The sequence below is a fragment of the Oncorhynchus masou genome, chromosome 17 (assembly GCF_036934945.1).
Source record: "Oncorhynchus masou masou isolate Uvic2021 chromosome 17, UVic_Omas_1.1, whole genome shotgun sequence".
NCBI classification, from domain to species: Eukaryota; Metazoa; Chordata; class Actinopteri; order Salmoniformes; family Salmonidae; genus Oncorhynchus; species Oncorhynchus masou.
This window is the reverse complement of record NC_088228.1, coordinates 31,745,415-32,033,772: the sequence shown is the minus strand read 5'-3', so window position 1 is coordinate 32,033,772 and position 288,358 is coordinate 31,745,415. Positions and strand designations below refer to the sequence as shown.

The window sequence follows — 288,358 nt, the reverse complement described above, 5'->3', positions numbered from 1 at the left end:
ATACTGCCCCATTGGAGCTAGTAACACAAGACATTTCACTGACCTGTTGGAGTTAGTAACACAAGACATGCTACTGTATTGCTGGAGCTAGTAACACAAGACATTCTACTGGCCTGTTGAAGCTGGTAACACAAGACATTCTACTGTACTGTTGGAGCTATTAACACAAGACATTCTACTGGCCTGTTGGAGCTGGTAACACAAGACATTATACTGTACTGTTGGAGCTAGTATCACAAGACATTCTACTGTACTGTTGGAACAAGTAACACAATACATTCTACAGCCCTGTTGGAAATAGTAACACAAGACATTCTACTGTACTGTTAGAGCTAGTAACACAAGAAATTCTACTGGCCTGTTGGAGCTAGTAACACAAGACATTCTACTGGCGTGTTGAAGATAGTAACACAAGACATTCTAGTGTACTGTTGGAGCTAGTAACACAAGACATTCTACTGTATTGCTGGAGCTAGTAACACAAGACATTCTACTGCAATGTTGGAGCTTGTAACACAAGACATTCTAGTGTACTGTTGGAGCTAGTAACACAAGACATTCTACTGTATTGCTGGAGCTAGTAACAAGACATTCTACAGCCCTGTTGGAAATAGTAACACAAGACATTATACTGTACTGCTGGAGCTAGTAAAACAATACATTCTACTGTATTGCTGGAGCTAGTAACAAGACATTCTACTGCACTGTTGGAGCTAGTAACACAAGACATTCTACTGTATTGCTGGAGCTCGTAACACAAGACATTCTACAGCCCTGTTGGAAATAGTAACACAAGACATTATACTGTACTGCTGGAGCTAGTAAAACAATACATTCTACTGTATTGCTGGAGCTAGTAACAAGACATTCTACTGCACTGTTGGAGCTCGTAACACAAGACATTCTACTGTACTGTTGGAGCTAGTAACACAAGACATTCTACTGGCCTGTTGAAGCTGGTAACACAAGACATTATACTGTACTGTTGGAGCTAGTATCACAAGACATTCTACTGTACTGTTGGAGCAAGTAACACAATACATTCTACTGGCCTGTTGAAGCTGGTAACACAAGACATTCTACTGTAGTGTTGGAGCTAGTAACACAAGAAATTCAACTGGCGTGTTGAAGCTAGTAACACAAGACATTCTAACATACTGTTGGAGCTAGTAACACAAGCCATTCGACAATATTGCTGGAGCTAGTAACACAAGACATTCTACTGCAATTTTGGAGCTTGTAACACAAGACATTCTACTGTACTGTTGGAGCTAGTAACACAAGAAATTCTACTGCACTGTTGGAGCTTGTAACACAATACATTATACTGTACTGTTGGAGCAAGTAACACAAGACATTCTAGTGTACTGTTGAAGCTAGTAACACAAGACATTCCACTGACCTGTTGGAGCTAGTAACACAAGACATTCTACTGTATTGCTGGAGCTAGTAAAACAATACATTCTACTGTATTGCTGGAGCTAGTAACAAGACATTCTACTGTACTGTTGGAGCTAGTAACACAAGACATTCTACTGGCCTGTTGAAGCTGGTAACACAAGACATTCTACTGTATTGTTGGAGCTAGTAACACAAGACATTATACTGGCCTGTTGAAGCTGGTAACACAAGACATTATACTGTACTGTTGGAGCTAGTATCACAAGACATTCTACTGTACTGTTGGAGCAAGTAACACAATACATTCTACTGGCCTGTTGAATCTGGTAACACAAGACATTCTACTGTAGTGTTGGAGCTAGTAACACAAGAAATTAAACTGGCCTGTTGAAGCTAGTAACACAAGACATTCTAATATAATGTTGGAGCTAGTAACACAAGCCATTCGACAATATTGCTGGAGCTAGTAACACAAGACATTCTACTGCAATTTTGGAGCTTGTAACACAATACATTATACTGTACTGTTGGAGCTTGTAACACAAGACATTCTACTGTACTGTTGGAGCAAGTAACACAAGACATTCTACTGCCCAGTTGAAGCTAGTAACACAAGACATTCTACTGTACTGTTGCAGCTAGTAACAAGAGACATTCTACTGACCTGTTGGAGCTAGCAACACAAGACATTCTACAGCCCTGTTGGAAATAGTAACACAATACATTATACTGTACTGTTGGAGCTAGTAACACAATATATTCTACTGTACTGTTGGAGCTAGTAACACAAGACATTCTACAGCCCTGTTGGAGCTAGTAACACAAGACATTCTAATATACTGTTGGAGCTAGTAACACAAGCAATTCTACTGTATTGCTGGAGGTCGTAACACAAGACATTCTACTGTACTGTTGGAGCTAGTAACACAAGACATTCTACTGGCCTGTTGAAGCTGGTAACACAAGACATTCTACTGTACTGTTGGAGCTAGTAACACAATACATTCTACTGTACTGTTGGAGCAAGTAGCACATGACATTCAACTGGCCTGTTGAAGCTAGTAACACAAGACATTCTACTGTAATGTTGGAGCTAGTAACACAAGAACTTCTACTGCACTGTTGGAGGTTGTAACACAAAACATTATACTGTACTGTTGGAGCGAGTAACAAGACATTATACTGCCCCATTGGAGCTAGTAACACAAGACATTCCACTGGCCTGTTGAAGCTGGAAACACAAAACATTCTACTGGCTTGTTGAAGCTAGTAACACAAGACATTCTACTGTACTGTTGGAGCTAGTAACACAATAACTTCCACTGCACTGTTGGAGGTTGTAACACAATACATTATACTGTACTGTTTGAGCGAGTAACAAGACATTATACTGCCCCATTGGAGCTAGTAACACAAGACATTCCACTGACCTGTTGGAGCTAGTAACACAAGACATGCTACTGTATTGCTGGAGCTAGTAACACAAGACATTCTACTGGCCTGTTGAAGCTGGTAACACAAGACATTCTACTGTACTGTTGGAGCTATTAACACAAGACATTCTACTGGTCTGTTGGAGCTGGTAAAACAAGACATTATACTGTACTGTTGGAGCTAGTAACACAAGAAATTCTACTGGCCTGTTGGAGCTAGTAACACAAGACATTCTACTGGCATGTTGATGATAGTAACACAAGACATTCTAATATACTGTTGGAGCTAGTAACACAAGCCATTCGACTGTATTGCTGGAGCTAGTAACACAAGACATTCTACTGCAATGTTGGAGCTTGTAACACAAGACATTCTAGTGTACTGTTGGAGCTAGTAACACAAGACATTCTACTGTATTGCTGGAGCTAGTAACAAGACATTCTACTGCACTGTTGGAGCTCGTAACACAAGACATTCTACAGCCCTGTTGGAAATAGTAACACAAGACATTATACTGTACTGCTGGAGCTAGTAAAACAATACATTCTACTGTATTGCTGGAGCTAGTAACAAGACATTCTACTGCACTGTTGGAGCTCGTAACACAAGACATTCTACTGTACTGTTGGAGCTAGTAACACAAGACATTCTACTGGCCTGTTGAAGCTGGTAACACAAGACATTATACTGTACTGTTGGAGCTAGTATCACAAGACATTCTACTGCACTGTTGGAGCAAGTAACACAATACATTCTACTGGCCTGTTGAAGCTGGTAACACAAGACATTCTACTGTAGTGTTGGAGCTAGTAACACAAGAAATTCAACTGGCGTGTTGAAGCTAGTAACACAAGACATTCCACTGGCCTGTTGAAGCTGGAAACACAAAACATTCTACTGGCCTGTTGAAGCTAGTAACACAAGACATTCTACTGTACTGTTGGAGCTAGTAACACAATAACTTCCACTGCACTGTTGGAGGTTGTAACACAATACATTATACTGTAATGTTGGAGCGAGTAACAAGACATTATACTGCCCCATTGGAGCTAGTAACACAAGACATTTCACTGACCTGTTGGAGCTAGTAACACAAGACATGCTACTGTATTGCTGGAGCTAGTAACACAAGACATTCTACTGGCCTGTTGAAGCTGGTAACACAAGACATTCTACTGTACTGTTGGAGCTATTAACACAAGACATTCTACTGGCCTGTTGGAGCTGGTAACACAAGACATTATACTGTACTGTTGGAGCTAGTATCACAAGACATTCTACTGTACTGTTGGAACAAGTAACACAATACATTCTACAGCCCTGTTGGAAATAGTAACACAAGACATTCTACTGTACTGTTAGAGCTAGTAACACAAGAAATTCTACTGGCCTGTTGGAGCTAGTAACACAAGACATTCTACTGGCGTGTTGAAGATAGTAACACAAGACATTCTAATATACTGTTGGAGCTAGTAACACAAGCCATTCGACTGTATTGCTGGAGCTAGTAACACAAGACATTCTACTGCAATGTTGGAGCTTGTAACACAAGACATTCTAGTGTACTGTTGGAGCTAGTAACACAAGACATTCTACTGTATTGCTGGAGCTAGTAACAAGACATTCTACTGCACTGTTGGAGCTCGTAACACAAGACATTCTACAGCCCTGTTGGAAATAGTAACACAAGACATTATACTGTACTGCTGGAGCTAGTAAAACAATACATTCTACTGTATTGCTGGAGCTAGTAACAAGACATTCTACTGCACTGTTGGAGCTCGTAACACAAGACATTCTACTGTACTGTTGGAGCTAGTAACACAAGACATTCTACTGGCCTGTTGAAGCTGGTAACACAAGACATTATACTGTACTGTTGGAGCTAGTATCACAAGACATTCTACTGTACTGTTGGAGCAAGTAACACAATACATTCTACTGGCCTGTTGAAGCTGGTAACACAAGACATTCTACTGTAGTGTTGGAGCTAGTAACACAAGAAATTCAACTGGCGTGTTGAAGCTAGTAACACAAGACATTCTAATATACTGTTGGAGCTAGTAACACAAGCCATTCGACAATATTGCTGGAGCTAGTAACACAAGACATTCTACTGCAATTTTGGAGCTTGTAACACAAGACATTCTACTGTACTGTTGGAGCTAGTAACACAAGAAATTCTACTGCACTGTTGGAGCTTGTAACACAATACATTATACTGTACTGTTGGAGCAAGTAACACAAGACATTCTAGTGTACTGTTGAAGCTAGTAACACAAGACATTCCACTGACCTGTTGGAGCTAGTAACACAAGACATTCTACTGTATTGCTGGAGCTAGTAAAACAATACATTCTACTGTATTGCTGGAGCTAGTAACAAGACATTCTACTGTACTGTTGGAGCTAGTAACACAAGACATTCTACTGGCCTGTTGAAGCTGGTAACACAAGACATTCTACTGTATTGTTGGAGCTAGTAACACAAGACATTATACTGGCCGGTTGAAGCTGGTAACACAAGACATTATACTGTACTGTTGGAGCTAGTATCACAAGACATTCTACTGGCCTGTTGAAGCTGGTAACACAAGACATTCTTCTGTAGTGTTGGAGCTAGTAACACAAGAAATTAAACTGGCCTGTTGAAGCTAGTAACACAAGACATTCTAATATAATGTTGGAGCTAGTAACACAAGCCATTCGACAATATTGCTGGAGCTAGTAACACAAGACATTCTACTGCAATTTTGGAGCTTGTAACACAATACATTATACTGTACTGTTGGAGCTTGTAACACAAGACATTCTACTGTACTGTTGGAGCAAGTAACACAAGACATTCTACTGCCCCGTTGAAGCTAGTAACACAAGACATTCTACTGTACTGTTGCAGCTAGTAACAAGAGACATTCTACTGACCTGTTGGAGCTAGCAACACAAGACATTCTACAGCCCTGTTGGAAATAGTAACACAATACATTATACTGTACTGTTGGAGCTAGTAACACAATATATTCTACTGTACTGTTGGAGCTAGTAACACAAGACATTCTACAGCCCTGTTGGAGCTAGTAACACAAGACATTCTAATATACTGTTGGAGCTAGTAACACAAGCAATTCTACTGTATTGCTGGAGGTCGTAACACAAGACATTCTACTGTACTGTTGGAGCTAGTAACACAAGACATTCTACTGGCCTGTTGAAGCTGGTAACACAAGACATTCTACTGTACTGTTGGAGCTAGTAACACAATACATTCTACTGTACTGTTGGAGCAAGTAGCACATGACATTCAACTGGCCTGTTGAAGCTAGTAACACAAGACATTCTACTGTAATGTTGGAGCTAGTAACACAAGAACTTCTACTGCACTGTTGGAGGTTGTAACACAAAACATTATACTGTACTGTTGGAGCGAGTAACAAGACATTATACTGCCCCATTGGAGCTAGTAACACAAGACATTCCACTGGCCTGTTGAAGCTGGAAACACAAAACATTCTACTGGCCTGTTGAAGCTAGTAACACAAGACATTCTACTGTACTGTTGGAGCTAGTAACACAATAACTTCCACTGCACTGTTGGAGGTTGTAACACAATACATTATACTGTACTGTTGGAGCGAGTAACAAGACATTATACTGCCCCATTGGAGCTAGTAACACAAGACATTCCACTGACCTGTTGGAGCTAGTAACACAAGACATGCTACTGTATTGCTGGAGCTAGTAACACAAGACATTCTACTGGCCTGTTGAAGCTGGTAACACAAGACATTCTACTGTACTGTTGGAGCTATTAACACAAGACATTCTACTGGTCTGTTGGAGCTGGTAACACAAGACATTATACTGTACTGTTGGAGCTAGTATCACAAGACATTCTACTGTACTGTTGGAACAAGTAACACAATACATTCTACAGCCCTGTTGGAGCTAGTAACACAAGACATTCTACTGGCGTGTTGAAGATAGTAACACAAGACATTCGAGTGTATTGCTGGAGCTAGTAACACAAGACATTCTACTGTACTGTTGGAGCTTGTAACACAAGAAATTCTACTGCACTGTTGGAGCTTGTAACACAATACATTATACTGTACTGTTGGAGCAAGTAACACAAGACATTCTAGTGTACTGTTGAAGCTAGTAACACAAGACATTCCACTGACCTGTTGGAGCTAGTAACACAAGACATTCTACTGTATTGCTGGAGCTAGTAAAACAATACATTCTACTGTATTGCTGGAGCTAGTAAAAAAAGACATTCTACTGCACTGTTGGAGCTCGTAACACAAGACATTCTACTGTACTGTTGGAGCTAGTAACAACACATTCTACTGCACTGTTGGAGCTCGTAACACAAGACATTCTACAGCCCTGTTGGAAATAGTAACACAAGACATTATACTGTACTGCTGGAGCTAGTAAAACAATACATTCTACTGTATTGCTGGAGCTAGTAACAAGACATTCTACTGCACTGTTGGAGCTCGTAACACAAGACATTCTACTGTACTGTTGGAGCTAGTAACACAAGACATTCTACTGGCCTGTTGAAGCTGGTAACACAAGACATTATACTGTACTGTTGGAGCTAGTATCACAAGACATTCTACTGTACTGTTGGAGCAAGTAACACAATACATTCTACTGGCCTGTTGAAGCTGGTAACACAAGACATTCTACTGTAGTGTTGGAGCTAGTAACACAAGAAATTCAACTGGCGTGTTGAAGCTAGTAACACAAGACATTCTAATATAATGTTGGAGCTAGTAACACAAGCCATTCGACAATATTGCTGGAGCTAGTAACACAAGACATTCTACTGCAATTTTGGAGCTTGTAACACAATACATTATACTGTACTGTTGGAGCTTGTAACACAAGACATTCTACTGTACTGTTGGAGCAAGTAACACAAGACATTCTACTGTACTGTTGCAGCTAGTAACAAGAGACATTCTACTGACCTGTTGGAGCTAGCAACACAAGACATTCTACAGCCCTGTTGGAAATAGTAACACAATACATTATACTGTACTGTTGGAGCTAGTAACACAATATATTCTACTGTACTGTTGGAGCTAGTAACACAAGACATTCTACAGCCCTGTTGGAGCTAGTAACACAAGACATTCTACTGGCCTGTTGGAGCTAGTAACACAAGACATTCTAATATACTGTTGGAGCTAGTAACACAAGCAATTCTACTGTATTGCTGGAGCTCGTAACACAAGACATTCTACTGTACTGTTGGAGCTAGTAACACAAGACATTCTACTGGCCTGTTGAAGCTGGTAACACAAGACATTCTACTGTACTGTTGGAGCTAGTAACACAATACATTCTAATGTACTGTTGGAGCAAGTAGCACATGACATTCAACTGGCCTGTTGAAGCTAGTAACACAAGACATTCTACTGTAATGTTGGAGCTAGTAACACAAGAACTTCTACTGCACTGTTGGAGGTTGTAACACAAAACATTATACTGTACTGTTGGAGCGAGTAACAAGACATTATACTGCCCCATTGGAGCTAGTAACACAAGACATTCCACTGGCCTGTTGAAGCTGGAAACACAAAACATTCTACTGGCCTGTTGAAGCTAGTAACACAAGACATTCTACTGTACTGTTGGAGCTAGTAACACAATAACTTCCACTGCACTGTTGGAGGTTGTAACACAATACATTATACTGTACTGTTGGAGCGAGTAACAAGACATTATACTGCCCCATTGGAGCTAGTAACAACAGACATTCCACTGACCTGTTGGAGCTAGTAACACAAGACATGCTACTGTATTGCTGGAGCTAGTAACACAAGACATTCTACTGGCCTGTTGAAGCTGGTAACACAAGACATTCTACTGTACTGTTGGAGCTATTAACACAAGACATTCTACTGGTCTGTTGGAGCTGGTAACACAAGACATTATACTGTACTGTTGGAGCTAGTATCACAAGACATTCTACTGTACTGTTGGAACAAGTAACACAATACATTCTACAGCCCTGTTGGAAATAGTAACACAAGACATTCTACTGTACTGTTAGAGCTAGTAAGACAAGAAATTCTACTGGCCTGTTGGAGCTAGTAACACAAGACATTCTACTGGCGTGTTGAAGATAGTAACACAAGACATTCTAATATACTGTTGGAGCTAGTAACACAAGCCATTCGACTGTATTGCTGGAGCTAGTAACACAAGAAATTCTACTGCACTGTTGGAGCAAGTAACACAAGACATTCCACTGACCTGTTGGAGCTAGTAACACAAGACATTCTACTGTATTGCTGGAGCTAGTAAAACAATACATTCAACTGTATTGCTGGAGCTAGTAAAAAAAGACATTCTACTGCACTGTTGGAGCTCGTAACACAAGACATTCTACTGTACTGTTGGAGCTAGTAACACAAGACATTCTACTGTATTGCTGGAGCTAGTAACAACACATTCTACTGCACTGTTGGAGCTCGTAACACAAGACATTCTACAGCCCTGTTGGAAATAGTAACACAAGACATTATACTGTACTGCTGGAGCTAGTAAAACAATACATTCTACTGTATTGCTGGAGCTAGTAACAAGACATTCTACTGCACTGTTGGAGCTCGTAACACAAGACATTCTACTGTACTGTTGGAGCTAGTAACACAAGACATTCTACTGGCCTGTTGAAGCTGGTAACACAAGACATTATACTGTACTGTTGGAGCTAGTATCACAAGACATTCTACTGTACTGTTGGAGCAAGTAACACAATACATTCTACTGGCCTGTTGAAGCTGGTAACACAAGACATTCTACTGTAGTGTTGGAGCTAGTAACACAAGAAATTCAACTGGCGTGTTGAAGCTAGTAACACAAGACATTCTAATATACTGTTGGAGCTAGTAACACAAGCCATTCGACAATATTGCTGGAGCTAGTAACACAAGACATTCTACTGCAATTTTGGAGCTTGTAACACAAGACATTCTACTGTACTGTTGGAGCTAGTAACACAAGAAATTCTACTGCACTGTTGGAGCTTGTAACACAATACATTATACTGTACTGTTGGAGCAAGTAACACAAGACATTCTAGTGTACTGTTGAAGCTAGTAACACAAGACATTCCACTGACCTGTTGGAGCTAGTAACACAAGACATTCTACTGTATTGCTGGAGCTAGTAAAACAATACATTCTACTGTATTGTTTGAGCTAGTAAAAAAAGACATTCTACTGCACTGTTGGAGCTCGTAACACAAGACATTCTACTGTACTGTTGGAGCTAGTAACACAAGACATTCTACTGTATTGCTGGAGCTAGTAACAAGACATTCTACTGCACTGTTGGAGCTCGTAACACAAGACATTCTACAGCCCTGTTGGAAATAGTAACACAAGACATTATACTGTACTGCTGGAGCTAGTAAAACAATACATTCTACTGTATTGCTGGAGCTAGTAACAAGACATTCTACTGCACTGTTGGAGCTCGTAACACAAGACATTCTACTGTACTGTTGGAGCTAGTAACACAAGACATTCTACTGGCCTGTTGAAGCTGGTAACACAAGACATTATACTGTACTGTTGGAGCTAGTATCACAAGACATTCTACTGTACTGTTGGAGCAAGTAACACAATACATTCTACTGGCCTGTTGAAGCTGGTAACACAAGACATTCTACTGTAGTGTTGGAGCTAGTAACACAAGAAATTCAACTGGCGTGTTGAAGCTAGTAACACAAGACATTCTAATATACTGTTGGAGCTAGTAACACAAGCCATTCGACAATATTGCTGGAGCTAGTAACACAAGACAATATACTGCAATTTTGGAGCTTGTAACACAAGACATTCTACTGTACTGTTGGAGCTAGTAACACAAGAAATTCTACTGCACTGTTGGAGCTTGTAACACAATACATTATACTGTACTGTTGGAGCAAGTAACACAATACATTCTAGTGTACTGTTTAAGCTAGTAACACAAGACATTCCACTGACCTGTTGGAGCTAGTAACACAAGACATTCTACTGTATTGCTGGAGCTAGTAAAACAATACATCCTACTGTATTGCTGGAGCTAGTAACAAGACATTCTACTGCACTGTTGGAGCTCGTAACACAAGACATTCTACTGTACTGTTGGAGCTAGTAACACAAGACATTCTACTGGCCTGTTGAAGCTGGTAACACAAGACATTCTACTGTATTGTTGGAGCTAGTAACACAAGACATTCTACTGGCCTGTTGAAGCTGGTAACACAATACATTATACTGTACTGTTGGAGCTAGTATCACAAGACTTTCTACTGTACTGTTGGAGCAAGTAACAGAATACATTCTACTGGCCTGTTGAAGCTGGTAACACAAGACATTCTACTGTAGTGTTGGAGCTAGTAACACAAGAAATTCAACTGGCGTGTTGAAGCTAGTAACACAAGACATTCTAATATACTGTTGGAGCTTGTAACACAAGCCATTCGACAATATTGCTGGAGCTAGTAACACAAGAAATTCTACTGCACTGTTGGAGCTTGTAACACAATACATTCTACTGTACTGTTGAAGCTAGTAACACAAGACATTCCACTGACCTGTTGGAGCTAGTAACACAAGACATTCTACTGTATTGCTGGAGCTAGTAAAACAATACATTCTACTGTATTGCTGGAGCTAGTAACAAGACATTCTACTGCACTGTTGGAGCTCGTAACACAAGACATTCTACTGTACTGTTGGATCTAGTAACACAAGACATTCTACTGGCCTGTTGAAGCTGGTAACACAAGACATTCTACTGTATTGTTGGAGCTAGTAACACAAGACATTCTACTGGCCTGTTGAAGCTGGTAACACAATACATTCTACTGGCCTGTTGAAGCTGGTAACACAAGACATTCTACTGTACTGTTGGAGCTAGTAACACAAGCCATTCGACAATATTGCTGGAGCTAGTAACACAAGACATTCTACTGCAATTTTGGAGCTTGTAACACAATACATTATACTGTACTGTTGCAGCTAGTAACAAGAGACATTCTACTGACCTGTTGGAGCTAGCAACACAATACATTCTACTGTACTGTTGGAGCTACTAACACAAGACATTCTACAGCCCTGTTGGAGCTAGTAACACAAGACATTCTACTGGCCTGTTGGAGCTAGTAACACAAGACATTCTACTGTACTGTTGGAGCAAGTAACACAATACATTCTAGTGTACTGTTTAAGCTAGTAACACAAGACATTCCACTGACCTGTTGGAGCTAGTAACACAAGACATTCTACTGTATTGCTGGAGCTAGTAAAACAATACATCCTACTGTATTGCTGGAGCTAGTAACAAGACATTCTACTGCACTGTTGGAGCTCGTAACACAAGACATTCTACTGTACTGTTGGAGCTAGTAACACAAGACATTCTACTGGCCTGTTGAAGCTGGTAACACAAGACATTCTACTGTATTGTTGGAGCTAGTAACACAAGACATTCTACTGGCCTGTTGAAGCTGGTAACACAATACATTATACTGTACTGTTGGAGCTAGTATCACAAGACTTTCTACTGTACTGTTGGAGCAAGTAACAGAATACATTCTACTGGCCTGTTGAAGCTGGTAACACAAGACATTCTACTGTAGTGTTGGAGCTAGTAACACAAGAAATTCAACTGGCGTGTTGAAGCTAGTAACACAAGACATTCTAATATACTGTTGGAGCTTGTAACACAAGCCATTCGACAATATTGCTGGAGCTAGTAACACAAGAAATTCTACTGCACTGTTGGAGCTTGTAACACAATACATTCTACTGTACTGTTGAAGCTAGTAACACAAGACATTCCACTGACCTGTTGGAGCTAGTAACACAAGACATTCTACTGTATTGCTGGAGCTAGTAAAACAATACATTCTACTGTATTGCTGGAGCTAGTAACAAGACATTCTACTGCACTGTTGGAGCTCGTAACACAAGACATTCTACTGTACTGTTGGATCTAGTAACACAAGACATTCTACTGGCCTGTTGAAGCTGGTAACACAAGACATTCTACTGTATTGTTGGAGCTAGTAACACAAGACATTCTACTGGCCTGTTGAAGCTGGTAACACAATACATTCTACTGGCCTGTTGAAGCTGGTAACACAAGACATTCTACTGTACTGTTGGAGCTAGTAACACAAGCCATTCGACAATATTGCTGGAGCTAGTAACACAAGACATTCTACTGCAATTTTGGAGCTTGTAACACAATACATTATACTGTACTGTTGCAGCTAGTAACAAGAGACATTCTACTGACCTGTTGGAGCTAGCAACACAATACATTATACTGTACTGTTGGAGCTAGTAACACAATACATTCTACTGTACTGTTGGAGCTACTAACACAAGACATTCTACAGCCCTGTTGGAGCTAGTAACACAAGACATTCTACTGGCCTGTTGGAGCTAGTAACACAAGACATTCTACTGTACTGTTGGAGCTAGTAACACAAGACATTCTACTGTACTGTTGGAGCTAGTAACACAAGACATTCTACTGGCCTGTTGAAGCTGGTTACACAAGACATTCTACTGTACTGTTGGAGCTAGTAACACAAGACATTCTACTGTACTGTTGGAGCAAGTAGCACATGACATTCTACTGGCCTGTTGAAGCTAGTAACACAAGACATTCTACTGTACTGTTGGAGCTAGTAACACAAGACATTCTACTGGCCTGTTGAAGCTGGTAACACAAGACATTATACTGTACTGTTGGAGCTAGTATCACAAGACATTCTACTGTACTGTTGGAACAAGTAACACAATACATTCTACTGGCCTGTTGAAGCTGGTAACACAAGACATTATATTGTACTGTTGGAGCTAGTAACACAAGACATTCTACTGGCCTGTTGAAGCTCGCAACACAAGACATTCTACTGTACTGTTGGAGCTATTAACACAAGACATTCTACTGTACTGTTGGAGCTATTAACACAAGACATTCTACAGCCCTGTTGGAAATAGTAACACAAGACATTCTACTGTACTGTTGGAGCTAGTAACACAAGAAATTCTACTGGCCTGTTGGAGCTAGTAACACAAGACATTCTACTGGCGTGTTGAAGCTAGTAACACAAGACATTCTAATATACTGTTGGAGCTAGTAACACAAGCCATTCGACTGTATTGCTGGAGCTAGTAACACAAGACATTCTACTGCAATGTTGGAGCTTGTAACACAATACATTATACTGTACTGTTGGAGCTTGTAACACAAGACATTCTAGTGTACTGTTGGAGCTAGTAACACAAGACATTCTACTGCCCCGTTGGCGCTAGTAACACAAGACATTCCACTGACCTGTTGGAGCTAGTAACACAAGACATTCTACTGTACTGTTGGAGCTAATAACACAAGACATTCTACAGCCCTGTTGGAAATAGTAACACAAGACATTCTACTGTACTGTTGGGAGCTATTAACACAAGACATTCTACTGGCCTGTTGGAGCTGGTAACACAAGACATTCTACTGTACTGTTGGAGCTAGTAACACAAGACATTCTACTGTACTGTTGGATCTAGTAACACAATACATTCTACTGCACTGTTGGAGCTAGTAGCACAAGACATTCTACTGTACTGTTGGAGCTTGTAACACAAGACATTCTACTGTACTGTTGGAGCTAGTAACACAAGCATTTCGCTGCACCTGGCATAACACCTTCAAATCTGTCTACACAACCACACACTTTTATTACATTTCGGTTCTGAACTTCGGCTTGCCTCTAAAAAAAAAATGTTGCGTGACCGAACAGCTGAAAAAACCCTCACCGATGACCAAAACGAACAAAAACATCACAAAATGTCGTCATAATATATTCAAACTCTACCGAACTGTTTTGGCTGGGAAGCATGTGGACGCCTGGAGGATTTGAGGGGGAAGATGGGAGGGATAGCCTTCAGAAAAGCTGCTGAGGAGGAGGATGATGAGAGGGGAGGAATGGGGTGTGAGAGGGTGGACGTGGGGAGGGTGGTGGGGGATGGACAGGGATTACAGTGATGAGAGATAAGGTGCTGTCCTTCATGTCAGGACCTGAGATAACCAGCAGGACAACAGGAAGTGACATCCATCACTGCCGTTCATCACTACAGTCCATGGACACAGACTCACTCAGTCAAAGGGGTGTCTGTAACGGAGCCTGGTCCTATAGTGCATGAGGTTCTGGCTAGTAGTTGTACACTGTAGAGAATATGGTGCCCCACAAACTGATGCTCTGACAAAGCTCTGACAAAGCAAACTAAAACTGAAATTACATCTGACTGAAGTGTGCAGAGACTCCACTCTCACTGGGCACACATTGGGTGAACCAACGTTGTTTCCACGTCATTCCAATGAAATTGCATTGAATCAACGCTGAATTGACGTCTTTTCCCAGTCTGCTTTTCCACTTCCCTCATAAACAGACTAGGATCTTCGGGTTTGTATTACGTACTGCGTGTTCTAGCTGTCTTAATGTTCCTCCTGTCCCATACATCATAAAAGCCTTGTCAACAGCTCAGCGCTGAGTGAGAGGAGGGTTGTTGCTGGGAGGTGTTTCAGCTCGTCCATAGAGGTTTCCCCTTCACTGTTTGGCCCATCGTAAATACCAGGGAGTGAAGTGGGCTCGCACCCAGACCCAGCACAACAACTTCATGGTCAGACAGAAATTTGGAACAGCAGTGACCTAGCTCATTGCTAAGAACAGTTGATAAGAATAAAGGGGTCTACTCCAAAGCAAGATCAATGAGTTAGCTATCTAACTAAATATTCCGAAATAACTTCTTATTTTTTTGGAAAGACAAGCTTGATATGGGCATAGTCTAATTGACTCAACAACCAACAACACATATCTAAGTTTAGCTGGCTAACTCATTAATCCTGCTTTGTCGTATACCCCTCAGTTGCATTGTATGAATTATATGGCATTATTGATTACTGGAATGGTCAGCCTCTTTATGACAAAGATAGTTTCAGCCATCAAGCAATCAAGGATTTTCAGTAGACAGGACTGACAGTGTTTTTGGTGAGAAACACCATATGGGATGGAGTTCTGTCCGAGTACGGAAAGACGAGAGTCGAGTTCAATACAAAGTTGTTTCCACCCATAAATACCCACTTACAACTAACTACAAATGGATTTGGGAAAAATGTCAAACAGGAGAAACAGGCTTTGAACCCTTATTTTTCGCGCTATACAGTTAGTCTTTGCACTTTGAGGCTTACCTGTCTATTACACAGTCCCATTGTCCAGTCTCTAAATATAAAATATACTGTATAATATATGCTGTCAACAACATACCATGTTGTGAAGAATATTCTGGTGTAAGAAACTAAAATACTGTATAACAGCTGATCTGTGAGTGCTTTGCTTGAAGGAGGAAAGAAACCCCACCTCCAGCGGAGGGATCAATGCCTAGAAATGGAAGAGGTCAGCGACCTTTGACATCTTCATTCAGAGGGGGTAGGGGCCAGGGCCTTTGTCCGATTGGCTAAAATGATCCAATTTTGCAACTGTGTCATACTCTCTAATACAGTACAAACAGTCAGTTTGGCCCCCTCCCTCCCTCCCTCCCTCCCTCTGAAAACATATTACCCTACCGTTCCAGCTGTCTTGTTTCTTTACCACTCACTCCCACATCTTTTTAGCCTCCTCTCCTCTCTCACATCACCCCCTCCACCACCACTTCCCCCCTCCAACCAATCTTTCTTTCACTCCCTATCTTTCTCTCTCCCTACCTTATCTCCCTTTGCTTTCATGCTGCATTTTGTAGGTGGGGCTTGGCCACTAACAAGGCCAAAAGTCTAAAATGTACCTACTGTGTGTAATTTTACTTAATTCCTAATGAATTCCAAATAATACTATATTAAGTCAATTGTTATTTGTTTGATTTACAAAATATGTCAATTCCAGGACCTCATAAAGAACAATTGGTAATAATTAGGCTACGAAAAAACCTAACACAAAAACACAAAATGTATAAATGTATCATGCCTCTTGGTAAACTGTCAGCATAAAGGTTACAGCTGTAACTTACAACAATAAACCAAATGAAGGAAATACTTCCTAAATGACAACATACAAAAACAGAGAAACAGATAAATGTACTTATTCTAATCTTGGGGCACATCTGGCTATTACAAAGACAATCCTTGTCAATGTTTTTCTTTCTCTCTTTTTTTACACAGGGTTGACAATGCAGATGGGTTCCTGGCATTCTTGACCCCCAATAAAAAGGACAGGTTAAAAGTTTACAAGCACCCATGTGGAAGATGGCTGGGCCAGCAGAGCAGCAGCTGGAAAATAATATATCTTAACTCCACAGCTGATTATACCTCTGAGCTCTGGTAACTAAGGACACGTCTCTGACCTAACTCCAGGTCCACTGACCTGTGCAATTAACTCAAAATATACTTGTGACCTCTCAAATTTAACATTTCATTGAGTATTGTTGGCTTTTGGTTGAGGCCCTGAAGACTGAAGGCTATATATTATCAGAATGACAAGTGGCATCTATGATTCCTAGTGCTTGTTTTAATGAATCCCAAGGAAACAGATACAATTAAGTGGAAACTACAAATCTATACTAAAACCACTCACTAATTTGGTGTGAATGATTTATTTGTTGATTTGTAAGTCCACTGCACTGTGGAATTAAACGGTACCATTTGCCAAACATTTAAACACAATGTCATGTCGTGGAAATTTAATCAATGACAGCTTTTGGAGACCACCTGTTTTCCGAGTCATCAGATCTCAGAAAACAGATGGTCTCCAAAAAGGCAAGGATTTCTCCCTGGCACATAGCAGGGTTTTATCTCTCCTACTACCATCTGTACTCAGCACCAGTAAAGCCCATTATGGCCTTCAGGTACATCTCAATGGGTAAGAAGATTTAATCTGTCGGCTTAAAAAAAAAAAAACATCTACCTCAATTCGTTTTGGTATTTTTACAACCTTCATAATTTCTACACTGCAATTGGACCTAAAACAATAAAACAATAAGATTTCTCTATATGTAATCTGCATGGGCAGCTCATGTGGAACATTCTCCTTAATCTTAACCTGATTGTTAATAGCCAAATTGTTGCTCTCCCTCTCTCTCTCTCTCTTTTCCTTTGTGAGTTCATTCCAATTCACCCTTTGCAAACTAATATGTTCCTGCTGCTGCCAATATGAACAGTGAGTGGATACGGAAATGTCTGCATTCTAGATGTTATTGGTTGTCAATTGTTATGTATGGCCTTCTGTTATGACACAGAGTGCAGAGATGAACCATCCCATCACACACTGGTTTGTCATAACAGACGATGATGGATGGGGTATGGATGTAATTCAATACAAGGCTTTAGAACAATACTGCCTATGTGTTTACCCCAGCTGTAATGACTAGTACACAAGGGGAGACAAGGCAAGCAGAGGTGGTTTGAAAAAAAATACAATTACATTTACAGTAGGCTAGAGATTAAACCAGCCAAGCAGGAAGAACCAAAAGGTGCTCATTAAGATTTTTAAAAAAGGGTTTAAATAAGCATGGATCTACAACAGCTAGCGGTCTCTTTAAAATGCAATCTTAATGTAAGAAAGGTCACGTATTGGGAGCTGAGAAACAATAGATCCTGGATCGTTCCACATCAAAAAGCACAACAAATTGGATTTCGACACCCACCATTTCAGATTGTTCTGAAATTGTTTCTGTCATTAGAAACAGATAAGACTAGAATTCCCGGGAAATTATTTTGTGGAAATATATTTTGATCTCTGAGAAATTAAGACAAATGTCACGTTTTACTAGGAGTGGTGGGTGGAATCAGGCGCAGAGAGCAGGGTTCAGTAGATTGTCAATTTATTCTCCGGCGCACAAAAAACGGTCACGCCAACACACAGGGCGCATACAACTGACCAGCCCAAAACACAGGACCAAAATAGTCCGGAGAATAAACACACGAAAACCACCATACAACAGAGTAACAAAAAACAATCCCGCACAAAACAAGGGCGGAACAACCTACTATATATAAGGACGCTAATTAAACTAAAATACACACAGGTGAAACTAATAAGACAAAACCAACAGACAAATGAAAAAGGGATCGGTAGTGACTAGTAGGACGGTGACGACGACCGCCGAGCACCGCCCGAACAGGCAGGGGAGCCAACTTCGGCGGAAGTCGTGACAACAAATGATTGCACCCAAATTAGCAAATTTATTTTATAAGATTCATATAATATTCAATAAATATAGAACCTAACATCTGAGTTGGACCAAACTTTGTTGTATTCCCAGTGAATTTGTTTCTATTCCTAGTGAATCCCCTGATCAGATAAATTAGTAATTGAGGTTGTTAAGTTTATGTCCCATCCTACATCCTAATATTACCAGGTTCCAATAATGGTTTATAAATGCACTTAAAATGGTCATAAGACAACCTCTTATTTCATAATGTAACCTTTTGCAAGGGTTACATGGTAGAAGAACATTCTCACTGGTGGACGTGATGGATTGGTGCATTTATTTATTTATTATTAAGGCTTCATGTCAAGATCTTCCCATCTGCACAACGTGCTCGAAATATTGATGTCCTCGAATGCAATCACACTTTATGTTGACATGGGTATCATAGTGACAGTGTGCAAATAACTAGGATCTAAAAAAAGGTTGAGTGCAAAATCCAGACATAAGAGATTGCCGCAAAAGAAACAGTGTTGTAGATGAGACAAAAACATCCACATAGGACAGGGAAGGTAAGTTTTCCCATGTAATTTGTTTTGCTTTTCGATACAGAAATTGTGCTGGACAATTTAGCATAGGTAGGTAGCCAACTACCTAAATTGTCCAGCAGAATACCAAAAACTAACTAGCTAGCTAGCTAGTAAATGTTAGCTGTGGTTTTTGGTAGGCCTACCAACTAGGCTAGCTAGCTAGCTAGCTTAGTTAACATCTGCAGAATATACTTTCCATACAATTTGTTAAGGTTTTTTAGGATTAGCAGTTTTCTAAAATTGGCATACAAAATTGATTAAATTGAGATGCTGTGCCACTGCCCTACACACAGTATCCCAAAATATCAAAGTGGAATTATGTTTTTAGAAATGTTTACAAAATGTCTTGAGTCAATAAGTATGAAAACCCGTTATGTCAAGCCTAAATACGTTTGGAAACATTTGGAAACAAGTCACATAATAAGATGCATGGACTCACTGTGTGCAATAATAGTGTTTAACATGTTTTTGAATTACTAACTCATCTCTGTACCCCACACAATTAATTAAGGTCGAGCAGTGAATTTCAAACATACAGTGGTGGGCCGTCAGGGCCAGCAAGGCCTTCTTTGCTGGCCTAAAAACATCAGCAGGAGATATATATTTTTTTAAATATATTTTCCCACAAATATGTATTAAATTATTCCCCAGAGTAAGAGTTATAATCTTCATTTCATAGCTTTCCTCTTGGTTGCACTGCTTCCAGCCCCAGGTTGAGATTTGGAGGGCTGGTCTTTATGTTAGATCTTTTATCCAATCATATTCAGCCATCATGTGTTGCCAGGGGTCTAAAATCTGCCCTCAGGCCGTCAGAATCAACAGTGCGGGCGCTTGTAGCTTAAAGTGAATGGAAATGAAACTTTAGTGTCAACCAATCAGCTTTAGAGTTGGCTATTGTACGTCTGCTGGCTGGCTCCAGTGCTACACAGGAGCCAGCTAGCAGGCGTAGTGCGTGCTCGTCTTTTGATTGGATTACCAATATTGAGAGGCAGGTCCTATGGGCAGGTATATGCAGAATACTAGAACTAGGAAACTGAATTTGATAAACAAATTAATTTGCGTACTACTAAGCTGTTTTTCCAACCCACAATGGCGGAAGGAGGAGAAGATATTGATTTGGTCGAGGATATAATTATAACGCCATTCTCAAGACGAACTTTTCAAGAAAAGTTAGACATTGTAAGGAGAGGTCGCCCGACGCCGACGCTACAAAGCCTGTCACAGGTGGGAAAGGGGTTCGTTCGCCACTTTCAAAGTTCCAACTACGAGCGCTATCAATGGCTCACAGGCTCCGAGAAGCACTGCAAACTGTACTGCTGGGAATGCCTATTATTTGCAAGTGATCAATTTGGTGTTTGGAGCCACACTGGCTTTGCAAACTTGAGTTGTCTAAGCAAGGCAGCAACGAGACACCAAAGTACGGCTGGGCACTTTCAAGCAATGGTGCTTTTGAAAACTTTTGGGGACACCTGAGTGGATCTACAGTTCAACGAACAAGCGCGCAGGGCAACGGAGCTGCACAATGAAAAGGTGAAGAAAAATAGGGAAATATTGAAAAGACTCATTGATTGTGTCATGTTTTTGGGTAAACAGGAACTTTCATTTAGGGGACACGATGAAAGTGCTGACTCCACAAACAAAGGGAACTACGTGGAGCTTCTTTCTTTTCTTTCTGAAAGCAACAGAGATTTAAAATACCACCTGTCCACTAACAAAGTGTTCATTGGGACGTCAGGCAAAATACAAAATGACCTAATTTATGCTATTGCTAAAGTGATGGGAGAAGAGATCAAAATGGAGATTAAAAAAGCTCCCTTTGTTGCTGTTATGGTGGACGAGACAACAGATGTGGGAAATGCAGCACAGCTCTCACTCATCCTGCGAGGAGCGATTTATCCGATTTGAAGATGTGACAAGCGGCAAGCGAGCTGATGACATTGCCGCTCTTATTTTCCGTTTCTTGGAGGAAAATGAATGTAGTCTGGATAAAGTTGTGGCACAGTGTTTTGATGGCGCGGCATTCATGGCATCTGGACTCAATGGGGTGCAGGCTAAAGTTAAGGAGAGGGCACCGATGGCCTTATTCATTCACTGTTATGCACATCGACTACATTTAGTACTGACTCAAGGAGCCTCAAAGCTTAAAGAATGCAAGGTCTTCTTTGCCAACCTCAATGGCCTTGCAGCATTTTTCAACTGCTGGATGACATCTGCAAGCGTTGTCTTCCTAAGGTTGCACCAACGAGGTGGCAATATACATCTAGATTGGTCAATGCAGTCTTTGAAAAGAGAGTTGCCCTAAAGGAGCTGTTTAACCACTTACTGGAACATCATGATGACCATGACGGGGATACTGTGCTTATGGCTGATGGATTTAATGCACGTTTGGATGATTTTGAGTTTTGTTTTTTGCTTGAAACATTCAACAGGATTTTTACTTATTCGGATGTGCTTTTTGGAATTCTACAGAAACAAACTTTGGATGTACAATTCTGCCTGACAAGGGTGAACGAGTTTTGTGACACAATTGAGCGAGAGAGGCGCAGGTTCAGTCAAATCTACGATGACAGCGCGCATCTCAAGTTCACCCAGCGCACGCAGAGGCCCAGCACAAGGAGACCCTCGCACATACTACCAACAACTCCACAGCAATATTCTGGACAACATTCTTTGCCAGATACAAAACAGGTTTCAAGACCACGAAAAATGTATGTTTCTCTCCCTCCTGGACCCCCAGCACTTTCAGACCTACCGGAAAAAAATCCAGCAAACAGCCTTCTCCAGCTTAACAGAGAGTCACGGAACACTGTTCGACCTATCCAAGCTAAAAACAGAACTGACTGTAATGTATGCTATGACTGATTTTGAAGGGAAAAGTCCCTATATCTTTATCATCACGGTGAAACTGCTTTGGGTGCGACAATGCGCTGTTTAGTGAACACATTGTATTTTTTTTGGGGGGGGGGGGGACTTAAAGCTCCAAGTTTGTGGACCAGAAATGGATAGAAGAAGAATATTAATATAACTCTGTTGCACTCGACTATGTTCTTGCCTATTAGTTGAACTGTACTGTATTGTACTCTTCCCCTGCAATTCTCGGAATAGAAATTTCAATTTCAAGGTGAAGCAAAGCCTGGTTATACTGCGTTTCTGTCTAAATGTATAGTGTCTAGAGCCATGGTATCATAATGATGGTAATAAGAGGTAGATTAGTTTGGGTGGGACTGTGTAGGACTTCACTGAAGGCCCAGGCCCCAGAACCACGGCACGCCCCTGCAAACCAGGAACCCTAACCCTAACCCCTGCAAACCACAAAAACCAGGAAGGTTTTCCAATGCCTCACAAAGAAGGGCACCTATTGGTAGATGGGTAAAAAAAGCAGACATTGAATATCCATTTGAGTATGGTGAAGTTATTAAATTACACTGGATGGTGTATCAATACACCCAGTCACTACAAAGACACACGCGTCCTTCCTAACTCAGTTGCCGGAAAGGAAGGAAACCGCTCAGGGATTTCACCATGAGGCCAAGGGTGACTTTAGAACCATTACAGAGTTGAATGGCTGTGATAGGAGAAAACAGAGTATGGATCAACAACAATGTAGTTAATCCATAATACTAACCTAAATGACAGAATGAAAAGAAGGAAACCTGTACAGAATAAAAAATATTACAAACATGCATCCTGTTTGCAATAAGGCACTATAGTAAGACATAAAACAAATTGGCTAAGAAATTAATATTTATGTCCTGAATACAAAGTGTTATGTTTGGTGAAAATCTAACACAAATCACCACTGAGTACCACTCTTCATGTTTTCAAGCATGGTGGTAGCTGCATCGTGTTATATGTATGCTTGTTATCGGCAAGGACTAGGGAGTTTTTTGGATAAAAAGAAACGGAATAGAACTAAGCACAGGCAAAATCCTAGTGGAAAACCTGGTTCTGTCTGCTTTCCAACAGCCACTGGGAGACAAATGCACCTTTCAGCATGACAATAGTCTAAAACACAAGGCCAAATATACACTGGAGTTGCTTACCAAGACGTCATTGAATGTTCCTGAGTGACATAGTTACAATTTCGACTCAAATCGGCTTGAAAATCTATGGAAAGACTTGAAAATAGCTGTTTAGCAATGAGCAACAACCAACTTAACAGAGCTTGATGAATTTTAAAAAGAATAATGTGCAACTATTGTACAATCCAGGTGTGCAAAACTCTAGAGACTTACCCAGAAAGACTCACAGCTGTAATCGCTGCCAAAGGTATTTCTAACATCTATTGACTCAGGGGTGTGAATACTTATGTAAATTAGATATTTCTGTATTTCATGTTCAATAAATTAGCCTTTTTTGTAACATGCCACTGTCATTATGTGGTATTGTGTGGAGGTGGGTGAGAGAAAAACATATATTTAATCCTTTTTGAATTCTAGGCTATAACACAACAAAATGTGGAATAAGTCAACGTCTATGACCACTTTCTGAAGGCATTGTACCTAAAGCTGACAGATAGCAAGCTAGCAGGGCTCAATGATCTTATCTTCCCTGAACCTTGTTTTCAAGGTATCTGTACCCAAGGGTTGTCACGAATATTACCGAAGGTGACTCCCCTTCTTGTTCGGGTGGCACTCGGCGGTCGTCGTTGCCGGTCTACTAGCTATCACCGATCCGTTGTTCTGTGTTCCTTTGGTTTTGTCTGATTGGTATCAACTGTTTCCTGTTTGGTTGTTAGGGTAGGGTTATATATAGTTTGTTCAGCCCGCTTCTGTTTTGTGCGGGCTTGTTCGTCTGTTCTATGTTTGAGTGTATTTTGTTTGTATTTTGGGTTTCGCGCTGTCCGTTAATATTTCTGATCATTTGTTTTCCTACTTTTGTTCATGTTATTTTTCCGGGACATTAAAGCGTGTTTTTTCCCACATCTTTTGCTCTCTGCGCCTGACTCCACACCTCCTCACTCATTTGCCATAAACAGAAGCCCGCACCACGATATGGAGTCAGCAGGAGCAGCGACCACTCCTCTTCCCACTATGGAGGAGAGAGTCCTTCATCACACGTCCATCCTCCATCGCCTAGGATCAGCGATGGATCAAATGATGGAGAGGATGGATCGTTGGGAGATGAATGGTCTCCCTACTACCCCACCGACCCTCCCACCAGCAACTCTACCATCTCCCCCATCTGGATCCGGTTCCAGCCCTCTGCGCATTACGCCTCCGAGGGAGTACGATGGAGCAGCGACAGGGTGCCAGGGATTCCTGCTTCAACTAGACCTCTACCTGGCCACCGTTCGGCCGGCTCCCTCGGACGAGGAGAGAGTGTGGGTCCTCATCACATGTCTTACGGGTAGAGCCCTGGAATGGGCTAATGCGGTCTATAACGTGCCCGACTCACCGAAGGACAATTACCCATTACCCGTTTCAGGGCCGTGTTCGATCACCCTCCAGAAGGTCGAGCGGCGGGTGAGAGATTGTTCCATCTCAGTCAGGGGACGAGGAGCGCGCAGGACTTCGCGCTGGAGTTCCGGACCTTGGCCGCTGGAGCAGGGTGGAACGACAGGGCCCTGATAGACCATTACAGATGTAGCCTGAGAGAGGACGTCCGCAGGGAGCTGGCCTGTTGGGACACTACACTTAGCCTGGATGGACTGATAGACCTGTCGATCCGGTTGGACCATCTGCTAGCTGCTCGCGGACGTTCTGAAAGGGTCCTGTCAGTTCTACCTCCTGACCCTCCTGCTCCTATCCCGATGGAGCTAGGAGGGACCGCGTCTAGGGAGATCGGAGGAGGAAGCTCCTCCTGTACCAGTTGTGGCCGGAGAGGGCACACGTCTGGTCGGTGCTGGAGGAATTCATCTGGGAATCGAGAAGGCAGGCAGAACACTCCTCGGTCACCCCAGGTGAGTAAGCACCACACTCTCCCAGAGTTTCCTGTTGGTCACATGTTCTTATTAATTTGTTTCCTTAATTATTCTCCTTCTCTCCAGCATAAGGCACTGGTAGATTCAGGCGCAGCTGGAAACTTTATAGATCGCGGACTCGCTCAGAGGTTGAGGATTCCGTGCACTCTTTAGATAGTCGACCATTAGGGTCAGGGCTGGTGAGGAAAGCCACAATTTCGTTGGAGATGATTACGCAGGGGAATCACAAGGAGCGAATGAGTTTGTTCCTTATTGATTCACCTGCATTTCCAGTGGTGCTGGGGATTCCCTGGCTAGCTATTCATAATCCTACGATTTCGTGGAAACAGGGAACTCTCCAGGGGTGGTCTGATGAGTGTTCAGGCAGGTGTGTAGGGGTTTCCATCGGTGCGACAACGGTGGAGATTCCAGACCAGGTTTCCACCGTGCGCATTCCAGCTGAGTATGACGATTTGGCTATCGTTTTCAGTAAAAAGAAGGCGATCCAATTACCACCCCATAGGCAGGGGGATTGCGTGATAAACCTCCAGGGTAACGCTGCACTCCCCAGGAGTCATGTGTATCCTTTGTCTCAGGAGGAGACGGTGGCTATGGAAACTTATATCACCGAGGCTCTGGGACAGGGGTACATTCGGCCCTCCATGTCACCTGTCTCTTCGAGTTTCTTTTTTGTGATGAAAAAAGATGGTGGTTTGCGTCCATGTATTGATTATAGAGGTCTAAATTCCATCACGGTGGGTTTTAGTTACCCACTACCTCTCATTGCTACGGCAGTGGAATCATTTCACTGAGCGCAGTTCTTCACTAAACTGGATCTCAGGAGTGCTTATAATCTGGTGCATATTCGGGATGGAGATGAGTGGAAAACTGCATTTAGCACTACTTCTGGCCATTATGAGTACCTCGTCATGCCATACGGTTTAAAGAATGCTCCAGCTATATTTCAATCCTTCGTGGATGAGATTCTCAGAGACCTGCACGGACAGGGTGTAGTGGTGTATATTTACGATATTTTGATCTACTCCGCTACACGCACTGCGCATGTATCTCTGGTGCGCAAGGTTCTTAGACGACTGCTGGAGCATGACCTGTATGTGAAAGCGGAGAAATGTGAGTTTTCCAAACGACCAGTTTCCTTCCTGGGTTATCGCATTTCCAGCTCTGGGTTGGTAATGGAGGGTGACCGCGTAAAGGCCGTGCGTAATTGGCCGACTGCGACCACGGTAAAGGAGGTGCAGCGGTTCTTGGGGTTTGCCAATTACTACCGGAGGTTTATCCGGGGTTTTGTTCAGGTAGCTGCCCCTATTACCTCACTGCTGAAAGGGGGGCCGGAGCGTTTACAGTGGTCAGCAGAGGCGGACGGAGCTTTTTGTAAGTTGAAGGCGATGTTCACTGAGGCGTCGGTGTTGGCGCATCCGGACCCTTCTTTGGCGTTTATAGTAGAGGTGGACGCATCCGAGGCTGGGGTTGGAGCGGTGCTCTCACAGCGTTCGGGTGCGCCACCGAAGCGCCGCCCCTGTGCCTTTTTTTCGAAGAAACTCGGGCCAGCGGAGCGGAATTATGATGTGGGGGATAGGGAGTTGTTGGCTATGGTTAAGGCCCTGAAGGTGTGGAGACACTGGCTTGAGGGGGCTAAGCACACTTTCCTTATCTGGACTGACCATCGTAACCTGGAGTATATCCGATCAGCTAGGAGACTGAATCCTCGTCAGGCAAGGTGGGCCATATTTTTCACCAGATTTCATTTCACTATCTCGTCTAAACCAGGTTCCCTCAACACTAAGGCTGACGCGCTGTCAAGACTCTATGACACTGAAGACAGGTCCATCGATCCTACTCCCATCATTCCGGCAGTTAAGCTGGTGGCACCAGTAGTATGGGATGTGGACGCGGACATTGAGCGGGCGCTAAGGGAGGAACTTGCGCCTCCACAGTGTCCAGAGGGTCGTAGGTACGTGCCGCTGGCTGTTCGTGATCATTTGATTTGATGGGCTCATTGTCTACCCTCGTCGGGTCACCCAGGTATTTTTAGGACAGTGCGAGGTCTTCAGAGGAAGTACTGGTGGCCCACTTTGAGGAGGGATGTGCGATTCTATGTCTCCTCCTGTTCGGTGTGCGCCCAGAGTAAGGCTCCTAGACACCTGTCACGAGGTAAATTACAACCTCTTCCCGTTCCGCAACGGCCGTGGACCCATCTATCGGTGGATTTTCTTACTGAACCAGGAGGTGGGTAGGTTTCTGCAGTTGTATTGCCAGGACCGGCCAGGGGAGTGGGCGAGATATATTCCCTGGGCAGAAATAGCCCAGAACTCACTAAGCCACTCCTCTACCAACATGTCACCATTTGAGTGCGTGTTGGGGTACCTGCCAGTCCTGGCACCGTGGCATCAGAGCCAGACTGAGGCTCCTGCGGTGGAGGAGTGGGTGCAGCGCTCTAAGGAGACCTGGAGGGCTGTCCAAGAGTCATTACGCCAAGCAAGTGAAAGGCAGAAGAAGAGCGCTGACCGTTACCGCAGTGAGGCCCCCGTGTTTGCACCTGGGGACAGGGTCTGGCTCTCGACCCGAAACCTGCCCCTCCGCTTGCCCTGCCGGAAGCTGGGTCCGCAGTGTATAGGGCCATTTAAAGTCCTGAGGAGAATAAACGAGGTTTGTTATCGATTATTACTTCCTTCGTATTATCGTATTAACCCCTCGTTTCATGTGTCTCTTCTCAGGCCGGTGGTAGCTGGTCCCATGCAGGAAGGTGAGGTTCCGGAGGTTCCTCCGCCCCCTCTGGACATCGAGGGGTCCCCGGCATACAAGATACGAGCTATTCTGGACTCGAGACGCCGGGTGAGGGGCTTGCAGTACCTCGTTGACTGGGAGGGGTAAGGTCCGGAGGAGAGGTGCTGGGTTCTGGTGAGGGATATTCTTGATCCATCTATGTTGAGAGAGTTCCATCGCCTCCGTCCGGATCGCCCAGTGCCTCGGCCCCCGGGTCGTCCCCGAGGCCAGCGTTGGCGCACTGTGGGAGCTGCGCGTCAGGGGGGGGGGGTACTGTCACGAATATTACCGAAGGTGACTCCCCTTCTTGTTCGGGTGGCGCTCGGCGGCCGTCGTCGCCGGTCTACTAGCTATCACCGATCCGTTGTTCTGTGTTCCTTTGGTTTTGTCTGATTGGTATCACCTGTTTCTTGTTTGGTTGTTAGGGTAGGGTTATACAGTGCCTTGCGAAAGTATTCGGCCCCCTTGAACTTTGCGACCTTTTGCCACATTTCAGGCTTCAAACATAAAGATATAAAACTGTATTTTTTGTGAAGAATCAACAACAAGTGGGACACAATCATGAAGTGGAACGACATTTATTGGATATTTCAAACTTTTTTAACAAATCAAAAACTGAAAAATTGGGCGTGCAAAATTATTCAGCCCCCTTAAGTTAATATTTTGTAGCTCCACCTTTTGCTGCGATTACAGCTGTAAGTCGCTTGGGGTATGTCTCTATCAGTTTTGCACATCGAGAGACTGAAATTTTTTCCCATTCCTCCTTGCAAAACAGCTCGAGCTCAGTGAGGTTGGATGGAGAGCATTTGTGAACAGCAGTTTTCAGTTCTTTCCACAGATTCTCGATTGGATTCAGGTCTGGACTTTGACTTGGCCATTCTAACACCTGGATATGTTTATTTTTGAACCATTCCATTGTAGATTTTGCTTTATGTTTTGGATCATTGTCTTGTTGGAAGACAAATCTCCGTCCCAGTCTCAGGTCTTTTGCAGACTCCATCAGGTTTTCTTCCAGAATGGTCCTGTATTTGGCTCCATCCATCTTCCATCAATTTTAACCATCTTCCCTGTCCCTGCTGAAGAAAAGCAGGCCCAAACCATGATGCTGCCACCACCATGTTTGACAGTGGGGATGGTGTGTTCAGCGTGATGAGCTGTGTTGCTTTTACGCCAAACCTAACGTTTTGCATTGTTGCCAAAAAGTTCAATTTTGGTTTCATCTGACCAGAGCACCTTCTTCCACATGTTTGGTGTGTCTCCAGGTGGCATGTGGCAAATTTTAAACAACACTTTTTATGGATATCTTTAAGAAATGTCTTTCTTCTTGCCACTCTTCCGTAAAGGCCAGATTTGTGCAATATACGACTGATTGTTGTCCTATGGACAGAGTCTCCCACCTCAGCTGTAGATCTCTGCAGTTCATCCAGAGTGATCATGGGCCTCTTGGCTGCATCTCTGATCAGTCTTCTTGTATGAGCTGAAAGTTTAGAGGGACGGCCAGGTCTTGGTAGATTTGCAGTGGTCTGATACTCCTTCCATTTCAATATTATCGCTTGCACAGTGCTCCTTGGGATGTTTAAAGCTTGGGAAATCTTTTGTATCCAAATCCGGCTTTAAACTTCTTCACAACAGTATCTCGGACCTGCCTGGTGTGTTCCTTGTTCTTCATGATGCTCTCTGCGCTTTTAACGGACCTCTGAGACTATCACAGTGCAGGTGCATTTATACGGAGACTTGATTACACACATGTGGATTGTATTTATCATCATTAGTCATTTAGGTCAACATTGGATCATTCAGAGATCCTCACTGAACTTCTGGAGAGAGTTTGCTGCACTGAAAGTAAAGGGGCTGAATAATTTTGCACGCCCAATTTTTCAGTTTTTGATTTGTTAAAAAAGTTTGAAATATCCAATAAATGTCGTTCCACTTCATGATTGTGTCCCACTTGTTGTTGATTCTTCACAAAAAAATACAGTTTAATATCTTTATGTTTGAAGCCTGAAATGTGGCAAAAGGTCGCAAAGTTCAAGGGGGCCGAATACTTTCGCAAGGCACTGTATATAGTTTGTTCAGCCCACTTCTGTTTCATGCGGGCTTGTTCGTCTGTTCTATGTTTGAGTGTAATTTGTTTGTATTTTGGGTTTCGCGCTGTCCATTAATATTTCTGATCATTTGTTTTCCTACTTTTGTTCATGTTATTTTTCCGGGACATTAAAGCGTATTTTTTCCCCACATCTTTTGCTCTCTGCGCCTGACTCCACACCTCCTCACTCATTTGCCGTAACAAGGGTATTATCATAGGCCACAGCTTTTCATTTCAAATGAGAAGAAATTAGTCATAGTGGGCAGAACAAGCAAGGTGGTGGGCAGAGCCAAGCACGTGCTAGCGATATCCTATTGGCGCGCTCTAGTATACATCTGCATATTTCCATTAGGGAATAGCTGCTCTGTGACATGCGGATGTGCAATAACTTAATTTTCCTTTGCACTCTTTCTAAACAGCACAATTTTGCACAACTTTTGAAAAGGGTGAAGTCTACAAAACTTCTTCCGTTCTGTTCATAACAGATTCTAGTTTTGGGAACAGAAAACTGTATTGAGATCAAATGTTTAATTGATGAGAAGATTTGCAGAATGTTGGCCAAAATCCATCTCGTTCCATCTTCTGCCACTGCCCGCCAGTGGGCTTCCTCTCACTACCATATTTGGTAGTGAATGGAAACGCCAACCGGATGCTTCACATTTATACATCCAGTGAAATATCTCTCATTGTTCTGTCTATGTTACTATGTGAGACACACCCAGCATGTTAAAGTTAGCTAGCTAGCTACTTGTGTCAAAACACCTTTTCAATTGAAACTCTAGCTCGCGTCTTAGTGTTAGCAAGCACCGTTATTAGTATAATGCTAGCTGGATAACACAACAACTAGGTAGATAGGACTAGCAATAAGACTAAACCCTAAATTATAGAAATCATGACAGCTAATGATGATAGCAGAGATATTGGAGGAAGGTTTATATACTGTCTCTGATGATAGCTTGCTAGGTCTCAGACTCCAGAATGGGAAAATGCTTTCAAGAAAGAAAAAGATGTTGTCCATTTCTAATGTTACATGTAATGTTAAAAAGGGCAGAAAAGGATAATCCCATGTTCTCTTAATTAGATAGCTAGCTAGCTAGGCTACTCACCATACTATAGGTTGCAGATTTTAGTCACAACTAAAATATTTATGTATAAGTAACATACTATGTAGGTACACAATAATGACAAGTAAGTACCCCCTTAAATACACTTCATTATAACTAGCTAAATCCTGTATAACACCTAGTAATTACATTGTACTTATGCAGATATTACATGTACTCTGGTGTATTAGTGGGTTTATCCTCCCACTTGGATGGCAAGTTTGTTAATTATAATCTCTTGTACATTTGTTCATTATAATCTCTGGTGACACCCGTATGCCAGATCCCAGTCAGTGAGGTTGACCTATATCTGATCTGTTTCTGTGAACTCAACCAAGTTAACCCAGATGGTACATTTTTTGAGGGCAAGTGCTAGTAACAACACGGCATGGGAGATGTTGCATTCACGGGTAGGTAATTAGAGCCTATAGAGCCTCCAACCTTTGTAATCTCGGACACCCAACACATCTGTCCACGCGAGATGACAACCTTGTGACAGTTGTTACTGAATCGGAGAGCAAAAGCAAAACACTAAATTGGTGAATTTAGTGGAAACTTGACCATTTGTAACAAGCATGGTAACAAGGATTTGTTATTATACCGCTGTAATTACAGACTACAATTACCAACAGTTAAATGTTGTTATTATAGTGCAACTTTAAGATATTACAATAAACTACAATACTTGTTACAGCGTAATTACACTGTAATAAGGACCGCTTAAAATGAAGTGTTACCGAGCACATTTAGCATATAGTGTTTCTCTGTTCTTATAAACTAAAGGACTAGGACATTAATCAATTTTTGAGATATAGCACTCACGGCATGTAACTCTTTCGCAAGTTTCTTGAATATCTCCTCAATGCAAAACTTCCATGTTTCTCAAATTAGGATTGCCTTCAAAGCAGCTAATGGCTGGTTATTTCAGAATGAAGCTGCACCATTTCGGCGAGCATAGAGAGTGACTGAGGAGGCTATTCTTATCTCTCCCAGATTAACTTCACATTGTTCCCAATGAACAAAGACAGCCTGTGAGGAAGCCAGCCCCCCCCCCCCTCCACTCGAGGGCCAGATGGCCAGCTCAGTGCTCTGCTCAGCACTCTGCTCAGGGCCCCTGACCCTGCCGGCCAGCCGCTTGCCCTCACTGACATAGTGGCACGTGCTCAGTCCAGACATAGAGACATAGGCCACCAGAGTTCATCATCATACACACTGGCCAATGACGCCAAGTGTCATAAAAACTATGTGAAGTGTATGCTGCAAGGAACTGCAAGCCCCAATGATTTTTTTAAAAATTTTACCTTTATTTTACTAGGCAAGTCAGTTAAGAACAAATTCTTATTTTCAATGACAGCCTAGGAATAGTAGGATAACTGCCTGTTCAGGAGCAGAACGACAGATTTGTACCTTGTCAGCTCGGGGATTTGAACTTGCAAATCCAACGCTCTGACCACTAGGCTACCCTGCCGCCCCAGGGTAGCAAAGGCTTATCATGTGACTTTGCTTTATCACATTCACAACAATATAGTGAGGATATTATTTTGACTTGTTGGGTAGATAACTGATTGAGATGGTATTCATAAACCATTCAAAGCATTGGAATATGGAAAACTGATGTTGGTTGCTGAGAACATATGGCTGGGAAAACATCATAACCATACCTGACTCTGTAACGTCTGGGTACATCCATCGATTTGAACGAAACCTTAAATACATACAGTATTTGCCCATAGCAGAAGTGCTCAGAAAATGACTTTTTTGACCTGAATGCCAAATCATTCACGAGAGAAAGGTGCTCAAAGTCTACACATGTCGAATACTCCACACCATATCATTAGACATCCATGTCTTAATCACTGGAAAAAACAAACATGTAATTGTCACATGCTTCATAAACAACAGTTGTAGACTAAGAGTGAAATGCTTTACTTATAGGCCTTTCTCAACAACATAGAATATATATATTTTTAAATATAATAATTTTAAAAAAGTAACACAAGGAATAAATACACTATGAACAATGATACCTTGGCTATAAACATTTGTGTCACGCCCTGGTCGAAATATATTATGTTTATTCTTCATTTATTCGGTCAGGCCAGGGTGTGACATGGGTTATTGTGGTGTGTTTTTGTCTTGGGGTTTCGTGGGATGTCTAGCGTTAGTCTATGGCTGCCTGAGGCGGTTCTTAATCAGAGTCAGGTGATTATCGTTGTCTCTGATTGGGAACCATATTTAGGCAGCCATATTCTTTGTGTGTTTGGTGGGTGAATGTCCTTAGTGTCCTTGTTCCTGTTGCTGTGTTAGTTTACATAAGTATAGGCTGTTTCGGTTTTCGTTACGTTCATTATGTTCTTGTTTTTGTAGTAAACATGGATCGCAATCTACACGCTGCATTTTGGTCCGACTCTCCTTCACCGCATGAAAACCGTTACAGAATCACCCACCACAAACGGACCAAGCAACATGTCAACAGGCAGGAGCCACAGGAGAAACAGCGTAAAAAGGACTTTAAGACTTGGGAGGAAATCCTCGACGGGAGAGGACCCTGGGCTAAACCAGGGGAGTGTAGCCACCCCAAGGAGCAACAAAAGGAGGTATCGACATGGGAGGACGAATTGTTTGGAGAAGGACCCTGGGATCAGCCTGGAGAATATCGCCGCTGAGAGGCTTTGGTATGAGGAGAAGCAACAGCAGGAGTAACAATATCGGGACTACACTACTTGGGAGGAAATAGACAGGTGGGCGGTCGACCCAGGGAGAGTGCCGGAGCCTGCCTGGGATTCACTGGAGCAGTGCCAAGAAGGTTATAGGAGAATGGAGATGGCGAAGCAAGCACGGCGGCGCGGAAGGAAGCCCAAGAGTCAGCCCCAAAAATTTCTTGGGGGGTGGCTCACAGGGAGTATGGCTATGCCAGGTAGGAGACCTGCGCAAACTTCCTGTGCTTACCGGGGGGCTAAAGAGACCGGGCAGGCACCGTGTTATGCTGTGGAGCGCACGGTGTCTCCAGTGCGGGTGCATAGGCCGGTGCGGTATATACCAGCTCCTCGTCTTGGCCGGGCTAGAGTGGGCATCGAGCCAGGTAAAGTTGGGCAGGCTCGGTTGCTCAAGAGCTCCAGTGCGCCTGCACGGTCCGGTCTACCCAGTACCACCTCCACACCCCAGCCCTCCGGTGGCAGCTCCCCGCACCAGGCTTCCTGTGCGTGTCCTCGGCCCAGTACCACCAGTGCCAGCACCACGCATCAGACCTACCGTGCGCTTCGCCTCTCCACCGCTGCCGGAGTCTCCCGCCTGTTTAGCGCAGCCAGAGCCTTCCTCCTCTCCTGCGGTGCCGGAGCCTCCCGCCTGTTCAGCGCTGTCGGAGCCTTTCTCCTATCCTGCGCTGCTGGAGTCTCCCGCTTGTTTAGCGCAGCCCGAGCTGTCAGTCTGCATGGAGCAGCCAGAGCTGTCAGTCTGCATGGAGCAGCCAGAGCTGTCAGTCTGCATGGAGCAGCCAGAGCTGTCAGTCTGCATGGAGCAGCCGGAGCTGTCAGTTTGCATGGAGCAGCCGGAGCTGTCAGTCTGCATGGAGCTGCCAGTCTGCATGGAGCAGCCAGAGCTGTCATTCTACATGGAGCAGCCAGAGCCGCCAGTCAGCATGGAGCAGCCAGATCTGCCAGTCAGCCAGACTCTTCCAGATCCGCCAGTCAGCCAGACTCTTCCAGATCCGCCAGTCAGCCAGACTCTTCCAGATCCGCCAGTCAGCCAGACTCTTCCAGATCCGCCAGTCAGCCAGACTCTTCCAGATCCGCCAGTCAGCCAGACTCTTCCAGATCCGCCAGTCAGCCAGACTCTTCCAGATCCGCCAGTCAGCCAGACTCTTCCAGATCCGCCAGTCAGCCAGACACTTCCAGATCCGCCAGTCAGCCAGACACTTCCAGATCCGCCAGTCAACCAGATTCTTCCAGATCTGCCAGTCAACCAGACTCTTCCAGATCTGCCAGTCAGCCAGGATCTGCCAGAACAGTCAACCAACCAGGACCTGCCGGATCCAACTACCTGGCTGAGCTTCCTCTCAGTGCTGGGCTTCATCTCAGTGCTGGGCTTCCTCTCAGTCCCGAGCTTCCCCTCAGTGCTGAGCTGCCACTGTCCCGAGCTGACCCTCTGCCCTGAGCTGACCCTCTGCCCCGAGCTGACCCTCTGCCCCGAGCTGACCCTCTGTCCAGTGGGGTTCTGGGTGAGGACTACTAGGCCATGGTCGGCGGAGAAGGTGGACTATCCTAGGACGCGAGGAGGGGGGACTAAGACATTTATAGAGTGGGTTCCACGTCCCGCGCCGGAGCCCCCACCATGGACAGACGCCCACCTGGACCCTCCCTATTGTTTAGATGTGCGTCCGGGAGTCCGCACCTTAGGGGGGAGGGGGGGGTTCTGTCACGCCCTGGTCGAAATATATTATGTTTATTCTTCATTTATTCAGTCAGGCCAGGGTGTGACATGGGTTATTGTGGTGTGTTTTTGTCTTGGGGTTTTGTGGGATGTCTAGCGTTTAGTCTATGACTGCATGAGGCGGTTCTTAATCAGAGTCAGGTGATTATCGTTGTCTCTGATTGGGAACCATATTTAGGCAGCCATATTCTTTGTGTGTTTGGTGGGTGATTGTCCTTAGTGTCCGGACAGACAAGTTTGTAAAGGTGTAATTTCAGTAATGGCTTCCACACCACATCTTCTGGTCACTCTCATCTGATATGACTCATCTCATTATCTACCTTAACGTGCAAGTAAAAGATGAGTCAGCAAAATGCAATATATAGTCCCAAGTAGGGATAGTACTATATAAAAGTTGACTGGTCTTCATCCAATATCACCCTTAACTGTTGTGGGCATATATCACCTGTGATACTCAACCGTTGAATCCTGTTTTGTTCAAAGATGTTTTTCAAAATTATTGTTGGAAAACATTTCAATAAGGCCACTGAAATAACCCAAATTCAACATTATACAGTACAATGAGCTGGTCATGGGTGCACCTCAGCCACACTCAAGGTCCTAAACGATATCTTAACCGCCATCGATAAGAAACATTACTGTGCAGCCGTGTTCATTGATCTGGCCAAGGCTTTCGACTCTGTCAATCACCACATCCTCCATCGGCAAACTCGACAGCCTTGGTTTCTCAAATGATTGCCTCGCCTGGTTCACCAACTACTTCTCTGATAGAGTTCAGTGTGTCAAATCGGAGGGTCTGCTGTCCGGACCTCTGGCAGTCTCTATGGGGGCGCCACAGGGTTCAATTCTTGGACCGACTCTCTTCTCTGTATACATCAATGAGGTCGCTCTTGCTGCTGGTGAGTCTCTGATCCACCTCTACGCAGACGACACCATTCTGTATACTTCTGGCCCTTCTTTGGACACTGTGTTAACAACCCTCCATGCAAGCTTCAATGCCATACAACTCTCCTTCCGTGGCCTCCAATTGCTCTTAAATACAAGTAAAACTAAATGCATGCTCTTCAACCAATCGCTACCCGCTCCTACCCGCCTGTCCAACATCACTACTCTGGACGGCTCTGATTTAGAATACGTGGACAACTACAAATACTTAGGTGTCTGGTTACTGTAAACTCTCCTTCCAGACCCATATCAAATATCTCCAATCCAAAGTTAAATCTAGAATTGGCTTCCTATTTCGCAACAAAGCATCCTTCACTCATGCTGCCAAACATACCCTTGTAAAACTGACCATCCTACCAATCCTCGACTTTGGCGATGTCATTTACAAAATAGCCTCCAATACCCTACTCAACAAATTGGATGCAGTCTATCACAGTGCAATCCGTTTTGTCACCAAAGCCCCATATACTACCCACCATTGCGACCTGTACGCTCTCATTGGCTGGCCCTCGCTTCATACTCGTCGCCAAACCCACTGGCTCCATGTCATCTACAAGACCCTGCTAGGTAAAGTCCCCCCTTATCTCAGCTCGCTGGTCACCATAGCATCTCCCACCTGTAGCACACACTCCAGCAGGTATATCTCTCTAGTCACCCCCAAAACCAATTCTTTCTTTGGCCGCCTCTCCTTCCAGTTCTCTGCTGCCAATGACTGGAACGAACTACAAAAAGCACTGAAACTGGAAACACTTCTCTCCCTCACTAAGTTTAAGCACCAACTGTCAGAGCAGCTCACAGATTACTGCCCCTGTACATAGCCCACCTATATTTTAGCCCAAACAACTACCTCTTTCCCTACTGTATTTAATTTATTTATTTTGCTCCTTTGCACCCCATTTTTTTATTTCTACTTTGCACATTCTTCCATTGCAAATCTACCATTCCAGTGTTTTACTTGCTATATTGTATTTACTTTCCCACCATGGCCTTTTTTTGCCTTTACCTCCCTTATCTCACCTCATTTGCTCACATCGTATATAGACTTGTTTATACTGTATTATTGACTGTATGTTTGTTTTGCTCCGTGTGTAACTCTGTGTCGTTGTATGTGTCGAACTGCTTTGCTTTATCTTGGCCAGGTCGCAATTGTAAATGAGAACTTGTTCTCAACTTGCCTACCTGGTTAAATAATGGTGAAATAAATAAAATTCCAAACGTTTTTAAACAAGATTTTTGACAATAACATTTACTCTTCTGGGCATTACAAGGTAAAACAATATTACAAATCCACAGAGAGTAGCCTATCATGCCTTTCAAGTGCATCATGAGTTCGAGAGCAACATGACAATAAAAACAAAACAACAAAATACATAAATCATTTCACAAAAGAAATTAGAACTAGAACATCTGAAATTGTAGGAACAAAATGTAGGTTACTTAGGCTATGTCTCTACCTTCTTGTCCTTTGTGCTGTTGTCTGTACCCAATAATGTTTGTACCATGTTTTGTGTCGCTGCCATGTTATGTTGCTACCATACTGTGTTGTCATGTGTAGCTTCAATGCTATGTTTTTGTCTTAGGTATCTCTTTATGTAGTGTTGTCTCTCTTGTCATAAAATGTGTTTTGACCTATATTTTTATTTTTGTATCCCAGCCACCGTCCCCGCAGGAGGCCTTTTGCCATTTGGTAGGCCGACATTGTAAATAACAATTTGTTCTTAATTAACTGACTTGCCTAGTCAAATAAAGGTTAAATAAAATACAAATACAAAATGTCCCTACATTTCTATTAAAGTTCTTAGTGTAAGAGAGACTGAGAAAAGAGACAATGTGACAGTTTTCTTTCTGAGAAAATATATATTAGACAGAACATCTATGTTATATAAATCGAATGCAATATAGTGCTGGATTAAATATAGACCGTCTCTCAGTCTCATCTCGTCCCATCACCTGCAACATAGCCTTCGCTCATGTGTTCGAAGGGATGGAGAACTTCGTAACGCACTGACGGCGAGATAAAATGCTAAGCATAACCAGCTGCAAAACACATACATGCTATAGGCCTACATCAATAATTAGAAGGAAAAAAGCCTACCAATTTGAGATTTCAGTTGAATTGAGTTGAGATTTAAATGTCCACCACGCACATATTTCGCTTTCGCAGTTCCAGGCTATCATCTGTTCACTCAGAGCCACAGTACAGGGAGCCTCCAATTGATGTCAATGAATTACTAGTGGGGAAATTGCTTGGACGTATAGTTTTTCTAATAAACAGTACATAATAAAAACAAAGACTGCAGAACGTCTGTAACTGATGCGTAGTTATTGTAGCCCATATGCCTATGGCTAAAATAGAGAAGCAATCCAGTTCAGTAAAAAGGGGGATTTACCCATTTACCCTAGTGATAAATTCCTAATCATTACTCGTTTTTAAAGATATACATTTTGAATACATATATAACTCATTACATGTGTAACTCATTGGGCATAATCAAGCTAGGCCTATGCTATATTTTTAACCCCTAAAGTGTATTGTAGCCTACGGTCAATCAACAAATAAAAAGTAGGCTATAGTTTTTCATCTCTAAGTTATCATATTTATTGTTTTTCATCTATAAGACTTCAATTCAATTGACATATTACTACATTTCATTTTGGTTTAGTTTGATTTATTCCATATTTTGGATTCACACAATAGGCTATGAATTGCATTAGGCATAGACCTACATAGGTAGGCTAAAACAAACTATACGCTAGAAAATAAAAGCTCGTTAGAATACAAATGATAGAAATGACACCATGGACACTTGAATCACATAAAAGACCTATCTTTATATGTTGCACGCACGCACACATGTTCCTCATTTAGTCGTTGCGTGTAGTGATGTACTTCACATTCTCAACGAGGTTTAGAACAATGTTTTTGCCGTCATCATGACACAAGTCCTTCATCAGCTCCTCCCATTGGGTTTGACTGTCAAAAAGCTTGGGAACCTCTCCCTCTGTCGGAAAAAAATGTTCAGTAGCCTAGGCTGAAATGTCGAAACCCCGTTTAATGTCAGTCACTGCATGATTTGCCGTTGAAGGGTAATTGACAATTAATCATAACTAAATAGTCACTCGTTTGATATTTCCACAAATAATCACTCCAATATATTACACCATAAAGTGCATGGTAAGCCTAGGCTATATCTTGTAGGCAAAAAAATAATAAATAGGTTAAATAACACTTTTTTGTCTTTATACTTTCAGTGAAGAGTTTAAATAAAGTAGGCCTGAGAGCTGAAGGGCTATATTTTTTAATAAGGGACCGCTCCGGGGTTAAGTTTTCCCCCTCCATAGGCCTACAGATCTAAGATCAGCTTCTTCTCCACCAATCCACCTATCATTAGCGGTGCGTGGAAAAAATTCACTGGGAAGCCAAGCATACGCCCTGCGACCGAGACAACAAGAATACACAGTGGCAACCACAAAGCATATTGCATATACAGTAACAGACAATTACATGACCTACAGCATGGTCAAGCAAGTTTATGTTTCCGATATTTTCAGACCACTTAACTATTAATTTAAAGTTACCGCAAGTCGCAAAGAAAACAAGAGCTGCCTCTACTATTCCTGCACCATTTCAACTTCAACATTTCAACATTGTCCCGAGATCCAGAGTGGCGAAGTGGTCTAAGGCACAGGCACTGCATCTGGGTGCTTGAAGCATCACTACGGACAGCATGGTTTGAATCCAGGCTGTATCACAACCGGCCGCGATTGGGAGTCCCATAGGGCAGCACACATTTTTCCCAGTTTATCCGGTGAATAAGAATTTGTCCTTAGCGGACTTGACTAAATAAATAATCAAATCACCTCTGCTTAGTCAAATAGTATTATCTGAAAGATGCCAAAAACAATTTAGTGCAATCAATGGCGTGTATTCATGGATGCTGAGAGATTATTTTTTTTAAAGTTAAAATAATGTATATTTCGTGTCTCTGTTTCATAACGTTCGTTCAATTCGCAAGAGGCTGAATGCATCTCACAGGAGAAAGCATCTTGAGCGAGCGAAACAGCGCCCCTCTGTCTCAATGTGTAGGCCATATATCTGGTGCTGTCTGATACCATTGTTGCCGCCCCTAGTATTGAATGCAAGGGAAGCCAGCCAGCATCTGGCCTCCCATGACAAAAAAAAGTATAAAATGTTTGCCAATCAGTGTTGAACTAAGCTGAGCTAGTTCAACTGTGAATGGTCCTGGCGCACCAAAAAAAAGTGTCAAAGCCATTTAGGATTTGTCCACTCCTATCAAATCCCATTGAGAGCGTACATCATTGACATAAACATGTGAATTGTTGCATCTCATCATGTTGTTGTCTTCCAGTGGCAATCTAGCCAGCTAGCTAAAATTGGCCCTTTCCTAAATTAGTAATGGATGAAGATTGGGATTTGGACTTGTGGTTTTACTTAATTCTCCGTACTGGCCAATGGTTATAATGGTGATTCTGATCCAACCATTAATTCATACATTGCTGTGCCCCCTGGCCTGAGATGATAGAAGTTCAATATGTTATTCTAATGTTAACTAGCTAACGTTGCCCATTAATGGGAGTTAGGCTAACGTGCAAGCATTTTAGCCAGGTTGCCAAGGACAACAAAAAATAAAAGCATGTACTGTATGACAGAGTGATAGACCGTTTCGTCTACATGAAAAAGAGGAGGATGGCATTGACGTTTCTCTACAAGTAGGTTGAGTCAACATGCTTCTCTTCTTGCACGAACGCACACACACGCACAGAGAAATCAGAACCATGGACAGTCACATCATGTTTAGCTTACATTGATTGGACTAAATAGTTTTTGGTATCTTTTAGTTGTCACTGTATTAGACTAAGCATAGGTGATTTGATGATGTTTAAATGTTGACGTTGAAATGGTGCTGGAATAGTGGAGGCAGCTCCTGTTTGCTTTGTGACTTGTGGTAACTCTCTGTGGTTCTAAATCAATAGTTGTTTAGTGGTGCGAAAATGTCGGAAACATTAACTTGCTTGACCATGATGTAGGTCATGTAACGGTTTGTTACATGCAAAATGATATGTTGACTTCACTGGACAGAGGTTGCTATCGGTTTTGTAATAAAACAAATATGTGGTTGAATTTATTCTGCCACTGTCTTCTTATTGTCTTTAGGCCTATATATCACGGTCGCAAGGCATATGCTTTAACAGGTTATAGAGTAAACAATGCAATTATCACAACACATAGGTCGGGAGGTTGCTTGGCTTCCCCAGTGATTTTACCCATATGACGTGGCTGTCCATGGTTCTGATTTGTGTGTGTGTGCGTGTGCGTGTGTGTGTATGTGTGTGTGTGTAATCCAATAACATTTTATTGGTCAGATACACGTGTTTAGCAGATGTTATTGCGGGTGTAGCGAAATTCTTGTGCTTCTAATACCCAATACACAGAGACAACACAAATCTAAGTAAAGGAATAGAATTAAGAATATATAAATATATGGACTAGTAATGTCAGATCGGCAAATAGTAACATACAGTAGAATAGTACCGTATACAGTATATACATATGAGATGAGTAATGCAAGATATGTAAACACTATTGAAGTGACATTATTAAAGTGACTCGTGTTACATTTATTAAAGTGGCAATGATTTCAAGTGTCTGTATATAGGCAGCAGCCTCTCTGCTAGTGATGGCTGTTTAACAGTCTGATGGCCTTGAGATAGAAGCTGTTTTTCAATCTCTCAGTCCCAGCTTAGATCTTTTTGGCCTTCCTGTGACATTGGGTGCTGTAGGTGTCCTGGAGGGCAGGTAGTTTGCCCCCGGTGATGCGTTGTGCAGACTGCACCACCTTCTGGAGAGCCCTGCGTTTGTGGGCGGTGCGGTTGTCGTATCAGGTGGCGATACAGCCCGACAAGATGCTCTTGATTGTGCATCTGTAAATGTTTGATGAGGGTTTTTGGTGACAAGCCAAATTTCTTCAGCCTCCTGAAGTTGAAGAGGTGCTGTTGTGCCTTCTTCACCACACTGTCTGTGTGCGTGAACCATTTTAGTTGGTCAGTGATGTGTACGCCGAGGAAGTTGAAGCTTTCCACCTTCTCCGCTGCTGTCCCATCGATGTGGATAGGGGGTGCTCCCTCTGCTGTTTCCTGAAGTCCACGGTTATCTCCTTTGTTATTTTGACGTCGACTGAGAGGTTATTTTCCTGGTACCACACTCCCAGAGCCCTCACCTCCTCCCTGTAGGCTATCTCGTCGTTGTTGGTAATCAAGTCTACTACTGTTGTGTCGTCAGCAGACTTGATGATTGAGTTGGAGGCGTGCTTGGCCACGCAGTCATAGGTGAACAGGGAGTACAGGAGGGGGCTGAGCTTAATGATGATCTTGGAGGTTTCTATGGTGTTGAATGTGAAGCTATAGTCAATGAACATCATTCTTACGTAGGTATTCCTCTCATCCAGATGGGATAGGGCAGTGAGCAGTGTGATGGCGATTGTATAGTCTGTGGACCTATTGGGGCAGTAACCAAATTGATGTTGGTCGAGGGTGACAGGTAAAGTGGAGGTGATATGATCCTTGACTAGTCTCTCAAAGCACTTCATTATGACAGAATTGAGTGCTACAGGGCGTTAGTCATTTAGTTCAGTTATCTTTGCATTCTTGGGTACAGGAACAATGGTAGCCATCTTGAAGCATGTGGTGCCAGTAGAGAGAGAGAGAGCGCGAGAGAGTGAGAGTAGAGATTGAATATGTCCCAAAACACACCAGCCAGCTGGTCTTCGCATGCTCTGAGGACGCGGCTAGGGGTGCCGTCTTGGCCAGCAGCCTTGGTAGGGTTAACATGTTTAAAATGTCTTACTCACATCGGCCAAGGAGAAGGAGAGCCCTGTGGCAATGTGTTATCGTCAAAGCCTGCAGAGAACGCGTTTAGTTTGTCTGGAAGCAAACGTCGGTGTCCGCGACATGGCTGGTTTTCCTTTTATTGTCCATGATTGACTGTAGACCCTGCCACATACGTCTCGTGTCTGAGCCGTTGAATTGCGACTCCACTTTGTCTCTATACTGACGTTTTGCCTGTTTGATTGCCTTGCGGAGGGAATGACTACTCTGTTTGTATTCTGCCATATTCCCAGTCACCTTGCCATGGATAAATGCAGTGGCTCTCGCTTTCAGTTTTGCGCGAATGCTGCCATCTATCCCCGGTTTCTGGTTAGGGTAGGTTTTAATAGGAACAGAGGGTACAACATCTCCTATACACTTCCTGATAAACTCAGTCACCATCTCAGTGTATTCGTCAATATTGTTCTCGGAAGCTACCCGGAACATATCTCAGTCCACGTGATCAAAACAAGTGTGGATTCTGATTGGTCAGACCAGCATTGAATAGTCCTGAGCATGGGTACTTCCTGTTTGAGTTTCTGCCTATAGGAAGGGAGGAGCAAAATGGAGTCGTGGTCAGATTTGTCCAAAGGAGGGTGGGGGAGGGCCTTGTATGCATCCCGGAAGTTGCAGTAACAGTTGTTAAGTGTTTTAGCACCGCGAAAATTTGCTTTGTTAAAACACCAAGCTACAATAAATGCAGCCTCAGGATATATGGCTTCCAGTTAGCATAAAGTACGGTGAAATTCCTTGAGGGACGTCGTGGTATCTGTAAGGGTTGTCGTCGGTGGAAGAAGGATCGGACCAAAGCGCAGCGTGGTAAGTGTTCATGATGTAATATTTAATGAAACGAACTGAACACTGAAATACAAAACAATAAAGTGAACGAACCAAAACCGAAATAGTACCGTGTGGACCAAACACTCACACGGAAAACAAACACCCACAAACCAAAAGTGAAATCCAGGCTACCTAAGTATGATTCTCAATCAGAGACAACTAACGACAACTGCCTCTGATTGAGAACCATACTAGGCCGAACACAAAAACCAACATAGAAAAACAAACAGACTGCCACCGCAGTGAGGCCCCCGTGTTTGTACCGGGGGACAGGGTCTGGCTCTCGACCCGAAACCTGCCCCTCCGCTTGCCCTGCCGGAAGCTGGGTCCGCAGTGTATAGGGCCATTTAAAGTCCTGAGGAGAATAAACGAGGTGTGATATTGATTACAACTCCCTTCCTATTATCGTATTAACCCCTCGTTTCATGTGTCTCTCCTCAGGCCGGTGGTAGCTGGTCCCCTGCAGGACAGTGAGGTGCCGGAGGTCCTGCCCCCCCCTCTGGACATCGAGGGGTCCCCGGCATATACGATACGGGCCATTCTGGACTTAAGACGCCGGGTGAGGGGCCTGCAGTACCTCGTGGACTGGGAGGGGTACGGTCCGGAGGAGAGGTGCTGGGTACCGGTGGGGGACATCTTGGATCCATCAATGTTGAGGGATTTCCATCGCCTCCATCCTGATCGCCCTGCACCTCGTCCTCCGGGTCGACCTCGAGACGCCGGTGTCGGCACGCTGCGGGAGCCGCGCGTCGGGGGGGGGGGTACTGCCACGAGCCCGACCGAGGGTGGCTCCACTTCCCGGTCGGGTGGCGCTCGGCGGTCGTCGGCCTATTAGCTGCCACTGATTGTCTTTCCTCCCCCTCCATGTATGTTTATTGTTAGCACCTGTTAGTGAGTCATTAGTTGGGCTTCATTAGACAGCCGGCCCGCCTGTTTCCTTGTGTGGGATTAATTATTGTGACCTTCGGTTATGTCGTAGAGGAACGTGTTTGTTCCTGGTCGTGTATTCTGCTGTACTGTTTTTGTCCCCCGTGTTTGGGGCATTTGGTTTTGAGGACCCAGTGTAGCGTGAATGCATTAAAGAGCACAGTATTGCACTCTCTGTTTCCTGCGTCTGACTCCACACCCACGACACCCGGAGCGTTACAGCTGACCTGTAGCCTCTTGCCCGGTGATAATCAACTAAACTCAGCTGTGGGGCGATTTTTTCTTGAGAGTATGGTCAAGGGTCGGAACATCATTACATATAATTTATAGACTGTAAATTGACTGCAAGAAGCCCAAACACATATAATATTTGACTAAGACATAATAATATCAAACCTATTGTGTGGTAATACTTGGGAACAGATTTCCAAAATGTAAATAACTTGGAGCTGATTTTCTGGTGTTTTAACAGTCCTCCCCTATACGTTCTCTGGGAGAGAAAGTATAGGCCTAGGCAATGAGGTGGCAGGCAGCCTTAGTGGTAAGAGCACTGGGGAAGTAACCGAAAGGTTGCTGGATTGAATCCCCGAGCTGACAATGTAAAAATATGTTGTTCTTCCCCAGAGCAAGGCAGTTAACCCACTGTTCCTAGGCCGTCATTGTAAATAAGTATTTGTTCTTAACTGCTTAGTTAAATAACGGTTCAATTAAAATAAAATTTAGGCTTACAGGTTAACAATGTATTTAAGCAATAAGGACCAAGGAAGTGTAACCGATGTGAAATGGATAGCTAGTTAGCGGTGGTGCACACTAATAGCATTTTAATTGGTGACGTCACTCGCTCCGAGACCTTGCTCTGCAAGGGCCGTGGCTTTTGTGGTGCGATGGGTAAAGATACTTCGAGGGTGGCTGTTATTGATGTGTGCAGAGGGTCCCTGGTTCAAGCCCAGGTAGGGGCAAGGAGAGGGACGGAAGCAATACTGTAACATACGGCGACGCAACGTGGAGTCCCTCGATACAACCCTCAGCCGTGGAATATTGGTCATAGACCAAACACTTGAGGTGCCTTATTTCTATTATAAACTGGATACCAACTTAATTAGAGCAGTAAAGATAAATGTTTTCTCATACCCATGATATATATATACGATTCGATAGAACACAGCTGTCAGCCAATCAGCATTCAGGGCTCGAACCACCCACTTTATATATACAGTGGGGCAAAAAAGTATTTAGTCAGCCACCAATTGTGCAAGTTCTCCCACTTAAAAAGATGAGGCCTGTAATTTTCATCATAGGTACACTTCAACTATGACAAATAAAATGAGAAAAAAAATCCAGAAAATCACATTGTAGGATTTTTAATGAATTTATTTGCAAATAGTATTTGGTCAGTATTTGGTCACCTACAAACAAGCAAGATTTCTGGCTCACAGACCTGTAACTTCTTCAAGAGGCTCCTCTGTCCTCCACTCGTTACCTGTATTAATGGCACCTGTTTGAACTTGTTATCAGTATAAAAAGACACCTGTCCACAACCTCAAACAGTCACACTCCAAACTCCACTATGGCCAAGACCAAAGAGCTGTCAAAGGACACCAGAAACAACATTGTAGACCTGCACCAGGCTGGGAAGACTGAATCTGCTGGTAAGCAGCTTGGTTTGAAGAAATCAACTGTGGGAGCAATTATTAGAAAATGGAAGACATACAAGACCACTGATAATCTCCCTCGATCTGGGGCTCCACGCAAGATCTCACCCGGTGGGGTCAAAATGATCACAAGAACGATGATCAAAAATCCCAGAACCACACGGGGGGACCTAGTGAATGACCTGCAGAGAGCTGGGACCAAAGTAACAAAGCCTACCATCAGTAACACACCACGCCGCCAGGGACTCAAATCCTGCAGTGCCAGACGTGTCGCACTGCTTAAGCCAGTACATGACCAGGCCCGTCTGAAGTTTGCTAGAGAGCATTTGGATGATCCAGAAGAAGTTTGGGAGAATGTCATATGGTCAGATGAAACCAAAATAGAACTTTATGGTAAAAACTCAACTCATCGTGTTTGTCGGACAAAGAATGCTGAGTTGCATCGAAAGGGACCAGGAGGACTGATCCGTGTAAAGGAAAGAATAAATGGGGCCATGTATCGTGAGATTTTGAGTGAAAACCTCCTTCCATCCGCAAGGACATTGAAGATGCAACGTGGCTGGGTCTTTCAGCATGACAATGATCTCAAACACACCGCCCGGGCAAAGGAGTGGCTTCGTAAGAAGCATTTCAAGGTCCTGGAGTGGCCTAGCCAGTCTCCAGATCTCAACCCCATAGAAAATCTTTGGAGGGAGTTGAAAGCCTGTGTTGCCCAGCAACAGCCCCAAAACATCACTGCTCTAGAGGAGATCTGCATGGAGGAAATGGGCCAAAATACCAGCAACAGTGTGTGAAAACCTTGTGAAGACTTACAGAAAACATTTCATTGCCAACAAAGGGTATATAACAAAGTATTGAGATAAACTTTTGTTATTGACCAAATACTTATTTTCCACCATAATTTGCAAATTACATTCATTAAAAATCCTACAATGTGATTTTCTAGATTTTTTTTCTCATTTTGTCTGTCATAGTTGAAGTGCACCTATGATGAAAATTACAGGCCTCTCTCATCTTTTTTAAGTGGGAGAACTTGCAGAATTGGTTGCTGACTAAATACTTTTTTGCCCCATTGTATATACAGTGCATTCAGAAAGTATTCCGACCCCTTCCCTTTTTCCACATTTTGTTACATTACAGCCTTACTCTAAAATCGATAAAACTAATTTATTCCTCATAAATCTAGACACAATACCTCATAATGACAAAGGGAAAACAGTTTATTTTTTATTTTAGCAAATATATCAAAAATACAAAACAGAAATACCGTATCTACACAAGTATTCAGTCCCTTTGCTATCAGACACAAAATTGAGCTCAGGTGCATCCGGTTTCCATTGATCATCCTTGAGATGTTTCTACAACATGATTGGAGTCCACCTACGGCAAATTCAGTTGATTGGACATGATTTGAAAAGGAATATGCCTGTCTATATAAGGTCCCACAGTTGACAGTGCATTTCAGAGCCAAAACCAAGCTATTAGTTTGAATAAATTGTCCGTAGAGCTCCGAGACAGGATTGGGTTGAGGCACAGATCTGAAGAAGGGTAGCAAAAAATGTCTGCAGAATTGAAGGTCCCCAAGAACACAGTGGCCTCCATCATTCTTAAATGGAAGAAGTTTGGAATCACCAAGACTTCCAAGACTGGGCCTCCAGGGTGGCGCAGTGGTTAAGGGCGCTGTACTGTCAGAGACTCTGGGTTCGCGCCCAGGCTCTGTCGTAACCGGCCACGACTGGGAGGTCCGTGGGGCGACGCACAATTGGCCTAGCGTCATCCGGGTTAGGGAGGGCTTGGTCGGTAGGGATGCCCCTGTCTCCTCGCGCACCAGCGACTCCCGTGGCGGGACGGGCGCAGTGCACGCTAACCAAGGTTGCCAGGTACACAGTGTCTCCTCTGGCACATTGGTGCGGCTGGCTTCAGGGTAGGATGTGCGCTGTGTTAAGAAGCAGTGCGGCTGGTTGGGTTGTGTATCGGAGGACGCATGACCTTCAACCCTTGTCTCTCCCGAGCCCGTGCGGGAGTTGTAGCGATGAGACAAGATTGTAGCTACTACAACAATTGGATACCACGAAATTGGAGGCGAGAGAAAAAAAGAAAAAAAAGACTTCCAAGACTTGGTACCACTTGCCTTGTGGTATCAGAGAGAAGTATATAGGTCCTGGATGTCAGGAAGTTTGGCCCCAGTGATGTACTGGGCCGTATGCACTACCCTCTGTAGCGCCTTACGGTCAGATGCTGAGCAGTTGCAATGCCATGCAGTGATGCAACCGGTCAGGATGCTCTCGATGGTGCAGACTGGAGAGACCTGAAAATAGCTGTGAGGCTCCCCATCCAACCTGACAGAGCTGGAGAGGATCTGCAGAGAAGAATAGGAGAAAATCCAAAGAAAAGCTGTGCCAAGCTTGTACAGTCATACCCAAGAAGTTTAGAGGCTGTAATCGCTGACAAACGTGCTTCACCAAAGTACTGAGTAAAGGGTCAGAATACTTGTGTGAATGTGATAATTCAGTTTTTTCTATTTAATAAATTAGTAAACATTTCTAAAAACCTGTTTTTAGTATAAGGCTGTAACGTAACAAAATGTGGGAAAAAAATCAATGGGTCTGAATACTTTCCGAATGCACTGTACATACACTGAAACAAAATATGAACACAACATCCAACAATTTCAAAGATTTTACTGAGTTACAGATCACGACTGGGAATACAGATATATATGTGAAGTTCACAAATACCTTTTAAAAAAGGTAGGGGAGTGGATCAGAAAACTAGTCAGTATTTTTTGTGACCACCATTTGCCTCATGCAGTGCGACACATCTCCTTTGCATAGAGTTGATCAGTCTGTTGATTGTGGCATGTGAAATGTTGTCCCACTCCTCTTCAATGGCTGTGCGAAGCTGTTGGATATTGGCCGGAACTGGAACACGCTGTCGTACACGTCGATCCAGAGTATAACAAACATGCTCAATGGGTGGTGACATGGCTGGTGTGTATGCAGCCCATGGAAGAACTGGGACATTTTCAGTTTCCAGGAATTGTGTACAGATCCTTACGACATAGGGCCATGCATTAACCCACAGGTGAAGAAGCCTTATATGGATGTCCTGGGCTGGCGTGGTTACACATGGTCTGCGGTTGTGAGATTGGTTGGACATACTGCAAAATTGTCTAAAACGATGTTGGAGGTGACTTATGGTCAAGAAATTGCATGCTCACTCAAAACTTGAGACATCGGTGGCATTGTGCTGTGTCACAAAACTGCACATTTTAGAGTGGTCGTTTATTGTCCCCAGCACAAGGTGCACCTGTATAATGATCATGCTGTTTCATAAGTTTATTGATATGCCACACTTGTTAGGTGGATGGATTATCTTGACAAAGGAGAAGTGTCACTAACAGGGATGTAAACACATTTTTGGGGAAAATGTGAGAGATATATGGTTTTTGTGCATATGGAACATTTCTAGGATCTTTTAGTAACCGCAAAACACCCATCTCAACGTCAACGGTGAAGAGGCCAATCCAGGATGCTGGCCATCGAGGCATAGTTTCAAAGAAAAAGCCATATCTCAGACTGGCCAATAAAAATAAAAGATTAAGATGGGCAAAAGAACACAGACACTGGACAGAGGACCTCTGTTCCCGGGGTCTCCTCTTCACTGTTGACATTGAGACTGGTGTTTTGCGGGTACTATTTAATGAAGCTGCCAATTGAGGACTTGTGAGGGGTCTGTTTCTCAAACTAGACACTAATGTACTTGTCTTCATGCTCAGTTGTGCACCGGGGCCTCCCACCCCTCTTTCAATTCTGGTTAGAGACAGTTTGCCCTGTTCTTTGACGGGATTAGTACACAGCGAGATCTTCAGTTTCTTGGCAATTTCTCGCATGGAATGGCCTTCCTTTCTCAGAACAAGAATAGACTGACGAGTTTCAGAAGAAAGTTATTTGTTTCTGCCCATTTTGAGCCTGTAATCGAACCCACAAATGCTGATGCTCCAGATACTGAACTCGTCTAAAGGCCAGTTTTATTGCTTCTTTAACCAGAACAACAGTTTTCAGCTGTGCTAACATAATTGCAAAAGTGTTTTCTAATGATCAATTATCCTTTTAAAATGATTTGGATTTTAATCTTGGATTAGCTAACACAACGTGCCATTGGAACACAGGTGTGATGGTTGCTGATAGGCTGACAGAGGCCCATTATGTAGATATTCCATAAAGAATCTGCCGTTTCCAGCTCCAATAGTAATTTACAACATTAACAATGTCTACACTGTATTTCTGATCAATTTGATGTTATTTTAATTGACAAAAAAAATGTGCTTTTCTTTCAAAAACAAGGACATTTCTAAGTGACCGCAAACTTTTGAATGGTAAATAATTCAAGATGTTTAACTCACCAAACCTCAGAGGGAAGGAGGAGAGGGACACTCACCGTGTTTTTAACAGCCAGTCTGCTGCGATATTTAGATTGTGTTGCAGAAAGAGAGGAGAAACTGGTCTCACATAAATAGGTAGAATTAAAGGAGCTTAACGTCATCACTGCCATCTCGCTGAGTTGTGGGTATTATCCACCGCTTTACAGCCAGACTGTGGAAAGGCGCATCTCATTCAAACGTTCGCCCCAGACCTTGGTCACAGGTTAGCTCCATTAGTTTATCCTCAAGAACTGGTGACAGTATGCGAGTCTCTTCCGTGCTGGTGAACGGATTACGCATCCACTGCTTTCCCGGGCGTGGATTGGATATTGAGGGGAAGTAATCCTAGAATTTGAGCAGTTTGTCTCAAATGTAACCCCATCAATTTACGGATGTGATCCATGTCTACATCACCCTCGTCTGTTAAAATTGAGAAGAGGGGGAGTATATCTAAAATGCCTTTGTCCACTGGGTCTCTCCAGGCGCACAGTTTTTTATTGAAGCGGCAATTTTTTTGTTTGCTTGGAAAATGTCACTTGCACGTCCCTGGGTGGATAGGTTGAGCAATAGTCTCGTCCGTACAGAGTGGTCCCTTCGTAACCGTCCCATCGTAATCCATGTCCCGTTATGTAGGCCTATTCGTCCAGAACCCGGAATATTTCACCTGCAGTTTTATTCGGAGGCAACTCTTTGCAACAAATACATTATTAATATAGCCTATGTAGCGTTAATGTTCAAGAAGTGGCCGTCTGAACTGTCAGTCGTCTCATCTAATTGGATTGCAGACCAATGTTGTTGTGCGAGCTCTGTCTAAAACCTGGGATTCAACATGATTTGCCAAATTCTGGATTCTATGCGTGACAGTGTTATTGTAAAGTAGGATTGCACTTTCCTTTGTAGCCGCAGTTGGGCCTAAAACGTCTTGCCATTTTCTTGCCTGCCGAATTCCTCCCCCTCCTTATGTGTTTATTGAGTGCACCTGTTTTGAGTTGGGTATAATTAGTGAGGCTTTATTAGTCAGCCTGGTTCCTTGAGCGGGATTAATTATTGTGACCTTCTGTTTTGTGTAACTTGTGTGCACGTCTGTGGGTTACGTGTTTTCCCATTTCGTGGGTTTTGCTGGACAGTTTATGTCCCCGTTTGGGGAGTTTGCTTTGTTCTACGCCCTGTGTTTTCGTGGGGTTGGCTTATGTTCGCCGTTTTTGTGCATTAAAGTAGCACTCCCCTGAACTCTCTGCTTCCTGCTCCTGACTTCTCACCCACTACACACTGAACGTTACACTAGTACTCAATAATTTTGCTCTTTATTTAACCATCTTACATATAAAACCTTATTTGTTCATCGAAAATTGTGAATACTCACCACAGGTTAAAATTGTGAAACTCACCACAGGTTTATCAGAAGGTTGTGCTTGAAAGGATGCACATAACTCTGCAGTGTTGGGTTGTATTGGAGAGTCTCGGTCTTGAATTATTTTCCACACACAGTCTGTGCCTGTATTTAGTTTTCATACTAGTGGGGGACAAGAATCCACTCTCAGATAGGTATGTGGTTGCAAAGGGCATCGGTGTCTTAACATCTCGATTTTCTAAGGATACTCTGAGTGCAGCCCAATCCAGAAATCTGGCAGTGGCTTCTGATTAAATTCAATTTTCACAGAACCGCTTGTTGCAATTTCGATGAGGCTCTCGTTCAGATATCGATAAGTGGACTGGAGGCAGGGCATGAAAGGGATAAGGAATCCAGTTGTTTGTGTCGTCCGTTTCGGGAAAGTACCTACGTAATTACGCACTCACCTCACTCAGATACTTTTCTATATCACATTTGACATTGTCCTTAAGCTTGAGTTCATTTGCACAAAAAAATCATACAATGGTGGAACGACTTGTGTTGTCCTGCAGACAGAGAAGGGCTCAAACTTCTTAATCATAGCCTCAATTTTGTCCCGCACATTGAATATACACTGCTCAAAAAAATAAAGGGAACACTTAAACAACACAATGTAACTAAGTCAATCACACTTCTGTGAAATCAAACTGTCCACGTAGGAAGCAACACCGATTGACAAATTTCACATGCTGTTGTGCAAATGGAATAGACAACATGTGGAAATTATAGGCAATTAGCAAGACACCCCCAATAAAGGAGTGGTTCTGCAGGTGGTGACCACAGACCACTTCTCAGTTCCTATGCTTCCTGGCTGATGTTTTGGTCACTTTTGAATGCTGGCGGTGCTTTCACTCTAGTGGTAGCATGAGACGGCGTCTACAACCCACACAAGTGGCTCAGGTAATGCAGCTCATCCAGGATGGCACATCAATGCGAGCTGTGGCAAGAAGGTTTGCTGTGTCTGTCAGCGTAGTGTCCAGAGCATGGAGGCACTACCAGGAGACAGGCCAGTACATCAGGAGACATGGAGGAAGCACCGTTGGCCGTAGGAGGGCAACAACCCAGCAGTAGGACCGCTACCTCCACCTTTGTGCAAGGAGGAGCAGGAGGAGCACTGCCAGAGCCCTGCAAAATGACCTCCAGCAGGCCACAAATGTGTATGTGTCTGCTCAAATGGTCAGAAACAGACTCCATGAAGGTGGTATGAGGGCCCGACGTCCACAGGTGGGGGTTGTGCTTACAGCCCAACACCGTGCAGGACGTTTGGCATTTGCCAGAGAACACCAAGATTGGCAAGTTCGCCACTGGCGCTCTTCACAGATGAAAGCAGGTTCACACTGAGCACGTGTGACAGACGTGACAGAGTCTGGAGACGCAGTGGAGAACGTTCTGCTGCGTGCAACATCCTCCAGCATGACCGGTTTGGCGGTGGGTCAGTCATGGTGTGGGATGGCATTTCTTTGGGGGGCCGCACAGCCCTCCATGTGCTCGCCAGAGGTAGCCTGACTGCCATTAGGTACCGAGATGAGATCCTCAGACCTCTTGTGAGACCATATGCTGGTGCGGTTGGCCCTGGGTTCCTCCTAATGCAAGACAATGCTAGACCTCATGTGGCTGGAGTGTGTCAGCAGTTCCTGCAAGAGGAAGGCATTGACGCTATGGACTGGCCCGCCCGTTCCCCAGACCTGAATCCAATTGAACACATCTGGGACATCATGTCTCGCTCCATCCACCAACGCCACGTAACACCACAGACTGTCCAGGAGTTGGCGGATGCTTTAGTCCAGGTCTGGGAGGAGATCCCTCAGGAGACCATCCGCCACCTCATCAGGAGCATGCCCAGGCGTTGTAGGGAGGTCATACAGGCACGTGGAGGCCACACACACTACTGAGCCTCATTTTGACTTGTTTTAAGGACATTACATCAAAGTTGGATCAGCCTGTAGTGTGGTTTTCCACTTTAATTTTGAGTGTGACTCCAAATCCAGACCTCCATAGGTTGATAAATTTGATTTCGATTGATAATTTGTGTGATTTTGTTGTCAGCACATTCAACTATGTAAAGAAAAAAGTATTTCATAAGAATATTTCATTCATTCAGATCTAGGATGTGTTATTTTAGTGTTCCCTTTATTTTTTTGAGCAGTGTAGTTGCGGAGAGCCCCTGTAATCCTAGATTCAGATCATTCAGGTGAGAAAAAACACCACCCAGATAGGCCAGTCATGTGAGAAATTCGTCATCATGTGAGCGGTCAGACGTGAAAACCATGATCAGTAAAAGAAAACTTTAACTTTGTCTCTCAATAAAAAAAAAGTGTCAATACTTTGCCCCATCATAACCAGCGCACTTCTTCTCTATGTTGTAAAAGCATTACATGGTCGTTGGCCATATCACTGTGTGACAAAGTGAAAATGTAGAGTTCCCATTAAAGAACACCGCAGTTCGTGGGTAGAGTAGTGGGTGAAACCCTTCACTTCAGGAAAAGGTTTGATATAAATAAAGTTTCCTTTCATTATGTGTTGTCGAATTCATAAAAATATTTGCTGCCATTGTAGAAAGGTTGGCAATATGAGAGGTCTTCTGGATGTTTTTGTATTTTTTGTATTATTTTATCCTTGAAAGAATAACTAAATGCTTGTCTCCTATTTGGAAAGTTTGTCTGCCTGCTCTTCAGTCTGAGAGAGATATTCTGAGTGCAGGTTTGTGTCTCCCTCTGTGCATAAAAAAACGGTTAAAAACTGTATAACACAATAGCGTCTTTTGTTAACGGGTTCATATTCAATAGTGAATGTGACTATGTATATATATGTATATTTATTTATCTTACCGTTGATATATTTAAGGCCTATTTCGGCAAGTTAATCAAGTTTTTGCTGGTTAAACTAGCCATGTTAATGACGAGCTGACTCGCACCGTCGTCAGTCAGTGCACTGTAATGTCAAGCTAGCTATTTCTACCAGGTGATTTGCTACCAGATGATTTATTGAAATATTAAGTGAGTGTTTATTTTTTTACTACCTTAAAGGTGTTATATGAAAAGGGTTGTACTTGTGCTTTGCATTTATGGATTAATATCACTTCACATTAAGGGCATGTATCATTACTGTTGCTCCTATCTGAAAGATATCTTGTGTTCTACCTAACCAGTGAACGTGTGGCTGTGAAGATCCTGTCAATGCCTGTCATCACTGTTTGACATATTTTACAGCGGGTATGCTTTTCTGTATTTTTGTTATTTTCTAAACACAACGCATTTATACTACACAATCACTTTGTGGATTGAGTCAGAGAGATATTCTGAGAGCAGTGAATGTGTGGCTGTGACTGTCCTGTCATCACTCTTAGATATAATTTACTGCAGATAATAACCAAAGTTAACCTGAAGTGCAGGTGTCCATGTGCCTTTTATCTGGGGGGGGGGGGTTGGTTACAAAATTGTTGGTTAAAAAATTGGTGCCGTGACCCGGATCAACAAGATCAGCCATCGCCGATCACCGGGGAATACAGCAGCGCTCCAGAGAAGAGGACTACACCTGCCGTCAACTTCAAGAGACAGTCAATGTGAATGTCCACACCACAAAATCCAGGTAGTCTTGTCAAGTCCAATGGTGATCCACCACTTTTACTGGTCAGTGACAACCTAGGGGAGTTAATTGTTATATTGTAAACCCCAGTATTGGTAGGGGGGGGCGCAGATAGCAGGAATGATAGAGCATAGCTTTACTGAGCGTGCTGGTGTAACGTCAGTAAATGAACAAGCGGATGTTATTGATCAAACAACAGGTCAGAGTGATGGAGATGATAATCACTCCAATGATGAGGAATACCATATGCAGCAGATATGCTTGATTTAGTCTAACAGATGGGTCAAGAGATTGGTAACAGTATTGTTTCAAGTCTGTCAGCAAGTAATATCACTCCATCCAAGGTAGCCACCGACACTGTCCCAGTGTGCATGCCAGACTGGTCCAAGGTAAACTTTGTCATGAAATCTGACATACGTGATTCACCCACTTTCAAAGGTGATAGAACAGATGAATGTACTGTGTACGAGTGGCAGGAAATGATGAAGACTTTGTAAATAAAGGTCACAAAATGCCAGAGCAAGGTAATTAAATAATGGAAAGGTTAATGTGGAGGGCCAAGGATTTAATCAAGATAGGAATCCGTAGCAACCCTCTTGTAAACATCAGCGTAGACCCTAAGGTTATTTTCAGTATTTTGATGAGGTCATCTCTTATACTACACCGCTGCAAGATTTTTATGAAACCAAACCTTATCAGGGGGAGAGTAGCTTAGACTGCTGGGTACGCCTTAACCAAGTAGCAGATCTAGCTAGTGAATGTCTACAAAGACAGGTCAGACAGATGGATGACGTGGGTCATGCGGTCGCCATGATGTTTGGGAAGCACTGCCCCAATCATGAACTTGTACACAGTATTTGGATGCAAGCCTAGGGAGAAATGGACAGTGGGTGAAGTTCAGGAGTTGATAGACAGCCACCAAAATGACAGATGTGCTGTAAGGAGGAAACAAATCATAGACACTACAGGAAGACGTCCAAAAAAAACAGGAGAACTCAGAGCACCAGGTCCTTACCTCAGTTGTTCAAGGAATTCAGAGTGGCAATGATCAGGTGACAATGACTAAATTTGTAACACTGCTGGAACAGTTTATTATAAACCAAAACGCTGCTCGCCCCGCCACAAGAGGGCCCCGCAGAACTGCACAGCTGTCTCCCTCCTTCCCATGTGCAAAATGTAAAGATGTGGCTCACTCCACTCGGTCTCAATGTCTTAATGACGGCCTATTCTTCAAATGACACAATCCTGGCCATCAAACCATAGACTGCCCACAAAAGCAGGAGGCTAGAAGAGAGGCATCAGTCGGGCAGCGGCCACAAAAATCAAGGTCCAGCTTCAAACCAGTACAGTAGGTCTGCACCTCTGTCTTCATACAAAGAGACAAATCAAGGCAACACAAATGTGATATATCAACGTACTCAAGAGAATAACCACCAATGAAAGTCTGTTCTATGCACCAGTGACCGTGTAGGGTTCAGTAGAACTAAGAGGACTCATTGATAGTGGTTCAATGACGCGGCAGGGTTGCCTAGTGGTTAGAGCGTTGGACTAGTGACTTAAAGTTTGCAAGTACAAATCCCCCAGCTGACAAGGTACAAATCTGTCGTTCTGCCCCTGAACAGGCAGTTAACCCACTGTTCCTAGGCCGTCATTGAAAATAAGAATTTGTTCTTAACTGACTTGCCTCGTTAAATAAAGGTTTAAAAAAAAATACATCGGAGAGAGTGTATTTTGTTACAAGGTACAACATTGAAGCAGAGAGCATTAAAAGAATCATAAAAAATAATTGGGGAATCATCCAAAGTGATACGCTACTACGCCAAGTCTTTCCTGAGCCACCAGTCATAAGCTTTTAGAGATGTCCTACCCTAAATGACAAATTAGTCCACAGTTATCTTCCGGGTGACTCTCAAAAAAACTTGGCTTGACCACAAACCCAAGGGCTCTTTTAAATGTAACCATTGCAACCATTGCAGAAATATTGCTCAGAAGAAGTATTTTGTTGACACAGCTTCCAAAATGGAGTATTACGTCAAGCATTTCATTAACTGCAAAACCACTCATGTCATCTATAGATTGGAATGTCCACAGTGCAAGGTGTTCTACATTGGACGGACAAAGAGACGCCTTCAAGACCGCTTAGCGGAACATAAGTATGCCATACGGGTAGGCAATGAAGACTACCCCATGGCAAGGCACAACAAGTCCCTACACCATGGCAACCCTGCCTCCCTACAAGATATGGGTATTGATCATATTCCGGCCTCTAATAGAAAAGAGGACCGTCTTAAACAGTTAAACCAAAGGGAAAGTTTTGGATTTACAAACTAAATACCCTGGATTAAATGAAGATATGGATTTCTCACCCTTCCTGAGGGTCGTGATGGGTCCATTTGCTGTCATCTAGTGGCCATTTTGCTCAATTGTCCTCAGCTATGTTTAGACTGTTGTTGTTCATGTTTTGCTGTGTTCTAGTGTACTATGGAATATATAGCTTTCTAATTCTTGACACTTCTCCCAGTCACATTTAAGGTTAGAACTACCTTTTAGTGTTCTGATACTTCTAGTTTGGAGTTGTATTTTTATGATAACATAGCGACAGTATTTCACCTTTTAATGTGTGTAGTATTGCTTACTAGGTGTGTCCAATCAATTGTGTAACCACTCCCTCTTCCAATTAGGGCTAATTGAAAAGCTGTTAAAAAGAGGACATTGTATTCCTTTTTTTGTAATCCCTGACGAAAGCCATGCAGCCGAAACGCGTCTGTTTAAAAAAATAAAATAAAAACTTTTTCTATTGAACATGCCATACTAATAAAGGCATTTTAATCAATTATATATGAAGTGTGCCTTGGTCCTCTTTTCTTTTTGATGACTGATTTACTCCTTTTACCAAAGAGCACCTTCTATCTACCAAAATTTACTATTGTGTACCTTAGTAGCGCTTCCCTTCCTCCTCTTTTCTACTAGATCTCTTTGTTTCTTGGGACCTAGAACAAGCATCTCTGTTTTGTCCGAGTTTAAAAGTAGAACATTTGCAGCCATCCATTTCCTTGTCTGAAACACAGGCTTCCATCGAGGTGGAAAGCGTGGCCAGCCGTAGAGAAATGCTTATTGAAATTCTCAATTATAGTGGATTTGTCGGTTGTTACAGTGTTTCCTAGCCTCAGAGCAGTGGGTAGCTGGGAGGAGATCGCTCTTATTCTCCATGGACAGTGTCACAGTGTCCCAGAACTTTTTTGAGTTTGTACTGCAGGATGCACATTTCTGTTTAAAAAAGCTAGCCTTAGCTTTCCTAACTGCCTGTATATATTGGTTCCTAACTTCCCTGAAAAGTTGCATATCACGGGGGCTATTCGATGCTAATGCAGAACGCCACAGGATGCTTTTGTGCTGGTCAAGGGCAGACAGGTCTGGAGTGAACCAAGGGCTATATCTATTCCTTGTTCTACATTTTTTGAATGGGGCATACCTATTTAAGATGGTGAGGAAGGCACTTTTAAAGAATAACCAGGCATCCTCTACTGTCGGGATGAGGTCAATGTCATTCCAGGATACCCCGGCCAGGTCGATTAGAAAGGCCTGCTGGCAGAAGTGTTTTAGGGAGCGTTTGACAGTGATGAGGGGTAGTCGTTTGCTCGCAGATCCATTACGGATGCAGGCAATGAGGCAGTGATCACTGAGATCTTGATTGAAAACAGCAGAGGTGTATTTGGTGGGTGAGTTCGTTAGGATGATATCTATGAGGGTGCCCGTGTTTACGGATTTGGGGTTATATCTGGTAGGTTCATTGATAAATTGTGTGAGATTGAAGGCATCAAGCTTAGATTGTAGGATGGCCGGGGTGTTAAGCATGTCCCAGTTTAGGTCACCTAGCAGCACGAGCTCAGAAGATAGATGGGAGAGGCAATCAAATCACATATGGTGTCGAGGGCATAGCTGGGGGCAGAGGGTGGTCTATAGCAAGCGGCAACGGTGAGAGACATGTTTCTGGAAAGGTAAATTTTTAGAAGTAGAAGCTCAAATTGTTTGGGTACAGACCTGGATAGTAAGACAGAACTCTGCAGGTTATCTTTGCAGTAAATTGCAACACTGCCCCCTTTGGCAGTTCTATCTTGTCGGAAGATGTTATAGTTAGGAATGGAAATGTCAAGGTTTTTGGTGATCTTCCTAAGCCAGGATTCAGACATGGCTAGGACATCCGGATTGGTGGAGTGTGCTAGTGCAGTGAATAAAACAAATTTAGGGAGGAGGCTTCTAATGTTAACATGCATGAAACCAAGACTTTTACGGTTGCAGAAGTCAACAAATGAGAGAGCCTGGGGGATGAGAGTGGAGGTAGACACTGCAGGGTCTGGATTAACCGAGGAGGAGTAGGATAAGGAACAGAGGAGGAGTAGGATAAGGGTACGGCTAAAGGCTAACAGAACTGGACGCCTAGTACGTTCAGAACAGAGAGTAAAAGGAGCAGATTTCTGGGCACGGTAGAATATATTTAAGGCATAATGTACAGACAAAGGTGTAGTAGGATGTGAATACAGTGGGGGTAAACCTGTGCATATAGTAATAATGAAAGAGATTGTCTCTAGAAATAACATCTAAACCAGGTGATGTCACTGCGTGTGTGGGAGGTGGAACTAAATTGTTAGCCAAGGCGTGTTGAGCAGTGCTAGAGGCTCTACAGTGAAATAAAACAATAGTTACAAACCAGAACAGCAATCGACACGGCATGGTGACGTTAGGGAAAGGCATGCATAGCCGGGTGATCATACAAGTCCAGTGCGTGGCTTCAGGTAGCTAGCTAGCAGAAAGGCCTTCGAGGGATGATGCGACGGAGGAAAGTCTGTTGTGGTCCCCTCGTGCAGTTACATCAGCGGACGGATCAGCAGGGCTCCGTGTGGTAAAACAGGCCAATTGGCAAAATATGTATAGTGGCCGAAAGAAATATGTCCTAAGGGCCTCTTAAGCCAGCAGTCCAATGTGCTTTAGATAGCTAGCAGGCCGCAGATTAGCAGCTGTGCGTTCAGGGGTCATTAGCTGCTATAATTCCAGGTGGAAAATTATTTATCATAATAAAAATGTTAAAATTATTTTATTTTTTAAACAGGTTCAGAGCTTGCGGTAGGAATCCGGAGATATGGAGAAGAATAAGTCCGACTAGCTCTGGTGTGAGTTGTGCTGTACAGACTGGCGAGACTTGTCCGGGATAAAGGTAGCTGATGACCGCTAGCAGAGGATAGCTGACTGCTAGCTAGTGGCTTCGGAATGTATTCGATGGGCCTCGTAAGCCAACAGTCCATTGTGCTCTAGACAGCTAGCATTTAACAACTGCATAGGGCTATGTTTTGGACAATACAACAACACATTTTCCAAAAAGTAGTAGCATTAGTCACGTAAACACAGAAATAAACAAATGGCACATTGGATTCCTAATTTTAAAAATAAGTGGCGCTTTTCTCACCGAGGAGAAGTTAGCTGCGAAGGTCGGATGGTGAGAAGGTTCAGAGCTTGCGATAGGAATCCGGGGATATGGAGAGAAAAATAGGTCCGGTTATGCTCTGGTTGAATCGCGTTGTACAAACTGGCGAGAGCTTTCCGAGCTAGAGGTTAGCTGATGACTGTTAGCTGGCTAGTTAGCTGGCTGGTTTATGTTGGAGAGATTCCAGTAATAGAGGCAAAGAAAAATACTTTAGAGAAAAAAGCAGGTCCACACCACATTGGGTGAGGCAGATTGCAGGAGAGTATTTTAAAGTAAGGGTTTAGAAAAATATAAAAAGTTATGCAAAGAAAAACATATATACATGGGACACGACAAGACGAAGGACAAATACATCTGACTGCTACGCCATCTTGGAAGAGGTATGCAGCTTGAAGGTTTAGAGGCCATGACTATTTTCATCATTTTGTCAAGAGATATAGTACTAAAACACTAGAGTGTCTCTCTTGATCTGAGGCCAACTTTACAAATAGGGGAAAACCACTCGAAACCCACTAGTTGTTCTTTCAAGGAAAATAATACAAAAACATAAAAATAATACAAAAATGGTATTAAGTCCGAGACCTCTCGTATTGCCAACCTTCCTACAATGGCAGCAAATATTTATGAATTTGACAACACATAATAAAAGCTTTTTTTATAATCACACCTTTTCCTGAAGTTAATGGTTTCACCCACTACTCTACCCACGAACTGCGGTGTTCTTTGATATCTACATTGCGCAAGTTTGATGGAAACTCTACATTTTCACTTTGTCACACTCACCCCTGCAGAATTCCATCAACCCATACCGACCTTAAATATATATTACTAGGGCGGACACTTTAAACCTGTCAAAGAAATACCTAAAGGGTAAACCTTAGCAATGGGCTATCCATAGGATAGTATAAGTAATAATGTGTCTTTTACACACCTTTCACCCTTTCTGTCCCGTAACCTAAACTGTCACTTGCACTCAACACTGAATACCCATAGCCTACTTAATACTCTGTATCACTGATATCCATGACTTTCAACAGGACATTTAGGAGTGTGGCTATGGTCTCTGACATGTCAGGCTCTCTGACAAGCAATTTCATGGCTTCAACGAGTCTCTTTACTGGTTTAACAACCCCTCCGTATCTTGTACCTATCACACTACCCTCCCCTTAAGGATTCTTAGAGCTTTGTGAATTGACTGTATTGTGGGACTTGTCCTTAACACAGTCTTTTAGGGGAGATAGTCTGCTGCTTTGGGCCTGCTCACTTGGGCTAACTTCACTGACCCTGATATTATTCTGGGTGGGCGATTTGCTTGTTTTAATTTGACCACTTGGGGCAAAGTCACTGACATTTATACTGCTTTTGGAGGACGTTTCTATCTCATCAGCCAAGGGTTGCAAGCTATCATGCTCAAAGTGGGAAAGGTCTCCTTCTGGGTCTCTGTCACTATTCCCCGGAAATTCAGAATATTCCATATGACCAGAGTCACTAGTTCTAGATTCCTGCTCGCTTTCAGAATCTCCCATGGACTCAGTTTCTCCATTACACTCTTGTCCTATCAACGAGGACCCGGAGGCATTCATAGCCTCATCGACTACTTTTGGACTTAAACTGCAGGGGATCCAGACTGCCGTTCTCTGATCATTACTGCCCCCATCCACATCCGGTAGTGGGTTTGGTTTCATAGTTCTGTCATCTGCAAAACTCTCCTCTGAAAGGATGGAAGGAACCTTTGTATCATCTTCTGCCTCTTAAATCAGAAGAAAGTTCACAGGAAGTAAGAAGTTGCGGTGTACAACCTTGCTCTTGTCTGTGGAAGGGTTGACTACTCTGTAAATGTGCAGATTTGGCATGCTCCAGCTGATGACATAGACGGTAGATTCTCACACATCTGCTAATTTATGTTTGCCCTGTTCTTTCTTGTTGGCTAGGAGAACTTTGTCACCGACCTCCAGGGTGCATCCTCTCACCTTCTTGTCATATTCTCTTGCCTGCTTTTTCTGTGTCTTTGATGTGTTCTTCTGTGCGCCACGCATGGCCTCCTGAAGATCTCTTTGAAAGGAGTTTACAAATTTGCTGTAACACAAAATGGTCTCGTCTCTCAGAACACTTCCAAACATGGCGTCGACCAGTAGCTGTGGGGTCCGTCCAAACATTATTTAAAAAGGGGCAAACCCCGTCATCTCATGTACGGTACATTTATATGCAAAGGTGAGAGTTTGTATCATCTGAGGCATTTCTCTTTTGTCCGTGGAGGCAAGGCTCGAATCATATCATATTCCCCAAAGTACGATTAAATCTTTCTGTTTGCCCATTGCACATTGGGTGATACGGATTTGTGTGAGATTTTTTTCACTTTTGCCAGGTCCATTAGCTCTGATAAGCTTGCTCTCAAAGTTGGCCCCTTGGCCGCTTAGAAGATGCTGAGGAAAACTGTAAATACAGAAAAAGTTGTTCCACAGTTTCTGGGCAATTTGTTTTGCTGTCTGATTTGTTCAAGGGAAGGCGTGACCTACTTTGGTAAAGTGGTCTGTTACTACTAGTACGTCAATACTCTCTCCATCCTTTCCTTCAGCCGACCAGAAATCGATACAGACCGACTTTAGTGGCACACTTGTCTTAATCGATTGAAAAGGGTCTCTTGCCTCAAGTCTTCTTGACTTGCTCACAACACAGCGTCTACATCTCATGACTTAGTTTTTCATATGTTCATCCATACCAACCCAAAATGTCCTTTGTCTGTTGAGGTGCAAGGTTCTTGCTTGACCTTGGTGTGCAGCATCATTATGTGTTCCATTCAACACATCCGTCTTCAGGGACAAAGGTACAATTAACTGATATCTCAGCTTTCCAGTTTTGTCCTTTGATTTCCTGTACAGCATTCCATCCTAGTATTCAAACTTCTCCCAATGTTTCAAAAGTGTCTGCACGTCCACTGTTTCATGTTCTCTTTCACGATGTGATGGTCTCTGTTTCCTCTCCACATAATAGGTAGCACGAGCCAATGTCTCATCTGCTTGCTGTTTCTCTGAGATCTCCTAGTGAAAATGCAGGGAGCGCTGGGTAACCAGCAGATGTTGGAATAGCTGCATCAGAGAGACAGTGTACATGGATATGATCCCCTTTTGGTACAAGCTGTTGTCTAGGAGTGCCTTCACTTCAACACCAGAGACCTCAGCAGATTTTGACCTTGATTGGACCCTGTCAACACACTGTTTAGCAGGGCTTGGCAATTCACAGACAACCGGAGCGTCTCTTGTACGTTCTCTGCTGTGACGTGTTGCGTGGTACCATCCCTGACAAACGGTACACGGCTGAGTAAGTCGGCGGGTAAGTTCTGTGGCCCAGGTATGTATTTTAGATCAAAGACATACGGGGCTAGCTTCGCCACCCACCTCTGCACACAGGTATCAACTTTAGGCCTTGTCAATATGTGAGTGAGTGAGTCATTACCTGTCAGGACAGTAAACTGGGCACCTTTTAGCCAGTGACAACATTTTTCACATACAGCCCATTTCAATGCAAGAAACTCTCGACGATAGGCTGGATATCTTGCTTGGGATTTGTTGAGGGATTTACTAGCAAACGCAATGGATCTACTTTTACTCTCGCCCTCTGGGATCTGGCTCAAAACATAGACTAGGCCGTCAATTGAAGCATCAGTCGAAAGTATGAAGGGTTTACTAAAGTCTGGGTGTGCTAAAACTACAGCATTTATCACAGCTCATCAAAGTTATGTCGACACTCACTCGTCCAGTCTTCAGGTGTCAGCCTCCAGGACAGCTTACTCTGAGTCTTGCCATTTTTATATTTTCGTTTGCTTTTCTGTCCCGCTGTTAAGCAGTACAGTGGCTGGGCGATCCTTTGATAAAGTCAGAGTAATAGTTCATCATTCTGAGAAATGACTGTACGCTCTTCAGTCCAAGGGTTTTCCCATCCATCTCCATGAGATCAGTGGATACAATCTCACTGATGGCTGTCACTTTTCGCTCGTCAGTCTAGATCCCTTTCCGAGATATCACATGGCCCAAGACTTTCACAGAACGCCTAAGGAAGTGACACTTCTTTGGGGCAAGCTTCAAGTTGTTGTTTGAGAGTCTTCTGAAAACCAACTCCAACTGTTCAAGTGCTTCTTGTTCACTTTTATCAAAGACTAGTAAGTCATCTAGATAGTTCTGATCCCCAAAGACTGATATCATCATCCTGGCAAACATAGCTGGGCCGCTGCAGAGGCCCTGAGCCATTCTGTTATATTCAAAAAGGCCAACTGGTGTGGTTACCGCTGTGTATTTACGATCTTTGTGTATGGGAATATTGTAAAATCCCGATGTCAGATCCATTGTGCTGAAAAGGCAGTGACGCCAGTGCATCGGCTTGATTTGTTAGGGGATAAGCATCCTTCTCAGTTCTCGTGTTGAGCCATAGGAAATCTGTACAGATTCTGAGTTCACCATTTGGTTTCCAGACAAAAATGAGAGGGGATGCCCACTCACTATTCGATTTCCTGAGGATGTCACGTTCTTCCATTTCCTCTAAATATGCCTTCATATTTCACAAACGGGTCTGCCATCATTTTTTCCCCATTAATTTGACTCTTCACAGGAGGCAATGTCAACATCAGTCAGACCCATGTCTTTCAACACATCAGCATATGTGCGTTTTTCTGCCAGTTCAGTAGTGGTTCCAATGACATTCTGTGCAACATCTTGTCTGTCATCACATTGACCACAGCAGCTGCTGTTTAACTCCAGGTCTTTCAATGCTATACAGGGGTATACATCTGCCAGTTTTGCATTACGTTTCAGTGTAACCGGGCGATCTTGGAGATTATCCACCTTCAGGGGATCCATTTGTCACCCCCACAGCGGGCATACAGTACGACCCACTAACACTCCTCTATGCTGCTCGGGAAGTTGTGGGCTCTACAATAACAGCACTGCCAATGGAAAAGGGCCATTTTCCTTTCAGCCTATCCCAGACTAAGTGTTCATGTTTTGGGGATAGTGTCACACACTGGCAAAAAAGAATTCTGCCATTTTACTTCCTTGCCAACAGTCAACATTTGCCAGTATGCTTAGAAGTGCATCTGATTCATCAGAAAGGCAATTGGCTGGTTTTGATATTGCTTTCCAATATTCCTCTGTACTTTTTAGTTGGAGGAGGACATGTTTCAGTACATTTGTTCCAATGATCATGTCATCAGTTTGCCCTGGCTCAACTAAGACTGGCACCAGCATCTTGCAGTTCATTAATTCGATATGGAGCTCATATTCACATTTAGGATTGACCTGTTGCCCTCCACATCCAAAGAGTACTACAGGAGTGGACATTTTCAAGCTTTCAGTTAAGACATAATTTTCAAAGCAATGTATGCTCAGGAGATTCACTTAACATACAGGCCATTTAAAAAATAGTTTTTAACCTTTATTTAACTAGGCAAGTCAGTTAAGAACAAATTCTTATTTTCAATTACATCCTAGGAACAGTGGGTTAACTGCCTGTTCAGGGGCAGAACAACAGATTTGTACCTTTTCAGCTCAGGGGTTTGCACTTGCAACCTTCCAGTTACTTGTCTAACACTCTAACCACTAGGCTACCCTGCCGCCCTGAGGCATGCCCCTTTGCAACAAGTTCTCTCTGTCAAGTAATCCAGCCCTTATACCTGCATCTTTCAGGACCTGAACGCTGTAGCCCCGATTCAAGAAGCGATTCTCCAATTCAGCAGATTTGACACTGTAGTCTGTTTCCTGATCGCAAATTCTGCAGACTCTTTGGAATTGGCCATATGGAATGTTTTCTTTTAGCCTTTTGGGGTTAAAGCTGTCTGCCCTCAGAATGGTATTCCCATCTGTAGGCTTCCTAAAGATTGATGTGTGCAAACAACCTTTGTCATTTTTTACTAATGTCGACATTCAAAAAATGAATGTTATACTTGCTGTACTCCATAGTTAGTATGATGTTAGGGTTGATGCTGTTAAGGTATTGGTGGAAGGAAATAAGTTAATCTTCTGAGCCGGACCAAAACAGGCAAACATCATCAATATTGCGTCTCCACCATATAATCTGGTCAAAGAAATGATTATTATAAGGATCCAAAATGACTCATTTTCCCATATACCCAAGTACAACCAGCGTAGGAAGGGCTGTAAAGCAACCTCCCATGGCACATACTTTGACCGCGGCAGTGTAGCCTAGTGGTTAGAGCATTGGTCTAGTAACCGAAAGGTTGCAAGTTCAAATCCCTGAGCTGACAAGGTACAAAATCTGTCGTTAACCCACTGTTCCTAGGCTGTCATTGAAAATAAGAATTTGTTCTTAACTGACTTGCCTAGTAAAATAAAAAAAGTGAAATAAAGGTAAAAAAATTACAGTCCTGAAAGATAAAGATGTTACGATTAAGAGTCCAGTCAGTGAGACAATGAATACTGTAGGAAGCATCTCAGTTTCAGGTCAGTTACTCAAGAAATGGTGCATAGTTGCCCAACCTTGTTCATGCTCAATGGTGGAGTATAGAGACTCCACATCCATGGTGACTAAAAAGGAAGCTGTACCTATATTGTTAAATTCCTTCATTTTGTTCAACACATCTGTGGTATCTTGAAGATTGGGAGTGACGTCAGAAAAGGCTCAATAAAGTCATCAATGTACTTAGAGATGGGTTCTGTCAGACTTCCATTACCACTAATGACTGGTCTGTCTGGGGATTTTCAATATTTTTGTGGAGAAGGTAAAAAGAAGCCAGACTGCCATTGAAAAGAAATTTGAACTAATTGTCTGAAATGTAGCCATTCTACTTAGCTTCTGTGAGGATCCCTTTCAATTCAGTTTTTAGGTCCTCTGTAGGGTTGAAGGTAAGAGATTGATAGAATTCATCATTGTCTAATTGACGGTAGGCTTCTGTCACATATTTGTCTTTACTCCACACTACTGTAGCACCACCTTTGTCTGCTTTTTTAACCACAATCTGTTCATTTTTGGACAATGATTCAACTGCATCCCGCTCGGTCTTTGAAAGATTACGTCGTGTTTGGTTGGAGTCAATTTAACCCTTAAACAGATTCTCCACATCAAAATTCACTTTCTTAGCAAATGTATTTATTCTGGCATTCTGGACAATGGGACAAAAAGGGGACTTGGGCTTAAAAGGTGTTTTAAAGAAAACAGAAACTGCCTGACCTGAGACACTGGCGTCTGTAGTTGGAGAGATGTTTTGCTAGTACCAGGCCTTCAGATGTAGATTCCTGTAGAAAGAAATAGGTCAATCTTTGTATTAAATTCATTAGTTGAATATGTAGGGGTAAAGGACAGTCCTTTAGACAATACCCTTATGCAATCATCAGAAAGGAGTTCTCCAGAAATGTTGATCACAGCCTTGTTCTGGTCCTGCTCTGTGTGGTTGGATCGTCTTGATTACTTATAGTTTGGGGTTGTATTTTTATGATAACATAGCTACAGTATTTCACCTTTTAATGTGTGTAGTATTGCTTACTAGGTGTGTCCAATCAATTGTGTAACCACCCCCTCTTCCAATTAGCGCTAATTGAAAAGCTATTAAAAAGAGGACATTGTATTCCTTTTTTTTGTACTCCCTGACGAAGGCCATTGCAGCCGAAACGCGTCTGTTTAAAAAAAAACTATGTTTCTATTGAACATGCCATACTAATAAAGGCATTTTAGTCAATTATATGAAGAGTGCCTTGGTCCTCCTTTCTTTTTGAAAACAAAGAGATCTGTTAAATCTGACAATTAACCTTGATGGTTGCACAGTCGTCTCAAATAAAACTGCGAAGGACCTCTGTGTTACTCTGGACCCTGATCTCTCTTTTGACGAACATATCAAGACTGTTTCAAGGACATCTTTTTTTCCATCTACGTAACATTGCAAAAATCAGAAACTTTCTGTCCAAAAATGATGCAGAAAAATGAATTAATGCTTTTGGCACTTCTAGGTTAGACTACTGCAATGCTCTACTTCCCAGCTACTCGGATAAAGCACTAAATAAACTTCCGTTCGTGCTAAATACGGCTGCTAGAATCTTGACGAGAACCAAAAAATTTGATCATATTACTCCAGTGCTTGCCTCTTTACACTGGCTTCCTGTCAAGGCAAGGGCTGATGTCAAGGCTTTACTGCTAACCTACAAAGCATTACATGGGCTTGCTCCTACCTATCTTTCTGATTTGGTCCTGCCGTACATACCTACACGTACGCTATGGTCACAGGATGCAGGCCTCCTAACTGTCCCTAGAATTTCTAAGCAAACAGCTGGAGGCAGGGCTTTCTCCTATAGAGCTCCATTAATATGGAATGGTCTGCCTACCCATGTGAGAGACGCAGACTCGCTTTCAACTTTTAAGTCTTTATTGAAGACTCATCTCTTCAGTAGGTCCTATGATTAAGTGTAGTCTGGCCCAGTAGTGTGAAGTTGAACGGAAAGGCTCTTGCTGTCTCTGCCTAGACGGTTCTCCTCTCTCCACTGGAATTCTCTGCCTCTAACCCTATTACAGGGGCTGAATCACTGGCTTACTGGTGCTCTTCCATGCCGTCCCTAGGAGGGGTACGTCACTTGAGTGGGTTGAGTCACTGACGTGATCTCCTTGTCTGGGTTGCCCCCCCACCCCTTTTGGGTTGTGCCGTGGCGGAGATCTTTGTGGGCAATACACGGCCTTGTCTCAGGATGTTAAGTTGGTGGTTGAAGATATCCCTCTAGTGGTGTGGGGACTGTGCTTTGGCAAAGTGGTTGGGGTTATATCCTGCCTGTTTGGCCCTGTCCGGGAGTATCTGGGCCACAGTGTCTCCCGACCCCTCCTGTCTCAGCCTCCAGTATTTATGCTGCAGTAGTTTATGTCGTGGGGCTAAGGTCAGTCTGTTATATCTGGAGTATTTCTCCTGTCTTATCCGGTGTCCTGTGTGAATTCAAGTATGCTCTCTCTAATTCTTTCTTTCTCTCTTTCTCTCTCTCTGAGGTCCTGAGCCCTAGGACCATGCCTCAGGACTACCTGGCCTGATGACTCCTTGCTGTCCCCAGTCCACCTGGCCGTGCTGCTGCTCCAGTTTCAACTGTTCTGCCTACGGCTATGGAGCCCTGACCTGTTCACCGGACATGTTTCCTGTCCCAGACCTGCTGTTTTCAACACAAGAGACAGCAGGAGTGGTAGAGATACTCTGAATGATCGGCTATGAAAAGCCAACTGCCATTTACTCCTGAGGTGCTGACCTGTTGCATCTTTGACAACCACTGTGATTATTATTATTTGACCCTGCTGGTCATCTATGAACATTTGAACATCTTGGCCATGTTCTGTTACAATCTCCACCCGGCACAGCCAGAAGAGGACTGGCCACCCCTCATAGCCTGGTTCCTATCTAGGTTTCTTCCTAGGTGCTGGCCTTTCTTGGGAGTTTTTCCTAGCCACCGTGCTTCTACACCTCCATTGCTTGCTGTTTGGGGTTTTAGTCTGGGTTTCAGTACAACAATTTGAGATATCAGCTGATGTAAGAAGGGCTTTATAAATACATTTGATTTGATTTGGTCTGCCTGCTCTTCAGTCTGAGAGAGATATTATGAGAGCAGGGTCGTGTCTCCTTCCTCTGTACATAAAAAAACTGTTTAAAACTGTATAACACAATAGTGTCTTTGGAAAATGGGTTCATATTCAATAGTGAATGTGACTATGTATATATTTATCTCACCGATAATGTATTTAAGGCCTATTTCGGCAAGTTAACCAAGTTTTTGCTGGTTAAGCTAGCCATGTTAATGATGAGCTGACGAGCACCATTGTCAGTCCAGTGCACTGTAATGTTAAGCTAGCTATTGCTAGCAGGTGATTTGCTAGCAGGTAATTTATTGAAATATTAAGTGAATGTTTATTTTCTTACAACCGTAAAAGGTTTATATGATAAGGGTTGTACTTGTGCTCTGTATTTATGGATTAATATCACTTCACATTGAGGGCATGTATCATTGCTGTTGCTCCTATTTAAAATATATCTTGTGTTCTACCTAACCAGTGAACGTGTAGCTGTGACCGTCCTGTCAATGCCTGTCATCATTGTTTGATATCTTTTATTGCAGAAAAAAACAAGTCAACCTGAAGTGTGGGTGTCTGTGTGCATTTCTTCTGGGGGGGCTATGTGAAGTTGGTTACAGTTGCATAGTGCAGAAAATACACTAGAGTTCAGGGGTCTTGCTTTAACCAAGTTAACTATTTTCACTTTAGTGTCCAAAACATCTTTCAAGCTGTCAGGTATTCCCTTGGTAGCAAGAGCCTCTTGGTGGATGCTGCAGTGTACCCAAGTGGCGTTGGGAGCAACTGCTTGCGCGCGTGTTCCCACTCCACTATGTCTCCCTGTCTTGGCTTTTGCGCCATCAGTACAGATTCCAACATGAGCAGCAGCTACATATGGACCGTTAGTAGAATTCCCGTGCGAGAGTAACGGTTAATGTGATTGGATGTTAATTATTTGACCAGGCTACATGTATTTGACTTTGTGTTGTTATTTCACTGAACACCCAGATGGTTTAATTTTATTTTAGATTATTTAATTATTTTTTTTGGCAGTGAAACGAGGCTACTCAGGCGAGAGAAAAAAACTCGCCCAAATGCATAACCCTGTTGGAATATATATATATATTTAAATGTGAATCACATTTTTATTTGGTGTACCCCTAGGCGGAATACCTGGGCTACATGAGCACGTTCTTGCTATTTTTCCGCCCTAGGCAGACCAAGTAAATTAGTATTTTCTAGATGTTGAAAATATGTATTTTCTGGATGCTGAAATCAGACTCATTTTTGTTTCTGAATGAAAGTTGTGAAGACATTTATAGACGTCTTTGATTGGTTCAAATTTGTTTTGGACGAGATCAAAAATCAATGTCCATGTATGTGGAAATCGACGTTGGTCCAGACTGCACCAAAAAAAGATGGCGTGAGTTGGTCTGTGCTAATTTATTATATTTTTATTTAACATTTTTTATTTTGGCAAGTCAGTTAAAGAACAAATTCTTATTTGCAATGACGGCCTAACCTGCATGACGCTGGGCCAATTATGTGCCACCCTATGCGACTCCAAATCACGGGTGGTTGTGATACAGCCTGGAATCAAACCAGGGTCTGTAGTGACGCCTCTAGCACTGAGATGCACTTCCCTCGGCCGCTGTAGGAGTAGCCTACATTGTTGCCTGAAATTGAATTTTGCCCATCTGTGTGGTAAGCCTACCGTTTGCAAAACACCAAAAAAAGATATCCAAAAGAAGTCAGCTCGGCTTACTGAGGTCTAGTTTTACCAAGTCAGCCCACAATGGAATTTTATGAATCTATGTGGTAGCCCCACCATTTGCTAAACAGGCCGTTGCATTGGCTTTACTCGTCCTGATTCATGTGACTAATCAATTTGGCTATTTAAGCTCTGAAGATCCGCTACCCAACTTTATCAGGAGTTATCGTGAGGCTATTTGCAATGTGTTTACACAGCCGGAAACGCATAATGATTTTATTTTTCGCCATGATTAGCTTGTCAGAAATGGACAGATACAACTTGAAACCACTGATCATGACAATTGGGTGAAATTTACTGACCTATCCTGTTTTTAGGTTAGGCGCATTTTGTAGGTTAGGCTATTTGATCGGATAAACCTGCATGATGTAAAAAGTGTCCGTCTCATTACATTGTCATACCTTTATCTCCAGCCTGTAGGCTACATACTCTGTCTCCCATATCCTATATCTGCGACATGATTTACGTTGGATTTTAATTTTGTGACGGAACGTTGGTGGAGACCGCAGTGAACAAATTATTATTATTTACAATGCCCGGCCAAAACCAGACAACGCTGGGCCAATGGCGCGTCGCCTTATTGGACTCCCAATTGCGGCCAGTTGTTATGAAGCCTGGATTCGAACCAGGGTGTCGGTAGTGACGCCACTAGCCTTGAGATGCATTGCCTTAGACCGCTGCGCCACTTGGGAGCACAATGGACTATAAAAAAATATTTGGACACTGCTTATCACAGGGCAGCATCAACGCTTACCACCAAAGCCCAAATTTCTGGTTGAGAGAAATTGACATTTTTTTGGGGCAGAATTATGTTGACAACTAAGCCTAGCCCATGCACAAACTCCTTTGCAAACTGGGGTTTTACACTGTTGAGTGCTGACACCGGTGTAGATGGATTGGAAATCTCTATTTGATTTTGAAGTACTGGCTGGGTGGGAGTCTGAAAGGCTCGATAAAGCAGGATGTATTTGCCTCCTTTTGAATTGGGTTTGGCTGGGCCTCCATATGTGGAATTTACATTGACATGTATATTGTAAAGAGGGGCGTGTTTGAGCTGGGCCCTACAACATGTTGTCATCATCATGATCGTGCGCTCAACAACCCAGCCTGGGTAAACTCCATACCGTCTATGGTGGTAAACTCCTTCAATGAGCCTCCACCGGGGCTCATGCGCAGTACTTGACGTTTCAAAGTTGCTTCTCCGGGTGTTTGAACAGGAAGGCGGACATGTTGGTCAGGCGGTGGGAGAAAATCGGGCATCGTTTAGTTTTTCGAAAAATAACATAGTGAACGTTAGATCAAAACCAGATTTATCTATGTAGAACCAGAAAGTTTTCCTTCTGTATCGGTCAATATCGATAGCCGATGACAATGTGAGGCTTACAGCGAACGGACGGCAATGAAATGTTGTAACAAGACGGTGTTTTAAACTGATCGAAATTTGGAAGGATCATTGTTTTTCCGCCACTTCTACTTTGCAGCTGTCAGACTCGTTTATTGTTTTTTTTGAAAGGGCCTTACACTGATATATGGACACAAGCCTGGGAGTAATGTGGCTACTTTGCAGCCTATCGGATTTTTAAAACTGTATTTAAGTTTTACTCTTTGGATGTATTGAAATATTTTTAAATTCTGCACAACTCATCTGCGGCATCCTGTGGACGCCGACTAATCTGTTGATGCATTTAGCCAAGTTAACTTGCCAACGCTAGCTAAATTAACTTCTTTTGAATTGCTGAAGTTGTCTGCAAAACCTGGCTGAACTTGGGACATATTTATTCTGAAAATGTGGCTTTTGAACATCAAACGCCACATTAAACGTTTCATGGTCAGTGAAAAAGAGAGAAGAGACACGTTTCTTTGATTGAATCTGCGGGTTCTTTCTAAACACTTGAGTTCACGCAAAGGAAATAACATTAGGCTAAATAGCTACGTTAGCACTTGAGCTAGATTGCTAACTCGTTTTATTTAGCTATAGCACCGGCGTGGAACTCTACTTGTCTGCAAAAATGTCGGCTGGAGAAAGTTTGGAAGCACGTTTTGAGAAAATCGATGCCATGTTGAAGGACCCGAAGTCGGAAATAAACACGGATTGCCTTTTGGTAAGTAAACTAGCCAGCGTTAACCTGACGATAAGCTTGGCTCGCTAACGTTAGCTAGGTATGTTATTGAATTGGCTAACTATCGTTAGCATAATTTAGCTAACTATGTAATGAATGTTAGTAAGCTAGCTACCGTTAGCCAAGCTGAACTTGGTTTGATTAAATTAGATAGCTAACGTTAGATTAAATAACTGAAGTTAGTTTGCTACCCAACTTTCTAGCTACCTGGTGCTACCTGCTATAGGCTATATTTGTTAGCCAGCTGACGTCTTGAAGATTAGCTTGCTACCTTGTAAACGTTAGCTAACTAACGTTGACTACCTGTTAGCTGATTAGCTAACGTTATTTGGCTAACAAGCTGAACAAGTGGCATCCAAAACAACCATGAGATGTAACGTCAGTAGGGCTGTGAATTGCCAGGGATCCCACGATACGATGTTATCACAATATGTAACTACGTGCCTAAACAATATGTATTGCGATTCTACATTATATGTAACGTTATTGCAATGACACGTAGAGTTTATTTTATTTTATTGCGGTTTGATGTTCCAAACATATTGCTCACTAGTTATGTCTGCTGCCGAGTGACTGTTTTGATCAGCCAGGGAAATAAAAGGTATCTGTCGTCATTCCAGTACATTTTGTTTTTACTGTTTCCGGCAACCGTTAGTTAAAATAAATAAATATATATATATATATATATATATATATGTCCATGTTAACTTATTATCAGGCATCGATGCTAGAATGGCTGAATATTTTAATTAAGTTGAATACCGGTATGTCTGATTATTGATATAATTACAATTGACACATTTCACTACTACTAGTAGCTATTTTAAAATCGTCAACGCTGTTGATAGTGAAGGTGCTATGCTATCTGAACCTGAGGGTATTTTGCAGTCTAAATATTAATGAATAACTGTATAGTGTAGTTTTGTTTCCATGAAGATGGACAGACAGTCCAACCTTGACCATGGTGACTTTCCAGCCTGGTCTCATAGAGAAGACGTAACACAGTACAGGTTCACAGAATTACTATTGTATGGTGACATAAGACCGTTACTCTATACAAAAATGAAAGTCGGGTGGATGCTACTTTGAATCTTATCATGGACAAAGTTAGCATTTTAGCTATTAACCAACTTTTCAACTACTTTTTAGCTACTTTGCAAATACTTAACATGTTAGCTAACTTGTCCCTTAACCTTAATACTTTTAGCTAACCCTTCCCCTAACCTTAACCCCTAGCATAGCTAATGCTAGCCACTTAGCTAGAGTTAGTAATATAGACATTTTGGAAACACATCATATGAAATGGGTGTTGGACATCCACAATAATTAATACATACCATAAGAAATGGAACATATGCTGAATGGAGTGTCTTGGATTTATGTACAGAATGATACGAAATGCTCCGAGGCCAGGTTGGGCTTTTGGTTGTCAATAATAGTGCATTGAACCAAAACAGGAAAGGCATGTAAAAAGGCAGAATGGACCAAATGTGACAGGGGTTGTGGCTGTCTGCCTGAAGGCCTCCTTTGTGATGTACAGGCAATATTAGAACAAACTCTTTGGAGGGAAGGGCTATACATGGACATTTATTTTTTTAATATCCTCTGAAGTGGTAGCATCACGCCTGTTCGAACCTGCCAACCCAGCTGCATCAGTTAACTTGCTCTGGTCTGCCTGCCCTGACGTTTTACTGTGTCACTCATTCCCCGCTCATGATGTAACTTGTATCAGACTGCCACGTGCTAAACCTCAGAGGAACACCTCCAGACTCGAGTATCAATCATGCAAACCGAAAACAAAACTGTTGTTGAGGTTTCTCCCCCAGAGAAGACGGTGATGTAGCCTCCTTGAGTGCATGTCAGTCGGGGACTGTTGTGTGTCTATGTTCCTATGAATGTCCATACCACTTAGAATAAAACATTGTATTGGGCATGCATTTTTAGTGACAATCACGTGTGGATATTGGAACACAGCCTTTGTCTCTGTTAATATCATTCAGAGCATTCTAGTGAAGGCTGGATGTCTTCGATCCACATGGTAGTCGAAAGGGCCTTTCTATAAACTAGGGTACTGTTGAGGTTTTGGTGTGCTGGACAACGTGCTACAGCTGTTGATAAATCATTGATAATAATCTGCAGGTTTTTTCTTGTCATTACATTCAGCTATAAGGGTTGAACATATCTATATTCAATCAAATTCAGGAGTTGATTTAAAACCTATTTTTAACCCTGTCATGGTAGGTGTCTTGAAGTATTGGTCCAAAGTGTGTGACATGAAACGCATTACTTTTCTGTCCTTGCATTCATGGCAGTGCAAGTTATATCATATATTAAGCATTAATCAGTTAAATTACCCATTGTACTTGAATCCTGGATCTAGCTGTCGGACAGTTTTAGTTTTTTTTATATATATACATGACCGTTGAAATGTTTGGTGTCACTTAAGAATGTCCTTGTTTTTGAAAGAAAATCACTTTTTTTGTTTAATTAAAATAACATCATATTGATCAGAAATACAGTGTAGACATTGTTAATGTTGTAAATGACTATTGTTGGTGGAAACAGCAGATTTTTTTTAATGGAATATTTACGTAGGCGTACAGAGGCCCATTATCAGCAACCATCACTCATGTGTTCCAATGGCACATCGTGTTAGCTAATCCAAGTTTATCATTTTAAGGCTAATTGAACAAACCCTTTTGCAATTATGTTAGCACAGCTGAAAACTGTTGTTCTGGTTAAAGAAGCAATAAAACCGTCCACCTTTAGACTAGTTGAGTATCTGGAGCATCATTTGTGGGTTCGATTACAGGCTCAAAAATGGGCAAAAACAAAGACCTTTGTTCTGAAACTCGTCAGTCTATTCTTGTTCTGAGAAATGACAGCTATTCCATGCGAGAAACTGATGATCTCGTACAACGCTGTGTACTACTCCCTTCACAGGACAGCGCAAAATGTCTCTAACCAGAATAGAAGGAGTGGGAGGCCCCGGTGCACAACTGAGCAAGAGGACAAGTACTGTTTGAGAAACAGACACCTCACAAGTTCTCAACTGGCAGCGTCATTAAAAAGTACCCGCAAAACACCAGTGAAGAGGCGACTCCGGGATGCTGGTGTTCTAGGCAGAGTTGCAAAGAAAAATCCATATCTCAGACTGGCCAATAAAAAGAAAAAATTTAGATGGGCAAAAGAACACAGACACTGGACAGAGGAACTCTGCCTAGAAAGCCAGCATCCCGGAGTCGCCTCTTCACTGTTTACATTGAGACTGGTGTTTTGCGGGTACTATTCAATGATGCTGCCAGTTTTACTGCTTCTTTAATTAGAACAACAGTTTTCAGCTGTGCTAATATAATTGCAAAAGGGTTTTCTTTAAAAAAAAATGTTTATTTCAAAAACAAGGACATTTATAGGTGACCCCAAGCTTTTGAACGGTAGTGTATATATCTCAGAAATGCAGTGTAACATTTTGTCTCCTGATATTACAGGGTGAAGATTTATTTTTATTTTTTTGACGCACAACTCTCCAAAAATCTATGTGATGGCAAAATCAAGAGCTTCTAAAAATATTACCTTAACTTGATAATTAAAACATCAATTGATACTGTCATTAACATGTTTCTTCACTGACCATGTTTACATGCACACCCATATCCCCCTATTTTCCGGGGTACTCAAGTATTCTGTTTTTGAGTTGACGAACTTAAGCGGCATATTGAGTTTTGCAATAACCCGAAAAAATATTATATCGCGGTTATGAGAAACCAGGGTTAAGATGCCTGGGAAATATTTATCTTAGACATGATACTGTGGCATGTAATCATCTTTTCCCGTTTTAAAGTTTTTCGCGGTCTGTGCAGGCTGTTTCTCTTATCAATGGGTGTTGTGTGAGGATGCTTTTATCTGATTGTCAAAGAAATCACTTCAAAAAGTGATTCTGCCAAATTCTCTAAAACAACATTGGAGGTGGCTTATGGTAGAGAAATGAACATTCAATTATCTTGCAACAGCTCTGGTTGACATTCCTGCAGTCAGCATTCCAATTGCACGCTCCCTCAACTTAAGACTGGCGTTGTGTTGCAAATCTCCACATTGTAGTGTCCTTTTCTCCTCAGCACAAGGTGAACCTGTGTAATGATCATGCTGTTTAATCAGCTTCTTGATATGCGACACCTGTCAGGTGGATGGATTATTTTGGCAAAGTAGAAATGCTCACTAACAGGGATGTAAACAAATTTGTGCACTTTTGAGAGAAATAAGCTATTTGTGCTTATGGAACATTTCTGGGATTTGAATTTCAGCTCATGAAACATTTTTGTTGCATTTATATATTTGTTCAGTGTAGTTAATACTGGTAAAGTTGTCTGTATTTAGAGACCCAGGAGCAAGCACAATAACAGTGAAAAGATTGGTCCTGTCCAAAATGTTAAAATGTCATCAGTTGGATCGGTTTTAAGGAAATTAAAGGTTCAGTTTGCCTTGGGTGCATATTATATGTGGTTGAAGTACTCTCTGCTTGCGTTCAGTTACTATTCCATTTCACCCATATGAATTTAAATGAGGAATATTCATGGAAACAGGGATACTCGTAAGCGGGATATCAAAGGTGCATGTAAACAGCTTATCGTGAATAAGACCTTAAGTGGGATATGAGATACTAACCGTAATACTGTGTGTGTGTGTAAACATGGTCACTAACTATACATAATACTTGTATGATGCGCATTTGGTGTGAAGCTGTTTAATTACACTGATATTTTCAAGCAGCATCATTATCTGATCCAGGAAGGAATTTTCTGAATGACAGTCAATAGACGAACAGCTGTTGTGATCGCACATGCGATGCAACAATAGCCCAAGTTCTTGAAAAAGGGTAATTTGTTTCGCCAGTGAAGACAATTGTGCCTATATGCATGTTGGATCTAATATGTCTAGCGAATTAACGTTTTTCTATGCTTGATAGTGCTCCGTTAACTGGCATTTTTGTTTTACATCAGTTCAATTACTTGAATTCTGTTTGCTCCAGATTTTTTGTGACCCCAATGCGCCGTTTCTGTAGAGAAATCAAATAATTCACGAGAGAAAGCAAGGAAATTACAATGTGGGACGCTGGGCTGAAGGGAGTTGTAGTTTTGATTTAAGCAAATTTTCAACCTAGGTCAGCGTCAAAACGTAATTAACTTCAATGACCATATTCAACCTTACTTTAGAGTTAAGTTTGTCGCCTGTCTTCCCGCTTTTGGGATGACCTCCCCATTGTTAGGGTGTGGACATGAGCATCTCGTTATTATATACTGATCTGCGGACCGATACACTTTTACGCCTGATACGTTAGATACACACACAAACCGCGTGAAAGAGGAATGTACACCCAGACAGTTTGTTAAAGTATGCCTTACCTACTTTGAAGAATTCGTAAAATGATCTCGTCAGACAGCTCTGCAGCATGATAGGCATGCTAGCCAAATAGGGTGACTAAAGATAGTACTGTATGGGGAGCACAACGTTATATGGCCTGGCTGCTACTGTCTGAGCAGAGATGAGATGATTAATAATAGTCATCAAATAACTAAATCATATTTTATTATTTCCTAGTAATTTCCTAGTTATCTATTGGGTCGACATCAATGTGGACCTGACAGACTGTTTAAAAAAAAAAAAAAAAAAAAAAAAAAAAAAAAAAAAAAAAGATCAATGTTTTGGCAATTGAATATTAACTATTTTTAGCTTTGGTTTCTTTTTAAATTTATCCGGACCGGCTGCAAAAAGCACTAATCGCTCAGCACTACTGCTTGATTTTACAGCAGGGTCTCGTTAGATTTAACAGAGGTAGCATCCAGGTGATGAGGTAATTTTCATTTTTTTTGTGGCTCGGATTGGACACTGAGTCTACTGTGCGCAATTGTGTAGGATAGACTATTGTGCAACACCCAACGCTATTCTTCTTAATCATTCTGAATAGAATGCCAACAAATTACATAGACTCGTGTTCGTCTTCACAATATGTTCTGCTGATTTACATGTCAAATACATTTTTCCATGTTACACCTTTTTTGTTTAAACAATACAAAGGGCTTGAAGTCTACTCAATCTGGAATTTGGAGCTCAGAAGTTCAAGTACTGGAATATACCTACCTTGAAAATCTGACGTTTCCTTACTTTAGTGCTTGTAATTATCGTAGGCAATTTATACGTTTTCATTCTCCATTATCTGTGACCATATCTGCCACTTTCGTTTGTTTCCTGCCGCTTCAGTTGAAGGGTGTTGCGAAACTCTGTTGCGGTAAAACCACGTGCTGTTATGAGGATGACAACATCTAATGCTGGCTCCAACTTGCCTCATATTTTACAATGTAGTAATTATAATTAGAATATCAATGTGTTGGCAAGGCCTAAACAAAATCTTTGTGATAATGGCCTATATAATTTTTTAAATTATTTTTTTACACTTTGCATGCTTTTTGGGGAGGGGTTTGTATTGTGCCCTATGTACAATTATATAAATTATACAATTGTCTAACATTGAGGCCCTTAAATTACAATTAAGTGCTTGAAAAAGTTCTTGATTTTGACTTGCCAATGTCTGTATGAACCCTGCTTAAATTGTGTATAGGCCTAGATCTATGTTGTATAGGTAGAGTTATGGGAGAATTTGCATATATTCCTTTAACTACACACTTATAACTGCATCAAAATATATATATTTTTGTTTCCAACCATTTTAAATTTTGATCCTAGTGTGTCAAATTTGCCCAATTATTTATAGAAAGACCCACCAGCAAGTTGCCTAAAATGTGTGATAAGTATGAATAGGGCTGGGAACTGCCAGGGGCCTCACGATACAATATCATCACGATACTTAGGTGCCGATATGATATGTATTGTGATTCTCGCGGTTTTAGATTTGTTGAGATTCGAGGGATGAGAGAGCGTGAGTTTTATTTTGATCGGTCATGGAAATAAGTGCTGAAAACAAATTGGCTCATTATTTAAAAAGATGAAGAACAAGCTAGAATGGAAAAATATAACAGTTTTGGTACAGTTACAGCCGACTAGCGCAAAAGTATTTCCATATTGTACAAAATGATATTGCCATATGTCGTCCTTAATAATATCCTGATCTCCCCCCCATAAACAACTTATAAACGGGAGGCATAGAAATGGCGCACATAAAACAAATCTACCGCTTCTTAGACTTGAGTGAGTGAGTGACAGATCTATAACAAACATTTCTATGTGAATATGACCGGGTCGCCCGAAAAGTTACATATTGCAGCTTTAAATTAAGCTAGCAGGTATTAGGCTAAGCTGAATACAGACGGGGGAAGCATTTTTCTACATGGAGTTGAAATAAATAGAACCGCACACTGTCAAAAAAAATAATTATTTAAAACCGAGGCTTGAATGCAAAATAAAGATGTTTATTGAAATGTGGCCAAAAAAGCTCCCTAATAATTGATGATATTTCTCGCTATTGTATATTTTGTATATAATCTAGATCATGTATTCTATTGTACTGATTCATAGATTTTCCAGTGTTTTTCTTGCTTGATCATGTGACACATGAAATTAACCTTGAAATACAAGCCAGGTGTGTGTGCTGACAATTTCCACTGATGACCTGAGGTAAAAAAGCTTGTTTTCACCTATTTTTTATTTATTTTAATTTTATGCATTTTCTTGCGCTATGGTTTTTTGGGGCACCGTGATGGTTCAATAAACATCTTTATTTTGCTTTCAAGCCTCGGAGTTGGATTTGACTTTTTTCTATGGTTTGTGTAATATTTATTTGGCTCCTACACACCTGGAACAGACACTATTCAGTAGGTAGGACCTTTTTTAAAGAGCATCATCTACATGGCGGGTGCCAGGGCTGCTAGCCATATTAAAAACGACTCTCTTTTAAAGAACAGTTGTTTAGTCTCCCTGGCCTGCCTGCCTGCCTGTCCTAGAGAAAGGCACTCACCTAATGCACACACTCCGGCTCTGCTCTGACTTAATGGCAAAAAGCTGTGGGGACTTTTCCGAAGCTCAAGCCCAGGGCAGCCACACACACACACACAAGGGTGTTGTTCCTCTTTTTTCCCCCTTAGCTGCAATCTCCCTCAATGAATGGAAGCCTTTGCTTCAACCCCCTCTCCACCACCACTCTGCTTCTTCACCCACAGCTTAATAAAATTCCATGCTAATCAAATAACCTCTTGTCTTTGACTGGCCTGGAGTCCCCTGTGTGTCCCAAAGCCATTCTGTACGTGCTGCCTGCGCCTGGAGAGAGTCAGAGCTGCTTGCCCGGCCTCTGCTCTGAGGTAGCGAGCTGGGTGTGTTCTCTCCACCCATAAAACCAAAATTATGTGGGCCGTGGTAGTTTCATGTTTCTGAGAGCTTTGCCTGTAACATTTAACTCGTAAAGCAGTTTCCAACATGTTTGGCTGCTAGGTTATGAGTAGCCTAATCAGTTCCATCAAAAAACACAATGCTAGCTGTTTTCTAAGGATGCTTTGGTTATCTGACTCTAACCTGATTTGACTTTTTGTGGTGTTTTTCCGCTAGCTCTGGCGGGGTCTGGGGTTCCAATCTGTTTTTGCTCTCTTGCCAACTCCCTATGGAATTGCAATGCCAAATGTTGTCAAGCGAGCAGGAACAGACTGGCACCCAGGCTAGTTTGACCGCTGACCTTAGCCGAAAGCAGTGATGTTGCACTTTTACCCATTTTTGTTGTTTTGATTGTGATATTTTGCCCCCGCCCTGTACTCAGGGGTAGCCTACCACTCAGACACTATGTTCCAGCCCTGTCAAGCTTATCTTCTCCCAAAATAATTTCTGTTGGAGAGAGAGATGGAACCTTATCTGTATCACACCGCCCACCCTCATCACAGCTCCAGGCAGGCTCCTGCTCCTGAGAGCCTCTCCGCACAACCAGAATTCCTGGCATTGTGATGGGAAAGCTCGCTGACATTTTAAGGGTGCTTTTTATCGTCTATATAGTGAGCTATGTGTGTTTTTCCATAGGTCTTTTGATAGTACACAGGCCTAGTTTAAAAAAAGTGTCATGCCCTGGAAATCCTGGAATAGGAGCCTGAAGCTGTCTGAAATAGCATTTTTAACAAAAGCTGCATTCTAGTAACAGAATGTTATATTTAAATCCTAATTGCTAGTTGGTAGTTTCCTTGAGTTTGATCACATGTTTGGTAGAACTAATTCACCGGCTGGCAGAATGGGATGGCTGGATTGATCTGTTGGAACTTGCCTGGTATGGGCCTTTGTTCCTGCCATAGTTCAGTCTTTATTTAAGCAGTAAGGCTCGAGGAGGTGTGGTATATTGGCCATATACCACAAACCCCCAAGGTGCCGTATTGCTTAAATAAAGAGTTGGCTATTATAAACTGGTTACCAATGTAATTTGAGCAGTAAAAATTCATGTTTTGTCATACCTGTGGTATAAGGTCTGATATGCCACGGCTGTCAGCTGATTTAGCATTCAGGGCTCAAACCACACTTTAAAAAATTTTTTAGACACTTCGCACATTGGGCTCCCTAGCCTAGCATAAGTCTGTTTTGCCTCTTCCTTGAGCTAATGCCTAGCTGATTTTTAATGTGCTCACATTTCTAGATTTCATTCCATCCATCCGTCCCCAGGACGTGGGTGCTGACATTACACTCTGATTCCCTAGTTCAGAGATCAACTAGATTCAGCCAATGGCTGATTTTTATTATAATAATTTTTCCTGGAGCGGATGGTCAGCAGGCCGGAACATGCACATTGGCCACAAAAAGCCCAAACATATATTTGACTAAAACATTCCTTTAAAACTTTGCTTTCATTTGTATACTTTCACATACACTGAGTATACCACACATTAGGAACACCTTCCTAATATTGAGTTGCAGCCCCCTTTGCCCTTGGAACAGCCTCAATTCATTGTGGCATGGAATCTCCAAGGTGTCAGAAGCGTTCCACAGGGATGCTGGCCCATGTTCACTCTCCCGTTGTCAAGTTGGCTGGAGGACCATTCTTGATACACACAGGAAACTGTTGAAAGTAAAAGCGTTGCAATTATTGACACAAACCGGTGCGCCTGGCACCTACTACCATACCCCTTTCAAATGCACTTAAATCTTTTTTCTTTGCCCATTCACCCTCAGAATGGCACACACACAATATTGTATTTATTTAACCTTTTATTTTACCAGGTAAGTTGAGTGACAACGCGTTCTCTTTTACAGCAACGACCTGGGGAATAGTGACAGGGGAGAGGAGGGGGGGATGAATGAGCCAATTGTAATCTGGGGATGATTAGGTGACCATGATGGTATGAGGGCCGGATTGAGAATTTAGCCAGGACACCGGGGTAAACACCCCTACTCTTACGATAAGTGCCATGGGATCTTTAGTGACCAGAGAGTCAGGACACCCGTTTAACATCCCATCCGAAAGACCACCTTACACAGGGCAATGTCCCCAATCACTGCCCTGGGGCATTGGGATATATATATTTAGACCAGTGGACAGGGTGCCTCCTACTGGCCCTTCAACACCACTTGCAGCAGCATCTGGTCTACCATCCATGGACTGACCAGGATCGACCCTGCTTAGCTTCAGAAGCAAGCCAGCGGTGGGATGCAGGGTGGTAATGTTGCACAATCCATGTTTCAAGGCTTAAAAATCTGTCTTTAACTGGTCTCCTCCCCTTCATCTACACTGATTTTGAAGTGGATATAAGGTGACATCAATAAGGGATCATAGCTTTCACCTGGTCAGTCTGTCATGGAAAGAGCATGTTTTCAGTGTATGTTGTAGTGTTAAGATTTCCCTTCACTGGAACAAATGGGCCCAGTCCAAACCATGACAAACAGCCCCTGACCGTTATTCCTCCTCCACCAAACTTTACAGTTGGCACTATGCATTTGGGCAGGTAGCAATCCCCTGGCATCTGCCGAACTCTAATTTTTCTGTCAGACTGCCACATGGTGAAGCGTGATTCATCACTCCAGAGAACGCGTTTCCACTGCTCGAGAGTCCAATAGCAGCGAGCTTTACTCCATTCCAGCCAATGCTTGGCATTGCGCATGGGGATCTCAGGCTTGTGTGTGCGGCTGTTCAGCCATGGAAACCCATTTCGTGAAGCTCCCGACGAAATTTGCGCTCTCGTTTTGCGCTCATGTGGCCGACCACTTCATGGCTGAGCCGTCTTTGCTCCAAGACATTTCCACGTTACAATAACAGTTGGCCTGGGCAGCTCTAGCAGGGCAGGAATTTGACGAACTGACTTGTTGGAAAGGTGGCATCCTATGATGGTGTCACATTAAGTCACTGAGCTCTTCAGTAAGGCCATTCTACTGCAAATGTTTCCTATGGAGATTGCATGGCTGAGTGCTCGATTGTATACACCTGTCAGCAATGGGTGTGGCAGAAATCGCCAAATGCACTAATTTGAAAGGGTGTCCACATACGTATATAGTGTGTTTGAGAAGTCCGTACTAGGCCCATGGGTGTTCCAAATAAGCCTAAATAAATCAGCTTAAATAGTAAATTCTAATTAATTTCCAAATGTTAAAAACATACAAACTGACATTTATGTAAAATTGGATCATATTAATATTCCTTAAAGTTGTTAAAATAAACTGATCATTACTATTGTTGATCATGAAGGTAGCACATAACAGGGGGGTGTTCAATCGGATCACACGGAGATCAATGTGGATTTAGGCTTTTGTTTTTGCCAACCAGTGTGTTTAAACCGGATTCAACTAATCATAGACTTGATTCAATATGTGATTAGTTGAATCAGGTGTGTTGTTGCTTGGTGAGAACACAAACCTGCACCCACACTGGCCCTCTGAGGATAAGAAGAAAGATAACACACACAATTTTCAATGAATTTTCTGAAAGCTGATTTCACATTTGCTGTACGGCTGTTCTTGTTAATTGTCTTTCTAAAGCAAATCTGAAGAATAAGATCTACTCTTATTTTTACTAAGGTACAGGTGGTGGTCCAAAAAATGTAATCACCTGGATGAATGAAGGACAACAATATGACTGTGTCCCCACCCAATAGTGCATGAGTCATCACCCAGTAGTCCATATTCTTGTCCCTCATTTGTTTGCATTTTAATCTACCACTTGTAGGTCTTTTATTCCTTATGTCCCTCAAGCCTGATCTTATTCTCTCTCTGCCTCAATCTGTCCTTTCCAAAAAATCTTGGAGCGAGTACAGAGGTTTCTAATCTTGGTAAAGGCACCGTGGCTCGATTAGGGCTGTGATGGTCATGACGTTTTTCCAGGCGGTTATTGTCATGCAAAAGACTGCCAGTCTCACGGTAATTGACGGAAAGATGGGAAGGCATGGTGGTGAGATTCTGTAGCTTAAGGTAATGGCAGCTTAATTTTTAAAATATAAAAATGCCCTATTACTCGGCTACTCAAAATCATATAGAAATTCACTTTAATTGTAGGCAAACTCTGTTAGCCGCCTTGCCACAATCAAGGAACCAATATCATTTTTTTTAACTTAAAAAAAATATTTTTTTAACTCGGCAAGTCATTTAAGAACATTCTTATTTACAATGACGGCCTAGGAACAGTGGGTTAACTGCCTCGTTCAGGGGCACAACGACAGATTTTTACCTTGTCAGCTCGGGGATTTGATCTAGCAACCATTTACTGGCCCAACGCTCTTACCACTGGGCTACGTACCGCCCCATTGCCTAGGTCTATACATTCTCTCCCAGACTCACGGATAGAAAGTTTGGAGCGTAGCATAAGTCAACCAGTCCATCCAGTATGCGTAATAATACAGTACACACTCAAAAGCCATTACTAAAAATGTTTATTTTGGAGGATAGGCTACACCAAATGTACCAAAGACTTCTTAAATATATATATACTTTTTTAATTGTCGTGTGTAATATGCGGTAGGCTATGTATTGTATAACGGCACAATCATAATTTTAAGTCCGTTTTTTTTGGAGGGGGCTTGGGCTCATTATGCCTGTGTAAACACTAATATGCGTATGTTTTTTTTCTTATCTTCAGCGTAAGAAAGCTTTGTCCATTCAGGCTTTAAAACAACATCCACAACGACTATGTTTTTCACTCAATTTCAACCTGATGAACTACTTAATTCAAAAGAAAAATACTGTTTTCATGAAGTGTGTGTGGTTTTAGATTGTATTTGCATTGATGTTAGATGGACAATGGAGCCCTGAGTACCAGGCCATCAGCGACCTGATGATCGTTAGTGAGTTGGGTACCACCAATGCATGTTCAGAGTGCATAAATGGAGATTACTGTGACTTTCCTGCGGTCAACACTAATGAGTGGCGGTAATACGTTCAAAGCAACAGCCCTAGGTTACATTCATAATATGCATAACTAGTTTTTTGTGTATTCTAAATGACTTCAATCTGGGAAAAAATGTATGCTCATGTTCAATGAATATTAGGGAGAGCAACACTATCCCCATGTTTCAAGTCAAACCGGGCTTAAAAGGAGCGTACTGGGCTTAATGGTAAAAAGACAGAATAGCAAAGTCTCTACTCATAAAATATGATGTAATGTTAGTATTGAACAGTATTTTATTTATTTATTGCCATTTTACATTGTGTAGTGTTTTTTTTTGTGCTACTAAACCCTTTAAACCCACTTGAGAGATGACATCTGTGTATAACAATGCCAGGTTAATTTGAACAAAAATGCATTTGAAGAATGAGCTGTGAAAGATAATTTCCAGCAATCTTTCTGTAGTTCAAGTTATGTTGCTACAGTGTGACATGCAGGCACAATTGCTAGCATGGAAAAACCCATGTTTCTTAATGGTCAAGAAAGCAATTAATTCTCAAGGAATATGCTATCATGTGCATTCGGAAAGTATTCAGGCCCTATCCCTTTTTCCACATTTTGTTACATTACAGCCTGATTCTAATATCGATTAAATATATGTTTTTCCTCATCAATCTACACACACTACCCCATAATGGCAAAATGTATATATTTTATTTTTGCTCAACTTGAATTGGCCAAATATAATGACCCGTGGGCCGTCAGTTGGGGAACACTGCCCTAGTTGATCCTGCCATGCGTTTCTCGGTGCGAACAAAAAACAATGCATACATTCAAACTGTGAGCTGCTTTATTAGTGTGCCCATTATTATGTGCAGAAACATGGGGGGAAAATACTGCGGTAGGTCTGTTTAGTTGACCATATTACCACCACGCTGGCGCTCACAAGTCATGACCGCAGTTAAATTCCACGTGACCTTTTAGTCACGGTAACTAGGCTTCTCCAAAACTGCTCTGATGTTGCTGATGGTCATTAGAAGCCTACCAAACATGCTAACGGCCAGTCGCTAATAGCCTGGTACTCGGCGCTCTGTTGTCCCTCTAATCACTCTGACATCAATGCAAATGCCTAGGACCCCTGGAACAGCTTTAGAGAGCAGATAGCGTACAGAGCCTAGTGACGGGGTGTTCTTATAAGCCCAGTCATTGTGCAATCGCACATGGAATGAGTTTTGACTATCCACTATTTAAAAGAGGATCCCAGCTTTCTCCTGCTGCTATATTTATTGCTCAATTCTTAAAATGAAGCACACAAATCCGCTTTACAACCTGGCATACAAGGGCGTGAGTTTCAAATTTGGGGAAGTAAATTTTCAAAATTAAAAAAATAAATAATCACATTATATTACTTAAAAAAAACATTCTATGCATCATAAGTCTGCATTTGCCTTGTAGCGTTGTATTCGTAATGTGATGAGTAGATCAGATAGTCATAATTTAGGCTAATAATATAACTCACTGTTCAATGCGTGTGTGTGTAGTGTGTGTATAGTGTAGGTCTAGACTATAGAAGAAACGTATCTGATATCTTTGCATGGGGGAAAAAACAGGGCCTTTTTATAAACACATTTCATGCAATTCTACTACACTTTATGACTGGAGACATTAGCAGAATATGTTTTTATATGACTAATTACAGGGTTGCCTAATCTGCTGACACTGACAAACAGATCAGTGAAAACAACATTGTCCATATAGGCCTTTTGAGAAGGGGGTCGATCTAAAAATCTTTGAAATTGTTGCTTTTTAAAAATATTTTTGTTCAGTGTAGATGAGTTTGTTGCAGACAGACCGGTAGGGAGATGAATGCGATTTGCAAGAACATTAACAAACTGCCATGCATAGCCGATGTGATTAATAGGATATTTGTTTTTAGCAGGATATTTTCTACCGGTAATATATTTGTTGATTTTATGTAGGATATTCGTACCTAGTTGCATTGGTGTGTGTGTGTGTGTGTACACAGTGTGGCAAAAAAGTATTTAGTCAGCCACCAATTGTACAAGTTCTCCCACTTAAAAAGATGAGGCCTGTAATTTTCATCATAGGTACACTTCAACTATGACAGACAAAATGAGAAAAAAAATCCAGAAAATCACATTGGAGAAATGTCCTCTGGTCTGGTGAAACAAAAATAGAGCTGTTTGGATAATAATGACCATAATGACCATCGTTATGTTTGGAGTAAAAAGGGGGAGGCTTGCAAGCCAGCACGGGGGTGGCAGCATCATGCAGCAAAAATCCCAGAACCACACGGGGGGGGGGGGGGGGCTAGTGAATGACCTGCAGAGAGCTGGGACCAAAGTAACAAAGCCTACCATCAGTAACACACTACGCCGCCAGGGACTCAAATCCTGCAGTGCCAGACGTGTCGCCCTGCTTAAGCCAGTACATGTCCAGGCCCGTCTGAAGTTTGCTGGAGAGCGTTTGGATGATCAAGAAAAAGATTGGGAGAATGTCATATGGTCAGATGAAACCAAAATATAACTTTTTGGTAAAAACTCAACTCGTCGTGTTTGGAGGACAAAGAATGCTGAGTTGCATCCAAAGAACACCATACCTACTGTGAAGCATGGGGGTGGAAACATTATGCTTTGGGGCTGGTTTTCTGCAAAGGGACCAGGACGATTGATCTGTGTAAAGGAAAGAATGAATGGGGCCATGTATCGTGAGATTTTGAGTGAAAACCTCCTTCCATCAGCAAGGGCATTGAAGATGAAACGTGGCTGGGTCTTTCAGCATGACAATGATCTCAAACACACCGCCCGGGCAACGAAGGAGTGGCTTCGTAAGAAGCATTTCAAGGTCCTGGAGTGGCCTAGCCAGTCTCCAGATCTCAACCCCATGGAAAATCTTTGGACGGAGTTGAAAGTCCGTTTTGCCCAGCAACAGCCCCAAAACATCACTGCTCTAGAGGAGATCTGCATGGAGGAAATGGGCCAAAATACCAGCAACAGTGTGTGAAAACCTCTGTCAACCTCTGTCATTGCCAACAAAGGGTATATTGAGAAACAACGTATTGAGAAACTTTAATTGACCAAATACTTATTTTCCACCATAATTTGCAAATAAATTAATTAAAAATCCTACAATGTGATTTTCTGGATTTTTTTGCCTTATTTTGTCTGTCATAGTTGAAGTGTACCTATGATGAAAATTACAGGCCTAATCTTTTTTTAACTGGGAGAACTTGCACAATTGGTGGCTGACAATACTTTTTTGCCCCACTGTATGTATATTCTCTGCTTTCTGCGCAGAGAAAGTCCTTTTTTAGCTGCCAATTTCTCACGGTGTATCTTACAATGTGTATTTTGCAGAGGTAGGCGCTCTTGCATTATATTAGTTTAAACTTTTACATTTGTATAATTTTCATTTGGATTTAGATAGGAAGACATGATTATTTAATTTAAAACTGTTCCAAGAAAAGCTGCGAATGAAAAGCATAACTGACACACAGATCAGTAGAAATGTTAAGGTAAATTGTGAAGTTTCAGTCCACATGGAAAAAGGTTGCCGACCCTTTACTAATTCTTGTGAAGAAGTGTCAGTAAACTGTATTCTGTAATTTAGTTACGAAACAATAGAAATGCAATTGTGTATTGCTGCTGTTTGTCTGATATTCAACAGTCCATGATCAGCTCTGTTGACCATTAGAGCATTTTGTAGAGAGAAGGGAGTGAGGCATGCTATTTAGGCTTGGAATGACATGTGGCTCATTGTTTACCTTATTACCTGGCAATGACCACAAGGGTGTTTTTAAAAGAGCTGTCAGTCAAGGAGAGCTCATGAATATAAGCCTGTTCTTTAAGACTTCCTGATCGAGATGCGAGAAGTTTAAAATGTCTTCAATTTTGAATGTTTTAGTAGTTAAACAATATTATGGGTGAAAAAAACAAATAACTTCACAGATCTTCATTGTAAAGGGTTTATACACTGTTTCCCATGCTTGTTCAATGAACCATTAACAATGAACGAACATGCACCTGTGGAACGGTCGTTAAGACACTAACAGCTTACAGACGGTAGGCAATTAAGGTCATAGTTATGAAAACTTAGGACACAAAAGAGGCATGAGGACTGCAGATGTGCCCAGGGCAATAAAATGTCTACTGTGAGACGTCTAAGACAGCGCTACAGGGAGACAGGATGGACAACTGATCGTCCTCGCAGTGTCAGACCACGTGTAACAACACCTGCACAGGATCGGTACATCCGAACATCACACCTGCGGGACAGGTACAGGATGGCAACAACTGCCCAAGTTACACCAGGAAGGCACAATCCCTCCATCAGTGCTCAGACTGTCCGCAATAGGCTGAGAGAGGCTGGACTGAGGGCTTGCAGGCCTGTTGTAAGGCAGGTCCTCACCAGACATCACCGGCAACAACGTCACCTATGGGCACAAACCCACTGTCGCTGGACCAGACAGGACTGGCAAGTGCTCTTCATTGACGAGTCGCGGTTGTGTCTCACCAGGGGTGATGGTTGGATATGCGTTCATCGTCGGAAGAATGAGCTTTACACCGAGGCCTGTACTCTGGAGCGGGATCGATTTGGAGGTGGAGGGTCCGTCATGGTCTGGGGTGGTGTATGACAGCGTCATCGGACTAAGCTTGTTGTCATTGCAGGCAATCTCAACGCTGTGCGTTACAGAGAAGACATCCTCCTCCTTCATGTGGTACCCTTTCTGCAGACTCATCCTGATATGACCCTCCAGCATGACAAGCCATACTGCCATACTGCTCGTTCTGTGCGTGATTTCCTGCAAGACAGGAATGTCAGTGTTTTGCCATGGCCAGCGAAGAGCCCGGATCTCAATGCCATTGAGCACGTCTGGGACCTGTTGGATTGGAGGGTGAGGGCAAAGGCCATTCCCCGCCCCCAGAAATGCCCAGGAACTTGTAGGTGCCTTGGGGGAAGAGTGGGGTAACATCTCACAGCAAGAACTGGCAAATTTGGTTCAGTCCATGAGGTGGAGATGCACTGAAGTACTTAATGCAGCTGTTGGCCACGTCAGATACTGACTGTTTCTTTTGATTTTGACCCCCCCCCCCCTTTGTTCAGGGACACATTATTCCATTTCTGTTAGTCATACGTCTGTGGAACTTGTTCAGTTAATGTCTGTTGTTGAATCTTATGTTCATACAAATATTTACACATGTTTAGTTTGCTGAAAATAAACGCAGTTGACAGTGAGAGGACGTTTCTTTTTTTTGATGATTTTATTATAACACAGGGTGTGTATAAATGGAAAAATACATGTTTAAAAATTGACATTGATTGGTCGAAAGAACAGGTGCTTCCTGGTTGACCAAGATTTTGTTTTGTCAGGGACAGCGCTAGCTAGAATGCAGACTAAAAGGATGCAGATCCAGGCCCTTTACTAGATAGGCAACCCAACCCATAGTCTTCTCCTCCTCCCTTGATTTATTTCATTTAACATAATTTCCCCCTGTTTTTTTTTGTTCCTTTTAATTTTTCCTCTTTACTGTTCCCTCTGCATGCCCTGGCTGTGCTGTCTGTGTGCTTCAGTCGAGCCAGCTAGCTGAAGTGAGCTGCAGCTCTACCAGCCTCAGGACAATGTTTAATAAATTGTTTAGTTGTGCCAGGTAATCTCTGGGGTGAGGTCAGGATCCTGCCAAGGCAAGGCAGGCAGCCATGGTTGAGTTTGCTTTGCCTTGAGAATCTTAGAATCTGTACTAAGGAACTTCTGAGCAGTGCTCCTCTCTCTGTTGGAATAACTCAATTATATTTTGATGTGAAAGCCTTTGACAGCCAGTACAACTCACTGGGGCCTCATAAGGAAATAGAATGCCCTGGTTCGCCATGCCTGGGTTCACTGTCATTGCCATTTATACACAATGCTTGTTAGATATGCGGTCTTTCTAGGTAAATGTGATTTCCTGTCAGCACTGTACAGTGGGGCAAAAAAAGTATATAGTCAGCCACCAATTGTGCAAGTTCTCCCACTTAAAAAGATGAGAGAGGCCTGTAATTTTCATCATAGGTACACTTCAACTATGACAGACAAAATGAGAAAGAAAAATCCAGAAAATCACATTGTAGGATTTTCAATGAATTTATTTGCAAATTATGGTGGAAAATAAGTATTTGGTCAATAACAAAAGTTTCTCAATACTTTGTTATATACCCTTTGTTGGCAATGACAGAGGTCAAATGTTTTCTGTAAGTCTTCACAAGGTTTTCATACACTGTTGCTGGTATTTTGGCCAATTCCTCCATGCAGATCTCCTCTAGAGCAGTGATGTTTTGGGGCTGTTTCTGGGCAACATGGACTTTCAACTCCCTCCAAAGATGTTCTATGGGGTTGAGATCTGGAGACTGGCTAGGCCACTCCAGGACCTTGAAATGCTTCTTACGAAGCCACTCCTTCGTTGCCCGGGTGGTGTGTTTGGGATCATTGTCATGCTGAAAGACCCAGCCACGTTGCATCTTCAATGTCCTTGCTGATGGAAGGAGGTTTTCACTCAAAATCTCACGATACATGGCTCCATTCTTTCTTTCCTTTATACGGATCAGTTGTCCTGGTTCCTTTGTAGAAAATCGTCTCCAAAGCATGATGTTTCCACCCCCATGCTTCACAGTAGGTATGGTGTTCTTTGGATGCAACTCAGCATTCTTTGTCCTCCAAACACGACGAGTTGAGTTTTTACCAAAAAGTTATATTTTGGTTTCATCTGACCATATGACATTCTCCCAATCTTCTTCTGGATCATCCAAATGCTCTCCAGTAAACTTCAGACGGGTCTGGACATGTGTCCCCCTGCTTAAGCCAGTACATCTGGCACTGCAGGATTTGAGTCCAACAATGTGATTTTCTGGATTTTTTTTCTCATTTTGTCTGTCATAGTTGAAGTGTACCTATGATGAAAATTACAGGCCTCTCATCTTTAAGTGGGAGAACTTGCACAATTGGTGGCTGACTAAATACTTTTTTGCCCCACTGTATGTAAAGACTCTTTCTGTTAAGGCATTGAGGACAAACTTGCTTTTAGTATGGCCCTTGTTGGTTGGCAAGCAGTTGCCCAATGTTCTGGCCTACAGTTGAAGTCGGAAGTTTACATACTTAGGTTTGAGTCATTAAAACTCGTTTTTCAACCACTCCACAAATTTCTTGTTAACAAACTATAGTTTTGGCAAGTCGGTTAGGACATCTACTTTGCATGACACAAGTAATTTTTCCAACAATTGTTTACAGACAGATTATTTCAGTTATAATTCATTGTAGTATCACAATTCCAGTGGGTCAGAATTTTACATACACTAAGTTGACTGTGCCTTTAAACAGCTTGGAAAATTCCACAAATTGTCAGGGCTTTAGAAGCTTCTGATAGGCTAATTGACATCATTTGAGTCAATTAGTGATGTACCTGTGGATGTATTTCAAGGCCTACCTTCAAACTCAGTGCCTCTTTGCTTGACATCATGGGAAAATCAAATCAGCCAAGACCTCAGAAAAAAAATGTAGACCTCCACAAATCTGGTTCATCCCTGGGAACAATTTCCAAACGCTTGAAGGTACCACGTTTGTCTGTACAAACAATAGTACGCACATATAAACACCATGGGACCACGCAGCTGTCATTCCTGATCAGGAAGGATACGCGTTCTGTCTCCTAGAGATGAACATACGTTAGTGCGAAAAGTGCAAATCAATTCCAGAACAACAGCAAAGGACCTTGTGAAGATGCTGGAGGAATCCAGTACAAAATGACCTATATCCACAGTAAAACGAGTCCTATATCGACAACCTGAAAGGCCGCTCAGCAAGGAAGAAGCCACTGCTCCAAAACTGCAAGACTACGGTTTGCAACTGCACATTTGGAGAAATGTCCTCTGATCTGGTGAAACACAAATAGAGCTGTTTAGCCATAATGACCATTGTTATTTTTGGAGTAAAAAGGGGGAGGCTTGCAAGCCAGCACGGGGGTGGCAGCATCATGTTGTGGGGGTGCTTTGTTGCTGGAGGGACTGGTGCACTTCACAAAACAGATGGCTCATGAGGTAGGAAATTATGTGGATATATTGAAGCAACATCTCAAGACACCAGTCAGGAAGTTAAAGCTTGGTCGCAAATGGGTCTTCCAAATGAACAATGACCCCAAGCACATTTCTAAAGTTGTGGCAACATGGCTTAAGGACAACAAAGTCAAGGTATTGGAGTGGCCATCGAAAAAGCCCTGACCTCAGTCCTATGGAAAATTTGTGGGTAGAGCTGAAAAAGCGTGTGTGAGCAAGGAGGTCTACAAACCTGACTCAGTTACACCAGCACTGTCAGGAGGAATGGGCCAAAATTCACCCAACTTATTGTGGGAAGCTTGTGGAAGGCTACCCAAAACATTTGACGTAAGTTAAACAATTTAAAGGCAATGCTTCCAAATACTAATTGTGTATGTGTGTGTAAACTTCTGACACACTGGGAATCTGATTAAAGAAATAAAACATTCTCTACTATTATTCCGAGATTTCATAATCTTAAAATAAAGTGGTGATCCTAAGACAGATACATTTTACTCTGATTAAATGCCAGGAATTGTTTAAAAGTGAGTTTAAATGTATTTGGCTAAGGTGTATGTAAACTTCTGACTTCAACTGTACGTCCCTGCATACAGGGTATTTTCCTATTCATTCCCATTATTTGGCTTTTCCCCCATTGACAATGCATTGCAGTAGACTTATGCAAAAAAGGCGTTTCGTATATTTTTATTAATTTGATCGGCCAAGGCTTTAGCAAGCAAAGTTTGTATAAGTTGCAGACAGAGAGAGCCCGCCATCTGCACAGTTTGCTTTTAGTTGGCCTTTTTGATAGATACTGAAATTCTTTTGCGTCTGTATTGCTAATGTGTGTGGGTGACCTCTTTTAGGTGGCAAAGGGAAATGAGAGGTAAGGCTACAGTTAGACTTCTGTGCCTGGCCTGTCCACAGTGCCCAGCGTTGGTATGTAGAGAAGGAAGATGTGGTTGAGTCGCCCATGGAAACTAACTCCAACTGAAATGTCTGCCAAAAAAAAAGAGGTGGTCTGACTAAATGTGTAGATTTCAACTCCCTTTCAGCATAATATAAATAATTGCCATGTTATGTCAACCACAGATTTTATTTGCACTTATGAATGTCCTTTTCATCAATAGTAGTGTGCTTTTTGTGTTATTATTTAGCAATCTTCGGGATGGATGTCACCCTTCCCTGCAGCATCAGCAGAATGCAGGAGAAGTACAGACTTGGCAGGATGCAATGCAGTGCTCTCCTCGGTCTGCTTTTCTAGCCATTTTCCCCAAACCGTCATATGTGATTGGTAGAGGTTTGATTTTCTTCAGTTTGTGGCGTGAAGCAAACTATAGCCTATGGACTAGAGCCATATACATGACTCTGGCTATAGACAGAGGCTTATTTTTTTTATATTTTTTTTTACATAGGCTTAGTCTGAAGAGTTAGGCTTAGCCCAGTATACAATTGATCTGTTTTACCTTGGTCTGAATCTGTCAAGCAACAGTGCCATACGGAGCAGTTATTTGGCCTTGGTCCTTCGTATGCTGAGAATCTAAAATATTACCAGCTGGCCATATTGCATTAGTCATTATTTCCGTTTGTTATGCATCTATTGATGGTCGCTGCACGAGTCACCTCCTGTGCCTGGAAAGCAGATAGACTGCACACCTCTGGTGCTCTGTAATACCCTTCTCGCACGACTGAGTTGAGCTGAGCCAAGCTGTACTATGCTGGTCTGGTTAAGTATCCATCATAATGGCTGGAATTGAGATCGAAAGGACAGTCTGACACAAACTTTGAAACCGCACCGTATGATTCCGGTCGGCGTAAAGGCATCTAAAAAGTGTGAAGAAAAGCGATCCGTACGGTCCGGGTTGGCATGATTGCGTGAAAGGTGTCAATCAGTGCATTGGTGGCAGAGGCTTTTTTGGCCCTGTGTTCCTGTCTTCTCCATGTAGCCAGACGGAGACAGGAGAGATGGATAAACTCAGGTCAATCCCTGCCCGTGCCCTGCTCAACAGTGGTTGCCTGGTGCATCGCTTTCTGCACAGGATTTGAAACCAGAGCCTTCGTTATTCGGTAGGTCTAGTAAAGTCACTGTGGTTTACACAGCTACCGGTTATCTCAGAACAGCGGCTGTGACTTTTGCCCATGAAAAGACGTTTCACGCATCACTGTTTGGTGCATGGATGACCTGGGTTCCATCTCTTTCCTCCACAATGCATACTTTGGCTTATGCCTTGGGTTGGTGTATCTGAAGACAACATATATACACTTAGGCTAATATGTATTTTGTTCTGAGTTAATATTATACTGAACAAAAATATAAACGCAACATGTACATTTCAGACGTAGCTGGTAAATTCGCTCAGAATATGGCTGGTGTCAGCCGAACCAGCTCTGCTAGGGTGAGTAAAATGGTCAGAGTGAGATGTTCCCTCATTTGTGTCTGGAAGTAGCTTGCCAACGTTAGTCTGTTCGTATGGGTGCTTGACTGCGTCCAGTGTGCGTGCTGAACACGCGGAGACCGCAACGCTCTGAAGTTACGAACGGACAATCTGACAACGCTCTGAGTTTACGAACCCAAAGAACATACTGGCACACCAGATTACGAACACACCCGTAGTATAAACCACCCTTTTAGTCTTGAAATCCTTGGTTGTTTTAGTACATAGCCCCACAGTGAATCCTTAAAGAGATGGGTGGGGCTAAAGCTTCAAAGGGTTTGTATGATGCTGAATGGGTGTAGACGGAGCTCTCCAGGAGGTACCAAAACATTTGATTCATTTTCTCAAAAGTGAGTTTACAAGTTTATCAACGTCTTCACGCTACACGTTCCCCAAGGGCACCCCCACCCCCCCCACCCCCTCAACTCAAAAAGTGGCGCACAGAATGCAAAAATATTCTTAGAAATATTTAACCTCCACACATTAACAAGTCCAATAGCTCAAATGAAAGATAAACACCTTGTTCATCTACCCAGCGAGTCAGATTTCTAAATTGTTTTACGGCGAAAACATAGCACATATGTATATCAAACCACCACAAAGACACAGACGATATGTAGCCATTTTGTTGAACAAAAGATGCAATCACAAACGCAGGATTAAAAGAAAAATAATTCACTAACCTTTTGAAAATCTTCATCAGATGACAGTAAAAGGACATGTTACACAGTACATTTGTTTTTTTCAATAATATGCAATTTATATCCATAAATCTCCGTTTACATTGACGCCATGTTCAAAAAATGCTACAAAATGTCCGGAGAAATTATAGATAGCTCCGCCAGATAACGCCAGATAACAGCAATACACATCATAAACTTTGACTAAATATACATGTTCTACATATAGTTAGAAAGATACACTGCTTCTTAATGCAAACGCTTTGTCACATTTCTTTTTAACGTTACAGAAATCGTTAGCTATTCAATAATCTGAGACGGCGCTCAGACGTAAGCAATATTTCTCCGCTATGTTGGAGTCAACAGAAACACTAAATTACAACATAAATATTCCCTTACCTTTGATGGTCTTCGATCAGAATGTAGTGGAAGGAGTCATACTTACGCAAAACAGCGTTTGGTTTCAAGTCTTGTGTCTTTGTGTTAGCAAATGCGACAAATTCCGGCTGAAATGCATCCAAAATTACTTCTGGTCTCGAGGGGTTGCGCATCAAAACTTCAAAATTACATATTATATGTCGACTAAACTGGTCAAACTAAGTGCAGAATTAAGCTTTAGGATGTTATTAACGTACAAAACAATTGGCGATTCGACCGGAGAAAAGCAACTCCTCTCAGACAATCTGGAACGAAGGAATGACTGTGTACAATTCGTGCCAGAACGCGCATCTATTTTCTCGCGACACCCAGTATTTAGCCTGCCAAAGGGTTTCGGGATTTGCACAATTACACGCTCTACTGACAGAAGACATCTCGCGGAATAACATAGAAACTGTTCCCAGATCCATATCTTGTTGGGAAGGGTGGGGGCGATGATGTCAAAGTTGGCCCAACTTTCCTGATGAGAAAAATTGTTTGGGAGATTGGCTGCCCTGTGAGTTCTGCTATACATACAGACATAATTCAAACGGTTTTAGAATCTTTAGAGTGTTTTCTATTCAATAATAATTATTATATGCATATATTAGCAATTTTGGACAGATTTTTTTTCCCAGTTTACTATGGGCACGCAATTCATCCAAAGGGGGCAGTATTATCCCGAGCCTTAACAGGTTTTAATCAACCTTCAAAGCAGAATTACTTTCCCATTGTTCCTCAACTGTAGTGTATGATATACCATTTTCTAGCTCTGAGTCTCTACTTTTATCCAAAATGTCCCAGTTCTTCTATGGCCTGCAGGCTCACCAGACATGTCACCCCTTGAACACGCTGTCGTACACATCGATCCAGATGTGGGTGACATGTCACCTACAGCTGGATCGATCTGTACGACAGCGTGTTGAAATTACCCGCCAATATCCAGAAACTTCGCAACAGCCGTGAAAGAGAAGTGGGACAATATTTCACAGGGCACAATTAACAGCCTGATCAACTCTATGTGAAGGAGATGTCGCACTGCATGAGGCAAATGGGGGGTTACATCAGATAGTGACTGATTTTCTGATCCACACCCCTACTTTTTTGTGACCAACAGATGCATATCTGTATTCCCAGTCATGTGAAATCCATAGATTAGGGCCTAATGAACTGAAATAGTTACATGTTGCGTTTTTAATATTTTTGTTCAATGTATCATAATTAGGCCTATATTAGACATGTTTTATATTATTATTGTTAGGTTACTATTATAAGCCTATTATTCAGTATATACTCATAGCGAGTCTGACAACAAATCTGTGTTTTTAAATTGAAAGTCAAGGGTGGGGACCTTCAATGCTGCAGACATTTTTTTGGTACGCTTCCCCAGAGCTGTGCCTCGAGACCATCTTGTCTCGGTGCTCTCCGGGCAATTCCTTTGACCTCATGGCTTGGTTTTTGCTCTGGCATGCACGGTCAACTGTGGAGACCATATATAGATAGACAAGAGTGTGTGTGTGCGTGCCTTTCCAAATCATGTCCAATCAATTGAATTTACCATAGGTGGACTCCAAGTTGTAGAAACATCTCAAGGATGATCAATTAAATCAGGATGCACTTGAGCTCAATTTCGAGTCTCATAGCAAAGGGTCGGAATACTTTTATGCAAATAAGTTATTACCCTTTTAAAAAAAAATCTACCTGTTTTCACTTTGTCATTATGGGGTATTGTGTATAGAATGCAGAGTTAAAAAAACAAAAAAAAACAACATTTTAGAATAAGGCGGTAACTTAACGAAATGTGCAGTAAGTCGTCTGGTCTGAATACTTTCTGAAGGCGCTGGCATGGTGACCATATTACCGCCACACCTGCGGTCACAAGTCCTGACGGCAGTCAAATTCCACGTGACTGGTTTAGTCATGGTAAATAGGCTTCTCCAAGCTCTGACGCTGCTAATGGTCATTGGTAGCCTACCAAACTTACTAACTGCCTTGTACTCTGCACTCTTACTGTCCCTCTGATCACTCTTATGCAAATGTCATCGCAAATCAAAATTAGGCACTTAATGAGTGCCAATGAGCTCATGTTGCGCAACATTTCTATAGGCTGTGCAATTGCGTGAGAAAATGTTGATTCCCTCTAATAGTTTTCTATAGGCTAGGCCTAATATATTTATTTCTCAACCTTCCTAATATTAAGCACATTGCTTCTCTTTAAAACAGGAGTATAGCCTACCTGGCTGGCATGAAAATGAACAGTGGGAAAAGTGTCCTCCATTCGCTAATTAAGTGCATAGATGACATGTGTTTTTTCTCCCGCTGCCCCTGTTTCGAGACGTGCATGATAATGGTCCGTTCTTCTAAAAAAAAATGTCACACATTATTTACTATCTCTAAAGACGAGATTAAATCAAGTATAGTGTGATGAGTGACAGTTTTAGCCTATCACTTGTGAATGATATATTATAATGTCCTGCTTAAGGCAAACGGCGAATGCTTTGTTTTGGGCAACTTTTCAAGTCATAGTTGCACACTTAATGGAATGAAGCACATTAAGCCACTTTACAACGGGTGTCGAGCCTGACTGTGGCATACATATACGCAGCGCGTGAGTTTCAAGTTTGGGGAAGATCATATTCACCATAGAAATGCACCTTTTATAATATGTATTACATGCATATTCTTAATTGTGGTCACTTTTGACAATGTTGCTTTCATGCTAATGGATTTTTTTTGCGGTTATTGCCTACTGCCTTGTGCGCATTTCTGCGCTCCGTAATGTTTAGAAATAGCCTGATAGTTTATCAACGTTTTAAGCTAAACGTTCTGATCTGTTGCATCAGGCTCATTGCTTAAAACAGTTTTTTTAATGCTATTGGTTGAATTGATTTGGGATCTATCGCATCCCAAAACTATCCAAGAGTAAGTTTGGAATATTTATTTCTCGCACAGACTAGAATAGGTCAACTTTTGTACTATGGGTATTGTAGATTGACATAGGGTAGTGCTCTTGCTGTTCGTTAGGCCGACTCATCTTGTTGTCTGCCGAAAATTAAATGTGGACAGTTCTTCCAATATCTTCAATATGCTCCTCAGAATTGGATAAGGACGCGCGCAGTTGCTTCTCATATGTGTCTGTCTTCACTTGTAGAAGAGAAAAGACCCAATCACGTGACTGAGGGCCATGTGCGTCAGAGGTTCTTCGGCATGCAGTTGGGAGAAGAGAATTCTATTCAGCCACAAGCCGCAAAAGGCATGTTTTTTTTAGGGGGATTATGGCCACACAGGGATGCAGCCGGGAAATTAGAGGCTTGTCAAATGAGACTGAAGTGTGTGCAGCCTGCGCAAAAACAAAGCAGACCTCATGCCTTCTCATGCAACTTTTTTTCAAATCATCATTAGTCACATCTTGCCGCCTTAATGTTTTTAAATCCAATACATATATCCCAACATTTGTATCCCAACTAAAGTTACATAATCCTAAATGAATCATATAGGAGTACCTATTTCTTAACCGCTCAACACAGAATAGCCGCATGTGTGCACTCTCTAAAATCATTTTGATAAAATATCCTTTCTATTTTATTTAGCTATATTCAATTGCATTCTTCATACTATTAAAAATAATGCCATGTAATTCTAAGCAAATCTTGTCTGCTAAATGAGCCTAGTGTAGCCCACAGCCATATGGCATATCCAGATCAGGGCCTAACATAAGGACCAGTCCGAGTATGCTATTCTGTTCTTCTGAAATAGACTACATTTTTCTTATGTTTCTTTAGACATGTCTAAAATAAATAATGGGTTAATTGTGATGGTGTAGGCTATAATTACATGGATTTATTAGTCTTGTTAAAATGGAGATGTTCCAAAGGTCTGCATCTCAGTGGCTTGTAGGCTATGCATGGAAGCCAAGAGATGCAAAATGTGTATGTTAATTTATGGTCAGTTACCATGAGACCGGCAATTATTTGCTTGACAATCACCGGTTGGCATAATTTCATGACTGACACAGCCCTTGGTTTGCAAATATAGTTTTTCTAAAATGAAAATACATTAGTGCAACACATTTGGCCGAAAAAAATAGCTTCATTATCATCAGAAAACAGAAGTGCAACTTTTTTTGACGAGCAGCCACACAAGTAAATTAGCTTGCATTGTTTTGCGTAAACGATGCATGGCCATCATATTTCTGTTTTATCACAGAGAGAATGGAACCAGCTACATTTCTTATTGTTATGCTCGGCGTTAATCTTGCATTTTTCTGGAGAAAAGTAGGCTACACTGATGAGTACCAAAGAAAAGTAGAGACTGATAGAATGCCCGTTTGTGAGTTTCTCATCCGAGTGGAGAAGTGCAGCTGAAGTACAAAATGAGTCTGATGCCGATCAGAAATGACCATAAGGAGCGCTTTAGATATGCGTTTACAAAACACAGCATGATTTTTGTTATGGGTTATATATTTTATATATTGTTTGAAAAACACATTTTGTATTGTGACCCCTGCAGTTGTAATGCAGGATATCTTCTTCTCACCCACTCTTCCATGGCCAAGCTTAGCCCCTCGGCTATATTGCCTAAAGTGTCGTTTCCAGGCATTTTGACTCCAGCTCCCAGTCCTTGGTGATGGAGTGTGCCGTCGCAGTCATATAGGGCGTCGGTTGCAGCTGGAGAACTTATCCTCTGCAGCAGAGGTAACTCTGGGTCTTCCTTTTCTGTGGCGGTCTTCGTGAGAGGCAGTTTCATCATAGCGCTTGATGGTTTTGGAGACTGCACTTGAAGAAACTTTGAAAGTTCTTGACATTTTCCGGATTGACTGACATTCATATCTTAAAGTAATGATGGACTGTTGTTTCTCTTTGCTTATTTGAGCTGTTATTGCCATAATATGGACTTGGTCTTTTACCAAATAGGGCGATCTTCTGTATACCAAACCCATCTTGTCACAACACAATGGATTGGCTCAAACGCATTAAGAAGGAAAGAAATTCCATATATTAACTTTAATCAAGGCACACCATTTGGTGGCCTCCTTTCACCCTGTGTTGGTATCAGAAGTCTGGCACTATGTTGTGATAGAGCATCTGCTAAATTAACTAAATGTATGTATATGTAAAAATTAACAATCGGCAAAGCATGCTGAGTATTATTCGAATGAGCTCTGCCCCAAAACAAACCCAATAATGAATACCTAGTGTGTGTTGCAGTTCATTTAGCTATGTACATGTACATGTACATTTAACTTTTTGTGATTTAGCAGACACTCTTAAGGCATCAGCATGCTTCAGTTTGGCTGGCGCCTAGCTGAAGTCTTCTAACCGAACAGGTGTGCTCGCATACTCCCTTAAGACTGTCACTTGAAAAATTAGGAAAAGCGGCAATAATACGATGTCCATTTTGAGACATTGTATCCAGTACTCACTGCCTCAAAATTGTCAGAATGAATCTAAAATAACTAAAGAAATCTGCCGAGGAGATCTTAGTTGAGCAATTTTACGTCAGATGTTTGGTGCAGTATTTCTCAACGAAAAAAATGTGCATTAAAACCAGTCTTCTAACATTGAATGACAAATACTTTATTGAAGATTCCATACTGTTGACCAATCACCGACGAAGGGGCGTAGACTTCGGCTCCGAACTTCGGCTTGCCTTTAGATAGAATCTTGTCTTCCTGAACAGCCGATTTAAAAAAAAATCATAAAAATCTCACAAGTCCAAAAACAAACGGACCTGTGAGGCTTCTGTTTCTCAAACTAGACACCCTGTGCTTGTCCTCTTGCTCAGTTGTGCACCGGGGCCTCTCACTCCTCTTTCTATTCTGGTTTGAGGCAGTTTGCGCTGTTCTGTGAAGGGAGTAGTACACAGCATTGTACGAGATCTTCAGTTTCTTGGCAATTTCTCGCATGGAATGGCCTTCCTTTCTCAGAACAAGAATAGACTGACGAGTTTCAGAAGAAAGTTCTTTGTTTCTGGCCATTTTGAGCCTGTAATCGAACCCACAAATACTGATGCTCCAGATACTCAACTAGTCTAAAGAAGGCCAGTTTTATTGCTTCTTTAACCAGAACAAAAGTATTCGGCTGTGCTATCACAATTGCAGAAGGGTTTTATAATGATCAATTAGCCTTTTTAAAATGATTTGGATTTTAAACTTGGTTTAGCTAACACAATGTGCCATTGGAACACAGGAGGGATGGTTGCTGATAATGGGCATCTGAGTGCCTTTGTAGATATTCCATAAAAAATCAGCCGTTTCCAGCTACACTAGTCATTTATAACATAAACAATATCAACACTGTATTTCTGATCAATTTGATGTTATTTTAATTTACAAAAATTTGCTTTTCTTTCAAAAACAAGGACATTTTTAAGTGAACCCAAACTTTTGAATGGTAGTGTATGCATGAACTCTTCCAAACTGTTTCGGCTGGGAAGCATGCGGACGCCTTTATCCAAAGTGACTACCTATATTAAAAAAATATATATAAACGCAACATGCAGTTGCATTTCATATAAGGAAATCAGTCAATTGATATAAATTCATTAGGCCCTAATCTATGGATTTCACATGACTGGGCATGGGTGCAGCCATGGTTGTACCTGGGAGTTCATGAGCTTTTCCCCACAAAATGGCATTTTTACAGACAAATAGTCTAAAGCATTTGAGAGAAGTTTTTTTGTGTGATTATGGAGCATTTTATTGTTATTTTTCAGGTCATGAAACATGGGACCAACACTTTACATTTTGCGTTAATATATAATTAAGTGCATTTACTGTCCGTGCATTCAACTGAGGTAGATAAACATCACATTCATAGCAAATAAAATGTTCTGTAACTGTTTCTGAGAATGTTGTTGCCGTTCGGGATGGCTACTTGCAAATGCATTTCTGCATTTAAAAAAAACAACACGTATTTTTGTTTTAAATGCATTTCAAAATACAAGTGTTATGTAGTTATGATACATTGATATTTTTGCCCAATCCTGTCCGCCATCCGGAGCCATCGTCACTTAAGAGCATTCCTCTCTTGTCTGAGCTGCAGCTGTTTCCCCATGAGGAGGGTCGGGCCTATCTGTCTGTAGTGTCATCTATTGTTTTTATTTCACACAGATTGGTTGATCAAGTCATAACTTGGTAGACAAAGGTCAAGGTTCTGTGCTCACGTGACACAGAACAGAATACATGACATCTATGCCCGACTCAATCAGTCCATCACACTTGACTCAAATGCTTCCTTCTTACTTGTGTGGGAGCCAAGGAAAGAACCTTACACGTCCTGCTGCTGTTCAATTGCATGCAGCTCGGATAACTTTTTTATAGCCCGAGATATCAAGGTGTGAAATAATGTTTTTGCCTTTTATGATTCTCTCCGTGAGGCAGCTGTTCCCCAGTCAATTGAGCACACGAAAGAGTCACAGACAACGAGTTCGCTTCTGCTGCAGCCTTCGCTGTAAAATATAACGCTTTGCAGCAGCGATTCGGTCCTGCTACAGGCCTGGCTAAAACGTCTCTCTTCGAAGTGGCCCTGCCCTCTTTGTGTGAGACATCCTGGATTAAGGAAGATTAGGTTAAATCCCGCCAGTTGGCTGGCCGGCGGCACTTCTTTTTCTGCTCCAGTATGGCCCGACCGACCTAGGCTCTGAGGAGGTCCCTTTTGTTCACACTCGGGTGATGACTGGGGATTAATATGTTGTAGTAATTAATCATCGTGTTGGAAAAACATCATATGGATGACCTCATGTCATGAGAGGACTGTTTCACTGCAGTGTTGACATTGACGTAATCCTTCCCCCATTATCTACTTCCCTTCAAGTCGAGGTGCTAATTGTCTAAGCCTTGCCAAGTTGACTTAAGGTAGAAACTCGGTAAACCAGACAGGTTTGCATTGAAGAGGGCTCCCTGACCTGTGAAATTCAGGCAATTATTACAACCCACTGTTTTACGTCATTCGATTTGTAGTGCTTTCTCATTCTTCAGTTCCCTCAGTTGCTGTTCTCAAGGAGTGGCTGGTGTTAAATGAAATCTCAATGCTTGTGAGTGTGACGTCCAATGCCTGTGTCTAACCTGTCCATTTAATAATTTGTTTCTTATGAACATAGATTTGCGATCTATCTTGCTGAAAGGGGAATGAGCTGTGAAGTCAGACTGAACAGGCTTTGTCCATCTTTTTTTTTGTTGGAGACCAAATGTAGTCAGGCGTTTGATGTCACACCATTGCTGTGATTGTGTGTAGTGCACTAGCTCTATGACTTAATGTGACTTGCAGGGCTCTACGCTGACTTTGGGAGAGAAAAAAAATGTACAAGGAGGATGTGTGCACTTACATTGGAAAATGTAGGCGCACATAGACATTTTAGAGCTCAATGAAAAATATTTCCGATAATGAATTTGTCTAGGTGCATTGGTGCTCCTAAATGAAAATTCCAGGTCGAACAGCAAAATATTTAGCCGCATTTGCGAGTAAATTGGTCACCACTGTAGAGCCCTGCCTTGATGCTTTTTTTCTGCGGTCTGAAACTCCTTCAAGATGGATAAAGTTGTGAAACAAAACTTTTTTTCAATCTGTCATTAGATCAGCTATTAAACTACATTGCAACCATTTAGGCTACAAGTGGCACAGAAATATGATATTTTGATTTGCTGAAAACCCTGGCCTCTGTTGGCTAAGCCGGGTTGGGGCTGCTGCTTGCAGGGTTGCTTATTGTGATGGTTTGGGTATTTTGCTGGTTTATAGCCTATAGCCTCCAGGTAACACGCCATAGATTTCTTCTACTGCAGACCAGCTAAGAGCTGGTTACAGTATTGTAGAGGAGTTGCCCCAGTTGTGGCCTTGAAGACTATACCTTTTTATTAATGCTACTCTTCTCCCTCTCTAGGATGGCTTGGATGCGTTGGTGTACGACCTTGACTTTCCAGCCTTGAGGAAAAACAAAAGCATCGACAACTTTTTGAATAGATGTAAGTAACTAGCCCATACGAGGCTCTTTTCCCCATTTGTAATCCTTCCTTTGAATCTGTGACTTCCACCATGTAGAACATGCGCACCAGTGTTTCCCCTAGGATTTTTTTCAGCAGTGGCGACAAAGTTAGCATAGGTGGGGGGGTGGTGGTGGTGAGCGTGGCCAATGGCGCAATCTCCGATCAACATTTTTAGAGGCTTTCCTCTTGGCTGCAGAGACACAATTTAGCTGTTTCAAAGAAAAGTTCCTGCAAATCTACACATTTTGCCATGGGGTTGAGAGAATTTGCTGTTTTTAAAGCTAATTTTCTGCATTGCTCCACAGCATGAGCCATGGCAAAATATCTGAGTGACTAAAACATAACAACAAAATCAATAGGGGCCCCATGACCATTTTAGATTCTCCCCGATTGTTATTTTTTTCACCCCAATTTTGTGTATCCAATTGGTAGTTAGTCTTGTCCCCTCGCCGCAACTCCCATACGGACCCGGCAGAGGCGAAGGACGAGAGCCGTGCGTCCTCCGAAAACACAACCCTGCCAAGCCTCACTGATTCTTGACACACTGTTCGCTGAACTCGGAAGCCTACCGAACCAATGTGTCGGAGGAAACACCGTACACCTGGCAACTGTATTAGTGTGCATGCGCCTGGCCCGGCCCACCACAGGAGTCGCTAGAGCGCGATGGGACAAGGACATCCCGGCCGGCCGACCCCTCCCCTAACCCGGCAGACGTTGGGCCGATTGTGTGCCGCCTCATGGGTCTCCCGGTTGCGACACAGCCCGGTATTGAACCCGGGTCTGTAGTGACGCCTGCGATGCCTGCCGTTTTTATTTTGGTGATTTTAGTTCTGATGATGTTATAGAATAATATTGCGCTCCATTATCTTTTCTATATGTTTTATCTGGCTTTTGTCGTTTAAGTTTACACTTTATTTTGAGTCGTGGTAACGATTTAGCAGTGGCGGCAGGAGAGATTGGAGGCTGTTTTTAGGTCACTGCCTCGCTTCTGTCCAGTCCCGGGTATAATTGTCTGCAGCTTAGCCCACTCAGGGTCCCCAACAAAGGGGCTTTCATGAGTGGCTGGTGACCCACATGGTGTCTATCATGACACGTTCCCTTCACCACTACACCCTCTATGACTGTAAAACTTATGGAGGCTATGGCATTTTTACACATGGATTCTCGTCATTTGTGTTAGTGTCTCTATGATGTATTGTATTCGAAACAAACTATTGTTGAATTAGTCTAGTTGGTACTTTTTTCACGTTCAACTCGGGCTGGGTGATATTCTGTATTTTACTATATACCCGTATTCTTCCACAGACTGGTTTGGGTTTTTAATTTACTTTCTATAATGGCATTTTTAATGTTTCAAAAAATGAAATTTCATACTGAAGTCCAGCATGTGTCGTGTCTGTTTTTATAGTTTCCTCCATTTGCTATTGGTCATCTTTCTCTCCCTCTTGCTGCATACCACTTCCCACACCACGCCCTGCCCCCTGTCACTCAAAGAGAGAGCAGTTGCTCAACCAGGGAGTCATGAGCACTTTTTTTCCCTTCACTTTTCACTTCTTCATGGTCAGATAGATGCGACAAGATGTTGGTGACAACTAGTGATGGGCAATTTTAAATTATTTCAGTATTTGAATAACATAATGATATCCGGATAGTTGAAGTACATGTTTTCAATTATTATAATATATATATTTTTTTTACTTCAATGGAGACTTGCTCACGCAACTCAGGAGGAACCTCCGGTAGTGGTGTGCAGGTCAGCTGTTTGTTCACCTGCTCCTGCCTGCAATTACTAATAACGCATCTGAAAATGCCTGACTATTTGTGATAGTGTAAATCTGAGGCCCGCACCTAACCCTCATAAATATATATATATTTTTTTCAGGATTTTGTTTTGTCATTGAGGTATGTTTCTGCTTATAATTTCAGACATTTTGGTAGGCTATTTGTTCTTCAACTTGTCTATAATTAGATACATATAGCTTCTCTTTTGTTATATGTTGCCCTAGAAGATAAAATAAACCATTGCTCAACAGAATGTGGTTGAAATACTATCATATTTTGTAAGTCGCTCTGGATAAGAGCGTCTGCTAAATGACTTAAATGTAAATGTAAATATTTTATGATGAAGACAGCACCTCTACAGATCGCATCTAACGGGCCATTGCATTCTCAAGATGCAGAAAGAAATGAATCATTATTCTCCACTCCTGTTCCCAAATTAAAATTTTCCTCATTTGGTGTATAATTTTACTGCAAGAAATGCATAATTCAGCAGAGGTTAAGACTATAGCCCTGTTCGCATGGTACTAATATTACCAGAGAACATTGGTTATGTATTTGTTACCCCAGAATGTCTGTTATTCCAGAGAAGGATTTGACGGGATAAGTTTTTTTTTTCAACCTGCCCCCTGTAATTCTTAATTTAAAAAAACATATATTTTTTAAAGTTGTCAAGATATTTCAACCAGCCCAGGCAATTTCAGGCCACAACTTCTTTGGTATATCGTCGCTAGAATATTTGCATTGAGGAAGTGTGATCAATATCATTAGGATATTTTAGCTATCCGCAGTAGACATCCTAAATGCCCCCCAGCCTTCAGATGTGAGCGAAACGACTAACTACAAATCACATTTTATTTACCAAATAGAACAGGTTTAGACTTTACAGTGAAATGCTTACTTACAAGCCCTTACTAATCAACAATGCCGTTAACAAAAGATTAACAAGGAATATAATACAAAAAAAATTAAGAAATGAAAGTTACATAATTAAAGAGCAGCAGTAAAATAACAATAGCGAGGCTATATACAGGGGGCACCGGTTAGTCGAGGTAATATGTACATGTAGATAGAGTTATAATAGTGACTATGCATAGATAATAACAGAGTAGCAGCAGTGTAGGAGAGGGGGGGGATCAATACAAATAGTCTGGGTAGTATTTTGTTTAGTTGTTCAGGAGTCTTATGGCTTGGGGGTAGAAGCTGTTATGGAGTCTTTTGGTCCTAGACTTGGCGCTCCAGTACCGCTTGCCATGTGGTAGCTGAGAGAACAGTCTATGACCTGGGTGGCTGGAGTCAATTTTTAGGGCCTTCCTCTGACACTGCATGGTCTAGAGGTCCTGGATGGCAGGAAGCTTGGCCCCAGTGATGTACTGGCCTGTACGCACTACCCTCGAGTGCCTTGCGTTGGCCGAGCAGTTGCCATACCAGGCAGTGATGCAACCAGTCAGGAAGCTCTAGATGGTGTAGCTGTCCTTTTGAGGATCTGAGGACCCTTGCCAAATCTTTTCAGTCTCCTGAGGGGGAATAGGTTTTGTTGTGCCCTCCTCACGACTGTCATGGTGTGCTTGGACCATGTTAGTTTGATGGTGATGTGGACACCAAGGAACTTGAAGCTCTCAACCTGCTCCACCACAGCCGCATCGATGTGAATGGGGGTGTGCTCTGTCCTACTTTTCCTGTAGTCCACAATCATCTCCTTTGTCCTCGGTCACTTTGAGGGAGAGGTTGTTATTCCTGGCACCACACAGCCAGATCTCTGACCTCCCATAGGGTTGTCGGTGATCAGGCCTACCACTGTTGTCATCGGCAAACTTAATGATGGTGTTGGAGTCGTGCCTGGCTGTGCAGTCATGAGTGAACAGGGAGTACAGGAGGGGACTGAACACCCACCCCTGAGGGACCCCTGTGTTGAGGAACAGCATGGTGGATGTGTTGTTACCTACCCTTACCACCTGGGGGTTGCCTGTCAGGAAGTCCAGGATCCAGTTGCAGAGGGAGGTGTTTCGTCCCATGGTCCTTAGCTTAGTGATGAGCTTTGAGGGCACTATGGTGTTGAGCTGTTGTCAATGAATAGCATTCTCACATAGGTGTTCCTTTAGTCCAGATGTTAAAGGGCATTGTGAAGTGCAATAGAGATTGCATCATCAGTGGATCTGTTGATGCGGTATGCAAATTGGAGTGGGTCTAGGGTTTCTGGGATAATGGTGTTGATGTGAGCCATGACTAGCCTTTCAAAGCACTTCATGGCTACAGACGTGAGTGCTACTTGTCTGTAGTAATTTAGGCCGGTTACCTTAGTGTTCTTGGGCACAGGGACTATGGTTGTCCGCTTGAAACATGTTGGTATTATAGACTCAGACAGGGAAAGTTTGAAAATGTCAGTGAAGACACTTAAAAAAAAAAGGCTATGGATGAGAAAGTTAATTTGTTCCAAATGTTTAGCTCAGTTGTGTGCTGCTTTGCGATCTATTAAAAGCAGGGGTTGCATTAAATATCAAATCAAATGTATTTATATAGCCCTTATTACATCAGCTGATATATCGAAGTGCTGTACAGAAACCCAGCCTAAAACCCCAAGCACGCTATTCATTTATCTGTCTGCTGGTTTACTACTTTTTTTATGACGCATATGGCGATGTTCAAGTCATTCCCACAAAACGCATAAACAAAAGCATTCATTGTGAAGTTGCAACACGGTCTTGCAACAAAAGTTGATACATGTAGGCCCGTCATATAGGCTATGCACAGCATTTCATTCAATTTATCGAATCGTTATTGTTTTCTTGCTCAAATATCGAGAAACACCTGTAAAATTCAGACATTTATGTCGATTCGCACGGCACGAGTATTATCAGAGGACAGTAGGTTTTTCAGGTTAGTCAATGCCCAGATTTCAATTTCCAATTAACCCATCTAAACTGTAGGCTACGGTTTCCTTGACATGCCATAGACCTATTTGAAGTCCCGTCTTGTGACTGTCGAATTTTTATAGTGCCTCGCAATCATCCTCTTTTTCCACTTCAAAACATTTTCTGTCCCTCCCTTCTCTTTATTTTTGACTCTCCTTTCCCAGTTTTTGTCTTATTGAATTGAATTTCGACAAAGTCCTTTTTGCCTCAGTGGATAAATCTGTCTGCTAGTTTATTTTCTTAGCAAATGCTGGTTGAAGGTAATTGTGTTAGCCGTGAATGCTAATTGCTAGTTAGCTGGCTAGCTAGTAGGGATCTGAACAATGGAAAATGTTTCTGAATGTTTAAACTGACCTTTAAAAAAATGTTGTTTTTTTTCCCTTAAAATTATAAGAAAGGAATATAATTCCAAGTGAATTCACACTCCAGCGTCGCTGCTAGAGCAACAGTTTGGTCTCATGATGCATCCCTTTCGGATGGTTATGCGTTGCACCTGGACTACCATTACTGTACCTCAACTTTGCCAGTTGAAATTAACATTTCTTTCTCGTTTAACTTCTTAAAGTATTGCCATACAGGACTTTGCTGATGTCGCTTGCCTTTCTCTGCCATTGTTCCAACTGTTAACGATGCTAACTAGGCAAGTCAGTTAAGAACAAATTCTTATTTACAATGACGGCCGGCCGAACCGCCCTATGGGACTCCCAATCATGGCCGGTTGTGATACAGCCTGGATGTAGCGGTGGAGTGTCGACTCCAAAATAATTGATTGCTCAACTCCTTGCACATCAACTCAATTATTATAGTTTTGCCCATATCATGCAGCTCTGCGTGTGGAAATTAACACGAAAGTCCAGGAAATGCAGAAATTGATTAAAATGCTGCAATATTGTTGTTGGATTGAGCATTATAAAACTGTGTGTTGCCACCCTGGTGTCATGAACCACTCATAAAGCATATTTTGAACTTTTATTATTCAAAAACATAAAATAACATGAATTAGCAAAATAAGTTCAACAGCCAAGTGTTGGAGAGGCCTCGATGGACATTAATGGACTAGCCGTGTTGTGAGGGGGACTTGTTGCCAATGGGATGCTTCCCCTCAGGGGTTCTGTACTGCTAGTGCTCTCTTTCTTGCAAACTGCTAGCCCATGACATGTAGTCCAATCATATTTTTTATCACACATAAACCTATACCTATAGACTCAGTCACATTAGCCGACAGTACAAACACGTGATTTAAAGCTGGAATCCGTAGTGGTGAAACTACCACGCCCGTTTAGGATATTATATTGCTTTAAACCACAAACATTTTTCTTCCCCTCGGACATCATTGCGCGATAGAACAGAAGAGTATTTACTACAAAAATATTTATCACGATGCGCCTCCGCTCTGTTTTCATAAACAAAACAATGACAAATGGGCCTGGGGCGACCAGTGGTGTTGGTTCACCTTATGCGGATCCCGTTTTTCAATACCATTTCTCAAGTAAGGATCATGTTCTTTACCTTCTTGAAACTGTAACTGCTGGAAATGACTGCATCAAAATGTTCTGATTTTAATGGTCCATGGCTTTATTTTGTAGATCAATTGAACTGTGAGACTGGACTCTGGCGCAGTGGAAATGTGTTCTCTGGATGAATGAATCACGCTTCACCTTCTGGAAATCAGTCAGAATAATCTAGGTTTGGCGGGTGCTAGGTGAACTCTACATGCCCCGATGCATAGTGACAACTGTAAAGTTTGGTGGATGAGGAATAATGTCTGCGGCTGTTTTTCATGGTTCGGGCTAGGCCCATTTGTTCCAGGCAAGAGAAATCTTAACGCTACAGATTACAGTGGCATTCTAGACGATTCTGTGCTTCCAATTTGTGGCAACAGTTTGGGGAAGGCCCTTTCCTGTTTCAGCATGGCAATGCCCCCGTGCACAAAGCAAGGTCCATACAGGTTTTTTGAGATCAGTGTGGAAGAACTTGACTGGCCTGCACATAGCCCTGACCTCAACCCCATTGAACACCTTTGGGATGAGTTGGAACACCGACTACGAGCCAGAACTAATCGCCCAACATCGTTGTTCCAACATTTAGTACAAGGCCTTCCCAGAAGAGTGGAGGCTGTTATAGCAGCAAAGGGGGAACCAACTCCATATGAATGCCCATGATTTTGGAATGAGCTGTTCGACAAGCAGGTGTCCACATACTTTTGGTCATGTCGTCTACTTCAGATATCCAGGGAGGGTACTGACAGGTTTTCATCTGCTGTTGAGCCTTTTTTTTGTTTTCTATTCTGAATTCTCTGTCGGTGGACAAAAGCCTCCTTTAGTCATACTCACTAATCAACCCAGTTTACTAATGATAAACCCTTGCCCTGCTCTAACTGGTTTCCTCTTAATTTCATCTCTCCTCCTCAGATAAGGACACCATCGGTAAGATCCGGGACCTGCGGATGAAAGCAGAGGACTATGAGGTTGTCAAGGTTATCGGGAGGGGTGCTTTTGGAGAAGTGCAGTTGGTGAGGATAACCATTATGGTTATGCTAATTTGTCCTCCAGTGAATTACATCAACTGTCATTTGTCTGTCTGCTTGCCCATTTTTATAAATCTGGTGCAGACGTATGAAATAATTATATGGCTTAAGTCTTTGTTTTCATCTGTATGGAAGCCCAGTGTACATCCTAAGAAGACTGTTCTCCCGTCTCTCCCAGGTAAGACACAAAGCCACCAGGAAGGTGTACGCCATGAAGCTGCTTAGCAAGTTTGAAATGATCAAAAGGTCAGACTCTGCTTTCTTCTGGGAGGAGAGGGACATCATGGCCTTTGCCAACAGCGCCTGGGTTGTGCAGGTATAGATAATTGAATAACAGTTTTTTTTTTTTTTTTTTTGTTATAGCAACTCCCTAGTGTCGTCCTCACTTTGCCTACTAGGAACAATCTGCAAGGAAGCCCGGTGATTGAGTTTCATGTAACAGAATATTCATGCAATTTCTAGTTTTGGGTCTTTTAACTGTCCATTCCTCCTACTTATGTTTGGTCAATAACCCTAAGCCCCCCCCCCCAGCTGTTTTATGCGTTCCAGGATGACCGTTACCTCTACATGGTGATGGAGTATATGCCCGGCGGAGACCTGGTCAACTTGATGAGCAACTATGACGTCCCCGAGAAGTGGGCCCGTTTCTACACCGCTGAGGTGGTGCTGGCTCTGGACGGGATCCACGCCATGGGCTTCATACACAGGTATACTTACAGGGCTTCTCTTTCTCTTCGCCTCCACTGTAAAGGTTGCTCTTGAATGCCTCCACTTCTATGTCAGTTCTGTCGTGGCAGTTCTTGCCACCCTTCCAAAGCCTCCCTGAATTGGAGAAAGCCGCTCTTTCTCTTGACTGGGTCTTGAAAATGGCAGTTTAATGTACCGTTGTTGGATTGAGAACGCTTTGGTTGTATAATATCATGTCTTAGGTTTGAGAGGTGCTGGTTTGTTATATTACTGTGACTTTGTCTTTTCAGGGACGTGAAGCCTGATAACATGTTGCTAGACAAAGCGGGACACTTGAAGTTGGCAGACTTTGGGACCTGTATGAAAATGAACAAGGTAGCTATCGCACTAGCCTTCCAATTCACCACAACTGAAAATGAGGAGTTAGTTGACAGTTCGACACCTTGTAGAGTAGACTGTTGGTTTTCTCGGATCCCGAAATTGAGATCCGAACCGACTTGGATCTGCAAAATTTCCATCCGATATCAACATGGACCCTTTAAAATATATATTTTTTAAGATAATATCGGATCCGAGGTAGACCAGATCCAACCCAAAATATGTCCGAGATGGTGGAGAATTTTATCAGTTAATCAATAGCCTAGATATTTACCATTCAAATCAATGTTGTTGTTTTTTTTACCAGTCTAATTGATTGTTTGACCGTATAATTGATTTGTTAATGCATACATAAAATAATCTAATCATTGATATGGAACTCAAAAGATCTGTCTGGATCAAGTGCCATCTGAGACGAGCTAATTCGTCTTCTTTTTTGTGCCGTGGTATTTGTTTTGGTATCATGATACTAAACCTGGTATCGAAGTCAACATTCTGGAATCGTGACAACACTAGTTGCAAGTTTTCTCTAGCGAGCTCAAGCCAGACCGAGAGAGGCAGACAGGCGGCGGAGAGATATTAATGCTTTTGACTGAACTGACTGCCATGCGTAGCACTATTTTAACCGTGCATCAATCTTTAGAAGGGTTTAGCAGTTTAACACATTTACTTTCCATTTTTCCTCATACATATCAGCTACGTAGGCTTACAATTTTTTTGCGTTCTTGTACTGACAGCTTATGCATTTTATGCAGATCGCATTAAGCATTGTACGATGCGAGACACAGCTGTGTTTTATACATACGGTAGTATAGCAGTATAATATGAGGCTGTGTTTCAGGATGGTATGGTACGATGCGACACAGCAGTGGGAACACCAGACTACATTTCGCCAGAGGTACTAAAATCCCAGGGAGGAGATGGATATTACGGCCGGGAGTGTGACTGGTGGTCCGTGGGAGTCTTCCTGTACGAAATGCTCGTTGGTGAGTTGCAATACGTGCCTTTTTCTCACACTGTTACGATGGGAAACAAACTGATCATATGAACTTGTTGTAGTTCTGGGGCAGAGTATTCCCATTATCTCGCAGACAGGACATAACAAAATTCTCCTGGTTAGTACTTAACATCTTTCCGTTGTTTTGTCATGTTGAGTAACCCTGCACTAAAGGAACCATGAATCCATACTATACAATGATGAAGTTGAAAATAATACTATCATGTGTTTTCACATTGGCCACTGGTTGCATATCACATGCCTGATTATTTTATTAGGATCCCCATTAGCTGTTGCAAAAGCAGCTCTACTTTTCCTGAGGTCCACACAAAACATGACAATACAGAACATCAATAGACAAGATCAGCTCAAGGACAGAACTACATATATATATTTTTTAAAAGGCGCACGTAGCATAGATATCAATGCATACACACAAACTATCTAGGTCAAGAAAACAACATTTCACACACACTGAACCTGGGTAGATGTGACCTCTGGAATGACCCCGGGCTTCCAGTGCTGTTTATTTGTCGCGTGTGCTTTTTCAGTATGTTTATTTGTGATGGTTTTGTCGGAACTTATTGTAGACATTCCAGTAACCTAAAAGAAGTGGATGTTTAACCGGCAGATCCAAAGATTATGGTTCGGCATACGGATCAAAATTGGTTAAGGTGAAAGGTCGACGTAAAGTTAAGGAGGTAGCAAACCACCTTTGTGAACCATTGAAAATCTGGCTGTATATACAGTGCATTCGTGAAGTATTCAGACCTCTTGACATTTTCCACATTTTGTTACGTTAATGTCTTATTCTAAAATTGATTAAATATCCCCCCCCCCTCAATCTACAAACAATACCCAATAATGACAGAGTAAATACAGGTTTTTAGATTTTTTGTGTGCAAATGTATTAATAATAAACAACTGAAAATACATTTACCTAAGTATTTAGTTCCTTTAGGCAGCATTGAGTCTTCTTGGGTATGACGCTACAAGCTTGGCACACCTCTATTTGGGAATTTTACCCCATTCTTCTCTGCCGATCCACTCGAGCTCTGTCAGGTTGAATGGGGAGTGTTACTGCACAGCTATTTTCAGGTCTCCTTATATGTTCGATCAGGTTCGGGACAAGAGACATGTTCCGAAGCCACTCCTGACCTTGTGCTTAGGGTCTTTGTCCTGTTGGAAGGTGAACTTTGGCCCCAGTCAAAGGTTCTGAGCTCTCTGGAGCAGGTTTTCATCAAGGGTCTCTCTGTACTTTGCTCCGTTCATCTTTCCCTCGATCCTGGCTAGTCTCCCAGTCCCTGCCGCTGAGAAACATCCCCACAGCATGATGCTGTCACCATAGGGATGGTGGCAGGTTTCTTCCAGATGTGACATCTAGCATCCAGAGAATGTTGTTTCTCATGGTCCGAGAGTACTTTAGGTGCCTTTTGGCAAACTCCATGCGGCTGTCATGTGCCTTTTTACTAAGGAGTAGCTTCTGTCTAGCACTCTACCATAAAGCCCTGATTGGTGGAGTCTTGCAGAGATGGTTGTCCTTCTGGAAGGTTCTCCCATCTCCACAGAGGAATTCTGGAGCTCTGTCAGCTTGACCATCGGGTTCTTGGTCACCTCCCTGACCAAGGCCCTTCTCCTATGATTCCTCAGTTTGGCCGAGCGGCCTGCTCTTGATGGTTACAAACTTCTTCCATTTAAGAATGATGGAGGCCACTGTGATTTTGGAGACCTTCAATACTGCAGACATTTTTTGATACCCTTCCTCAACACAATTCTGTCTCGGAGCTCTACGGTCAATTCCTTCGACCTCATGACTTGGTTTTTGCTCTGACATGCACTGTCATCCGTGAGACCTCATGTCCAGTCAATTGAGTTTATCACAGGTGGACAATCAAGTTGTAGAAACATCTCAAGGATGATCAATGGAAACAGGGTGCACCTGAGCTCAATTTCGAATCTCATAGCAAAGGGTCTGAGTACTTATGTAAATCAGGTATTTGTTTTTTATTTGTAATAAATGTGCAACATTTTCAAAACTTGTTTCTGTTTGTTATTATGGGGTATTGTGTGTAGATTGATGAGGAAAAACAATTTTATCTATTTTTGAATAAGTTTGTAACAAAATGTGGGAAAGAAAAGGGGTCTGAATACTTTCTGAATGCACTGCACTAGCTAACCCCAATGCCTTTGGTTTTGTGTGCCTATAGGTGACACACCGTTCTATGCTGACTCGTTGGTGGGGACGTACAGTAAGATCATGAACCACAAGAACGCCCTGACCTTCCCTGATGACAGCGACATCTCCAAGGATGCCAAGAACCTTATCTGTGCCTTCCTGACTGACAGGTGAGGATGATGATGATGATGATGGTGGTTCAGAGGGGCCCGACTTAGAAAGAGATGCTATAGTCTGAAAGGGATAGTGCGAGATGTATCTACTTGTCCAGTCAGCTTAACTCACTGAAGGAAGTTAGCGGTAGTTTTGCACGCAATTGCTAACTAGTTGGCGCAATGACTGGAAGTTTATGGGATCAGCTAGCATTGCGCCGACACGTCAAACTGCACACAGACAACACAATTGTATCCAGAAGTTCATCTGTCAATGAAGCCCTTTATCTATTTACCCAATCTCGCACTATCCCTCTCTCTGTTTCACCAATGATTTTCCATGTGAACACATAGCTAGAAAGGGAATAGTGTTATGAACTCATTGATTGGATTTGACTTAAGTCTTTGAGAAATGACTTAAACATCGAGCAGTGATCTTTTGAAGAGCTGTCAATCATGTCTAAATGCTTTCACTGGGTTGTGCTCAGAGACTGTTAGATGCAAAGCCATAGACTTTGATTAATAATGGACGTTATCGGTGGATGGCAGAATCGCTAAACTGTACGTCCTCTGTTCCTGTGTTTTAATTTGTCACCAGGGAGGTAAGACTGGGTCGCAACGGGGTGGATGAGATCAAGAGACATCCTTTCTTCAAGAACGACCAGTGGACATGGGAGAACATCCGAGACAGTGAGTTCCGTTCAGGTTTCATGCTTCCTTTGAAGGGGAGGGGCGTTAAATTCTGTATTGTTCTGTTGACAAATGTTACAGATAGCCAGACATGCTATAATACAATGTTTTCCAATTGACCTACTAAAGACAGTCACAGGAAATTTCAGAATAAGAACCATTCATTTCATTCAGTATCACAACCACTGAATTCCACGATTTCATTGTGTGAACCGAGATGGTTGATTTTGAGGGTGAGAATGGGGAGGAAAGCTTTCCTCGGTCATGTCCAGTAGGTAGAGAAAAAAAAAAAACATTTTGAAACTGGGAGGTACTACCTAAACTTGTCCAATAAGAATGGCTCATTTTGGTTTTCTGTTGCAAATAGTTTTTGCTGCGGTGTACCCGACTGAACGGGAGCCTGGCATTAGTATTCATGTGGTCTCCGGCTACAACAGAGAGATTAGAGGCGGGAGGCTAAATGTAAATCGAGTGGCTGTAGCAGCTCTCAGGATCGCTTGAGCTTTCAAAAGCTGTGTTTTTAATAGATTTCATATACATGGGTCCTCTCAGTGTTCTAGAATGCAGGAAAATGGGCCTCCCGGGTGGCGCAGTAGTCTAAGGCACTGCATCGCAGTGCTTGCTGTGCCACCAGAGACTCTGGGTTTGCGCCCCCCCCAAAAGGATAAATTCGATAAGTGTTGACACACTCACGAAAGTAGGCTAACCAAACACTGGTTTGAATTCAAGCCAACAAACTAGTGTGAAAACGAAAATAGCAAACGTTGTCAATGTGCACACGCATCCAATCTTCCTTCCTCATTTCCAATCCTTCCATTTTCTCTATTTTCTCCTTTCGGCAGCCTGGTCAAAAATGGTCTGTGCCTTATCAAAGTAAAAAAAATTGGGACTTCGGTGCCCCCATTTGAAATTTTAATTAGTGTCTGTGGGTTCTGGGTGCTGCATCCCCTTTCAGCGGGAACACTGGACTTGGGGAGGACCACAGGAAGCTCCCCGAGCTGAGCGTGTGCTGGGAAAACGTTGCAAAGGCCATTGACAGAGACACCAGCCGGGCACACCCTCCCTGCAGAGAAAGGGGTTGTCAGCGAGAGGTTGGGGAGGATGGATGAGACTTTTCAGATAATTGCAGCGGGTCTATTTAAATATAAAAAGTTGGAATTCTGCGTGAATGCGACCCCTGGCTCTTTACCGGGTTTATATGAAGTAATCTGAAGCGCTGCGGTCAGCGCTTTGACTGGGACCCATTGGCCCTGCTCCGGCCTACTCTGCCTTGGCACCAGCTGTCCTAGCTAATACGTCGTACTGTGTCAACTATCAGACTGAATGCTAGTGTTTTATAGTTGATGCATTTGATCTCCAAGCAACCTAGCCTGCATCCAAATGTAGGCTAGATTGACAAGATGCTGTTTTATATAATATAATGGTGGAGGTAGACTGACATATTTGACAGTAGAGGTGCTTCTTGCCTCAGTTTAGGACGGGCATTTCCGCTACAACATGCTCTCAACTCAGTGTGGCTCTGCACCAAGTCATAGAAAACTAGTAGAATTTCTCTCCATCTGCAGTGAGTCATGTTTCTATCTTCTCTCCTCTACCTTCTGTCCATCCGTGTTTCCAGCGGCGGCGCCAGTGGTGCCTGAGCTGAGCAGCGACATCGACACCAGTAACTTTGATGACATCGAGGCGGACCGGGGAGACGAGGAGACCTTCCCCATACCAAAGGCCTTCGTGGGCAACCAGCTGCCCTTTGTGGGCTTCACCTACTACAGCAGTCATCAGTAAGTCTTACTCCGCATAGCCAGGCTTCAAACTACTACAGCAATCGTCAGTGATGCTCTTAAGGCCCTTTTTTCCTGGAGAATTTCCATCGATTTTTAGTCCAAAACGGTGTCCAGTGTATGTATTGGCACTGTCTGCTTAGCCAGGCTTCATCAACTACTGTCACTGTTAGTCTTTACCTAGGCTTTTCCTGGTCAGCTCAGTTGGTCAGGAAAAACACCAAGGCCTCTAACCACAGTCGAAATAGTCAGGCTGTACCTACTGGAGCAATCATCAGTTTGTCTAGTGTCAACTACAGTCATCACATTCTAGGCTGCACTTATTATAACAGGTTTTGGGGAATTATAATGGACCTAATTTTATAGTCTCTTCACTCTGCCCAGCTTTCTAACGGTCATCGAAACGAATGGTAGACTGTCAGGAAGTGTCGGAAATTCTAAAAGTCATGGATATGGGACTATTTATTGCTAATTTAGAGAGGCGGGGAAATATAACCAATTTTAAGTGCGGCCATCCGGACCTCGGTGAACGAATGCGGTCAGCGGGACCAAATTAGTTTGACACCACTGTACTAGAGCCATTAAGCCATTTAAAAAAAATACCGCCACAGAAATATCGTGAAACCTGTTTAAATCACCCAGAGCTTGTTAGACCTGCACACGTCTCAAACCGCAGACTAGGTAACCTGACCAAGATAACAACCACAACATGTTTGACCCATAGGGATGTGTTTTCACGGTGTGGTCAGGTCATCCATGGCTCAGGTCAGGGAAGTGTGGTCCTACTGTTGCCTCTGACGAGATCTGATCCTCCTGTTGTGGTCTATTCTCCAGGTTTTCCCGGAGCTCCAGCACCAAGAGTGTTGACAAACGCAGCAGCTCCACCAAGGAAGACAAGAGCCATGTGAGTACTCACTTGGATATTAAAACGAAGAGACTGTTGCATCTGCAGTTGCGTTACTACTTTCTATATAGGCAAAAAAAGACGGCAAGTTTATCGGGATGGGCACGGTTAATCTGTTAATTGAAATTCCGAACGGATGTATTAGATTGAGTGGCTTCAGGAATAAATAAATACAAATAAGTGTAGGCCTATTTTAACACTGGGAAAAGCTTTTCTAAGTTATCCTTGAGACATTGTTACCTACAAGGGTATACAATCGCATTGAAAAGTGGTAATTCAATAAAATGTGAATGTTGTAATGGTGCTTTGACCTACTGCTGCTATTTCCGACCTTACAATAGCTATTAAAAGGCGCGCACCTAGCAGTTCTGGTGAGTCTTGACACAGATCAAGACTCACCAGAAAACCTTTTCGGTATCAGAATCAGTTCTATAGATGGCGAAAATAGGACTTCTTTCTCACTGTTGCCATTACAACAAACCACCGGGTTAAAGCAGTCTACTTCTGCCATGTGCATTTGCATCATTACCCTAGTTTATTGACGTTTTTGTCATTTAGAAGACAAAGAGTATCTGTTTAATGTGTTATACGTTGTTTATCGTTCAGCTGGAGAACCTGCAGAAGAGGATCTACCAGCTAGAAGAACAACTCCACAGTGAGATGCAGCTGAAGGACGAAATAGAGCATAAGTGCAGGTACACCACCTGCCAATCAGTTCCGATAACTTCCATCTCCAGCTAGACAAATACACAATGCTGGTTTTGAGAGAGAAAACAACCAGTCTGTCTTTTTCAAAGAACAATGCGCTTGATCTCAAGTCATCCCCGTTTTAGAAGACCAAGCAAGGCAATTTTAAAAGTGCAAATCCGTCTGTCTTTTTAGGTCCTCGAACACAAAGCTTGACAAGATCATGAAAGAGCTGGACGAGGAGGTAAGTGAATATCTCGGATTCTGCGACACAAATGAAGGCGAATGGATAATAACGATCTGCGGTAGTCTACAAAATGTGTTTAAAAAAACAACACATATTATAGGGCCGAAATGCTCTGTACTTTGAGGACTTACTCCTGTCCTCCCTTCCCTCCCAGGGCAACGTGAGGAAGGGTGTGGAGGCCAGCATGTCCCTGCTGGAGAAAGACAAGATGATGATCCAGCACCGAGCCACCGAGTACCAAAGAAAGGCCGACCAGGAGGCCGAGAAGAGACGCAACTTGGAGAACGAGGGTAAGGATTGATTTTGTCCTCTCTCATTCACCCGATCATTTAATCTCTTTTCAATCTGCCCCTGTTTAAGTCCAAACCTCTGTTTATAATCATGTCTATAACATGTGTTTTTAACACTGATTATGAACAAATATGATCATAGGTGTGTATAGAATGTATTACAGAATGTATACAAGTGGTTTGGCCATTATATTGATAGGGTTTGTACAGGGTTAATGCTACAGTATAATCCATGATAAGCTCTCCCCCCCCGGGGCTGTAGTGGTTCAAATACCTGAGCTGGCAAGGTTGAAAATCTGTTAAGGTGCTGTTGAGCAAGGCACTTAACCCTAATTTTCTCCATGGGCACCGTACTACTATGGCTGACCTTATAAAACGACACATTTCACTGCACCTGTCCGGTGTATGTGACAATGCATATATACCTTTGTAGCATCCCTCTCCTCCCTGAAGTTAGAGTGTCCCAAAATGGCACCCTGTTCCATATAAAGTGGACAACGTTTGACCGGGGCCCGTAGGGAATAGGGCACCATTTAGGGCCTAGCCTTGATCTGGCCCGAACAGATGTTTGTCCCAACTGGATTACTACTCACCCTGGCCGAGCAAGACTCGAGCTGCTTGACCCGCTAGTCTGGTCGTCTGCTAGTCTCTGTCCCTCTGACGAGCGGTCTTAACCCAGACACACATCATCTGAGACCCTCCCATTGACTGGGACCAGTGGCTCGCTGTGAATTCAAGCACAACCAGATCCGTTACCATAAACGGAGCACTTTAAATGCAACGCGTGAGCAAGTCCCATGCACAAAAAAACAGGTTCTTGATACAGTTAGCTTAGTGTAGCGTCATGTTTTGAAAGGGACGTGTGTGTGTGTGTGAAGATTTACTTAATCTTTGATTGACTCCTCTTACTCTCTCTCGTCTCAGTGTCCACTCTGAAGGAGCAGCTTGAGGACATGAGGAAAATCTGCCAAAACTCTCAGGCCTCGAATGACAAGATCCTACAGTTGCAAAATCAGGTACAGTATCTCACACACACACACTGCTCTCTTTGATTACCATCCACACAGCACAGGGGTCAGTGTAGTTGTGAGGGGGTTGTTTGAGGTCTGTGTCAATGTAGTAGTCGGCTCATCCAATCAAAGAGTCAGAATGTCTGTCAAAGGTCAGAATCTGGGGTCAACGGTACAGACGGTGAAGGGGATGTGTGAGAGATGTTAGTTTTGAGGGTTGTGTGAGATGGGTCAAGGAGAGGATAGGCCAGGTTTTAACCACAGATCAAGGATCAGATTACTCCACTCTAAATCTCAACCTTAACCATGACAAGGATGAACAATATCTGACCCGGTGTCATCACCCTATGGCTTTGTTACATTACATGCATGGATGTTTATCAGCAAATTGAAGTCACTTTTTATTTTTATATAGCAAAATGAAGGACACTGAGGAAACAAGGCCTCAGACTGGACTGGTATAGACCTTTCAGAGAGCAGATGTAGTCTTTGCCTATTAGGTATTATTAGAAGCTTATGATTGGATATCATTCTGTTCACAACATTAGACGTCCTCCCACATGTCGGTTAAGAAACCTAACTGTCTCAATCAACGTTCTGCAGCAACTGAGCGGATCGTCTGTGTCCGGAAGTAATATTGACTCCAAGCTTTCCCTAATGGCCGTTTCCTTGACTGGCAGCTGGAGGAGGCCAATGACCTGCTGCGGGCAGAGTCGGACACGGCGGCGCGGCTGAGGAAGAGCCACACGGAGATGGCCAAGTCCATGAGCCAGCTGGAGGGGCTGAACCGCGAGCTGCAGGAGAAGTGCCGTTCGTCTGACGGGGGGAAGGCCCAGCTGGAGAAGGAGCTGCTGCAGCTGCAGAGCACGCTGGACTCTGAAAGGAGGTGCTACAGCCAGGGATCAGAGGAGATCCACGAGCTGCAAGGTACCATTTGGCTACATCCTAATTCTCCACACTTCTCCCATGTGTGCACCTTTTAATCTTTATTCTGATCCCCATTAGCCGACAGCTACTCTTCCTGTGGTCTATACACACACACAACAACAAATACATATCTAAGCACTCAGCTAAGCATGGTCTCTTACACCAATCAAAGGCTCTTAAATCTATGTAGGGGAGTGCACCAGACAAGGAAAAGGGTGGCGATTTTGGACACTCGGGCCCAAGACTGCACTCATTGTTCTATGAGTAAATGTGACTACGACATGACTCTGTGTTTGAGTAAATACGAGGTGTCTGACTGCATGTGTTAGAACTAGAATGGATTCATGTGGTCGCCTACACCCATTTTAGTTTGCTTTACAGTAATACCTCAGTCACTCTTACTTAGCTGTTCAACTAACTTCAAATGATCTGAAGTGAACTCACTCGCTGTTTAAGAGACAGCTGGGGATTATTAGCTCCAGTTCTAACCATTCTCATTCATCACATTAGACATGCCCAGGCACTGTCCAATGCCTACAGAACTCTTTGTACAGTAGGAGAGGCTCGGGGGTGAATATATCTGAGGGATTGTGTTGAAATATTGCTCTTAATTCCGACTGAATTTGAAGTGGTACAGAAGTCCACATTGACTCGAAAAAAATAATACTTTATTGTCCAGTGTCCTTACAGTCCAGACTTTTGTAGATGTACAGATATAGTTTTCCAAGTCTTAAAGCTATACATTCTGCTGCGTTGAGCACGTTGCACAAACCCCTGTTTTGACTGTGTGTGTGTGTGTGTGTGTGTCTGTAGTGCGGACGACTGGTCTTCAGGAGGACAATAAGAACTTGAAACTCAGCCTGTCCAAAGTGGAGGCGGAACGCAAGCAGGCCCAGGAAAGGAGAAACAACCTGGAGAAGGTTTGTGCCCTCCCAAGTCTCTCCACACGTCACATACGAACTCATACTATGCGTTCTCCTGCTAACACAAAACCTGCCGTTGATATCCAGTTACTTGTGAAGTCCACCTACTGTCAGTAGGGGTCCAAATGGAAGTATAAAAATAAATAAAATATCAAATTAAACAGCTGTGCTCCTTATTAGCTTATTTTCTTTTCAATCTTGACAAAGTAAATCAAACATTTTAGACGAATAAAAACATCTTACGGTGGGATAACCAAATGTTAATCTAACTGGTATTTTAGTCCCCTTATTCGCAGTGTCTCTCCCATAAAGATCAGCAGAATTACTGTTTTTCCAGATCAAGATGGACATGCTGCTCGTATGCAAATGTCCGTTCTTGGGATTCTTTATGCAATTCAGTGTTGTCTCCCAACAGGAGAAGAACAACCTGGAGATTGACCTGAACTACAAGCTGAAGACTCTGCAGCAGCGTTTGGACCAGGAGCACACAGAACACAGAGTGACGCGGGCCCAGCTCACTGACAAATACGAGTCCATTGAAGAGGCCAAGTCAGCTGCCATGCATGGTATTGTGTTGGAGCATACCCTATCTGTCTCCTTTTTCTGTTTGTCGCCCCCCACCTGCACCACTCTTACCCAGGGGGCACTGGATGGAAAGGGGCGGAATTCAGGGAATGTACTCCGCTCCCCTCCATGTGGCATGTCGAGACTTTACCCCCCCCCCCCACGTATTAAAAAGCTGGACCACATCCCACCTTCCAAAAACAGAAATGACTGAGACTGTCTAGCACTGAAGCAACATTTACTTGTCTTCTAGCAGTTGTTGCAGTCCTGACCTTTTTCGATGTAGTTTATTTGAAATGACTGAGCACAAATGTCCTATTAAATCTGTCGGTAAGATCCTCCATAGAATGACGGATGGATAGTTGCAACTGAGTGACACGTCTTCCTTTCTTCCCTCCAGCGGTGCAGCAGAAGGTGTCGGAGGAGAGCGGGGCGAGGATGCGAGCGGAGAGCAGGGTGGTGGAGGTGGAGAAGCAGTGCTCCATGCTGGAGTTTGACCTCAAGCAGTCAGTGCAGAAGATGGAGCAGCTGATGAAGCAGAAGGAGAGGCTGGAGGACGAGGTGAGCACCACCGGATGTTAACTCGTACTGTCTGGGGTGGATGCCCACGGTCACGTGCTGATAACCTTCAACCTTGCATCACTCATTCAACCGTCGGACTTATCAGACGTCAGTCATGAATGGTTACTAATGGCAAATTTCACAGTAGTTAGGATTCAGGCCCACTGTGAACGTTGGCGAATTTGTTTAATTTTTCATTTTTTTTATTTTTTATTTATTTTTATACCCAAGACGAAATCTCCTGGTATAACCTGTGTAGTTAGGACATACTGTTTGTGTCCTAACACATGGGGCTCCCTCCCTCTTTCCTCTCAGGTGAAAGGTCTACGGATGCAGCTGGAGCAGGAGTCCAGTAAGAGGCTGCTGGCCCAGAATGAGCTGAAGAGCCGCTCGCAGGAGGCCGACCGGCTGAAGGGCTCAGAGAAGCAACTGAAGCAGGAGATCAACGCGGCACTAGAGAGCAAACGGTCGCTCGAGTTCCAGCTCGCACAGCTCACCAAGTGAGAATACCCTCCAAAACTAGTCGCATGTTGTCACAGCCCACCACAGTTTGACTTAGCCCAAATTATAGAGTATGTCGAGTTTACCACTAGTCACTCATACAAGGGTTAGAGATCTTTCCATCCCCCTAGTGTTTATTATAGTTGGGATGGGGGTTGGGTGATCTGATCCTAGATCTGTGGGTAACTTCTAGCTTGGATTCTCAACAGGCCCACAATGAGCATCGTCTCAATGCATGTTACCTCCCTTCCAAATGTGTGCAATACCTTTCAGCCACACTTATCCGTCTTCATTAGCTCAACTCTATTCTGAAAGTCTTACATTCTGTAAGAGTCTTTTAGTTTGAGGTTTTTCCTTCCTGCAGCTAGCTAATACCGCTTTGGGAGTCAAGACGTTAAATGGCCCTACAATTGGTTGATATTCCAGTAAAAAGGCTCTTATTCCAGCTTAGGGGGTAATTGTGGCAAAGCTGCCCTCTGACAATGTTTACACCACAGGATTAAGGATTTGCCTGCAGTCCAGCTCCTCCCACCAGACTGATGGACTGTTAATCCGGCTGCAGAGCGTTCTGTAGGTTTCCGCCTACGGAGCTCTGCAAGCAGTGGTGGTGGTATTCCCCAGCTAATTACAGCCCTGGCACATATTGGATAGTACAGTGTCATTAGGTTCATAATCTATACACACATTTTGGGGCTGACAAGTTTGTCTTCGTGATGATTTTATCTGAATTTCCCTTTCAACACTGATTTGGTTGTTTTGAAACTCCAATATGTTAAATCATGTGGTTTGTGTGTCTGTCTTCCAGGCAGTACAGGGGCAACGAGGGACAGATGAGAGAACTTCAGGACCAGCTTGAGGCCGAACAGTATTTTTCAGTGAGTAGGACCCATCTACCCCACTCTCCGATAACCTGGCTCAGTGGCTAACTTAATTGCCATATCTCCTCTCTCTACCCCTCCCAGACGCTTTATAAAACTCAGGTGAAGGAACTGAAAGAGGATATTGAGGAGAGGAACCGGCAGGTCCAGGAAGTTCAAAAGAAGGTGCAGGAGCTGCACAGCGAAAGGTAACAAATCACAAAATGGAAACCGTTATAAAACAGGCATTTGTCAATGTTGCAAGAATGTGTATTGCAATAATACGTTGTACTTCAAATATGGCGTGCATCTTTTTTTTCCACCACTCTCCTTTCAAATCTCCACGCAGAGTGATTTATTACTCCATTTTAAACCGTGTGTGTCCATCCTCCCTCCCACCAGGGACTCCCTGTTGGCCCAGCTGGATCTGACAGTGACCAAGGCGGAGTCGGAGCAGCTGGCCAGGGCGCTCCAGGAGGAGCAATACTTTGAGCTGAGCCAGGAGAACAAGAAGACCACTGCCAGACACAAGCAGGAGGGCACCGAGAAGGATGCCACCATCGCACGGGTCAGTTACAGCGTGCCTCAATACATACTGCTCTCCTGCATTGTAAATGAATGTCAGAGAAAATGCATACCTACCCAGGAATGGGGGCACAGAGGAAACAACAGCTTGGTATACTTTCAATATTGGGATATTTAATGATAGTTTTTGTGTGTCACAGACAGCTTTAGAACACCTACATTTTAAACCTCTGAATGCATCTCTCCCCAGCTTGAGGATTCCAACAAAACCCTGACCAAAGATGTGGAGAACCTCAGCAAGGAGAAGGCCGAGCTGAACAACAAACTTCGCATTCAGGAGGAAGGTAACGCCAAGACTCAATTGTCATAATTTGATGTAATTTCTATATTCCAGGTCTATGGGTAAGGTCAACATAGGCCATTGTATGTCCCCGATGGGTCAGTTAGATCCCTGTAAGACTGCCTAGTTTCCTCAGGCTGTACCCTTCTTTCCTGCAGAGTATGCCTCCCAGAAAGAGGAGATTACAAACGCAATCAAGGCCAACTACGAGAAGGTTCTCAGCACAGAGCGCACGCTCAAGACTCAGGTGAAGACATTTCATCCTTACACCACAATTTACATTACAGAATTCTACATCAATAGTTATACTTATTTACATCCAAACACTTCAACCAGTTGCCCCAATTTGTCATATCTTAACCTTACCTCAACTGGTTACCCTATTTGATCCCAACCCTCAACTGTGTCTCCAGGCGGTGAACAAGCTGGCAGAGATCATGAACAGGAAGGATATGAAGCTGGACACCAAGAAGAAGGGCAACACGACCGACCTGCGGAAGAAGGAGAAGGAGAACCGCAAGCTGCAGCTTGAGCTCAAACAGGAGAAGGACAAGTTCAACCACATGGCCATTAAGTACCAGAAGGAGCTCAGTGAGATGCAGGCGGTCAGTAATACATTGTCATTCAATTGAACAGTGGGGTCAAATTGGTCTGAACATCATCTGACGATGATCATGGGAACATTTAACTAGTAGTATGCTTTAAAATAGTACAAAAAAAGCACCCTTTTAGGTAAAAGAGTGAGGTAATAGGACAGTTTGGAAGATTTAGTCAAATACATTCCTAATTTAGAACAGAGCTGAAAGTCAATCGTGATAGGCAGTGCTACATTCCTCCTCGACGGTGCTTCTGATCTTCCCTAAAGTGACTGTAGTATATTCACTGTAGTATATTCACTGCCTCTCCTCTTCTACAACAGCAACTGTCCGAGGAGTGCACGTACCGCAACGAGCTGCAGATGCAGCTGGACAGCAAGGAGAGTGACATCGAGCAGCTGAGGGAGAGGCTCAACGACCTGCAGCTGCGCATGGACAACTCCAGCGTCACCAGCCTGCAGATGGACGAGACGGACAGCAACATCGCCGGTAAGTTCACCACTGGGGTCAACTGACCCGAGGGCAGCTGTGTCAATGGACGGGCTAGGCCAAACATTCTCAAACCCTGTTCGTGATGAGCCACAGCACACATGATTCAGCGAAGGGGGGATGATGCTAAGCTGGCACAAAAATCTACAGTACTACAGCTCTCAATGAGCAGGATTTTGGATCACTGAACTAGTTGTTTGGTCCATCAGGCTAGCTTTAATGATTCAACACGAACCCTGGCATGATTTAAATCTTTTCAATCCTAGCCATTCCAAGTTGTTAAAACATTCCATGACTGGTTGAGCTATGACTGTATTGTTCTGAATCAGTGAAGTACCTAGAGTGCATTCGGAAAGTATTCAGACCCCACATTGTAAGTATCACATATACAGTTGAAGTCGGAAGTTTACATAAACTAGTTTTAATGACTCAAAGTGTTTCAACCACTCAACAAATGTCTTTGTTAACAAACTATAGTTTTGGCAATTCGGTTAAGACATCTACTTTGTGCATCATTTTTCCAACAATTGTTTACAGACAGATTATTTCCCTTATAATTCGCTATATCACAATTCCAGTGGGTCAGAAGTTTACATACACTAAGTTGACTGTGCCTTTAAACAGCTTGTTGTCATGGCTTTAGAAGCTTCTGATAGGTAAATTGACATCATTTGAGTCAATTGGAGGTGTACCTGTGGATGTATTTCAAGGCCGACCTTCAAACTCAGTGCCTCTTTGCTTGACATCATAGGGAAAAAAATAAAAAGATCTCAGAAAAACAATTGTAGACCTCCACAAGTCTGGTTCAGGCTTGGGAGCAATTTCCAAATGCCTGAAGGTACCACGTTCATCTGAACAAACAATAGTTGCAAATATAAACACCAGAGTTGAACGTACTTTGGTGCAAAAGGTGCAAATCAATCCCAGAACAACCACAAAAGGACCTTGTGAAGATGGTACAAAGGTATCTCTATCCACATAACCTGAAAGGCCGCTCAGCAAGGAAGAAGCCACTGTTCCAAAGCCGCAGTAAAAAAAAGCCAGACTACGGTTTCCAACTGCATATGGGGACAATCTTTGGTGAAATGTCCTCTGGTCTGATGAAACAAAAATAGAACTGTTTGGCCGTAATGACCATTATGTTTGGAGGAAAAGGGGAGGCTTGCAAGCCAAAGAACACCATCCCAACTGTGAAGCACTGCTGTGGCAGCATCATGTTGTGGGTGTGCTCTGCTGCAAGAGGGACTGGTGCACTTCATAAAATAGATGTCGTCATGAGCAAGAGAAAATATGTGGATATATTGAAGCAACATCTCAAGACATCAGTCAGGAAGTTAAAGCTTGGTCGCAAATGGGTCTTCCAAATGGACAATGACCCCAAGCATACTTCTGAAGTTGTGGCAAAATGGCTTAAGGACAACAAAGTCAAGGTATTGGAGTGGCCATCACAAAGCCCTGACCTCAATCCTATAGAAAATGTGTGGGTAGAACTGAAAAAAACGTGTGCGAGCAAGGAGGCCTACAAACCTGACTCAGTTACACCAGCACTGTCAGGAGGAATGGGCCAAAATTCACTCAATTTATTGTGGGAAGCTTGTGGAAGGCTACCCGAAACATTTGACCCAAGTTAAACAATTGAAAGGCAATGCTACCAAATACAAATTGAGTGTATGTGAACTTCTGACCCACTGGGAATGTGATGAAGGAAATTAAAGCTGAAATATATCATTCCCTCTATTTTTCTGACATTTCAAATTCTTAAAATAGTGGTGATCCTAACTGACCTAAGACGGGGAATTTTTACTAGGATTAAATGTATTTGGCTAAGGTGTATGTAAACTTCCGACTTCAACTGTACATAAGTATTCAGACCCTCTATTCAGTACTTTGTTGAAGCACCTTTGGCAGTGATTACTGCCTCGAGTGTTCTTGGATATGACGCTACAAGCTTGACACACCTGTATTTGGGATGTTTCTTCCATTCTTCTCTGCAGATGCTCTCCAGCTCTGTCATGTTGGATGGGGAGCGTCGCTGCACAGGTATTTTCAGGTCTGTCATGAGATGGGTTGTTGTCCTTTTGGAAAGTGAACCTCCACCCCAGTCTGAGGTCCTGAGCACTCTGGAGCAGGTTTTCATCAAGGATCTATCTGTACATTGCTCCGTTCATCTTTCCCTCAATCTTGACTGGTCTCCCAGTCCTTGCCCCTGAAAAACATCCCCAAAGAGTTCAATCTTGGTTTCATCGGACAAGATCATCTAGTTTCTCATGGTCAGAGTCCTTTAGGTCCTTTTGGCAAACTCCCAAGTGGGTTGTCATGTGCCTTTTACTGGTCACTACCATAAAGGCCTAATTGGTGGAGTGCTGCAGAGATGGTTGACCTTCTGCAAGGTTCTCCCATCTCCATAGAGGAACTCTGCAGCTCTGTCAGAGTGACCATTGGGTTCTTGGTCACCTCCCTGACCAAGGCCCTTCTCTCTCGATTGCTCGGTTTGGCCGAGCGGCCAGCTCTTGGTGGTTACAAACTTCTTACATTTAAGAATGATGGAGGCCACTTTGTTCTTGGGTACCTTCAGTACTGCAGACATTTTTTGGTACCCTTCCCCAGATCTGTGCCTCGACACAATACTGTCTCGGAGCTCTACGGTCAATTCCTTCGACATTATGGCTTGTTTTTTTTTCTCTGACATGTACTGTCAACCGTGAGACCTTATATAGACAGCTGTGTGCCTTTCCAATTTATGTCCATTCAATTGAATATTCCACAGGTGGACAATCAAGTTGTAGAAATATCTCAAGGGTGAATGGAAACGGGATGCACCTGCCCTTAATTTTTAGTCTCTTAGCAAAGTGTCTGAATAGTTATGTAATTAAGGTATTTCTGTTTTTAATTTTTAAAAGTGCAAAAAAAATCTAAAAACCTTTTTTCGCTTTGTTGTTTTGGGGGTATTGTGTGTAGTTTGAGAAAAATATTTAAACCAATTTAGAATAAGGCTGTAATGTAACCAAGTGGTAAAAGTTTAGGGGTCTGAGTAGTTTCCGAATGCACTGTATAGGAGATTGCTGATTTTCATATTTCCTAACCCACCTGGTTCAAGTGTCAACTTGAATAGTCCATTTTAAAATGACTGTTTTTCTTTGGAGACCTACCAACAATGTTTGCTGTACATTGAATGCCTGATGTGCCTGTGGTTAAAATCCTCTCTCATCTCTTATTCCCCCATCTCCAGTTGGTTCTCCTTGCTCTCCCCCCTATCTTTGTATCTTCTGTTCTTTTCCTTCTGTGAGTAACTCGGAGTTGTGGACCCCAATTGTGCCTGGCCTAGGCTGTACTACTGTATGTCTTTCGCATCCCTTGTGTTTTTGTTTTTTGGGGCGAGAAAGGTATCCATCCTTCTTGTATGCTCTCGCCAACACTTTTGAAAGGCCATTCCGAGTGACAGCAGTTATAGCCCCTTTTAGGGTATTTTAAGCAAGTTGGCTTTTGTTGAACCAAGTTGTGCCATGCTGGGGGGCATTGTCATGTACTAACCGTGAATCATAATTCACATAAGCCATTTGTAGGGTGCAAAGGAACCATTTACAGTATAGAACTTAATTTAACATTTATTTCAGTACAAATTCTAACTGTACCCTATAAATGAGTCTTCTGTAGGTAATCAGTTTCAATGTTGTCAGCTGTACATTTATTTTGCGGCAGGGCAAGCGATCATAAAATCTGAGTGACTCCTAAAGTGACTACATGAGAGGTTTGCTACTGTAACACTAGACTACAACAGCACTGTGTGGTTTAACCCATCACTCTGAGCACCTTTCAAAACGTGTCTGGAAACCACGAGCCACACCCTTCCTTGTAAGCCTCTGTCCCTTGTGCTTCAAACAAACACTCATTTTTATTTTTTTATTTTTGTTTTGGCATGTTCACCTCAGAACAGAAGCGTCTCCTTTTCAGAGTCAAGGAACTCTCACACACTTGTAGTTGAGCTTTTGATCAATTCACTGTTCTTTTGTAGCTTGCGTTGCGCCAAAGCATGCTCTTTTGTGTCGAGTCGGTAAAACTTATAACACAATGGAAGGATATTCCCAACCATATACTGTTCCCTGCTATGTGACGGTAGACTGAGGCATCAGAAGCCCCATGTTGGATGGACAGATCCATTGAATTAGAATTTGATAAGTGGTTCATAATTCTATGGCTGGAACGGCCATGCTTGGTCAACCGTTGACTGAGTAGAAAATAGTTGTACGCCACACATCTATCTAGACCACCATGGAGTTTACGCTAGTCCGTGTTATCTAACTGGCTGGGAAAAAATAATGTGGATGTGACTTGCTTTTAGTGAAGACATTTATACTGTCCTATATATCCCTTTGAATTAATGCTCCTTTATGCATGAGATCTAAAACTACTGAGCTTGAAGTAACCGTATGGGATATTCTAACTCTGTCGGTCACATGCTATTGTATACTACAGTTATTTTGACGTGTAACCCGGGCAGAGAAATTGAACTTGAGTTGAACTTGAAATTACTTATTATGGCCCGGCCTTGTCACATGATTTTTTTTTTTGTTCTTCCCCTCCAGCTGAGTTTGAATTGAATCACTGCATGGTGTTTTGGGGACAGTGTTTACCCACAGGCTTGGTTTTGATTTGTGTCTATCTTGTGTCTGTGTAGAATCCAGACTGGAAGGGTGGCTGTCCATTCCTAATAAACCTAATATCAAACGATATGGCTGGAAGAAGCAGGTATGTCACCTGGACGCTTTTGAATCGATTTCCTGACATTACTGATTCAGATTCAATGGCACAGTACGGGTCGTACTGATGGTGCTGCCGAGTGCCTACTCCTTTGGGCCAACATGATTCTTCCTAACATTATTTCTCCTCAGTATGTGGTGGTGAGCAGCAAGAAGATTCTGTTCTACAACGATGAACAGGACAAAGAACAGTCCAACCCCTCCATGGTACTTGATATCGAGTAAGTACCCTTGTTCTGTGGATTTCGTTTAAAAAAAAAAAAAAAACTTTCTTTACACTCGCCATCTGTTTTAACACTGACAGAATATCCACCATCTTAGATGAGTTTGTTTTATGTGAAGATTATTACTTGGGTTGTAAGAGCTCGTGTAACAGTGTCTGAGACAGTGTATTCTGATCCCCCAATAATCACACATGGCTTGTTGTTCTGTGCAGCAAACTGTTCCACGTGCGTCCAGTCACCCAGGGTGATGTGTACCGTGCAGAGACCGAGGAGATCCCCAGGATATTCCAGGTAGGAAGGAAACTTCTGACCTGACCAATCGACCTTCTTGACCCATTGTCTTCCGTCAGAAAGCACGGAGGCCGTCTCCACTACTGGTTAGAATGCCCCCATCGGTCGGAGGACGATGCCTTCTCACCTAAACCAATCAAGTTAACCAGCCCATTCAGCCCATAACTTGCCCATTCTCAAACAAGTTCTCACAGTCTGTCAGAATTAGACGTTCAGCCATGTTTTGAAGTGTTTGGGTACTTCTCTGTATCGTTCCAAGGTTACGTTTAGGCATGAATTCAGAATGGTTAAGGTTTGGGATAGGATTAAAACACAAATATGAAGAACAAAAACTTCCTATCGCTGGATTCGAACATGCAACCTTTGGAACTATAGGCAGATGCTTACCATCCACCATCCCTGTCCACAACATCTGAGCAAAACCGATTTAAAGGTATCACTCACCGTTGACCCCTAGTGGGCAGACGTCGAATACTGGGTGACCTGCCTGCTCAAACAGATGATTACAATCCCATTGTAGATTTTGACACCTGTCTTGAGTGCACTTCAGTCTACATTCACAATTAATTAAGTAGACTCCTTTTTTACCCCAGAGAGACTTTCAATTAGATTTTCGGATTCAGTAGTATACAACCCTGAAAGCCCCGCTTCAAACTACCCCTTTTATAAAAACGCAGAAATGTTTGGAGGAGACTCTTACTCTCTCTCGTCTCCCGCCTTTAGATCCTGTATGCCAATGAGGGGGAGTGCAGGAAGGAGGCGGACATGGAGACGGTCTCGCAGGGCGACAAGACCAACTGCCTGCCCCACAAAGGTCATGAGTTCATCCCCACGCTTTACCACTTCCCCACAAACTGCGAGGCCTGCGCCAAGCCCCTGTGGAACGTCTTCAAGCCCCCACCTGCCCTGGAGTGCCGCCGCTGCCACGTCAAGTGCCACCAGGACCACCTCGACAAGAAGGAGGACGTCATTGCCCCCTGCAAAGGTACTGTCGCAGAGTTTAGGTTAGACTGACGAAACCTAAATCAGTGGGGGAAAATATACTTAAAAAATTACAAGACCAACTGCTTGATCCTGGTTTTCAGCACCAAAATAAAGGTGAGAAAGAAAAACAGGTTAAATTGAATATAATATAACTTGATTTGGCTTTCGTTAAGTGGTTCTCAGTGTTCTGCCTGCTTTTGTCTCCTCTAACAGTGAACTATGACGTGACCTCTGCCCGGGACATGCTCCTGCTAGCTCTGACCCAAGACGAGCAGAAGAAATGGATTGGCCACCTGGGCAAGAAGATCCCCAAAACACCGCCCTCCTCCTTCCTGAGGGCGTCGCCTCGCACCATGTCCACCCGCCCCGCACCCAACCAGTCCTTCCGCAAGAACCCCAAAAGCATCACAGGCAAGCCAAGGTAACCTTACATACACTCTCTGGGCCTGAAATGGCATCATTTTCCTTCTATAAAGTAGTACACTACAGTTTTCCAGAGCATCTTATTCTCCATATAGTGCACTACTTTTGGTCAAAAGTAGTGCACTATATAGGTAATGGGGTGTAATTTTGGACACAACCTCTGATGGTCCCACAGGGCAGCCCTTTCCAACCTCCTTGTACTGCCTTAGCAGCCACACTCGTTCTCCATAGCTTGAGGCTTGTTTTGGCCTATACAGAACATTGAGGCTAAGAGACGATAAGGGAGGTTGTGCTCCGGTCCAGAAGTCCTCTGTTCATCCCTGCTGCTGCTGGTGGACTGTCTGTGACTGTTGTCGTCCGGTCAGCCACGTGACTTGCTATTTTGTTTTCTCCTGCCCTGTGTAACAAGCAGGTCGCAGTCTCATTCTGCTACCACAGCCTCCAGCCTCCAAGCAGCAGACGCAACATCCAGCACTTGTTGACATTGACAACAACTCCTCCTCACCAAATTTACAGAAGAAGTCTTAACTCTTTACGCTATTGTCTCCTTACTGTTTTGGCTTGATTATTTATTATTAACAGACTGTGTTGATGGTGTGTCTAACAGCAGTGGTACTGTCCTTTTTGTGGTTCTTTCCCGTTTGACTTGGAACTCTTTCATTCTAATTTGACACTAAAGTGTTGTTTTTTTTCCATTGACTAACTCTTAGGCCTCTATGCAACCTTTCCTGAAGCGTTTCCCTCGACCAAGTATGACGCCAGAGACCATGGAATGCATAATGGAGATGTAGTTGCTATGTCAAACCTGTTTTTCTATGTAATGTATTAACATATACCGGGGGGTACTAACCAAGTGTCAAATGTCTTACTCTTTCACTGGACACCTGTTTTCTCTTTCTTCCAGCTAACCATCTGAACCATTGGATTCTATTGGGACTTTGTGGTTTTTTTCTTTCCCACCTCACAAAAACAGGAGGGTCCCTATTTGATATCAAAGTCAATTAAAGCAATCTGACCAGCGCTGGAAATTTGGGATAGTTATCTGACATAAGGCATCAGGGACATTGAAAAGGCCTGCTATTCCCCCCCCCCTCACCCCCTCTTCTCCTACCCTCACCCTGGAACCTCAACTAAGACTCCCTCATCCAGCCACCACATACTTGCAACTCTTTGTTTCTTCCAGAAGATGGCGTGGCTCGTCGTTCCAAAATGTGGGACTTGGGACCTGAATGGGAGAAGGAAAGACAGAGCGAGGGGCTCGTGACATGCTGTGGATAGTACATCTTCCATGTCAGGAATAGGAAGGGTTTATGGTTGAATAAATGACTGAAGGTTTTGCTGGGACTCTCGCATGTAAACATGGTCAACTTTGAGGTACTGTAGTACAGGGGTTGGCTTAACTCTGTGGAGAATGGGTACATCTCGGGGGAAAGTAAATGTGTGTCCCCCGCCCCCGTCTGAGAAAACAGATACTCTGTTTCCATCTAAATTGACTTCAATGCCTTTGACTGATGGACTCTGGTGGCCTTTGCTTTGATCCCTCATTACTTGGCACTCCAGCTATATCAGGGGTCAGTTGAGACAGAGTATGTATTGGGAACTGAGTATTAGATGTTTTTCAGTATTGAGTGAGGAGCGTGCAGGATCATTTAAATCTATGCATTATTTTTTATGAATTATTGTAATTGCTCCAAGCCATAAGCAAATTCCATTGTAATGGCGGATAGGAGACCTAAAAAGTATTTTCTTTTTCTTTGTGTATTCATTGGGTACATTGTTTTCTGTAATATTGTATTTTTTTGTATGTATTGCCTTACATTGACTCATAGATAAATGGTTCAAAAGGAAAACATTAAGTTAACAAATGTAAAACTGCACTGTTTGAATTGTAAATTATTTGTAGAAGACTTAACCAGGTGTAGCATTTGGCCCACCTCGTGCCTTAATGTTTGGATAATGAATTTACTGCCATATCTGTTTTGTGTTTATCTCCAAAAACAAGACAAATCCAAACTCTTCCATTTTTTTTATTTTTAAATCTACTTCATTGTGGTTTTATCAGAACGTTTCCTGTCTGGTTGGAGTATATTTTGAATGCCTCTTTATAGACTCATTGCAATAGTGTAATGTGTCAACACAAAGTACCCAGAGTCCAGTATCTAGTTCACAACAGTTTCTGGATGGTGTACCTTGACGAAGGCTTGTTAAAAATGCAGTTGTAATTATATTCATATGGTAAGGTCCCATTCACACATCCAGCTGTGTACATCATTTGAAGATAAAAAAAAAAAATGATCATGACTAAACCGCTAATTCAAAATGTTGTTTTTTTTGTTTAAGTAAAAAGAGGGTGAGGGGGAAGCACTGGAACTATGACCTACTTACTCTATTTTGTCTTGGATGAATCGCATGTTTAATTGCATTGGAGGCCGCACTGATGGATATGTGTCAATAAACATATCTTTATCTATAATCTACAGACTTCTCTTTTGTTATGTATTTAGGCAATGAGAGTGATTTTGATATACAGTGGGGCAAAAAAGTATTTAGTCAGCCACCAATTGTGCAAGTTCTTCCACTTAAAAAGATGAGGTCTGTAATTTTCATCATAAGTACACTTCAACTATGAGACAAAATGAGAGAAAAAATCCAGAAAATCACATTGTTGGATTTTTAATGAATTTATTTGCAAATTATGGTGGGAAACTTTTGTTATTGACCAAATACTTATTTATCTCAATACTTTGTTTTATACCCTTTGTTGGCAATGAAACGTGAAACGTTTTCTGTAAGTCTTCACAAGGTTTTCACACACTGTTGCTGATCTCCTCTAGAACAGTGATGTTTTGGGGCTGTTGCTGGGCAACACGGACTTTCAACTCTGTCCAAAGATTTTCTATGGGTTGAGATCTGGAGACTGGCTAGGCCACTCCAGGACCTTGAAATGCATTTTACGAAGCCACTCCTTCGTTGCCCGGGCGGTGTGTTTGGGATCATTGTCATGCTGAAAGACCCAGCACGTTTCATCTTCAATGCCCTTGCTAATGGTAGGCTTTGTTACTTTGGTCCCAGCTCTCTACAGGTCATTCATTTTTGCTCACCGTTCTTGTGATCATTTTGACCCCACGGGGTGAGATCTTGCGTGGAGCCCCAGATCGAGGGAGATTATCAGTGGTCTTGTATGTCTTCCATTTCCTAATAATTGCTCCCACAGTTGATTTCTTCAAACCAAGCTGCTTACCTATTGCAGATTCAGTCTTCCCAGCCTGGTGCAGGTCTACAATTTTGTTTCTGGTGTCCTTTGACAGCTCTTTGGTCTTGGCCATAGTGGAGTTTGGAGTGTGACTGTTTGAGGTTGTGGACAGATGTCTTTTATACTGATAACAAGTTCAAACAGGTGTCATTAATACAGGTAGCGAGTGGAGGACAGAGGAGCCTCATAAAGAAGTTGTTACAGGTCTGTGAGAGCCAGAAATCTTGCTTGTTTGTAGGTGACCAAATACTTATTTTCCACCATAATTTGCAAATAAATTCATTCAAAATCCGACAATGTGATTTTCTGCATTTTTTTTTTCTCATTTTGTCCGTCATAGTTGAAGATTACCTACGATGAAAATTACAGGCCTCATCTTTTTAAGTGGGAGAACTTGCACAATTGGTGGCTGACAATACTTTCTTGCCCCACTGTACAGTCATTTGTTCTGAGCAACTGGATATGGACTTGTGGCTAATGAAGTGATTTACCAATCACAGGGCTGTGATTGTAGCTAGTAATTCAACAATCACAGTACTGGGAACAGAGAAGAGGTGTGTGACGGATGAGCATCACTGTTGATTGGCAGGAAGGAAATGACAAAGCACAAGGGAAAGAAGGTTTTGAACTACTGACATGCTACTTTTACATTTTGGTCATTTAGCAGATGCTCTTATCCAGAGCGACTTAGTGCTTTCACCTTAAGATGGCTAGGTGAGACAACCAAATATCAGTCTTAGTACATAAATAAGTTAACAGCAAAGTCGATGCTAGTTGGAAAAGACTGGTGCAAGGTGTTTTTTTGTGTGTGTGTGGGGGGGTATAAGGGGCCGGTGTCTAGTTTTAAGAAAGTCTTTGAAGAGGTAGGTTTTTCGGAAGATGGGCAGGAACTCTACTGTCCTAGCGTCAGGGCGAAGCTGGTTCCTGGGAGCTGACCTCCCGTAGGGGTGGGATGGCCAAGAGACCAGAGGTGGCAGAATGGAGTTCTCTGGTTGGGATGTAGTGTTTGAGCATAGTTGTCTCTACCTTTTTGCCTTAGTGCTGTTGTCTGTGCCCAATAATGTTTGTACCATGTTTTGTGCAGCTACCGTGTTGTGGTGTCTTGTCGTGATGTGTGTTTTGTCCTATATTTTCATTTTAAAAACCCTGCAAGAGGCCTTTTGGTAGGCCGTCATTGTAAATAAGAATTTAACTGACTTGCCTAGGAAAATAAATGATAGCCTGAAGGTAGGGAGGGGTTGTTCCCCTTGCTGCTCCTTAGGCAAGCACCATGGTCTTTTAGTGGATGCATGGTCTTGTCGACTGGATGCCAGTGGAGTGTATTGAGAAGTGGAGTGACATGGAAGAACTAGTGATGGTTGAACACCAAACTGGCTGTGGCATTCAGGATAAGTTTGGGGTTTGATGGCACAATCGGGGAGCCCAGCCAACAGAGTTGCAGTAGTCCAGATGGGATTTAACGTGTGCCTGGATTAGGACATACGCCCTTCCTGTGTATGGAAAGGGGGTACTCTAACCTGCAGGAGCAAGTGACCGGAGTCATGTCCAGGGTCATGTCAAAGTTCTTTGGGAGGGGAATACCAACTGTGATGGATAGGTCTTTGAGCGGACAGGCCTTACCCGGAGGAAGAGCAGCTTGAGGTGGTGGACCAACATCCAAGCTGAGATATCTGCCAGGCACGCAGAGATGTGTGTCGTCACCTGTTTGTCAGGTGAGAATGAGAAAAGTAGTTGTCATCCGCATCGCAATGACAGGAGAGACCATGAGAGGATATAATGGAGCTGAGTGACTTGGCATATAGAGAAAAGAGGTGAGGGCCTAGAACTGAGCCCTGGGGGACACCAGTGGTGAGAGCATGTGGTGCAGACACCGATCCCTTCCACATCACCAGGTAGGAGCGACCTGCCAGGTTGGTTGCAATCCAGGAGTGTGCAGCGCCTGAGACGCCCAGCCCCGAGAGGGGGGAGAGGAGGATCTGATGGTTCAGTGTCGAAGGCAGTGGATAGATATATCCGTGAAAGTGTGGAGAGCAGTCTCAATTGATTGACCCGTCTTGAAGCTTGACTGGTTAGGGTCAAGAGGTTTGTTCTGAGCGAGATAATGAGAGTATTGATCGGAGAGCATGCTCAAGTGTTTTGGAAAGAAAAGAAAAAGGGATACCGGTCTGTAGTTTTTGACATTGGATGGGTCAGATGTTTGTTTTTTGAGGGGAGAGGCTGTGGCTTTCTTGAAGTCAGAGGGGATACAGTCAGGGATGAGGGAATTGAGGAATGGGAGAGTCTCCAGAGATGGAGAATGTAACGGGAACACCCCCCTATCCACATCAATGGAACAGTAGTGGAGAGGGTAGTAAGTTAAGTTCCTCGGCATACACATCACAGACAAACTGAATTGGTCCACTCACACAGACAGCATCGTGAAGAAGGCGCAGCAGCGCCTCTTCAACCTCAGGAGGCTGAAGAAATTCGGCTTGTCACCAAAAGCACTCACAAACTTCTACAGATGCACAATCGAGAGCATCCTGGCGGGCTGTATCACCGCCTGGTACGGCAACTGCTCCACCCACAACCGTAAGGCTCTCCAGAGGGTAGTGAGGTCTGCACAACGTATCACCGGGGGCAAACTACCTGCCCTCCAGGACACCTACACCACCCGATGTTACAGGAAGGCCATAAAGATCATCAAGGACAACACCCACCCGAGCCACTGCCTGTTCACCCCGCTATCATCCAGAAGGCGAGGTCAGTACAGGTGCATCAAAGCTGGGACCGAGAGACTGAAAAAAAGCTTCTATCTCAAGGCCATCAGACTGTTAAACAGCCACCACTAACATTGAGTGGCTGCTGCCAACACACTGACTCAACTCCAGCCACTTCAATAATGGGAATTGATGGGAAAGGATGTAAAATATATCACTAGCCACTTTAAACAATGCTACCTAATATAATGTTTACATACCCTACATTATTCATCTCATATGTATACGTATGATTAACAAGATTACTTGTTGGTTATTACTGCATTGTCGGAAATGGAAGCACAAGCATTTCGCAACACTCGCATTAACATCTGCTATCCATGTGTATGTGACAAATAAAATTTGATTTGGATTGGGTTGAGTGTTGTCTGGAGAAAGAGGTCCAAATGTAGGGTAGTAAATGTGTGATTGGGACCAGTGGACTCAATGGATGTCCAAGGCGTCCGCGAGGGGGAGGGGGGGGGGGTGGAAACGAGTTTTCCAGGCTTGGAATTTAACAAATGGGTAGATTTAGGCTAGGGATTTGGTCAGTTTTCTTGCGATCATGATTCATCAGGAGAGTCAACCTTGGAGACGGAAACTGGTTAAATTATTTTGTGCGCGTTTTAATTTTTTTTTTTTTTTACAATTAAATCGGCTGTGTCTGATGTGGGAATTTGATGAGATTACAAAAATACTTTTTGAACCAGGCTGGATAGCTGCAGGCAGAGCGCATCAATACTGTTTCAGCGTGCACACTTGCATGCAGTTGCAACGTCATTGTGCGAGCTGCTTAAATGAAGTTTGGTGACGGTGTAGCTAGCTGACTAGCTAGTCCGAAACCTAACGTAGCCACCTGCACCAGACAGCGAATTCGCGTCCCGGCGACTAAAATTGGACATTAACAAACAAAACTGCCTAAAATATGCCCGTGTTTTCAGGTATGTTAACCCTATAAGGTGACCACTTCCCTTGATAATACTTTTTCCGGAACTATTTATACACGTGTTTTAGTGATCATTATTGGAACGCTAGCAATTTAGGCCGACAAATTCGGGAGTGTTCTCCGATTTTAAGAAAATACTAAATTAAAAACTAAAACTATTTACAAGCTAACTAGCTAAACCAGATCCATGTTGGTTTTGTGGACATAACTACCAAACGAAATAACTAATTTAGCCTACGGTATCTAGCTATTAACGTACTTATGTTATGCTAACAAATTCCATCAGCATCACTAACTTCCTGCACTCACGTCAATATTTAGCTAACTACGTTAGCCTACGAACTGCTAAACCAGCCAGATAGACTCTGTGACAGTTCATATCTAGCTATGAAAACTCTGCTGCAACGTTTGCACGTTTTTTCGGGGCGGACCTGATGTAGATAAACAAGAACCTAGTCAAACGTTAGCCAATTGGTTACAGCTAAATGTATGGATTTTTGTGTGATTCTTTTGCAAGCCAGGTAACTAGTTAGCAAGACAGTTATGGTACTTAGTAAGAGAGTTTAGCTAGCTACAGGTTAGCTAGTATGCTAACGCTTAATCGGCACAGTAACGTTAGCCGCAGTGGTTCACTTGCTTATGTTCGACGTTAACATTATGGATGTACTTAATGTTAAAACAGTGTATCTGAAAAAGGTTACATAACATCAAGGAAGCTTGCAAGCCTTCATTATCCCTAAAATCTAGCAAGCTAACGTTAGCATATAAGGTGAGGGTGGACATGTCTATTTAGCAGGTGATCAAGACTGACAACCAAAACATTCGACTCCTATTTCAAGCCATTCTCTGCATCACAAAGGCTATCACTATAACATATGATTGTGCTGTATCATTCATGACTTGACAAGACATGATGCATCAGAGATGCCCTCCACTCCCAGATGCCGGCTTGGTTTTCACATATACCTGTGTTTTTGTTTCTCTTTTATTTCCTCAGTGAATGTGAAATGGGGAAAGGAGAAGTTTGATGCAATAGAGCTGAACACAGAAGAACCTCCAATGGTCTTCAAGGCTCAGCTCTTTGCCCTGTCAGGGGTACAACCAGAGAGACAGAAGGTTATGGTCAAGGGAGGCACACTCAAGGTAAAGTTGCTGTCACATTTTAGTTTACAATCAATGAATTTGGACCACAGGTAATCAATACATTAATTATTTCCAATAATACTTAATCATTTGTGTATATATTTTTAGGATGATGACTGGGGAAACATCAAATTGAAGAATGTAAGTATAGTCTGAGTTTGTTATGAAATAATAAAATACTAAAAATATGTCACACACACTGGATAGCTGCAGTAAAATGTGTTGTTTTACAGGGTTAGCCATAATAGTATTGTAATGAAATAGCAGGGAGCAGGTCTCGAACCCTCGACCTTCTAGCCCGAGGTCCGGCGCGCTATCGACTGTGCCGCAAAAGCATGCTCGTGCGGCAGGGTCGTTACACTACTCCCTCCTTTCAAAGAGCGAGTCCTCGCGCTAGCTTGTGACTCTACGTCTTTCAGGAACGCGCTCTCCGGCCATGCACACGCACTGTCGTGGATACAAGCTCAGATCCCACTTCTGACGCCAATGTAATGAAACAGCAGGGAGCAGGTCTCGAACCCTCGACCTTCTAGCCCGAAATCCGGCGCGCTATCGACTGTGCCGCAAAAGCATGCGCGTGCGGCATGATCGATTTCTGCGCTTATAAACCCTGGGTCGTTACAGTATGGAGCAAATTAAATGTTATTGGTCGCATACACATTTAGCAGGTGTTGTTGTAGGTGTAGAGAAACATTTGTGTTCCTAGCTCCAACAGTGCAATTATATCAAACAATACACACATCTGCACAGTAATAGACTGGAATAAGGAAATATTAGGGCGAGCCATATCAGATGGGTCAATAACAAATAAGGATTTCAAAATGCGCGCGGTGGGGGGGTTAAATGCTAGTTAAGTTCTTTCTACTTTCATTAGTTGTTGAAATATACAGTACCAGTCAAAGTTTGGACACCTACTCATTCAAGTTTTTTTTTTTAACTATTTTCTACATTGTAGATTAAATAACACATTGAATTATGTAGTAACCAAAAAAGTTAAACAAATCCAAAAATATTTGAGATTCTTCAAAGTAGCCACCCTTTGCCTTGATGACAGCTATGCACACTCTTGGCATTCTCTCAACCAGCTTCACCTAGAATGCTTTTCCAACAGTGGTGAAGGAGTTCCCACATATGCTGAGCACTTGTTATCTGCTTTTCCTTCACTCTGCTGTCCAACTCATCGTAACCCATCTCAATTGGGTTAAGGTCAGGTGATTGTGGAGGCCAGGTCATCTGATGCAGAATGCTGTGGTAGCCATGCTGGTTAAGTGTGTTTTGAATTCTAAATAAATCAGTGTCACCAGCAAAGCACTCCATCACACCTCCTCCTTGCTTCATGGTGGGAACCACACATGCGGAGATCATCCGTTCACCTACTCTGCGTCTCACGGTTGGAACCAAAAGTCTCAAATTTGGACTCAAGAGACCATAATAAGTTTTCCACCGGTCTAGTGTCCATTACTCGTGTTTCCTGTCCCAAGCAAGTCTCTTCTTATTATTGGTGTCCTTTAGTGGAGGTTTCTTTGCAGCAATTCAAACATGAAGTCCTGGTTCATGCAGTGTCCTCTGAACAGTTGATGTTGAGATGTGTCTATTCCTTGAACTATGAAGCATTTATTTGGGCTACATTCTGAGGTGCAGTGAACTCCAATGTACTTATCCTCTGCAGCAGAAGTAACCTGGGTCTTCCTTTCCTGTGGCGGTCCTCATGAGAGCCAGTTTCATCATAGCGCTTGATGGTTTTTGCGCTTGTTCCGTATTGACTGACCTTGATGTCTAAAGTAATGGACTGTTGTTTCTTTGCTTATTTGAGCTGTCTTTGCCATAATATGGACTTGGTCTTTTACCAAATAGGGCGATCTTCTGTATACCCACCCCTACCTTGTCACAACACAACTGATTGGCTCAAACGCATTACGAAGGAAAGAACTTCCATATATTAACTTTTAACAAGGCACACCTGTTAGTTGAAATGCATTCGAGGTGACTACCCCATGAAACTGGTTGGGAGTGCCTAGAGTTAGCAAAGCTGTCAAGGCAAAGGGTTCTTACTTTGAAAAAATCTAAAATATTTTTGGATGTAAGACTTTTTTGGTTACTACATCATTCCATATGGGTTATTTCATAGTTTTGTCTTCACTACAGAAAATAGTAAAAATAAACATTGAATTAGTAGGTGTGTCCAAACTTTTGACTGGTAGTGTACATACATACACAAGATTTAGTCACCGAAAATAAAATCCATGCATTTTGAATTTCGAATCATATTATTTCTCCATGAATGTCATTCGGTGTAACAATAATGGATTTTCTAATTATTGAGCAGTATTAGCATTCAGCTGTTTATAGATAGTAATTGTATCTCAACAAACATGTACTGCTTCGAAAATCAAAATTGCATCATAATTAATATCATACATTTTGGCCTTTCTGAACATTTTAGCACCCAAAATGTCATACTCAAGTGAAAAAAGCTGAACAATTTCAAAAAATGATTTTCTGTAATGGGCTAAAGATTGTTATTATTTATGTAAATGACGTAGTGAAACTGCTTTACACCGTCTGACTGTAGCATCGTTATATCGAATGACATACTGTGAGATTCCACATGGGATGAACCTTAGACTGTCTTAGCAACAAAAATGTACTTCTAAAATGAGAGGCACTGGCAGTCAGTTTTAATCTGGTTTGTAAGGTAAATTGAGAAAAGTCATGAACTCCTAATTTATATATATATATATATATTTTTTTTATTTTTTATTTTACCTTTATTTTACTAAAACTTTACCCCGTTTTAGGTGGAGCCTTTGAGTTATCACCTCTTTGAATTGTTTCCAGTCAGGGCTGCGTAGTTTTGAACTTTGATTGGTGGATGGCTCTGGCTCTGATGTGACTGCTTTCACGTCAGATAACTAGTAAAAGATCACATCGCTTCTGGCCACATGTCTGAGTTCTTCCCAACGTTTGTCTCCTGCAGCTCACCTCAATTTCATTCCCCACTGGATCAAGGACTTTTCCGATGAAAGGTTGGTCATCATACATCATGGTGTTCTACGGCTTGCAAGCATCCCCCTTTTTCCTCCAAACACAACGATGGTCGTTATGGCCAATTGTTTTGTTTCATCCGACCAGAGGACACTTCTCCAAAAAGTATGATCTTTGTCCCCATGTGCAGTTTCAAACCGTAGTATGGCGGTTTTGGAGCAGTGGCTTCTTCCTTGCTAAGCGACCTTTCAGGTTATGTCGATTATAGGACTTGTTTTATTGTGGATATAGATCATGTTGTACCTGTTTCCTCCAGCATCTTCACAAGGTCCTTTGCTGTTCTGGGATTGATTTGCACTTTTTGCATCAAAGTACGTTCATCTCTAGGAGACAGAACGCGTCTCCTTCCTGAGCGGTATGACAGCTGGTTGGTCCCATGGTGTTTATACTTGTGTACTATTGTTTGTACAGATGAATGTGGTACCTTCAAGCGTTTGGAACTTATTCACAAGGATGAACCAGACTTGTGGAGATCTACAATTTCTTTTTCTGAAGTCTTTGCTGATTTCTTTTGATTTTCCCATGATGTCAAGCAAAGAGGCACTGAGTTTGAAGGTAGGCCTTGAAATACATCCACCAATACACCTCCAATTGACTCAAATGATGTCAATTAGCCTAAAGCAATGACATCTTCTGGAATTTTCCATACTATTGAAAGGCACAGTCAACTTAGTGAATGTAAAATGCTGAGCCACTGTAATTGTGATACAGGGTATTATAAGTGAAATAATCTGTCTGTAAACAATTGTTGGAAAAATGACTTGTGCCATGCACAAAGTAGATAACCTAACCGACTTGCCAAAACTATAGTTTGTAAACAAGGGATTTGTCGAGTGGTTAAAAAACAAGTTTTAATGACTCCAACCTAAGTGTATGTAAACTTCCAACTTCAACTGTATGGTGGCCTGCTTTCTGCTCCCACCAAAATGGAAAGCCTGAACCTCTGTTTGCAATTTACATGCATAGTTTTCTGAGAAGTCCACGAGAACAGCTACTTCATTGTCACCGATGATTTCCTTAAGATTTGGGCACTCAACTTGATGAAGCCAGATGAAATGGTGCTTGGCGAGCATGTCGAGTTTTTGATTCAGGCTTTTGTTCAGATCCTGCCATGTTTCTGTCTTTTTGTTTTTTCCACAAAGGTTGTGCATGTCTTCTTCATTGCTGGTATTCTCTTTCAAATTACTGCCATGTTTTATTTGCCTAACTGTAAGGGCTTGTTGCTCAGGGTGCTCCTCAAGATTTTCACCATCCATGGAGTGAGGTTCATCACAGCATGCATCTGCCAAATTTTTTCGCAGTCACTTAACTGCATCACCACTAATACCTTGCTTTCCTGCTCAGAAGCCACTCTACCCTAACTTGTGGATCTGTGTTCTTCCGGGCCCTGAACTTGCAGTCGTCTCAATGTTGGCTAGAGGTATCTATAAGGACAGATATTTCCTCGACATCATCAACACTGTAGTGATAGAGCATGAATAAATTATGATAATTAAGTGCTTATGACTTGAATAGGTCACTTCACAATCTTTTTTTTTTACCATGTCATTACTTTTGTCTTTCACAATGTAATACATAGACAATATATATCTTAACACATAAAGATACCTGTTACTAATGAAACATACAAATATACACTACATTCCCTAAAAGCTTAAGAATAGAAAAACTGTCAGGCAGAATAACGAATGATGTGGAATAACAGTTATACAGAATGACATAATCGTTACTCTGTATGACAAACGGTTAACTTATTCAACAGGAAATTGCTTGGCCACATATGGAAAATATACCTTGATCTACAGTTTCTTAATGGTATCTTTCACATCAAATATGCCATTTTAAAATAAATCAACATTCTACATTTTTTTTGTGGTATTTTACAGTATGCCACAGGATTTTTTATCATAGTGCACCAGTGACCAAAAAATGTGAAATTATAATTTTTAGTGGAGACTTACTGACCTTTCTGCGCTGTATGGGGGTCCTTCTGGCTCTTCGATGCAATATACGGTCATGACCATCGCAGAGCATTATGGTCTGAAATGGCTCATGGATGTCTGTTATATTGAATGAAATCCCAATGTAGGGACCGAAGTCTTCAAGCATAGAAATGTAATGAAGTTTAGGATCCTCACCATTATTTTTTTATTTATCTATACAAGTGTTTCCCAAACTTTTTATAGTCCCGTACCCCTTCAAACATTCAACCTCCAGCTGCATACCCCCTCTAGCACCAGGGTTAGTGCACTTTCAAATGTTGTTTTTTTGCCATCATTGTCGGCCTACCACACACACTCATATGTTTACAAAATGTATCATATAGTGTGTGAGGTTTTTGTCACACACCTGCTCGTGGGAATAATAATAATAATTTTGCTCTTTATTTAGCCATCTTACAGGCTACTCAGGCAAGGAAAAAAACTTCACCCAAATGTGTAGCCCCGTTGGAAAATATAAATGTACTGTTTGAAAATGTGAAGAGTTTAATGTGAATAATTTTATTTTGCATTGCGTACGAGTACCCCAGTTTGGGTATACCTGATCCATACAGATGCCCTCACAATTATGCCAGAAGAGTTTATTAGCTCTTTTGCTTGCTAAGTTCCTATTATGCGTAATAGGTACTCTTATAAGCTGATATATAGGGGAAGGTTACGTCTTATAGTGCAGTGTTTATAAAAGTATTTTTACAATACCGAAGATATGTTTCGTACACCAAAATGGACACGTCACAACTTTGATGGGATGTATAGACAAAATGGATAGAATATGTGGTATATCTGAAAAAATATGTAGGATAGAATAGTATATGTACAGCAATAGTTAAATAGGATAGGCCTTGACTAGAATATAGTATATACATATATGAATTCAGTAAAACAGTATGTAAACATTAAAGTGACAAAAGTGTTCCATGTTTATGTACAGAGGTCAGCAGCCTCTAGGGTGCAGGGTTGACTAAAGGTCAAGGCAGGGTACTGGGCGGAGGCTGGCTAGTGATGACTATTTAACAGTCTGATGGCCTTGCGGTAGAACCTGTTTTTCAGCCTGTCGGGCACAGCTTTGATGCACCTGTACTGACCTCGACTTCTGAATGGTGGCGGAGGTCCTTGATGATCTTCTTGGCCAGTTGTGCAGACCGCACCACCCTCTGGAGAGCCTTGCGGTTGCGGACGGTGATACAGCCTGACAGGATGCTCTCAATGGTGCATCTAAAAGTTTGTGGGTATTAGGGGCCAAGTCCAATTTTTCTCCCTGCTGAGGTTGAAAAGGTGCTTTTGCACTGCTTTCGCCATACTGTCTGTGTGGACCATTTCAGATTGTCAGGGATGTGTATGCCGAGGAACATGAAGCTTTTCACCTTCTCACTGTGGCCTCGTCGATGTGGTTCGGGGCGTGCTCCCTTCGCTGTCTCCTGAAGTCCACTATCAGCTCCTTCATTTTGTTGGGAACACAAGAGGGGGCTGTGCACCCACCCTTGTGGAACCCCTGTGTTGAGCATCAGTGTAGTGGAGGGGTTATTGCCTATCTTCACCACCTGGGGGCGGCCCGTCAAGAAGTCCAGGACCCAATTGTACAGGGCGAGGTTCAGACGCAGGGCCCTGAGCTTAATGATGAGGTTCGAGGGTACGATGGCGTTTAAGGATGAGCTGTCGTCAAGGAACAGCATTCTTACATAGGTATTCTTCTTGTCCAACTGGGATAGGGCAGTGTGCCTTGCTCAAGGGCACATTGACTGATTTCAAGAAATTATTATTATATTTTTTTCAGATTTGTTATCTGTAATTGCTATGACGATACCAATATCACTATTTTTTTCAATGGCAATCATGGAAACACGAAACAGTCATAACTCTTTGGTCATTTAAAAACCTGCTGTATGTAAAATATTGTGTGTTATTGCTTGAAAAAATAAATATGTGACACTGGATGACAGCTGTTTGTTTCCAACATTATGGCTATTTTCCTAAAGAAGTCAAATCCGCTTCGCGTTTAGTTTCCTTGCCACGAGATTAGCAAGTATCGCGGTACAGGTGTCGCCCCGGCCCTACTATCGACGTCAGTATTGTGCAAAGTAGGCTATGATATATTGGCTGATTTCATTGTCATTTTAGTGGGATGGTGTTATGATGCATGTTATCTAACCTAATGCTGCTGGCGATTACCATCTCCAGTTATCCGATGGAATGCAATGTGACACTTTTTCTCCTCTCCCCTCTCCTCCCCAGGGGATGACTCTGTTGATGATGGGCTCAGCCGAGGCCCTGCCCGAGGAGCCTGCAGTCAGGCCCATGTTTGTTGAGGACATGACTGAAGACCAGCTGGCCTCAGCTGTGAGTTCATGTTCACTAGCTGGCTATGTCGAGTACTGTTTTCAAGCTGGCTCTCAGGGCCAGTGTCTAGTCCGTCTGGAACTGTATGATATGTTCAGGCTAATGCCTTCCACAGTAGTGCTATGAACAGCCACAGATGTCTGTCATTTCTACTAGCCCTGATGGAAATTAAGACTGTACAATGTATGACTTAGTCGTTGGATGTGTTTGTTTTAACGGAATCGATGCTGCCTGGGTTTGCCAGCGCAGGCAGTCATAGAGAAACTAACCCAATTTTGCTTGTTGTCTGATCCGATGTGTAGATGGAGATGCCTTGTGGACTGACCAACCTGGGCAACACCTGCTATATGAACGCCACAGTGCAGTGTCTTCGCTCTGTGCCAGAGCTCAAAGGAGCCCTCGGAAGGTGGGCCCTTGATATTGCATTAACGCCAATCTGTGAAGATGCAATCAACGTTTGTTGGATCTATAGCGTTGATGATAAAATAGGTTTATTATTCATTTGATATCTATGCAATGATACAACTGAGAATTAGATCACACAGGCTTCGTTAGAGTTGGGACAATAAACTGAAAATTACAGACAACCACATTGCCTTCTTACCGATGGTCAGTGATTTTGTTACTCAACATTCCTGCAGATTTTCGGGTTGTTCTAAAACCATTATTTGGTCAACAGTAATAGCCTATGCATTATGTTGATTCCTGTTATGAAAGTATCTGCCTGTCCCTGTTTGGCTGGCTTTGCTCTTACTTATTATCCCTCTGTCTCCCTCTACAGGTATACAGGTGCTCTGCGGTCCTCTGGGGCCAGTGTACCATCCCAGTACATCACAGCAGGTTTGTCATTTCCCTTTTGTCTCTGTATGTTTTTAAAAAATATATATCATTGTGCCCCTGCCTTTTTTTGTTATCTGCTAGTGTAGATGGTAATAGTAGGACTCGGTGAGTCAGGGTATGGTGCAGGCTACACCAGCGTTGTGGGCCACATACTATGAACTGCTTTGTATAAAAGAGGCGCCTGTTAAATGGCCATGTTAGAACTGCTAAATTACCATTGTATTCCCCCCAGCCCTCCGTGACCTCTACAAGATCATGGACAAGACCTCCACCAGCATACACCCCATCATCCTGCTGCAGTTTCTGCATTTGGCCTTCCCCCAGTTCGCTGAGAAGGGAGATCAGGGACAGTACCTCCAGCAGGTGAGAACATGGCCTCTGACTGGCACCAGTCACTCACTCACCATCAGAAGATGCCGCTTTGCGATCACTGCTTGGTACTGCACATCCTATAGTCCAATGAACCACATTGATTGCTACGTTTTTTTGTCGTTTTTTGTTGATACTAAACGTGGTCTGAAGAGTAGAAATGAGCTTCATTTGTCAATTTCTGCCCCTCTCAAGGATGCCAACGAGTGCTGGTTGCAGATGATGAGGGTCCTTCAGCAGAAGTTGGAGCCACAAGACACAGATTCGCCCATGGAAGTATGTCTAAATGGAAGTCTGTAAGCTATCAAGCTAGTTATAGATGTGAGTGTTGTCCTAACTTTCTCCTCCACCTCCAGACTGAGAGTGGAGCTGCCAAGAAGAACTTCATTGACCAGTATTTTGGAGTGGAGTTCGAAACCACGTATCCTGGCAGTCTGAACATCTGATACATTGAAGTTCAGATGAGTGCATGACCTATTAGGGAATGGAGAATGGCTTCCAAATTGTTATATTATTTCAACAAACCTTTGCTCTCCTCCCAAGAATAAGTCTCGTGTCTCTCTGTCAGTTCCTTCCTTAACCCCTCTCCACAGTATGAAATGTACAGAGTCTGAGGACGAGGAGCCAGCCAAAGGTAAAGAGAGCCAGCTCCAACTCAGCTGTTTCATCAACCAGGAGGTCAAGTACCTGGCCACTGGCCTCAGGCTGGTGAGTAGTACCACTGCAACTCACAATCACATGCACAGGAACACAGACGCACGCACACACATGCACAGCCCGCGCGCACACCGTGAGGTCTCCGATGTGGTCGGTCACCATGGCAACACTGATCTAATCCCCATCACGTTTCTTTCTCTTCAGAGACTGCAGGAAGAAATCACCAAGCTGTCTCCGTCTTTGCAAAGGAATGCCCTGTACATAAAATCTGTAAGTTTGGCATGGGCCCCTAAGGTTTTTATAAACCACTGAGAGGGTGTGGCATTTGTTTTATTGTTATGTACTTTTTAGTTGGTTGGTTCACTTGGTCTCCCTTTTTTCGTCTAGTCTAAAGTCAGCCGCCTCCCTGCCTACCTAACCATTCAGATGGTTCGATTTTTCTACAAAGAGAAGGAGTCTGTCAATGCAAAAGTCCTTAAGGTATGTATTCTGATGTTATAGGAATGTCCTCCTAATCGATGGGATTATCATCAGTCTACTATTGCAAGTGGAAGGAAGAATATTGTCTTGATGCTTTTCTTCCCCCCATTGACTTAATGTTCCAGGATGTAAAGTTCCCACTGATGCTGGATGTGTATGAGCTGTGTACCTCGGGGCTGCAGGAGAAGATGGTGGCCGTTAGGTCAAAGTTCAAGGAGATTGAGGACAAGAAGCTGGAGAAACAGTCGCAGAAGGTAGAAATGAATTGAATCGCTTGTCTACTTTGTCCGTCGCGAATCAGCTTTCAACTGCAAATGTATACTCTACGAGGTAGATCTAATCCTCCAAGAAATACATTGCTCAGTGTTGTTCCCTGACCAAACAAAGTAATTCAGTGTGAATGAACATTAGTGTTGTCCGTTTAGCTTACATTGTTCCCTTTGTGCATCAAACAGGTGGAGAGGAAAGTGGGAGACGAGCCAAAAGAAGTGAAATACGAGCCCTTTTCATTCGCCGACGGTTGGTTACTTTACATCATATGGATTTGTGGACTGCCCCTACAAACAAGGCATCAGTCAGTCATTCACACACACACACACGTGTAAGGGATAGGTTGTTACACACGGTAACTTAAGGAATATGTTTCTAAGCGTGTGCCTGTCTATTGCCTGCAGACCTGGGCTCTAACAACAGTGGCTACTACGACCTGCAGGGAGTGCTGACACACCAGGGCAGATCGAGCTCCTCCGGACACTACGTCGCCTGGGTCAAGAGGAAAGAAGGTGACCTCGATAACATTAAGAAAAGAGTCTCTCCACACAAGTCGTTTAATGTGAAATGTTTTCAGTCACAGTAGACCTTCATCAAAGCATACAGCCAGACAATGAGCAGCTGTGTAAGAGGCCAGTCAGTCAGTGCAATCGACATGATTCCTAGATGTCAGTCTGCTCCTTAAAGGGATAGTTCATCCAAATTACAAAATGGTATGTTGGTTTCCTTACCCTGTAAGCAGTCCATGGATAAGATGTGACAGCAATCCATGCTTTGTTTTAGTTTCTCTAGCGACGTTTTTTGGTTTTGCACTGTTACCAAATGCTAACATTTTTTTGCATTTGTGGCACAAATTCCATTCACAGGGTGTCCGCGAGTCCTTAAAGTCTAAAAAAGTTAATTTATCTGATTTAAAGGCCTTAAGTCTTAATGTATTACATTCTTTTTTCACAGGTCTTAAAAAATGCGGCGACAGTGTTACCGTTATTGTGCCGCTGCTTAATTGTTGCCTCCATGGCAACAAAAAAGATTTTAACATGAAATAATACTCTAGGCCACTTTCAAGATCTTAGAGCAATCCAAATGCACGTCGTGTGTGTGTGTGCACGTCGTGTGTGTGTGCACGTCGTGTGTGTGTGCACGTCGTTTGTGTGTGTGTGTGCGTGCACGTCGAGTGCTAGACAGACCGTTGCCAGGGGAGAGAGCAAAGTAACCTATACAATTTGATAGACATCAACACTCACTAGAGCCCTGACGATAACTTAAAAATGATCGACACCTGACATTGCCCTCTTAAGCAATTTTGCTTACGTGAGTAATTTCGGTGGTTAGTCTACACAATATTTCTGCAGCTTTTTTGGGTCCTAAAACCATTCTTTTGTCAGGTTAATGTCCATATTTCACTGATGGCTCTCACCCCCTTTCCCCCCTTTGCACACGGAGTGAAGGGAGAGATGCATTCTGATAAGAGCTAGCGTAGCCTACTGACTAGGGATGTGAGAAATGTAAAACCTTTCTTAATGTTTTAACTGCAATTTTTTTTAAATTGTTAAAACGATCATAGAAATGAAATCATAAAATGACGAACTCACAATTCCGAGATGGTCCTGCGTATGACTGATAGGGGGCAATGCAGTTGAATCTATCACAGTCCTGGCTTCCTACCAGATTGCGCTCGCCTTACTGCTGTCCACCACCGACTCAGCAACAATGGTAGTTAATGCCTTTGCGTTTTGAGTTCCCACTTCCTCAAGTGGTAAATAGTGCTACATAGAGCCATGGCTACATGGAATTCTATTCCACATCGGGTAACTGATGCAGCAGTAGAATCAGATTTTTTTTAAACAGATACAAATACACCTTACGGAACAGCGGGGACTGTGAAGACACACACACAGAAGTATAGTCGTGGCCTGAGGGGGCACACTTAATGTTTTGTGAAAAGTGTTATCAAATGTAATGTCATATTTTTATTGTATATAACTGCTTTAATGTTGCTGGAACCCAGGATCCTTAATAAATACAAAAAGGCCCCTTAGTTCCAGTGAAGGGATATTTTAATCCTACAGCATACAATGACATTCTAGACGATTATGTGCTTCCAACTTTGTGGCAGCAGTTTGGGGAAGGCCCTTTGCTGTTTCAGCATAACAATGCCCCATGCACAAAGTGAGGTCTATACAGAAATGGTTTGTCAAGATTGGTGTGGATGAACTTAACTAGCCTGCACAGAGCCCTGTCCTCAACCCCATCGAACATTGGGATGAATTGGAACACCAACTGAGAGCCAGGCCTAAATTATCCCACATCAGTGCCCGACTTCACTCATGCTCTTGTGGCTGAATGGAAGCAAGTCTCTGCAGCAGTGTTCCAACATCTTGTGGAAAGCCTTCTCAGAAGAGTGGAGGCTGTTATAGCAGCAAAGGGGGGACCAACTCCATGTTAATGCCCATGATTTTCAAATCAAATCAAATTTTCTTTGTCGCATACACATGGTTAGCAGATGTTAATGCGAGTGTAGCGAAATGCTTGTGCTTCTAGTTCCGACAATGCAGTAATAACCAACAAGTAATCTAACAATTCCAAAACTACTGTCTTATACACACAAGTGTAAGGGGATAAAGAATATGTACATAAAGATACATGAATGAGTGATGGTACAGAGCAGCATAGGCAAGATACAGTAGATGGTATTGAGTACAGTATATACATATGAGATGAGTATGTAAACAAAGTGGCATAGTTAAAGTGGCTAGTGATACATGTGTTACATAAGGATGCAGTAGATGATATAGAGTACAGTGTATACGTATACATATGAGATGAATAATGTAGGGTATGTAAACATTATATTAGGTAGCATTGTTTAAAGTGACTGGTGATATATTTTACATTTCTCATCAATTCCCATTATTAAAGTGGCTGGAGTTGAGGCAGTGTGTTGGCAGCAGCCACTCAATGTTAGTGGTTGCTGTTTAACAGTCTGATGGCCTTGAGATAGAAGCTGTTTTTCAGTCTCTCGGTCCCAGCTTTGATGCACCTGTACTGACCTCGCCTTCTGGATGAGAGCGGGGTGAACAGGTAGTGGCTTGGGTGGTTGTCCTTGATGATCTTTATGGCCTTCCTGTAACATCGGGTGGTGTAGGTGTCCTGGAGGGCAGGTAGTTTGCTCCCGGTGATGCGTTGTGTAGACCTCACTACCCTCTGGAGAGCCTTACGGTTGTGGGTGGAGCAGTTGCCTTACCAGGCGGTGATACAGCCCGCCAGGATGCTCTCGATTGTGCATCTGTAGAAGTTTGAGTGCTTTTGGTGACAAGCCGAATTTCTTCAGCCTCCTGAGGTTGAAGAGGCGCTGCTGCGCCTTCTTCACGATGCTGTCTGTGTGAGTGGACCAATTCAGTTTGTCAGTGATGTGTATGCCGAGGAACTTAACTTACTACTCTCTCCACTACTGTTCCATCGATGTGGATAGGGGGGTGTTCCCTCTGCTGTTTCCTGAAGTCCACAATCATCTCCTTAGTTTTGTTGACGTTGAGTGTGAGGTTATTTTCCTGACACCACACTCCGAGGGCCCTCACCTCCTCCCTGTAGGCCGTCTCGTCGTTGTTGGTAATCAAGCCTACCACTGTTGTCGTCCACAAAGTTGATGATTGAGTTGGAGGTGTGCGTGGCCACGCAGTCGTTGGTGAACAGGGAGTACAGGAGAGGGCTCAGAACGCACCCTTGTGGGGCCCCAGTGTTGAGGATCAGCGGGGTGGAGATGTTGTTGCCTACCCTCACCACCTGGGGGCGGCCCGTCAGGAAGTCCAGTACCCAGTTGCACAGATTGGGGTCGAGACCCAGGGTCTCGAGCTTGATGACGAGCTTGGAGGGTACTATGGTGTTAAATGCCGAGCTAGAGTCAATGAACAGCATTCTCACATAGGTATTCCTCTTGTCCAGATGGGTTAGGGCAGTGTGGTTGAGATTGCATCGTCTGTGGACCTATTTGGGCGGTAAGAAAATTGGAGTGGGTCTAGGGTGTCAGGTAGGGTGGAGGTGATATGGTCCTTGACTAGTCTCTCAAAACACTTCATAATGGTGGCCCTCTTGAAGCATTTTAGAATGAGATGTTCGATGAGCAGGTACCCACATACTTTAGGTCATGTAGTGTATGTGACTTTGTTGAGCTTAATCTATTTGAGATACTTTTGGATGATTTGGGCATGATGCAGTGAAAAATGCTAATATCGGTCCCATGACTTGAATGGGATTCATACCACAAAGGCTAAAACGTTAGAATGTAGAAAGTGCCAGGGAAACTAAATCAAAGCATGGATTTCTGTGTTATACCTTGTCTATAGACTGCTTACAGGGTAAGTAAACCAACATGTAATTTGGGTGAACTATCCCTATAAAGGAATAGTTCACCTCAAGTCAGTTCAACACAACAAGAGGGTGTGGGATATGGACCCAGATACGTGTAGACCACTTGAGGTCTGAACACATTGATTTTGGGGATCTATCCCTTAAAATAAGGCTTGGAGATATGACTTAGCCACATAGCAGCCGGACGAACGGCCGATATTGCAGATGAGCGCAATACAACATGATGCACTCGAGTATATGCGTATGTACACTTTCTGCTGCAACGTGGTAGCTGCGGGACCAAAACATCAAAAGTTTAGCCTCGCATTTCACGCTCTTATTTGTCATGGAAGTCTGCCCGATATTTATGTTTACCTTGTGCATTGCAGACTACATGAGTGATACAAAAGACTGTATTAATTAACATTTTTTATCGAGGTTCAGGTGAATAATATAACTCGTGTTTTTCCCATCATAGATGAGTGGGTGAAGTTTGACGACGACAAGGTAAGCGTGGTATCTCCAGAAGATATACTGAGGCTGTCTGGTGGAGGAGACTGGCATATAGCCTACGTTCTACTATACGGACCAAGACGACTGGAAATACTTGAAGAGCAACAGTAACCAACCTTAACACAAATAAAATCTAGCCAACCGATACACACATGCCATTTCCAAGCACTGTCTACTCTGTGTAGATGTGCAATAAATTCTGGGTGTCTACAAAAATGGATTACCTTACTTTTTTACTTTTTGACACATGCTTGTAAACCCATCCAGCATCAACATGAGGTAGTTTATCTATCAAAGCAAGGTTTTAAATGGTTTATAAGAGCCAGGCCATCTCGGGACTGGATCCTTGAGAGGTTTTGCTAGATTTAGTTCTGCAGTTTCATTAATATTGTATATTTTTTTAAAGCCCTGAACAAGGTGCTTATGTCATAACTAATCCACTTGTACAGAAAAGTCTTTGGCCAAGCAACATTGTCTTGAGATACCCTGAACCTTCCCTTCAAATAAAATGTATTGGAGACCCCCCCCCCGCATCATACGAGCAGTTTAGCATCTCTGCTGTGAAACTATGACTATAACGCTTCACTGTACATGCAGTCATTATCCTGCCAACTACGATGTAAGAATGACGGTCTCTGTAATAAGTTATTGACATTGCTTTTCATAAATGGTCAAAGTAAACCATTATGCCAAACTTTTTTGATTCATTTTAAGGGGGAAATGTGTGATTGCTACATCAATTTTTTACTTTTGACATGAGCTCAACTTTAACATCAGACCCCAAATGATAAGTTTACTCCATTGTGAACATGCTTAAATGATCATGGTCAGTCCTTGCATCCATAGTTATGGGGGTGTCAAGTGCTAGTTAAAATACATTTGGGGGGGGGTTGAGGTGCCCCATTTGTGTTATGAATCAATGCCCTTTCTGTATGTCCAAAAGACATTACAATAAAGTATACCGTGTCGAGGGGTCGAAGTAGAGCATTTATTTAGAAAAAAGATTTATTGAAGATTCTAGAGGACAAAATTACAGTTCATGTCCCTTGAGCATAACTACAGACCAACATAAGGAAAGCCTTGACAAGTCAGGGATGGAGGGATACATTAAAAGAGGAATAGATGGGGGGAATGATCTATGTCTCATTGAGGATGTCTGCGATCTTGGGGAAGCCAGCAGCGTTGAGGGCTGTAACCAGGCTCTCAACGGTGGCCTGTGTCCCCTCGCGGTCCTGCCAGGCCACCAGCAGCAGCTTGGCCTGCATGTCCACATCCTCGCTGTCTGTCTCAATCTCCCGGATCTCTGCGGCCTTTATCTCCAGCTGGCCAGCCAGGGTCTTCCACTGGGCACCCAGCTTGGCTGCTATCTCATCCATCTGCTGGTTGGACACCAGCTTGTTCTGCATGCTCGGACCTGGGGGCACACAAAATGAAGGAATTAATCAGGTGATGATTTTGTTAAATCAAAAAGATATTAGACAATATAGAAAATATTTGACAACTAACTCATAATATCTAGATGATATAGACTTCAGTCTTATGAAGTTAGAACGCACTGTCGTTGCTCTCCTTGAGTAGGGTGTCACTGTTGTCTTCATCGTCTTCCTCCCCGGTCTTTATCTCCTCAGACGGAAGGTCCTTCTGTGATGACGGGGCAAAGGGATCAATCAAGAGTGAGGCGGAGACATGGACGCCAAGATGACTACCTAAGTCATCAAGAAATGTTTGAGTAGCCATGATTCCAGACAAGACTTCTCACCGGCAGCTCCTTGGCCAGTTTGATGACCATGCTCTCTAGGTAGTCGGCCAGGCTCTTGAACTGCTGGTTGGTAGGCTGGAAGAAGTGAGGACTCCTCCTGGACAGCAGACGCAGGGCTCGCCATCCATAGTTAGAGTTATGAACCACCCTACGTAACATGGAGGGTGGAGGTTAGTTGAAGAATATTGCACTAGAACACTTTTCTCATGGCAGGATCTTTCTTTACACCATTGGTTAGGCCTTTGGGCAATCATCAGTTCCAAATAATTTGCATACTTGTATTCATTTTCCACCATGTTGGCTGGGTCTGCCTGTTCAATAGCCTCTTCAAAGAAATCCTCCAGAGAAGGCATAAACTCCCTGTCGAAAAGACATTTACATTATGTTGGGTCAACAAACAGTTGACTGAAAAAAACATTTTTTGAACCGGGTGAACAACAAGCAAGTTATACACAAAAACCTTCCATGTAGGTATGTGATCTTTGTAAATTTGACCAGCTACACAGTGGCGCATGATCATTCACCTGCTCTCGGACTGACAAGCCGCCATATTGTCGTGGTTCAGATTCCAAAGTCTTGTGAGTTCATCACTGCAAGAAAAGAAACGCGTGTGTTTTGGCAAGTCACTCGTTAAGATGTTTCATTAAGACTCCCAAATGCGAGGGCTGAACATTGTCAATCATCCCATTGGGCATATAAACTGTTCTAAACCAATTATGGTTTTGGAGAACACATGATTAGGCTGTCCCAGTTATCACTGCCATACAGAGGACAGGTTAGAATAGTTACTTACTTCCCCATGAAGACCTTCCTGTCAGGGCCTTTACCCAGGAAATCTTCTGGCGCTTGTCTTTTCCTCGTGGGTCTCTTGGGTTTGTCATCTACTGGTCTGGGGGGGTACATTTGTATCATTCATGAGGTTAACGCTGTATATATATTCCTCATTTGAATGTATGATATGAGTTTTCAATTTGTACTTTGTCTTGACAATGAATATTTTTTACAACATTGGATTCCATACCGGTCCTTCACAAAGCTTGGACATCCCTCATTTTTCCACGAGTTCCAGTTCTCCTCTGTGTTTAAGACATGCTGTCAAAATATAAGAGAGGACTTTAAAACGGTCATCGTCATCAATAACCCTTTACCGGTCTCACCTTGGCTTGTCAAACAGTTGGCCACATGTTGTGATGTTACTCAGAAAACGTTTGAACGAGCAGGAATTACAAAGATGTCCGGAACACCAGCATATTCAGACTAGTCTTACCTCGACCATGGTGGCAAACTTGTCTCCATCAGGTGGGATCTCTTTGAGAAGCTACATGGAAACAAGTTAGACAGGATAGTACAACATGCCCAACAATGTGCCATCTCCAGACTAGAGAGAAAGAGAAAGAAAACACACAAACCTGGTACACGAGTTTGGTGGTCTCCTCCATCCACAAACACTGGTCATCATTCAGGATACAACTGGAGCTGTGGCAACAGACAAATAGTTAGGCAAACCAGCAGTCAAAGCGTATTATGGATTTTACTATGACGTAAGACAAACTGCCATAGGGTATGACCGAGTGGCACGGGGTTAATCTTTTTGGGCCATTTCACCTTTTGAACTTGACCTGTCCCTTGAGGTACTGGAACAGGACAAGGTACTGCAGGAGGATGTGTCGTCGGAAGTTACTGTCACTGAGCTGCAGGTCCATTAGCTAGACGGTCAAAAAGAGACTCAGCATATGAGGGGATCCGTTTAAACAAGTTGAGGCACAGAGTTGCACATAATGACGACTTATTTGGGACGCAAGGTGATTTTGTCGACCAAGTGACTCTGCACTCTCACTGCAATGTAGTCAATCTCAAACACCCATGCATAGATCTATTATATTCTTTTATGATTAGGAGGGTGAGATATGCAACCTTCTCGCTGGTGAGGAACTTGGCGAAGTAGACGTGGTCTCCTCCTGCTGTCCTCAGCTCCTCCAGCTTCCTCTTCGAAGCCTGCATGTCGTCCAGCTTGAAGCTCTTAAACACCGCCAACGTCTCATCTGAATACTACAGACAACATACAGAACATTTCCATGAACTCAAACATATTTTCACGGTCTTCTCGAAAGGAACAAACATGGTCAGTGTGTTTTGAACAAGAAACATTTTAAAGCAAAGTGTCATACTTTTAGTCACTTTTTTTTTAAATGGCCTACAATTATTTTAGAAGGAAAGGTTAGATGGCAGAAGAGTCACCTTGAGGAAAGTAATCCAGGAGAACTTTTCGTAACACTGAACAGGGTTTCTAAAGTAGTCCTGCAGGGTCCAGAACTTCCTGTATAGGTTGTAGTCGATGGGGATGGAACTACGAACAAAGGGAGCAATGTCATAGGTGGAAACTTGTTTAAGCAAGCTGCAAAAGATGTTCAACAAAAGTTGCCGGCATAGGGCTCTGTGTAATAGCTATGTTCATGATGATTCCAAGAATTGTGATAGATAGAACAAGGACTCATGTTGCTCACCAAGGTGCAGGTGCACCAGGTTCCTCATCTCCCATCTCCCCCTCCTCTACCTCCATCCCATCCTCTTTTTCCTCCGTGGGCTGTAGAATACAACACAGAGTTAGTGTTGAGGGTTAATTCATCGTTAACACATTCAACAGCACACATACAATATCATTCAACAGCTCACATGCTATACAGTATCTGTAATCCTTAGAACGAGGCCTTACCCTTTGACCGAGAGTGCTTTCCTGCTCGTTTTTGTTGAACACTGTGATGTTGTCGAGATTAAACTGGCTCTGCAAGTTCAGACCTGAAACACACACAGGAACACATAAAAGAACACAAGGGTGGCCACATGTCCACATCCACAAAAAAAAACGCAAATTAGCTTCGTTCCTGTAGTGATTTGAGATCCATGTAATCCTCTCACCTGATTTCTCCGACAGGGGGAAGAGACGAGCCAGGAACAGCTGGATCCTTCCACAGAAGACTGTGTTCTGAGACTTGGACAACCTCCTCAAAAGATCTGTAGGTTCAGAAGGTGTTTCATGATGGAATATCTGCACATATCAAGGGAACAACAACAAACAAACAAACAAACTTTGTGACTTTATCCTCACCATTACACATCCTTAACAGGTAGTTCTTCCCAGCAGTGTAGAAGGAGTTCTGGAAGTGAGAGGAGAAAGTATTATTGGTGTTACTTCCTCAATACCCAAAGGAAAGATCTTCTGGAGTTACATTGAAGGTACTTTTAAAAACGGCGCAGAGAAACGCAGACTAAGCTACTCACAGACTTCCAGGTGGAGACATTCTCTTCAACAAAGGAGAAGATCTTATCACACTGGTCAAGAGGTAGACAGTCCAGAATATCTCCCAAAAGTAGGAAAGGAGTAGTGGCGGAGCAGATACCTGCAAGGACAAGGGACTTTACTACAAAACTACTACATAATTTGCTGTCCGACATGTATATCAATTAAATACTAAGGAGGTAGAACAGAGGTAGATGTAACGATGCTATGAAGTGACGCTCAGCCTCACTGAGCCTGCTGCTTACCTTCAGTGACTCCATCAATGCTGAGATAGATGAGAGACAGGAAGTCATCGACAAGTGCTTTCTTTTCCACCTGTAGAAGAAAAGGAGAGAAAGGGAGAATGTTACTCGACTCCAGCTATAGCTCTCACTAATTATTTGTAAAGCATATTGAGCATAAACATGACCACGTACTAGCAGTATACCTATATTAACTGTAGAAACCAAGCAAGATACAAAATGGATAAGGCCAAATCCCAACTTTATATAGACACCGTTAATGACAACTTACATCAGTCTCAGAAACTGTGGAAATTTTTTAAAAGGACATTGGCCCAAAAACTCCCCATAAAGTGAAATCCTGCAGTATTGGCCTGGATATTGATGTTTTATGTTATGACCAGGCAAAGGTTGCAAATTATTTTACCACTTTTTTTTTACCACCATAGCCTCATCTCTGGTTAAGCAGTCACCCACCTGATCTGGACACTATGGCCAGCCTTTCATTAACAACTTTTACCATAGCAAAGGTATCACAAATGGTTTGCTTGAGCTTTGCATGGTAACAGAGGACAAAGTTTCCAATCGACAATGCTTAATGAGCACAAACAAATCAACTGGATCACCTTCCTGCAAGATTCAAAGGGATAGTGCTTGTGTCACTGCTAAAAATGATAACACATATTGTGAACCTTTCTATTAGTAGTGGTACATTTCCAAAGGATCTCAAAACAGCCCGGGTGGTTCCACTCCACAAGAAGAGCAGTAGAACAAATGTAGGAAACTACAGGCCGGTGTCTATCCTCAGCACCTTATCCAAAGTTGTTGAGAGATTAGTTTTTAATCAACTTGAGGCATAACTTCTTGAGCAAAAACTTCTTTATGAACTTCAATCTGGCTTTAGAACAGCTCATTCCACTGATACTTGCATTATCCACCTTTTTGACCACATTAAGCAGGAAAGTGAGAAGGGGAACTATACAGGTAGGGTCATGTTAGACTTGCAGAAAGTTTTTGACACTGTGGACCGTGATATTCTCCTGATGAAACTCAAATGCATGGGTCTAAACTATGTAGCAGGGAATTGGTTTAGGTCTTATCTAACCAACAGAACACAAGTATGTAATGTTGGTGATGTTCTGTCAGAGGCCAAAGAAATATCCTGTGGAGTACCGCAAGGATCCATTTTAGGTCCTCTCTTATTTCTTATTTAGGTTAATGATATGCAAGATAGAGTAAAGTGCAAACTCTTGCTTTATGCTGATGATTCAGCCATACTGGTATCAGGGAAGGATGTAAACTCAGCAACAGGACCCTGTCTTTCAAAGATAATTTGTAAAAATCCAAATAACTTCAGATCTTCATTGTAAAGGGTTTAAACACTGTTTCCCATGCTTGTTCAATGAACCATAAACAATTAATAAACATGCACCTGTGGAATGGTCGTTAAGACACTAACAGCTTACAGACGGTAGACAATTAAGGTCACAGTTATGAAAACTTAGGACACTAAAAGAGGCCTTTCTACTGACTCTGAAAAACGCCCAAAAGAAAGATGCCCAGGGTACCTGGTCATCTGCGTGAATGTGCCTTAGGCATGCTGCAAGGAGGCATGAGGACTGCAGATGTGGCCAGGGCAATAAATTGCAATGTCCGTACTGTGAGACGCCTAAGACAGTGCTACAGGGAGACAGGACGACAGCTGATCGTCCTCAGTGGCAGACCACGTGTAACAACACCTGCACCGGATCGGTACATCCGAACATCACACCTGCGGGACAGGTACAGGATGGCAACAACAACTGCCCAAGTTACACCAGGAACGCACAATTCCTCCATCAGTGCTCAGACTGTCCGCAATAGGCTGAGAGGTGCTGGACTGAGGGCTTGCAGGCCTGTTGTAAGGCAGGTCCTCAGCAGACATCACCGGCAACAACGTCACCTATGGGCACAAACCGACCGTCGCTGGACCAGACAGAACTGACAAAAAGTGCTCTTCACTGACGAGTCGCGGTTGTGTCTCATCAGGGGTGATGGTCGGATTCGCGTTTATCGTTGAAGGAATGCGCGTTACACCGAGGCCTGTACTCTGGAGCGGGATCGATTTGGAGGTGGAGGGTCCGTCATGGTCTGGGGCGGTGTGTCACAGCATCATCGGACTGAGCTTGTTGTCATCGCAGGCAATCTCAACACTGTGCGTTATAGGGAAGACATCCTCCTCCCTCATGTGGTACCCTTCCTGCAGGCTCATCCTGACATGACCCTCCAGCATGACAATGCCACCAGCCATACTGCTCGTTCTGTGCGTGATTTCCTGCAAGACAGGAATGTCAGTGTTCTGCCATGGCCAGTGAAGAGCCCAGATCTCAATCCCATTGAGTACATCTGGGACCTGTTTAATCAGAGGGTGAGTGCTCGGGCCATTCCCCCAAAAATGTCCAGGAACTTGCAGGTGCCTTGGTGGAAGATTGGGGTAACATCTCACAGCAAGAACTGGCAAATCTGGCGCAGTCCATGAGGAGATGCACTGCAGTACTTAATACAGCTGGTGGCCACACCAGATACAGACTGTTACTTTTTATTTGGACCCCCCTTTGTTAAGGGACATATTATTCCATTTCTGTTAGTCACATTACATTTACATTTAAGTCATTTAGCAGACGCTCTTATCCAGAGCGACACGTGACTGTGGAACTTGTTCAGTTTGTGTCTCAGTTGTTGAATCTTATGTTCATACAAATATTTACACATGTTAAGTTTGCTGAAAATAAACGCAGTTGACAGTGAGGACGTATGTTTTTTTGCTGAGTTTAGTTTACATAGAGGAGACCCTGAGTAAGGAATTGCATTTTGTTAGAGATGGATTGTCTGACAACGAATTGTCACTACATTTGGGATAAATGTAGATTTCCTAGGGCTGACAGGGTAACGGTAAACTGTGCAGGCAAGGAGATTGAATCTAAAACAAGTGCATCTTGGTGTCCCTAGATCAATCCCTTTCTGGAGACCTGATTGCTGCTAAAATTATTTCAAAAATAGAAAACATATTGAAATGTTTATATCGTAACACTAGATATTTTAACATTAACGTTAAGAAACTGCTTATCTCAACCTTTATTCCGTGTCATTTTGATTATGCCTTCTCTGCTTGGTCTAGTGGGCTATCAAAAAAGCTGAAAAAGAGAATGCAGGTCATGCAAAATAATGTTATCAGGTATATGCTGAATGTCCCCCCTAGGACCCACATAGAGGTACAGGAGTTCTGGAAGATGGGCGTGTTGTCTTTGGAGTCCAGAGTGGACCAACTTAAACTTAAGCATATGTTTGACATCTTAAAATGATCGCGCCCCAGGTTATATGAAAAACCACATTGATATGGTCTATTTTGACCAAATAATTTTTACTCCCTTCGTCAATTCATTGTTTTATTTTATACAGTTTTGCTGCAGTTACAATACCAGATCTAGTGTTATGTCTTGTAAAATCCCAATAGTAAACAGTACCGCGAGGAGCACGTTTTTCCATACAGGCATTTGTCTATGGAATAACCTTCCCTTGGAGATCAATAGTAAAAAGCAACATTTTTCATTTGAACAAGGTTGTTTAAGTAAGGGAAATCACTCCACTGCCGTTCAGGTGTATTTATTTAAAGGATAGGTATGATGGGCAATTAATAGATTGTTTTAATGTGAAATGAATATGGTTTATTTTCAAGGTTAGGAAGAAGTGCAGTGAATAGTGCCACTTTTTTGGATGTCTATATAGATTTATGTAATTTTGTCTCGTCTTTTAAATCATTCTGTGTTATTGATTTCACCATCGAGGACCACTTTGGAAGGAAACATTTTAATTAATACTTTCAAGTGATATCCTCTAGGTCCACATTGTGCATTTTGTTGTTATTGTCTGTTGACCCAAATAAATTCAATATACTATAGATAAAATACACTTTCAACTTACAATCTGCTCCTCCAGGACCTGCCTTAGAGCTTGGTCAAGGGTGGTCTTCTTTTCTGTCTCACTGTGGAGAAACAAGTAGGCAGGCACGGTCATGAGGTGGGCAGAAGAGGCATAGCCTAGAGATCATTTAATTAATATAGTCCGTTAGCTAGCTAACGTTTGCATTTACTTAACGTACTTTCCAGTGATCTGGTTGAATGCGTTTATCAAAGGTTTGCTGGTTTTGTTGTCCAACGCACTTCTGGTTGCGGCCTAGGTGAGATATATGACAAATCAACACAGAATACTAGTTTAGTTTTCTTGAGACTACACATAATCTGCCAACGTTATCTAGCTAGCTAGCTAGCTAACGCGTGGCTAACGTAATGAATCATGCTCGGCTTGCAAAGTTATTGTAAGCGTTTCTAAAAAAAAGATGTGATAAACAACTTCATTTAAGCATAGATGAGATTCTGAAATACACCATATTGAAGACAAGTTCTTACAGTAAATGTATCTTTTGCATCGTTGAAGTTGAATAATATCGGAGGAGACATAGCTATTTCCTCACAATAAGCGTGACCCCGACGGAAGTTTTAGATCCGGTTCAAATGGGGTGCATTCATTGAAACGCATGGTTCAAAAAGTACTGTTACAGTTATGTAACAGAAATTCAATCTACTTCTTGAGTCTTCTGCTCTGCCGGTATTTAGATTTTGTGACGTATGCTTGTCAAAGTTTACTAGGAAGATCATCATAAACACAGGTATAAATTGAAAACCATCGTCAACTCACTGTTAAAAACGAGGCATAGGCATTGCAAAATCCAATACATTGCTGGCCTTTAGATATTGTGCAAAAACGTTGTTTTATAACCAGTTCAACATGGATGATTTATCGTGTATTCCCTGGATGTTAATTGTAATTAATAGCCTACTTATTGGTGGATGTGTAGTTTTACATGAGGCCAGATGATGGCACTAATACACTTCTAAAATTGAACAACCATTACATGCGCGTGCTCTCCGTGAGTGCACTCATTGTCTGAATGACTGCATGTTCCGCATGTTCTGCCCTCAGTCGGGCTGTAGTCTATGACAGGATGACGTCAAATGATTCAACCCTAGGAACATTGTCCCCATCTCCCAGTTCTCAGACCGCACATTTCCTGACATTTAAAATCATCTCAAGTCTTTTGAAAGCTTTAGTCCCCTGTATTGCCCCTGCCATTGTGTGAAGAAGAAGATAACCCCATAATAATCTGTCCAATGGTCAAGCCAGGCTGACGTGTGATGTTAGATACTCCGAGGCCTGTTCCCATGCCTCCAAAAGGAGGTGGACAGAAACCAAATAGATAAGGAGAAATTGTACATTGCATTGCCACACTGGACTACTGGTTAGTGTGTAGCCGGTAAAGTGTTTGTTTGAGTGTGTGTGCGTGCTCACGTGTGTCTCTTAGATGAATGATGTGTTCTCTGAAGTAAAGACAACAGCTTCTGTGTGCAACTTTTAGTCGGCTCCGGTATGCAGCTGGCAGGGCCTTCTGAAGAGAATGAGCTAAGTGGACATTAACATTAATCAGCTGTTATAAAAGTAACACTTCAGTGGAATTTCTAGCTTCTTTTTACCACCATCTTCAGTGCTGTGTTTTTGCAAGAAAGGTTTGTGTCGTTTCAAAACGGGCCAGTGCTTTTGTCAGATTGATCCTCTCTATGGAATGTACTTAGGTTCAGTGACATGAGTCAATGCCATGATTTTATTGTCGGGAGGGGGGGCGATGACATCAGAGTAAACCCATCAGACCAAATCCTTGAATGGCCAACTCCTGAAGTTTGCAGTTGTGTCTACAAAACACCCTTAAGTGTGTGAATATTACTGTATATATACAAAATAGCTGGCGTGCATCTTTAATCATTAACTTCTGATATTGATCAATATGAACATTTTGCTGTGTGTGACATTGTGTGGTGTGTGACATTTGACAATTGTTGTTGCATAGCTAATTTGTAGTTGGGTCTGGTACTTTGTATAACCTGACCAACGTTCTATAGTTGGATGTGTTCATATTTTAGCCTCCATATTTGCTCTCAGCACCAGAGGCATGTTTGAAGCAAGAGTCCAGTATGCTGATGTGTTTAACAGACTAGGAACATTTTGTTGGGTTTCTGCAGTGCAGCACATTTCGAAAATGAGAGACACTTATAACTTAACTTTGGGGTGTTATGGGTGCTTCTGTTTGAGCAACAAGACTGCAAATGGTGGACCAGGAGGTGTTGATATCTCACCGAGGAGACAAGGCTAAGAAAAGCTGGAAAAGAGGGCACATTTAGGGGGCCTCCAAAGAGGCTGAAAATATAAGTCCCAACTACAAAAGACTATTCCTTTTTTCCCCTCAAAGTAAGAAAAGCTATTCAAGAATTGACTCCATTTTTCTGGATTCAAAAATTCATGATATAGAGATATCGAATCATCCTCCGTTTAATTACACCAATACACTTAGCGACAGTTTTGAGAATGAACAGAGCACATTTTCTGTAACCAAAACGTATTAAATACAGAAACTAAACATTTTAAACCTTTACCATTACACATGTAGACAGAGGACAGAGAAAAGCCAACCCCCGATATAATTTGGGATGCCTTTAATGCGATATATAACTTTTGAAGAGAGCCAACAACTACAGGTTTAACTCAGATAAAGCATATTACTTCATGGAAAATAAACCTGGTAAATATCTCGCAGCTCTCACAAAATGAATACATGCTAAACCAATTATCATCTTTGAAGATACAGGTACAAAAGCAGTAAGGAAAAACAATGCAATTAATGACAACTTTAACATTTTCTATGAAAATCGATATCAATCCAATTTGAACAGTTGAATGGTTCCTATAGTCTTCTTAGACTCAACAACTCTGAAGCAATTATCAGCTGTCAAAAAATCATCACTAAAAAAAGAGAATCACCTAAGAATAAATATTAGATACTGTTAAAAACATTCACACAGAGAATAGCAACAGGAATGGATTGCTTTCCCATAGAATTCTATTCAACATTTTGGGACAAAGTAGCCCCACTAATTAATTACAATTTAGCATTAATACTGATAATAGTGATAGATGTGCAGACGATGATGTGCAAGTAGAGATACTGCGACGCGAAAGAGCAAGAGGGTAAGTAATAATATGGGGATGAGGTAGTTGGGTGTGCTATTTACAGATTGGCTGTGTACAGGTACAGTTATCAGTAAGCTGCTCTGACAGCTGATGCTTAAAGTTAGAGAGGGAGATATAAGACTCCAGCTTCAGAGATTTTTGTAAACCGTCCCAGTCCTTGTCAGCAGAGAACTGGACGGAAAGGCGGCCAAAGTACGTGTTGGCTTTGGATATTGACATTGCAACATACCTGCTGGAGCGTGTGCTACGAGTGGGTGTTGCTATGGTGACCAGTGAGCTGAGATAAGGTGGATAGTTAAGATAGTTAAGAACACTATAACAATATGGAAGAAAATGAAACATATTCTGCAAGAAGCAATATCACTCCCTAAAAACATAACCTTATTGAACAATCCTTGGATAGCTTTTCAGAATTTACCTATAAATTGATCCACATGGAAAACTAAAGGCATAGAAACCATAAATGACGTGGTAACAGGAAATACATTTATTGCCATGACAGAATTAAAAATATATTTTGGACTGACCAATGTAGAATTTCAAAAACATGCAACTTAAAAGTTACATATCACAAAATTTAGATTGGAAATCTTTTAGCAACCTTGAGGAAATTTTATTTGAGTCTGAAAAGGATGTTCATATGATAGGTAAGCTATACAAAACCTTGTAGAGAGCATATGCAACTGACAATCTCTTAGAAAAAAATCAACTTTTGGAACCAAGACTTAAAATAACTGATGTTGGCACAAGATGGAGGGAAAGTTGGAGCTAAATTAAAGCAATTACAGTTAACGAAAATATACGCTCAATCCGGTATAAACCAATGTATAGAATGTATTATACAAGTGACAAAATTCACAAATTCTACAGCACAACAGCAGAGTCATGTCTTAAGTGTAAAACTAACAGTGATTCAATAATCCATGCTTTCTGGGAATGCTATGAAGTCCAAAAGTTATGGGCGGAGCTAGAAAGACAGATGTCAGAAGTGTTACAATGTAAACATACTTTTTATCTGCCTGTCTGCATATCTCAAGACACGGCATACTGTGTGAGGGTGTTGTGAGATACACAATGGGCTGGACCATTCTCTTATCACTCATTTTTTTTAAACGTATATTAAAAACTTGGAAATCAATTAACTTGCCATCATTAACACAATGGATAAATCAATTTATTTATTATTGAAATATTAAAATAGCATGGGCGACCGAGAAAAACAAATTGGTAAAATTTAAGGCCATGTGGCTATTTATAATGCAGACACTAGGGATGAGGGTGTGAGCATGTGGGTCTGGGCAGAGGAGATGTAGTCATATGTGTATGTTTCTATTTGGTGTGAAATGTATAAAAGAAAACATCCAAATAAAAAAATATTAAGTCATGACTGCTTGACCCAGCAGTTGAGTGGCACCTCGTTCCTCCTAAATTTGACTGTACACAGTTCTCTTCTTTCGCCCCCTTCGTCACAGATGATGATAACCATGTGCAAATGAACTTCACCTCCAACTTCAAAACAATTACTAGGTTACATACCTCAGCAGTGTCGCTCCCCCAACTGCCACAGCGAGTTCTGACTGTTTACCAGTAACTGATGAGAAGCAGAGAGGGTGGGAATGCATCAAGTCTCTCTGGGGTCACAGATAAGGGCTCGACATTGCTCAACACGGTTAATGTAGACATCAGGTGGTGGGGCATGTGTCTGCTGGAGGACACAGATTAGAAATAAACAGTTGGGATATTATGGAGAGGGTATGACAAGGCCGAGGCTAAGCACTACTAATAAATACTGTTGTTTGAACCAGGTAATGTCTCAATGCACAGGGTCAAAGATAGAGGGAATGTCCTATACGGATGTGTTTCTATATGCATTTATATACAATTCAATATGGTAGGAATAAGTGACAAATCATGTATGCAAGTTAGCAGACACTTTTATTGAAAGCAACTTACAGAAGTGGTTTACATATGGGTTATCCCAGCAGGAATCGAACCCATGACCCTTGGCGTCGCAAGCTCCATGTTCTACTGACTGAGCCACACAGACCTACAAAAGGGAATATGGAAGGATCTCGGCCACAGTGGTGATTTGTCATTCAGTGCAACATTTACATGCTTAAATCGCCACTGCACAGGATACAGTCAGGGCTCCACAGTAGAATCACTACATCCCTATCCATCCATCCTTCCATTTACTGTATCTACCCAGCCTCCGTAAACAAATGATGATGACCTCTTACATGAGTCAAATAACAGGACGAGACGAATTCCATCACACACGATAACAAAAAGTGCATGGTTCATGCCGTGGAGGGCCAACATCAAAAAACAGAAGCCCAACACAATGCAATGACCTCAGAAGTTGAACACACAATAGAAATAGGGGCTATTAGGCCCTTCACATGACAGGGGACGATGGCAGGGGAAGATGCTGCCATCAGACAGAACAGAGGCATGGAGGCTGAATGTATTAACTTGAGCAGGCCAGCACATCTCCACTACCATACTAGCACAATTAATATAAGCTACAGTATTGAATCGTTGAATCGTTTGAAAACACGTCCAAATGATTCTTTGAGACAGATGATAGGGAGCAGTGATACTACTAGGTAAGGGTTCTCTGCTCCCTTCGCAGTAGTGGTTGATATTCCATGCGCTAGTTGGCTTCAGTGAGCACATTTACTGCAATCACAAGAACCGAGACAAAGGAGTAGCAGGAACTCGCTTGAACCTTTTTTTTGTGATCTACATTTGATTGATTTAGCAAATACAGAATAACCAAGGCTTTTCAACTTCACTGGCTTACGAACAATTGTGTACAAAACATACTTTACAGTTAACCTTATCTAATACAAACGTTTTACCTTGTTTGTTTGCAGATCACTGTCTGATTTTAACTTGGTTCTTCGTCCCTTGCAGTAACACAGAAGTAATACATAAATATAGACAAAAGTATGTGGACACCCCTTCAAATTAGTCGATTCAACTATTTCTGCCACAACCGTTGCTGACAGGTGTATAAAATCGAGCACACAGCCATTCACTCTCCATAGACAAACATTGGCAGTAAAATGACCTTACTGAAGAGCTCAGTGGCTTTCAATGTGGCACCATCGCAGGATGCCACCTTTCCAACAAGTCAGTTCGTAACATTTCTGCCCTGCTAGAGCTCCCCGGGTCAACTATAAGTGCTGTTATTGTGAAGTGGAAACGTCTACAAGCAACAACGGCTCAGCCGCGAAATGTCGTCGGGAGCTTCATGAAATAGGTCTCCATGGCCGAGCAGCCATAGATCCCCACAAGCCTTAGATCCCCATGCGCAATGCCAAACGTCGGCTGGAGTGGTGTAAAGCTCTCCGCCATTGGAGTCCGGAGCAGTGGAAACGAGTTCTTTGGAGTGATGAATCCTGCTTCATCATCTGGCAGCCCGGAGGACTAATCTGGGTTTGGTGGAAGCCAGGAGAACGCTACCTGCTCCAATGCATAGTGCTAACTGTAAACTTCGGTGGTGGGGGGGGGTGTTTTTCATGGTTCGGGCTAGGCCCCTTAGTTCCAGTGAAGGGAAATGTTCACATTACAGCATGCAATGACATTCTAGACAATTTTGTGCTTCCAAATTTGTGGCAACAGTTTGGGGAAGGCCCTGTCCTGTTTCAGCATGACAATGCCCCCATGCACAAAGCGAGGTCCATACATAAATGGTTTGTCGAGATCGGTGTGGAATAACTTGACTGGCCTGCACAGATCCCTGACCTCAACCCCTTCGAACACCTTTGGGATGAATTGGAACGGCGACTGTGAGCCAGGTTTAAATCGCCCAACATCAGTGCCCGACTTCACTAATGCTCTTGTGGCTGAATGGAAGCAAGTCCCTGCAGCAACGTTCTAAAATCTAGTGGAAAGCTTTCCCAGAAGAGCGGAGAGCGGCTGTTATAGCAGCAAAGGGGGGACCAACTCCATATTAATGCCCATGATTTTGGAATGATGTTCGATGAGCAGGTGTCCACATAGTTCTGGTCATGTAGTGTAAGTTATATATCTTGCATTCGTACACCAAGTAGCCTACTTTCTGTTGTTATGTAATTCGACTGATATCTGACTCTGCTGCAGGCAATTGTTCATTGTCCCCCATGATGAAATCGGGGAGGGGACTGTGGATCTGTCTCTGTCCATTAGTCACGTGATATCTCAGACAGCACTGGCCCAATTTTGACAAAACTTCGGTCAATGATGCGTACACTGATTGGCCAAATGTGGGAGCTACAGTGCATTTGGAAAGTATTCAGACCTCTTTACTTCTTCCACATTTTGTTACGTCACAGCATTATTCTAAAATGGATTCAATATATATGTTCTCAACAATCGACACACAATACCCCATAATGACAAAGCGAAAACAGGTTTTTAGAAACTTTATGAAAAATAACAAACAGAAATACCTTACAGTACCAATCAAAAGTTTGGACACACCTACTCATTCAAGGGTTTTTCTTTATTTTTAAAATGTAATAGCGAAAACATCAACACTATGAAATAACACATATTGAATCATGTAGTAACCAAAAAAGTGTTAAACAAAACCCAAAATATTTTAGATTCTTCAAAGTAGTCACCCTTTGCCTTAATGCTTCACCTGGAATGGTTTTCCAACAGTCTTGAAGGAGTTCCCACATATGCTGAGCACTTGTTACCTGCTTTTCCTTCACTCTGTGGTCCAACTCATCCCAATCCATCTCAATTGGGTTGAGATTGTGTGTTTGTGGAGGCCAGGTCATCTGATGCAGCACTCCATTGCTCTTCTTCTTGGTCAAATAGCCCTTACACATCCTGGAGGTGTGTTGGGTCATTGTCCTGTTGAAAAACAAATGATGTGGGACTAAGCACAAACCAGATGGGATGGCGCATCGCTGCTAAATGCTGTGATAGTAATGCTGCTTAAGTGTACCTTGAATCGGAAATAAATCACTGACAGTGTCTTCAGCAAAGTATCTCCACACCATTACACCTTCTTCTCCATGCTTCACTGTGGGAACCACACACATGGAGATCGTTCACCTACTCTGTGTCTCACAAAGACACGGCGGTTGGAATCAAAAATCTCAAATTTGGACTCATCAGACCAAAGGACAAATTTCCACTGGTCTAATTGCTTGTTTTTCTTGGAGCAAGCAAGTTTCTTATTGGGGTCCTTTAGTAGTGATTTCTTTGCAGCAACTCGACCATGAAGGCCTGATTCACGCAGTCTCCTCCTCAGTTGATGTTGAGATGTGTCTGTTACTTGAACTCTGTAAAGCATTTAGTTTGGCTGCAATCTGAGGTGCATTTAACTCTAATGAATTTATCCTCCATAGCAGAGGTAACTCTGGGTCATCCTTTCCTGTGGTGGTCCTCATGAGAGCCAGTTTCATCATAGCGCTTGATTGTTTTTGCGACTGCACTTGAAGAAACTTTCAAAGTTCTTAACATTTTACAGATTGACTGACCTTGTCTTGAAGCAATGATGGACTGTCGTTTCTCTTTGCTTATTTGAGCTGTTCTTGCCTTAATATGGACTTGGTCTTTTACCAAATAGGGCTATCTTCTGTATACCACCCCTACCTTGTCACAACACAACTGATTATCTCAAATGCATTAAGAAGGAAAGAAATTCCACAGATTATCTTAACAAGGCACACCTGTTCATTGAAACATATTCCAGGTGACTACCTCATGAAGCTGGTTGAGAGAATACCAAGAGTGTGCAAAGCTGTCATCAAGGCAAAGGGTGGCTACTTTGAAGAATCTCAAATATAAAATATTTTTGGATTTGTTTAAACTTTTTTGGTTACTACATGATTCAATGTGTGTTATTTCATAGTGTTGATGTGTTCACTATTATTCTACAATCTAGAAAATAGTAAAAATAAAGAAAAACGTTGAATGTGTAGGTGTGTCCAAACTTTTGACTGGTACTGAATACACATAATTATTCAGACCCTTTGCTATGAGACTTGAAATTGAGCTCAGGTGCATCCTGTTTCCATTGATCATCCTTTTATTGTGTCTACAACTTGATTGGAGTCCACCTGTGGTAAATTCATTTCATTGGACATTATTTGGAAAGGCACACACCTGTCTGTATAAGGTCCCACAGTTGACAGTGTATGTCAGAGCTAAAAAATAAACCATGAAGTCGAAGGAATTGTCCGTAGTTCCCTGAGACAGGATTGTGAGGCACAAATCTGGGAAGGGCATGCAAACATTTCTGCAGCATTGAAGGTCCCCACGAACACAGTGGCCTCCATCATTCTTAAATGGAAGAGATTTGGAACCATCAAGAGTCTTCCTAGAGCTGTCCGCCTGGCAAAACTGAGCAATCGGGAGAGATTTGGGCCTTGGTCAGGGAGGTGACGAATAACACGGGGCGGCAGGGTAGCCTAGTGGTTAGAGCATTGAACGAGTGACCGAAAGGTTGCAAGTTCGAATCCCCGAACTGACAAGGTACAAATCTGTCGTTCTGCCCCTGAACAGGCAGTTAACCCACTGTTCCTAGGCCGTCATTGAAAATAAGAATTTGTTCTTAACTGACTTGCCTAGTAAATTAAAGGTAAAAAAAACCACAAAAAAAACAACACGATGGTCACGCTGACAGAGCTCCAGAATTCCTCTGTGGAGATGGGAGAAACTTCCAGAAGGACAACCATCTCTGCAGCACTCTGCAGGCCTTTAGGGTAGAGTGGCCAGACTGAAGCCATTCCTCAGTAAAAGGCACAATATAGCCCGCTTGGAGTTTGACAAAAGGCACGTAAAGGACTCTCAAACCATAAGAAACAAGATTCTCTGGGCTGATGAAACCAAGATTGAACTCTTTGGCCTGAATGCCAAACGTCACATCTGGAAGAAACCTGGCATCAGCCCTACAGTGAAGCATGGTGGTGGCAGCATCAGGCTGTGGGGATGTTTTTCAGCGGCAGGGACTAGGAGACTGGTCAGGATGGAGGGAAAGATGAATGGAGAAAAGTACAGAGACCCTTGATGAAAAACTGCTCAGGACCTCAGACTGGGGTGCAGGTTCACCTTCCAACAGGACAACGACCATAAGCACACAGCTAAGAATATGCAGGAGTGGCTTCGGGACAAGTCTCTGAATGTCCTTGAGTGGCACCGCCAGAGCCCAGACATGAACCCGATCAAACATCTCTGGAGAGACCTGAAAATAGCTGTGCAGCGACCCATCCAACATGCCAGAGCTTGAGAGCATCTGCAGAGAATGGGAGAAACTCCCAAACTGTCATACCCAAGAAGACTCGAGGCTGTAATCGCTGCCAAAGGTTCTTCAAGTACTGAGTAAAGGGTCTGAATACATATCTAAATGTGATATTTCCATTTATTTGAACAAATTTGCTAAAATGTCTTAACCTGTATTTGCTTTGTCATTATGGGTTAATTATCAATTTTATAATAAGGCTTAACGTAACAAAATGTGGAATAAGTCAAAGGGTCTGAATTCTTTCAGAATGCACTGTATAGTAATGAACAACAACGTGTTAGTCACACTCGTTCGAAATTGGCCCAAAGGGGGGAAGCTGCATCATTTGTAGGGGGCGACATGTTTAGATTAGTTTATCAGTCACATGCACAGGGTCGCAGATGTAGTCGCAGGGTACACTGATTTTCTTAAGCTCCAACAGGGCAGGTCAAAAAGAAGTGAATGAAACAATAACACTAGGAAGACTGGGGGCAGGGGCGGGGGGGGGGGGCAGGGGGAGTGGGCCTAGTGGTGGGTATTCAGCAGTCTGATGGTCCGCAGGTAGAAGTGATTGGCCAGTCTGACAGTTTTTGCCACGATAATCCAGTAATGAAAGCGGAAAGAACAGGTCGTGGCTCGGGTGGCTGAGTTCACTGATGATGTTATTGGCCTTCCTGCGACACCTGCTGATGTAGGTGTCCTGGAGGGCAGGCAGTGTGGGCACCCAATGGTGCGTTCGGCTGAGCGTGCCACCCTCTGTACAGCCTTGCGGTCAGCGGCGTTGCCGTACCAGACTGCGATGTTTTGTTTCCAATTGAGATGTAGAACAAACAGACACATCCAGTACATGCTAGATTGTACACCTTATTCCATTTGACTATCCTCCAGGGGACTCCAATAGTAATTGGGTTGAAAACATTAGAGGTTAATGATCCCCCGCACACAGAGTAAAATAATAGGAGCAGTCAACGAGAGGATGTTTATTCAAGCACAGAGCTTTTCCTGCCTCTGATTGGGGCTTCTGCCAAGAATAACTTACTAGTTAGTATTCACTGGGGCCACTGGCTGGATATGGATGTATTTACTTCCAGTCCAATGTCCCTATCTGTTCAGATTGACTCCACAGGCAAAGCTAAAGTAATTTGGTCGTTACTCAATGATTAGCGCAGGCCCAGGGTGTGGGCTAGGGACCATTAAATACCCAATACCCTCCCTACCCACTGGGCAAAGACGTCAGTTCAACGTCAAGTTTTGATTTACATTCGGGTTGAGTTGTCAAGTAATTCTGAATTCAACGTGAAATAACACCATGTCATTGGATTTAGGTTAAAAGTTTGGTGAAAAAAACATACAGAATGCCCTTACGTTTGACTTTTTGCAACTCCAAATGAGTTTTCAACATGGATTCAATTTCATCACATATTTTTTTGGGGGGGGGTTGAAATGTGGAAACAATGTTGATTCAACCAGGTTTTGCCAATTGGATCTCCTCTCCACAGTGGGTATCCTCTCCACAGTGGGTATCCTCTCCATGCTGGAATCATCTTTCATTTTCTGGTGCAAAATGTATAGCCTTTTAATGTCCCATTATCAGATCCTCATCCTCATATTGTTACTGTAGACACCTTGGAATGACTCCAGGGGACATCCAGCTAATTCTTCAAATAGTAAAAGGACCTGTGCCATACTTCTGATGACCTTGAAGTCTAGGTTTATTGATGCCAACTACTGTTTGGTGGTGTTTCCTGGATGATGGACATATGATGTAATGAGGTCAATGAGGTACTCTATTGAACATTACACTGAGTTGAGTCCATACAGATTTGTGGCTGACATTCGGCCTTTCAGTCCAGGAAAGTTCAAATAAATAATTACAAGTGTTGAAATATATTACTTAATAACAAAACATACTGTATTTATATGTGGGGAAAAAATACTAAAATATTATTAGGAGAAAATGTAACTACCCTAGGTGTGAAATATATCCAAAACAAAACCACCAACATACTGTAGGACAAACTCAATGTTTTTCAATGTAACGGACATTACAACTAGGTCAGCTAGCAGAGAGGCGTTGTGAGGTGTTGTTTTATTTGTTTTTTAAAGCTAATTTTGCTGTTTGCTTGAGTTTATTAATATGGAGTTTGTCCCCCCTTTGCTGCTGTAACAGCCTCCACTCTTCTGCGAAGGCTTTCCACTAGATATTGGAACCCAGACTAAGGGTCCAAACCCAGATTAGTCCATCGGACTGCCAGATGGTGAAGTGCAATTAATCACTCCAGAGAATGCGTTTCCGCTTCTCCAGAATCCAATGGCGGCGTGCTTTACACCACTCCAGCCGACGCTTGGCATTGCGCCTGGTGATCTTAGGTTTGTGTGCGGCTGCTCTGCCGTTGAAACCCATTTCATTAAGCTCCTGACGAACAGTTCTTGTGCAGTTTGGAACTCGGTAGTGAGTGTTCCAGCCAAGGACAGACGATTTTTACGCACCACACACTGCAGCACCAGGCGGTCCCGTTCTGTGAGCTTGTGTGGCCTATCACTTCACAGCTGAACCGTTGTTGCTCCTAGACGTTTCCACTTCACAATAACAGCACTTACAGTTGACCGGTGCAGCTCTAGCAGGGCAGAAATCCTACGACTGTGCTACATTGAAAGTCACTGGGCTCTTCAGTAAGGCCATTCTACTGCCAATGTTGTCTATGGAGATTGCATGGCGGTGTGCTCGATACACGTCAGCAACGGGTGTGGCAGAAATAGCCGAATCCACTCATTTGAAGGGGTGTCCACATACACTATATATACACAACTGTATGTTTTTAAATCGCTGACATCTGAAGGTTTGCATCATTCACAACTGAAGTTGACAAGTAACTCTACGTCTAGAGCATAGGGTCTGTTTCAAATGACCACTTCATATGCTCACTTGCTCCAGAATGGGAAAAATATGCTTTCTATTTTTATTCAGCTCAATTATATTCTTCTTACTATAAAATCCTAGTATATAATAAAGGCACAGGACCTGAGCATATCTTGTCTGCTAAAGGAACTAGCCTACAGCCTATGGAATGGAGCATAGCCAGGTAACAGACAGTAGGCCAACTCTTATTCTGTTATGTCTTTACACCGACCTAAAATAGATCTATTGTGGTGTATTTTAAATGGATTTATTCGGCTTTTTAAAATAATAAGGATATTCCAGAGGCGCTATCAGGTGTGTTACAGCAACAGGGTCAGCATCTCCAGGCCTGGGAATGCTACATGTGTTTATGTTAACTAACTGCCAATTACCGTGAGACTGGCAGTCTTTTGCTTGGAAATAGCCTAGCTGTGGCCGTAGCTGTTTTGAGTTGTGGACTGTATATTTTCTGTAACACTCCGGATGGTCACTGTATGTTTTTTTTCTTCATCCATCCCTAAGCTCCCTACATTGAGTCTCAACTCTCAGGACACAAAAGCAGTTGCTGTGTTTAGTATTTGTAATTTACTGTCTGCACAGCTTCACAGGCAACCACCGCAGCAGGAATGCTGTGACACAAAATCAGCTTTCCCAATGTTAAAGGGGATATGCTGTGAAGCCTGTGAAGACAGATCATTTCAAATCATTTGAGCATTTCAGGCACACATATTCCAAATAGAAACATTGAAAAGTTACCAAAAAGTGCTCAACCAAAGATTGCATATTTCAAATTTGATAGCATCATAATTTAGAACAGTACATAACATTAACTACTCATTTAACAAACATTTCCCTTTTCAAAAACATTACAGGCTACGTTGATAGGCTCCTGGATCACCTCAAAGAGGTCACCCTTGATCCAGTGCCATATGTGGAGAAGCTGTGCAAGCTGTCCATCCCAGGACCACTGTCTGCCCAGGAGGAGGCCATAGCTGGATTTGTCTCTTCGCTTCAATCTTGGGGGTGACCGATACCAGGTGGGTGACTGAAGCCTTCTTGATTGAAGTGGGGTACATGGGTCCCCCTCCTCTCCTGCTCCCCTCCCCATCAATCTCTGTAGTTGGTTGCATTTCCTAAAGCCTAAGAAATTCACTTTTGTGTGATTTTTTTTTCAAGCATTAGGGCAGGAGATGAGTGTTACAAATTGTACGAATCAAAACAACATTGAGGTAGCTTTTGGTATAGAAATTAACATTACATTCTCTGGCAACAGCTCTGGTGGACATTCCTGCAGTCAGCATGCCAACTGCATGCTCCTTCAAAACTTGAGACATCTGTGGCATTGTGTTGTGTGACAAAACTATACATTTTAGAGTGGCCTTTCATTGTCCCCAGCACAAGGAGCAGCTGTATAATGATCATGCTGTTTAATCAGCTTCTTGATATGCCACACCCGTCAGGTGGATGGATTACCTTTGCAATGGAGAAGTGCTCAACAACAGGGATGTAAACAAATCTGTGCACATTTCTCTGATATTTTTCAGCTCAAAACATGGGACCAACACTTTACATGTTGCGTTTTATATTTTTGATCAGTATATTTGGTCTCGGAATGACGTGGCACATTTTTTACCTTGTCATCAATTACATGGCTCACGACAATAAGGGTGTTTCAAAGAGCTGTCAGTCAAGGCGAGCTCATGAATATAAGCTCCCCGCCCACCCATGAGAGATGAGATGAGAGAAAAGGTAGCGTTTCTTTAATTCTGAGCATTTTAATAGTGTACCAATATTATGGGTAATGTTTTTGTCATTCAAAGGCTCTTTTTATTTGGGAAATAGGATGGCTGTGCAGGACCTGTAAGCTACTCCATCTAAAACGTGAATCGATTCTGTATCAATTGACTCTTTTTGAAAATTATTTCTCACTTTCATATGAAAGATAAGGTCCTTATGCTTCCAAAACCGCACCACAATCAATGCACGTTAATGTTCAAACTGAGCGTCTGTGCTCTTATAACTCCCCCCTTACAGAAGATGTCTTCATCCAATGACTTATGTCTAATGTAATGGAACAGAGTCACGATCTAGGGCTAATATACAGCTAACATCTTGAAGGAAATTAGAAATCTCAATCTTGTCAAGATATTGGAACTCCTGTACTGAGGCCTGAGCGATTGTTCCATAAGAAAACCAATTACATGTCATTTCAAATAACTTGGCTATTTACAATGTAAATTATCTTATGAGAAACATTGTAGAGGATGTCCCTCGTTAGAATTGCATACATTTTTTAATTTGAAGCAGCAATTCCCCAAAAGACACTCAATTTTCAAATGCGTGGAGCATAAATCACACACCACCCTTTCAATTACAAATCATTAATCCCATAGACTGGAATCACGTGCAGCACACTTAAATTATTAACACCAAGTGAATCTTCTACAGATGCACCATCGAGAGCATCCTGTCGGGCTGTATCACCGCCTGGTATGGCAACTGCTCCGCCCACAACCGTAAGGCTCTCCAGAGGGTAGTGAGGTCTGCACAACGCATCACCGGGGGCAAACTACCTGTCCCTCCAGGTCACCTACACCACCCAATGTCACAGGAAGGTCATAAAGATCATCAAGGACAACCACCCAAGCCACTACCTGTTCACCCCGCTATCATCCAGAAGTCGAGGTCAGTACAGGTGCATCAAAGCTGGGACCGAGAGACTGAAAAACAGCTTCTATCTCAAGGCCATCAGGCTGTTAAACAGCCACCACTAACATTGAGTGGCTGCTGCCAACATGCTGACTCGACTTCGGCCACTTTAATAATGGAAATTGCTGTAATACATGTCTCACTAGCCATTTTAAACTATGCCACTTTTATGTTTACATACCGTACATTACTCATCTCATATGTATATACTGTACTCGATACCATCTACTGCATCTTGCCTATGCTGTTCTGTACCATCACTCATTCATATATCTTTATGTACATATTCTTTATCCCTTTACACTTGTGTGTATAAGGTAGTAGTTGTGGAATTGTTAGATTAGATTACTCGTTGGTTATTACTGCATTGTCGGAACTAGAAGCATAAGCATTTCGCTACACTTGCATTAACATCTGCTAACCATGTGTAGGTGACAAATAAAATTTGATTTGATTTGAATCTGTGGTTTTTGGCCTGACTTCAAACACTATAGCACTAGCAATATAAAACACATATATATTGTTGGGGCCAATTCATATGGGCACTAGGTCAATGGTATTACGCAGCACTATTGAAACTGGTATGCTAAATTTGTAAGATACACCCTCACAAGTTTCAGCCCTGCAGCTTACATCTCATCCAACAGTTAATTTTGAGTACATTGGTTGGCTGGAGTTGAATTGGAATCAGCTGAGAGTCATGCCATAGAGTTAGAATTCTTTGAAAGTTCACCTTTCCTTCCCCCTTTTGTTTGAAAGTAATCACTGATTAGACATGATTGGGCAGGTGATATATATGGCCGCATTCCCCTGCTCATACGCTGCACGCATCAACCAATGGTTGCGTGCCATGTCATCAACTGTGCCGTCAGACACCAGATTGCTATACAATGTGTGGTTAGCTGATATGTAGAATATCTGTCCAGGCGTTGTAAGGCCTGGTGTGTGTCAGCAACATATGAGCAGGGGAACAATTGAGCCAATTGAAATGCTTTGACTATGAAATGAATGTTTTTCCCCTTTCTCTTATTATAAAGCCAATCATTATGTTTTGTTATATTTTCGATGAATGATATTGAATTAAGGTTAATTACGTTGCTTGAAAATAATGTATCTGTTGATACACAATATTGTGGTGAGCAGTGCACCCATAACTATTCTAGCTCTCTCTAGCCACCCATCAATTGGTGCTTTGGTAACTATGGTAATGAGATACTCATTGTACAAGGCCAGAATGAGAAATCAGTCAAACCCACACCTCTGATTTCCTGTTCATCCCACCCAAAGAAGGGAAACATTTTAACACAAATTTAACAATGGTTTACAATCAAATGTTTTGAATCCTGTATTCTCTTACACACTCTGTTTTTATTTTTTGTAACCAAATAAAATGCAGATTGGTCTGAGTTGTCCAGTAAACATACTCATGACCCATGCACACAGTGGATTCGAAAGAACCCAGAAGAGAGGATAACTCATTCTAGTTAAGGGGGGGTGTTTGTCTATTTGTCAATAACAGCTGGCGCGTGATGTCTAATATTCAAGAAACCTCGAGGAATAGCTCACCTGAGGTAGAGTATCTCATGATAAGCTGTAGACCACACTATCTACCAAGAGAGTTCTCATCTATATTATTCGTAGCTGTCTATTTACCACCACAAACAGATGCTGGCACTAAGACCACACTCAATGAGCTGTAAAAAGCCATAAGCGTACAAGAAAATGCTCATCCAGGGGCGGCGCAGCTAATGGGCGGGGACATTAATGCAGGCAAACTTAAATCCGTTTTACCTAATTTCTACAAAGCTGCGGGGCCAGACGGATTACCAGGACATGTACTCAAAGCATGCACGGACCAACTGGCTTGTGTCTTCACTGAAATTTTCAACCTCTCCCTGACCGAGTCTGTAATACAAACATGTTTCAAGCAGACCACCATAGTCCCTTTGCCCAAGGAAGCGAAGGTAACGTGCCTAAATGATTACTGCCCCGTAGCACTCACGTCGGTAGCCATGAAGTGCTTTGAAAGGCTGGTCATGGCTCACATCAACAGCATCATCCCGGCAACCCTAGACCCACTCCAATTCACATACCGCCTCAACCGATCCACAGATGACGCAATCTCTACTGCACTCCACACTGTCCTTTCCCACCTGGACAAAAGGAACACCTATGTGAGAATGATGTTAATTGACTACAGCTCAGCGTTCAACACCATAGTGCCCACAAAGCTCATTACTAAGCTAAGGACCCTGGGACTAAACACCTCCCTCTGCAACTGGATCCTGGACATCCTGACAGGCCACTCCCAGGTGGTAAGGGTAGGCAACTACACGTGTGTCATGCTGATCCTCAACACTGGGGCCCCTCAAGGATGTGTGCTTAGTCCCCTCCTGTACTTCCCGTTCACGCACAACTATGTGGCCAAGCATGACTCCAATGCAAACACACCAAGACAGTCGTGAAGAGAGCATGACAACTCCCCCTCCCCCAGGAGACCGAAAAGATTTGGCATGGGTCCCCAGATCCTCAAAAAGTTCTAGAGCTGCACCATTGAGAGCATCCTGACCAGTTGCATCACTGCCTGGTATGGCAACTGCTCGGCATCTGACCGTAAGCCGCTACAGAGGGTAGTGCGTGTGGCCCAGTACATCACTGGGGCCAAGCTTACTACCATACCATCCTACCTATATACTAGGAGGTGTCAGAGGAAAGCCCTAAAGATTCCAGCCACCCTAGTTATAGACTGTTCTCTCTGCTACCGCACGGCAAGTGGTACCAGAGCGCCAAGTCTAGGACCAAAAGGCTCCTTAACATCTTCTACCCCCAAGCCATAAGACTGCTGAACAATTAATCAAATGGCCACCAGGACTATTTATATTGACCCCCCCCATTTGTTTTTACACTGCTGTTTATTATCTAAGCATAGTCACTTTACTCCTACTTACATGTACAAATTACCATGCCTAACCTGTAACCCCGCACATTGACTCGGTACCGGTACCCCATGGATTTAGCCTTGTTATTGTTAATGTTGCCTTTTATAATTTTTTGGTTTAGTTTATTTGGTAAATATTTTCTTAACTCTTTCTTGAACTGCATTGTTGGTTAAGGGCTTGTAAGTAAGCATTTCACGGTAAGGTCTACACCAGTTGTATTCGGCGCATGTGACAAAGTTTGATTTGAGCTAAGGAAATGGACTGATGATGATAAGGCTCCTGTTTCTTCACCTGATCACAGGTGTTGCTGTCGTCTTATGTTTTGATAGTGAAAATATCTTTATCTGTATCTCTCCACGGCCCTCACCCTCTGAGAAACACCTACATTGTTTATGTGTTTGACAAATTAATGGTCTTGGCTCAGACGTTCTATGGAGATAAAATGAAAATAAAAAGGGCACTGTTATAGACAGTTGGATACAGTTTATGAAGAGAAAAATGCCAGGAGGGGTACATCTGGTGTTTTATTTACTTACAAAAGTGAAAGACAATTCAAGATTGCAAACAGAAATATAAACTTTATACATCAAGAAATAAAATGTTTATACATAAAACAGTAATATAGAAAATATACAAAAACAAATGACTCTGTACAGTATATAGAATACTGATAGGGGAAATATTTGAACAAAGAGCAAGATGTTCCAACAACTCTTGTATAAAGAAATATGTTTAATAAATGTTAGCGAATAGGCTACTTATGTTCATTTGGGATACTAATCGGTAGTTCAGTAATGAATTCTTTCAAATTCATGATCAGTATTTTGAACTAACAAATGAACTGCTCCCATTCTAAAGGAAATGTAAATGTTTTCTTTAGAGGAGTATAGTTAGATATCCAAGGTACTATACACTCTATGGTGTTTCTCTCACAATACTACTTTGATGACATTTCTACTGCTGCGGTCTCTTCTCCATTGACATCATAGTCTCCCACAGGACCACTGACCAGGACCCTCATGCGTTCAGGGAAGTCATCAAACTTGGGGTACAGCAGGAAGTCATAGACCAGAGCAGCTGCCACACCTCCACACATAGGCCCCACCCAGTACACCTGCCAAGGTGCAAATAAGTCAATTGATTAATCAGTGGAAGAACAGATTGAAGACAAATATTTCAGGGTTAACTTTAACTTTGTTCTCAATAGTTTTATCTTAACTTGGACCGTACAATGAAACAATAGAGATGCTGTCACTCAGTAACTACTTTATTGAAAGTAGCTCAGCTTTGGCAATCATTTTCGAGGTTTATTGAATTTACTGGTCATGACATTGATGTCACACTAAATACAAGGAACCTGCAAACACACGCCTTCCTACACCCTCTCCGCTCCACTCCAATTTACCCAGTGGTTTGTGTAATCATTCATGATCAAAGCAGGTCCAAAGGATCGGGCAGGGTTGATACCGCAGCCGGTGTAGCTGATCTGCGCAAAACAACAACAAAGAACAGAGACATGTATTAAGTCAATATGAGGGATGAGAAGATCGGATGTGAAATCAGTGGAAATGATCGTTTCTGACATGGTTGTAGGGTTAGGCCTACGGTTTAAGGGGCAAATTAAACGGAGTCAACCTTTCCACTGAGTAAAATGTAGCTTTTTAATTCAGTGGCGATTCATCATAATAATACTGTTGCTAAATCTATCGTTGTGAATCAGATGCGTGTTTTAGAGGAGTTACCTCGTTTACAAACTGCTATAAGTTACTTACGGCTGCCAAGTGTCCCAGAGCGACAGAGAGCCCAATGGCCAGGGGGGCAGAGCCGGTGACGTCGTGCCGCCTTTTATCAGTGACAGCTATGACACACAGGACCAGCTGGAAGGTAGCCAGGAGCTCGATGCCAACGCCTTGGCTGGCAGAGACACCATTTAGCTACGAGAGGGAATGGGGAGGGCAAAAGGGGGAGCCGAACAAAAGCAATTTGTCAGTGTGGTTCAGCGTTATGTTTTTCTCAACTGCCACGTCCTATTGTAAATATCTGACAAAGCAAAAGCTTCTCTATTGAAGTGGAGGATGAGGAGGAAACATTTTAATTTAAACTTCTAACGGGCTGATTATAGTCTGGCAAAGTCTGAACAAGCCTTAGTATTCTCACTCACTGAAATTTTACACGGTTAAACTAAATGTCAAACACTGATAATATATTCTCACAGGCTTTGCTCATGCCCAATTTAAATACTTCTGAATTACTTTAATGCAAATAGATATGATGATCCTCTATATGAATAGCTCAATAAATTACATATAATATGCATTTGTGTCTATAGGAGGTGTGGAGGTTTTGCATGCATGGGAAAGTAATTACCATGCAACAGTACACCCTATATTCGCTAGAGGACAGCAGAAGCACCTATGCTGGGTACGCCTTAGTGTGATCATAAACAACATCACATGATTCTGTTTGTCAACTATTTGCAGCCGGTGCATCAAAGCTCACTCTAATCAACCATGAATGGCACCCCATTTGAGTCCCTTTAAAAAGAATTAAACTAAGTTCAATCAACTCTTTTATCAATGCAGTGCACGCAGGTTCATGTGCATTACTCTTGGCCAACGACCATGAGATGCAATATTAATTGATCAAGAAATGAATTGATCAAACACTTCCCATAAAATGGAATTGAAAGCCAACATTTCTACTGAAACACCAGTAAATTGTTCAATTGAAAAGGACACACATAAACCACATATATCCAAATTTGCATTATATAAAACCAAAAAGTGCCACTCACAGCGTTGACCCCCAGTGCAGCATTTCCCTCTGGCCGGGTTCCATAGACAATACCACTGGCCAGTGCAGAGCCTAGCATCTGAGCCACGATGTACATCACCCCCTTGAACACACTGATCTGGCAGCTGGCGAGCATGCCCAGTGTCACTGCTGGGTTCAGGTGGGCTCCACTGATGTGGCCCAAACTCTGGGCCAGCGTGGCGATGGCCAGACCAAAAGTCAGAGAAACCTTCACCTCCTGGTCAGGAGAAGTGTTGTTTGAGTTCCCAATGGCAGCCGAGATGCTGAGGAATATGAACATGGTCATCCCCACGAGCTCGGCCAGTACGGCCCTCCAGAAAGCCTTGCTCTTGAATTCTCTCATCTTGGCTGCAACCTGGGCCTATGATGTTCCTCTCGGAGATGGGATGTAGAGTGGTGTGTCAGTGGAACTCAAAAACATCATCAACAGGCTGCATTTATATGGCCTCTGCTGATAATGACAGGGGGGCAGGCTCTGAAAAAGTCAAAGGGAATGGCTTGCTGAATTAATGAGAAAACCCTCCCTCTTTTACTAGTCTCCCTCTCCCTATTTTTCTCTCCCCTCCTCCCATCCGTCTCTCGTTTCTCTTCCTTCTATCCCTCTCTCATTTCCCCCCCTCACTCTGCTGCACTTACCTCCTTTTTTTTCTTTGGACTTTTGGCTGTGGTGGTGTAACTGCTTTAGAGCTGGCAAATCAGAGCGGCTGCTCGTGTGGTCATTGTCACGAAGCAACACCTGTCCCACTCGTGTTAGAAGTTCAGAACGAAAAAGTCAATTTAATCATTAAACTAAATAATGAGGATTTCTATCAGCTCAGTCGAGGAGTAGATTAGATCTCACATTCCAGTGTGCGTACTTAATAACACCGGGCAAAGATGTCAACTCAATGTCTATTCCACGTTGGTCAGGGGATAAAGGCATAAATTAATTGGTGGGTGGACAGGTCTACCCATGCCTCCTTCCCTGACGTTGGTTCAATGTCATTTTATTGAAATGTTATGGAAACAAGGTTGATTCAACCAATGTGTGCCCAGTGGGTTGTAAACAAGGCTGCATGAGATTTCTCATAATGTGACTCTGTGCAGCCAATGGCAATGTCCACTTTTGGTATGATGCCGGGAGCCGCTTGTGGATTTGACAGCTCTAAAGCAGTTCCACCTGAGATACCACCAAAACAACCACTATGCGGGTGTCAGCTAGCCGGGATCTAGCTCAGTGGTGTAAAGTACTTAAGTAAAAATACTTTTAAGTACTACTTAAGTAGTTTATTTGGGTATCTCTACTTTACTTTACTATTTATATTTTTGACTACTTTTACTTTACATTTTAATAAAAAACTGTATTTTTTACTTTTTCCTTGACACCCAAAAGTACTTGTTACATTTTGAATGCTTAGCAGGACAGGAAAATAGTCAAATTCACGCACTTATCAACTGACCATCCCTGGTCATCCCTAATGCCTCTGATCTGACGGACTCACTAAACACAAATGCTTTGTTTGTAAGTGATGTCTGATTGTTGGAGTGTGCCCCTGTCACGGCTTTCGTTGTGGGAAGGAGGAGCGGAACAAAATGCAGCGTAGTTGTGATTCATTTTATTCAATAAGGAAACTATAAACGATTAAACTAACAAAATAACAAACGTACGAAAACCAAAAACAGCCCTATCTGGTGCAAAACACAAGACAGGAACAATCACCCACAAACACACAGTGAAACCCAGGCTACCTAAATATGATTCCCAATCAGAGACAATGACTAACACCTGCCTCTGATTGAGAACCATATCAGGCCAGACATAGAAATAGACAAACAAGACATCCAACATAGAATGCCCATTCAGATCACACCCTGATCAACCAAACATAGAAACATACAAAGTAAACTATGGTCAGGGTGTGACAGTAACACCCCCCCCAAGGTGCGGACTCCGGCCGCAAAACCTGAACCTATCGGGGAGGGTCTGGGTGGGCATCTGTCCGCGGTGGTGGCTCTGGTGCTGGACGTGGCCCCCACTCCACCGTAGTCTTCCCCCACCTTGTCCGCTTCCGTGACCTCCTAGCCACGGCAACCCTACATAATAACACGGGACAGAGGGGCAGCTCGGGACAGAGGGGCAGCTCGGGAAAGAGGGGCAGCTCGGGAAAGAGGGGCAGCTCGGGAAAGAGGGGCAGCTCGGGAAAGAGGGGCTATTCAGACTCCGGCAGCAGCGCCGGACAGGCGGGAGACTCCGGCAGCAGCGCCGGACAGGCGGGAGACTCCGGCAGCACAGGAGAGGAGGAAGGCTCTGCCAGATCCTGGCTGACTGGCGGATCTGGAAGAGTCTGGCTGACTGGCGGATCCGGAAGAGACTGGCTGACTGGCGGATCCGGAAGAGACTGGCTGACTGGCGGATCCGGAAGAGTCTGGCAGACTGGCGGATCCTGCAGATCCTGGTTGACTGGCGGATCCGGAAGAGTCTGGCTGACTGGTAGATCCGGAAGCGTCTGGTTGACTGGCAGATCCGGAAGCGTCTGGTTGACTGGCAGATCCAGAAGCGTCTGGTTGACTGGCAGATCCGGAAGCGTCTGGTTGACTGGCAGATCCGGAAGCGTCTGGTTGACTTGCAGATCCGGAAGCGTCTGGTTGACTGGCAGATCCAGAAGAGTCTGGCAGATCTGGAAGAGTCTGGTTGACTGGCAGATCCGGAAGAGTCTGGTTGACTGGCAGATCTGGAAGAGTCTGGCAGATCTGGAAGAGTCTGGTTGACTGGCAGATCTGGAAGAGTCTGGTTGACTGGCAGATCTGGAAGAGTCTGGCTGACTGGCAGATCTGGAAGAGTCTGGCTGACTGGCGGATCTGGAAGAGTCTGGCTGACTGGCGGATCTGGAAGAGTCTGGCTGACTGGCAGATCTGGAAGAGTCTGGCTGACTGGCGGATCTGGAAGAGTCTGGCTGACTGGCGGATCTGGAAGAGTCTGGCTGACTGGCAGATCTGGAAGAGTCTGGCTGACTGGCAGATCTGGAAGAGTCTGGCTGACTGGCAGATCTGGAAGAGTCTGGCTGACTGGCGGATCTGGAAGAGTCTGGCTGACAGGCGGATCTGGAAGAGTCTGGCTGACTGGCGGATCTGGAAGAGTCTGGCTGACTGGCGGATCTGGAAGAGTCTGGCTGACTGGCGGATCTGGAAGAGTCTGGCTGACTGGCGGATCTGGAAGAGTCTGGTCGACTGGCAGATCTGGAAGAATCTGGCTGACTGGCGGATCTGAAAGAATCTGGCTGACTGGCAGATTGGCAGATCTGGAGGAGTCTGGCTGACTGGCAGATCTGGAAGAGTCTGGCGGCTCTGGCTGCTTCATGCTGACTGGCGGCTCTGGCTGCTCCATGCTGACTGGCGGATCCGGAAGAGTCTGGCAGACTGACGGATCCGGCAGATCCTGGCTGACTGGCAGATCCGGAAGAGTCTGGTTGACTGGCAGATCCGGAAGAGTCTGGTTGACTGGCAGATCCGGAAGCGTCTGGTTGACTGGCAGATCCGGAAGAGTCTGGTTGACTGGCAGATCCGGAAGAGTCTGGCAGATCCGGAAAAGTCTGGTTGACTGGCAGATCCGGAAGAGTCTGGTTGACTGGCAGATCCGGAAGAGTCTGGCAGATCTGGAAGAGTCTGGTTGACTGGCAGATCTGGAAGAGTCTGGCTGACTGGCGGATCTGGAAGAGTCTGGCTGACTGGCGGATCTGGAAGAGTCTGGCGGATCTGGAAGAGTCTGGCTGACCTGGAAGAGTCTGGCTGACTGGCGGATCTGGAAGAGTCTGGCTGACTGGCGGATCTGGAAGAGTCTGGCTGACTGGCGGATCTGGAAGACTCTGCCTGATAGGCAGATCTGGAAGAGTCTGGTCGACTGGCAGATCTGGAAGAGTCTGGCTGACTGGCGGATCTGGAAGAATCTGGCTGACTGGCAGATTGGCAGATCTGGAGGAGTCTGGCTGACTGGCAGATTGGCAGATCTGGAGGAGTCTGGCTGACTGGCAGATCTGGAAGAGTCTGACTGGCGGCTCTGGCTGCTTCATGCTGACTGGCGGCTCTGGCTGCTCCATGCTGACTGGCGGCTCTGGCAGCTCCATGCTGACTGGCGGCTCTGGCAGCTCCATGCTGACTGGCGGCTCCATGCAGACTGGCAGCTCCATGCAGACTGGCAGCTCCATGCAGACTGGCAGCTCCATGCAGACTGGCAGCTCCGGCTGCTCCATGCAGACTGGCAGCTCTGGCTGCTCCATGAAGACTGACACCTCTGGCTGCTCCATGCAGACTGACAGTTCTGGCTGCTCCATGCAGACTGACAGTTCTGGCTGCTCAATGCAGACTGACAGTTCTGGCTGCTCCATGCAGGCTGACAGATCTGGCTGCTCCATGCAGGCTGACAGATCTGGCTGCTCCATGCAGGCTGGCACCTCTGGCTGTGCTAAACAAGCAGGAGTCTCCGGCAACGCTGTAGAGGCGGAAGGCTCTGGCAGCGCTAAACAGGCGGGAGACTCCAGCAGCGCAGGAGAGGAGGAAGGCTCTGGCTGCGCTGAACAAGCGGGAGACTCCGGCAGCGCAGGAGAGGAGAAAGGCTCCGGCAGTGCAGGAGAGGAGGAAGGCTCGGGCAGCGCTGAACAGGTGGGAGACTCCGACAGTGCAGGAGAGGAGAAAGGCTCCGGTAGCACTGGAGAGGCGAGGCGCACTGTAGGCCTGATACGTGGTGCTGGCACTGGTGGTACTGGGCCGAGGACACGCACAGGAAGCCTGGTGCGGAGAGCTGCCACCGGAGGACTGATGTGTGGAGGTGGCACTGGATAGACCGGACCGTGCAGGCGCACTGGAGCTCATGAGCACCAAGCCTGCCCAACCTTACCTGGCTCGATGCCCACTCTAGCCCGGCCAATACGAGGAGCTGGTATGTACCGCACCGGGCTATGCACCCGCACTGGAGACGTGCGCTCCACAGCATAACACGGTGCCTGCCCGGTCTCTTTAGCCCCCCGGTAAGCACAGGAAGTTTGCGCAGGTCTCCTACCTGGCGTAGCCCTACTCCCTGTGAGCCTCCCCCAAGACATTTTTGGGGCTGACTCTCGGGCTTCCTTCCGCACCGCCGTGCTTGCTTCGCCATCTCCATTCTCCTATAACCCTCTTCGCACTGCTCCAGTGAATCCCAGGCGGGCTCCAGCACTCTCCCTGGGTCGACCGCCCACCTGTCTATTTCCTCCCAAGTAGTGTAGTCCCGATATTGTTGCTCCTGCTGCCGCTGTTGCTTCTCCTCATACCAGCGCCTCTCAGCTCTCACCGCCTCCAGTTCTTCTTTGGGGCGGCGATATTGTCCAGGCTGATCCCAGGGTCCTTCTCCAAACAATTCGTCCTCCCATGTCCATTCCTCTTTATGTTGCTCCTGCTGTTGCTTTTGCCTGTTACCACGCCGCTTGGTCCTGTTGTGGTGGGTGATTCTGTCACGGCTTTTGTTGTGGGAAGGAGAAGCGACCAAAATGCAGCGTAGTTGTGATTCATTTTATTTAATAAGGAAACTATAAACCATTAAACTAACAAAATAACAAACGTACGAAAACCGCAAACAGCCCTATCTGGTGCAAAACACAGAGACAGGAACAATCACCCACAAACACACAGTGAAACACAGGCTACCTAAATATGGTTCCCAATCAGAGACAATGACTAACACCTGCCTCTGATTGAGAACCATATCAGGCCAGACATAGAAATAGACAAACAAGACATCCAACATAGAATGCCCACTCAGATCACACCCTGACCAACCAAACATAGAAACATACAAAGTAAACTATGGTCAGGGTGTGACAGCCCCTGGCTTTCCGTAAATAAAACAAAAACAAGAAAATGGTACCATCTGGTTTGCTTAATATAAGGAATTTGAAATGATTTATACTTGTACTTTTGATACGTAAGTATATTTTAAACCAAATACTTTTAGACTTTTACTTTAGTAGAATTTTACTGGGTTACTTTTTATTTTTATTTTTTTACTTTTACTTGAGTCATTTTCTATTAAGATATCTATTCTTTTACTCAAGTATGACAGTTGGGTACTTTTTCCACCACTGATCTAGCCCAAGGTTCAAATGGGAATACAGTGTCAGATATTTAACTTAATGTATTATCACTGTACTTCATCTAATAGCACAACCAATTCACCGAATAGCATTGTGCCAGTAAGCGAAAGGTTGCTAGATTGAATCCCCGAGGTGACAAAGTAAAAATCTGTCGTTCTGCCCCTGAACAAGGCAGTTAACCCACTGTTCTGAGGCCGTCATTGTAAATAAGAATTTGTTCTTAACTGACTTGCCTCGTTAAATAAAGGTAAAATAAAAAACTGTAAAAGCCAAAATGGCCTGGATTACAGTTGAGATTACATTAAAAGTACATTATACAAGTGATCAATGCATTTGAGATTATGAGCATATATTTAGAACAATTGTGAAGATTTCCACAGAGCTACGACCTTGGCATGCTATCTTGAACATGCAGGCTTTCCATGATTTCACAATAATACACTTACAGTTACATTTAACTTCAAAATGTGGCCACGGATGTGGTAATTCTTTTAAGGTTGAATAAATACTGTTACATTAGTTTGCAAGATAACCTTGGGCTATTTACTGTCTTACAAAAGGCAGAATTGTGTTTGGTTGAGAACACAACCAAATATCAACATTTAAAGAATAGGACTAAATAAAATCAAGTGCATTTAAAGTGGTTTAACTTCAATTTTTGATTGAGATGGAGACGTGAATCCAACAAATCAATTCTTAATTTGAGGACAAACGGAAATTAAAGCCAGTCTAAGTCAGTGGGACAGATGGAACTATCCAAAAAGAAGAGGCTTGATATTTGGTTGTGCTCACAACCAAACATAAATCAATATCTAGTTTGTCTAAAAATTAATAATTGATATTTTGGATTGACATCTCTACCTCAACCAAAAATACAAGTTAAAGAATAATAATCATTCTCATGATAACACATTGGTAGTAGTCAGTGATAAGTATCAAATGACTAGCCTTAGTTAAAACCCTGGATGGGAGACCAAATAGGTAACTGTAGATAGATCAACTCTCCAGTAAGAGTTGCTACCAAGCGTAATGTTTTTTCTTCGGAAAATAGTGTAACGACCCTGGGTTTATAAGCGCGGAAATCGACTCTGCTGCATGAGCATGCTTTTGCGGCACAGTCGATAGCGCGCCGGACCTCGGGCTAGAAGGTTGAGGGTTCAAGACTTGCTCCCTGCCTGTTTCATTACAGTAGATACAACGTTGAAAATGTGACATGGTTTCAAGTAAAAATTCAATATATACTACGTCCAAAAGTATGTGGAGACCTGCTCTTCGAATTGATCCACCCTTTGCTGCTCCACTCTTCTGGGAAGGCTTTCTACTAGATTTTGGAACATTGCTGTGGGGACTTCCTTCCATTCAGCAACAACAGCATTAGTGAGGTCGGCATTGATGTTGAGCGATTAGGCCTGGCTCGCAGTCAGCGTTCCAATTCATCCTAAATGTGTTCGATGGGGTTGAGATCAGGGCTCTGTGCAGGCCAGTCAAGTTCTTCCATACCGATCTTTTCCACACAAACCATTTCTGTATTGACCCCGCTTTGAGCATGGGGGCATTGACATGCTGAAACAGGAAAGTGCCTCCCCCAAACTGTTGCCACAAAGTTGGAAACACAGAATCATCTAGAATGTCAGAAATCTTATGCTGTAGCATGTAGACCATTATTCCTCCTCCACCAAACTTTACAGTTGGCACTATGCATTTGGGCAGGTAGCATTCTCCTGACATCCGCCAAACCCAGATTTGTCCGTCGGACTGCCAGATGGTGAAGTGTGATTCATCACTCAAGAACGTGTTTCCACTGTTCCGGAGTCCAATGGCGGCAAGCTTTACACCACTACAACCGATGCTTGGCATTGTGCATGGTGATCTTTGGCTTGTGTGCGGGTGCTCGGCAATGAAAACCCAGCTCCCGACGAACAGTTCTTGTGCTGACATTGCTTCCAGAGACAGTTTGGAACTCGGTAGTGAGTGATGCAACCGAGGATAGGCAATTTCTTTACATACCACTCGCTTCAGCACTCGGCGGTCCCGTTCTGTAAGCTTGTGTGTCCTACCACTTTGCAGCTGAGCCGTTGTTGCTTCTAGACGTTTCCACTTCACAATAACAGCACTGACAGCTGACCTGGGTAGCTCTAGCAAGGCAGAAATTTGACAAACTGACTTGCTGGAAAGGTGGCATCCTATGACGGTGCCACGTTGAAAATCACTGAGCTCTTCAGTAAGGCCAATCTACTGCCAATGTTTGTGTATGGAGATTGCATGGCTGTGCACTCGATTTTATCTGTCGGGAACGGGTGTGGCTGAAATAGCCGAATCCACTAATTTAAAGGGGTGTCCACATACTTTTGTCTACTTTTGTCTATAGTGTAAGTTATACAAGGTTTTTCCTATAATTAAAATGTGTTACAATGATGACATAGTCCTGTGACATAAAATGTATTTTCCACATAGATTCCATGTCACAATACGTTAACAAATGACATTGAAACAATCAATCCACTAGGCTACCTGCCACCCCAAGGACTGACAATACAGGACTGGGAAAAGGTAGGGGCGTGGATCAGAAAACCAGTAAGTATCTGGTGCGACCACCATTTTCCTCATGCAGCACGACACATCTCCTTCGCGTAGAGTTGATCAGGTTGTTGATTGTGGCCTGTAGAATGTTGTCCCACTTCTATTCAATGGCTGTGCGAAGCTTTGATAGCGGGAACTGGAACACGCCCTCGTACACATCCATCCAGAGCATCCCAAACCTGCTCAATGGGTGACAAGTCTAGTGTGGAAGAACAGGCCATAGAAGAACTGCGACATGTTCAGCCTCCAGGAATTGTGTACAGATCCTTGCGACATGGGGCCGTGCATTATCATGCTATAACATGAGGTGATGGCGGCGGATGAATGGCACGACAATGGGCCACAGGATCTCATCACGGTATCTCTGTGCATTCAAATTGCCATCGATAAAATGAAATTCTGTGTTCGGTAGCTTAAGCCTGCCCATACCATAACCCCACCGCCACCATGGGGAACTCAGTTCACAATGTTGCATTTTTAAACTGCTCGCCCACACGACACCATACACTTTGCCTGCCATCTGCCTGATAACCTTCGGAGAACTGGACACATGGACTGATCGTGGACTACAGTAAAAGACGTGCTGAACAGGCCCCCATTAACATCGACGGGGCTATAGTGGAGCGGGTCGAGAGTTTCAAGTTCCTTTACTCCAGTAACCCAAGTCATAGACTGTTCTCTCTGCTACTGCATGGAAAGCAGTACCTGGGCGCCAAGTCTAGGACCAAAAGGCTCCTTAACAGCTTCTACCCCCAAGCCATAAGACTGCTGAACAATTAATCAAATGGCCACCCGGACTATTTACATTGACGCACCCCCCCACTTTGTTTTTACACTGCTGCTACTCGCTGTTTATTATCTATGCATAGTCACTTTACCCCTACTGTACCTACATGTACAAAATAACTCGACAGACCTGTACCCCCACACATTGACTCAGTACCGGTACCTCCTGGACATAGCCTCGTTATTTTTATTGTGTTACTTTGTTTTTATTTGACTGTTTTTACTTTAGTTTATTTAGTAAATATTTTCTTAACTATTTCTTGAACTGCATTGCTGGTTAAGTGCTTGTAAGTAAGCATTTCATGGTAACCTGTTGTATTCGGATGTGATAACGTGCGTCTCGGTGAGAGGTGTAGGAGTCAGGCGCAGGAGAGCAGGGATGTCTGAGAAGCGTGTTTAATAATATAGTCCACCAATACAAAAATGGCACAGACAAAAATCCCAAAACTACACTCTTGAATAATCAGAAACTCGTGCATACGCACGGAGGAACAAAAACAGTTCCAACACTTTACATACACGTGAGTAATAGTGAAAACAACAAACATCAAATACAATCGAGCGCAATACACAGAAGTCTAATTCCGCACAAACTAAGGCAGGCAACAGGTACCCTATATACACACAGAAATAAACGCAAATGAAACCAGGTGTGAAAAAAATCACAGACAAAACAAACAGAAAAGGAAAAAGGGATCAGTAGCGGCTAGTAAACCGGCGACGCCGACCGCTGAGCGCCGCGGAACAGGGAGCGGAGTTACCTTCGGTAAGCCGGCATCGGCTCCCGCAGCGCGCCGATGCCGGCCTCGAGGACGACCCAGAGGACGAGGCGCAGGGCAATCCAGATGGAGGCCGTGAAACTCCCTTAGCATAGGCGGATCCAGAACGTCCTCCACCGGCACCCAGCATCTCTCCTCCGGACCGTACCCCTCCTAATCCACGAGGTACTGAAGGCCCCCCCACCCGATGCCTCGAGTCCAGTATGGACCGAACTGCATACGCCGGCCCCCCCCGATGTCCATGGGGGGCAGAGAGGCCTCCCGCACCTCATCTTCTTGAAGTAGACCAGCCACCACCAGTCTGAGGAGAGACACATGAAACGAGGGGTTAATACGGTATTAAGGGGGAGCTGTATCCTATAACACACCTCGTTTATTCTCCTCAGGACTTAAAAATGTCCCCACAAACCGCGGACCCAGCTTCCAACAGGGCAGGCGGAGGGCCAGGTTTCGGGTCGAGATACAAACCCGGTCCCCCGGTGCGAACACCGGGGCCTCGCTGTGGTGCCGGTCAGCACTGACCTTCTGCCGCCCTTCCGCCTGTTTAAGGTACCCCTGGTCGGAGCAGGAGGCCACATAAACCCTCACGTCCTTGGCTAAAGTGGACTACCAGTACTTCCCACTAAGATATCGCACTGTCCTACCAATCCCCAGGTGACCAGAGGAGGTTGACGTGTGAGCCCACCAAATTAGCCTGTCTCTAACCTCCAGCGGAACGTACACCCATCCAGCTGGACACTGTGGTGGAGTAGGCTCAACACGCAATGCTCGCTCAATGTCTGCGTCCACCTCCCACCTCACAGGTGCTACTAGACAAGAAGCCGGGAGGATGGGCGCAGGATCGATGGCCCGCTCCTCCGTATCATATAGTTGGGACAGTGCGTCTGCCTTAGTGTTTTGGGAGCCTGGTCTATAGGATATGGTAAACCTAAATAGGGTAAAAAACATGGCCCACCTTGCCTGACGAGGGTTCAGTCTCCTCACTTCCCGAATGTACTCTAGATTACGGTGGTCAGTCCAGATGAGAAAAGGGTGTTGAGCCCCCTCAAGCCAATGTCTTCACACCTTCAGGGCCCTGACAACAGCCAGCAGCTCCCGATCCCCCATATCATAGTTTCGCTCGGCCAGGCTGAGCTTCTGAGAAAAGAAAGCAGAGGGGCGGAGCTTCGGTGGCATACCCGAGCGCTGGGAGAGCACGGCTCCAACCCCAGCCTCAGACTCGTCCACCTCCACTATGGATGCCAAAGAGGGGTTTGGATGCGCCAGCACGGGAGCCAAGGTAAAAAGAGCCTTCAGGCGACCAAAAGCCCTGTCTGCCTCAGCCGACCATCCCAGACGCACCGGCCCCCCCTTCAGCAGTGACGTAACGGGAGCAGCCACCTGCCCAAAATCCATGATAAACCTCCAGTAGTAATTGGCAAACCCCAAGAACTGCAGCACCTCCTTTACCGTGGTTGGAGTTGGCCAATTACGCACGGCTGCAATTGCGGTCACACTCCATCACCAACCCCGGTGTGGAAATGTGTTACCCTAGGAAGGAGACAGCCTGTTGGAAGAACAAGAGTTTCTCAGCCTTGACGTACAGGTCATGCTCCAACAGTCGCCCAAGTACCTTGCACACCAGAGACACATGTGCGGCGAGTGTAGCGGAATAGACCAGAATATCATCGATGTAAACCACCACACCCTGCCCGTGCAGGACCGAGAATCTCGTCTACAAACGATTGGAAGACTGCTGGAGCATTCTTCAAACTGTACGGCATGACGAGGTACTCATAATGGCCGGATGTGGTACTAAACGCTGTCTTCCACTCATCTCCCTTCCGGATACGCACCAAGTTATATGCACTCCTGAGATCCAGTTTTGTGAAAAAACGTGCTCTGTGAAATGACTCAATTGCCGTGGCAATGAGAGGTAGAGGGTAACTATACCCCACCGTGATGGAGTTTAGACCTCTATAGTCAAAGCACGGATGCAGCCCTCCTTCCTTTTTCTTCACAAAAAAGAAACTCGAGGAGGCAGGTGAGATGGAGGGATTCAGATATGTATGTCTCCATAGCCACCGTCTCCTCCTGGGACAGGGGATACACGTGACTCCTGGGAAGTGCAGCACCTACCTGGAGATTTATCGCACAATCCCCTCATCGATGAGGTGGTAATTGGGTCACCCTCTTTTTACAGAAGACGATAGCCAAATCGGCATATTTTGAGGGAATGTGCATGGTGGAGACTTGGTCTGGACTCTCCACCGTTGTAGCACCGATGGAAACTCCTATACACCTGCCTGAGCACTCCTCCGACCACCCCTGTAAAGCCCTCTGTTGCCACGAAATCCTGGAGTTGTGACGGGCCAACCAGGGGATCCCCAGCACCACCGGAAATGCAGGAGAATCAATGAGGAAGAGACTAATTCGCGTGACCATGCCCAGTGGAGCTGTGGCTTCCCTGACTAGCCCTGACCCTAATGGTTGGCTATCTAAGGCGTGCACTGGGTTTGTCAAGCTGAACAAGGGGGTTCCCTAACCTGTGTGCTAAACCGCGGTCAATAAAATTCCCCGCCGCGCCTGAATCTACTAGCGCCTTATGCCGAGAAAGAGGGGAAAATTCAGGAAAAACAATCAATACATACATGTGACCAACAGGGGGCTCTGGGTGAGCCAGGTGCCGACTCACACGAGGTGTCCGAGCAGTGCTCAGCCTGGCGTCTCGACTCCCTGGAGGACCCCCCCCAGCACCGGTCAGCAGTGTGCCCTCTGCGACCACAGCTGGCACAGGAAAGGCCCCCTCCTCCGGTCGCCCTCGCTGTAGCACCTCCTAGCTCCATGGAAGTTGGAGTGGAGGAGCTGGGGGATTGAACTGACAGAACCCGATCTGGATGTCCGCAGGTCGCCAGCAAGTTGTCCAACCGAATGGACATGTCGATCAACTGGTCCAAGGAGAGGGTGGTGTCTCTACAGGCCAGCTCCCTACAGACGTCCTCACGCAAACTACACCTACAGTGATCGATCAAGGCCCTATCGTTCCATCCGGCGCCAGCGGCCAAGGTCCGGAACTCTAGAGCAACGTCCTGAGCACTCCTCTTCTCCTGCCTCAGATGGAACAGCCGTTCACCCGCCGCTCGGCCCTTAGGTGAGTGATCAAACACGGCCCGAAAGCAGCGGGTGAACTCTGGGTAGTGGTCCCTCACTGAGTCAGGGTCGTTCCGTTCCGCGTTGGCTCATTCCAAGGCTTTACCTGAGAGGCAGGAGACGTGGGCGTTCACCCTCCCACCTCCCGAAGGACCCGGATGAACGTTCGCCAGGTATAGGTCCATCTGGAGTAAAGAACCCCTGGCACCTGGCTGCCTTCTCAGGGAGTGCGAGTCGAATCCCACTGTGCCCAGGAAATGAAGGAGAGGGTAGTGGTACTGGTTTGGGTGTGGCTGATGGAGGTGTGGGAAGGCCACCTCTCTCCCATCTTTCCATCGTCGTCATCACCTGATCCATGGCGGTCCCCAGCCGGTGTAACACTGCCGTGTGGTGTTGAACTCGCTCCTCCACGGACCCTGGGAGTGCGTCCGCTCCTGCTGTCTCCATAGATTTCTGGTGTGAGATTCTGTGATAACGTGCGTCTCGGTGAGAGGTGTAGGAGTTAGGCGCAGGAGAGTAGGGATGTCTGAGAAGCGTGTTTAATAATATAGTCCACCAATACAAAAATGGCACAGACAAAAATCCCAAAACTACGCTCTCGAATACTCAGAAACTTGTGCATACGCACAGAGAAACAAACACAGTTCCGACACTTTTCATACACGTGAGTTATAGTGAAAACAACAAACATCAAATACAATCGAGCGCAATACACACAAGTCTAATCCTGCACAAACTAAGGCAGGCAACAGGTACCCTATATACACACAGAAATAAACGCAAATGAAACCAGGTGTGAAAAGAATCACAGACAAAACAAACAGAAAAGCAAAAAGGGATTGGTGGCGGCTAGTAAACCGGCAACGCCGACCGCTGAGCGCCGCCCGAACAGGGAGAGGAGTTACTTTCGGTAGAAGTCGTGACATCGGAGCATGTGACAAATACCATTTGATTTGATAGGAATGTTCTTGCAACGTCCCATAAAACTTGTCTAGAACATTAATGTTGTATATATTCTGAGAACATGGCAACCACATTCTAGACAAGTTTTGCTTGACATTAAGGGAATGTTCTCCTACCTTTAACACTAAAACACACAAAAATGTTCCTCAGGAGGTTGTTGCTAATATAAATAGAATGTTCCCCTAACTAACGGAAAACTGGACACTCAAACATTAGGAGAACTTTACGTGTAACATTACAAAAACGTTATCTCTTGCTAGAATTACTAGCTGGGCCAGTGTCCATTCATTTAGATTAGATGTAACTACACCACACTAGTGCAAGAAAGCCAGTAAATTCTTTGGCACACAGCTCTTCTCAATGTTGTCAGCACGTGATGTTAAATTAGAATGCATTAAAATACTTTGTATCGAGATGAAGAAATGCCAACAAACAGAGCTTTTCCAGCACATAAAAATAAACCTTTATTGTTGCTTCTGGCCTCTGAAAGTAAACCACAATACAATACAAAGGTGTCTGCTAAGAACAGACATGGACACAACACGTGTCAGTGAAATATAATTAAGAGATGGTTAAAAATGTACAGAATGATGACCTGGGAGAAAATGGGGGAGGGTCGTGTTTTTTCAGTTTCAGTCAAAGGGAGGGTTTAGTCGTTTTTATGTCTAGTCCGGGGGAGGGTCATGTAATTTGCAATTTATGAAATGTCTATATTTCTCAGTGTTTTAGAATTAGTTGCCGCACCTCATCTCTGATTCTCAGCATATCAAGTGCGCCTATAGGCTATTTCATGTGGTCTCAATCAAATGGTCCATAGGAAATAGGCTACGAAGTGCATGCTCGGAGAGGCACAGGGCAACGTTATCTTTCTGAGATAGCTGCAGGGAGGGTGTAAATACAACTAGGCTGGGCTACACACTGCAATGGACATTCCAACCCTAAGCCTCGGCCTGCTCTGCTCTCGCAGTTCCAAAACGTTGTGTGCTGTCTAACCAATGGCTGTGCTGTGTAGGTCTACGGTGGCAGTTCAGCAGGAGAGTCAAAGGCGTCTTCTGAAGGTTTGTTGACTAGGCCTAATCTTGCGAGCGGACTTAGTCTATAGTCTATCTTCTGTTCAGTTTGAGAAGGACAGAGTGAATATGAGAAGGAGGTTAGCTTTAATAGCTTGCTACTACTGTAATAGATTTTATTAAACATAATATGTTTCTTGCCCATGATGTATATTTATCAGAGTAATTGACCTGACAATAAAACAGATTAGTCTAACTTATATTGTGGTGCTGAAACTTGTAGCAGCAGCCGTGGCACAATTAATCGGAAATGGACAGCTCATGGTGCTGAAAGTAGGCAATTTCTGGTAGGCATAATTCATTTCAAGGTATTCATTTAAATGTGAATCCAGGATACTGAAATTAGTATGATGTGTTACGTTTGGTTTGGACAATAGGTTACTTAAGGTAAAGCCGAAAGGAGGGAATAACGCGATTGTCAAGCAACCCAAATATTGCATGTTCGAATCTCATCACGGACAACTTTAGCTAATTGACAACTTACTACTTTTTAGTTCCTTTGCAACTACTAAACATGTTCACTAACCCTTCCCCTAACCCTTTAACACAACCGCTAATCCTAACCTTAACCCCAACCTAACAAAGCATATCAGGTCAACAGGTAAAATGATGTAGCACACTATACATCCTACAATTTGTATTATAGAGTATGAGGCTAATGTAATGTAACCTAATGTAAAGTAACATATCATATCACCCTGAACAAAAATATAAACGCAACATGTAAAGTGTTGGTCCCATGTTTCATGAGCTGAAATTCAAATCCCAGAAATGTTCTATAAGCACAAAAATCTTATTTCTCTCAAATGTTGTGCACAACTGTGTTTACATCCTGTTAGTGAGAATTCCTCCTTTGCCAAGGTAATTCATCCACCTAACAGGTGTGGCATATCAAGAAGCTGATTAAACAGCATGAGCATTACACAGGTGCACCTTGTGCTGGGGAAAATAAAAGGCCAATCTACAATGTGCAGTTTTGTCACGCAACATAACGCCACAGATGTCTCAAGTTTTGAGGGAGTGCAAGAATGACTGCAGGAATGTCCACCAGAGCTGTTGCTAGTGAATTGTATGTTAATTCTCTACCATAAGCCACCTCCAACATCTTTTTAGAGAATTTGTTGGGCCTTCCTCTGACACCGCCTAGTATATAGGTCCTGGATGGTAGGAAGCTTGGCCTCAGTGTTGTACTGGGCCATATGCACTACCCTCAGGTGCTGAGCAGTTGCCATACCAGGCGGTGATGCAACCGGTCAGGATGCTCTCAATGGTGAAAGCTGTAGAACTTTTGAGGATCTGGGGACCCATGCCAGATCTTTTCATTTTCCTGGGGGGGGGGGGGTGTTTGGATCATGATAGTTTGTTGGGTCCCCAGATCCTGTGGAAACCAGGGAACTTGAAACTCTCGACCCGCTCCACTATAGCCCCGCCGATGTTAACGGGGGCCTGTTCGGCTCACCTTTTCCTGTAGTCCACGATCAGTCTATGCGTCCAGTTTACTGAGGGGTTATCAGAATATTCCATCAACATTCCACCAAACATACACAGAACATGGTTGCCATGTTCTCAGAATACACACCATTAATGTTTTACACACATTTCTTGGGACGTTGCAAGAACATTCATGTGTTCAGTTTTCAGGTTAGAAGAACATTCCATTCCAAAAAAAGGTGTTTTATTACACATTGTTACTGTGTTTTCACACAGTATTTAACATACGTGATTACATTGTGCATGTTTATTTATATTGTAATTATTGCTCAATGTCCTCACCTGGGTTTCGAACTCACCGGCTCTTGGTTCATGACATTCAGAACTTCCTGCTATGCCACCATATCTGTGGTCATTTAATTAGACTATTCCTTCATCATTGATTTAATTACTTATGTATACAATTTAAGGGCTTTCTGTATAGTTGTTTAATGTTGGTGAGGCACATCAACCTGTTTTAATGATACTCCTGAATCACCATGATCACAGATCATCTATTATATTGATCAGATACTTATGTGGCCGCTCTAACAATTTTAAAAAAATCTTAAGAAATGGAAGACTGTCGGGAGAAGGCAATATCAGGTGGGACCATTCTAGCCAATGAGTGGGCAGATATGTGTGGGAACAACAGGCACAAATCTGATATAAAGTGTTTTTTCTCAATGTTGCCGGGATGTCACGTGTCCTACTTATATCAGTACACACGTAACAATCTAAGTATTACAAAATGTCTATTTGGTCAAATAAGCCACACATATCAAATTCATAAATATTTTTGTTAACCAAATTCGACACTCTCTCATTGACCACCTGCTGGAGAAGAGAAAGAAACATTTATTGGAATCCAGGTTTCTCCTGAGACATAATATTACTTTATACATGTCCTCAGAGAGTGGAGGGGGACCTGTTGAAGTGATCTTATGGTCTATGGTTATAACTGGTTACATGGTTATATGGTTATGGTTATAACCTTCGATACAGTGGCAAGAAAAAGTATGTGAACCCTTTGGAATTACCTGGATTTCTGCATAAATTTGACATAAAATTTGATCTGGTCTTCATCTAAGTCACAACAATAGACAAACACAGTGTGCTCAAAGTAATAACACACAAATTATTGTATTTGTCTTGTCTATATTGAATACATAATTTAAACATTCACAGTGTAGGTTGGAGTAAGTATGTAAACCCCTGGGCTAATGACATCGCCGAAGTCAAGGATCGGTTGGATAGCCAGTTTTACGAGGGTATGTTTGGCAGCATGAGTGAAGGAGGCTTTGTTGTGAAATAGGAAGCCGATTCTAGATTTAATTTTGGATTGGAGATGCTTACTGTGAGCCTGGAAGGAGAGTAAATGGAACACTAGTCACTTTAATAATGTCACTTTAAGAATGTTTACATATCTCTCATTACTTATCGCATATGTATATTGTATACCTGTATCCTACACTATCTATGGCATCTTAGCCGTTCTGTTATAGTTATATATTCTTATGCCATTCCTGTGTGGGTTAGGGTTTGTTGTGGAATTTGTTAGATATTAGGTTTTGTTGTGGAATTTGTTATATATTAGGGTTTGTTGTGGAATTTGTTAGATATTAGGTTTTGTTGTGGAATTTGTTAGATATTAGGGTTTGTTGTGGAATTTGTTAGATATTAGGTTTTGTTGTGGAATTTGTTAGATATTAGGGTTTGTTGTGGAATTTGTTAGATATTAGGGTTTGTTGTGGAATTTGTTAGATATTAGGGTTTGTTGTGGAATTGTTAGATATTACCTGTTTGATACTGCGGCACTGTCGGATCCAGAAGCATAAGCATTTCGCAATACTCCCAATAACATCTGTTAACCATGTGTATGTGACCGCCATTTTTTTTTTAAAGTAAATAAAGAAAACTAAGCCTTATTTTTGGTCATTTTCTCTCAGGATCTATGGATGAATCACTTTTTGTCAATACATTTGGTATATTCAAATGTTTTGGTGTACTGCCCCTTTAAATGGCAATTATTTTTATTATATGACAAATTAATATTTACTTCAACATGAAATAAATCAGCTTTTTAGAACTAATGTCGATTGAAAATCTGCACATTATATAAGGGAAACATGTAGGCCTATATTTTCTTTTGCAGAATATATAAATTAACAGTTTGCATTGAAAAATTGTGCATTATTTACATTAAGTTATGATTGTTGCTTTTTCCAACAGTTTGTTCTTTGGGTCAAAATGGACCCAGTTGGTAATCCATGTATGTAAAATATGTTGGTAGTTTGAGGGTTAAAAACATTGAATAAAGAGTCCACTTTCATTTGTTATAGGCGGTAAACATGGACTAATTGTGAGTGTTAAGCATACATGAATGATCGGTGCACAAAACAACATTACCTTGGCTATAACGTGTGAATTTCATCATTTTAAGCAATTTGATGACATTGGCCAAGTGCCATTGACGTGCAGCTGTTAATTACTTTTCCTGATATTGAACATAAAAATATGGAATGGAAAACACAGAGGGGACTTCTGAAAAGATGATCATTTTTTCCTCTGAACGTACGTTTTTCCTAGGCCAAAGAGCTACGGGTAGCAGACATTATGCCGTCTACTATTTTGAACAGGCACTATTCCCAAGTCAAGCTGGTGCAAACAGTAGGCCTACTAGTATTTTGAAGGAACAATGAACAAGATTCCCAAGTAAAGTTGTGTTTGCTACTCTGGGTTTTATGTCTGGATAGGGAGGGTGTCCAATCTTCTGGTTCATCGCAACCAATCAGCCACCTTGTCAAACCTGGCATCACCAATGACACCATATGTACAGTATGTCTGTTGACAGATATCGTACCTGCGGCTTCAATGCACTGTGCAAAGTAAACAGCATTTGGTCAGAACCACTTCACAATATAGAGTCCTTTTATTTGATCAAATGTCATAATAAACTTTACGATTAAGAACGATAATTTAAACAGTTGCACAAGGTATGGCATATTAAATTGTGAGGAGTCAAAGAATTTGGGTAAGAATATGCAGAATGCTTCGAAAAACATACATTTAGCATATAGCCACGTACAGCAAACATACAGAACATTTAGGAGTGATTGATTTCAACTGAGGTATTTTTTGAAGGGTTTTTTTTCACAGCAAATCCAAACAATTGGGTCTTGGTAGCACTTTACTGACCAGGATAGTCCTTTTGAAGATTTATGTTGTTCGTAGCAAAACTAAGATGGTGTCAAACCATGATCTGACTACTTTTTTTTTTGAGTTGATGGTTGTACTAACATATTGAGGGGTTAGGGGTTGTGGGATAGGCAACAACACAGTGACACTCACTGACCCGTTAAACATATTGGGACAGTGGAGGAACTCATTTTGCTAATTGCTCAAACCTATTTAATTGGTTCATAGAAATTTGTTTGGGAGGAATTTTGTGCTCAAAGAGAAATTCCTGCAACACCCAACAGTTTTTGTGTCAGAGCAAACAAAATGATCCACTGAGAGTCCAGTCATGGTTAAGCTTTTCTTTTAAAGGACAATTTAGGCTCATTTAAGAATAAGTTTGACAAATAAACTATTTGAATAATGACATATAGAAAAAAAATCAAATCTAAATACTGATTTACTTTGAACAGTGGCATTTTGAGAGTCCAATTTAAGGGTAAGTTTGTCCATTCTTCACGGTGGTTACGCGCTGACAGGACAGGAATTTAGCTCCAAGCGTGTGAAACAGACGGAGACAAAAGACCTGAATGAATGGAGTGGATCGTCTTGATCATAAAAGCAGAAAGAACCTTTCTAAAAAATACCTCACGTCAGATCACTCAGAATCTCAGGAGCTTTGCTGAATGTGATGCCCAGTCATGACGTTTCACAGTGAACAGAACTTTCAGATACAGAGACCACAGCTGCGTCTGAAATGGCACCCTATTTCCTATTTGGTGCACTAATTTTGACCAGAGCCCCTAAAAGTAGTGCACTATATAAACAGGATGCTATTTGAGATGCTCCCCACATCAATAAGATGGCTGGAACCCAGAAGTCTCCCTCAAAGGCTTCCATAGTTCCATTCAACTCATGGCGACAGTAACATTAGGTTCCAAATCACATTCACAGGCTAGCGCTTAATGAGGGTTCATCTCAGTGCACTGCAGACTGTGCTGACCCAGACCCAGACAGTACTGAAACTGTTATGTAATTGCCAGAGACCGCATAGACTGGACCAGGGTTGGAAATGGAAAAAAGTCACTATGGGAAATCACCAATGTAAAATCCTTGAATTTGCCGTAAAAGGCGATTTATTACATCCCAAAATGATTTCATTTCCAGAGCCTGGTTCACACCATTCCCTCCTCTGGGTGGACCAAAACAAACTAACCAAAAATATAGATGGAAGTGACGAGTGAGTGCTATTCACTGCACTCTTACTATTGTCCGTTTTTGGGACATCCAAAATATATAGAAAAGAGAGACACTATCAAGATGCTATGTTGTATTTATTTGTAGCAACTTATCCACCATGTGTCATTCAGATGGGCACTTTCATTCAAATATCAACCTTCAAATATGACTTTTTTTCACCTCTTGCGGTGGCGTGGATTATTTGATGTCCCAAAGATTTCCTTCTGGCGCTCCTCTTACCATTTGTTTACAAAACATCCTCCTCATGCTTTTGCGAAAAGGGAGTTTGGTGTGCCTGCTCAGGACAGGAAGGTATTAACAATCCTAATGTTTTTTTAATGGTGTTTTGCTTATCGGACTTCCACGAAGGGAACGTAATCAGGGAGGGAATTGTGTATTTTCTTTTAGACATAACCTCAAAAGGATTTCCTCTGATGTTGGGAAGTTGCTCAGGTATTATAAAGACTGGATGGTATACAGTTGGGTCCATTATTGGCACACTTAATAAAAGATGAGCAAAAACTTTTATACAAATATTGAGCTTTATTGTAAAAACAAGAAGAGGGAAATTATATTATTTTATACTAATAAAATTGTTGGGTTCTTTTATGCTTATGCATTCTCATTTCAACGACAAACCCACAACTGGTGTGTGCGTGGCCAAAGAGGTCTATCTTCACTGGTGTGCGTGGCCAAAGAGGTCTATCTTCACAGGTGTGCGTGGTCAAAGAGGTCTATCTTCACTGGTGTACGTGACCAAAGAGGTATATCTTCACTGGTGTACGTGGCCAAAGAGGTCTATCTTCACTGGTGTACGTGGCCAAAGAGGTCTATCTTCACTGGTGTACGTGGCCAAAGAGGTCTACAGTGCCTTGCGAAAGTATTCGGCCCCCTTGAACTTTGCGACCTTTTGCCACATTTCAGGCTTTAAACATAAAGATATAAAACTGTATTTTTTTGTGAAGAATCAACAACAAGTGGGACACAATCATGAAGTGGAACGACATTTATTGGATATTTCAAACTTTTTTAACAAATCAAAAACTGAAAAATTGGGCGTGCAACATTATTCAGCCCCTTTACTTTCAGTGCAGCAAACTCTCTCCAGAAGTTCAGTGAGGATCTCTGAATGATCCAATGTTGACCTAAATTACTAATGATGATAAATACAATCCACCTGTGTGTAATCAAGTCTCCGTATAAATGCACCTGCACTGTGATAGTCTCAGAGGTCCGTTAAAAACGCAGAGAGCATAATGAAGAACAAGGAACACACCAGGCAGGTCCGAGATACTGTTGTGAAGAAGTTTAAAGCCGGATTTGGATACAAAAAGATTTCCCAAGCTTTAAACATCCCAAGGAGCACTGTGCAAGTGATAATATTGAAATGGAAGGAGTATCAGACCACTGCAAATCTACCAAGACCTGGCCGTCCCTCTAAACTTTCAGCTCATACAAGGAGAAGACTGATCAGAGATGCAGCCAAGAGGCCCATGATCACTCTGGATGAACTGCAGAGATCTACAGCTGAGGTGCGAGACTCTGTCCATAGGACAACAATCAGTCGTATATTGCACAAATCTGGCCTTTATGGAAGAGTGGCAAGAAGAAAGCCATTTCTTAAAGATATCCATAAAAGGTGTCATTTAAAGTTTGCCACAAGCCACCTGGGAGACACACCAAACATGTGGAAGAAGGTACTCTGGTCAGATGAAACCAAAATTGAACTTTTTGGCAACAATGCAAAACGTTAGGTTTGGCGTAAAAGCAACACAGCTCATCACACTGAACACACCATCTCCACTGTCAAACATGGTGGTGGCAGCATCATGGTTTGGGCCTGCTTTTCTTCAGCAGGGACAGGGAAGATGGTTGAAATTGATGAGAAGATGAATGGAGCCAAATACAGGACCATTCTGGAAGAAAACCTGATGGAGTCTGCAAAAGACCTGAGACTGGGACGGAGATTTGCCTTCCAACAAGACAATGATCCAAAACATAAAGCAAAATCTACAATGGAATGGTTCAAAAATAAACATATCCAGGCGTTAGAATGGCCAAGTCAAAGTCCAGACATGAATCCAATTGAGAATCTGTGGAAAGAACTGAAAACTGCTGTTCACAAATGCTCTCCATCCAACCTCACTGAGCTCGAGCTGTTTTGCAAGGAGGAATGGGAAAGAATTTCAGTCTCTCGATGTGCAAAACTGATAGAGACATACCCCAAGCGACTTACAGCTGTAATCGCAGCAAAGGGGGCTGAATAATTTTGCACGCCCAATTTTTCAGTTTTTGATTTGTTAAAAAAGTTTGAAATATCCAATAAATGTCGTTCCACTTCATGATTGTGTCCCACTTGTTGTTGATTCTTCACAAAAAAATACAGTTTTATATCTTTATGTTTGAAGCCTGAAATGTGGCAAAAGGTTGCAAAGTTCAAGGGGGCCGAATACTTTCGCAAGGCACTGTATCTTCATATCTTCATGGCACCATTTCCAATCCAAGTGACAAAACTGTTTAGCAAATTCTAAACGTTTACATTTGTTGGATGACATGAAAATAGAGCTCTTTGACGACGCACACCAGTGGTGGGTTTGGCATTGAAAGAATTATGCATGAGCAGAAGATATCCCACTACCTACTGTAAAATATGAAGAATATTTGATGCTAAGGGGATATTTTGCTTCCATTGGTCCTGGGGCCATTATTAACCAACAGCTTCATAAACTTTACCCAATACCAGGACATTTTAGTCAAAAGCTTGGTTGCCTCTGTCAGGAGGCTGAAACTTATAATAACCTCAAGCACACATCAAAATCTGCAAATCAATGATTAATTGACCATAAAAATCAACATTTTGCAACGGCCATCTCAGTCCCTGGACTTGAAAACCTGTGGTTTTAAGAGGGCAGTCCATGAGAGCAGACGAAGGATATCAAGGATGTGGAAAGATTATGTTTGCAAGAATTATCTAAGATCCCTCCCAATGTGTTCTCCAATCCCAGAAAACATGTCAGAAAAAGTCTCAGTGACGTTATCCTCACAAGGTGAGGTATTGAAAACAGAGGGGTCAATAATTTTGAGAAAAGTTTTTATTACTTATTAATTTAAACAAAATGTCTTTCTCTGAACAATTTGAGCATACAATAGCTCAAATATATACAGTATATATATATATATATATATATATATATATATATATATATATATAAATATATACTTACGTTCAAAAGTTTGGGGTTACTTAGAAACGTCCTTGTTTTTAAAAGAAAAAGCACATTTTTTGTCCATTAAAATAACATGAAATTGATCAGAAATACAGTGCAGACATTGTTAATGTTGTAAATGACTATTGTAGCTGGAAACTGTTGATTTTTATGGAATATCTACATAGGTGTACAGAGGCCCATTATCAGCAACCATCACTCCTGTATTCCAATGGCGCGTTGTGTTAGCTAATCCAAGTTTATCATTTTAAAAGGCTAATTGGTCATTAGAAAACCCATTAGAAAAGTTTCTTTCTTCTGAAACTCGTCCGTCTGTTCTTGTTCTGAGAAATGAAGGCAATTCCATGTGAGAAATTGCCAAGAAACTGAAGATCTCGTACAACGCTGTGTACTACTCCCTTCACAGAACAGGGCAAACTGTCTCTAACCAGAATAGAAAGAGGAGCAGGATGCCCCGGTGCATAACTGAGCGAGAGGACAAGTACATTTGAGTGTCTAGTTTGAGAAACAGATACATCGCAAGCCGAACTGGGAGCTCTTAAGGATTGGTCCCTTTTTTTAAATTTTCGCCTAAAATGACATACACAAATCTAACTGTCTGTAGCTCAGCACTGAAGCAAGGATATGCATATTCTTGGTACCATTTGAAATTAAACACTTTGAAGTTTGTGGAAATGTGAAAGGAATGTAGTAGGAGAATATACCATATTAGATCTGGTAAAAGATAATACAAAGAAAAAAACAACCGTTTTTTTGTATTTTTTTTGTACCATCATGTTTGAAATGTAAGAGAAAGGCCTTAATGTATTATTCCAGTCCAGGTGCAATTTTGTATTTAGCAGTGTATGTGCAAAGTTTTAGACTGATCCAATGAACCTTTGCATTTCTGTTGAAAATGTTGTATCAAGACTTCCCAAATGTGCCTAATTTGTTTATTAATACCTTTTCATTTTCAAATCTGTGCACTCTCCTCAAACAATAGCATGGTATTCTTTCACTGTAATAGCTACTGTAAATTGGACAGTGCAGTTAGATTAACACGAATTTAAGCTTTCTGCCAATATCAGATATCAGACATTTTCTTGTTACTTACAACCTCATGCTAATCACATTAGCCTACGCTAGCTCAACCGTCCTGCAGGGGACCCAATCCTGAAGACCCGCAAATCACCAGCTTCAATGTCAACAGTGAAGAGAAAATTTTAGCAAAAAACCTGGTTCTCCCTGCCAGGAGGTTGAAATTTGTCCGCATGTGGATGTTCGAGCAAGACAATAACACCAAGCTCCTGAACATCTAATCAAATGGCTACCCAGACTATTTGCATTACCCCCCCCCCCCCTTTACGCTGCTGCTACTCTCTGTTTTTATCTATGCATAGTCACTTTAATAACTCTACCTTCATGTACATATTACCTCAATTATCTCGACTAACCAGTGCCCCCGCACATTGACTCTGCACCAGTACCCCCAGTATATAGCCTCGCTATTGTTATTTTACTGCTGCAGTTAATTATTTGTTACTTTTATTTATTTATTTATTTTATTTTTTATTTTTTGCCGTTATCCTCGCAAGGTGAGGTATTAAAAGGTATTGAAAACCGGGATGTCAATCATTTTGACCTCTACCTTTTTGAGAGAAACAATTTTACTTGTTAACCACACTCTCTTTCTCTGAGCAATTGTAGTAGTATAAAATAATATAATTTCCCCATTTCTTGGAGCATAGAATATACAGTGAGCTCCAAAGGTATTGGGATGGTGATACCATTTAGTTGTTTTGGCTCTGTACTCCAGCACCTTACATTTGAAATGATACAATGACTATGAAGTTAAAGTGTACATTGTCAGCTTTAATTTGAGGCTATTTTCATCCATATCGGGTGAACCATTGGAAATTACAACACTTTTTGTACATAGTCCCCCCATTTTAGGGGACCAAAAGCATTGGGACAAATTCCCTTAAATGTCTATTAAAGTAGTAAAGGTTTAGTATTTGGTCCCATATTCCAATAGAAATGAATGTTAAATAATGTATTTTTTCATTTTGGAGTAACTATATTATAAATAAGAATATAATATGTTTCTAAAAATGTCTACTTTCATTTGGCTGCTACAATGACTACAGAGAGTCCTAAATTAATTGTGAATAATGATGAGTGAGAAAGTTACAGACACACAAATATCATATCCTCAATATCTCGCCATTACAATAACAGGGGAGGTTAGCATTTGGGGGGGGGGGGGGTATGATATTTGTGCATCTGTAACTTTCTCACCATTTCCTCTTTTACAGCTTGGTAGCCCGTGTAGCAGGCCTATAATTCCACAATCAAACAATGAGGGTTGGGATACGTATCTTTCCATTTCATAAAGAAGATGCAGCAGGCAGCTGAGCCAGCACTTGTTCAAGGATGCTGGGGGGTTGGGTAGACAGAGTTAGAGAGGAACGGATCAGTCTGCAGCATAAACTGATGAGGCAGATGCTGGCTGACCAAGGAAGCAATCCAAAAGTAATCATTACATTACTCATTTCGAGTAATCCATTGGACTATGTTACTAATTCCTGTTATTGTCATGTACTCTGTAGTCAGGAACTGATTACATTTCTCCAAGTAATCCATCCAACCCTGCAAATATATTAGGGTCCTAACCCTATCACATTTCAATTCATTGCGTAAATAATATGTTTTTCTTTTCCTCCTCTCCATGAGTTGTGTCAATTCAGACCACACAATGCGAAAAGGTTTACGTAGTGTAGGAGAATACAACAATGTATACAGACAAACAACCAAACAACCAAAACTATAAAAACTTAATATAAACTTTTCACTCATTGTTACTGATTTGCTCTTAATGCCATTAAATGGATATGGGAATGCCAGATATTTGTGAATTCATGTAGTCTGCCTTTGATGTTATAGTTGATTTTTTTCAGTGGGATGTTGCTAGATATTTAATTTAGCGAATGAAATAAAGTAGAAGGATTGTCTGATTTCTAGAATAGTATTATACATGACCTTGCTGCTAGCACAGTGCATTCGGAAAGTATTCAACCTTGAGATGTTTCTACAACTTGATCGGAGTCCACCTGTGGTAAATTAAACAGGCACACACCTGTCTATATAAGGTCCCACAGTTGAAAGTGCATGTCAGAGCAAAAACCAAGCCAGGAGGTCGAAGGAATTGTCTGTAGAGCTCCAAGACAGAATTGTGTTGAGGCACAGATCTGGGGAATGGCCTCCATCATTCCTAAATGGAAGAAATTTGGACCCACCAAGACTCTTACTAGATCTGGCCTCCTGGCCAAACTGAGCAATTTGGAGAGAAGGGCAATGGTCAGGGAGATGACCAAGAACCCTTTGGTCACTCTGATAGAGCACCAGAGTTCCTCTTCGGAGATGGGAGAGCCTTCCAGAAGGACAACCATCTCTGCAGCACTTCACCGATCAGGCCTTTCTGATAGAGTGACCAGACGGAAGCCACTCCTCAGTAAAAGGCACATGACAGCTTGCTCTCAGTCCATGATTAACAAGATTCTCTGATCTGATGAAATCAAGATCGAACTCTTTGGCCTGAATGCCAAGCGACATGTCTGGAGGAAACCTGGCACCATCCCTACGGTGAGGCATGGACTATGAGACTAATCAGAATTGAGGAAAAGAAGAACTGAGCAAAGTACAGAGAGATCCTTGATGAAAACCTGCTCCAGAGTGCCCAGAACCTCAGACTGGGCTGAAGGTTCACCTTCCAACAGGACAATGACCCTAAGCACACAGCCAAGACAACAGTGGCTTCGGGACAAGTCTCTGAATTTCCTTGATTGGCCCAGCTAGAGCCCGGACTTGAACCCGATCTAACATTTCTGGAGAGACCTGAAAATAGCTGTGCTGCAACGCTCCCCATCCAACCTGACAGAGCTTTAGAGGATCTGCAGAGAAGAATGGAAGAAACTCCCCAACTACAGGTGTGCTGTGGGCATCCCGAGTGGTGCAGTGGTCTAAGGCACTGCATCGCAGTGCTAGCTGTGCCACTGGAGATTCTAGGTTTGACTCCAGGCTGTCGTGACCGGGAGACCCATGGGGCGGTGCACAAAGGTGCTTCAACAAAGTAAAGGGTCTGAATACTTATGTAAATGTGATATTTCTGTTTTTTTATATTTAATATATTTGCAAAATGTTCTAAAAACTTGTTGCTTTGTCATTATTGGGTATTGTGTGTAGATTTATGAGGAATGAAAACAATTTAATCAATTTTAGAATAAGGCTGTAATGTAACAAAATGTGGAAAAAGTGAAGAGGTCTGAATACTTTCCAATGCACTGTATTATTTATTTATCTTTGTATTATATAATCTTTAAACTGCATAAACAATGATATACTGATGTTAATTGTTGATTTAGTCTAGCCTGTTTGATACAGGTTACACAGCCATATACAGTACCAGTCAAATGGGGTTTATCTTTATTTTTACTATTTTCTTACATTGTAGAATAATAGAGAAGACATCACAACTATGAAATAACACGTATGCAATCTTGTAGTAACCAAAAAGTGTTAAACAAATCCAAATATATTTTAGGTTTTAGATTCTTCATTGTAGCCACCCGTTGCCTTGATGACAGCTTTGCACACTCTTGGCATTCTCTCAACCAGCTTCATGAGACAGCCACCTGGAATGCATTTCAATTAACAGGTGTCTTCACTATTATTCAGCAATGTAGAAAATAGTAAAATAAAGAAAAACCGTGTAATGAGTAGCTGTGTCCAAACTTGTGACTGGTACTCTTCAACCAGGTTTGCCATTACAAAAATTACATTTTTGGCAAGCAATTATTATTTTAGCAAACAATTATTTTGATTCATCCTATATTGTCCCTAATATCATTGCCCCCTAGCAACAGATGTGGGATACACACACACACACACACACACACACACACACACACACACACACACACACACACACACACACACACACACACACACACACACACACACACACACACACACACACACACACACACACTCAACCCCCCCTGATTTACGAATGCATATCCAGTTGCAGCTGTTTGAGAAGTTATGCAAAATTGAGCAAAAATTTGCAAAAATGTTGAGATTTGATTAACCATTGTCAAGTCCTAGGTGATTGAGATCAGATACACCCCCTTCCCTTGAAACACACCCAAGCTGGTCCTCCGCTGTGACTATTATCACAAGAAACTCTGCTGTCAGACCTTTGATTATTTTGTGCAACCAGGGCCACAATAATATGCCCCCCCCCCCTCTGATTGTCTGAGTGTGACCCCCTCCCCATGGGTTACTTCAGTTAGAGTTGCCAGCGCGGCCACTATCTGGGTGGGGGCACCCCACCGGATTCCCCACCAGCTAGGCACAAGGTTGTTAAGTTTCTCATTAGCAGCTTTGATAATTTCCTTGTACCGTATATTATGCTCTCCCATATGGGTTGTTTGGCACTGTAGGAGCAACCCTGCCAGGCAGGCTCAGAATCTTGAGGGGCGGTGCTGCTTTGGTAGGTCTATGACAACATTCAGCTTTCTGATTTGGCTGGTATCGGCTACTTACAGAAGGCCCATAAAACAGATAAGGACTTCTCCTTAGTGCATGGGTCTCTCAGGTGGGTGTAGTGTTGGGGACCGTTCCATCATGATAGGACAACAAATAAACTATATCTATAATTTATTTTAAAATGTATATCCCATATCTGCACAAAATTGAAAGCTCTCTCTCACAACCCCTGCTAACAAGCACACATATGGGCTACTGGTTTTGCAACCATTTCCCATTTTCAGTCACTTAACTCCACAATTTTCTAGACACCAAAACACATACCCCACCTTCCATCACAATACATCTGCACCCACACACATACGGTGTCTTCTATGTCCTCTGTTTGCCGCGTTTCATCTCCACCATGTTGATTGAGTACTTTTGTGTTCCAGTTATATTTGAATATGTATTATTTCTCTAATGTCCTTTCTTCTAATGCTGTTTTATCAATATATAAAATACTATAAATGGAAAGTCTAACGCTAATTATTTTCCCAGCAATCTATCTTGAATGGTATAGTGTAATTGTAGTTTATTTCTTCAACAATTGTTGTATTTGATTGCTTTTCTACCCTGGCTAGTATTGGGTTTTCCATTATTTGACCCCTCTATGGGAACTGTGTAATATTTAGAATAGCCATGGAGTGGTCTTTGTGTCTCGGAACATTTGACTGTCAATGTACAGTTTATCGACTACGAGAGCTACACGTTTCCCTTTTAAATTATTCTCCTTGAAGACTGCTACAGAACTTTGCTCCGTTTTGTCATTTCCTTCGGGAACTGATCATTCATGCCTATTTTTGTGCCAGCGAGTCTTTCAACCATTATTTATCTTTAAAGAAAGTGAATTTGGCAACAATTGGCCACTCATATCTCTGTCTTCTTGTTCTGAAGCGGTGTACAAATTCGCATGGATTTTGTTGACAGCTTCGCGTGGGATCTGAAGCGCTGTAAGAAAGAATCCCTTCACCACATTTTTAGGAACTGCCTTATTTTTCTTGGTTACCAGTAGTCTGTATGTCAAGTAAAGCTTCTCTCGGAAAGATATTCTCCTTTTTAACATCAGTTTGAATCTCATTAATTGTCACTTTTAGCTTGTTTTGTCATCAGCAATTATTGGACTCAACTGGATTCAATCACCTGTGTCATTACCTCCCCTATATCTGTCTTTTCCCAAACTCTGTTTGTCGATGCATTTCTCTTGCCGTATGATTTGCTTTGTGGTGTTAGCCAGATTGAAGGTTATTACTCACAAGTTTGTAAAGTGCAAGTATTTAGTCTAATTTACAGATATTGAAGATAACGTTTTTGTCTTGAGGCAATCTGCACAGCTGTGATCAGTCTGACGCCTTCTGATTTATTTGATCTCTCTTCTCTCATTCCTCCTGGCCAGAGAAATTCCTGGAGTAACTACAATGTTGTTGATCCATCCCCAGTATTCTCATATCACAGGTATTAAACTCTGTAACTGTTTTAAAGTCACCATTGGCCTCATGGTGAAATTCCTGAGTGGTTAGGAAGGACAAATGTAACTTTGTACTGACTGGGTGTATTGATACACCATCCAAAGTGTAATGAATAACTTCACCATGCTCAAAGGGATATTCAATGTCCTTTTTTTAATACCAATCTACCAATAGGTGCCCTTCTTTGCAATGACATTGGAAAACCTCGCTGTTTGTTTTGGTTGAATCCGTGTTTGGAATTCACTGCTTTGCAGAGAGGAAGCAGTCATTCAAAATCATGTTAAACACTAGTATTGCACACAGAGGGTGTCCTTGCAACTTATGTGACTTGTTAAGCACATGTTTACTCCTGTACTTATTTAGACTTTCCATAAAGGGGCCATAAAGGTGTTGAATAGTTATTGACTCAAAAGATGTCAAATGTCCATTTTTATTCATTTATAAACATTTTTAAAAACAAAATTCCACTTTGACATCATGGGGTATTGTGCCAGTAACACAAAATCCCAAATTATATATATTTTTTTAAACTCAGGCTGTAACAAAATGTGGAGTCAAGGGGTGTGAATACTTTCTGAAGGCACTGTACAACTTAGGTCAGTGTAAAACCCTGATCTGTTTCACCTGTCTTTGTGCTTTTCTCCACCCCCTCCAGGTGTCACCCATCTTCCCCATTATCCCCTGGGTATTTATACCTGTGTTTTCTTTCTGTCTGTGCCAGTTCGGCTTGTATTTTCCAAGTCAACCAGCGTGCTGTTCCCGTCGCCTTGTGTCCTTATAGTCAGCTATGTAAAGCTCTTGATGAACGTCTTCTGCTAATGCCATAAAGAGGAGCAATTTAATACATGCTAACTTCCAAACCACTGTGGTTACTCATCTTACTGACACTGTGTACATCAAAGCGCAACATACTATAGATCTATAAATCACCAGTGAAAGGGTTTCATGCGCAAGGTGGAATGCTTTTAAACCCTCAATGCCAACAAGCTGTAGGCCGTGAGGCCCCCTAATCCCCGCTCACCGGCAAAACACCAGTCTCAACGTCAACAGTGAAGTGGCGACTCCGGGATGCTGGCCTTCTAGGCAAAGTTGCAAAGAAAAAGCCATCTCAGACTGGCCAATAAAAATAGAAGATTAACATGGTCTAAAGAGCACAGACACTGGACAGAGGAACTCTGCCTAGAAGGCCAGCATCCTGGAGTCGCCTCTTCACTGACGTTGAGACTGGTGTTTTGTGGGTACTATTTAATGAAGCTGCCAGTTGAGGACTTGTGAGGCGTCTGTCTCAAACTAGACATACTAATGTGCTTGTCCTCTCGCTCAGTTGTGCACGGGGGCCTCCCACTCCTCTCTCTATTCTGGTTAGAGACCGCTTGCGCTGTTCTGTGAAGGGAGTAGTACACAGCGTTGTATGAGGTCTTCAGTTTCTTGGCAATTTCCCGCATGGAATAGCCTTAATTTCTCAGAACAAGAATAGACTGATGAGTTTCAGAAGAAAGTTCTTTGTTTCTGGCCATCTTGAGCCTGTAATCGAACCCACAAATGCTGATGCTCCAGATACTCAACTAGTCTAAAGAAGGCCACTTTTATTGCTTCTTTTATCAGAACAGTTTTCAGCTGTGCTAACATAATTGGAAAAGGGTTTTCTAACGATCAATTAGCCTTCTAAAATGATAAACTTGGAATACCTAACACAACATGCAATTGGAACACAGGAGTGATGGTTGCTGATAATGAGCCTCTGTACACCTATTCCATACAAATATCAGCCTTTTCCAGCTACAATAGTCATTTACAACATCAACAATGTCTACACTGTATTTCTGGTCAATTTGATGTTATTTTAATGGACCAGAAATGTGCTTTTCCTTAAAAAACAAGGACATTTCTAACTTTTGAACGTTCAAACTTTTGAACGTAAGTGTATATATATATGTATTTCTATGTATGTATGTGTATATATGAATAAGTATATACAGTTGAAATCGGAAGTTTTACATACACCTTAGCCAAATACATTTAAACTTAAAAAGCATGTGCGAGCAAGGAGGGGGGAATGGGCCAAAATTCACTCAATTTATTGTGGGAAGCTACCCGAAACGTTTGACCCAAGTTAAACAATTTAACGGCAATGCTACTAAATACTAATTGAGTGTATGTAAACTACTGACCCACCGGGAATGTGACGAAAGGAATAAAAGCTGAAATAAGTCATTCTCTCTACTATTATTCTGACATTTCACATTCTTAAAATAAAGCGGTGACCCTAATTGACCTAAGACAGGGAATTGTTACTAGGATTAAATGTCAAGAATTGTGAAAACTGAGTTTAATTGTATTTGGCTAATGTGTATGTAAACTTCCGACTTCATCTGTATCCGTAGGCCGCACATTGTATGTCTTACTCAGCCACTTTTGCCCACACGCAAAAGTTCATGCTTCAATCAAGAAGGAATGACTGACCCCCGGTAGTCCCAACGTTGGCCTCCTCTTGTGCATGCTCCTCTGACACTCGGTTTGATTTCCTCAGAGTAAATAGAGAGACAATGGCTGGAAAGGCAGGGAAGACAACAATAGTCGAGTACACATGTTCTCTATTTTTTTCTCCTTCTGATTACACAAATAATGTCTGGATTTTAGCTCGGAAGCACACCCAGGGCCAAGGGGCTATAAAATAAATCTGAGATAGTTCCCAGGGTAAAAATAACTTTTCACACTGTCTGACAAAGATGCTTTTTGTATGGAACCCTTTTGAATGATTAATTATCAGTCCCATCCCAATTTATAACCCATTCTACCAGATCTTTCAGTAGGAATGAGCTTCCACAAGTGTTTCTATGTAATTACATAATTTCTGGACAATATTTTCCTGGGTATTTATTTAACATATGGCATTGTCACTCCAGTTGAATTTCTCTCTTTAACTCCCTGTTGTACAACTACAGGCCTATAGACTATTGGTGATTGTAAAGATGATCCACACGTGTTTCTATAATGTGGTTAGATAACTTATGTTAACTTATAAAAACAATGTTTTTTCCTGAATGTCCATCCTGTGATTTCGTATGGTTTTTTCACTCTTTCATGTGTTGTCAAAAACCCAGATCAACGCATGCACGAAGCATTATTCCGTTCTTTAGAAAGATTTTAAATGACAGTATAAGAAGTCAAACTAATCTATCTAGGTAACAATATCAACACGACTGAATAAATTACATAATTCAATTGTCTTGTTCCAGAGAAGATTGGAAAAGGCTGTTCTTGTAACCAGTCTTCTCTTATGTGATGTTCCAATAGACATTTAAATAAGCCAGGCTCACAGACAGATTTGTCAATGCAATATGTATGACTTTAGGAATGCCTTAACTCACAGAACAGCTAAAACACACAATTATATGGAATTAGTTTTATTCATTTATTTACATTTTTACATGTGCAGTTTGATCTTATCATATGTTGCGTTACATGTTGTCACGTTATCACATTAACTTCACGTAAGATCACGTGATCACATAAAACATGTGTTCCCTTTCAGTCAGTCAACTTCGGCACAACATACCATGGCGAGTCGCACTCTCGCGACTTTGGTTGAAGGATCTACACTCACGCTTGACAAGGCCAATGAAATCTGCACCTCGCTGGAATCCCCGCTTTCCACATGTGATAAGCGGTATTCATTCCGTCAATTAGTTCGCTCTTTACCTAGGGGGGGTAACAGGAACAATTCGTGCCACTAAAACAAACATTTGGAAAATGAGACTGTCCCAAAGTGGTAGAGAGTGCTCAGCCCTTTGGATGTTGTGTGCTGAAGTTTGTATTTGTTCTCAGGAAGTTTTCTAATCACAAACACTAAGCTGTTCTTCAATATGCTGGTGCAATGAGTAAGATGGCTAACAAAACGACCAAGACGATGATGGCTAAGCCGGGTTCGGCGTCGGGATTGTGCACACAGTCATGCGGTTATAGCATTTCTCTGAAAGATTCCCACGATCAATGTGTAGTTAGTCTCGGCTTGGAACAAGCTCACCCTCACTCGAGCCAGTCCATGTGCACATTTACACGTACTGCCTACAAACTCCTTGGAAAGGCATGTAGTATTCTTGAGAAAGCTTGGGGTAACCGATGGGGACTTTCCTTTCCCGAATGCCGGTGCATTGGCTGAGACCAAGGTGCAGGAAGTGGAGATGGATTGGGTGGTCGGTGCAAATGTCTTGTCTGCCTGGCCATAGCGTTTGCGGTGGCTGGCCCTGCCCAACCCGGCTACTGTGCGAGCTGATGCTGGTTACGGGGTACTACTTGTAGAGAGAGGGCGGCCAGGTTTGGTGGGTACCCCCCGCCGCCTGTGTCTACCTCGGTAACGCATCACTTGCCTCTCTTCCCAGACTTGTTGATGAAGGGTCCCAAAATGTCGGTGGTGGCATGCATAAATGATGGGGACAGACTCTGTCTTTCTGGGGAGCAGTGCACACATGCTTTCACTCTGGGCGACCCATGTCCCCTGTTGCCTCAACTAAGATGAAGATCTTTTATCAAGGTCTCAGGAGTGGAGGCTCTCCCAGGTATGGGGAATGTTCTGCAGGGCTGACGTAGATCTTTACGCATTACTTTACGCATCTCTTATTCTTATCTGTATTTTTTTTAAACTGCATTGTTGGTTAGGGGCTCGTAAGTAAGCATTTCACTGTAAGGTCTACAGCTGTTGTATTCGGCGCATGTGACTAATACAATTTGATTTGATCTCAAGAAAATGCGCAGTGTTGTCAAATTTTTTCTAAGAGGGACACGAGTTCCCCGCTGGGAATGGACGCTCTGGCGCACCAGTGGCCTCGGACCCTCGCATTTCCACCGGTGGTTCTGATCCAGCCCACATTGGAGAAGTTGCTCCGGGTGGGCTTACTATTGATTCTTGTGGCACCCCATTGGCGCTGATTTTGGAGGCACTGTATGCAGCCCCCTTTGAGCCTCTGGAGTCGGTGGTTCTGAAGATCCTCTCCTAAAAAGCCTGCCTGTTCATGGTATTGGCCTTGGCTAAACAAGTTGGGGACCTCCGTGCGTTATCAGTACACCCTTCCTGTACTCAGTTCGCCACTGGCAACTCAAGTCATGGCTATGTCCTACAGGTACTTAGCCTTTGAGCGATTTCCCTTTTTGCCTCCTCCTTTGGCTTTAGAAGAGCAATAGTGATTTACAAGCCATGAACGGACCCATTGATACCCGGTTATGTGACCAACTTTTTGCCTGTTTTGCTAATCCAGCTTGCACAGGGCGCTCTCTAAGCAGCGTCTCTCCCACTGAATTGTGGAGGCTATCTCCCTGGCATACAGCAGCATGGGGCAAGGATTACCTACAGCAGTGTATGGACCCACTCCACAAGGGGTCTGGCAACATCTTGGGCGTTATTTAAAGGTTTGATTATAGGATATATTTCTGCTGCGTTGAGTTGGGCATCACCACACACTTTTGTGAAGTTACAAAACCAGTTTGGCGCAGCACAGCCCATTCCTGGGCTCGATGAAGACGGGTATTAAATTGAAGGAATGAATCTGAACCTCCAGTGGAATGCGGGCCTCCAGCGAGGCACGGATTTCATTGGCGCGATTGTAGATCCTTTAAACGAAGTCGCGAGAGTGTGACTCCAAATAGTATGTTATAACTCATTTCCTTCCTCCAGGGAACAGAAGTTATAGTCATGACATTGGGACATTTCATATTTTGTTTTTTCCCCCTTACAGGACATACCTGGTCATTTCTATTCTGTACAATAGGGTGCAACCAATAAAATCATGTGTAATTTGGTCAGATGCTCGACTACGTAGCATGTCCATGAGAGATTATGCAACCAGCAACTTTGTGTCCATGATGTCATCACATAACAGGATTTAAGGCTATCGTGTGTACTCTATATCTGTTACTGTTGGTTTGTGTGATAGCATGCAAACCATAACATTTTGAGGACTTTGGGTGGAAGTGGGAGGCATTGCACAATCTTGCCAATTCATTGTTGGGATGTTTAAAAAAAAATGTTGGTGTGATTGTGTACTGTGAACTGATAAAAGACAATAGTAGGAATAGGGATGCAGAGGCAGGATTTGACACAACAGCCAGTGTGGTAGCATAGCATCAGATGGATTCTAAAATAGAATGGATTCTTAGAGAGTCAAGAGAATGCTCTTTGACGGTCCCACAACAATCTGACACAATAGAATCTGACCACACCAAATCACACAATGTTAGGATTCTTATCTGCAAATGAAAGGAAATGGATTGACACACTTGGAGAAGCTTGTCAGACAAGCAAAGAGATGTTTGAGACTCCTTAGTAAATACAAAATCCCCACTGGTTTGGTTTAAAACAGGGGTTCACAAACCTGTTGGGGCCGGGGACCCCTTACGTGATTCCAATTCATCAGGGACCCACTCATAATCAGAACACAACTCGAGTGAGATACATAATATTATTTAAGGAGTTGCTATGACTTCTGCGGTGCATGGCCGGACGAACCAAGTCTCGGCCCTAGGAGGGAACATATTAAAGGGATTCTTCGGGATTTTGATAACAAAGCCCTTTATCTACTTCACCAGAGTCTGATGGATACCATTTTTATGCCTCTGCATCCAGTATGATGGAAGTTAGAGGTAGTTTTGTGAGCCAGTGCTAACTAGCGTTAGTGTAATGCAGTGTGAGTGTCATAGTGCTGGAAACTGAGGTCCTGTCTCAGGGATTGTACTCGGGTCTTAACTTGGTCTCGGACAATGAAGACTCGCAATTTCTTCCGAGACCAACAGAGTAAAGACAGGACTTCCTACTTTACCCATAAAATGATTGTCCTGTACTTTAATAATATAATATCCTCAAACTTTGTCCCACTCGACAGAAATTCCTTGATTCGCTGGTAAGGATGAGTGGGGGAAGTTGTAACATATTTTGTATTTGTATCTATTACATACCTGTTTGGGTTAGTGATCATTTGTTTGGCTCTCTATTTGCCCCCAGCATGCATTATTTCACTATTCTGAATATCTAAGGAATCCACATGTTCTTCTGAAATATGAACACAGAAATACTGGACATTTTGAACTTTTATTATGGTGGTGATTTGACACAATTGCAACCATGTTATTGATTTGGACTAAAAAAATTCTGGTCTCGGTCTTGACTCGGTTTGGACCTCTGCCGGTCTTGGTCACAACTCGGTCTTGCCCCCCCTCCGGTCTTGAATCGGTCTCGCTTTAGGTGGTCTCAAACACAGCATTGGCGCAATGACTGGAAGTATATGGTATCTGCAAGCATGCAAGTTAGCAATTGCGATAAATCTAGTTATCAACTTCCTTCAAACTGCAGGCAGAGACATAAATGGTGTCCACAAGTTTATGACTCTGTAGATAAAGGGCATCATTGCGAAAATCCAGATGTCTCCCTTTAAAGGCCCAATAGAGAAAATAATAACATTTTCAAGCTAATTTCCTGTGATTCTACCATTTTTTCTATGAAGCAGAGAGAAAACGTTGCAGTTTTAAAGCTGAAATTACAGTCCATTTATGTAAAAAAAAAAATGTAAGTATTGAAGTATTGAGTTGAACAAAATGTATAATTGGTGGAGTACTGTGGATACCAATATCCTTTGAGCTTCCCAGGCCAATGTTGCCCAGGGTTAAGAACATATATTTTACATTAATAATATTACAAAGTATTGTTTACACCCTCTAAACTTAGTTTAGTTTAATCTGTTGATGTTAGTAATATTCATAAAAAATACACAAATATAAGAATTTATATATATATATATATATATATATATATATATATATATATATATATATATATATATATATATATATATATATATACAGTACATATGTATATACAGTTTAAGTCGGAAGTTTACATGCACCTTAGCCAAATACATTTAAACTCAGTTTTTCACAATTCCTGACATTTAATCCTAGGTCAGCATGATGTTGCCATCCCCGTGCTTCACAGTTGGGATGGTGTTTTTCGGGCTTGCAAGCCTCCCCCATTTTCCTCCAAACATAACGACAGTCATTATGGCCAAACAGTTCTATTTTTGTTTCATCAGACCTGAGGACATTTCTCCAAAATGTACAATATTTGTCCCATGTGCAGTTGCAAACCGTAGTCTGGCTTTTTTATGGCGGTTTTGGAGCAGTGGCTTCTTCCTTGCTGAGTGGCCATTCAGGTTATAGGACTTGAAAGGTAGGTCTTGAAATACATCTACAGGTACACCTCCAATTGACTCAAATGATGTCAATTAGTCTATCAGAAGCTTCTAAAGCCATGACATAATTTTCTGGAATTTTCCAAGCTGTTGACGGCACAGTCAACTTAGTGTATGTAAACTTCTGATCCACTGGAATTGTGATACAGTGAATTATAAGTGAAATAATCCGTTTGTAAACAATTTGTTGGAAAAATTACTTGTGTCATGCACAAAGCAGATGTCCTAACCGCCTTGCCAAAACTATAGTTTGTGAACAAGAAATTTGTGGAGTGGTTGAAAAACAAGTTTTAATGTCTCCAACCTAAGTGTATGTAAACTTCTGACTTCAACTGTATACACACACTGCATTCGGAAAGTATTCAGACCCATTGACATTTTCCACATTTTGTTATGTTACGGCCTTTAAATGGATTAAATAGTGTTTTTCACCCTCATCAATCTACATACAGTACCCCAAAATGACAAAACAAAAACTGGTTTTCGCAAATTTCAAATAAAATAATATTTGAAATATCACAGTTACATAAGTTTTCAGAACATATACTCAGTTCTTTATTGAAGTACCTTTGTCAGTGACTACAGCCTCAATTCCTCTTGGATATGACGCTACAAGCTTGGCACACCTGTATTTGGGGAGTTTCTCCCATTCCTCTCTACAGATCCTCTCAAGCTCTGTCAGGTTGGATGGGGACCAAGCATCATGTCTGGAGGAAACCTGACACCATCCCTACGGTGAAGCTTGGTGGTGGCAGCATCACGCTGTGGGCATGTACTTAAGTGGCAGGCACTGAGGAGACTGGTCAGCATCAAGGTAAAGATGAACAGAGAAAAGCATAGAGAGATCCTTGATGAAAACCTGCTCCAGAGCGCTCAGGACTTCAGACTGGGGTGAAGGTTCACCTTCCAACAGGACAATGACCCTAAGCACACAGCCAAGACAATGCAGGAGTTGCTACGGGACAAGTCTCTGAAGGTCCTTGAGTGGCCCAGCTAGAGTTCGGACTTGAACCCAATCGAACATCTTTGGAGAGACCTGAAAATAGCTGTGCAGTGGCGCTTGCCATCCAACCTGGCTTGAGAGGATCTGCAGAGAGGAATGGGAGGAACTCCCGAAATAGAGGTGTGCCAAAGTTGTAGCATCATACCCAAGAAAACTGCTGTAATCGCTGCCAAAGGTGCTTCAACAAAGTACTGAGTAAAAGGTCTGAATACTTATGTAACTGTGGTATTTCAATTTTTAATTTGTAATACATTTACAAAAATTCTAAAACCCTTTTCTTGTTTTGTCGTTATGGGGTATTGTGTGTGGATTGATGAGGAAAACATTTTTTTAAATCAATTTTAGAATTAGGCTGTAACGTAACAAAATGTGGAAAAAGTCAAAGGGTCTGAATACTTCCCGAAGGCACTGTAGATATGTGTTTGGCTATCCAAATCATGTCTAATCAATTTAATTTACCACAGGTGGACTCCAATCAAGTTGTAGAAACATCTCAAGGATGATCAATGGAAACAAGATGCACCTGAGCAAAATTTTGAATCTTTTAGCAAAGGGTAAATAAGGTATTTCTGTTTTAATTTTTTTTATGCATTTGCCTAAATGTATTAAAAAAAACGTTTTGCTTTGTCATTATGGGGTTTTATGTGTAGACTGTTGAGGAATTTTGTTCCAATCAATTTTTCAATAAGGCTGTAACGTAACAAAATGTGGAAAAGGTCAAGGACTCTGAATACTTTCCGAATGCACTGTTTATTTAGATATGGCTGCAGGACCCCCATGCAGTACCTCCAGACCCCACTTTGAGAACAAAATTGACAAAATTAGTGATGTGGTTCTTTTGGACACGTGTGAACAAATCACATTTGAAAAAATTGTTTTTGGACACATGTGAAGTTTCACATGTACATTTTTCAAATTTTTCCCTAGTAAAAAAAATCTCCACATGTGACATTTCACATGAATAATGCACTACCTCCAGCTACATATGGTCTCCCATCCAGGGACCAACCAGGGCAGACCCTGATCAGCTTCAGAGGCAAACCAGCAGGTGCTACGTTGCTGGAATGGATGTTCGAAAACATGCAACTAGATAAAGGGCAGCAAAAGCAAAGGCCAGGGTAACAACCGATGATAATACAAATTGCAGGAAAGAGGGAGGCGTTTCATTTAATTGCGTTATCATAAAAACATTTTTACTGAAAACTACACATTTTTGCATCCATTTACAATACGTTTTTCTAGCATTTAAAAAGTATTTCCTTGCAATACTTTGTTTAGCTATCAATAATTTGGTGTTCTAAATCAATTTACTCCCATGCAATTTACAGTTGATGGTTAGCTATGCTTCAAATACTAAAATTGAACACTGTGTAACTAAAAAAAAATCTATTTATCTATTATATATACTCTTGACAGTATCTCTGTTGTGGTTTGCCTGCTGTCAATATCATATCTTAGAACATACACAAACTGTTGAGAGACACAGATTTGTTGCCTTGTAACATTTTCTTGGATTTACTCTCAAAGATCAGAGCTATTGAATTACATTTTAATGATGGTGCTTATGTCACCAATACAAATATCAACAACTACCATCAGTTATCAACATCCGGTCAGCATCCATCACCCTTAATTGACTAAGTAACAAGACCTCATCTAGACACTTGCTCTGGGTCCACCCATATCATGGCCGCTGGTCACATCAATATAGTTAACCTAACCGATGCAAATATCAACTCATAAATCTCATGTACAAAGAACTTCAATGTTTTACATTTGAGTAATTTAGCTGATGCTCTTATCCAGAGCGACATACAGTTAGTGCATTCAAGCAGAGCACACAGACACAGCACACAGAGCGTGTGCACATCCTGAGAAGAACCGTGTTGGTAAGGCTACTGAGTAATCAGCAGGGGGGTGGATTGGTGGAAATAGTAAGAGGCGACGTGATGTGGTCAACTGTACCCGCCGGTGGTGGTGTCGGTTGAGAAAGTAAAGGATCTTCTTACAGGGACCATACCCGTGGGGAAACAGAGTCTCTTATGTCTGTTTCCCATTCTCTGGTGATCACTGCATTTCCTTTTGTTGTGAAGGAAGCATTCTGGGACCTGCTTCCCTTCATTGTGTGTATTTTTCCCAAAGTGAGAGCAGGTACTTATGACTCACAAGTACTGGGACATGAGAATACTCCAAGGAGGTTAGCTCAAGCTTAAGGCTGTGTCAGTGCCCAAGGGGGATATAATCTGTAGTATGATATCTGAAGTTCTGGAGATGTCCTTATGGATAAGTAGAGTAACAATTCATATGATACGTTGATATGGAAAGTGAGAGTAAAATGTTATTTAAAAAAATGCATTTAAAAGCCTTCTTGCTGTGCCTTAGAGAACTGCTTTATATCAACCCATATTATAGCTGGACCAAGTGATCAAAATTAACTTTTAGAATTAAAATCTCGAAATTCCTAACATACTGTACCCAATTCCTCCATAGTGAACATTTTTCACAGTGGCTTGCGAAAGTATTCACCCCCCTTGGCAATTTTCCTATTTTGTTGCCTTAAAACCTGGAATTCAAATACATTTTTGGGGGTTTGTATCATTTGATTTACACAACATGCCTACTACTTTGAAGACACAAAATATATTTTATTGTGAAACAAACAAGAAATAAGACAAAAAAGGAAAACTTGAGTGTGCATATCTATTCACCCCCCCCCAAGTCAATACTTTGTTAGAGCCACATTTAGCAGAAATTACAGCTGCAAGTATCTTGGGGTATGTCTCTATAAGCTTGGCACATCTAGCCACTGGGATTTTTGCCCATTCTTAAAGTTGGATGGGTTCCGCTTGTGTACAGTAATCTTTAAGTCATACCACATATTCTCAATTGGATTGAGGTCTGGACTTTGACTAGGTCATTCCAAGGCATTTAAATGTTTCCCCTTAAACCACTCAAGTGTTGCTTTAGCAGTATGCTTAGGGTCCTTGTCTTGTTGGAACGTGAACCTCCGTCCCAGTCTCAAATCTCTGGAAGACTGAAACAGTTTTCCCTCAAGAATTTCCCTGTATATAGCACGTTGGAGTGGGGGTTATCCTGTCCCAGCGATCTGTCCAGGACCAAAAGCTCCATCTCTGTGCCTTCCTGTCCCATTGTCTCAACTCTGCAGAAAGAAACTACGACGCGGGTAACCGAGAACTCCTGGCAGTCAAGGTGGCACTGGAGGAGTAGAGACACTGGCTGGAGGGAGCAGAAATTTTTGGTTTGGACCGACCACCACAATTTGGAACATCTGCGCTCAGCCAAGCAGCTTAACTCCAGGCAGGCCCGGTGGGCTCTGTTATTCATCAGCTTCAACATCACCATTTCCTATCGCCCAGGGTCCAAGAATGTTAAACCTGATTCCCTCTCTCGCCTGTACAGTCCCGCTGCCACATCCTCTGACTCTGAGACCATCCTCCCTACCTCATGCCTTGTGGCTGTTGTGGGCTGGGGTATTGAGACCCTGGCCTGCAAGGCACAACGTTCCCAGCCTGCCCCTAGAGGGAGCCCGGCTAACCGGTTGTTCGTCCCTAATTCAGTCCGGTCCAGGGTCCTGGAATGGGTTCATTCCTCCAGGCTTCCCTGTCATCCGGTTTCCCGTCGAATCCTTACGTTCCTCCGACAACGTTTCTGGTAGCCAACAATGGTTCCTGACACCTTCTCCTTCGTCGCTGCATGCACCATTTGTGCTCAGAATAAGACTCCGCGGCAAGCCCCTTCCGGCCTCCTTCAGCCACTACCTGTCCCTCATCGTCCCTGGTCCCATATCTCCCTGGACTTCGTCACTGGGCTCCCTCCGTCTGATGGCAACACCATTATTATAATGGTAGTGGATGGGTTTTCCAAGGCCGCCCATTTCATCCCTCTCCCTAAACTACCCTCTGCCAAAGAGAAGGCCCAGCTCATGGTGCAGCACATCTTCAGGATCCATGGACTCCCGGTGGACATGGTCTCTGACCGGGGTCCTCAGTTCTCGTCACAGTTCTGGAAGGTGTTCTGCATCCTTATTGGGTCGTTAGCCAGTCTGTCCTCCGGATTCCATCCCCAATCCAACGGCCAGTCGGAGCGAGCAAACCAAGACCTGGAAACAACCTTAAGATGCCTCGTCTCGACCAACCCCACTACCTGGAGCTGACAACTGGTCTGGGTGGAGTATGTCCGGAACATACTTCCTTGTTCGGCCATGGGACTCTCCCCTTTCGTGTGCCCCATGGGGTATCAGCCACCGCTTTTCAAGAACAAGAGCAGGAAGTCAACATACCCCCGGCCTAGATGTTCGTCTGCCGCTGTCGGCATAGCTGGAGAAGAGCCCGGGCGGCGCTTCTCAAGACCAACTCCAGGTATCGTCGACAAGCGGACCACCGCCGGACTCCAGCTCCTCGCTATCGCATTGGGCAGAGGGTATGGCTATCCACACGGGACCTGCCCCTTCGGGTGGAGTCCTACAAACGTTCCCCCCATTTCATTGGCCCTTTCCCCATTTCTAGAGTCCTTAGTTCCACTGCTGTTCGTCTATTGTTACCCCGTGCCATCCGTATTCACCCTATGTTCCATGTGTCTAGGATTAAGCCCGTGTCTCACAGCCCTTTGTCTTCTGTTTCCAGGCCCACCCCTCGGCCCGTGTCATCGATGGCCTCCGGTGTACACGGTGAGAAGCCTCCTGAGTATTCGACCGCGTGGGTTATGGCCCGGAGGAGAGGTGCTGGGTCCCCACTAGAGACATCCTGGACCTAGCCCTCATCGCCATCTTCCACCGCCGGCACCCCAGTCAACCAGGTATGCGCCCAGGTAGGATGCCAGGTGTCACCCCTAGAGGGGGGCGGGGGGTGCTTTCACACCCTGATCTGTTTCACCTTTCCTTGTGCTTATCTCCACCCCCTCCAGGTGTCACCCCTCTCTTCCCCATTATCCCCTGGGTATTTATACCTGTGTTTTCTGTCTGTCCGTGTCAGTTTGTCTTGTTTTGTCAACTCAACCAGCATGTTACTCCATTCTCCTGCTTTTTCCTTTTCTCTGTTTGTTTTGCTAGTCATCCCGGGTTTTGACCCTTGCCTGCCTTGACTCTGATTCCGCCTGCCTGACCATACTGCCTGCCACTCTGTACCTCCTGGCCTCTGACCTTGTTATGAACTTTTGCCTGTCCACGACCATTCTCTTGCCTGCTGCTTGAATACTAATAAATATCAGAGACTCTAACCATCTGCCTCCTGTGTCTGCTTTCTGGGCCTCGCCCTGTGCCCTTATACTTCAGTCGTTTTTTGGGGCATCTGACCTTTACGTTAATATTTATATTTTTGGCTACTTTTACTTTTGATTCACTACATTCCCAAATACAATATTGTACTTTTTACTCCATACATTTTCTCTGACAACCAAAAGTACTCTTTACAATTGCAATGTTTAGTTGAACACACTGTGCAAACATTCACAGATAGCCTTACATTCTCCTGAAAAAGTCTTAAAAAAACTTTCATTTTTATGTTGATGCTAACAAGCTGTCCAGGCCCTGAGGCAGCAAAGCAGCCCCAAAACCATGATGCTCCTTCCATCATACTTTACATTTGGGAGGAGGTGTTGGTGTGCTGTGCCTTTTTTCTCTCCACACATAGTGTTTTGTGTTTCTTCCAAACAACTCAACTGTAGTTTCATCTGTCCACAGAATATTTTGCCAGTGGCGCTGTGGAACATCCAGGTGCACTATTGCGAAGTTCAGATGTGCAGCAATGTTTTTTTGGACAGCAGTGGCTTCTTCCGTGGTGTTCTCCCATGAACACCAGTCTTGTTTAGTGTTTTACGTATCATAGACTCGTCAACAGAGTTTGCATGTTCCAGAGATTTCTGTAAGTCTTTAGCTCTTGCACTCACCTTTGTAGGACGGCTACTCCTAGGGAGAGTAGCAACAGTGCTGAACTTTCTCCATTTATAGACAGTTTGTCTTACCGTGGACTGATGAACATCAAGGCTTTTAGAGATACTTTTGTAACCCTTTCCAGCTTTATGCAAGTCAACAATTCTTAATTATAGGTCTTCTGAGATCTCTTTTGTTTGAGGCATGGTTTACATCAGGCAATGCTTCTTGTGAATAGCAAACTAAAATTTTGTGAGTGTTTTTTTATAGGGCAAGGCAGCTCTAACCAATCTCCAATCTCGTCTCATTGATTGGACTCCATGTTAGCTGACTCCTGACTCCAATTCGCTTTTGGAGAAGTCAATAGCCTAGGAGTTCACATACTTTTTCCAACATACACTGTGAATGTTTAAATGATGTACTTAATATAGACAAGAAAAATACAATCATTTCTGTGTTATTAGTTTAGGCACACTGTTGGTCTATTGTTGTGACTTAGATGAAGACCCGATCAAATGTTATGACTAATTTATACAGAAATCCAGGTAATTCCAAAGGGTTCACATACTTTTTCTTGCCACTGTATATGGATGAGCAATGACCAAGCGGTATAGGCAAGATGCAATAGATTGTATTTAATACAGTATATACATATGGGATGAGTAATGCAAGATATGTAAACATCATTATTAAAGTGGCATCAATAAAGTGACTAGTGATCCATTTGTTTGAGTGACCAATGATTTATAGTGTTTATGTAGGCAGCAGCCTCTCTGTGTTAGTGATAGCTGTTTAACAGTGTCATGGCCTTGAGATAGAAGCTATTTTTCAGTCTCTCAGTCCCAGCTTTGATGCACCTGTACTGACTTCGCATTCTGGATGGTAGTGGGGTGAACAGGCAGTGTCTCGGGTGGTTGTTGTCCTTGATTATCTTTTTGGTCTTCTTGTGACATCGGGTGCTGTGGGTGTCCTGGAGGGCAGGTAGATTGCAGACCGCACCACCATCTGGAGTGCCCTGCGGTTTTTATTTATTTTACCTTTATTTTACTAGGCAAGTCAGTTAAGAACAAATTCTTATTTTCAATGACGGCCTAGGAACAGTGGGTTAACTGCCTGTTCAGGGGCAGAACGACAGATTTGTACCTTGTCAGCTCGGGGATTCAAACTTGCAACCTTTCGGTTACTAGTCCAACGCTAACCACTAGGCTACTCTGCCAGTTGTGGGCGGTGCAGTTGATACACCCTGACATTATGCTCTCAATTGTTCTTCTGTAAAAGTTTGACAGTTGCACATTCTTCACCACGCTGTCTGTGTGGGTGCATTCCAGCCATTACATTTATATGCAAAATATTTTGGGGGAATTATAACACCACCCAAAAGGGCACTTTGGAGACTGGAAGGGCAAAAGGCCATGTGCTCTGCAACAGACTGGTCTCATAGACTAAAAGTAACATAGTAATCATAAATCGGGGACACTCAATTTAATATGATATGTTACGTTTGGTGTGGTTACATAATATAGAAGGTTACTTAAGGCAAAAACAAAGGGAGGGTGGACGGGTAAGTGTATAATATGAATGTCTAGCAACCCAAAGGTTTTGTGTTTGATGCTCATCAAGGACAACTTTAGCATTTTAGATAATTAGGAACTTTTCATTTACTTACTAGCTAACTCTTCCCCTAACCTTTACCTTTTTAGCAAACCCTTGCTCTAACCCTGACCTTAACCTGAATTAACCCTTTAACCTAACTCGTAATCCGAACCCCTAAAGTTAGCTAATTTTAGCATTATCCACCTAGATAACGGTAGCCACAACAAATTGGAATTTTGACCATATCATACGTTTAGCAAATTTCTTTACACATTGCATGAATTGCAAGTCGTAACATGTTTTACGAGTTGTAATTCGTAAAATATCATACAAAATGGATGATGGACATCCACAAATGAATTACATACCATACGAAATGTGACATATCACACTACATGGAGCGTCTCGAATTTACGGACAAAATAATATGAAATGCTCTGAGACCACATTGTCTGCACAGGTGGAGCCATGTCTGTGCAGGTGACTGAACTGGACTGCCACAACAAATCCACAACGACAGCAAAAATACAGCTTCGATGCGTTTTGTTTTAAAGTTGCCACAGTTGATCCCAAGGTAATTCTCTGGGTGGCCACAACAAGCTTTAGTACCAGCTTTGTGTCCTTTTAACTGAAATCCAGTGAATACTTGAGTTGTTCATCTGCGTACAGTGGTACAAGTTCTGTCCATTCACTTGACTTGGTAATCAATGGTGCCAATGCCACAAACCGTCAACTTGGCAGTAGAACAGAGAATAAAGCCTTTTGGAGAACCATAGCCTGTTTCAACCCGTCAGTTGAAACAGGGAATACAGTATACATGATACATTACATTGTCTAGCTAAATGAAATAATATTGGCCAATTTACATCAATATTATTATCCTATACATATCATCCATATCATGATATTATCCACAGCTGTGTGGATTAACAGATCATTATGTAATGGCTAGCAATGAGGTATTGAGGTGGTTAGTATGCTTGCAGCATAATGTCTCCATATGGCGGCCGCTATGGCATTTTTTTGTATAGTGGCCCCCTAATGACATCCTGAGACACTGTTCTGTTTGGCTGCCTTGCCCTGGACTGAGGCCTAGCTACTTTCTCACAAAACAGGCCTGGAATGGTTCCAAGCCAACCCTCACTCCACAAAAACATCCCTTGTAAAGCAGTGCTACAATATTACTCAGCCTCCCTGTCTGTCTGTCTGTCTGTCTGTCTGTCTGTCTGTCTGTCTGTCTGTCTGTCTGTCTGTCTGTCTGTCTGTCTGTCTGTCTGTCTGTCTGTCTGTCGGTCTGGTCGGAGGGTCTGGATTTTGTCAGTCAGTCGGCGGGCTAGGTGTTCATCATCCTGCTGTGCGATAGAGAAAGACTTTGCGCTCCTCTCACAAGCTCCTTGGACAAAGTATCTAAACAGTGGTATCCACACAGAGAGCTCGACATAGTCAAAGATGGGTCATAATCTAAGATATCCGCATTAGCAGTGTCGTTTTAAACCATATTCGGGTGATTGTTGACACATTTGGTCTATCTTTTTCAGCCAGTCTGTCACCCGAGATAATCTGTCTTTATTCAGTCACAGCTCATAAAGCACCTCTATTAGAGACCAACTCTCAGTTCAGAATCGTTATCATTGGCAGATACAATGGTAGCGCTAATGTCATTTGGAGTTCAGAGGAAGAATCTCAAAATACTAGTAAATACAGGTTATGCTTAGTGTGTAGAGGATCTATAGCCACATGAGACTAGCTATTTATTTTTCTACTGGTGGGGACAGGACAGTGAAACCATAAAACCTAGTCAATAATATAATTATATTATCTTTATGTTTTGATCTTAATTCTGTAGTTTAAAGTAAACGTTTTATTGGTAAAACACTAATGCTTACACGTGAAGCATTACGCTTGCAAACAGAAACTTGGCCTACTTGAATAATAAGACAAGAGCACTACTGTAAATATGTCCAACATGTGCAACATAACAATAAAGACAGAAAGATTGATGAACTGACAAACCTATTAAAAGCCATTTAAAAATACTCACTTTTTTCCAAGTAGAACCTAAGTAGACTATTCTTATGAATTCCTCAACCTAGCCACATATGTTCCTATACTGTACTTGATAACATCTATCATCCAGGCATCATGTCTCGAGCTGGCCCTACCTAACCCCAACGTATCGCTGAGCCACAGAACAGCAGAAAAACGGCTTTGCAGGTGCTGTTTGAAAAGGTCACATGTTATTTTCATTTAAGACACGGATGTGGGGTTGGGGGCCATTTTCACTCCATCTAACAGACCTGCTAATGTTTTTAATCTACTTTCCTGAGGGCCACTGTAACCGTGCCGACCCCCAACTGAGACACATAATGCCTATTGAGTAGAGTTTGGGTGCAATCCCCATGATGGAGAAGGATCAAGAGAGTGTGTGTGTGTGTGTGTGTGTGTGTGTGTGTGTGTGTGTGTGTGTGTGTGTGTGTGTGTGTGTGTGTGTGTGTGTGTGTGTGTGTGTGTGTGTGTGTGTGTGTGTGTGTGTGTGTGTGTGTGTGTGTGTGTGTGTGTGTGTGTGTGTGTGTGTGAGCAGTAAGAGGCCATTTCAAACATCCAGAGTGATGGGAGTCCTCAGCCAAGATGCTTCCTTCCGCAGTGGTTCTGAATGTGAACAAGAGATGCTGTCTAAAACCTTGAAATAAACACATTTTCAGCTGGAATTGAATGTCCTAGTTTTTGTTTGTGTCTTATTTCATCCCCTGGACTCAATTTCACAGCCCGATGAAGCCCGAGACAAACTGCAATGAATAGGAGAGTGGTGACTTTCATTTATTTTGCGAGTTCAGGTTTATTCTGTGTTAGTCAGCACCACATTCAAAACAGAGAGTTCTTTTCCAATTATTTTGCTCATAACTTCAGATAGAACATGATTGAATTTCACATTTATGTGGTCCAGTTGAGTCAACACATATGCTCTGCAACATCTAGTCCTGAACATATAACTTGTTATGTCTCATCCAATTGTTCCGATAAGTGTCACTGTGTGGGTAACGAGGGTTTGAATCGCACACAGTATGCCAACTAAGACCTTAAAACCTTCTCAGTAAAAATGCATGCATTTTAAAAAAAAGCGTTATTCGGCTGTCCCCATAGGATAACCATTTTTGGTTCCAGGTTGAACCCTTTTGGGTTACATGTAGAACCCTCTGTGGAAAGGGTTGTACTTGGAACCAAAAAGCAATATTCAAAGGGTCCTCCTATTGAGGCACCGGTTTTACCTGGAACCAAAAAGGAATATTCAAAGGGTTCTCCTATTGGGACACCCTTTTATGTTCTAGATATCACATTTTTTTCCCCTAAGAGAGTACCTAGGCATTTCCATGATCTACTGTACATGTTGCATTGTACATGCTACACTGTTCTCAGTATTTTCTCCAAAACATGTCATGCCTGTAGCTAGCATTCCTTGGTTGATCATCCATACACATCACACATGACTCAAATAGGGCAACTCATTGGTCTATGTGATAAAAAGGGAATACATTCACTGAGTTACAGAAATGAGTCACAGACAGTCCATTTCAAGTAGAGTGTTTTGGACAAGCCCATATTTGGACAATAGCACCGTAGATAATAGCAGCGCAGCATATTTACACCACAAATCAGTAGTAGCATAGAGACACCAGGCCAGTCATTGTGACAGCATGTCTCTATATTATAATCATGTTTCCAGAATGGACTGGTTGGGTTGGTTTGCTTGGCTAGCCTGGCGTTTCAAGGCATCCTGTCTTGAAGGTCGTAAGCTGGTGACATAATTCACACAGATTTATAGATGTAATCGAGGAATGCAGGAACAATCCACATCGTCTTTCCACCTTGTACTGACCAGGGGAGATTCATGATGCGGGGAGAGTCATGCTTTTTCAATTTCAGTCCAGAGGAGGGTCATGTGATTTGTAATTTATTACATTTCAATATTTCTTAGTCTTTTAGAGTGAGTTGCTTATTTGGCTATATGTCGATGTGTGCCCGATGCCGCCTCTCATCTCTGATTCTCCGCTGGGCGCACAATATCAATTGCCCCCTATAGGCTAGTTATTGTGGTCTCAATCAAATGATCCATAGGCTGTAGGTTACTAAGTGTAAAGGCATATATAATACAGCTGCTGGGATGGTGTAAATAAAACAAGGCTGCATTATACACGGCAATGGATATTCCAACCCTGAGCCGCTGTCTGCTCTGCTCTTGCTGATTTAAAACGTTTTTGTTGTTGTTGTGCTGCTTAAACAATGGACGTGCTGGGTAGGGCCATGGTGGTAGTTCAGGAGTGAAGTCAAAGGTTTCTTCAGAATTTGTTTTATTTATTAGGCCTAGTCCTATAGCCTATATGCTCTGTTCAGTTTGAGACTGAGATCGAAGATGAGAAGGAGGACCGAAAGTCAACTTTGATAGCTTGGTTTTATTAAAAACAGTAAGTTTCTTGCCCATGATCTATTTAGCAGAGTTATTGACCTCACCATAAGCCAGATTCAAGTAACTTACATTGTTGTTCTGAAACTTGAAGCAATCGGATGTGGACAGCTCATGGTGCTGAATGTAGGCAAATTCAAGTTGGCATAATTCATTTCAACCGTCTTCATTTTAATTAGACATGACTAATAACAAGAGGGCTTTGTGTTGGAGCCTATTTATTCCTATTTAAGAAAAGGTTCAGTGCCTTGCGAAAGTATTCGGCCCCCTTGAACTTTGCGACCTTTTGCCACATTTCAGGCTTCAAACATAAAGATATAAAACTGTATTTTTTTGTGAAGATTCAACAACAAGTGGGACACAATCATGAAGTGGAACAACATTTATTGGATATTTCAAACTTTTTTAACAAATCAAAAACTGATAAATTGGGCGTGCAAAATTATTCAGCCCCCTTAAGTTAATACTTTGTAGCGCCACCTTTTGCTGCGATTACAGCTGTAAGTCGCTTGGGGTATGTCTCTATCAGTTTTGCACATCGAGAGACTGAATTTTTTTCCCATTCCTCCTTGCAAAACAGCTCGAGCTCAGTGAGGTTGGATGGAGAGCATTTGTGAACAGCAGTTTTCAGTTCTTTCCACAGATTCTCGATTGGATTCAGGTCTGGACTTTGACTTGGCCATTCTAACACCTGGATATGTTTATTTTTGAACCATTCCATTGTAGATTTTGCTTTATGTTGGAAGACAAATCTTTATGTTTTGGATCATTGTCTTGTTGGAAGACAAATCTCCATCCCAGTCTCAGGTCTTTTGCAGACTCCATCAGGTTTTCTTCCAGAATGGTCCTGTATTTGGCTCCATCCATCTTCCCATCAATTTTAACCATCTTCCCTGTCCCTGCTGAAGAAAAGCAGGCCCAAACCATGATGCTGCCACCACCATGTTTGACAGTGGGTATGGTGTGTTCAGGGTGATGAGCTGTGTTGCTTTTACGCCAAACATAACGTTTTGCATTGTTGCCAAAAAGTTCAATTTTGGTTTCATCTGACCAGAGCACCTTCTTCCACTTGTTTGGTGTGTCTCCCAGGTGGCTTGTGGCAAACTTTAAACAACACTTTTTATGGATATCTTTAAGAAATGGCTTTCTTCTTGCCACTCTTCCATGGAGGCCAGATTTGTGCAATATACGACTGATTGTTGTCCTATGGACAGAGTCTCCCATTCAGAGATCCTCACTGAACTTCTGGAGAGAGTTTGCTGCACTGAAAGTAAAGGGGCTGAATAATTTTGCACGCCCAATTTTTCAGTTTTTGATTTGTTAAAAAAGTTTGAAATATCCAATAAATGTCGTTCCACTTCATGATTGTGTCCCACTTGTTGTTGATTCTTCACAAATAAATACAGTTTTATGTCTTTATGTTTGAAGCCTGAAATGTGGCAAAAGTTCGCAAAGTTCAAGGGGGCCGAATACTTTCGCAAGGCACTGTAGGTAGGCTTACCTGTTTGACACACAGAATTAGGCTACAGGCGCCTATATCCGTAGATTTGTTGGTCAATTCCTTGACACACCATGCACTCTATAAATATTCTACCTCCGCGTCAGTGAACGGCTGTTAAGTTAAAAGCAAGACTCAAATTGAGGGGGTATGAGAGGGTATGCCGTAGGCCTACCTTTTATTAAAGAAAATGGCAAAAAGCATTAGCTTATCCCTTGTTACATTGTAAAATAATAGTGAAGACATCAAAACTATGAAATAACACATATGGAAACATGTAGTAACCAAAAAATCGTTAAAAAAATCAAAATATATTTTAGATTTTAGATTCCCCTTGACTTGATGACAGCTTTGCACACTCTCTGCATTCTCTCAATGAGCTTCATAAGGAATGCTTTTCCAATAGTCTTGAAGGAGTTCCCACATATGCTGAGCACTTGTTGGCTGCTTTTCCTTCACTCTGCGGTCCAACTCATCCCAAACCATCTCAATTGGATTGAGGTCGGGTGATTGTGGAGGCCAGGTCATCTGATGCAGCACTCCATCACTCTCCTTATTGGTCAAATATCCCTTACACAACCTGGAGGTGTGTTTTGGGTCATTGTCCTCTTGAAAAACAAATGATAGTCCAACTAAGCGCAAACCAGATGGGATGTTGTACTGCTGCAGAATGCTGTGGTAGCCATGCTGGTTAAGTGTGCCTTGAATATTAAATAAATCACTGACAGTGTCACCAGCAAAGCAACCCCACACCATCACACCTCCTCCTCCATGTTTCACGGTGGGAACCACACTTGCAGAGATCATCCTACTATGCATCTCACAAAGACATAGCGGTTGGAACCAAATATCGCAAATTTGGACTCATCAGACAGATTTACACTGGTCTCATGTCCAAGCACATCTCTTCTTATTATTGGTGTCCTTTAGTAGTGGTTTCTTTGCAGAAATTCGACCATGAAGGCCTGATTCACACAGTCTTTTCTGAACAGTTGATGTTGAGATGTGTCTGTTACTTGAACTGTGAAGGAGTTATTTGGGCTGCAATTTCTGAGGTGCAGCTAACTCTAAGGAACTTATGCTCTACAGCAGAGGTAACTTTGGGTCTTCCTTTCCGTGGCAGTCCTCATGAGAGCCAGTTTCATCATAGTGCTTGACAGTTTTTGCGACTGCACTTGAAGAAACTTTCAAAGGTCTTGAAATGTTCCACATCTACTGACCTTCATGTATTAAAGTAATGATGGACTGTTATTTCTCTGTGCTTATTTGAGCAGTTCATGCCATAATATGGACTTGGTCTTTTACCAAAATGGGCCATCTTCTGTATAGCACCCATACATTGTAAAAAAAACTGATTGACCCAAACACAATAAGAAGGAAAGAAATTCCACAAAGAAGGCAACCTGTTAATTGAAATGCATTCCAGGTGACTACCTCATGAAGCTGGTTGAGAGAATGCCAAGATTGTGTAAAGCTGTTTTCAAGGCAAAGGGTGGCTACTTTGAAGAATCTCCAATATACAATTGTTTGGTTACTACATGATTCCATATATGTTATTTAATGTAGAAATTAGAGTAAAAATAAAGAAAAACCGTTGAATGAGTATGTGTGTCCAAACCTTTGACTGGTACTATATACATATAATGCATTCGGAAGTATTCAGACCCCTTGACTTTATCCACATTTTGTTACATTACAGCCGTATTCTAAAATGGACAAAGAAGTCTTTCCCCCTCATCTGTCTAGACACAGTACCCCATAATGAGAAAGCAAAAACAGGTTCTTAGAAATGTTTGCTTAAATTTCAATATTAGATTTACATAAGTATTTAGACCATTTACTCATTACTTCGTTGAAGCACCTTTGACAGCGATTACAGCCTCGGGTCTTCTTGGATATGACGCTACAAGCTTGGCACACCTGTATTTGGGGAGTTTCTCCCATTGTTCACTGCAGGTCCTCTCAAGCTCTGTCAGGTTGGATGGGGAGTGGCGCTGTACAGCTATTTTCAGGTCTCTCCAGAGATGTTAGATCGAGATCAAGTCTGGGCTCTGGCTGGGCCACTCAAGGACATTCACTTGACCTTCACTCCAGTCTGAGGTCCTGAGCGCTCTGGAGCAGGTTTTCATCAAAGATCTCTCTGTACTTAGCTCTGTTCATCTTTCCCTCGATCCTGACTAGTCTCCCTGTCCCTGCCACTTAAAAACATATCCACAACATGATGCTGGCATCTCCATGCTTCACCGTGTGGATGGTACCAGGTTTCCTCCAGACGTGACGCTTGGCATTCAGGCCAAGGAGTTCAATCTTCTTTTCATCAGACAAGAGAATCTTGTTTCTCATGGTCCGAGAGTCCTTTAGGTGCCTTTTGGCAAACTCCAAGCGGCCTGGCCCAACGTTATACATGGGGTTAAGGCCGGGTAGGGCTCAGGTATCAATAACTAAGATAAGGGCAGGGCTCGGGTATCACTAAATTGATCACTAACATTTTGAATCGGCGCCGTTTGCGCGTACGCTGCTGCGCAGTACAGACATATCTAACTAAGATCATAACACGGTGTCAGAAATGCTTCAACCTCTTAAAATATAAGTCAGGAGTTTTGTTTGTTGTCTTATGTCTCATAACTGCTGTCTCATGCCTCTTCCTTGAGCAGAGTAGCCAAGGCGGAGCTGTTGCTATGGATACTCAGACTCAGAACCGCCATGAATAGAGCACACTTACAATATTCGAGCTGGAGTAGTTAATTTCAAGTCTCAAATTCTCTGTCTGTGCCTAGAGAGTGCGGCGTTAGCAGTTTGAGAGAGTGGTGAATGTGCTGCTAATAAGGCAAATATGGGATGCAAATCAGGGGGACACAGGTGAACAAAACGAACAAACCACTGTTCATGATTCCACTTATTCGCAGGTGCGATTCGCAAGAAGCAGGTGTGATTAGAACTCAGTCAGATCAAGAATATCAGCTTTGATCAACGCTGTGAGCAATATTTAGATTTGGACCCGTAATTGATTTTCTTTGTTGTTTACAAAATATATATTCGTATTATTATTTAAAAAAATTCAACTGAGAAAAAATGAGAGAGATAGTTAAGGCCATTCTGGAAAACCGTGATGGCAGTAGTAAATCTGCTTGACCAGGCTAGATATTTTCCAATTGTCAATGTGTAGTCATGTAAATCACAAACTGGTGTCACATTAAGAATGTACACTTTTTCCTATGTTATTACCATGTAAATGTAATGTAATTGCCATGTAAAGGCACTGTTTTATTTCAGGGTTGAAGGACGTGACTCCAAGTTGAATGAAGAGAATATATATTATATATATTATATATATATATATAAGAGAAAACAATACCTTAAAAAATCCCGAAATTTATCATTCTTGTTCAATTTATATCTATATTGAGGTTTTTCTTGAATTATTTTAGCCTATTTGGCATTAGTGCCTAAGCCTAAACTATGGGGCCTAACTGTACGGGCACAAAATAGCCTACATGCCAAATTAGACAATCACAAGATGTGTACTTCAAATTGGCCTGTTGCACGTTAACGGAACAGTAGCCTACTGTTCAGATGGGTTCAATGGAAAATGAAATCCCATAGCCTTAATATTAACTCATGCAGAATTAAGCATTTCTTGCAGTAAATACACCAAATGTAGGCTAAATTTGCATTTGGGAACAGGAGTGAAGAAATATGTTTGTTTTTTCAGTGACTTGAGGGTATGCGATTGCACAGTTAAATTCAATCTGTTTAGGTGCTATCTTTATCAGCATCATAAAAGCTGATAGTTTTTGAACCACATAAAATATGCATCCAAGCTGAACTGAAATTTTATCGGAAACATGTTGGGTCGTTTTCACAGCTTTCTATTTCCTTACAACCGATCAAACTGATGTCATTTGGACATCTTGCTCAGAAACTCTTTCCCGATATTTTAGAATTATTGTATTTTCTCCCCGGTCCCTAAACATCTTTGCTCCGTGAAAGCAACAGAGATGACAGAGAAAATGTTACCAATCTACATTGAAGCATTCGGGTGCAGGTGAACAAATTGTGGTGAACTACAGTAGATGGTTCTGTAATGTGTTTAAGACATATAAGGGCTATTAAGTTTTCTTTCCAGCTCTATGGAAAGTTATTTGACTAACTTACAGTCTGAGAAAGCATATCAATTCACCAGAGCAAACCAGGAAAAAGTGAATTAATGAATTGAAAAAAGTGAAATATCGGTGGCAGATTTATTTAGCCATTGACTGAAAGAGTTAATAGGGCAATCTCAATTTTTGGATTTATCAATTCGTTATACTAAATATACCCATTGATTCTTGAAGAATAACTTATAGATGCCCCGTGAGCTTAGTTATACCCACCAGAACCCAAAATATAAGCTTGTTTTACTTCTTTGTATGTAACCAATGTAAATGTAAACAAACACTTTATAGCCTCAATTTGTTTTCTGCAAAACTATACTTTTGATATCATGGATGGCCAGTCCTAGTATCTGTAACTTTGTTCATGAGTTTAAGAGTGGTTACATTTCTCCATCCCTCAATGGTGGGGCACTTTGTAACTGTTTTTGAACTGCAGATTACCCCTTTAAGTAGTGAACATGTCAAATAAAACTGATTTGAGATGGTTCAGATGACAAAAGTCATGGGTGGAAGTAGCCTATAGCATCTGTATGTTTATGAGATATGTGTGTAATCATTGGGCTGGATTTCTCATTCTGTGGTGGTTAGATGGCCAAATAGTAAATCTATGGACTAAGCTATGCATAGCTTTGGCTAAAAATATTTAAATATATGGGTCAGCACTTCTTGTAACTGTCATCTCATAACTTCATGTAAGGACTTCTGCAATACAATAATCCATCACGCCACATGTCCCTGTTATTTTCAATAGCTAGGTTTCCATCCAATTGGTGCAGATTTTCATACTAATATTCTAAAATCCACTTAAAGAAAATATTTCCCCACCAGTGGTGTGTACTTCTGGCAGATACAAATCAGTGCGTGATAAAGTACACAAAATGTACTTTTTCACTTAAGTTTTCATGTACCTAATAAACATCTAAAGTTCATTGTGTTTCCATCCCAATACCAATAGTATTGTCAAAAAATAAAACGGCTGTGTTAAATAGTGAATGTGCCTACTCTGGTTTTGGCACGTGTACTCTAGCTAACAGTTCGCAGATACAGTGCTGGTAGACTGCTGGTAGGCTTGTCTACGTGGTGAGATTATTATGGATATTTTTATTTGTCAAATGGTAGTCAATTATCGATCATCATGCCACCAGAATAAGATCACCCTTCACTTTCACCACCATGTGAAGTTTATCATATCTTATTTCACCTGAAGCCTAATAAACTGCATGGTTTCCCGAGTCGTAGTGAGAGGACCACACACCATGTCATCGTGTGACTCCAAGTTTACTTCGATATGATGGTTGTTATGTCAATATTTGGCAATAAAGGCTTTTCCACTGCCATTTCTCACAAAATTCATTTTAGAGACACAAAAAGATCCCACCATGTCCAACGAACAAATGAACAAACAAAAGGTTGTGTGTGATAACGTAATGCACATAAAAATACCCTTTGCTGTTCAATTCCCACCAAATAAAAAATGTAAGTTAAATGGGTATCAATCGCATTTTCAACTCTGACGATGGTTTTCTCACAAAAACATATTGCCTTATATAGCGAGTGTGCCCACTCTGATATTGGCAAGTTTGCTCTAGCCGTGTCCTGTTGGCTGGAGTGCATGTATAGTTTACATGATGAGATTATTATGGACAAAAGTGCAAGATTATTTTTATTTGTCAAACGGCAGCCAAGCATCAATGATCATGTCACCAGAATAAGACCCTACATACAGTGGGGCAAAAGAGTATTTAGTCAGCCACCAATTGTGCAAGTTCTCCCACTTAAAAAGATGAGAGAGGCCTGTAATTTCCATCATAGGTACACTTCAACTATGACAGACAAAATGAGAAATCAATTCCAGAAAATCACATTGTAGGATTTTTTATGAATTTATTTGCAAATTATGGTGGAAAATAAGTATTTGGTCAATAACAAAGTTTATCTCAATACTTTGTTATATACCCTTTGTTGGCAATGACAGAGGTCAAACGTTTTCTGTAAGTCTTCACAAGGTTTTCACACACTGTTGCTGGTATTTTGGCCCATTCCTCCATGCAGATCTCCTCTAGAGCAGTGATGTTTTGGGGCTGTTTCTGGGCAACACAGACTTTCAACTCCCTCCAAAGATTTTCTATGGGGTTGAAATCTGGAGACTGACTAGGCCACTCCAAGACCTTGAAATGTTTCTTACGAAGCCACTCCTTCATTGCCCGGGCAGTGTGTTTGGGATCATTGTCATGCTGAAAAACGCAGCCATGTTTCATCTTCAATGCCCTTGCTGATGGAAAGAGGTTTTCACTCAAAATCTCACGATACATGGCCCCATTCACATTCTTTCCTTTACACGGATCAATCATCCTGGTCCCTTTGCAGAAAAACAGCCCCAAAGCATGATGTTTCCACCCCCATGCTTCACAGGAGGTATGGTGTTCTTTGGATGCAACTCAGCATTCTTTGTCCTCCAAACACGACGAGTTGAGTTTTTACCAAAAAGTTATATTTTGGTTTCATCTGACCATATGACATTCTCCCAATCTTCTTCTGGATCATCCACATGCTCTCTTGCAAACTTCAGACAGGCCTGGACATGTACTGGCTTAAGCAGGGGGACACGTCTGGCACTGCAGGATTCGAGTCACTGGCGGCGTAGTGTATTACTGATGGTAGGCTTTGTTACTTTGGTCCCAGCTCTCTGCAGGTAATTCACTAGGTCCCCCTGTGTGGTTCTGGGATTTTTGCTCACCGTTCTTGTGATCATTTTGACCCCACGGGGTGAGATCTTGCATGGAGCCCCAGCTCGAGGGAGATTATCAGTGGTCTTGTATGTCTTCCATTTCCTAATAATTGCTCCCACAGTTGATTTCTTCAAACCAAGCTGCTTACCTATTGCAGATTCAGTCTTCCCAGCCTGGTGCAGGTCTACAATTTTGTTTCTGGTGTCCTTTGACAGCTCTTTGGTCTTGGCCATAGTGGAGTTTGAAGTGTCACTGTTTGAGGTTGTGGACAGGTGTCTTTTATACTGATAACAAGTTCAAACATATGTCATTAATACAGGTAACGAGTGGAGGACAGAGGAGCCTGTTAAAGAAGAAGTTACAGGTCTGTGAGAGCTAGAAATCTTGCTTGTTTGTAGGTGACCAAATACTTATTTTCCACCATAATTTGCAAATAAATTCATAAAAAAATCCTACAATGTGATTTTCTGGATTTCTTTTCCTCATTTTGTCTGTCATAGTTGAAGTGTACCTATGATGAAAATTACAGGCCTCTCTCATCTTTTTAAGTGGAAGAACTTGCACAATTGGTGGCTGACTAAATACTTTTTTTGCCCCACTGTATTTATTGGAAAGGAGCATTAAGCTCATCACCTTGCACTTCCAACACCTTGTTTTTAAAAAATGTAACAAATGATTTAACCTTTATTTAACTTAAACTTCTTATGGCTGGGGGCAGTATTGAGTAGCTTGGATGAATAAGGTGCCCAGAGTAAACTGCCTGCTACTCAATCCCAGTTGCTAATATATGCATAGTATTATTAGATTTGGATAGAAAACACTCTGACGTTTCTAAAACTGTTAGAATGATGTCTGTGAGTATCACAGAACTCATATGGCAGGCAAATACCTGAGAAAAACTCCAACCAGGAAGTGGGAAATCTGAGGTTTGTCGTTTTTCAAGTTGCCCATCCAATATACAGTGTCTATGGGGTCATATTGCACTTCCAAAGGATTCCACTATATGTCAACAGTCTCTAGAACCTTGTTTGATGCTTCTACAGTGAAGGAGGGGGGAATGAGAGCTGAATGAGTCAGGGCTCTGCCAGAGTGCCATGAGCTAATCACGCATGCTCACGTGAGAGTTAGCTTGTGTTCCATTGCATTTCTACAGACAAAGGAATTCTTCGGTTGGAACATTATTGAAGATTTATAATAAAAACATCCTAAAGATTGATTCTATACTTCGTTTGACATGCTTCTACGAACTGTAATGTGACTTTTCGTCTGAACTTTCACCTGGACTTGCCCGCGTCTAGTGAGTTTGGGTTGTGCACTAAACGCGTGAACAAAAAGGAGGTATTTGGACATAAATGATTGACTTTATCGAACAAATCAAACATTTATTGTGGAACTGGGATTCCTGGGAGTTCATTCTGATGAAGATCATCAAAGGTAAGTGAATATTTATAATGCTATTTCTGACTTCTGTTGACCCCACAACATGGCGGATATCTGTATGGCTTGTTTTGTTGTCTGAGCGCTGTACACACCATTGCATGGTGTGCTTTCTTGGTAAAGCTTTTTTGAAATCTGACACAGCGGTTGCATTAAGGAGTTTATTTAAAGTTCCATGCATAACACTTGTATTTTCATCAACATTTATGATGAGTATTTCTGTAAATTGATGTGGCTTTCTGCAAAATCACTGGATGTTTTGGAAGCAAAACATTCCTGAATGTAACGTGCCAATGTAAACTGAGATTTTTGGATATAAATGTAACTTTATCTAACAAAACATACATGTATTGTGTAACATTAAGTCCTATGAGTGTCATCTGATGAAGATCATCAAAGGTAAGTGAATATTTATAATGCTATTTCTGACTTCTGTTGACCCCACAACATGGCGGATATCTGTATGGCTTGTTTTGTTGTCTGAGCGCTGTACACACCATTGCATGGTGTGCTTTCTTGGTAAAGCTTTTTTGAAATCTGACACAGCGGTTGCATTAAGGAGTTTATTTAAAGTTCCATGCATAACACTTGTATTTTCATCAACATTTATGATGAGTATTTCTGTAAATTGATGTGGCTTTCTGCAAAATCACTGGATGTTTTGGAAGCAAAACATTCCTGAATGTAACGTGCCAATGTAAACTGAGATTTTTGGATATAAATGTAACTTTATCTAACAAAACATACATGTATTGTGTAACATTAAGTCCTATGAGTGTCATCTGATGAAGATCATCAAAGGTTAGTGAGTCATTTTATTTATTTATGGGATTAACAACAAGTTTATCTTTAAAATGGTGTAAAATACTTCTATGTTTGAGGAGTTTTAATTATGAGATTTCTGTTGTTTTGAATTTGGCGCCCTGCACTTTCACTGGCTGTTGTCATATTGATGCCGTTAGCGGGATCTAAGCCATAAGAAGTCAGTTAAGAACAAATTCTTATTTACAATGATGGCCTACCAAAAAATGTGTGGTTAAAATAAATATGTTCAAATATAAATATAGGACAAAACAAACATCACAACAAAAGAGACAACACAACTCTATATAATGAGAGACCTAAGACAACAACATAGCAAGGCAGCAACACATGACAAGACAGCATGGTAGCAACACAACATAACAACAACACGGTAGCAACACAACATGGTAGCAGCACAAAAAATGGTACAAACATTATTGGGCACAGACAACAGCACAAGGGTCAAGAAGGTAGAGACAACAATACATCACACATTGAGTCTTTGAATGAAGAGATTGAGATAAAACTTTTTGTTAAGTCCATCATAACTTATTTCATCTGTAGCCTAATAAATTGCATGCTTTCCTGACGAGTCGGAGTAGGAGGAATACACATGTCATCGCGTGACTCCAAGTTTACTTGATATACACATAAAAGCGTTTCAACCAACATATCTCGCATAATTAATGAATCTTACCGATGCAAAAAGATCCCACTTTATCTACCAGATTTTGTTCTGTAGACATTTGAAAAGTTTACCAAAATTTTTTCCGTCAGGCAGCAGGTAGGCTAGTGGTCAGAGCCTTGATCCAGTAAACAAAAGTTTGCTAGATCAAATCCCCATGCTGATCAAAGTAAAAAATCAGTTGTTCTTCTCCTGAACAAGGCAGTTAAACCCACTGTTCCTAGACTGCCATTGTGCAAGGAGTTTGTTCTTTAACTGACTTGCCTAATGCAAAAAAGGCCTGTCATATTTTTTTTATCCGACATGTACTTTACTCGCATAAAAAGGTTGGATGGAAGCCTGGTTACTGTCACAAAAAATTGCTCCATGTCATAACTCAAACTGGGGCATGTAAAACATTTTTAAGCTGCTGCTCCTTTAGACAAGGTCAAGGTGCTACATGTGTGGTGACATTGTGATGAAAACAAATAACACCGGAAACACTGTGTAAAGGAAACATGACTATTGACAAAAGCATTCGCATAGACCTTAAATAACACTGAGTTTGAACTCAAAATACGGAAGAAGTGTTGTTTCAAAATGGCATCCTGTCATTGTGACCTGACTCGATGGGAGAAAAGCGCATGGGCTATCCAAATCAAGCTCTTGTTTGACAGCTGTTGCTTAGCAAAGCTTTGTTGTCAAATGTTGTTGAATGTTGAATAAATGCTCCCCTTTAGTCAGTCTAGTAATGAATGACCTTGAACTTTTCATGCTCATTTAAGCAATTAGACGGCTCAAATCAAATTGTATTTGTCACATGCTTTCTTAACAACAGGTGTAGGCTAACAGTGACATGCTTACTTATGTGTAATTTTTAAACAATGCAGCGTCAAGAATTAAAATAAATAAAAACAGGGGCAGGAGGAATAAATACACAGTGAATAATGAATAACAATGACAAGTATAAATAACATGGCTATATACAGCAAGTACCAGTACTGAGTCCAAGTGCATGGGTTCAAGGTATTTGATGTAGCTACAATATGTACATATACGTAGGGTTAAATTGATTAGGCAACAGGATAGACAGCAGCAGCGGGAAGCCATTAGCTATTTGGCCTTCTTGTTTAGCAGTCTTATGGCTTGGGGGTTAAAAGCAGTTCAGGGCCATGCTGGTTTCAGACTTGGAGCACTGGAACCGCTTGCCGTGCGGTAGCAGAGAGAACAGCTTATGTGTTGGGAGCTTGGATTCTTTAACAATTGTTTGAGCCTTCCTCTGACAGTGCCTGGTATAGAGGTCCTGGATGGCAGGGAGCTTCGACCCAGTGATGAACTGGGCCGTACTCATCACAAATGTTCCCTCAAAAATGTTTCATCACTGATCAAATTTCAGGTCTGCTGAGCGCAAACTTGAGCATTGTATAAATTCAGTGCAACTTCCAGTGTGCTTTTTCAGTGAACACTGAGGGTGTATCCGCTTTAAGTTTGTTTTAACAGTGGTCAAGTAGGCTACTGTGGCTATTCGATCATAATGTAGGCCAACCAGAATGGCCTAGCATCAAAAATGATGGAGAAAATACATCCCATAACATTTTAACATGGAACTAGGAGTTCTATCATTCAGCAAACAGTAGCAACCAATGTGTGGTGTTCAATGTAGGCCTACATTCCACAAGACTTTTGAAAAAAAACATACCGGACTTGACATTAACCTGTTTATCCACTTATCCTTCAGACAAGGAGGTGACAATGTTGTTGTGTTGTTTGATGCAAGAAACCACTTTACAAAATAAATGCATTATTATTCCCATACCATTATTACAGAGAATCAAACAAATTATGCTACTCTTTGCCTATTGGCATGTTCAAGCATGTCTCAAAATACAACACTACCACTTTAAAGCAAAAAAAAAGCTCTTTACCTGACTCGCTTTTCAGAATGATCTATAACTGGGTTAATAACTTATAAAACTAGCAAAGGATATTAACAAATGTACAATATATAGCTCTCGCTTTGATCTCAAAACAAGCGCATCTACTCACGACCACTCATGCTGTAAAAAAAGTCCAGTTCAAAGTGGATGGCACACATCCATACAGTATATGGTAATGGTCTATTTGTATATAGCCCTACTGCAACTCTGATTGGTTATGGTGCAACGGTCTGTAGAGTATGTGCCTGAGTCATGCCTGTCATCTCAATAAAATAGAATCATACTCGATGCTTTCTGCCTACAACAAAATCTCTTGCATGTTTAGTTTTGCATACTAAGTCTTACATAGTTTGTTTGGTTTCGGTATGTTGCATTGAACGTGACTAATATTGCGTTGATTCGATCACAATTCCCACAGTAAAGGGAACTGTTGATAGTTAACTAACAGTGGAAACTTCAGGAAGTTCAGTGAGGTTAATTTTCTTGCTTCTCCGTGCGCGCTGATATTTCTTCTGCACCTGCAGTCCTGAGGGAGTTGTGTTCCCCCTTGCAGCTTAAAAGGAACATTGCTCACCACCCTCTGTAGCGCCTTGCGGTCAGGTGCCTTTCAGTTGCCGTACCAAGCGGTGATGTTGCCAGCCCAGATGCTCTCAATGGTGCAGCTGTAGAACTTTTTGAGGATCTGAGGGCTCATGTCAAATCTTTTTAGCCTCCCAAGGGGGGAGAGGCGCTGTCGTGCCCTCTTCAAAACTGCGTGGGTGTGTGAGGACCATGTTAATTCCTTAGGGATGTGAACACTGAGGAACATGAAGCTTTCGACCGGCTCCACTGCAGCCCCATCGATGTGGATGAGGGCGTGCTCACCCCTCCATTTCCTGTGGTCCACGATCAGCTCCTTTCTTGCTGACGTTGAGGGAAAGGTTGAGGAAGGGAGAGATTTTAATGGATTTAAAATGTTCCATTCTGGGAACAATACAATGAATGTTCCCCTTTATTCAGTCTTGTAATGAACAACCTCCTTGAACTTATCATGTTCATATTAGCAATCAGACAGACAGTACAGTGCCTTCAGAAAGTATTCAAACTAATTTACTTATTCCACATTTTGTTGTGTTACAGCCTGAATTCAAAATGGATTAAACAAACCAAAAAATCTCACCCATCTACACACAATACCCATAATGACAAACTGAAAACATGTTATTAGAAATGTTTGCAAATGTATTGAAAATCAAACGGAAATATCTACATAGGTATTCACACCCCTGAGTCAATACTTTATAGAAGCACCTTCGGCAGTGATTACAGCTGTGAGTCTTTCTGGGTACGTCTCCAAGAGCTTTCCACACCTGGAAAACAATAATGTGCAATATTTTCCCATTATTATTTTCAGAATTCTTCCAGCTCTGTCAAATTGGTTGTTGATCATTGCTAGATAATCATTTTCAGGTCTTGCCATAGATTGTTTTAAGTAGATTTAAGTCAAAACTGTCACTTGGTCACTCATTCTCTGTCTTGGTAAGTAACTCCAGTGTAGATTTGGGCTTGTGTTTCAGGTTATTGTCCTGCTGAAAGGCGAATCCATCTCCCAGTGTCTGGTGGAAAGCAGACTGAACCAGGGCCCTCATCTATCAATGTTGCATAGAAAAGCTTCTAAATGAACTCGTACGAAGAAATTGTAGAAAGTTCGCAAGTACAAAAAAGTTGGTACTTGGTACTTGCTCGTACGCTTGATTTACACACACCTGTAAGTATTTTGCCTTGATAAATCAGACACATTCTAAAAGACTGTGCTTGTGCACATGAAGTCACATTTGCATAAAGAACCGCCCTAAATGACAATTTATGGTCACAAATATTCCTTTTGAATTTGCAAGAAATGTCACTAATTTCTGTCCGCCAACATGGAGAAATCAAAAGAAGTCAAAGAAAAAAAAAACATTTTGGATGCAAAAATATAACTTTTGATCACCGAAGTGGAAGTAAAACAGGCCATACTTTTTGGAGCCCTCAGCAATTGCTTGACAAATAAGATACAAAAAATATTGCTTGGGAGCAGGTTAGAGCTGTGGTGAATTCTGCCTCATCTGAGTGGAGAACAGTTAAAAATTATAAAGGAATTGTTTTTATTAGAAAACATATGCAAAAGATACAAAAATATCATCCACAAAAGGGATATAAGTGCAACAGGAGGAGGACAGAGTGACTCTTCACTGTTTGCTATGGACCAGCGCATTGGCAGCATAATTGGAGAGACCTCAGTGTCTGGCATCATTTGTGATGGTGATACTGAGGACCCTCTCCCAGACCCTGAAGGAATACCAGACACACCAACTGATGGTAAGTCAAGCTTTATTTTCGCAAACATATTCAGTCATGGACCACATCTAAAAAATAATTCTTGACAATAAATATAACAAATATAAATAACAAAATAAATGTAACAAAATGAACATAACAAAAATAATACAAATATGAAATCTTGACAGATGTGGGTGATTTGCCTGACCCCTCATCCCCAGGCCTACCAGACGGGTGTTCTCTTTGGTCAAGCGCTTCAGCTGCACCGCATGTTTTGACTGACGCAGTCTTGAAACAACAAGAAGAGATTATCAACACACCAATTCTTGGACTCAAACAGCAGCTGGAGGCAACGGCCTGAGAGAGAAATCAATCATTGAAAGAACTTGTTGATTGTGTCAAACATGTGAGACAATCATTTCTGGTGCAATGTAAATGTGTTTTCCTTGTCGATTTGATTACAATAACAGATACCTTAAAACCGTTGTATGATATTGACTCTTGTCCTCAGTGCCAGAGCTATGGGTGGTGGGAAACACTCTCTGTCAGGCATGGGCTCATCGGATCTGGGTGGATCATTCAGTGGAATGCCATTTTTGATTGCCATGCTGTGGAGCACACTGCAAGCCTTGATGATGTAGCAAACCTAAAAAGGAATTTGCACATTGTATTACATTCACCTAATGGCATTTGAAGGAATGTCATTTCAGAGGCAAAACTTGCTATGCTGGTATTGCAGTGTGCCTCCTGTCCCAGACAAGCACAGCCAACGCCCTTTCAGCAGGCAGATGGTGCCTCCGCTGTTGTTCTTGTGCGTGCGTGGGCTTGCTTGTACCTTGCCTCTTGTTGGTTTGAGGGGTTTGTGAGTGGAGTCATCAGCCAAGTTTTTAATGGGTAGCCCTGGTCTCCTGCGGTTGTGAACACAACATTCAGATATTGTTTCCCAGAACAGATCTAACATTGCAAATAAAACCTTGCAAATAAAACATGTCACTTACCAATAAGCCATCCATCCTCAACAGCTCCTTCCTGGAGGTTAGGGCCGACTGAACTGTTCTGCACAATGACTGAATCGTGTGTCCCAGCTGGCCATTTGGCCACTACATTCAACAAAGCCAAATGTGAATCACAGATGACCTGCACATGGACAGAATGGAAGCTTTTTCTGTTGACGAAGTTGAATTAGTTCAATGATGGTGCTTTTATTGCAATGTGGGTGCAGTCAATTGCTCCAATGACATTGGGAAATCCAGCTACGGTATGGAAATGCCTTTTCCCTCTGTCCTGTTGCACAGCAGTGTACGGAAACTGTATGTATTGTGGGATCAATGAAATAGTGCCATGAAGGACTGCAAGCAATATTCGGCTCATGGTTGGTTGTGAAATGCCAGACCGAGCCGCAATCTCCCGTTGGAATGTTCCAGTGGCCAAAAATCCCAGGGTGGAGAGGACTTGGGTATGCACTGGGATGGCATTGGTGCGTTTCGTCTCCCTTTTTAATACTGGAGAGAGTTGGTTGCAGAGATAAAATAAAATACGCCTTGGAAAACGAAATTATTTTAATAAGCCAAGCGTCGCTCTCAGCAAAGAAATCTGCACGCAGATTGAAAACACACTCCCTGCGTATTGCAGCTTGAGCCAGATCCTCCATAAATGCTAGATTTGCCATGTTGGACAAGTCACAATGCCTCAGTGTTGCCTTTTATATTATTTAACTGGTTTAACTAAATTGCCTCCAACCTTACATTCCACTCTCTTTCTAATTGATCGTTATTATTCAATTAGGTTTAAATGGTTTCATATTTCATAGCACCCTGAGAAAACTATTAGTAGCTTAAGTGGATAAACTATTTAATGTGTTATCTTTTTTCTTCATAGGTGATGATTTGGTCCAGTATGTCAATCTTTTCTCCATTTGATGGATGGTATTTCATTTAGCAGTTTGACTTTTCTACCACAAGGTGCTGTGTGTACACATGGTCAGAGGTGTACTTAAATGTACACACATTCTCAAGTATAAGTACAAATGGATAAATCCCACACTTTGCATAGAAATGATCGCACGCATGGTTTACGAACGTCTCTGTTCGTACACAACATTGATAAATGAGGGCCCAGGTTTTACTCTAGGATTTTGCCTGCGTTTAGCACCATTCCGTTTCTTTTTTATGCTGAAAAACCCCCCAGTCCTTAACAATTACAAGCATACCCATAACATGATGCAACCACCACTATGCTGAAAATATGGGGAAAAAGTGGTACTCAGACACAACACTTTATACTCGGGACAAAAAGTACATTGCTCTGCACATTTTTTTCCAGAATTACTTTAGTGCCTTGTTGCAAGCAAGATGCATGTTTTGGAATATGTTTATACTGTACATTTACACATCTACCAATAGGTGCCCTTATTTGCGAGGCATTGGAAAACCTCCCTGGTCTTTGTGGTTGAATCTGTGTTTGAAATTCACTGCTCGACTGAGAGATCTTACAGGTAATTGTATATTTGGGGTACAGAGATGAGGTAGTCATTCAAAAAATCATGTTATTGCACACAGAGTGAGTCCATGCAACTTATTATGTGACTTGTTAAGCAAATGTTTACTCCTCAACTTATTTAAGCTTGCCATAACAAAGGGGTCAAATACTTAATGACTCAAGACATTTCAGCTTTTCATTTTTTAATATATATATTTTTAAATACATTTAAAAAACACAATTCAACTTTGACATTATGTGGTATTGAGTGTAAGACCAGTGAAACAAAATATGTTTAATACATTTTAAATTCAGGCTGTAACACAACAAACTGTGGAAAAAGTGAAGGTGTTTGAATAGTTTCTGAAGGCACTGTATAAAATATATATGTATTTTTTTTTCTTTATGGAATTAAAATGTCACATTCTGGAAACAGTGCAATGGTGAAGAAACACTGAGCAAAGCTTTGTTGAATGTTGTTGAATTAGGCAGTCTAGTCAGTTGAATCTCAACCTCCATGTTTTTCGGGCCCACATACTGTACAATGAAGAAACAACTGTTGCTTAGCGGAGCTTTGATAAATGTTGCCCTCTAGTCTGTATAGTAAAAAATGACTTCCTTGTACTCATCATGCTCAGAGCAGGTAATCAGACAGACAGCTTCATGTGGTTCCAGCTACGGCCTCCCAAACCTTAACCATATTGGCCTCCGGAGCAATTAGGTGTAAATATGTGCCGTTCCATATCAACTGTGATATTCAGTTTATCTTTCTGGTACCAGGGCATACTTCACATTCATAAGAGGCCACCCACAAGGACCTTTATTTCTGGAAGTTTTGGTATACATGGGTGAACTTAATAAATCCAGTGGACAGTATTTATATTATTTTATACATTTTACAGAGGAAAGCCCAGTAATCTCCCTTTGGTCACATTTGGGCCTAAACTGTAGAAACTATACAAACGAAACATTTAAAGGTTACACTAAGGTGGGGTTAAGTCATGGGAAGGGGACAGTAAGAAAATAGCGTACATGCCATATTTCCATTCTTTTAATAGTGGACCAGAAAGAAATTTGTAAAACATGTTGGCAAGTCTGTGATGATGGACTGGTTTATGCCTTGATACCTGACATGAAAACAAACTGCACTAAAACCAATAAAATTACATTGAACCAACGTGGCATAGATGGTGAATTGACTTCTGTGCCCAATGGGAGATAATAATGTATTTATCTAAAAAAGCCCTAAACCTACACCTAAGAAAGCCCTAAACCAAGAGGTAGCAGCTTACTCTTCTCTAACGTCAAAGAAGGTTCACAAAAAGTGTCAATCCAAGGGTGGAGTCTTTTTACAGTAATTGAGTAGAAGAGATCACAATTACTGTAAACAAATGATGACTGGCCAATGTTGCATGCACATATTTTGAAAATGTTTATTGTGGTTTGTGTGATTCTCCTTAAGTCCTAACAAAGTTTACTGTAGCTGGGCCTCATCAAATTCCTTGCATTCCTTCAACTCAGTGCAATCTGGGGGAGTTTCACTTGACCAACGAATGAACAATTTAAAGTATTCTCAGTGCAGGTTTTTGTTTACCTCTGCAGTTTTAAGGATGTGGTCAGGTACAGGTCATTTTGACAAGCCAGTATGGCGTAAGAACCTTTTCCCAGCACAAAACAAGGTTGGTTAACGGTAGAAGCTCCCATTTCTCTCCGGTAGTTTGTGGAAACCCCTGGCATGAAATTGTTCAATTTGACACTTTGATTATTTCAACAAGAACACAGATTGTACAGGATGAACTCCCATCACCATCCTCTGCCAGAGTCATCAGAGAGTTGATAAGGATGGGACACACTCTGAGAAAAATGTCTGTATAGTCTTTGTTTTCATCAAAAAAAATATTAATGACAGAAACAGCAGCCAGTGCCCAACGTGTCGGCTAGATGCCTTTGTCAAGAGCACAGTGCAGGAATCACCGGTCCATTAAACTGCCAGAGAGATTAGGAATGTCCGATAGCTATCTGACTGACGGGATAGGAAGATGCTGTGGGGTATGTCACCACCACAGGCCACCAACTCTCAACTCCCTCTCGCCTCACAAATGGGGGCGCATACATAACAAACAGGCAAACTGTCAAGAAATGTCCCATTCTGGAAACAGTACAATGGTGATGAAATACTTAGCAGAGCTTTGTTAAATGTTGTTGTATGGTGAATCAATGTTCCCCTTTATGCAGTCTAGTGATGGACAACCTCCTTATCGTACTCACACTGTATCAGCAGTCAGACAGATATTATATTTATGGATGTATTTTCAGGGAATGTTCAAGCCCTCAAGAACTGTTGTCTGCTAAAGATGATCACCTGTTTGTGTTTGCCAATTCATTGGCTGTCCAGTATCCAGACGACCTGTCCCCAGAGCTTCATAGACAGTTAATCTCCTTCCGTAACGTGTTGTGGCTGGCAATTAAGGAGAGTGAGAGGCTCAATTAAAGATGCTGCATATAGGCTGTATCTGAAGCACCACTCCCTTCTGCCCAGTTTCCCAGATGTTGCTATGGCAACCAGGCTGTTTTTACCATCCCGGTAACTGTGCTTCTACGAGAGATTGTTTTCTAAAGTAAAACGAATAAAGAAGTAGCTACCTAAGAAGCATTAGGCTCTCGGTCTGATATGCGCTTTTGAACATCTGAGGATTGCTCCGTCGTAGCTTTAACCACGACACTTGTTCACCAATATCCTCTTATACTTCAGTAATTATTGTTTTTTAAAGCCTGGGGCACTTTTTCAGTCACATTCCTGAAGCCCAAGAAACAAACACTTAGCTTCTTAGTAAATATAGAAATGAAATTAATGACTTTTTGGAGGGTTGCTGTGAAAACAATGTATTGCATTTAAAATAATAAACATCAATGACAGGCGCATGGGCCCCCAGATCTTGTGTACCCCCCCGGGTCAATGTTAGATGCACATAATGTATTTTGAAAATGATTATCGTGGTTTGTCAGGTCCTCCTTATTTCCCGACATTGTTTACTGTAGCTGGGTCTCATCGAACTCATCATACTCTTTCAACTCAGTGCATCATGGGGGAGTTTCACCTTCAGTTTTATGGATGTGGTCAGGTACAGGTCCTTTTGGCAAGCCAGTATGGCGTAAGAACCTTTTCCCAGCACAAACAAGGTTGGTTAACGGTAGAAGCTCCCATTTCTCTCCGGTAGTTTGTGGAAACCCCTGGCATGAATTGTTCAACTTGACACTTTGATTATTTCAACAAGAACACAGCTTGTACAGGATGAACTCCCATCACCATCCTCTGCCAGAGTCATCAGAGAGATGATAAGGATGGGACACACTCCAGGAAAAATGTCTGTATATTCTTTGTTTTCATAAAAAAAAATATTAATGACAGAAACAGCAGCCAGTGCCCAATGTTTCTCGTAGATGCCTTTGTCAACAGCACTTCAGAAAGAGCAGGAATCACTGTTCACTTTTACTCCTCTTCCCTCCTCGAGGAAACAAACACAGCCTTAACCTTTTAAGAATAGTACTTTGGGGAATAAGCCGAGGGGACTTGTTCTCCTTTCCACCTGGATCACAACAGATGGTTCAACTATTCGGGTCCTAGTGGACATTTATAGCAACATGGGTGGGTCGTCTAACGTGTGACCGAGGTGGGAGATGTCGGGTTCAGACACAATGGGTACTACCGTAAGGAATGGAGTCACATGTCTGCTCCACGTGAAACGACACAGGTCCTTCTGACCATATCGTACTCTATCTTAACATTTCACACGCCAAGCAATCGCCAATCATCACAATTTTATTTCTAAGTAATTACCCATTATGTTCTTCAAAACTTGTATAACAATTACCAGAGATGACAAATGATCAGTGAACACAGGTTTTTTTTTCCATTCAATGTTCCACAGCCAAGACATTAACAAAGAAAGAGATTGAACAAGTATATTTTTGCAAGCATACGAGCAACATTTGACATCAATGTGGGTGAACATCCAAAGTTTTTCTTTTCACTATTCATTCTAAATGTTGAGTAGACCAACTAAAAACAACTAGGATATCTTCAAAATAAGATAAACATTCTGTTATTGATTAAGATAAGATACACGGAACTCTATTCCACATCAAGTAACTGATGCAAGCAGTAAAATTCGATTTAAAAAACCCAGATAAAAATACACCTTATGGAACAGCGGGAACTATGAAGCAACACAAACATAGGCACAGATACATGCACACACGCACACGATAACATAGGCGCTATACACACACGTACAAATTGATTTTGCACTGTAGATATGTGGTAGTGGTGGAGTAGGTGCCCGAGGGAACACATTATATGTTGTAAAATCTGTGAATGTATTGTAATGTTTTTTTTTAAATTGTATAAGGCAGCAGGTAATGGGGATCCATAATAAATACAAAACACAAATAGTCTGTCTCACAAAAATAAGTAGTATTTTCTAACAACATAGTTAGACTCAACAGATCTTCACTTGATCTGAGTCAGCTTCACAAACTTTAGACATCTCGCTCATGCCCCCTAGTGATGCAATGTGGACAAAATATATATTCCAAAAAGGATGCTCTCGTTTGTACTGTCATAGCCCGAAGTAGACTGTCTTATGCTTTATGAAGGAGCAGTCTATTGGTAATCGACATCATCATTCTTTCTTTCTCCTTTTTCTGCTGAGATGGAGACTCCTGTATAGTTAGTTGCCTTGTATTCTCAATCTAGCATGAAGCACTAGAGACGCGCTGGCAGGCCGAGTAAGGGCTCTAATTTGAATAGGAAGTGAAGGGTTCTGCTTTTGTCTTGCATGTTGTTCTCTACAGTATCAGATCCAGCTGAGCTTTCAAAGGAACTAAAAAGAAAGACAGCACGGAAGAGAAAATGTATAATCTCTTCAGGTATCTTTTTTTTCACTCTCAATGCATGCATTTCAATTTGAGCACTTTTCTTCACAAACATAAACAGGAATCCAATCATTCAAACAGTGTCTTTTGTAGTGCACCAGTGATTAATTAAATTCCTTTCACAACGGACTGTCCATTCTTTCTGGATACAATTGGAATAATTATTCAGACTTGACATCAATGAGAATTGTAATACAGTTAACATGTGTTGCTGAGTGGAAATCACTATTTCAGATTTCATTCTTCCTTTTCAGCTATGCGCCAAACGCTCTACCGAGAAAAAGCATAAGAAAACAAAGGCTACAAATAAGATGGCAACATTTGAGGAACAATACGGTTTGATACGGATTAAGGACTACTGTTTGCTTTGAACAGTCATGCAGCACCATGGGATTATGCACCCCCGTTCTCTGTCTGAGAAGGTCTTAATAAAATGCCATCACAAACTCTTCACAGTGAGTCTGGTTTGTTCCTTCACTTTGCAGGTGTTTTGACAAGGGACTGTGTTCATTGAACACAACAACATCCCAATATTAAAATAATTCAGAACATTACAGCAACATAGATTTTTAGATTTTACTTTACCATACGAAAGTCATAAAAAACTATGTTTGAACAAAAACATAAATGCAACATGTAACAATTCCAACGTTTTTACTGAGTTACAGTGCATAATAATAATAATAATTTTGCACGCCCAATTTTCAGTTTTTGATTTGTTAAAAAAGTTTGAAATATCCAATAAATGTTGTTCCACTTCATGATTGTGTCCCACTTGTTGTTGATTCTTCACAAAAAAATACAGTTTTATATCTTTATGTTTGAAGCCTGAAATGTGGCAAAAGGTCGCAAAGTTCAAGGGGGCCGAATACTTTCGCAAGGCACTGTATTTAGAAGATGTTATTGTGGGTGTAGCGAAATGCTTGTAATAAACTCCGAAGTGATGGATGGTATGCACACCTCCTGAGTTGGGCTAAAAGTCCACTTCGAAAATATCTTCTCCGCCGGCAGCATCTTGAAGCAGTCTCTGGCATAAGTGGAATTCCCTTGTGGGTACTAACAAAGGGCCCAACTGAGGAAAGTCGTATTACCATCCTTCTAATATCCAAAAGTTATTTCCGGCTGTATGTAATAGTGCAAAAGACGTTCTGAACTAATGATGTGAGATATAACACATTAGGAGCCATGAACAGGGCGACCATTTCCATCTGTTGGTCACAGATACTGTTAAGAAAAGTGTAGGGCCGTGGATCAGAAAACCAGTCAGTATCTGGTGTGACCACTATTTGCCTCTTGCAGCGTGACATGTCTTTTTTTGCATAGAGTTGATCAGGCTGCTGATTGTTGCCTGTGGAAACTCTTCTTCAATGGCTGTGCGAAGTTGCTGGATATTGTCAATCCAAAGCATCCTAAATATGTTTAATGGGTGACATATTTGGTGAGTATACAGGCCATGGAAGAATTGGGACATTTTCAGCTTCCAAGAATTGTGTACAGATCCCTGCTGTGCAATATCATGCTGAAACACGAGGTGATGGCGGAAGATGAACGGTACTACAATGGGCATCAGGATCTAGTCACATTCAAATGACCATTGATAAAATGCAATTTTGTCCATTGTCCGTAGTTTATGCCTACCCATACCAGAACCTCACCACCACCATGGGGCACTCTGTTCATAACATTGACATCAGCAAACCACTCGCCAACACGACGCCATCTTCCCAGTACAGTCATGGATTCATCCATGAAGAGCACACTTATCCAGTGTACCAGTGGCCATCGAGGGTGAACATTTGCCCAAGACCCTTTTGAGGACGACGAGGACGCAGAAATTCTTCGGTTGTGCAAACCCACAGTTTCCTCAGCTGTCCAGGTCTCAGAGACTGAGACTCGTCTCAGACAATCCCACAGGTGAAGAAGACAGATGTGGAGGTCCTGGCCTGGCAGAGAAATTAACATTCAAGTCTCTGGCAAAAGCTGGTGGACATTCCTGCAGTCAGCATTCCAATTGCATGCTCCCTCAAAACTTGAGACATCTGTGATATTGTGTTGTGTGACAAAACTGCACGCTTTAGAGTGGCCTTTTATTGTCCCCAGCAAAAGGTGCACAATTGTAATGATCATGCGGTTTAATCAGATCCTTGATATGCCACACCTGTCAGGTGGATGGATTATCTTGGCAATGGAGAAGTGCTCACTAACAGGGATGTAATCAAATTTGTGCACACAATTTGAGAGAACTAAGCTTTTTGTGGGCATAGAACATTTTGGGGATCTTTTATTTCAGCTCATGAAACATGGGACTAACACTTTACATGTTGTGTTCATGTTTTTATTCAGTATGTTTTCCCCCTGTAACTGTGACTGGTAGTTTCATCTCTCACTGACTTTGAAGCCAGTCTTCAGTCCATTTTATGTAACAGATTATTATTTTGCTTCCACTGGTCTTAGTCAACTGCATGCCAATCATCAATCCAACGTTTTTATTTGGGGAGTCAGCCCCAATACAATATTCCCACCTAATCTACTGTGCTGATTCTGACCCAGCAATAGGGAATGTTTTGAAGCACTGCTACAGTAGCATGTGTCTTACTCTGAGAACACTTCTACATCTAGGGCTGTTCACAGAGTCGGCCAGCAGAAGGCAATGACGGACTGAATGTGGCCTGGCTAATGGACCTGAGCCATCCGTACCAATTTATTATTGATAGATTCACAGTAGTAGTACACTGTTGTTTGGAATACAGTTGATGTCATGTTACTGAGTCATTTGTGTTACTATTTTCATGAATGATACTCTGTGGACTCCAAAACAGTTCATGACTAGGCTACACGTCATTAGCTGGGAAGTCCAAGGAAACAAAAATACATAGGCCTATTCTGTCACACGTTCACCAACTAGCATCGCAACAAGAATCCATTTGCACATAAATAGGGAGATTTGTCTATGTAGAGGAAGTGTCAAGGCTTGCCTTATCCCGACTGAAGATGTTGATGCATTGCCGAGTTGCATTCAAAACATTGACCTCTATGTGTTTTGTTGCTCATGCCTCCCCTACCTCTTCTACACCTGTAATCCAACCACTGTACAGCCCTCCAAGCTGCCTGCCTGTCGCACAGATATCAGACATAAGTCAACACAATGGAAGTAATGCAGGACAGAGATGAAAACAATTCTAGCCTAACTAGCTGCTCTGGTGTCAGGTCTCAGCTTTTCATCAAAGTGTTAAGAGATCATAAGAAAGGAAGTAGCCGATAGACTGCCTACATCTCCTTCCTTTCAAAACGCAGAAGCAGCAGCTTCCCCCAACAGGCCAGGGGATGGGAAGGGGAGAGAGAGAGAGAGAGAGAGAGAGAGAGAGAGAGAGAGAGGGAGAGAGGGAGAGAGGGAGAGAGAGAGAGAGAGAGAGAGAGAGAGAGAGAGAGAGAGAGAGAGAGAGAGAGAGAGAGGGAGAGAGGGAGAGAGAGAGAGAGAGAGAGAGAGAGAGAGAGAGAGAGAGAGAGAGAGAGAGAGAGAGAGAGAGAGAGAGAGAGAGAGAGAGAGAGAGAGAGAGAGAGAGAGAGAGAGAGAGAGAGAGAGAGACATCTTTTAAGTGCAGCTTTTCTCCAACCTCTGGAAATTGAGATGATGTAAAACATGTCACAGGTTGTGATGCTTTTTTCTGTTACATTCAATGCTGGTCCGACGATTCTGACCTCACAATGCTGGTGTTAAATGTAGAATGTGGAATATTGGTGAGGAAAGGTTCTATAATGAAGTTCTTTTGAACAATCTTTTTAATCGTGGTTGGATTCGCAGGGGTTACCCATAAGTGTGTAAAATACTAATTCTAGAATATTAACATTGATTCAGCTCACTCAGAGGGAACCCCCAAAACTCTTAAATTCATCTGGGACCTTGATTAGTATAATCATTATCTTGAAGCAGGAATATTCTAGCCATTGAGCACATATTTTAGTCTTTCTGTGGTCCTGTGTGGAACAGTTGGTTGATAGAACATGGCTCTTGCAACGCTAAGGGTGATGGGTTCAATTCCCGCTGGGGCCACGCATATGAAAATGAATTCATGCATGGTGGGATAAAAGTCGCTTGGGATTACATTTACATTTAAGTCATTTAGCAGACGCTCTTATCCAGAGCGACTTACAAATTGGATAAAAGATGTCTGCTAAAATGGCATATATAGTATAGATAATGCCATATCTTACATTTAGCAGACTCTTATCCAGAGCAACTTACAGTAGTGCATACATTTCCATACTGGTCCCCCATGGGAATCATGTACAGTCTGTACAGCTGTACAGTCTGGCTGTCTTCTGTTGTTGTGCAAAAAGGAAAGAGACAGAGTGTCTCCTGATGTCTTTGTTTACTCTCTGAAATCCCACCAGGGGAAACAGATAGCTCCTTGATGTGCCTCTGTGGTGCAAATCCGTATCTCATTGTACCCTGCATTCCCACCGTCTGCCGTTTGTTGATGGCGGTTCAACTTTAAATAGGTTATTACAGATACTGAGAGAATGCCTTGGAACAGTAATTAAGGTTGAGTATAATAGGGGTTGTTAGGTTAATAATATCTGAAAAGGCCTCGGATGGGCATGGATATTCTAACATGCTTGATAGTGGGGTGACTATTTTGCACGGAGGGGTCGCGATCATATCAACAAAGCTTTTTAATTGCTGTGGTCGGATGTGTTTCAGGCGAAACATAGGCTAATCCTTAGACCTCCGCGTGTGCCTCTAGGACAGTCAGAGACTGAGAACAGTTAGACTCTAGGTTACCGCTCAATCTCAGAGCAACAGTTGTTCATCAACCTCAACAGTTGTCAAATCTAGGCTAATTGGCTTAAAATAGGATTTTATCCCTGTAGCGCTCGTAGCCCACAGCGGGGTTTCGTACAGTCCCTTTAACATGCTCACAGTTGACATGCACTCTGATCACTGTATTGTTAAACCACTACTTAGCAGGTGAGTCACTAAGGGGCTCAACAGAGTAATGCAGATCATATATAGTGATCGATAACAATAGGGACGAGTTCTATGACGCTGCACAAGGACGTTCTCTGGGGAATAAGAGTGTGGAGGCTGAGCACAACTGAAGTATTTTGTCGGTTTTTGAAACAAAACTACAGAGGCTCACCCACATTCGTTCCTATTCTTTGTATATGGAACTCCCGACCTTGAACAGCCCTGCCAAATACAAAAACGGACCATTTTGTCGTCAGAGGCAGCTGCTTACGTTAGTATCCCAGAGGTAATATCGGGGTTGTTCTAGAATTGTATGGCATTTTAGAGAAAAAAATGAACTTTTTTTTTTCCAGGTACATTTTTATTTAAATGTATTTTGGGTACATCTTCCCATTCTAAATAAACTAATGTGGCAGCTTAATGACTTTAAATAGTCTTACCATGTCGCCAGTAGGAATAATACATTTTTCTTTATTCAAGGGAGCTTAATCGAGACCAGGGTCTCGTTCTCAATGGTTACCTGAGAACAAACAGGTCACAAATCAACATTAGAATTCATTAAAACAGCAAAAAAGAAATGACCGGATACATAATTTAAAGATACACTACATTTCTACAACACAAATAAATGATCACAATCAACCAAAACACAACCTCAGTGTATTCATCTCTCAACGGTGAAAGGGGGGGGGGGGGGGTTAAACTAAAGGCTGATTTACATAGGTTGGTAGAAAAATGAGGGACCTCAAGAGTTAACCAACCCTGGGTTTGGTGCCCCATATTTTTCGACTTTAACAGAGAAGTGAGATATGTTAGAAGCGTGTGCTGCAGAGATTATGTAAACATAGAGGGAGAAATGATGTGACCTACGGGAATTCAGAAAGGTTCAGCTGACCTTCTGATAAAGGATGCAGTGATGAGCATTAAACCTGTCACCTGTGATAAATCCAAGCACGCTTACGGAACACTGCATCCAGGAGCTTAGAGTACTGGCTGCTGCATTCTGATAAGTGGTGTCACCAAAAATCAAGAGCTGGCAGAAAAGTTGCCTGTACAGCCTGCTTTCCTGCTGTTTAGGGAGAGACATGATCTGTTTCTCTAAAATAAGCTTACTTTAAATCTCATCTCCTTAAACTAGCTCATCCAGCCCAATAAGCCCAGATATTTACAAACAGGAACCTGCTTGGTGAAAGAACCTTCCAATGCATAAATGCGTAAACCATCAGAGATATTTCTACCAGAATTAGGAAAACAACATACATTCAATTTTCCCGGCATGAAGTACCAATTTGTTATGCAAGGCAACAAAATCAGATTGCAGCGCTAACTTAGCCTGGTCAGCAGTAGGGGCAATAGCATACATAACAGTGTCATTTGCATACAGATGAATGTTACAGGTTTTTGCAGATAGACCAATATTATTTATATAATAGTAAAAAGGACAGGTCCCAAAATCTACCCCTGCGGGGACACTTTTAGTAGTATTGAGGTAACTTGACTTGACAAAATCAGAGAGCACACATTGTGTGCAGTATGCAGATAGTTCCAAAAATACTTGCAAGACGCCTGGTCAAGGCCCCTTCGGACAAACTTTAAATGAGTAAGGGATGGTTGGCAGTAAAGGCCTTGGATAGGTCTATAAATATGGGTCAAAGGTTCTACAATGAGGGGGCAGAAAGCTGCAGTGGAAAGGGACCAAGGTAACACCAATGAGAAATGTTTTGGTTATTGAGGATGTTCTTCAATGAAGGCCGCAGATGCTCAAATCTAAGGTCATTAACCCTTTAGAAAATGATTTATAAAAGTGATATGATTAATAATTAAATGTTGCTTCGTTTAAATTGAGTAATCCCAAGTGACACTTTGGATTTAGACAAACCAAATTATCAATGGAATGATCAAATGTATGACAAACTAAACGGATGCAATTAGTATTTTGGTATTTTATTAGGATCCCCAATTTGCCGCTGGCAAGGCAAAGACTACTTTCCCTGGGGTCCAAACAGGAAACAAAACAAATAAAATACATAATATACATAACACTACATACTACAATACAAAATATATAAATATGTCTGTGTCTCTTCACAGTCCCTGTTGTGCCTTAAAGCTCTTTTCTTTATCAGTTTGTATTGCTAGCTTGAATTACCTGGGGTGGCAGAGAGTTTCATGTAGTCACGGCTATTTTTAGTACTGTGCATTTCCCGGCCTCTGTTCTGACCATGGAGATTGAACACATTTGTGTGATTATCTCCTGACAACTGTTTGCCACTGGAGGGAACTTGGATAATTGGGTCAGTTTTGGTTGAGACGTTGATCAATGAATTTACAACCTGTATTCACCCACTCAAAAACACATTCAAAAGTTAGTTGAATTTCCAATGTGTTATCACTATGCTTTCAACTATCTAAAAGCACAACCAAATATCAATAGAAATGTTGATTTGTTATCACCCAAATGTCTATCACTGTGCTGTCTACCATTTTAAAGCACAGCAACGATCAAATGGGAAATTACAATGTCAGATATTTAGTTTATTTATAAAACATATTGTGTTATTACTGTGCTTCATCTAATAGTAGACCCAAATGAGCTTGAATGGGATTGAACATGATTACTTTAATGTATAGCTACAGTAACCTCATAGTGTGGTCATGGACATGTTATTAACTTTAAGGATGAATGTTACGTTAACTTATGAGAAAGCCTTAGGCTATTTACTGTATTAGAAAAGTAATAGTGAAATGTGTTTGGTTAACAAAGGAGATGTATTTACTGCTTGGAATGTTCCATCTGAGCCACTGGATTAATCACATTCTTTAACTTTTATTTTTGGTTGAGTAAGAGATGTGGATTCAACATATAATTTCTTAACATGTTGACATGTTAACTAGAGTCGATTTCCACAGCCCCACATAAATCGAATTAGTAAAATAAAAGAATAGCAGTTTTGTCAATGTTTCATCAAATAATTGTTTTATATATATTGTTGATACTTCATGGGGTCTTGAAATTCCAAATCAAATCGCTAAATGATCCTTGGTATGACCCCCCCCCCACACATACACACTTTGTTCAGTCATGTTACCTCAATGGCTAACTTTACCAGTATATGTTGGTAACCAGTATATACAGTGGGGCAAAAAGGTATTTAGTCAGCCACCAATTGTGCAAGTTCTCCCACTTAAAAAGATGACAGAGGCCTGTAATTTTCATCATAGGTACACTTCAACTATGACAGACAAAATGAGAAAAATAATCCAGAAAATCACAATGTAGGATTTTTAATGAATTTATTTGCAAATTATGGTGGGAAATAAGTATTTTGTCACCTACAAACAAGCAAGATTTCTGGCTCTCACAGACCTGTAACCTCTTCTTTAAGAGGCTCATCTCTCCTCCACTCGTTACCTGCATTAATGGCACCTGTTTGAACTTGTTATCAGTATAAAAGACACCTGTCCACAACCTCAAACAGTCACACTCCAAACTCCACTATGGCCAAGACCAAAGAGCTGTCAAAGGACACCAGAAACAAAATTGTAGACCTGCACCAGGCTAGGAAGACTGAATCTGCAATAGGTAAGCAGCTTGGTTTGAAGAAATCAACTGTGGGAGCAATTATTAGGAAATGGAAGACATACAAGACCACTGATAATCTCCCCCGATCTGGGGCTCCACGCAAGATCTCACCCCGTGGGGTCAAAATGATCACAAGAACGGTGAGCAAAAATCCCAGAACCACAAGGGGGGACCTAGTAAATGACCTGTAGAGAGCTGGGACTAATGTAACAAAGCCTACCATAAGTAACACACTACGCCGCCAGGGACTCAAATCCTGCAGTGCCAGACGTGTCCCCCTGCTTAAGCCAGTACATGTCCAGGCCCGTCTGAAGTTTGCTAGAGAGCGTTTGGATGATCCAGAAGAAGATTGGGAGAATGTCATATGGTCAGATGAAACCAAAATATAACTTTTTGGTAAAAACTCAGCTTGTCGTGTTTGGAGGACAAAGAATGCTGAGTTGCATTCAAAGAACACCATACCTACTGTGAAGCATGGGGGTGGAAACATCATGCTTTGGGGCTGTTTTTCTGCAAAGGGACCAGGACGACTGATCCGTGTAAAGCAAAGGATGAATGGGGCCATGTATCGTGAGATTTTGAGTGAAAACCTCCTTCCATCAGCAAGGGCATTGAAGATGAAACGTGGCTGGGTCTTTCAGCATGACAATGATCTCAAATACACTGCCCGGGCAATGAAGGAGTGGCTTCGTAAGAAGCATTTCAAGGTCCTGGAGTGGCCTAGCCAGTCTCCAGATCTCAACCCCATAGAAAATCTTTGGAGGGAGTTGAAAGTCTGTGTTGCCCAGCAACAGCCCCAAAACATCACTTCTCTCAAGGAGATCTGCATGGAGGAATGGGCAAAAATACCAGCAACAGTGTGTGAAAACCTTGTGAAGACTTACAGAAAACGTTTGACCTCTGTCATTGCCAACAAAGGGTATATAACAAAGTATTGAGATAAACTTTTGTTACTTATTTTCCACCATAATTTGAAAATAAATAAATTAAAAATCCTACAATGTGATTTTCTGGATTTTTTTTCTCTCATTTTGTCTGTCATAGTTGAAGTGTACCTACGATGAAAATTACAGGCCTCTCTCATCTTTTTAAGTGGGAGAACTTGCACAATTGGTGGCTGACTAAATACTCTTTTGCCCCACTATACCTCAGCCCTATATACCTCAGTATATCACAAACCCCTGAGCTGCCTTATTGCTATTATAAACTGGTTACCAACATAATTAGACCACTAAAAATAAATGTTATACCTCAGTGGATCATAGTAATGAATGCATGACAGATATCTTGCATGTCTTCATCACAAACCTGACATTTTTAGGGACATGCCGCGTTCACAACAACTGGGAACTCTGACATTTCTGACTTCCAACTTCAGTGCTTTCAAGACAACTGGGAACTCTGAAAAAAATTAGCTCCGACTGGGAAAAATAGTTTTGAAAGGTCATCCAACTCAGATTTCCAAGTCGGAAACTCTGGCATATTTCTAGACCGACTTTCCAACCTGAAGATCACTGATGTCATGATTTGACCTCTTTTTAATTGTTTGACCTTGTTTTAAGTTCCCAGTTGTAATGAAAGCACCAAGAGTGTAATGTATCTCACAAGACAAATAATGCATTTACACAATGTAGAAACCTAATATTCCACAAATGACTTCGTAGTTTCAATGACAGGTATTTGCATGAACATTTTAGCTTTTAAAAATGAACTCATGTCTTTACAGTGTTACATAATAGATTCTAGGGCACAACATTAGCTTCAAATGAAGCTAGAATTCATGTAGGCCCAACATAATGGTGCCGTTGGGGATGGCTGCCGTCATTCGCGTGAAGAAAAGATGGAAATACAGGGGGCGTGGGTCTGGGTGCCTTGTGAGAATTCATCAGCGAGTGAGTAAACCATCACTACCCTCGGTATTATTGGCCAATGTGCAATCATTGGAAAACAAACTGGACAATCTAGAATTAAGACTATCCTACCAATGGGACATTAAAACCAGTAATAACCTACAGTATGTTTCACAGGGAATTGGCTGAACGACGACATGGATAATATAGAGCTGGCTGGCTTCTCCGTGTTTTGGCGGGACAGAGCAGCTACGTCTGGTAAAATGAGGGGCGGGGGTCTGTGTCTGTTTGTCAATAACTGCTGGTGTGCGATGTCTAATGTTAAAGAAGTCTCGAGGCCCCCCATTGACATCAACAGGATGGAAGTGGTGTGTGTCGAGAGTTTCAAGTTCTTTGGTGTCCACATCACCAATAAACTGTCATGCTCCAAACACACCAAGACAGTTGTGAAGAGGGCATGACAACACATTCGACCCTTCAAGAGACTGAAAAGATTTGGCATCGGTCCCCAGATCCTCAACAGGTTCTAGAGCCGCACCATTGAGAGCATCCTGACCGGTTGCATATGGAAACTACTCAGCATCTGACCACAAGGTGCTACAGAGTACATCACTGTGGCCAAGCTTCCTGACATCCAGTACCTATATACTTGGCAGTGTCAGAGGAAGGCCCAAAAATTGTCAAAGACTTCAGACAAGTCATAGACTGTTCTCTCTGCTACCGCATGGCAAACGGTACAGAGTGCCAAGTCTAGGACCAAATGGCTCCTTTACAGCTCCTACCCCCAAGCCATAAAACTGATGAACAACTAAACTAATCAAATGGCCACCTGGACTAATTACATTGACCCCCCCCCCCCCCTTTATTTACACTGTTGCTTCTCGCTAACTTTACTTTCTATGCATAGTCACTTTACAAATTACCTTGACTAACCTGTACCCCCACACATTGACTCGGTACCGGTACCCCCTGCATATAGCCTCGTTATTGTTATCTTCAGTTCTTGTGTTATTTTTTGATTGATTTATTTTCATTTTATTTAGTAAATCTTTTATTAACTCTATTTCTTTAAGTACATTGTTGATGATTAAGAGCTTGTAAGTAAGCATTTCACGTTAAGGTGTCAGCGAATGCGACGAAAAAATATTAATTTGATTTGATCTCAATAATAAATCAATTCTGGTGCCCCTAAATTTCCTTCTTTAAGTTGAGCGCACAATACAAATTAATAATTAACATGTCGGAATCATGTCTCCATCGCAACCAAAAATCGAAGTTAACACATAAGAGTCTAATCCTTGCCCCTTTTGTAAATGTATTAAAAATAAAAACCTGAAATGTCACATTTACGTAAGTATTCAGACCCTTTACTCAGTACTTTGTCGAAGCATCTTTGGCAGCGATTACACCATTGAGTCTTCTTGGGTATGACGCTACAAGCTTGGCGCACCTGTATTTGGTGAGTGTCTCCCATTCTCCTCTGCAGATCCTCTCAATCTCTGTCAGGTTGGATGGGAAGAATCGCTGCACAGCTATTTTCAGGTCTCTCCAGAAATGTTTATCTCTAGAGATGTTTTGTTCATCTTTGCCTCGATCCTGACTTGTCTCCCAGTCCCTGCCACTGAAAAACAGCATGATGTTGCCACCTCCATGCGTCACCGTAGGGATGGTGCCAGGTTTCCTTCAGGCGTGACGCTTGAAATTCAGCCCAAAGAGTTCAATTTTGGTTTCATCAGACCAGAGAATCTTGTTTCTCATGGTCCAATAGTCCCTTAGGTGTCTTTTCACAAACTCCAAGCGGGCTGTCATGTGCCTTTTACTGAGGAGTGGCTTCCATCTGTCCACTCTACCATAAAGGCCTGATTGGTGGAGTGCTGCAGTGATAGTAGTCCTTCTGGAAGATTCTCCCATCTCCACAGAGGAACTCTGGAGCTCTGTCAGAGTGACCATCAGGTTCTTGGTCACCTCCCTGACCAAGGCCCTTCTCCCCTGATTTCTTAGTTTGGCCTAGGAAGAGTCCTAGTGGTTCCAAACTGCTTCCATTTAAGAATGATGGAGGCCACTGTGTTCTTGGGGACCTTCAATGCTTCTTGGGGACCTTCAGTGCTACAGACATTTTTTGGTACCCTTCCCCAAATCTGTGCCTCGACACAATCCTGTCTCTGAGCTCTATGGACAATTCCTTTGACCTCATGGCTTGGTTTTTGCTCTGACATGCACTGTCAACTGTGGGACCTTTATAGACAGGTTTGTGCCTATCCAAATCATGTCCAATCAATTGAATTTACCACACTGGTGGACTCCAATCAAGTTGTAGAAACATTTCAAGGATGATCAATGGAAACAGGATGCACCTGAGCTCAATTTCGAGTCTCATAGCAAAGGGTCTGAATACTTATGTAAATAAATACATTTGCAGACATTTCTAAAAACTTGTTTTCACTTTGTCATTATGGAGTATTGTGTGTAAATTGATGAGGGAAAAAAAAATATATTTTAGAATAAGGATGTAACGTAACAAAATGTGGAAAAAGTCAAAGTGTCTGAATACTTCCCGAATGCCCTGTACTTCCATTAATATTTTCAAATGGCATCGGAGATCTTCATGAGTCTTGTGAGGCCTGTGGGCATCCTAGAACAAAACATCCAACATCCAAAATATCTGTGAGAGTCTCACTTTTCCACATATTAGTGTGTAGCCCGAACTGTTTGGACGCTACAGACAGAAGTTGGCAGATTGGCTGTACCGACTTCAGACAAGTCCCAAGACGCTTGTGGGGATCGTATGGCAAAATGTTTGGATGCTACGAACAATTTTGTGAGAAGACCGATTTTCTGATGTCTCATGGTTTGACCAACACCACTTTAGCTCTGGTTTAAACGGACTTTTTTTCTGCAGGGGCGCCGACATCGACTTCAGAATAGGATTACATGAAATCAAACTTTTAATGCATTTTAAATTAAGTTTAATTTTGATTTAGTCTTTTGTTTAACTTTGAAATTTGGTTGAGATGTAGACATGAATCCAAAATATCAAATATATTTTTTTAGACAAACTGTAATTAAAGCCAAACTAAGTCAGTGGCACAGATTGGACTATCCAAGCTGATCGGACTATCTTCTTCAAATGTTGATATTTGGTTTAATATCACTAAATATATTTCAATTCGAAATCAACCAAGGCTTGAAAGCCTAGACCTGTTGTATTGTTTATTTTTTTGTTGAATTCTAAGTTCAATTGAAACAATAGCTATTGATGACTTTGTGAATGCTATATGGGCCTGAACAATATCATTGATGATATACGAGTGATAAAGTATGGTCACATTTCATTTGCTCTGTTAAACCTATACTATTTGGAATGACTTGAATAGCAACAGTGACTCTATCTGATTATACTCATGATAGCACATTGGTAATAGTCAGTGACAAATATCGTAGCTATGCAGGGCTGGGCTTGGATAAAATCCTGAATGGGAGACTAAAGGGTAACTGTAGATGGATCAATTCTCCATTAGGAGGTGCTGTCCAGCCAACAGTTTTCTGACAATGGATATACAGTAAGGTTGAAAATCTGACATTGTTTTAGAGATACAAATGCAATATATTTTTTACAAGGTTTTTCTATGTTGAAATGTGGTTACCATGATGACATAATTCCATTGTTGAAAGTTCCCCTTCAAAACAACTGTTGATGGCTTTTTTCAAATCCAGTGTATTTTCCACGTAGATTCCACATAACAATACGTTGACAATTACGTTGAAACAATGTTGATTCAACTAGTTTGTGGCCAGTGGGAATGCTCAAGGTCCTTGTACTGTCTAACTTTGTAATAAGTGATTTTCAAGGCGATAACACCAAAGACATAAAACTGATGGACAGACATTATTACAGACTATATATTATATTTTTTGTTGGTGCTCTATAGAATATATTAAATCATGCTGTTCACTTTCTAGCATTCAAAGTAATAGATTGATATCCAAACCATGTCATTACAACGCTACGCATCACTACTGGGACAAGCCGATATGGTTTCCCTAAGTACTTAAAACAATGTATAAACATAAAGCTTTGCAGTATAAAGGATTTGCATTATGTTTTAGAATTGATAAACAGTTCAATACAAACAAAAACATATGTGATGTGTAACTACTTGTCATTTAAATGTGTTTTTCATGGTTGCGAAGGCAAGGGGTGTAAATGCCACCACAATTCAAGAACGACTCATTCGACGATGCAATATTTGCAGCTTTGATCACTTTTTTGTTGTAGCGCTCCAGGGTTCTAGTGGGAGAGAACCCCGGAGTGCTGCTAATAAAGTCATCGAACACAGTCAATAAAGCTTCTGATACATTTACCACCACAATGAAATACACGAGACGAACACAAAGCACGACAGCCTGATGGCGCTTTCACATTTTTATGAGTACATAAATAGCCCATCAAGTACACATACATCGCCCATGCAACAATCTAAATTCATCATTGATGACAAAATATTAATCATACTATCATGTGCTAATAGGGCTGTCATATTTATTTATTTAACATTTGTAAAATTACAGAAAGTGGTTTCTTTCAACCATGTTTTGGAGCAGTATCAGAGCTTGACCCATGTGTTAAAAAAAAGCATGCTTCATGATGATTCAAGCACCACTCCGCTGTCTAGAAGAGGTGGCAGTGGCACTCTAATGATGTAGAGATGATGATAGGCCTACTGAATGGTGCTTCAGCTTCACAGAGTGTAAGGGTAAAAAAAATAGCCATTTGATCCATCAAGTGGTTGCTGCAGTATGGTGGTGATGGGTCGTGTTCAATCGGTGGAAAATGTTTTGAAACAGAGTGAACCGAGAAGGTTCTACAGTCTGTCCAATTTAATTTTCAGTTGCAAAATGTTTTGCTATGGTGTGCCCACTGAACATGTCTGTGATATCTCTGGTGCATATTGATTCTGGTGGGTGTAAATTACACATTTGTGGAATGGTTAATGTATATTTTCTTCCCTTCGCATATATTTTGTATTTATTTGTAACATTTTTAACTTCAGTTTCAACATAATCTCCTGCAAACCGCCTCACCCAATTTTTTTTTTTTTTTACCTTAATTTTACTAGGCAAGTCAGTTAAGAACAAATTCTTATTTTCAATGACGGCCTAGGAACAGTGGGTTAACTGCCTGTTCAGGGGCAGAACGACAGATTTTGTACCTTGTCAGCTCGGGGAGTTGAACTTGCAACCTTTCGATTACTAGTCCAATGCTCTAACCACTAGGCTACACTGCCGCCCCAATGTGGTATGGATCTGCTATTTTCTATGCTTTAGAACCGGAACCCCCAACAGAAGCTAGCCAGCTAACTAGCTAATAGCTAATAGTCAGTTAGCCACTGCAAGCAGTCATCAGCTAACCTTAGCCTGGAAACTCCTGCCAGTCTGTACAGCGCGTTTCAACCCAGAGCATATCGTACTGCTCTTTCTCCACATCTCCGGTTTCCTACCGCAAGCTCTGACCCTTTTCACCTGGATCATCGCAGCTAGCTAGCTGCTATCCAAGTGGCTACTCCCTGGCTAACGTCTTTGTCCCGAAGACAGCACCAGTGAGCATGGAATTAGCCTTGTGCTAGGCCCATCTCCCGGCTAGCTGAAGAGGTCCATCAGCCACTCCTTGGGCTACAATACATATTTTGCCAATTGGCCTGGACCCCTTTTACTGCCGACACGGAGCCCCGCCGATTACACCACGACTGGTCTACCGACGTAATCCGCCCGAGGGGTTTCAACAGGTTCCTCCGTCGCAACGTCCCCTGAAGGCCCATCCGCTAGCCTGCTAGCCGTGCCCCACTAACTGTCGAGAGCATATCAGACTGTTAGCAGAAGAGGACCATCTGACAATTTCTTGGGCTACAATACCTCTTTTGCCAATTGGCCTGTGGCCTGGACCCTTTTACTGCCTACGAAGCCCTGCCAATCCAACACGACTAGTCTGCCAACGTAACTGTCCGAGGGGGCTACAACAGACTTCTTCCATTGCAGCGTCCCCCCAACGCCCTTCTGCTAGTTTGCTTGCTGTCTGAATCGCCGTGTCTCCAGCTCTCCTATCCTCCCACTAGTCCATATGGTCACTCGGCTATGCATGCCTCTCCCTAATATCAATATGTCTTGTCCATTGCTGTTTTGGTTGGTGATTATTGTCTTATTTCACTGTAGAGACTCCAGCCCTGCTCAATATGCCTTATTATATGCCCTATTGTTTCACCTCCCACACCTTACCTACCATACCCTTGTCTGTACATTATGCCTTAAATCTATTCTTCTGCGCCCAGAAACCTGTTCCTTTTACTCTCTGTTCCGAACGTACTCGATGACCAGTTCTTATAGCCTTTAGCCTTACCCTTATCCTACTCCTCCTCAGTTCCTCTGGTGATGTAGAGGTTAATCCAGGCCCTGCAGCACCTAGCTCCACTCCCATTCCCCAGGAACTCTCATTTGTTGACTTCTGTAACCACAAAAGCCTTGGTTTCATGCATGTTAACGTTAGAAGCCTCCTCCCTAAGTTTGTTTTACTCACTGCTTTAGCACACTCTGCCATCCCGGATGTCCTAGCCGTGTCTGAATCTTGGCTTACTGAAATTTACATCCCTAACTATAACATTTAACGACAAGATAGAACTGCCAAAAGGGGGCGGAGTTGCAATCTACTGCAGAGACAGCATGCAGAGCTCTGTCATACTATCCAGGTCTGTGCCCAAACAATTTGAGCTTCTACTTCTACTTTGAGCTTCTACTAAGTAGTCTCTCACCATTGCCACTTGTTATAGACCACCTTCTGCCCCCAGGTGTGCCCTGGACACCATATGTGAATTGATTGCCCCCCATCTATCTTCAGAGCTTGTACTGTTAGGTGACCTAAAATGGGAAATGGTTAACATCCCGCCGTCCTACAATCTAAGCTAGATGCCCTCAATCTCACACAAGTTATCAATGAACCTACCAGGTACAAACCCAAATCTGTAAACACGGGCACCCTCATAGATATCATCCTAACCAACCTGCCCTCTAAATACACCTCTGCTGTCTTCAACCAGGATCTCAGCGATCTCTGCCTCATTGCCCGCGTCCTTAATGGGTCTGCGATCAAACGACCACCCCTCATCACTGTCAAATGCTCCCTAAAACACTTCAGCGAGCAGGCCTTTCTAATCGACCTGGCCCGGGTATCCTGGAAGGATATTGACCTCATTCCTTCAGTAGAGGATGCCTGGTTATTCTTTAAAAGTGCTTTCCTCACCATCTTAAATAAACATGCCCCATTCAAAAAACTTAGAACCAGGAACAGATATAGCCCTTGGTTCACTCCAGACCTGACTGCCCTTGACCAGCACAAAAACATCCTGTGGTGTACTGCAATAGCATCGAATAGCTCCCTCGATATGCAACTTTTCAGGGAAGTTAGGAACGAATATACACAGGCAGGTAGGAAAGCAAAGGCTATCTCTTTCAAACAGAAATGTGCATCCTGTAGCACAAACTCCAAAAAGTTCTGGGACACTGTAAAGTCCATGGAGAATAAGAGCACCTCCTCCCAGCTGCCCACTGCACTGAGGCTAGGAAATATTGTCACCACCGATAAATCCACGATAATTGAACATTTCAATAAGCATTTTTCTATGGCTTGCCATGCTTTCCACCTAGCTACCCCTACCCCGGACAACAGCCCGGCACCCCCCCCCCACAGCAACATGCCCAAACCTCCCCGTTTCTCCCTCACACAAATCCAGATAGCTGATGTTCTGAAAGAGTTGCAAAATCTGGACCCCTATAAATCAGCTGGGCTAGACAATCTGGACCCTCTATAAAATTATCCATCGCAATTGTTGCAACCCCAATTACTAGCCTGTTCAACCTCTCTTTTGTATCATCTGAGATCCCCAAAGATTGGAAAAATGCCGCGGTCATCCACCTCTTCAAAGGTGGAGACACTCTAGACCCAAACAGCTACAGACCTATATCTATCCTACCCTGCCTTTCTAAGGTCTTCGAAAGCCAAGATCACCGACCATTTCAAATCCCACAGTACCTTCTCTGCTATGCAATCTGGTTTCCAAGCTGGTCATGGGTGCACCTCAGCCACGCTCAAGGCCCTCAACGACATCATAACTGCCATTGATAAAATACTTTACTGTGCAGCCGTATTCATTGATCTGGCCAAAGCTTTCGACTCTGTCAATCAACACATTCTTATCGGCAGACTCAACAGCCTTGGTTTCTCAAATGACTGCCTCGCCTGGTTCACCAACTACTTCTCTGATAGAGTTCCGTGTGTCAAATCGGAGGGTCTGCTGTCCGGACCTCTGGCAGTCTCTATGGGGGTGCCACAGGGTTCAATTCTTGGACCGACTCTCTTCTCTGTATACATCAATGATGTCGCTCTTGCTGCTGGTGAGTCTCTGATCCACCTCTACGCAGACGCCACCATTCCATATACTTCTGGCCCTTCTTTGGACACTGTGTTAACTAACCTCCAGACGAGCTTCAATGCCATACAACTCTCCTTCCGTAGCCTCCAACTGCTCTTAAATGCAAGTAAAACTAAATGCATCACTACTCTGGACGGTTCTGACTTAGAAAATGTGGACAATCACAAATACCTAGGTGTCTGGTTAGAAACTCTTCTTCCAGACTCACATTAAGCATCTCCAATCCAACATTAAATCTAGAATCTGCTTCCTATTTCGCAACAAAACATCATTCACTCATGCTAACAAACATACCCTCGTAAAACTGACTATCCTACCGATCCTTGACTTCGGCGATGTCACTTATAAAATAGCCTCCAACACTCTA

The 288,358-nt window shown here is 42.5% G+C and overlaps 4 protein-coding genes and 1 long non-coding RNA gene across 10 annotated transcripts; 3 read left to right on the top strand and 2 right to left on the bottom strand.

Moving 5' to 3' along the window:
• The first annotated feature begins 74,549 nt into the window (after positions 1–74,549).
• LOC135558860 (rho-associated protein kinase 1-like) lies at positions 74,550–141,996 on the top strand. Of its 4 annotated transcripts, none has more exons than XM_064993037.1 (33): positions 74,550–75,459; positions 109,245–109,326; positions 116,450–116,550; positions 116,744–116,881; positions 117,097–117,272; positions 117,543–117,627; positions 118,472–118,616; positions 120,835–120,973; positions 121,554–121,645; positions 123,264–123,423; positions 124,258–124,327; positions 124,934–125,022; positions 125,210–125,258; positions 125,416–125,551; positions 126,476–126,567; positions 127,242–127,488; positions 128,302–128,408; positions 128,827–128,977; positions 129,376–129,536; positions 129,852–130,036; positions 130,843–130,912; positions 131,000–131,103; positions 131,297–131,462; positions 131,670–131,763; positions 131,918–132,006; positions 132,173–132,364; positions 132,679–132,844; positions 137,520–137,590; positions 137,734–137,822; positions 138,038–138,116; positions 138,840–139,101; positions 139,314–139,521; positions 140,710–141,996. In XM_064993037.1, the coding sequence occupies exons 1-33, from the start codon at positions 75,367–75,369 to the stop codon at positions 140,750–140,752; spliced, it is 4,131 nt and encodes a 1,376-aa protein (XP_064849109.1). In that variant the 5' UTR covers positions 74,550–75,366; the 3' UTR covers positions 140,753–141,996. The 4 variants fall into 4 exon arrangements, with proteins under 4 accessions (XP_064849109.1, XP_064849108.1, XP_064849110.1 ...); XM_064993036.1 differs by having other exon boundaries at positions 140,707–141,996; XM_064993038.1 differs by having other exon boundaries at positions 140,428–141,996.
• Positions 141,997–146,283: 4,287 nt separating this feature from the next.
• LOC135558858 (ubiquitin carboxyl-terminal hydrolase 14-like) lies at positions 146,284–163,436 on the top strand. 3 transcript variants are annotated; one of them, XM_064993031.1, is made up of 16 exons: positions 146,284–146,455; positions 147,458–147,603; positions 147,712–147,744; positions 154,881–154,985; positions 155,288–155,391; positions 155,767–155,825; positions 156,058–156,188; positions 156,390–156,470; positions 156,551–156,615; positions 156,788–156,902; positions 157,056–157,121; positions 157,239–157,331; positions 157,457–157,585; positions 157,787–157,850; positions 158,006–158,113; positions 162,427–163,436. In XM_064993031.1, the coding sequence occupies exons 1-16, from the start codon at positions 146,440–146,442 to the stop codon at positions 162,570–162,572; spliced, it is 1,461 nt and encodes a 486-aa protein (XP_064849103.1). In that variant the 5' UTR covers positions 146,284–146,439; the 3' UTR covers positions 162,573–163,436. The 3 variants fall into 3 exon arrangements, with proteins under 3 accessions (XP_064849103.1, XP_064849104.1, XP_064849106.1); XM_064993032.1 differs by lacking the exon at positions 146,284–146,455 and adding an exon at positions 146,764–146,981; XM_064993034.1 differs by lacking the exons at positions 146,284–146,455; positions 147,458–147,603; positions 147,712–147,744 and adding an exon at positions 150,581–150,629.
• On the bottom strand, positions 163,428–172,291 carry thoc1 (THO complex 1). The gene is made up of 21 exons (XM_064993030.1): positions 172,185–172,291; positions 171,878–171,951; positions 171,700–171,760; positions 167,764–167,833; positions 167,500–167,618; positions 167,327–167,375; positions 167,137–167,232; positions 166,934–167,016; positions 166,725–166,804; positions 166,459–166,567; positions 166,135–166,269; positions 165,826–165,926; positions 165,630–165,696; positions 165,488–165,538; positions 165,242–165,312; positions 165,014–165,109; positions 164,745–164,810; positions 164,497–164,580; positions 164,221–164,368; positions 164,018–164,102; positions 163,428–163,875 (listed from the first exon to the last, which is right to left on the bottom strand). The coding sequence occupies exons 1-21, from the start codon at positions 172,233–172,235 to the stop codon at positions 163,598–163,600; spliced, it is 1,974 nt and encodes a 657-aa protein (XP_064849102.1). The 5' UTR covers positions 172,236–172,291; the 3' UTR covers positions 163,428–163,597.
• A 903-nt stretch (positions 172,292–173,194) lies between these two features.
• On the top strand, positions 173,195–188,282 carry LOC135558859 (uncharacterized). The gene is made up of 3 exons (XR_010458408.1): positions 173,195–173,339; positions 185,855–186,019; positions 187,431–188,282. It is a non-coding gene; the product is annotated as an uncharacterized LOC135558859 (long non-coding RNA).
• A 2,854-nt stretch (positions 188,283–191,136) lies between these two features.
• On the bottom strand, positions 191,137–193,882 carry LOC135558856 (aquaporin FA-CHIP-like). Its single transcript, XM_064993029.1, has 4 exons — positions 193,425–193,882; positions 192,403–192,564; positions 192,036–192,116; positions 191,137–191,744 (listed from the first exon to the last, which is right to left on the bottom strand). The coding sequence occupies exons 1-4, from the start codon at positions 193,785–193,787 to the stop codon at positions 191,568–191,570; spliced, it is 783 nt and encodes a 260-aa protein (XP_064849101.1). The 5' UTR covers positions 193,788–193,882; the 3' UTR covers positions 191,137–191,567.
• Positions 193,883–288,358: the final 94,476 nt, after the last annotated feature.

Bases quoted from the DNA above. Each gene is read 5' to 3' on its own strand.
- LOC135558860 (XM_064993035.1), top strand. From the start codon at position 75,367: ATGTCGGCTGGAGAAAGTTTGGAAGCACGTTTTGAGAAAATCGATGCC. The intron at 117,628-118,471 runs GTAGCTATCGCA...GCTGTGTTTCAG, and splicing joins CCTGTATGAAAATGAACAAG to GATGGTATGGTACGATGCGA. The intron at 125,552-126,475 runs GTAAGGATTGAT...CTCTCGTCTCAG, and splicing joins ACGCAACTTGGAGAACGAGG to TGTCCACTCTGAAGGAGCAG.
- LOC135558858 (XM_064993031.1), top strand. The intron at 147,604-147,711 runs GTAAAGTTGCTG...ATATATTTTTAG, and splicing joins TCAAGGGAGGCACACTCAAG to GATGATGACTGGGGAAACAT. The intron at 156,189-156,389 runs GTGAGAACATGG...GCCCCTCTCAAG, and splicing joins AGGGACAGTACCTCCAGCAG to GATGCCAACGAGTGCTGGTT.
- thoc1 (XM_064993030.1), bottom strand. From the start codon at position 172,235: ATGTCTCCTCCGATATTATTCAACTTCAACGATGCAAAAGATACATTT. The intron at 167,233-167,326 runs GTGAGGATAAAG...CTGAACCTACAG, and splicing joins CCTGTTAAGGATGTGTAATG to ATCTTTTGAGGAGGTTGTCC. The intron at 166,805-166,933 runs GTAAGGCCTCGT...TGTATTCTACAG, and splicing joins AAAGCACTCTCGGTCAAAGG to CCCACGGAGGAAAAAGAGGA.
- LOC135558856 (XM_064993029.1), bottom strand. From the start codon at position 193,787: ATGAGAGAATTCAAGAGCAAGGCTTTCTGGAGGGCCGTACTGGCCGAG. The intron at 192,565-193,424 runs GTGAGTGGCACT...TCCCTCTCGTAG, and splicing joins CTGCACTGGGGGTCAACGCT to CTAAATGGTGTCTCTGCCAG. The intron at 191,745-192,035 runs GTAAATTGGAGT...GCACCTTGGCAG, and splicing joins ATGATTACACAAACCACTGG to GTGTACTGGGTGGGGCCTAT.